This window comes from Eurosta solidaginis, chromosome 1, assembly GCF_040869045.1.
Source record: "Eurosta solidaginis isolate ZX-2024a chromosome 1, ASM4086904v1, whole genome shotgun sequence".
NCBI lineage: Eukaryota > Metazoa > Arthropoda > Insecta > Diptera > Tephritidae > Eurosta > Eurosta solidaginis.
In genome coordinates this window covers 267,253,462-267,541,819 of record NC_090319.1, presented here as the reverse complement: position 1 = coordinate 267,541,819, position 288,358 = coordinate 267,253,462, and the positions used below count along the sequence as shown (strand labels likewise).

The window sequence follows — 288,358 nt, the reverse complement described above, 5'->3', positions numbered from 1 at the left end:
AGGCGTCCACATATAGAACTAAGGCCCGCACCCTCTTAAAATACTCATTAACACCTTTCATTTGATACCCATATAGTACAAACAAATTCTAGACCCCACCTTCACCTCTGGTCCACCTTTATGGCGATATCTCGAAAAGGCGTCCACATATAGAACTAAGGCCCACGCCCTCTTAAAATACTCATTAACACCTTTCACTTGATACTCATATCGTACAAACCAATTCTAGAGTCACCCCTGGTCCACGTTTATGGCGATATCCCGAAAAGGCGTCCACCCATAGAACTAAGGCCCACTCCCTTTTAAAACACATATTAACACCTTTCGTTTGATACGCATATTGTACAAGCGCATTCTAGAGTCAACCCTGGTCCACTCTTATAACGATATTCCGAAAAGGCGTCCACCTATAGAACTAAGGCCCACTCCCTTTTAAAATACTCATTAAAACCTTTCATTTGATACCCATATAGTACAAACAAATTCTAGAGTCACCTCTGGTCCACCTTTATGGCGATATCTCGGAAGGGCGTCCACATATAGAACTAAGGCCCACACCCTCTTAAAATACTCATTAACACCTTTCACTTGATACTCATATCGCACAAACCAATTCTAGAGTCACCCCTGGTCCATCTTTATGGCGATATCTCGAAAAGGCGTCCATATATAGAACTTAGCCCGGCGCCCTTTTAAAATACTCATTAATACCTTTCATTTGATACCCATATCGTACAAAATAAATTCTAGAGTCACCCCTGGTCCACCTTTATGGCGATATCTCGAAAAGGCGTCCACATATAGAACTAAGGCCCACACCCTCTTAAAATACTCATTAACACCTTTCACTTGATACTCATATCGTACAAACCAATTCTAGAGTCACCCCTGGTCCATCTTTATGGCGATATCTCGAAAAGGCGTCCATATATAGAACTTAGCCCCGCGCCCTTTTAAAATACTCATTAATACCTTTCATTTGATACCCATATAGTACAAACAAATTCTAGAGTCACCTCTGGTCCACCTTTATGGCGATATCTCGAAAAGGCGTCCACCTATAGAACTAAGGCCCACTCCCTTTTAAAATGCTCATTAACACCTTTCATTTGATACCCATATAGTACAAACAAATTCTAGAGTCACCTCTGGTCCACCTTTATGGCGATATCTCGAAAAGGCGTCCACCTATAGAACTAAGGCCCACTCCCTTTTAAAATGCTCATTAACACCTTTCATTTGATACTCATATCGTACAAACCAATTCTAGAGTCACCCCTGGTCCATCTTTATGGCGATATCTCGAAAAGGCGTCCATATATAGAACTTAGCCCGGCGCCCTTTTAAAATACTCATTAATACCTTTCATTTGATACCCATATAGTACAAACAAATTCTAGAGTCACCTCTGGTCCACCTTTATGGCGATATCTCGAAAAGGCGTCCACCTATAGAACTAAGGCCCACTCCCTTTTAAAATGCTCATTAACACCTTTCATTTGATACCCATATAGTACAAACAAATTCTAGAGTCACCTCTGGTCCACCTTTATGGCGATATCTCGAAAAGGCGTCCACTTATAGAACTAAGGCCCACTCCCTTTTAAAATGCTCATTAACACCTTTCATTTGATACCCATATCGTACAAAATAAATTCTAGAATCACCCCTGGTCCACCTTTATGGCGATATCTCGAAAAGGCGTCCACATATAGAACTAAGGCCCACACCCTCTTAAAATACTCATTAACACCTTTCACTTGATACTCATATCGTACAAACCAATTCTAGAGTCACCCCTGGTCCATCTTTATGGCGATATCTCGAAAAGGCGTCCATATATAGAACTTAGCCCGGCGCCCTTTTAAAATACTCATTAATACCTTTCATTTGATACCCATATAGTACAAACAAATTCTAGAGTCACCTCTGGTCCACCTTTATGGCGATATCTCGAAAAGGCGTCCACCTATAGAACTAAGGCCCACTCCCTTTTAAAATGCTCATTAACACCTTTCATTTGATACCCATATAGTACAAACAAATTCTAGAGTCACCTCTGGTCCACCTTTATGGCGATATCTCGAAAAGGCGTCCACTTATAGAACTAAGGCCCACTCCCTTTTAAAATGCTCATTAACACCTTTCATTTGATACCCATATCGTACAAAATAAATTCTAGAATCACCCCTGGTCCACCTTTATGGCGATATCTCGAAAAGGCGTCCACTTATAGAACTAAGGCCCACTCCCTTTTAAAATGCTCATTAACACCTTTCATTTGATACTCATATAGTACAAACAAATTCTAGAGACACCTCTGGTCCACCTTTATGGCGATATCTCGAAAAGGCGTCCACCTATAGAACTAAGGCCCACTCCCTTTTAAAATGCTCATTAACACCTTTCATTTGATACTCATATCGTACAAACCAATTCTAGAGTCACCCCTGGTCCATCTTTATGGCGATATCTCGAAAAGGCGTCCATATATAGAACTTAGCCCGGCGCCCTTTTAAAATACTCATTAATACCTTTCATTTGATACCCATATAGTACAAACAAATTCTAGAGTCACCTCTGGTCCACCTTTATGGCGATATCTCGAAAAGGCGTCCACCTATAGAACTAAGGCCCACTCCCTTTTAAAATGCTCATTAACACCTTTCATTTGATAGCCATATAGTACAAACAAATTCTAGAGTCACCTCTGGTCCACCTTTATGGCGATATCTCGAAAAGGCGTCCACTTATAGAACTAAGGCCCACTCCCTTTTAAAATGCTCATTAACACCTTTCATTTGATACCCATATCGTACAAAATAAATTCTAGAATCACCCCTGGTCCACCTTTATGGCGATATCTCGAAAAGGCGTCCACATATAGAACTAAGGCCCACACCCTCTTAAAATACTCATTAACACCTTTCACTTGATACTCATATCGTACAAACCAATTCTAGAGTCACCCCTGGTCCATCTTTATGGCGATATCTCGAAAAGGCGTCCATATATAGAACTTAGCCCCGCGCCCTTTTAAAATACTCATTAATACCTTTCATTTGATACCCATATAGTACAAACAAATTCTAGAGTCACCTCTGGTCCACCTTTATGGCGATATCTCGAAAAGGCGTCCACCTATAGAACTAAGGCCCACTCCCTTTTAAAATGCTCATTAACACCTTTCATTTGATACCCATATAGTACAAACAAATTCTAGAGTCACCTCTGGTCCACCTTTATGGCGATATCTCGAAAAGGCGTCCACTTATAGAACTAAGGCCCACTCCCTTTTAAAATGCTCATTAACACCTTTCATTTGATACCCATATAGTACAAACAAATTCTAGAGTCACCTCTGGTCCACCTTTATGGCGATATCTCGAAAAGGCGTCCACATATAGAACTAAGGCCCACACCCTCTTAAAATACTCATTAACACCTTTCACTTGATACTCATATCGTACAAACCAATTCTAGAGTCACCCCTGGTCCATCTTTATGGCGATATCTCGAAAAGGCGTCCATATATAGAACTTAGCCCCGCGCCCTTTTAAAATACTCATTAATACCTTTCATTTGATACCCATATCGTACAAAATAAATTCTAGAGTCACCCCTGGTCCACGTTTATGGCGATATCTCGAAAAGCGATATCTCGAAAAGGCATCCATATATAGAACTTAGGTACACGCCCTTTTAAAATACTCATTAATACCTTTCATTTGATACCCATATCGTGCAAAATAAATTCTAGAGTCACCCCTGGTCCACGTTTATGGCGATATCCCGAAAAGGCGTCCACCCATAGAACTAAGGCCCACTCCCTTTTAAAACACTCATAACCTTTCATTTGATACCCATATAGTACAAACAAATTCTAGAGTCACCTCTGGTCCACCTTTATGGCGATATCTCGAAAAGGCGTCCACATATAGAACTAAGGCCCGCACCCTCTTAAAATACTCATTAACACCTTTCATTTGATACCCATATAGTACAAACAAATTCTAGAACCCACCTTCACCTCTGGTCCACCTTTATGGCGATATCTCGAAAAGGCGTCCACATATAGAACTAAGGCCCACGCCCTCTTAAAATACTCATTAACACCTTTCACTTGATACTCATATCGTACAAACCAATTCTAGAGTCACCCCTGGTCCACGTTTATGGCGATATCCCGAAAAGGCGTCCACCCATAGAACTAAGGCCCACTCCCTTTTAAAACACATATTAACACCTTTCGTTTGATACGCATATTGTACAAGCGCATTCTAGAGTCAACCCTGGTCCACTTTTATAACGATATTCCGAAAAGGCGTCCACCTATAGAACTAAGGCCCACTCCCTTTTAAAATACTCATTAAAACCTTTCATTTGATACCCATATAGTACAAACAAATTCTAGAGTCACCTCTGGTCCACCTTTATGGCGATATCTAGAAAAGGCGTCCACATATAGAACTAAGGCCCACACCCTCTTAAAATACTCATTAACACCTTTCACTTGATACTCATATCGTACAAACCAATTCTAGAGTCACCCCTGGTCCATCTTTATGGCGATATCTCGAAAAGGCGTCCATATATAGAACTTAGCCCGGCGCCCTTTTAAAATACTCATTAATACCTTTCATTTGATACCCATATCGTACAAAATAAATTCTAGAGTCACCCCTGGTCCACCTTTATGGCGATATCTCGAAAAGGCGTCCACATATAGAACTAAGGCCCACACCCTCTTAAAATACTCATTAACACCTTTCACTTGATACTCATATCGTACAAACCAATTCTAGAGTCACCCCTGGTCCATCTTTATGGCGATATCTCGAAAAGGCGTCCATATATAGAACTTAGCCCCGCGCCCTTTTAAAATACTCATTAATACCTTTCATTTGATACCCATATAGTACAAACAAATTCTAGAGTCACCTCTGGTCCACCTTTATGGCGATATCTCGAAAAGGCGTCCACCTATAAAACTAAGGCCCACTCCCTTTTAAAATGCTCATTAACACCTTTCATTTGATACCCATATAATACAAACAAATTCTAGAGTCACCTCTGGTCCACCTTTATGGCGATATCTCGAAAAGGCGTCCACCTATAGAACTAAGGCCCACTCCCTTTTAAAATGCTCTTTAACACCTTTCATTTGATACTCATATCGTACAAACCAATTCTAGAGTCACCCCTGGTCCATCTTTATGGCGATATCTCGAAAAGGCGTCCATGTATAGAACTTAGCCCGGCGCCCTTTTAAAATACTCATTAATACCTTTCATTTGATACCCATATCGTACAAAATAAATTCTAGAATCACCCCTGGTCCACCTTTATGGCGATATCTCGAAAAGGCGTCCACATATAGAACTAAGGCCCACACCCTCTTAAAATACTCATTAACACCTTTCACTTGATACTCATATCGTACAAACCAACTCTAGAGTCACCCCTGGTCCATCTTTATGGCGATATCTCGAAAAGGCGTCCATATATAGAACTTAGCCCCGCGCCCTTTTAAAATACTCATTAATACCTTTCATTTGATACCCATATAGTACAAACAAATTCTAGAGTCACCTCTGGTCCACCTTTATGGCGATATCTCGAAAAGGCGTCCACCTATAGAACTAAGGCCCACTCCCTTTTAAAATGCTCATTAACACCTTTCATTTGATACCCATATAGTACAAACAAATTCTAGAGTCACCTCTGGTCCACCTTTATGGCGATATCTCGAAAAGGCGTCCACTTATAGAACTAAGGCCCACTCCCTTTTAAAATGCTCATTAACACCTTTCATTTGATACCCATATAGTACAAACAAATTCTAGAGTCACCTCTGGTCCACCTTTATGGCGATATCTCGAAAAGGCGTCCACATATAGAACTAAGGCCCACACCCTCTTAAAATACTCATTAACACCTTTCACTTGATACTCATATCGTACAAACCAATTCTAGAGTCACCCCTGGTCCATCTTTATGGCGATATCTCGAAAAGGCGTCCATATATAGAACTTAGCCCCGCGCCCTTTTAAAATACTCATTAATACCTTTCATTTGATACCCATATCGTACAAAATAAATTCTAGAGTCACCCCTGGTCCACGTTTATGGCGATATCTCGAAAAGGCGTCCATCTATAGAACTTAGGCCCACGCCCTTTTAAAATACTCATTAATACCTTCCATTTGATACCCATATCGTACAAAATAAATTCTAGAGTCACCCCTGGTCCACGTTTATGGCGATATCCCGAAAAGGCGTCCACCCATAGAACTAAGGCCCACTCCCTTTTAAAACACTTATTAACACCTTTCGTTTGATACGCATATTGTACAAGCGCATTCTAGAGTCAACCCTGGTCCACTTTTATAACGATATTCCGAAAAGGCGTCCACCTATAGAACTAAGGCCCACTCCCTTTTAAAATACTCATTAACACCTTTCATTTGATACCCATATAGTACAAACAAATTCTAGAGTCACCTCTGGTCCACCTTTATAGCGATATCTCGAAAAGGCGCCCACACCCTCTTAAAATACTCATTAACACCTTTCACTTGATACTCATATCGTACAAACCAATTCTAGAGTCACCCTTGGTCCATCTTTATGGCGATATCTCGAAAAGGCGTCCATCTATAGAACTTAGGAGCGCGCCCTTTTAAAATACTCATTAATACCTTTCATTTGATACCCATATCGTACAAAATAAATTCTAGAGTCACCCCTGGTCCACGATTATGGCGATATCTCGAAAAGGCGTCCATCTATAGAACTTAGGCCCACGCCCTTTTAAAATACTCATTAATACCTTTCATTTGATACCTATATCGTACAAAATAAATTATAGAGTCACCCCTGGTCCACGTTTATGGCGATATCCCGAAAAGGCGTCCACCCATAGAACTAAGGCCCACTCCCTTTTAAAACACTTATTAACACCTTTCATTTGATACCCATATAGTACAAACAAATTCTAGACCCCAACTTCTCCCCTGGTCCATCTTTATGGCGATATCTCGAAAAGGCGTCCACCCATACAACTAAAGCCCACTCCCTTTTAAAACACTTATTAACACCTTTCGCTTGATACTCATATCGTACAAACCAATTCTAGAGTCACCCGTGGTCCACGTTTATGGCGATATCTCGAAAAGGCGTCCACCCATAGAACTAAGGCCCACTCCCTTTTAAAACACTTATTAACACCTTTCGTTTGATACGCATATTGTACAAGCGCATTCTAGAGTCAACCCTGGTCCACTTTTATAACGATATTCCGAAAAGGCGTCCACCTATAGAACTAAGACCCGCTCCCTTTTAAAATGCTCAGTAACACCTTTCATTTGATACCCACATAGTACAAACAAATTCTAGACCCCACCTTCACCTCTGGTCCACCTTTATGGCGATATCTCGAAAAGGCGTCCACATATAGAACTAAGGCCCACGGCCTCTTAAAATACTCATTAACACCTTTCACCTGATACTCATATCGTACAAACCAATTCTAGAGTCACCCGTGGTCCATCTTTATGGCGATATCTCGAAAAGGCGTCCATCTATAGAACTTAGGCCCACGCCCTTTTAAAATACTCATTAATACCTTTCATTTGATACCCATATCGTACAAAATAAATTCTAGAGTCACCCCTGGTCCACGTTTATGGCGATATCCCGAAAAGGCGTCCACCCATAGAACTAAGGCCCACTCCCTTTTAAAATACTCATTAACACCTTTCATTTGATACCCATATAGTACAAACAAATTCTAGGCCCCACCTTCACCTCTGGTCCACCTTTATGGCGATATCTCGAAAAGGCGTCCACATATAGAACTAAGGCCCACGCCCTCTTAAAATACTCATTAGCACCTTTCGCTTGATACTCATATCGTACAAACCAATTCTAGAGTCACCCGTGGTCCATCTTTATGGCGATATCTCGAAAAGGCGTCCATCTATAGAACTAAGGCCCGAGCCCTTTTAAAATACTCATTAATACCTTTCATTTGATACCCATATCGTACAAAATAAATTCTAGAATCACCCCTGGTCCACGTTTATGGCGATATCCCGAAAAGGCGTCCACCCATAGAACTAAGGCCCACTCCCTTTTAAAACACTTAATAACACCTTTCGTTTGATACGCATATTGTACAAGCGCATTCTAGAGTCAACCCTGGTCCACTTTTATAACGATATTCCGAAAAGGCGTCCACCTATATAACTAAGGCCCACTCCCTTTTAAAATACTCATTAGCACCTTTCATTTGATACCCATATAGTACAAACAAATTCTAGACCCCACCTTCACCTCTGGTCCACCTTTATGGCGATATCTCGAAAAGGCGTCCATCTATAGAACTAAGGCCCGCGCCCTTTTAAAATACTCATTAATACCTTTCATTTGATACCCATATCGTACAAAATAAATTCTAGAGTCACCCCTGGTCCACGTTTATGGCGATATCCCGAAAAGGCGTCCACCCATAGAACTAAGGCCCACTCCCTTTTAAAATACTCATTAGCACCTTTCATTTGATACCCATATAGTTCAAACAAATTCTAGACCCCAACTTCACCCCTGGTCCATCTTTATGGCGATATCTCGAAAAGGCGTCCACCCATACAACTAAAGCCCACTCTCTCTTAAAACACTTATTAACACCTTTCGCTTGATACTCATATCGTACAAACCAATTCTAGAGTCACCCGTGGTCCATCTTTATGGCGATATCTCGAAAAGGCGTCCATCCATAGAACTATGGCATACTCTCTCTTAAAATACTCTTTAATACCTTCCATTTGATACACATGTCATACAAACGCATTCCAGGGTTACGCTAGGTTCTGTTTACAACATAGTGATTTTCCCTTACTTTGTCTCCACAGCTCTCAACTGAGTATGTAATGTTCGGTTACACCCGAACTTAGCCTTCCTTACTTGTTTTTTATGGCTTTGTGACCTTAAACATGTTAGAATATATAACGTAATATGTTTTGTAAATTTTACTATCAAAATAAGCTGTTTCAGAACCTAAAATGGACTTAAACCAGTTTCAAAATTAATAAAATTACTATTTTGTTTGTGAGAAGGAATAAGCCCACTTATTTTTAAGAAATTAAATAATAGAAATTGTAAATATTTTATCTTTGACGTAGATGAATGTAATAGCTTTAAAATAAATGGGGAAGTTTTCAAGTTAGATACAGATTTTTAATTATGTAATTAAAAAAATATTTTTAAAAATAAATATTAATTCATTTATCAAAAAATCTAATTTACATTCATTTATTTATTAAGGATAATGTTGAAGATTTAGCCATATTATTTCTCCTCATTTAGATTATGTGTGAGGTTGCTAAAATATTCATGGTGCATAAGTTGTATATTAGACTGGGTCGATTTATTAACCGATATCGCGCCATTGATTTTTCGATAGGATTTGGGCTCAGGAAAAAAAATTCCACAACGCATACCCAAAAAAAATAATTTTCGAGCCGGCAAAAAAAATGACGAAAGGGCAAATTTTTCGACCAAAACACACCCCAAAACCCAAAAAATATTTTTTTCAAAAAACTGTTAACGCCAACGTTTTTACAACAGTTTTCTGAAGATAAAAAATATTTTTTGGGTTTTGGGGAGTGTTTTGGTCGAAAAATTTACCCTTCCGTCATTTTTTTTTGCAGGCCCGAAAATTACTTTTTTGGGTATGCGTAGTGGAACTTTTTTTCCTGAGCCCAAATCATATCGAAAAATCGATGGCGCGATATCGGTTAACATTCGTCCATAAAAATCGACCTCTTATTAAGGAGTTGAAATGGGACGTACATTTTTGTATAATGGTGTTAATTTTATTTTGTTGAAGGTCGCTGGTCTTCCCCCACAAGGTAATCAAGTATTTTGAACTCTTTATCCACTTCCGTAGATTCTTTATAAAGCATTTTATAGGGTGCATTTTTTACAAATCGAATCCAGCATATCCTTAGCCAATTTACAGGTTCGCCACTAGAGCTTTTTAATCTTTTATGAATTGCTTCTTCCAGATAATAATTAATAATAATAAATTTTAAATAAATTTTAAATAATAAGTTTATTTCAGTGGACTTAAACCAGTTTCAATATAATTTTTTTTTTTTGTTTGATTTTGTTAGCTAAGTAATTGGGGTGCTGGTCTGGTGGAAAGCACTGGACAGTGCAACGGACGGCGCTTATCGGTATCAGTGGCGCTATGAGAACAACACCTACCTTGGCACTGAATGTCATGCTGAATATACATCCAGTAGATATTGCGGGAAAGGCAGCCACGGCCCGGTCGTTGGTCAGGCTTCGTGATATGGGTTATATGCTTTCTGATTTCGGACACTCTAGCATTCTTACTAGTTTCGACTTTATCCCGGACAGGACGGACTATTGCATGCCGGTGGCCGCTCCCTATACAACCTTCACCCCAGTCATTCCCCCGACGGAGGAGTGGAGAAGAGGAATTATCTGGGGCATGGGACCGGTTAACTTGTTCACGGATGGGTAGAAGTTGGACGGAAAGGTTGGCGGGGGGGTCTTTTGTCAAGAGCTAAATGTAAGCCGCAAGTTTAAGTTGGCTGATCACTGCAATGTATTCCAAGCGGAAGTTGCTGCGATTAAGGATGCGGTGGATGAAATGCTATCCAGCGCTACTACGGTTAGGGAATTTAACAACTACTCTGATAGCAAAGCGGCTATAAAGGCCTTGAGCTTAACTACAGTGCGATCAAGGGTGGTCTGGGAGTGCCTGACCTCACTTGCGATTGCATCGAATTATTTTACAATTAAGATTATCTGGGTCCCGGGCCATAGTGATATTCCGGGTAACTGTCAAGCGGATCTCTTAGCCCGAATCGGTACAACTGAACCGGATGAAGATGGCTGTAGGGATTTCGGGATTCCGCTTGCCACCTGTGGATTGCTCTTCTATAGCTGGGCCTCTAGTCAGCTCAGCAAACGTTGGGCGGACACTACGTCTTGCAGGATATCAAGATCCTTCTGGCCGAAAGTGGATGGCAGGAGGTCTGCTGAAATAATTGGGTTCACTAAGGCTCACCTATCAATGGTCATTGGGGTTTTGACAGGGCACTGTCCCATGGGTATCCATGCGGTACGTCTCAATATTTTGGAAACTCCATCCTGCTGCAGCTGTATGGAGGATGATGAGGTGGAATCACCAAATCACTTTATGCTTGACTGCCCAGCTTTTTCCAGAACTAGGCGAAAGTATTTCGGTCGTGACTCACTTGGATCTCCCGAGCAGCTATCCAAGGTTGAGATCGGGAACATTCGGAACTTTATCGTTGCTACCCAACGATTCTCTAAGTAGTTATATCTACGTCACCGTTACTTACTTACTTAATTGGCGCTTAACCGTCTAAACGGTTATGGCCGTCCAACAAGGCGCGCCAGTCGCTCCTTCGCTCCGCCAACCGGCGCCAATTGGTCACACCAAGGGAGTTTAAATCGTTTTCCACCTGGTCCTTCCAACGGAGTGGGGGCCGCCCTCTACCTCTGCTTCCATAGGCGGGTTCCGATAGAAACACTTTCTTGGCCGGAGCATCATCTTTCATTCGCATAACATGGCCTAGCCAGCGCAGCCGCTGCGTTTTAATTCGCTGGACTATGTTGATGTCTGCGTATAGCTCGTACAGCTCATCATTAAATCTTCTTCGGTACTCGCCATCGCCAACGCGTAGAGGTCCATAAATCTTTCGAAGAACTTTTCTCTCGAACACTCCCAAAGCCGCTTCATCTGCTGTTGTCATGGTCCATGCTTCTGCCCCATATAGCAGGACGGGTACGATAAGTGACTTGTAGAGTATGATTTTCGTTCGCCGAGAGAGGACTTTACTTTTCAATTGCCTACCTAGTCCAAAGTAGCATTTATTGGCAAGATTGATTCTTCGCTGGATTTCAGTGCTGATGTTGTTGCTAGTGTTGATGCTGGTTCCCAAATAAACGAAGTCTTTTACTATTTCGAAATTATGGCTGCCAACAGTAGCGTGGTTGCCAAGGCGCATATGCGCTGACTCTTTGCTCGATGACAGCAGGTACTTCGTTTTGTCCTCATTCACCATCAAACCCATCTTTACCGCTTCTTTTTCCAGCTTGGAGTAAGCAGAACTAACAGCGCGGGTGTTTAGGCCGATGATATCAATGTCATCAGCATATGCCAGTAATTGCACGCTTTTATAGTATATTGTTCCAGTGCGGTTAAGTTCTGCAGCTAATATAATTTTCTCCAGCATCAAATTAAAGAAATCGCACGATAGGGGGTCACCCTGTCTGAAACCTCGTTTAGTTTCGAACGGCTCGGAGAGGTCCTTCCCAATTCTGACTGAGCTGATGGTGTTGCTCAACGTCATTTTGCACAGCCGTATAAGTTTTGCGGGGAAACCAAATTCAGACATAGCGGCATATAGGCAGCTCCTTTTCGTGCTGTCACCGTTAGTTTAGTTTATTATATGTGGTATCACAACGGACCGTCATGTTGTCCAAGTGAGCTTCCTCTATCAGGAAAGCTACCACCCAACCTAACCTAATCTAGCTAAGTAATTTTCAAGTCCCCAAAATTATAGCGATTTTAATGATACTAGACTTGAATTCTTTATAAAAAACGGATTATATAGGAATGTGATTATTGTTATCATTAAATTCGTTTTTTTTTTTAAATGGACTTAAACATCTTTCAAAATAAACGACTCATATTTACACCCTATGAGCGCAATTTTAAACACTAAGGGCGTGATTCTAAACACTAAATGTTTTAAAATATGTGAACATACTTCATGTATGCTTATAGCGAAAAAGTCGCAAGAAGCCATCGAACAATTTAATTTGTGGTACACAGTGGTGACACCTTCAACCACGGCGTCTTTAGCAGATTTTTTGAAAAATGGACTGCATAGGCGTTGTATGTATCTTGAAGACTTTTTATTGCATTTTTGAAACAAACATTCAAACAAATTGGAACTCAGTCCCTATGCGCATATAAATCCAAATGATAGCTCCTTAATTTGAAGAACTACTTTGCACACACAAACATTTCCAATATATTTTAAAGCTTATCACTTATTTATATTTACATATATTTTAAAGCTTAATCACTTTTTCCACCACGAGGCGACAAACGCGAGGATTTCACAGAAAATGAAAATTTACAGTTACCTGACCGAAATTTACACATTTTTGTGTGAAATTACAAAGCACTCTTCTTGCGTAAAGCTACATACTTTACGAGTGTAAATCAAAATATTACACGTTCTTTTATAGTAATATCATTCATTTTTATACTCAGTTGAGCAGAGCTCACAGAGTATATTAACTTTGATTGGATAACGGTTGGTTGTACAGGTATAAAGGAATCGAGATAGATATAGACTTCCATATATCAAAATCATCAGTATCGAACAAAAATTCGATTGAGCCATGTCCGTCCGTCCGTCCGTCCGTCCGTCTGTCCGTTAACACGATAACTTGAGTAAATTTTGAGGTATCTTGATGAAATGATATGCAGGTTCCTGGGCACTCATCTCAGATCGCTATTTAAAATGAACGATATCGGACAATAAACACGCCCACTTTTTCGATATCGAAAATTTCGAAAAATCGAAAAAGTGCGATAATTCATTACCAAATATGGATTAAGCGATGAAACTTGGTAGCTGAGTTGAACTTATGACGCAGAATCGAAAACACGTAAAATTTTGGACAATGGGCGTGGCACCGCCCACTTTTAAAAGAAGGTAATTTAGAAATTTTGCAAGCTGTAATTTGGCAGTCGTTGAAGATATCATGATGAAATTTAGCAGGAACGTTATTCCTATTACTATATGTCTGCTTAATAAAAATTAGCAAAAGCGGAGAACGACCACGCCCACTTTTTAAAAAAAAATTTTTTTAATTCAAATTTTAAAAGAAAAGTTAATATCTTTAAAGTATATAAGTCAATTATGTCAGCATGCAACTCCAGTAATGATATGTTGCAACAAAATACAAAAATAAAAGAAAATTTCAAAATGGGCGTGGCTCCGCCCTTTTTAATTTAATTTGTCTAGGATACTTTTAATGCCATAAGTCGAACAAACATTTACCAATCCTTGTGAAATTTTGTAGAGTCTTAGACTCTAGAACGATAACTGTTTTCTGTGAAAATGGGCGAAATCGGTTGAAGCCACGCCCAATTTTTATACACAGTCGACGGTCTGTCCTTCCGCTCGGCCGTTAACACGATAACTTGAGCAAAGATCGATATATCTTTACTAAACTCAGTTCACGTACTTACCTGGAGTCACTTTATATTGGCGTAAAAAATGGCCAAAATCCGACTATGACCACGCCCACTTTTTCGATATCAAAAATTACGAAAAATGCCATAATTATATACCAAATACGAAAAAGGGATGAAACATGGTAATTTTATTGGTCTTTTGACGCAAAATATAACTTTAGAAAAAAACTTGGTAAAATGGATGTGACACCTACCATATTAAGTAGAAGAAAATGAAAAAGTTGTGCAGGGCGAAATCAAAAGCCCTTGGAATCTTGGAATTAATACTGTTCGTAGTATTACATATATAAATAAATTAACGGTACCCGACAGATTATGTTCTGGATCACCCTGGTCCACATTTTGGTTGATATCTCGAAAACGCCTTCACATATAAAATTAAGGGCCACTCCCTTTCAAAACCCCTCATTAAACCCTTTAATTTGATACCCATATAGTACAAACAAATTCTAGAGTCACCCCTGGTCCACCTTTATGGCGATATCTCGAAAAGGCGTCCACATATAGAACTAAGGCCCACGCCCTCTTAAAATACTCATTAACACCTTTCACTTGATACTCATATCGTACAAACAAATTCTAGAGTCACCCCTGGTCCATCTTTATGGCGATATCTCGAAAAGGCGTCCATCTATAGAACTTAGGCCCACGCCCTTTTAAAATACTCATTAATACCTTTCATTTGATACCCATATCGTACAAAATAAATTCTAGAGTCACCCCTGGTCCACCTTTATGGCGATATCTCGAAAAGGCGTCCACCTTTAGAACTTAGGCCCACTCCCTTTTAAAATTATCATTAACACATTTCATTTGATACCCGTATCGTACAAACAAATTCTAGAGTCAGGCCTGGTCCACCTTTATGGCGATATCCCTAAATGGCGTCTATAGCCCACTTCCTCTTAAAATACTCTTTAATACCTTCCATTTGATACACATGCCATACAAACACATTCCAGGGTTGCCCTATGTTCTTTTTACAACATGGTGATTTTCCCTTACTTTGTCTCCACAGCTCTCAACTGAGTATGTAATGTTCGGTTACACCCGAACTTAGCCTTCCTTACTTGTTTTATTTTCAACATGAATACGTACAAAAAATGGGCATTTTTACACCAAAAAATTGTTTCAACAGGAATTTACCCCCATTTTAATCTTAATTTCATACAAAAGTTTTAGAGTGTATATCATGCAGACAACAACAAACGTTCAACTTTGTGTAAGGACTGCTGATCTGTTAATTATTTGATAAAAATGCCGCTGTTCTTCATATATTACATATTTATACATCCGATTAGTCGGATACGAATGGGATAATATTATCGCTGAGCTCTAATCATGAAAAGTATAAAGACCCATTCTTACTAGTTTTTCCATAATATTATATTAAAACGCGCCGCAAAACTGATTTTTTATCCTTTTGTTGTATTGTCACAAAACCCGGATCTAAGTACTGGGATTCGAGATGCTAGCTCAATAAGAAGTTACTTACAAATCGATCGAAAGATTTAAATGTTTTTTAACAAAGATCTTCAAATATCTAAAAAAAATTATTTGGCGTAAGTAAATTTAATAGAATAATTTCCGCGATGTATAAAGTGGCAATTCCCAAGCTCACCGAGAACTTACTTAAATATAACAACCCTTGCGCTACCTTGCAACAGTTGCAGGTCATGTCGCACTGTTATTTATACTGTATTTGTACAAGTTTCAAGAATGTAGTCATAGTCATAATTAGCGAAATAAGGCAGCAAATCAAGGAAATGAAAGGCAAGGAAAAGAGAGGAAATCTTGGTTTCAATGTGTTATCGACAATGTATAGACTAGTTATAGATTTATTATCGAAGTTTTACCAGTTTTTTGGTTTCTTATCAAAAAGTTATCGATTTAAAAAAAAATTAAATCAAAAATTTCAAGATTCGCTACCGAAAAGTTACAGATTCGTTACCAAATTTTATTAATTTTTTATCAAAAAGTTATCAATAATCAATCGACTTTATATCGAGAAAATGAACCGATATGTTTTGAAAAATTTAACGATTAGTTAAATAAAAGTTATTCATTTGTTAGGGAGAAATTATCGATTTATTATCAAAAGGTAATCATTTTGTTATAAAAAATTAATCGGATAATTAGTTGTACGTTGTCAAAAACTTGACGATTAATTTTCTAAAATTTGTCGATTTGTTATCGATTTTTATATATATGTTATCGATTTGTTAACCTAAAGCAATCGTTTTATTAACGAAGCGTAACGAGTTACTCACAAATCTATTGCAAGTTTCCCCAATTTTGTACTGAAATTTGCGAACAAACATGAAATGGTTCTAATATAAGGGAAGTAATAAAATGCAAATTTAGAACTCCCTTATGACACACCCTGAGTAATAATATCATCTACGTCAAGCAGGTCATTTGCATCAGTGCTTCCAGACCTATTAATAATAATAAATGCCATTTGCATACAGACAAATGTATCTAACTAAGAAAATAAAAATGTTGATCATTACCGCCACGAAAAATGCAACAATTCCACCGTTTTCATTTAATCGAACAAAATAAATATATAAATGTACCGTTGTTTGAAAATCTATTTTGCAATATGCGTCAACAGCAAAACCACCAACTTTTTCAATTTATTCCAATATCTAAAAGAATTTATCTCAAGAGTGCTTTAAGCATAAGGAAGTAGTGAATTTATCATTGAAATTTTTTGTCAACTTGCAGTCAAAGAGTTGAGGAGTTGATGCCTGTATGTCTGCCTACCAACCAAATACAAACAGAAAACATTTCTAAAGGCGATATGCCTTTTGTGCCAAACTGTATGATGTCATTGTCGTTTGATAACACATTGCTAAGCCAAACATTGGTGAATGGTGAGTGCGGTGCAAAATAATTGAGGGACGGTTACAAGATAAAGAAGAATCAACATTAGATAACATTAGCGCCTCGATTCTGAGCGTTACCGGTAAAATAGTTTCCAGAACATTATGTAACTGAATATCGTTACCAGTTCTTTTATTCGCGATTCTGGCCCAAGTGGTAACGCTGTCATCACCAAGAAACTCACCAGTGTCTGTGGAGAAATTTGAATGGTAGTTTTCTTCAATTTCACGGTTGCCACTTTGGCCCATTTGGACCAAAAATGGTCCGTTCCAACCCCATTTGGTCCGCTGGTCTCTTTTCTTCAATTTTGGTCCTTTTTAGGCAGTAGCCACGATTGGTACTTTTCTTTCTTTTTCACTCAGGTAAAAATTCACAATATTGCCCAAAAATTCGCCATACTTTCGTTAGCCCCCATTGAATTTTGAATTTACTTCAATGGAACTCTCACCATAAAAAACCAGAACAATAACATTTCACTTAGGATATAATTAAGTCAGGCATTAAAAAGAAAAGTATTGGCAAACACATTGTCTTTAATTGTTGATGAAATATACGACTAATCAAAAAAAAACTCTTGTTTTATAATATTATTAATAACGGCTAGATATTTCGATCGGTCATACAACAATATGTAAAATATATGAAAATAAAAATTTCTTCTCGCCTAGCATAGCTTATAGCGAGCACTCTGTCGTGAGCCTAACACTTTCAAAACTTACACAAAGAAACTCGATGCATTACTTCTCGTTTGGAACTTTGATATTTAAAGTTTTCTCACCCAGCTCAATGAGTTCAAGGAATTCCAGGGCTATTGTGGTGTTAAGCCACGCAAGGTAATTGAAGACTAAGTATCTTCGCACAAGAAATATTTTAACTCGAAGACAGAAGGAAGCAAATGCAAAAGAGATTTGATTTCTGAAGAAATGTTTTGTATAAAATTATTCCCGTAGGTGCTAGCAGAATCCTTGAGTCCTGGGATGAAAACTCACACTTACTGAATCTAGGCTCTGATATTAAGTTTAATCGCTAAGAGAAAAGGTAAGCATCTATAAAAATAGCACTAACAAAATTGCCTAGATTCATTTATGATTTACTGAGTTTTCCACATACATAATTCGGCAACACCAGAACGCAAATTTTGAACCGTTTCTTACTAAACCCTAACTGCACCATACATTTTATTTCATTGCAATCAACAACATAATGCTAGAACCAAGAGCTTTGTGACCAAAACTAGGTTCACAACGTTTGGTTGGTGGAAGACATAGACTTATCCTATGTCAAAATATAGTATAATTTTTGGTTGCATGCCCATATACTTGTTTGTTCAGCTTGAATTTCACTATGTTTAGTCAAATTTTATATATAAACATCCTAAAATTTTGTATTTTATACTAATAAATTAAAACAAAAATTTGATCCTTTTTTCGATGAATTTTGGTCCCAAATGAAAACATGGTGTGGCAACCGTGTTCGCTTTACCGAAAATGTCTCACTTGTGGATACGAGGTTAACGAATAAACGGGACGATGTGTATATGCTTATTATGCATGTTAGGTTTCTACATAGGTATATTGTAATTTATTCTGTGAAGGTACATAATATAAACAAATATGTATAGCAAGAGGCAACACTTTTTTACTATTATCTTTACTTATTTGCACTTACAATTCTTTTATTTTTCAGTTTTACCCTGTTCTGAACAACAGCTGTTGTGTGGTTATTTCGATGTAACCACCTACTTTTGTGGGTAAAAAATTATCAGGCTACTTTCGCAGGTAGAAAACCAAAAGGGTGTAAAAGTTGCCACATGATTTCGTTACCGTGGTGAAGAATGTTGTTAACACACTAGAATCGGGGCGTAGGAAGCATTTGCGGAAATATGACAGATGCCGCTCACAAGAATTTACATAAAAAACTAAATGCAATTTCAAAACACTAACAACAATGGTAATACCAACAATAAACGCAAGCGACATTCAGAGCCAGAACTAGCCTTTTTTTGCGTTTAGCTCCAAAAATTCCGGTATAGCCCCTAGCTATTTTTGGGCCCTCTTTAAAATGCTTGCATCTTTTTGGCTCCAAATCTATTTCGGCAATAGGTATTGTGAAATTTGTTATGTGTTTTATGTGTGTCGAAGATTCGTTTTATTTGTTTCGTTATGTATGAAGTGGCAACTCGGCACTCAACTGGTAATAAAAACTTTAATCGATAAACTGTGTCATGAGGTTGTATATTTGCTTTCCAGCTTGTGCAACAGCATAGTGTCATCTTCTAAGAGTTTCGACCCTTTAACTTCAGATTATAATAAATTTTTGTCTCCCGTACCTTATTTTCATTATACCTTTGAAGACGAATTCATTGAAAGAAAGATACGTAATATATGTCGCGATTTCGTAATTAAATTAATATAGCAATTTTTTTTTCATTTGTGAAATATGAAAACCTTTGAGGTTTTACAATTCTCCATGTGTTTTCAACAGAAAAGAAATGTTGCCGCACAATATAGAAACGCTTAGCAAACTAGGTTTCTTTTCTGTTGAAAACACATGGAGAATTGTAAAACCTCAAAGGTTTTCATATTTCACAAATGAAAAAAAAAAAACAAGTATAGCACTGATAAAATAGCGAGATTACAAATGCAGTGGAAAAAAATCTATCTCCAAAATTGGAAAAATGTGATTGCAACATTAAATTTTTGGTTTGATGTTAAACAGTATAATTCCAAAAGCTTGTCGATTTTCTGCTGCTGAAGTTGCAAGAACGTTTTCAAACAAGAGTTTGATTAAAAGTAAACACAGAAACGAAATGAATTTAGTTATGTTGAATTCGCTTCTGACAATAAGAAGTGATCTTAAACGGCTAAATAAATGCTGCTATGACTTTGAAATAAACAACGATCTCTTAAAATTAATGAACACAAAAAATATGTATGAGTGTAGCAAAACTAATAATTCATCTTCTGAGGACGAAAGCATAGATTTTGAAGTCTAAGGCCCTTCAAACATATCTCGTCCCAATATAAACTTGTATATCGCACACTTGTATTTTAATGGTGATTCGTACACCCGTAGGACGTTAAAAATTAAACAAAAAAATTTGAAAAATTTTAAGTCAGTTTTCATCGGCCAACATTTTGGCAAGTCGTATTTTTGGCGAACCTATAGACGTGCCGTTATTGTATTAGTGTGAAAAATACTTCCTACTTTTTCATGATACCTTACCGCCAAATGTCAAAACAAAAATTAAAAAAACTTACTTTTGTTATTAAAAAATATAAAATGTACTATAACAAGTAAGGAAGGTTAAGTTCGGGTGTAACCGAACATTCCATACTCAGTTGAGAGCTATGGTGACAACATAAGGGAAAATAACCATGTAGGAAAATGAACCGAGGGAAAGCCTGGAATGTGTTTGTATGACATGTGTATCAAATGAAAGGCATTAAAGAGTATTTTATGAGGGAGTGGGCCATAGTTCTATAGGTGGACGCTATTTAGGGACATAGCCATAAAGGTGGATCAGGGTTGACTCTAGAATGCGTTTGTACGATATGGGTATCAAATTAAAGGTGTTAATGAGTATTTTAAAAGGGAGTAATCCTTAGTTCCATAGGTGGACGCCGTTTCGAGATATCGCCACAAAGGTGGAAGAGGGGTGACCCTAGAATTTGTTTGTACAATATGGGCATCAAACGAATGGTGTTAATGAGTATTTTAAAATGGAGTGGGCCTTAGTTCTATAGGTGGATGCCGTTTCGAAATATTGCCATAAAGGTAGAACAGGGTTGACTCTAGAATGTGTTTGTACGATATGGGTATCAAATTAAAGGTATTAATGAGGGTTTTAAAAGGGAGTGGTGGTTGTTGTATAGTTTGTATGTATGTTTTCGAGATATCGCCATAAAGGTGGACCAGGGGTGACTCTAGAATTCGTTTGTACGATATGGGTATCAAATGAAAGGTGTTAATGAGTATTTTAAAAGGGAGTAATCCTTAGTTCCATAGGTGGGCGCCGTTTCGAGATATCGTCATAAAGGTGGACCAGGGGTGACCCTAGAATTTGTTTGTTCAATATGGGTATCAAAAGAAAGGTGTTAATAAGTATTTTAAAAGGGAGTAATCCTTGTTCCCATAGGTGGACGCCGTTTCCAGATATCGCCATAAAGGTGGACCAGGGGTGACCCTAGAATTTGTTTGTACAATAAGGGCATCAAACGAAAGGTGTTAATGAGTATTTTAAAAGGGAGTGGGCCTTAGTTCTATAGGTGGACGCCGTTTCGAAATATCGCCAAAAAGGTTGGCCAGGACCAGGGGTGAATATAGAATGTGTTTGTACGATATGGGTATCAAATTAGAGGTATTAATGAGGGTTTTAAAAGGGAGTGGTGGTTGTTGTATAGGAGGTCGCATTTTCGAAATATCGCCATAAAGGTGGACCAGGGGTGACTCTAGAATTTGTTTGTACAATATGGGTATCAAAAGAAAGGCGTTAATGGGTATTTTAAAAGGGAGTAATCGTGAGTTCCATAGGTGGACGCCGTTTCGAGATATCGCCATAATGGTGGGCCAGGGTGACTCTAGAATTCGTTTGTGCAATATGGGTATCAATCGAAAGGAGTTAATGAGTATTTTAAAAGGGAGTGGGCCTTAGTTCTATAGGTGGACGCCTTTTCGAGGTATCGCAATAAAGGTGGACCAGGGGTGACTCTAGACTTTGTTAGTACGATATGGGTATCAAATGAAAGGTGTTAATCAGTATTTTTAAAAGGGAGTGGGCCTTCGTTCTATAGGTGTTCGCCTTTTCGAGATATTTCCATATAGGTGGACCACGGGTGACTTTAGAATATGTTTGTACGATATGGGTATCAAATGAAAGGTGTTAATGAGTATTTTAAAAGGGAGTGGGCCTTAGTTCTATAGGTGGACGCCGTTTCGAAATATCGCCATAAAGGTGGACCAGGGGTGACTCTAGAATGTGTTTGTACGATATGGGTATCAAATTAAAGGTATTAATGAGGGTTTTAAAAGGGAGTGGTGGTTGTTGTATAGGTGGTCGCATTTTCGAAATATCGCCATAAAGGTGGACCAGGGGTGACTCTAGAATTTGTTTGTACAATATGGGTATCAAAAGAAAGGTGTTAATGAGTATTTTAAAAGGGAGTAATCCTTAGTTCCACAGGTGGACGCCGTTTCGAGATATCGCCATAAAGGTGGGCCAGGGGTGACTCTAGAATTTGTTTGTGCAATATGGGTATCAAACGAAAGGAGTTAATGAGTATTTTAAATGGGAGTGGGCCTTAGTTCTATAGGTGGAGGCCTTTTCGAGATATCTCCATAAAGGTGGACCAGGTGTGACTCTAGAATGAGTTTGTACGATATGGGTATCAAATTAAAGGTATTAATGAGAGTTTTAAAAGGGAGTGGTTGTAGTTGTACATGTGAAGGCGTTTTCCAGATATCGACCAAAATGTGGACCAGGGTGACCCAGAACATCATCTGTTGGATACCGCTAATTTATTTATATATGTAATACCTGCCAAGATTTTAAGGGTTTTTTATTTCGCCCTGCAGAACTTTTTCATTTTCTTCTACTTAATATGGTAGGTGTCACAACCATTTTATAAAGTTTTTCTAAAGTTATATTTCTCTTCAATAAAACAATCCAATTATCTTACCATGTTTCATCCCTTTTTTCGTATTTGGTATAGAATTATGGCATTTTTTTCATTTTTCGTAATTTTCGATAACGAAAAAGTGGGCGTGGTCATAGTCGGATTTCGTTCATTTTTCATACCAAGATGAAGTGAGTTCAAGTAAGCACGTGAACTAAGTTCATTAAAGATATGTCGATTTTTGCTCAATTTATCGTGTTAACGGCCATGCGGAAGGACAGACGGACGACTGTGTAGAAAAACTGGGCGTGGCATCAACCGATTTCGCCCATTTTCAAGAAAAGAGTTAACGTCGTAAAATCTATGCCCCTACCAAATTTCAAAAGGATTGGTTAATTTTTGTTCGACTTATGGCGTTAAAAGTATCCTAGACAAATTAAATGAAAAAGGGCGGAGCCACGCCCATTTTGAAATTTTATTTTATTTTTGTATTTTGTTGCACTATATCATTACTGGAGTTGAATGTTGACATAATTTACTTATATACTGTAAAGATATTAAATTTTTTGTTAAAATTTTACTTTAAAAAAATTTTTTTTTTAAAAGTGGGCGTGGTCCTTCTAATTGCTAATTTTTATTAAGCGTACATATAGTAATAGGAGTAACGTTCCTGCCAAATTTCATCATGATATCTTCAACGACTGCCAAATTACAGCTTGCAAAAGTTTTAAATTACCTTCTTTTAAAAGTGGGCGGTGCCACGCCCATTGTCCAAAATTTTACTAATTTTCTATTCTGCGTCATAAATACAACTCATCTACCAAGTTTCGTCGCTTTATCTCTCGTTTGTAATGAATTATCGCAATTTTTCCGTTTTTCGAAATTTTCGATATCGAAAAAGTGGGCGTGGTTATAGTCCGATATCGTTCATTTTAAATAGCGATCTGAGATGAGTGCTCAGAAACCTACATACCAAATTTCATCAAGATACCTCAAAATTTACTCAAGTTATCGTGTTAACGGACGGAAGGACGGACGGACGGACATGGCTCAATCAAATTTTTTTTCGATCCTGATTATTTTGATATATGGAAGTCTATATCTATCTCGCTTCCTTTATATATGTACAACCAACCGTTATCCAATCAAACTTAATATACTCTGTGAGCTCTGCTCAAATGAGTATAAAAAGAGTATTATTTATGTACCTCTCTTGTACCTTATTATTATTATTTTTTTTTTTTGTTAGTTTACTGTACCTTTTTTATAACTTTGTTTAAGTTTTATTTGAAATAAATGTGAAAACTTGAATTGAAATATATACGTCTACTTTGAGCTCTTTTCGCAACGGGTTTTGGATTTTCTTTAAGAAAATTAGCTCTTTCAAGCGCCTTTTTTCTAGATTCTAGCCCAAAAGATTTTTTTTCTGGCAACACTGTCAGTGACACATTCGAAAACGATTCACACACACACCCAGCCACACATGCATTGTGTGGAACAGCTACATTGTGACATTTGAATGGCGAAACGCGTTGAATTGCGCATGCGCGGCGGCATTTTACATTAAAGCCACGCGACTGGCAAATAAAATGCGCTTTTCGGGCGCGCAACGTAATATATATTGCAAATACTGTAATTGAAATCTAGCGAAGATATAACAAGTACAGTCTTTTGTAATATAAGAGCAGTGCGCAAAAGGAAAGCGTAAAATTTTGATGAATTAGAAAACTATTTTGAAAAAAATTGCAAAAAGTCCAATGTACTCAACACGTTCTTTTCAATTAATGTAGTATTTTTTATATGAAAATAATAAAAACACAAGGCATGATATATCTCCGAGGTGATTATGTATGACGAAAGTGGAATGACTATAATTTTCCGTTCGCTAGCAATCCCTGACGAATGAGCATAAAGACTGCCTTGCGGTTTGCCTCTCTAAGCAGTATGGACCAAAAACCCCTGTGATTTCTTCCAAAACAACTCTGTTGAAAGTACCTGCTATATCTTAAATTGCTAACGGTACGAATTCTTAAAATTTAAAGGACCCCTCAATGTCAGATAGAAAGGTATGCAATGCCCGTTCAGTTTACCTGCCTCTGCCGAAGGCGTGAACAGCTTGTGAACGAACCGACTGGTATATCCTCTTGAGTGAGAAACTTGCCATACCTTCGGGATAAAAACTACATTAATCTCTTCTCCGGTATATTTGTATGGCGTGAGTCGTTATAGTGAACGATGAAATAACAAAATCCTTGGCTTTCTATGTTATCTTTTACCGGAAATTGAATATGTAACTCTTTATGAACAAAAGGCAGGACACCATGCTAAAATACTTTGAAGGTAAAGAAGGTAAAGAAGGTATATAGACACCCGACCTGAAAAAACACTTTTTCATAGGAACGTGTCATGTTCCTTCGTCCTGCTGCTTTCAAGACTAGAGAGATGGACCACAACTAATCTGATTGATGGAATTTCGTTGATCATCCCCTGAGATGGCCCATAATTTAAGTATCATTCTCATTGTCAACACATGGTTATTGAAGACAATTGCTATTAAATGAACTGGCCAGGAGGAATACGAACCACCTCATACTGAGATGTAATAACTCAGTATAACATCTTTCAAGCTATACGTAATAAAATGTAGAAATGGACAATGTAGCGCGAACCGAAACCGGACGGCTTGTTATAAATTTATTATCAAAGTGTTAATAGTTGGTTATCGGCTTATTATTGACAGGTTATGGGCGTGTTTACCATTTCTTATCGAAGAATTATCGGTTTGTTATCGAAATGGTAAAAACTTAATATCGATGACTAAAGTTATCAATGAGTTACAGATCTGAGATAAGTATCTATGATTTACTTATTGAAAATGTATCACTATGTTATCAAAATTGTATCGATTTATTATCGAAAAGTAATCGGAGTGTTGTCAATATATTACCACCGTTATATCGATTCATTATTGAAAAGTTTTTGATTTTTTATCGAAAATATATCGATTTTTTCTAGATAAATTATCGATAATTTTTAAAAAGGAATTGATATGGTATCGAAAGGGAATTAATTTTAATCAAATCGATTTAATATCGAAAAGTAATGCAATTTCTTAACGGTAGTTGGTAATAACTAGTTATCGGAGTGTTATCGCTTCGTTATCGTCGACTTATCGGTGTGCTATGAAATAGTTCCGATTAAACTTTAATGTTAAATCGTTGACATATCTATAAGCAAACGATAGCAAACCTAAAGAAATCCATAAGAATATATAATAGCCGATAACAAAATCGATCACTCGTGGATAAAACTTCGCTACCGATAACTAGTCGATAATGATGATAGTCCAATAATCAATGTCTTTTTATTTAATGTAAATTTAAACAATTGCCCTCTCAAAAAGCCCGAAATTATTGGATCTGGTAAAGTAACTTCTGTTGTAGTATCATTTAAATCCTAGGGCGAGCTCTAACTTAACAATTTTTGCTTTTGCGAACTTCACGCCTTTTTTGACTTTCTTTTGTATTGCCCAACGCTGTAGGGAGAAAACTTACAAAAACACGAGAACATCAGATATAGTTGCAAAAAAGTGTGCGCACGCGCGGCCAATAGCTAAATGGTCAGTTAACTACAGTTGTTCAAAGACTACCGACATATAGTAGCATAAAAAATGTTAAAAAACAAAAAAACAAAACAAACAAATTAAAATAAAAGCATTAAAATGTATATTGATAAAAGAGCAGAATGTTGCATGTATATATGTATGTATGTGTGTGTGTGCTTTCTAAGCGCGTACACGCATTTGACTTGCAAACAACACAGCATCCACAGCAACAACACACGAGCTTTTTTCCTACTCTGTCGTTGCCACTTTTAAATTCTGCCGCTGGCGCACAATTGCATACCACACTTGCAACATACAACAAACATAAGATACACCAAACATTATAAACATTCAACTACTGCATTTGATTACAATTAGCTTTTTTTATTGTTTGTTTATTTTGCCACTACAGCAACGTGCAACAATTTGGTGTACCTAAGTGAACTGTTTTTTGTTGTTTTTTTCTTTTTTGTGGTTGCCGCTAATTAGAATTTTGCACATTTCATGTTCTCGTAAATCGAGCGAATGCATCTCGAATACCAACAAAATATTTACTCGCTGCAAAAAGCAGTCCACTAATCCCTAAAGAGAGCGGTCTTTGATTGATTTCGCTTGTCTACATTGTGGCATAATTGATCACCTCTAGTTCCTTTTGGGCACAGTCGGGATTAGTCAGGTTGAAATCTATGTTGTCCATTTTAAGAAACATAAAAAAAGCGGAAACGAAGTGAGTTAAATAAAATATTATGAGTGATTGATTCGAATTATTTAAGAAAAATGCGGATCCCTATACGGAACCTAAATGACTTGGATCATATGTTCCTTTATCGTCGACCCATATCGCTTGGACTGAGTTGGCGACTTTATAATTCTTTTTGATGTATCTAACAATTTTCCAATATTGCGTTTGAAATGTACATAACAAAGCGGATTGGGCCTATCGCTCCCTTTCCTGTATTAATAGGTACAATTAGTCTCTTCATAGGACATGATCAAACAAAAGGGAACAGTTTAACGCATACAAAGAGATCAAACCTGGCATTAGTCGCATACCCCTTTGCAACTCATCTCGGACTCATCCTATACTAATGGCATTTTTTGCATGGCTTTTATTCCTTCGGCTTTATTTTGCTGTTGGTATTTTTGTTATTACTTTTAACCATTTTTATACTCAGTTGAGCAGAGCTCACAGAGTATATTAACTTTGATTGGATAATGGTTGGTTGTACAGGTATAAAGGAATCGAGATAGATATAGACTTCCATATATTAAAATCATCAGTATCGAAAAAAAATTTGATTGAGCCATGTCCGTCTGTCCGTCCGTCCGTCCGTCTGCCCGTTAACACGATAACTTGAGTAAATTTTGAGGCATCTTGATGAAATTTGGTATGCAGATTCCTGGGCACTCATCTCAGATCGCTATTTAAAATGAACGAAATCGGACTATAACCACGCCTACTTTTTCGATATCGAAAATTTCAAAAAACCGATAATTGGTATTTCATTACCAAAGTTGGATAAGTTGGGTTGAACTTATGACGCAGAATAGAAAATTAGTCAAATTTTGGACGCAAATTATGACGCAGAATAGAAAATTAGTCGGTTTTGGCGCGGAACCGCCCACCTTTAGAAGAAGGTAATTTAAAAGTTATGCAAGCTGTAATTTGGCAGCGGTTGAAGATATCATGATGAAATTTGGCGGGAACGTTACTCCTATTACTGCACGTATACTAAATAAAAATTAGCAAAATCGGGGTACGAACACGCCCACTTTTAAAAAAAAAATTTTTTTGAAGTCAAATTTTAACAAAAAATTTAATATCTTTACAGTATATAAGTAAATTATGTCAAAATTCAGCTCCAGTAATGATATGGTTCAACAAAATAAAAATATAAAAGAAAATTTCAAAATGGGCGTGGCTCCGCCCTTTTTGATTTAATTTGTCTAGAATACTTTTAATGCCATAAGTCGAAAAAAAATTTACCAATCCTTGGGAAATTTGGTAGAGGCTTAGATTTTAGGACGATAACTGTTTTCTGTGAAAAAGGGCGAAATCGTTTGAAGCCACGCCCAGTTTTTATACACAGTCGACCGTCTGTCTTTAGGCTCGGCCAAATCGATATATCTTTACTAAACCTAATACACGTATTTATCTGAACCCGCTTTATCCTGGTATAAAAACTTGCTAAAAGCCGACTATGACCACGCCAATTTTTTCGATATCGAAAATTACGAAAAATAAAAAAAATGCCATAATTCTATACCAAATATGAAAAAAGGGATGAAACATGGTAATTGGATTGGTTTATTGACGCGAAATATAACTTTAGAAAAAACTTTGTAAAATGGATGTGACCCAATACCATATTAAGTAGAAGAAAATGAAAAAGTTCTGCAGGGCGAAATCAAAAGCCCTTGGAATCTTGGCAGGAATACTGTTCGTGGTATTACATATATAAATAAACTAACGGTACCCGACAGATGATGTTCTGGGTCAACCTCTTCCACATTTTGATCGATATCTCGAAAACGGCTTCACATATACAACTAAGGGCTACTCCCTTTTAAAACCCTCATTAATAATTTTCATTTGATACCCATATCGTACAAACACATTCTGGAGTCACCCCTGGTCCACCTCTATGGCGATATCTCGAAAAGGCGTTCACCTATAGAACTAAGGCCCACTCCCTTTTAAAATACTCATTAACACCTTTCATTTGATACCCATATCGTACAAACACATTCTAGAGACACCCCTGGTCCACCTTTATGGCGATATCTCGAAAAGGCGTCCACCTATAGAACTAAGGATCCCTCCCTTTTAAAATTCTCATTATCACCTTTCATTTGATACCCATATCGTACAAACACATTCTAGAGACACCCCTGGTCCACCTTTATGGCGATATCTCGAAAAGGCGTCCACCTATAGAACTAAGGATCCCTCCGTTTTAAAATTCTCATTACCATCTTTCATTTGATACCCATATCGTAGAAACACATTCTACAGTCACCTCTGGTCCACCTTTATGGCGATATCTCGAAAAGGCGTCCACCTATAGAACTAAGACCACTCCCTTTTAAAATACTCATTAACACCTTTCATTTGATACCCATATCGTACAAACAAATTCTAGAGTCACCCCTGGTCTACCTTTATGGCGATATCTAGAAAAGGTGTCCACCTATAGAACTAAGGATCCCTCCCTTTTAAAATACTCATTTATACCTTCCATTTGATACCCATGTCATACAAACGTATTCCAGGGTTACCATAGGTTCATTTTCCTACATGTTGATTTTCCCTTATTTTGTCTCCAAAGCTCTCAGCTGGGTATTTAATGTTCGGTTACACCCGAACTTAGCCTTCCTTACTTGTTGTTTTTGATTTTCTTGCGGCTACAACTCGCTAGTAGCAGCTGTTGATGGCGATGCTCTTTTCGCGTGCTTGTTTGATGTAAATACATACATACATACGCACGTAGATACTTACAAGACAATTAGTTAAAATGTTCCATTTGTTCTGCGCAATTAAAAACTCATTTCACAATTTGCCTCTATCGCATTGTATAGCTATTTTATTAGTGTAATATCAATTATTTATTGCAAAAATCTTTAACTTAATTTGCATGCTGTGCCGTCAGGCGGCGAAGCTCATTTATTAGAGCGCAAATAGTCACTCAGTTAATTTATTAAAATATAATTGAGGTGATAAATAAATTAAAGGTCTGGTACATCTGCATTGAATATAAGCTGGTGATAACTGACGCTTATAAACCCGGTTGTATGATAAAGGTAGTATGATTAATACCACTCTGTGCTAGTGATAATATGTCTTTATCGCTACAACAAAAACAATAACGTAGTGAAAATAAAATATATGCGAAACGTATCTCAAATTGTAGGCCTAGTCGAGTATACAAAAACTATATACTTACAATATCAAATATACCCCAAAACTCTGAAGTTAGGAGATCTATAGTTAAATATCCCAGGACCGCTAGGAATTGCTTATGTTTTGATTAAAAAAGTTGTCGAAACGGGGTAGTTCTAAAATGTGCTATAAGCATATTTTGTTCCATAAAATTTTGAGATGGCGTTCTGAAGTTTGAAGACGTTCTGAAATTGCAACAAAAATTCTATAGATACGTGAGTCTAAATTTAATTTGCTTTTCATGTTTCTACTACTATCGGCAGCCAATGTAGCGTAACTTGTTCTATCATCAAAATATTAACAATTTTTTGCTGATAGTTTAATGATGTAACTAGCTTACGAAGCTTGGATTACATTTACTAATTGCTTTTTTAAAATCAAAATAAGTGGTTTCGATGGGAAACCTTCAATTTTGAATATATAGGCAGACGTGTTGAAGCACATGTTTGAAGTTTTGTTCGAAAATATGTTTTGGTATGGGCACAGCCAAAATATATCAAAGGTAGAACAACAAATGCAACCCTGCTAAATATACCTATATATACCAAGAGCTGAATATTGTATAACGTATATCGATAGATAATAGTTACTAAGAACCATGAAAGTCATAGTAACTTGTTTTATTCCAATCTATAACCATCAGGGAGCATCCGAGAAATAATTCAGATTTTATATAAACAAGGTAATAGTAACTTAACAGTTCCATCTTTTCTGTAGGAGTTCTTGCACCTTACCATTCGAAAGTGTCTGAAGGGCCAAAAGTATTTCTAGCTGCACCACCTCTAAAGGTCAATAAAGAGCCATTGTATGGAAAAATGCAGACGCAGACTGAGTTAATACTTAGGCCATATTGAAATTTTTAGTATGCACATATGTATTAGGTAGCTTGTGGCCTCCGAAACCATTCCGCCGATTTTTTTCAAATTTTAATTTGATACAAATAGACGAAGTCCAGCACAAGCACAGTATTCATTCAGGGACTATTGAAGAAAATGCAATATACTTCGAGAGCACTTCTCCGAATTCTCTAATGCTCATCTGTTCTGTGACTTCTGTTCGGCTAACAAGGATAAAGTTCCGTACTTAGAAATTACGGAAATATTCAAACGACGACAACCTGTCACCAAAGCATTCCTTAGTACTGTTCACGAATCAAAATTAAAGCTATTCCCTACTTCTGTCCCCCAAAAGGAGGCTTGCCTAGATAAATAGAAGGGAGAACTCAGCGGCAATCAGTTAATACGAGATACACGTCTGTGAGAGTCATATTCAGTTTTCACTACAACTGTGATTAAACAAGCATTTGAGACGAGGATTTTAAAAAATTATATCCTCTTTTTTTGGATATGAGCGTAAGTAAAAAAAACGATAACAAAGTCGATTATGCGCAAAGTTGTAATAATGACAGCTGCTTCGCCTATCGCTTTCTTGTTTTGCGTTTACTTATTTTTGCCAATATCGATGGCAGAGATACCAATTACGGCGTTGTTGTTGTTGTAGCAATAAAGACACTCTCCAAAGGCCTTGGGTTGGTTGATGGTCCTGTGTCGGATGCAGATCGGGTATGTTTCGGTAACAACCATCATCAAGGTACTAGCCCGACCATCTCGTGGAGGATTTGCTATGATCATAATAAACCTTCTAGGTCATACCGCCTTCCTACCCCCTAGATCCATCAGGAGTTCGGGGTCCCTAGATCCTCGGCTGTTAATGAAACAGGATTCGCCACGGGTAGGTGAGGTTGACAATTCGGTTGGAGAAGCTATATGTTACGCTGGCAACCCCTTGAGAGGGATGCGCTATAGGACCTCTTGAATCAATTTGGTATTTCAGTCGCGTCCTATGACAGGCATACCTACCGCGGGTATATTCTAAGCCCCCTAACCTGAGAACCCAATAACTGCGAAGAATAAATGAGGCACCTTGCGTGTTATAAGATATAAATAAAATAAATAAATGTAAGGCGCGATAACCTCCGAAGAGATCTAAGGCCGAGCTTCTCTTCCAATTTGTGTCTTGCACCTCTTGATTTTCCCTACAATTTGGCCGGACGGGACCTACATGTTTTATGCCGACTCCAAACGGCATCTGCAAGGCAGATGAATTTTCACTGAGAGCTTTTCATGGCAGAAATACACCCGGAGCACTCGCCAAACACTGCCGAGGGGCGACCCCGCTTAGAAAAATTTTATTCTAATTGAAAAACCTTATTTCTAAAATTTTGATGTTGCTTTGCCCGGTGTGCGAACCCAGGGCATACGGTGTGGTAGGCGGAGCACATTACCATCACACCACGGTGGCCGCCACACGTTATACGATATATTAAAAGTATTATACATCAAACCAATCCGAATTTTAGTCGTCTTGTTTTTCAAATTTAAAAACTTTGTACATAATTGATTATGGGAGGGAAAAAGGAACTTCACACCACGTTTTATGTCAATTATGTATGTATTAATATGAAATGCAGTCCTTGTAGTTCATGTTGTCCACATCTTAGGGTCGAATATCTCCAAAACAAGAATCAATTAATAAAATCCGAAACCAGATTCAGAACCAATGCTACAAAGTTCTGCAGAAAACTATAACTAAGTCTATTTTTTTCTAAAAATGTTGTTTTATGTCATCGTTATGGTCCAAACTTTGTATCCTTTTAGTATGAAATTTGTTTGTTGACCTTTTGTTTGCATGCTCCCATTTACTCACATACTATCAAGATATATATCTACATACTACCTTTACTCACTTAATATGCAATAAGGACTATTAAAGGGCTGTAACAATTACAAAATACACATAACAACGTGTAGGACAGTGTGAGGTTGCAAAAACTAATTGCTCAAGTAACTTTAATACGACATGATGATACATTCTAAGTAGACGCACGCAATCTACACTTGCGTGCATACGAAATAATAAAAACGAAGTGCATAGCCCAATTAGTAGGGATTCTAAATATCAATGCATAGCAGTGAGAGAGGTATAGAATAACTTCAGGTGTGCTGTCATATTAATGCTAAGGTCCGAGTTGTGTGACTGCTAAATGTCAAAACATATTTTCATAGTTTTTTACCTAAAAAACTGAAAAACTGTGCGTGAGTTACATAAGCAAGTTTTAATTTGTATTATATAATAGAGCTATTCTACACTGGGAGTAAAATTAGTGTTACAGGTAACAAAAGTAGCAGCACTCATTTGCGTTTTACAATTTATAACCGAAAGATTTTGAGTTCCTAGTCGTAAATTAGAAGGCGTCAGATGGAAATAAGATTTTCTAGTGTAAACAAGATTGATCAACTGTAAATTAGAAAGCGTCAGGTCGAAATAAGATTGGTTAATTGTAAATAATAAAGCGTCAAATGCAAATGCGAAAACGTCATTTGAAAATGAGAATATTAAATTGTAAATGAGAACACGTCACTTTGATATGAGAAGAATCATTTGTAAAAAGGAGAGCATGAAATGCAAATACGAAAGCGTTCTTTGTATTTGACAATAGTTAATTGCAAATGAGAAAGCATCAGATATAAATGCGAAAGGCGTCATATCGAAATAAGAATAGGCAAATGTAAATGAGAAAAGGTCATATGGAAATAAGAATAGGCAAATGTCAATGAGATAGCATCAGATGCAAATATGAAAATGAGAGTAATCAAGTGTAAATGAGAAAGCGTCGTTTCGACACGAGAAGAGTAACTTGCAAATAAGAGAGACCCACATGCAAATGCGATAGCGTTCTTTGTATTTGGGAATATTCAGTTGGAAATAAGAAGGCATCCAATAGAAATGCGAAACCGTTATATGGAAATAAGAACAGGCAAATGTAAATAAGAAAGCGTCAGATGTAAATGTGAAAGTGTCATATAAAAGTGAGAATAATCAGGAGTTAGTGAACAAGAATGAAGTAATTAATCGAAAGCACAATTTGTAATTGCAAGAGGCTTATACATTTATTTAGTTGGCGGGTGGCGTTGATCGACCAACAACGAGTGCGTTTAGAATGAGCACATGCGCTTGGGTAAGAGCAGTTGTTCAAAGATAGGAAGAACATGCGAACCTTTTAAACGACATTGCCACCCAAAAAACGAGTCAGCTGTAGCTGTATGTGCTTAAAATAGCAAACCGGAAATGCAGCATTCAGTACTGTCACCGCAGTTGCTGATACCCATCAAAACTCTTTAGAGAAAAGTAAAAACATAGGTGCAGGAACACACTTTATTGACAAACGGATTGGATGTAGTGGAGCAACAGCTTCGATATTTATATTATTGTGTGAATGGAGCGAAGAGACCAGTAATGAAAGGAAACTACTCGAAAGCATTCTAGCATACAACATCGTTCCATTGAAATGCTCTTTCACACAAAAATACATCAGTGGGATCATAGGAGATTTCAGTTGATTTTATACTTACAAAATATGCCCGTTGCCACACACAAAACTTATTTTTATTGCCTTTCTATATTCTCAATTAAAAATTATGCCTAAAATTTTCATTTGATGCTTTCTCATTTACATATGACTATTCTCATTTACAAAGGGCGCTTTAGCATTTACAATTGATTATTCTCATTTACAACTAACACTTTCAAAATTTCGTATGATGCTTTCTCATTTATAACTGGAATTGATGTAGAAAACATAATTGAAACATAAATACGTGACATCTCAGTTGGTCACAAAATGGTTCTTAAAACACACTAGAAATCACCTGAATGATGAATTTGCGACATGAAAAGGAGCACTTAAAGGCCCTTTTATTAACAGTGTCTCATTTTCTTTAATCATTTTTCATTACCATAAGTGTTTGCATATTTGAATAGCCTGCTTTTTAAATGCATATATGCACACATATGTATGTACACTTATTTTCATGTCCATTTTGATTACCGGACATGCGCTGTTTATGCAAATGTCTGTTTAGTACATTCATTTGACATGCGTGCGTGAGGTCGTTTTGCAGTTCTGCTACGACTTGGTAGTTAGAAAAGGCAATTACGATGAGGTAGTTTGACTGATTGATTGACTAAAAGTTTATTAATTTGCTTTATGTTGTGCTAATTGGTTATGTCAGAATATTTTAGTCATTTTTGTGTTGTGTGAAATGTGTTGCTGTTGTACATATGCAATACACCAAACTATTTTCGTGCCTGTAATGTTAAGGGTCTGTTAATAGCATTGCTATTTTTACAACAATAATTGGTGACACCAATTGATGTAGTTGGTATCGCTAACATGTCAAATCACTCAAAAGAAGATAAGAAATAAAAAAAAAAAAAAAAATTTGGTCAAATTATAAGAGAAAACAAGATTTGCAAGAGAATTTTTAAATCAAACGCTGCTACAAAAAAAAAAACAACGCAATTTACCATAATTTAGAATATCATAAATTGCTTACATCTAGACTTTATTTTTGTTTGTTGGTTTATTGAGTCTTGGATTTTTTTCCACTTTTCGCATATGACGCTTGGAATTATAAATTACTTTTGACATTTCAGTACATTATTAGCAAGGCGAATCCATACCAGGTGGTGGTAAAGCGAATTCAACCAATTCGTCGTGCAGTAGAATATCAAGTTAAAAGAAAATTTTAATTGATTACGATTAACTGACGTATTAAAGAACAAGGCGCTGTGCGGAAAATAATCAAGAAGAAGCAATCAGCTTTTGGGTTAACAACACGTGATACTGTATTCGCCTTGATTATTAGTAGGACAATTTTTTTTCGTAATCAACAAAAATAGAATACACACGTTGAGTATATGAACGCTACCGCGAGATGAAAAAGAAAACTAGACGCCTTTTCAGGGAGAAAAAAGCAGATGCAAAAATGCGTGAGTGCGAGAAGCTTGAGCTGCCAGCCACCAGGAATAATGCCCTCAAATTTTGCCAAAAGATTCAACGACAGGCGGAGGGTTTTGAGTCCTCTGCCAACTCCTGTAAGAACGAAAACGGCGACTTTGTTACCGATGTCCAGAGAATACTGAGATTATGAAGGAAACACTTCTCTGCTCTCTTAAATGGAGACAGCGATGTACTGCACAGGGATGATTAACACGATCCCGCAATCAATGATGATGGTGTTAATGTCGCCCCAACCCCTTGATGAAGTCAAAATAGCAATAATCAGATTAAGAAATAGCAATGCCGCGGCGCTGATGGATTGCATGTGGAGCTATACGGCGGCGAGGAGTTAGTAAGGCCCATGCATCAGCTTCAAGTGCGCTTGTGCAGTCCACAAGAAAGGGGATACTGCAAGCTGCGCCAACTATCGCGGAACCAGACTTCTTAATATCGCATTTAAGGTCTTCTCAATTGTATTGTGCGAAAGACTGACGCCCAACAAGGATCGGCTGATTGAACCTTATTAGTGCGGCTTCAGACTTTGTAAATCTACTATCGACCAGATTTTCGCAATGCGCCAAATATTGGAAAAAAAACTGCGAAAAAAGAATTGACGTACATCACCTCTTCGTCGATTTTAAAGCCGCTTTCGACAGCACGACAAGGAGCTGCCTATATGCCGCTATCTCTGAATTTGGTTTCCCAGCTTCATCAGCTCAGTCTGAATTTGGAAGTACCTCTCCCAGCCGTTCGAAACTAAAAGAGGTTTCAGACAGGATGACCCACTATTGTGCGATTTCTTTAATTTGATGCTCGATCAAATTATACTAGCTGCAGAATTTAACCGGTCTGGACAATATACTATAAAAGCGTGCAGTTATTGGCGTATGCTTATGGCATTGATGTAATCGGCCTGAACACCCGTGCCGTTAGTTCTGCTTACTTTAAACTGGAAAACAGAGTGAAAAAGATGGGTTTGATAGTGAATGAGGACAATAAGATGTACCTGCTGTCATCGATTTGGAAATAGTAAAATACTTCGTTTATTTGGGAAGCAGCATTAACACAAACAACAGCATTAGATCTAAAATCCAGCGAAATGGCTAGGCCATGTTGTGTGAATAAATGAAAGAAAAGGAAAGGCTATGAAAGTTTTTTTTAGCGGAACCCGCCTGTGGAAGAAGAGGAAAAGAGCGGCCCCCACTCTTCTGTGGGGTCAGGTGGCAAACGATTTAAATTCCTTTCGTATGACCCATTGGTGCCAGTTAGCAGAGCGAAGAGGCGACTGGTAGAAATAAGAGCAATATTTTTTTTTAACTTACATGTTGAATGTCATTAACGTTAAGTTTGTGTGTGGTCTGCACGAATCGGTCAGTTCACGCTGGTTGTACATTAGGGTGATTTTTATATAACAAGCTGACTTTTCTTAAGAAGCTACACCTTAATACTTACTTCAAAAAGAAAATTCCACTCGTGATAATGTTAATACTTTTTAATTTACAACATGGCGACGGTGCGACATAGTTTACGTGTAAAATTTTGTACCCATTTATAACTCTTTACAAAAGAAAAAAAGGGAGTGCTAAGTATTCGTTAAGATCAGTATATAAACTAGTAAACTTGAGCTCACTCAGTGATTGAACTTAAAAACAACGGAAATAACCTTACCAGTAACAAATAATTTGAGCACCAACAAGTTATTGTTCATTATAAAACTAATTATCGATAGCGTACTATTATCGTCGACTTATCGGTTTGTTGTCGACCAGTTACAGATGTGTCATCGATTTTACATTAAAGTTTTATTGGCATCTATTTAATAGTTAACCGATGAGTCGTCGATATCATCCCGATAAGAGACTGGCAATACTTCGAGAAGAAATCGATAACTTTTCGATATCATATCAATAACTTTTTGACAACAAATCCATAACTTTTCTATAAAAAATCAATGTAAATCAAAACTCTTGCAAAACGGTTGTACACATGTAGCCACATCGCATATCAAGATACTCCTCTACGTTCTAAAAAAGATATCGTAAATAAATAGTAGCGTAAAAATTCTACAAACACCCTAGTACATATTAATGTTACTAAATTAAAAAATTTGTTACTCTCAATAAAATTCGAATCCGTCCTGTCTCTTCTTCTTTCTGGCAATAAGACTTTGCATTTTGGTATATTACTTGGTTTGCTGCAGATATAAGAAAAATATATAAACTTACTTTAAAGGGCACATAAAGCTGACCTTGAGTGTGTTTTGCATGTTAAATGATAATTCGACATAGTTTAAAATGTGAATACCTTTTATGTTGTCGATAAATTAAAGTTCTTTTAGAAGAATTTTGAAATAATTTAGGTTCAGTTTTTAGGACAGAGTATGGAGTATATATCGACTGAATGGTGAAACATCAACTGTCGTTCAAAAAATTATCTTTCTCAGAGTTTTTTTCTTAAAAAGAGTTTTTTATAATAATTAAAGTCTTATTTCAAAATTCGGTTAAAGAATCTCAACATAAATTCGATAAGTTTTAATTTGAAATTTCATTTTTATGAAAGACGAGATCACCTTGCGGTCATTTTGAGATCACTCATGATTATATCCCGAGTCTGTTCTCTAGATAATTTCGTTGCTTTTTCGGGATCATTTCAATGTTATTTTAGGATTATGTTGGAATCATATTTGGATAATCACAGAATTGTTATCGTGTTGGTTGATTATTTGCTTTGATTCCAGGCCAGCGAGACCTTTTGATGTAATTCATCCTGGAACTAATTAGTTGCCAAGTTTATTAGACTACTTTACCCTCAGCTTGTTTTTACTCGAACCATTTCGTCAGTTTAATAAACCTGTTGATGCCGTTATGGGGCATTTTGACATCGTTCTTATATCGGGCAGAACAAAACATCTAGAGCTCGGTATCTGATATTCGCCAGTTCTATCCATTCACAGAAAAAATGGGTGAATGTTTCCACACTTCCCTCTTGGCTGTAACTCCTCCACCTGTCATTGAAGGCCAAATGGCCACCGTCCTGTAATTATGGTACTTATCCTTTATACCGCGCAGCAACTTCCTTAAGTTATCGACAGCTTGAGAGGGCCTAATGGTACAGCCCACGCTATGAGCGTTGCTTGGCTGTCTAAATATATGCACAGCTCTCAAGCACTTACATAATTTTCCAACAGGAAACAAAAGGCCCTTTCGTTTCCTCGTAGCTCATATTAGAAGATACTAACTGAGTTTGGAAGATGGATAGAGAGTGTGACTTCTGGCTATTCGAATCCAATTCATATAACCTGGTTAGAAAACCACTGTGGCTTCTCGCTCCAGCATCTCGAGTTCCTAATTCTAATGGCTGAGCCAACAGCTGTAAGCCGTTTTCGGATAATATTTCATGCTCCATTGAATATGACTCTAGTGCTCTTGTAACCCGTCCAAAGGCTGCGAGGTGTACTTTGTTCAGATCTTTATGTTGTATGGCTCGTTACAGGCTGGTCAGCACACTATTGCTCTCTACGTTAAGATGGCTTTATTATTGCTTTGTAAAGCCACATCATAAGTTTTGGAGTAAGGCTCCAATTCTCTGATAACTATTCTCTTGCGCAAGTAACAAGCGATACTCTCTTTTCTACAAGCTAACTTACCCTCGTTGCGAGTGAAAGCTTTGTGCCGTTTAGTGAAGTCAGTCAAAATTGAGTTATTTTTGTTCTGTTTATCAAAAGTATTCTTTTTAGTTTGGTTCAACATTAAGGCGCTTAATGAGGGCCAGTCATATAACATGCTAGGCATGTTGCGCCTTTAAAAATGTGGCTCTGTCATTTCTTTTATGTATGTTCAACAGCCTCTCTGCAACCTTAAGTAAAAGAGCTGCGAGGCCTATTGGTCTATAGTTGTTGCTATTCCTAATTGTTCGCCTGCCTCCTTTGTGTAGAGAGTTTACATTTTTTCCAGCATTCTAGAATGTAAGTCAGGGGTATAATCGCTCTGTAGACTCCAATTGGAGTTGTGGTGATCTTTAAAAGGAATTTTTTTCGGGATATATATGGAATATTCCGACATTCTTTCCCCTATAATCTTAAGGATTATTTCTGAATACTTTTGGGAAATTGAAAAATTGTAAAAGGGAGTAATTTTGTTTATGCATAAGTAGACTGTACTTCAATTAAGAACCCCTTTTAAATACTTGTACTTTTCATTTTGATGGTATTTCTTTATTTCGTTATTTGCATTATTTGTGATTGCGCATGAGAATAGCAACAACATTTCCGGTGGATTTGATAACAACTTCACACCCAGTTATGTAGTAACACATTATTTGAAGCATCCGCATAAGCAAAGTCAATGGAAAAACATTTATTTTACTACGATTTCCACAGTCATTCATACATAAAATAGATATTGCGAGTGAAATTGCGCTTCATTAATAACAAGTAAAGGTGTCTAAGTCGGGTGTAACTGAATATTTTATACTCAGCATGAGCTTCAATTGTACATTTCATTTTAGATAAATTACTTTTCTACATAACACGTGGCACCGCCAGTTTAAAAACATGTCTCCCATTTCCTCTTCCAATAAAACTTGATAAGTGAAATATCATTGATTCAAAACTATTTTTTGCTAAGTTATAGCTTAGTATTCTAGTCTACGACCCTTTTAAATTTGTTTTATATCTAAGTTGCCGTGGTCTTTAACCGATCCCATCCAATTTTACTAGAAATATTTCCTGCTATAAGGAAAATATGTGTACAAATTTCATTAGGATCCGTTAATTTTTCTTCGAGTTATGGGTCCCGAAACATAGAAAATTGCCTAGTCATAAAAGGGCGGTGCCATGCCCATTTTTTAAAATTCTAAGTTTTTCCTATTGCTATAAATCCACTTGGGAAATGAAATACCATTTATATAAAGTTCTTTTTTGCAAAGATTTAGCTTATTTTATTCGTCCACGATCCTTTTAAAAATCTATTATATAAAAGTGGGCGTGGTCCTTAACCGATTTCGTTAGTTTTTCTTCAAAGCATTCCCTATAGTAAAGGAAACCTCTCTGCCGAATTTTGTTAAGATATATTTAACGATTTCTGATTTATAATTAATAATATTTGTAAAATTGATTTTATCACAAGTGGGCGGTGCCACTCCCATTTTAAAATGTTTTTTAAAATTTTTATCAAGCGTCTGAATATCAGTCCACGTGTCGAATTTCAACATTCTAGGTGTATTATTTACTAAATAATCAGATGTTTTGTGTTTTCCAAAATGTTATATATATAAAAAGTGGGCGTGGTTATCATCCGATTTCGCTCATTTTCAATACCAATCTATTCTAGGTACATATAAGCTCGTGTACCAGATTTGGTGAAAATATCTCAATATTTACTCAAGTTATCGTATTAACGGACGGACGGACGGACATGGATTACTCAACATTTTTTTTCGATACTGATGATTTTGATATATGGAAGTCTATATCTATCTCGATTCCTTTATACCTGTACAACCAACCGTTATCCAATAGAAGCTAATATACTCTGTGTGCAAAGCACGCTGAGCTTAAAAATATTGGTGCTCAATATACGTGCCCATAATAGTCGTTGAATAGTTGTCATTGCTTGAAGTTTGCGCCTAAATAAATGAGTAGTAGTTGCAGAAGAAACTTCTTCTAAATATATCTAAGCCCATCAAAAACTGGCATTGGCAGTTGTTATCCATAAGGAATATAGGTTTCACTCCTGACAAATAAAAAAAAAAATAAATGTAAGGCGCGATAACCTCCGAAGAGATCTAAGGCCGAGCATCTCTTTCAATTTGCGTCGTGCTCCTCTTGATTTTCCCTACAAATTGGCCGGACGGGACCTACATGTTTTATGCCGACTTCGAACGACATCTGCAAGGCATATGAGTTCTCACAGAGAGCTTTTCATGGCAGAAATACACCCGGAGCGCTTGCCAAACACTGCCGAGGGGCGACCCCGCTTAGAAAAATTTTCTTCTAATTGAAAAACCTTATTTCTAAAATTTTGATGTTGTTTGCCCGGGAGTTGAACCCAGGGCATACGGTGTGATAGGCGGAGCACGCTACCATCACACCACGGTGGCCGCCAACATCATCGTACTCCTTATACCAATGTCATATTTAAATCGTATTTACGCTACGAATACGCTTTATCTCTAAGGTATATAAAAATAAAAAATAAACGTTGTCTAAACAGTGTAAACACTAATGGAATACACCTAACTATTTTCGAGGAATTTTCGCAATATTTTTAAGGAAACTAGAACTGGAGTGAATCTACCTTTTATCGTTTCAAAAGGCATTAAGGGCGTAAGTGTTTTATTTCTCGTTTTCTGAAGAGATTTTTACCAGTTTTTGTTATACTGCTTTTTTACATTTCCTACATTTCCTCAATGCCCGCCCTAAACCACAGGTGGATCCAGGGAGGCATTTTGGGGGGAATTTCACGAAAAAAAAATTGATTTTTTCGGTAACCACTATAGAATTTATTAATAGAGCAAGAGCCCGTGACTGCCAGACCTTCGTAATTTTATAAAAGTTGAAATTTCGTCAGTGCATACTTGCAACTGAAGCAGGATCGTTGATATATTATAAAACTTGGGTCATAGTGGCTTTAACAGATATCGTGCAAAAATTTTGCAGAAAATTAGACTTTTCTTTCGTCATTTTATAAAGCCTGATTTTCGTATATGATCTTCGTCACGATATTAGGAGCAACTAGCCTCATTTCCAGACACTTCCCATAGTTGCTTTGATTAGCCAGACACTGTCTGGCAGTCACGGGCTTTTAGACTTTAAGGTTGACTTAAAAATTTTATTTGACTATCTTAAAAAAAGATGCTTTTGAAAATCTTTGCATCGACTTCAAACATGGTTTGGAGATGTTGTGATTTTATTTATAAGCATCTTTCCTTTTCAAAATCGGTTGATTACCGCGCCCACTTTCTATGTAAAAATGGAAAATACAAATTCGAGATCTGAAATATTTATTTACCGATTTTTCCCATGTATACGGCGATGAATATTTACAAAGACATTTCAGATATTAATTTGGACGATCGTCTTCGCTGTTTTCCTTAATGTTTTCATATCCAGCCCAAAGTTTAAACATTATAAGATCCACAAGGCTACATCACTGTCACCCGATAAAAAAATACGTCTCACAGTATAGGAAGAATTTAAAATGGTACCCGAAGGTACGGAGGTTTCAAGCCCGGGTCAAATCTCTCAGAACGAAAAAGGCGACCTGCTAACCAATGTTCAGGAAGAGCTTAGCTTCTAGAGGGAAATTGTTAACGTCATCTTAAAGGTACAGCTTAAAAGCTCTCAGCAAAGGTGATAATGTTCCAGCCGCTTTGCAAAATAATTGCTACTAGAGCATTCCATGGTTGGTACGGGGCAAATCGAACACATTTTTTTTTTTTTCATTTTTAGACCTTAACTAAAGGAAAACTATAACTTTTCCAGGCAAACCTGGTCTTGAAATACTTGAATATGGGTGTGACAAATCAAAAAAGCATCCGTTTTTTCGGGATACCAGTCAGGTGAAACTTCTGTGGAATTCAGTTTCCAAATTTCAATTTTCACTTATATTATATAGTGTAGCGTCCTCCGCCTACCACAATAAAAAATCCTGGCTTCAAGTCCCAGACAAAGCCACATCAGAAATTTAGAAACAGGTTTTCTCAATTGGAAAACGGGTTCGGCCCTCGGCAGTCATTTCGAGTTTCTTTCCTCGGTAGAAAGATTCTCATCTGCATTAGCAAATGTTGTTCGGAGTCGGCGAAAAACACGTGAAGCAGACTCTCAAATTTTTAGGAAAAATTTAATTAAGCACAACGCAAATTGGACGAGAAGGTCTTAGAAGGCTTAAATTCTCTTCGAAGGTATGTATATCGCGCCTCATCTTTTATATAAAAAACGTATGCCGTGGTTATTTAAGATAATGTTTATACATGAAAATTTACTACAGTTCACTTTATATTTACATATATATTTCAGGTACAGGCTTAATATATTTTCAGATACTAACATTCTGAGTTTTTTCAGCTTATCAGTATGAAGAAGAAAATGGTTACTAAAGAATTTCTGAAAACTATTCGATTTTTAAATTATTTTTTTCTTTTTCTTCTTCTTCCACACCAATTTTTATTTTTAACACGCTTTTATAAGCTTGGTCTGTATGTAACGGAATCTTTGAGCTAAATTTTCACCGGTTTCTAGAAGTCTGATTAATTTGAAACTTTGCATACGTATCAAGGACCGATGACAATGCATTAATGTGGTGGTATGGTGACATAAGGTCAACGGTCATAAGGTCAATTGGCCTTATTATCACTTTGAATGGCCATAAGTTTGAGTGCAACTTTGCACGTGTATCAAGGCTCGATGACAATGCATTAATGTGATGGTGCGGTGACATAAGGTTAACGGCCATAAGGTCAATTGGCCTTATTATCACTTTGAATGGACATAAGTTTGATTGAAACTTTGCACACGTATCAAGGCTCGATGACAATACATTAATGTGATGGTGCGGTGACATAAGGTCAATTTGCTTTATTACCACTTTGAATGGCCATAAGTTTGATTGCAACTTTGCACACGTATCAAGGCTCGATGACAATGCATTAATGTGATGGTGTGGTGACATAAGGTCAACGGTCATAAGGTCAATTGGCGTTATTACCACTTTGAATGACCATAAGTTTGATTGAAACTTTGCACACGTATCAGAGCTCGATTACAATCATTAATGTGATGGTGTGGTGACATAAAGTCAACGGCCATAGGATCAATTGGCCTTATTACCACTTTGAGTGGCCATAAGTTTGATTGAAGCTTTGCACACGTATCAAGGCTCGATGACAATGCATTAATGTGATGGTGCGGTGAAATAGGGTCAATTTTCCTTATTACCACTTTGAATGGCCATAAGTTTGATTGAAACTTTGCACACGTGTAATGTAGCGTTACAATAGTATGACCCCCACTGTAACCCTTTTTCTCCTACGCTTGAGACCCCCACTCTAACCCTTTTTCACCTACGTCTGAGAGTATACATAATTTGCACACGGCACGACAACATCAGCAGTTACATACCAATGCATGCGAGTAGCATTTGGCAATAACAAGAAATGCACACGACACGCCAACTCAAAATAGTATAAAAGAGGACGAATTGGCTGTTGTCATTTCATTCCTCGCAGGTTAGTCAGAGGAAGTGGTTGCTTTCTTAAGCAACCCAGTCACTCCTCTGACTAACTGAGTGGAAGGGGTGCTGCCTCGGTACTGGTCACCCCTTGCTTGCGGGGACAACGGGTCGTCGCCTTAGGGTTTTCTCGCCCGTGTCCCAGCTAAGCAGGGGGGCCGCCGCCTTAGGACTACCCCTCCCCTTCCTCTCAGCTAGGGCTCCGACCAACCCGGTTCGGCAGCTGCGAGCGTGGAACCTTCGGGCCCAGTTCTCCTCGCAGCCACCGAACCGGCAAGGACAGAGCTGGTGCACCGCCGCCCCCGCACCTTCCCTTAGTGTGCAACCACGGGGTGGGCGATGCGCAGCGAACGAACCAATCCCACCTCCAGAGGCGGGGCTCGCCGGCGTTCGGCCATTATATCCCTCCCCCCCCCCCAGTCCTGGCTCAGGCGTCCCTTGAAGTTGCCGGTTCTACCATGCGGACAGGTCGCTTCACAGGAATAAGGCGTGGCCTAAAGTGGTGAATGTGTCGGTTATACCCCCAAACACCGCTTGAGACTTCGCCAGCAACGGCACTACCACAGTAACGCGCAACCGCGAAGAGGCCGCCCCCCTCCGCCCCGGCCCGGCCGTCGACTGGTCTAGCAGCTAAAGAGGCTACCGCTGTGCCGTGAGGTGCACTCCCTCTCAGCCCCTGGATCGGCCGACGGAATTCCTGCTGGTAAAACTCCGCGTCCAGCCCTGCATTCGTGCGGGTATGGAGGCGGTGGTGTCCAGCTGGCGGACCGGCATTAACCATAACTCTTTTTTCATTCCTCGCAGGTCCCTCTACCGCCACAACTGAGACAGTACCCGTATCGGAAGCCACCCGCAAAAGTCGCCATTGGAAACCGCCCCCGAGAAGGTAATCACGTGGAACGGTTGCCCTGACACCTCGCCCTGATCGCCCCACTGGTACGCGCTCCGATGTCGCTTTGTTTTTGTCGCTATCCGACCGCCGTTGCGCTGCTACCGTCAGCCGCCCGCTATCCTACCGCCGTTGCGCTGCTACCGTCAGCCGCCCGCTGTCCTACCGCCGTTGCGCTGCTACCGTCAGCCGCTCGCCATCCTACCGCCGTTGCACCGCTGCTACGACGACCGTCAGCTGCCCGCTATCCAACCGTCGTCGTACCGCTGCTACGACGACCGCTAGCCGCCGTCACCTTATCAACGTCTATCCAGTTCGCTGGTGCCGTCACTGCGTCTATACCGCTACATCCATCCGTCCGCTAAAACTGTCCGCCGTCCAGCCCCCGTGCTAATCCCGCCACTGCGCAAATACCGCTGTGCCAACCCGTCCGCTAATACTGTCCGCCGTCCAGCCGCTGCGCTCATACCACTGTACCAATCCGTCCGCCAATACTGTCCGCCGTCCGGCCGCCGCGCTGACCCCACCGCTGCTCCCGGGCAACCGTACCGACCCGCCCGCTACTGCACCGCCGCTAAACCACCGTACCGACCCCTCCGCTATTACTACGCCTGTTAGCCGCCGTCTCCATCTTTGTACGGAAAGCTGCTGCCCTCACTACCCATCAAGCCGTGTGTGTGTGTGTGTATTCGTCATTAACACATAACAACTGTGTTCTTATTAAGTGGGGGTTTGTGGGACCTCTACTTGACCCTGGATTGACTGAGTGCTACCTCAGCCTTCGACAAAACCCACCTCATAAATGGCGCCCGAGCAGGGACTCTCCTCCGCAGTTGAAAGTGGAAAACCAAACACAATAACCACCAGCACTGCCGGGGCGGGTTCGACGAACACACCATTAGAAACAACAAACACACCGGCCCCCGAAGTCACAACGCTGACCACCGATTCGCTCAACTGGATCTACCTACTCAAGAGGGACAGGCTCATCGAGGAGTGCAGGAAACACCATATCAAGGTGGAAGGCCAAACCGTAGCCGAACTGCGTCGCGCACTGAGCGTATACGTGCGAGCCAAACGCACAAGAAAGTCAAGCGAAGACCTGCTAAGGGAGCTAGAGGGAGAAGTGAATGAAGAAGAGGGGGAATCCGCTACGCCGTCCCAGCCAACAACAAAGCAAATCCCTTCGATCCAGATCCACGGCCCTCAGTCACACGCGGAACAGCGAGAGCATGCATCACCGAAGCGAGACGAAATAAGCGACGATGAGCTAATGAACACCGTTCGCCGCTGGGATTTGCATTTTTCGGGCGAAGAGTCGCTGCACGAGTTTCTTGAAAGGATAGAGGAGCTCGCCGAGTGTTACCGCATCCCCGTCGATCGGCTCCTCCCAACGCTGCCGAACTTCTGCGGGGAAAAGCACTGCAATGGTACCGCGTCCGCAAACAACACATACACCGCTGGAACGATTTTCGCAGGGAGGTGCAGAATTTTTTTTTTACCTAAGCGACACTTACGACATCTGGAAGACGCCATCCGACAACGCAAACAGCAAGACCGCGAAAAGGCCAAGGACTACATCCTCGCGCTAGAAACACTAATCCGCCAGCACCCGACGATGTGCGGGGAGAATCACCTAGAACGGATCTACGACGGTCTACGCGTGGAATACCGCCTTTTCGTCAAACGCGGCGAGTTTAGGACGACCGGGGAGCTCTTTGAGCTAACGGAGGAGTATGAGCTGCTAAGAGGCGAGGAAGCAAAACAGGGAAAGATGGTGGCCCACAGCCTATACCACCTGCACATGGAGTATCACAGCAAGGAGAGCTGTTGGCGCTGCAAGGAACGCGGACACCACCGCTTCTAATGCAAGGCCTCCTGGAAGAAGTTCTGCTCCCGTTGTGGCCAAGACAACATCCTCTCCAGGGACTGCCCCTGCCCACCGACGATCCCAATTACCGAGAACGCATCCAGGACGCCGCCCAACCCTAGTAGAGGAAACCGCAAAGAACCATACCGCCGACCAGAGAAACCAAGTGAACCACCGGCCAGCAAACCAGCCGCAAAAGCACAAGTAGTTGGCCGATTCTATATACCAGTGGTCATCGAAGGAATGAGCGTACGCGCACTAGTGGATACTGGCGCCACCCTATCCTACGTGGACGACACCCTACGGAAACACCTGGAAAAGAACAACATTAAGGCGCGCCCCAACACGCGAAGCATCCAGCTGGCAGACAAGACGTGCGTCTTTACCTCAAACTCTTACCCGGCAAAATTGCGTATCAAGGACGAACAACAGATGCAATGCTGTCCGTCATCCCGAACTTGGCTGAGCAGGTCATCCTGGGAATGGACTTCCTACGAAAAAGGGGAATCATCCTTATGCTAGATGGCCAGCCATTGGAAGCCACCGTGACCAAGAGAGCACCAGAACTAGATACGCTATGCGCCTTAACGAGCCGAGAACACTTGAGCGACGACCAGAATACGGAGCTGCGGAACTTCGTGGCACACTACCAAGAGCGGTTTGGCGAAATTACCAGACCAAGCACAGCAGCCGAGCATACGATTCTCCTCAAGCACAACCGCCCACTGAAGCAACGATACTACCCCCGCAACCCGGCCATGCAACAAGTCATCAACGAGGAAGTGGACGAGTTATTAAGGGGAGGAAGAATAGGGCCGTCGCGAAGCGCATACAGCTCGCCAATTGTGCTAGTCCGCAAAAAACAGGGCACTTGGAGGATGTGCATAGATTACCGTCAACTAAATGCCACCAGCGAACCGGATGCGTATCCACTACCGCAAATCGGAGCCATCCTCGACCAGCTGAAGGAAGCGCAACTCATTTCTACTATTGACCTGAAGAACGGCTACTGGCAGATCCCGCTCGCCAAAGCATCGCGACAATACACCGCATTCACGGTTCCTGGCAGGGGATTGTTCCAATGGAAAGTTATGCCATTCGGCCTATATTCTGCCCCGGCCACGTTCCAACGCGCTCTGGATTCAATACTGGGACCGGAACTCCAACCTAAAGTAATCGCCTACCTGGAGATATCATAGTCTTGGGAGACACCTTCGAAGAGCATATAACTAAGTTGAAGGAAGTTTTCGAGCGACTCCAGAAACATAAAATGCAGGTGAATTTCGACAAATGCAGCTTCGTCCAGCAACAACTCCAGTACCTGGGACATATCATCAGCGCCGAAGGAATCCAAACCGATCCCGGGAAAATATCGGCTGTGCAAGAGATGCCAGCGCCGCGACCCACCAAAGAACTACGCCGCTTCCTTGGACTCGCTTCATGGTACCGCCGTTTCGTCGCTGACTTTTTCACCATCGCCGCACCGCTCAACCAATTACTGAAGAAAGGACAAGCCTGGACGTGGGGAACGCCGCAAATAAACGCCTTTCAATTGCTCAAACATCGGCTCACCAATGCACCCCTACTCTGCTGCCCCGACTTCGGCAAGCCATTTTTTCTACAAACCGACGCGAGCGGGGAAGGACTCGGCGTCGTGCTCTACTAACGTCACTCCGACCAAGAGAACGTAATAGCTTATGCGAGCCGTAGCTTAACGGAACTTGAAAAATGATACTCAGCTACCGAACAGGAATGTCTAGCCGTGCTGTGGGGAATACGCAAAATGAGACCATATCTGGAGGGATACCGTTTCACTGTTATCACTGATCACCATTCACTAAAATGGCTACATTCATTGCAAAATCCCTCAGGACGGCTGGCACTATGGGCCCTAGAGCTGCAACAATACAATTTTGATATACAATACGATCACCTTGGAGCGAAGAAAACACTTAAAAGAGCGCAAGAAAATTACTACTGGCCGGGAATGTTCCGCGACGTACTTAAGCATGTACGTAAATGCATCAAGTGCGCCGAATACAAGGTAGAACAGAGACGCCCGGCAGGATTGATGGCAACGATGCAATGTTCACGGCCGTGGGAAATCGTAACCGCCGACTTCATCGGACCACTACCGCGTTCCAAATTAGGCAACACGTGCCTCCTCGTCATGGTGGACAAGTTTTCCAAGTGGGTAGAGATGATCCCAGTACGCCAAGCAACAACGGCCAGCGTTATCAAAGCACTGAAAGAAAGAATAATATACCGATTCGGTTGTCCGAAGACCTTCCTCACTGACAATGGAAAGCAGTTCGTAGGGAAAGCGTTGAAGCCGTTCCTGAGCGACCACCGCATCGAACATAAGTTCACCGCAGCATACGCACCCCACGGAAACCCGACGGAGCGAACCAACAGGGTCATCAAGACAATGATAGCGCAGCGTTCCAAGGAAGACCACCGCACATGGGATCAAGAGATTCCCCAAATCGCGTTCGCAATTAATACAGCAAGCCACGAGTCCACACAAGCTTCCGCGGTGGAAATAAACTTCGGACGGAACCTAACAGCACCACAGCAAATACGAACGGAGGGAGCAATACCAGTGGAGACACCTACAGTACCGATATTCATCACCAAGCTATGGGAAGAAATAAAGACCCACCTGCAAGAAGCTTCAAGCCAGCAGAAGAAATATTACGATTTGCGCAGAAGGCCGTGGAAGCCAAAGATAGGAGACAGAGTGATGAAACGAAATCACCCTCTCTCCTCCGCAGCAAACAGCTTTGCCCAAAAACTCGCACCGAAATTTTCCGGCCCATACCTGGTGGTGGAGTACATCTCAACAAATACGATGAAACTGGCCCACGTCGAACTACACAAACAACCGGTGCACGCGCACTTACAATATCTAAAGCCGTGCGAATTTTAAATTACAGTACTTACGTCCTCTTATTCCTTCCAGGAAACTCAAAACAATCGACAACATGGGCAGAAAAAACCGCCAACCAGCCCCACCAGACTCGCCAAAACCGATCCGCCCATGGCGCCCCCCATTTGAAGCAACCCCATGGCCACCCAACAAGGCCAAAATACAACGGGTACAAATCTTCCACGGCCCCCGTTGGTCGACACCTTAATGGCGATGAAAGAACCGCAGAGCGACGAACAAACGCCGATGCAAGCCGAACGCGAACGCACAGAGCAAAATATAAAACCACTCAAACAAGAAAGACCGAAAAAAAGAACGGACCCAGAAACATGCTTTCGGGAGATACAAATAAGCCGTCGCCACCACGAACGCAGCAAAAATTGGACGTTCTCGTGGAAGGGCCAAAAAGTCAGGGTGAAAGCCGAAGCCGAAGACCATGCGCTGGTGACTATAGCGGGGATGAAACGCCTAGTAAAATACACAGATGACGACGAGAAGCAGCAACCAAAATCGAATAAAGAAGAACTAATTACATAATTTACCTATTTTACATTGTTACATTATTCCGTTAAAATCTGCGTTACTATACCACGAAAAAAAAAAAAAAAAATTTTATAAAGAGGGAATTTTCTTTTGTTTGCCATAAACACACATTAAAGGGGACGCGGTACAGTACAAAAACGGTAATAGTGCAACAAAAAAATTACCTCAGGAATCTTTCTTTTTATACATACACCGTAGTTTTAAGGAAAATGAAATTTATTAATCCCGTAATGTTAGCATAAACTTAATTAAACATAAATAGAATCACTCTGTATATTTTATGAAAATGTTAATAAAACGATGCACGCATACACACCGGCAAAGCCGGCATAACGGCACACACACAACCGCTAGGCCAGGCCTGGTGTGATACACCACTTCCTCACAGCAGCTTTCCGTCAACCGAAGTGGGAGGGGGACTGTAACGTAGCGTTACAATAGTATGACCCCCACTGTAACACTTTTTCTCCTACGCCTGAGACCCCCACTCTAACCCTTTTTCACCTACGCCTGAGAGTATACATAATTTGCACACGGCACGACAACATCAGCAGTTACATACCAATGCATGCGAATAGCATTTGGCAATAACAAGAATTGCACACGGCACGCCAACTCAAAATAGTATAAAAGAGGACGAATTGGCTGTTGTCATTCATTCCTCGCAGGTTAGTCAGAGGAAGTGGTTGCTTTCTTAAGCAACCCAGTCATTCCTCTGACTAGCTGAGTGGAAGGGGTGCTGCCTCGGCACTGGTCACCCCTTGCTTGCGGGGACAACGGGTCGTCGCCTTAGGGTTTTCTCGCCCGTGTCCCAGCTAAGCAGGGGGGGGGGGGGGGGGGGCACCGCCTTAGGACTACCCCACCCCTTCCTCTCAGCTAAGGCTCCGACCGACCCGGTTCGGCAGCTGCGAGCGTGGTGCCTTCGGGCCCAGTTCTCCTCGCAGCCACCGAACTGGCAAGGACAGAGCTGGTGCACCGCCGCCCCCGCACCTTCCCTTAGTGTGCAACCACGGGGTGGGCGATGCCCAGCGAACGAGCCAATCCCACCTCCAGAGGGGGGGCTCGCCGCCGTTCGGCCATTATATCCCTTCCTCCCCAGTCCTGGCTCAGGCAGTTAGCACGGAACTGTGGTCGTGGCCAGAGCTACTTGTGGAGCGTCCCTTGAAGTTGTCGGTTCTACCATGCGGACAGGTCGCTTCAGAGGAGTAAGGCGTGGCCTCAAGTGGTGAATGTGTCGGTTATACCCCCAAACACCGCTTGAGACTTCGCCAGCAACGGCACTACCACAGTAACGCGCAACCGCGAACAGGCCGCCCCCCTCCGTCCCGGCCCGGCCGTCGACCGGTCCAGCAGCTAAAGGGGCTACCGCTGTGCCGTGAGGTGCACTCCCCCTCAGCCCCTGGATCGGCCGACGGAATTCCCGCTGGTACAACTCCGCGTCCAGCCCTGCATTCGTGCGGGAATGGAGGCGGTGGTGTCCAGCTGGCGGACCGGCATTAACCATTATATCCCTCCCCCCCCCCCCCCCCCCCCCCTTAGTCCTGGCTCAGGCAGTTAGCACGGAACTGTGGTCGTGACCAGAGCTACTTGTGGAGCGTCCCTTGAAGTTGTCGGTTCTACCATGCGGACAGGTCGTTTCACAGGAGTAAGGCGTGGCCTCAAGTAGTGAATGTGTCGGTTACACCCCCAAACACCGCCTGAGACTTCGCCAGCAACGGAACTACCACAGTAACGCGCAACCGCGAACAGGCCGCCCCCCTCCCTCCGGCCCCGGCCCGGCCGTCGACCGGTCCAGCAGCTAAAGGGGCTACCGCTGTGCCGTGAGGTGCACTCCCCCTCAGCCCCTGGATCGGCCGACGGAATTCCTGCTGGTACAACTCCACGTCCAGCCCTGCATTCGTGCGGGCATGGAGGCGGTGGTGTCCAGCTGGCGGACCGGCATTAACCATAACTGTTTTTTCATTCACGCACGTCCCTATACCGCCACAACTTGGACAGTACCCGTATCGGAAGCCACCCGCAAGAGCCGCCATTGGAAACCGCCTCCGAGAAGGTAATCACGTGGAACGGTTGCCCTGACACCTCGCCCTGATCGCCCCACTGGTACGCGCTCCGTTGTCGCTTTGTTGTTGTCGCTATCAGACCGCCGTTGCGCTGCTACCGTCAGGCGCCCGCTATCCTACCGCCGTTGCGCTGCTACTGTCAGCCGCCCGCTATCCGACCGCCGTTGCGCTGCTACCGTCAGCCGCCCGCTATCCTACCGCCGTTGCGCTGCTACCGTCAGCCGCCCGCTATCCTACCGCCGTTGCGCTGCTACCGTCATCCTACCGCCGTTGCGCCGCTGCTACGATGACCGTCAGCTGCCCGCTATCCAACCGCCGTCGTACCGCTGCTACGACGACCGCTAGCCGCCGTCACCTTATCAACGTCCATCCAGTTCGCTGGTGCCGTCACTGCGTCTATACCGCTACATCCATCCGTCCGCTAATACTGTCCGCCGTCCAGCCCCCGTGCTAATCCCGCCACTGCGCAAATACCGCTGTGCCAACCCGTCCGCTAATACTGTCCGCCGTCCAGCCGCTGCGCTCATACCACTGTACCAATCCGTCCGCCAATACTGTCCGCCGTCCGGCCGCCGCGCTGACCCCACCGCTTCTCCCGGGCAACCGTACCAACCCGCCCGCTACTGCACCGCCGCTAAACCACCGTACCGACCCCTCCGCTATTACTACGCCTGTTAGCCGTCGCCTCCATCTTTGTACGTAAAGCTGCTGCCCTCAATACCCATCAAGCCGTGTGTGTGTGTGTGTATTCGTCATTAACACATAACAACTGTGTTCTTATTAAGTGGGGGTTTGTGGGACCTCTACTTGACCCTGGATTGACTGAGTGCTACCTCAGCCTTCGACAAAACCCACCTCATACACGTATCAAGGCTCGATGAAAATGCATTAATATGATGGTGTGGTGACATAAGGTAAACGGCCATAAGGTCAATTGGCCTTATTACCACTTTGAATGGACATAAGTTTGATTGAAACTTTGCACACGTATCAGGGCTCGATGACAATGCATTAATGTAATGGTGTGGTGACATAAGGTCAACGGCCATAAGGTCAATTGGCCTTATTACCACTTTGAATGGCCATAAGTTTGATTGGAACTTTGCACACGTATCAAGGCTCGATGACAATGCATTAATGTGATGGTTTGGTGACATAAGATCAACGGCCATAAGGTCAATTGGCTTATTACTACCTTGAATGGCCATAAGTATGATTGAAACTTTGTGCACGTATCAAGGCTCGATGGCAATGCAATAATGTGATGGTGGGTGACATAAGGTTAACGATAGTTAATTAAGTTATTAATAAAATTTAATTAAATTTTTCGGGATCCTGCCATCTTCGCTGCTCTCATCTATAATGCCAATGATCTTCCGACCCTTGGCAATTTCGGCGAAAGACCGCGTCCAGCCTCCCTGTGTCTTTGCCCTTTTCGGTGCCGTGGGGTTGGATTCATCCATGAACCGCTTGCGTTTCGAGGATTCTTCGCTCTCGACTAAAACTTTTAAAATTACTTGAACTAAAAAATTAAAAATAAATAATAGTTTAAAAAAGCTAAAAAAAACGCTTTTATAGCTAACCGAATTAAAAAACAGAAAATAATTTTCAATGAAAAAGAGTTTATATAACAGTAGTAGGAGGTCAAACAATAATTTATAGTTAATCACCTCAAAATAAAATTATAATAAAATTTAAGTTATTAACAGAATAATTTAATTCACAGTAAAAAGCGTGGGGTACTTCATATTGTATGTTACAATCATTCTATTTGCAACTATCTGAGAAGAAAGATATGAAATGTAGTCAAATGCGCCCCACGCGTGTTACTGTGAATTAAATTATTCTGTTAATAACTTAAATTTTATTATAAGCTTATTTTTTATGTGATTAATTATAAATGATTGTTTGACCTTCTACTACTGTTATATAAACCCTTTTTAATTGAAAATTATTTTCTATTTTTTAATTCGGTTAGCTATGTAAGCGTGTTTTTTTAGTTTTTTTAAACTATTATTTATTTATGTTTATTTTTACCTATTTTCTCAAGCTAATACTAATATAAAGCCCCCCTATATAGGCCCCCCGGGGATCCGCCATTGCTCTAAACGACATCTGACAAAAGAATTTTTAAAGAGAATATTTTCATCGCGTTAAGATAAACTTTCAGTAAGTATTTTTAATGTTACTTGACTAGTAACTTGAACGCAGGAACTGAAATTGAATTATGGATGATAGATTACTAATCTATACTTAAATATTGTTTTGAGATAGCAGATTGAAAGAACTCAAAATCAGATAATGCCTTATTATAAGTTCTATGCAAGCTTGATTTTATATGACAATTGTACTTATAACTAAGGTAAAATTTAGCATAATATTTCTTATAATCAGATTATTGTACTCGATATACTATCTCATTACAATACCTTATGTAAACCTGATTATTATTGGGTTATAAGCCTTATATAAAAGGTCCTAACAAAGAAGGTAATATCTTATCATGAGGCCGTATGTAAGCCTTCTTTTATTTTGTCCATAAGCCTTATAATAAGGTCTTTATACTCTTCCTAATGGCTTATAATAATTCCTTATGTAAGCCTTATTTAATATGGGCTATAAACCTTATGCATAACGTTATCTTTCAGATATACCTTGGGCCTGATGAGGAATACGCCACACAATTTATATTGCTTATAAAATTAAGGCCTGGGACCCTACGACTTTTGGGCATACAAAATAAGCTTTATGTAAAGTTAAATGTTTTTCTCTTCGAGTAAGCACACATGTTTCTTTGAATTTTCAGAACATATTCCGAAATATATGGCGGCTTTTGTCATTTTTCATTTATAAGGGAAGCACAACATTCAGTTATGAAATGCATTAGGGCAATTAGGTATAAATGTACATATGTATGTGCACTTGCAGACTCTGCTGATATTATTCTGCTCAATCATTTGCTTACATCCAAATAAATTTGAATAACGTTCGCAGAGAGCAGAATATGTCATATTGTGGCTTAAACTTTTTTGATCAGCAGAATTTTTGTAAAGAAATTTGGAAGTGGTTTCAGATATGAACTCTGGGTTCCAATATATCCCAGTTCAATACAAATCATATCGTTAAGTGGTGACACATATTTAGTGATTAATGTTTTCGAAGATTTAAAATTGCGAATGCATAGACAGATGCTCTTACTATTATCCATTTGCATGGCGGAAGTGGCCCTCTTTACTTACCTTCATAAGTTGAAATACTTGTACCTGAAGCAAACTCTTACTTACATATACATATGTACATAAATATAAGCATGTAAAATATAAACAAAATTGTGTACTTTTGTGCTTTAAAAATCGGCTACTTTACCACTGACATTAATATACCGAAATTTAGAAAATTTAAAATTAATCATATACAGTTGCGAACACGAAAATAATAGTAGTTTTTTGTAAAATTTCGTTAGTTATACTTTTCTTATTTTTGTTAATTTAAGAAAAGCTTTCGTGGATTTTGTAACTGAAAGAATACAAATCAAATTCAAAACGTCTTTGAAAAATGCGAAAATTGGAGAAAATATTACATAACTTTCAAAACTTTTTTTGAGTGTGCTGTTTTATAGCCTTGTCAATTGTAGTTTATCAAAGTACATGTAATAAGATTATTAAACCCGCATTGATTTCTTAAAACTTTTTTCCGAATCGTGTTTCAGATTTTAGTTCATATAAAAAAAAGCGTATGGAAATAAACAGTGTCAAAAATCGTATTGACACTTATAACTTTGTTTTGTTAGACTAGGGCTTATTGAGCAAAATATATTAAACAAAGTAATAGCGCACTTGACATTTCTCTCCTTTCTGTAGGAGTTCTTGTATCAAGTGAAAAAAATATTTAACACTTTGATTTCAAAATTGTTTTATCTTATATACATACATAAATTTTTTCGTTTGAAAACTTAGGTTCAAATATATATATAGCGCTGAATTACGGAAACCATACATGTATATGGTCGAGTCTAATGATCGTTGGTGCACACAATAAATGAACATTTGAGTAAAGGTGTTAACAAAAACGTTACGCATATCCGTAAAAAAAGTAAGAGATTGAGAGAGAGAAGACACCTTGTGCTGTTTTGCGGAATTCGGCAGGATATATCAGCCATTCGTTCTGATGAAAAGCGGCGGCGGTGCGAAAAGAGCCCTGTGGCGTTAAGCAACTCTCATAATTCTAAAGGATCATTCCATTTCAAAACACCCGGTCTGCGCAGGACATGATTTTTGATTTCGATGAAGTTTTAATATGTTGTTCTTTGTTCAAGATAATGAAAGACGTGTATTTTTTTTGCCTCAAACAATTTTTTTCGGATTTATCGGCAACTGAATTCCATAAAATGCAGTCGGAATTTTATTCACCTATTTCTTGAACTGTCAATAACTTTGTCAAAAATTAACCGATTTTCATGATTTTTTTTTGAAATGTTCGCTATTACTTTTAATTTTATATTAATTTATAAACAATTGCATGTCGTTTTTGTTTCAACTTGGCTAAATATTTTCCCATATATTAATGCATTACATATCAGCATACAAGGCGATCAATGCCAAATGCTTAAAATTATTAAAATATAACATTTATTATTAGAAACATTCATTTGTTGTTATTTTTCAGAATAAGGCAAAATATTTCACTAAACCTAAAATGCCGTCACAAGAGCCTTTGCCATGTCCTGTTACAAAATCACTGTAATTCTGAAAAATAACAACAAATGAATGTTTTTAATAATAAATGTTATATTTTAATAAATTTTAAGCATTTGACATTGATCGCCTTGTATACTGATATGTAATGCATTAATATATTGGAAAAAAAGATCAATATTCAAAAATTCATATTTCGAAAACAGCGAGCGTTAGCCAATGGATATTTACCCAAGTTGAAACATAAACTGGTCACTCGAAATAGAAAAAGTTTAAACAAAAAACAATAACCGTTTTTTTGAAATATTAATTTTTGAAAAAAAAATGTCATAAATTTTTAGTAAATACTAAAAAAATAATTTTTTTGTAACTATATGCAATTGTTTATAAATTTATATAAAATTAAAAGTAATAACAAACATTTCAAAGAAAAAATCATGAAAATCGGTTAATTTTCGACAAAGTTATTGTATGCTGTAATGCATTGTATCAATAAATGGGGGGAAATAATGTTTAATATTCAAAAATTCATATCTCGAAAAGAACAAGTTTCGGCTAATAGACATTTTGCCAAGTTGAAATATGAACTGTTCACTCGATACAGAAAAAATTTAAACGAAAAAAAGTAACGTTCTTTGAGAAACAAATTTTTGAAAATACTAAACAAAAATTTTTTTAAACTATATGCTATTGTTTATAAAGTTATATAAAATTAAATATAATAATTTAATTTAATTTAATTTAATTTAATATAATTTATTTGGATTAAATTCGACACAGACACAATTCGGTCGACTACTAAGATATATAAAACATACAATTAATGTTACAATTAAAAATAATTAAATTCAACCATACATATGAAAGAAAGTACAAAATATCAGGCCAGATGTGACAGTATTGAATTATGCAACTCGGAAAATTAACATTCAAAACTGATGCAGTTATACAAGTTGTTGTAGTGCGAACACCAGCTTCGCAGTGGTTTATTTTTGGCAAAATTTTGCCGGCATAGTGGTAAATAAAAAGGCACAAAGTGCCTGGACGTTCTACCAGGAACAGCAAAATTTACTCGACTAACAAGATCAGATGAGTCGATCTCGCCCATAATGAGCTTGTGAATGAAGATTACCCCGAGTAAAGTCCTTCGATTTTCTAAAGTTGGCAGATTTATAAGGAGAAGCCTATTTCTATATGGCGGCAAATGCGCACTAGAATCCCAGTTAAGACCACGTAGTGCAAATATAATGAATTGCTCTGTACTGACTCAATACGCTTTATAAAGTTTTGATATCCTGGGCACCAGACACATGAAAAATATTCTAAGATTGGTGGTACCAACGATGTGTAGAGGGTCTTAGGCAGATACGGATCATTAAACTCCTTAGCCCGTCGCTTCACAAAACCAAGTATACCCGTTGCTTTGCTTACCGTTGATGAAATATGCTTATTAAAAGTCAGTTTAGGATCAAAAAGAACGCCTAGATCACTTACGACACATATGCGGTCCAAAGGCGTGCTGTTTAACGTATACGATGTCAAACTTGGCTTCACTCGGTGAAATGTCATTAGTTTGCACTTCGAGCAATTCAAAACTAGTAAATTTGTAGTACACCAGCATTGAAATGAGTCCAAGTCTGCCTGAAGAAACTCCACACGGGAAGACTCCGAAGGCAAGTACGAGTAACAAAGTTTAACGTCATCCGCATACATAAGAGTTTGGGAATGTATGAGAGTTTGTGGTAAGTCATTTATAAACAAGGTAAAAAGTAACGGACCCAAATGACTACCCTGAGGCACACCAGACGTTACATCAAACAACCTAGAAAGACTGTTTTTAAACAAAACTTGTTGAGTCCGATTCGCGAGATAGCTTTCTAGCCATGCAAGTAAATGCTTCGGAAATCCAAGTAAATCAAGTTTGTAAACTAAAAGCTCATGATTGGCAGAATCAAACGCTTTACTGAAGTCGGTATAGATCATATCCGTTTGCCTATTGTTTAAAAATCCATCCATTACAAAAGAAGTAAACTCCAGCAAGTTGGTAGTTGTTGATCTACGCAGCGCAAAACCATGCTGGCAGGGCGATAATATGGGACTACACATGTGTTGAAGTTGACATATAATTATTCGCTCAAATGTTTTGGGAATAGCTGAAAGCTTAGCTATACCTCTATAGTTCTCGATACTAGACATACTAACTTTTTTGTACAAAGGTATTATAAATGATTTCTTCCAAATCAATGGAAAAGTGGCAGATTCCACAGATAATTGCAATAATTTATGTATCGGCTCAGATAAGTTAACTGCACAGTATTTGAGTACACAACTAGGAACACCATCTGGACCCGGAGAAAAAATCGGTTTCAAACCGAGAAGGCCCTGAAGAACAGTATTTTTATCAATTACTGGATTAGGAACGCAATTAAAACTTTCCAAGTTGTAGGAGTGTTGACCGGGTTGAAAACGTTTAGATGAGTAGGTCCGCAATACCATTATCAGAACTAGCATTCTTGTAACCAAAAGAAAATGCAGCTGGAAAACCAGATGTTTTCCTCTTGGAATTAACAAAACTGTAAAATCTTTTCGGATTGTTGAAATATTGAAATTTACAACTGCTTAAGTACAACTTATAACATTGTTGGTTTAGACAATGAAAGTTGCAACGAGCAACCGAATATTTAGAAAAATCGGCAAAAGATCCTGATTTCTTGAAACGTTTATAAAGCTTAGATGCCTAGTAAAATAATGAAGTCGCTGAGTCGATGTCATTACACGAATAAAGATCCGACCAGTCATGAGTAGCAATCAATTCGTTGAGCTTTATGAAGTCCGCCTTATAAAAGCATCTTGAGCGGGATCGAGATTTTAATTTTGTAAAGCACAGCTCCTTAGGAGGCTGAACAATATCAATTGCTATTTCAAGCATAATTTAGCTATTCGAACATTTCAAAGAAAAAATCATGAGAATCGGTTAATTTTTGACAAAGTTATTGACAGTAGAAAAAATAGTTGAATAAAGTACCGACTGCATTTTATGGAATTCAATTGCCGATAAATCCGAAGAATTTTTTTTTGAGGCAAACAAAAATGCACGTGTTTCATTATTTTGACCAAAGAACCACATATTAGAATTTCATCGAAATCAAAAATCATGTCCTGCGCGGACCGCCTGTCTTGAAATGGAATGAGCCTAAAGATGTTATTGACGTCTCAGCGCAGACAAGTGCTTTTAGGAAGACGCCGTATGAAGAGCCAAAATTATTTCTAAATGCACTGCCTTTTTACGTAAATAAAGAGCCATTGTATAGAGATGCGTTGATGCAGAATGAATTAGTATAATTCTTAGGTCATCTTGTGCTATCTTGTATGCACAATATGACAATTGAATGCAGTTATAGAGCAAAAATATACCTCGAAGAACCTTCTTCCAATCCTCTGACACCCATTGGTTCTATGACTTCTGCTCGAATAAAAAGGACCTTACTTCTCAATTACTTCCACTGCTTAAATATTTTTGCCAAGGAGACGAAGTCCTTGTTCCTTCCATTAAATGTTACTAAAATAAACAAATATGCAACAATTAATTGTTATCTAAAAATCTGTGTCCATTTTAGTAAACGTAATGTAATTTGTGATTAAAATATGTATAAATTACACGAAAATATGCTTGGATCACAAAGGGTTAATGGGTTTGTTTAAAAAATTTTGAGGTATGAACTCCTACAAAAACATAATAATTCAGCTGTCACTTTTACCTTGTTTGATTTGCATTGTTACAAAAACAAAACTGCGTACTCAAAAAATTCTGAACATTTCCAAACAGGGCTGTTCAAAACTTTTATATTGAAGTGCAAATCTCAATACATATTTATTTAAAAAAATTTTGATGGAATAAGTTATGAATTACCAATTTTCTCAGTGCTAAAATATTTTTGAAAAATTGTTGGTGTCAATTTGTTAGTGTAAATTTGAATATCATACCGAAGTGCCTTGGCTTCATATGGAAGTGCTTTTTCTTTGCACTTTCATGTGAATGGAATTTATATATGAGGGCATATTGGAGTGGTATGAACATTTTTTTATATTCAAAGTGTGAATTCGTATCTGTGCCTATTCTTCAGGGCAAAACAAAAAGAAAATTATTATAAGTGTATAGGAGTTGAGCAGCTCTGTTCCAAAACCATATTTTACATTTTCGTAGTTTTCCTCTAATTATCACGATCCGTATCCTCTGTTACGATTCGTATAGGACTCCGTTCTTTGCTCAATTTTTAGATGTAAAACTTCCAAGCTATTTCCACAAATTATGATGATTTATAAATCAAACTAGTCTGCGAAGCCTTTAGTTCACATATGTCGCCATTCGGACTAAAAAAAAAATGTTAACTGACTAAACATGATAAAAATTGCCACTGATATTTCCGTGCTCGCAGCTGCATATACTGCTTTATCGTTAAAGCGTGCTAGTCGCGTAACCCTTTTTTCAGGTTTATGTACATAAGTTCATTTAACCCTAGGATGCATGCGTAAAAAAACTACAGTTATACATACGATGAGCCTCAGAGGCTCATGTACTAGAAATATGGGTTAACTTATAAATAAAATAAAATATTACTGGGATAAAACTATAATTCGTTTATCGTTTTTTTTTATTATTACAAATACGTGAATACAAAAAATTATGTGCTAATTAGTACAATTGGAACATGTTTCACAAAGCAGTAATGAATGTTTTTTACAAATCCTTTTAGCACACTTAGCGCAAAAGAGTCTGCTCATGCGACTTATTTTGGAAAGACAGAATTCACATCTTTTCTTTTTTGTCGGCGGAGCATCATTCTTAGTCGTTGCTTCTTCAATTGGTATATAATTTGCCATAGCCATTTTATTTGCACCCAACACAATAGATCTGCGTAGCTTAAAATATACATAAATACTATTCAAACAGATCGGAAGAAAATTATATATTTTAGACAGTTTGGTTGAATTTTGTGCTCTCCGTTTCATAAATGGAAGTACTAACTCAATTACTAGTTCCTTTAGGAAAATACGCCTTTTGTGCCGTATCCCAATCGTAAAGGTGGGAACTTCCTGACTAACTGTCAAAAGGTCGTTCAGATCTCCAACGTCCAATTATATTATACCAAACAGCCATAGGCCATCGCCTTGTTTGCCTCTGATATATATAATCACCAACCATTTGGCCCATATGATCTACACCACCCTTGGTGTTGTTATATAACTCGATAATATCTGGTTTTTTAGTTACATTCTCAATGTTAACAATATCATCGTGATGCATAGAGCTTAGTAATATAACCGCTTTGTTTTTTTTTCGGAACGTCACTTACTAATGTTAATTCGTTTTTGAAACCAAATTGAGATGAGTAAACGCTTCTTTCTTTAGAAGCTTGGAATTCTCCTGGTATTTCCTTTTCATTTTTACGTAAAGTTCCTACAATCGTTATTCCAGCTTCTAAAGAATTCTATGCAAGGGGAATTCTCGTCAAATAATTATCAAATTTAGATTGCGCCCAGAAATCTGTATGGTTGTAACAAGGGAGTTTACGATATTCTCAGCTACATTATGTTGAATATTATTTCCGGGCTGGCGACCTAAATAAACTTGGCCATCAATGGTATAACCCTAATCACTTTCATAGAGCCAAAAGAATTTAATTCCGGACTTGGTTGGCTTCGATAACATATACCGAATAAAACTTGCGCGTCCCCTAAAACTTAATACCTGTTCGTCAATTGTTACAAATGCTTTTGGAATGATTACTGTTCGGCACCTCTGTAGAAAGAATTTCCATATATGACGAATGGGTGCAAATTTGTCTGATGAAATTCGAAGGTTGCGTGTTCTCTTGTCGTCGAATCGAAGCATCCTGCGTATGTTTTCGAATCGGTTTATTGACATTGCAGCTTTGTATAAAGGGTTTGCCGTATTATCCAGGAAAAGCTCACAGACGGGTGTATCCCAATTTTTTTCCACACCAGCCATCAGTAGCAACCCAAAAAAAGCCTCAATTTCGTTTTCCAATATTTCCCCTGTGCCTCAAAACAGCGGCTAGCTTCTCTGTTTGTACATAATATGATTTCGTCGATAATTTCCGATGTAGTAAATTTGTCCCAAGCGTTCTGCTTAGACCAAATATTACATTTTTGTATAAGACCAGGAGTAAAACGCATTAAGTTGTGAGCACGAACTTTGTTCTGCTCAGGTGGTGAACTATTCCATATAAACCAATTTTTTCCGGAAAAGGAGTTACTGCAGCGGCCCGATATGTCTATATTTTCTTCGGGGCTTTTCTCGTCTTCAATATCGTCAGACATATAGAAGTGTTCATTTGGCTCCTCCTCAAATGTTTGAAAACTATCATCTTCGCCAAACGAGTCACTTTCAACAATATAATCATCATCCTCCTCAAGTCATGCCTTGATTATCAATTATACATTTTCATCATTTCCACGAACAGATTTTTTGCTTGTTGAAGCCATTTTTGTATTCCTATTTTTCCTATTGAAATTTGAAGACATTACGCATTCATATTGTTATCGTACCTAATATAAATCAATTTTTTATATGAATTTTTATTACCTGATGTAGTTTGAACTGATATTATTTATTTTTTATCAATATACAAATATATTGTTGTGCACTTGACCACGAATCGGACACTACTGAGTACTCTTCTGCAAAAGCATTATTGGTTGATTGTTTTTTGTTTTTTCAAAATATCAATGCCTACTATGAAATAGGCCCACTTCAATTACATAGAATAACGGTAATTGCTCAAATAAATTTGCATGGCATACTTGGTTCAGCCATATGAGCCTCACAGGCTCATCATATGTATAAAAGGGGTATTGATACAAAATTGCTTTTATTTCTGAGAAAAAAATTTTTTTTTCAAAAAGTCAATGCCTACTATGATTAAAATAATTAAGGTATAGCATTCCAAAAGCCTCTTGTAAAAATTATTTCAAATTCATAAGATATGTTGAAATATATATCCAAGTGAGCCCCGGAGGCTCAACGTATGCATTCTAGGGTTAAAAAAGAGCTTAAATTTTAAAAGAAGAAATTTTATGCATTTAATGTTTTTCATATTATATAAAAGAAAAAGAGAAATTATCAACATCATCATTATCATTGATTGGCGCTTAACTGTCGCCTTTAATACCATCACCACCCCAAATTCATACATTTACCACAACGAGTCGCCTAGCCGCGAGTGCGCAAACTTCTCAATCTGTCAACATCGCCTTAAGCTTAAGTAGAAACAGTTGGCCTTTCATAGATTGTGAACTACTATATGGGAAGTCTGTACCGCAAACACTTTGCGCCAATAGACGTCATGCACTCATCATGCAGAGGCCCGCTACTTTTGACCATTGGGTGAACTCGGTTGCCCAATAATTTTTGGTGTATCCGGTGCTTGGGTTTGAAGGAACCTAGTTCATGACACAAGTGTGTGTCCACCGCCGCCGTACCTACGGTACCGTGACCGGCCACCATATAAATTACCTAGGTATACTTCCACCAATCCACCGATACGTCAGCTCCGACGCCCCGTACATCGATTTCACCAACCAACAGTTGATTCGTAGTCTGCGCATCACCAATTAATGCACATATATCCAACAAGAAACAGAAACTTGATCACCGTTTACCGATTCCAAGAGCAACCATGGGCTGTCCATCAACGGATTAATCGCTCACCCATGTTCAACCGGCTGTACATCGATTATACCAACATTTGGACGCCATCCATCGATCTTACGTTTATCACCCCCTCTATCAATTAGCGGTTCGTGGCGGACCCCTTGCAATAATATCTAGATAAAATTTTTTGCCAGGGTGTGTGTGTGAACCAAATATCTACAACAAAGTAATTTTGCTTTCAGGACTCGACAAAAGGCAATTTACAAATGATTTTGAATATTTCGCAGAACGGCACGCCCTGTGTCTTAGTAATCGACGATAAGTAGAAGCTTCAAAACGCTGTTGTATTATTTTTCTACTTCTCTTCTTCTTGCTCTCTTCGCCTCTTTTCTCCACGCTTAACAGCTCTCCAGCTACTCAGCTTTTTTCCTTCGTTTTCCACTCAGTTTTCCGTTACCTCGCAGATTTTGCGCGTTTCGCCGGCCCTTGGTGTAAGTACGAATTTTAGACCTTGCGAACACTACAAAATCGTTGAATCAAGTGTATTGACATACGGCACCTTTATGAAACGTTGATGATTCTCTTATACAGTTGGACTATGTATATAATAAATTTGCCTAAATAATCTAACTAATTGTATTCTTTATCCCCCTCATCCTGTGTCATTCTTTATTTTTAATAGTTCCCCATAAAATGAAAATTATTTTTTACTTGAACTTTGTCTTCCCTCCTTGCGTAACTTGGAGTCGCCAGAGCCTCGCTTGCTAAATAAACAGAACTCGTCATTGTTACGTGAAGTTGAGAATTGAGTAAGATAAGCAATGAATTGCATTGGCAACTCCTTTTAACTCCGGTTAAAATCCCTCGAATAATTTAGTCATGACGATCAAACCCAGAAGCTCTTACTGCGTCGTCGACGTGAGACCCAATCGACTACATAAGAAGTTGAAGTTTTATCAAATTACTGGTAAGCAATTTCGTTTTACACATGATATTTAAATTCAATAATGATCGGACTTTCGGATATCCAACAGTGGTAATTTAATTTTATTTTATGCCTCTATTAAAGGGTGCGTCATATTGAGTATCCATGCAAGAAATGCTCCTCGTTGATACCTGTGTGTATATACATACATATGAGCACTGGGCGGTCGGAAAAGGCGTAACACTTAAATCGAATCTAGCAATGTGACTCAAAAGAACTCAAATACTGAGTACACCTTAGCCGCTCCATAACAGCGACGTTTGCTAGTCACTGTACTTAGATGGAGAACAAACACTGGGAATAGCAGATCGCAACATAACAATTATTATTATTTATTTATTTATTACAGCTTAATTAAGCCTAGCTTATATCTATTTACAATGTATATATATAATAATCTTAACTAGACTAACATATAATTCTAACCTAGTTATATCTATGAACTACCGTATGGTGCTGAACTGTGGCAGACCTCCGAATCATGCCAACATTATTTTTATGCCAGTTATCTCTGGTATGAAGGCCGTTTACGAATAAGCACGATGGCGACATCCGAACGGCGATGCACTGATATGATCGAGTGATGCGTTGCAGTATGAGCTTCGGCGACTTTTATTGTATGCTCGGCGACTTTTATTGTATGCGCACGAGAACTTGGAAGGGAAATTGTTGGAAGACGCTTCATATAGTAATCACTTAATTGAAATTAGATTCTACTAGTCTAACAAGCCACAAACAATAATCGAATCAATATCTTCGAAAGAAATGCATCACCAATTATAAATTTCACTTTTAATTAATAAATAGCTATTAAAAGGGATAACAACATCCTAACGGCTGTACATGATTATTGCAATGTTCCCATTATCATTCTAATAAAATATTTTCTTACATATACAAATGCACGAAAACGGTTTTTTATTTATTTGTATATTTTCCTCTAATTCTTTTTTGCCATTAAGCAATTATTTCGCAGAGCGATACGCGATAAGTGATTTACTCACCTCTCTGCCTACTACTCGCTAAGATGCTGCACATTTTGAATCACTGCGTTGCCTCATCGCCGTCATCAACATACCAATGCCACACTGAATAAATACAAGCCGCCGATAGTTGCAACTAGTACTCGTTGTAGGCTCAACGTCAATTGGCCAATTGACAGGCTGGCATTTAGTTGGCTTGTTGTTTGTTTGTAGTTAAGAGCAATAACAACAATCCTCATTTTACTGCGAGGAATGCCACCGATTGCAGGCTTTCAATTCGGATGCCAACGCAAAATGTCAATTTGAGTTTTACATGTTGGATTTCTTTAGTTATGAACTTCCGGGATGATAGATGAAACTTAAGTATTTATTATTATTTGAATAAGTACGTATTATGTAGGTACGTATTGTGACGAATATTAGCATCACTGTGCTGTTAGTAAATAATCACAACAACTAATACAGTAAGCAGCCAAACTTATTTACATGCACACACATAACAAGCAGCTCGAAGTGAAGCGATATGTATGACATGTAGTCATCAGCCGAAGCTAATTTCTAGATGTTCTATGAGGAAACTAATAATACAATGTATATACACGAACGGGACTAGTCTACATCAGATCCCTGGGAACTAGTTTCAGCTTGAGTCAAAAGTGTATGCTATGAAAAGCCTTGTACATATTAAGACTTTAAAATCAGAAACAACTCTTTTAGCAAAAAAAAAAAAATACTTGGCGCGATTCACCACCGAGAAGAATAGGCCGAGCTTCTTTTCCAAATTACGCCGTTACACCGTTTCATATTTGTTAGGAGGGAAAGCAGCACCTACCTTTGAGCGGTTAGTTATCAACAACAATAACAAGAGTGATCGGTTTTTTATCGGCTTATCGATCTTGTTATCGAAGAAGTATTGCCTTTTATCAGTAACAACCAATATCCACAAGTCATCGGCTTGTTGTCGATTTCTGATTTTATTGCTATCGTAGTGGTATGGGCTTGTTATCGATTACAACCCATATATCTCCCTTATAGAAGAAGGTTTGCAATCGATAAATAATGTTACTGATGATATATGGTTCTTTTTTATTTGCTTTCGTGTTCGCCTCTGTCTTTGTCTTTGCCTTCGCACTAGTCATGTTTTAAGTCTTCCAGGTTGTCATCGTCTTCGTTTTTTTCCGTGTTTTTAAACTTTTATTCTCTTTTGTATTTGTGGCACTTTTCCTATTTGTCTTCTATTCATCTTGGTATACGAGTTTTCTTCTAATTTTTGTTTTCTTATCGCGTTCGTCTTTGCATTTGTCTGCTGTTTTTTCGTTGCTGTCGTCGTTTTAGCTAATTGGGAGCACCAAGAGTGGTCAAATCTTCCTACACCTGCCTCGCCCAAATCAATGGAGGTATCCACCTTCCTCTGCTTGGAACCTGCGGTATCGTCTGAAATACTTTCTTGTAGGGAAGCTTTTGGCTTTTATTCGCTGCACTATCGTCATATCTGCGTAAGGCCCATACAGATTATCACTATACCTCCTTCGATATTCACTGTCGGCAAAACGGACAGGACCATAAATCTTTGGGAGAAATTTTCTCTGGAACGCTCCAAGAATGATCTTATCTTTTCTAGACACCGTCCTTGGGTCTGAGCAAAACATCAGGACAAATATAATGAGCGATTTGTAGATCGTAATTTTTGTTCGCTGTGTTGTCTATTCAAAATCCTAAGTAGCACTTGTCGGCAAATGTTATTCATACTTTGGTTTCTTAGCTGACATTGTTTTTGCTGTTAATATTGGTTCCCAAATAGACGAAATCCTTCGCAGTATCGAATTTATATCCGTCGGCAGTGACGTGGCTGCCAAGTCGCGAATGCGCCGATTCTTTATTGGATGACAGCAAGTACTTCGTCTTGTCCTCGTTTTCCGCAAAACTCACTCTTTTTGCTTCTTTATCTATGTAATCCCGATAAATTTGAACTTCAGGCCATATCATACGACAGAAATTGTACGCTCTTATAATAGATTGTACCATCACGGTTAAGTTCTGCAGCTAGATAAATCTTCTCCAGCATTATGTTAAAGAGATCGCATCTGAAGGTGCTTTTGGTTTCGAATGGCTCGGATAGATCCTTCTTAATCCTTGCGTAGCTTGGTGTTACTCAACGTCATTTGGCACAGGCTTATTAACTTTGCAGGAAACCTTAATTCCGATATACCAGCGTATAAACAGCTTTTTTCGAGCTGTCAAATGCTGCTTTGAAGTTGACGGAAAGATTTTGAGTGTTGATTCTCTTATCGTTAGTCTTCTCTAGGATCTGGACCATCGTGAAGATCTGCTCGATGGATGCATGCGCTCATCGGGTCATACTTAGCAGACGGAATAATTAGCTTTGTACTGAATTCGCTTTGGTCATCTCTTAGCAAAGATTCGCCTCGATCATTGGCTATACGAGCATTTATAGTAACAACTTTTTTTCTGAGGCCTGATGAAGTTAAATTATTTTAAATCAAACTTCGTATATATATTCAGTTATCCTATTACAGAACCTTTTGCGGACTCAATATGAGTACTTACTTATAAGGAAATAACTGTAACAGTAGTAAAGCAGTACAGCAGTGTCATGCTTGTGGTCAGTTTCCTATTATAGCAGCATCAAATATTGTATTTTCAGCCGCAACTTACTCATCATCATCATAATCATCGTCATCGTGACGTAGTAAAACGTGCTTTGTTGCCATGAAATCTTTGCCAAAATTCCTCACTTGTTGCATGCTTTACATCTGCATCACCTTGCCACTGTTCAACACAAACATTTTGCACAAATGCCACAACAACAACCAATGCAACTCAATTAAAATCTTTTACCATAAATATTTTACTATAAAAATGCCAACTATGACAAGCCTTCAGTTTAAGCACAAGGAAATACGTACAAATATGTAGATATGATGATTTGCATAAACTCACTCACGCACACACACTGAGCACACACACATATGTGCAAAGTTATGCAGCTAAAAAAATTAAATGTTATTATCATTCTGAAAAGAGCTTATTTAAATATTTTGTGGCGTATTTAATTGCTGATCATAGTGTGGCATGCAATAATGTAATTCTTTAAAAATTTAATTACTTTTTATTGACAGCGAAGATTAATATGTTCGACGGTCTTGGCGTCACGACTTAGGATTTACGTACATAGTACGCATTGTTTCGTAAAAGCTAGGAAAGCGGCAAAACGTTCGTTTGGTCAACTTATGTCTCAGTGAAACGTCAAAGCAAAGAAGGAAGGAATACAAAGTTTACATGAAGTTAGACATTAAATATAAAGTAAAAATAAGGAAGGAAATCTAAGTTTGGGCGAAACTGAATAATACGAACCCAGCTCTCGGCTCCTATATATTCGTAATATATTTAAAGAGAAATATCACAAACATTGGGCGGGTTTTTTAATTGCATCTGCGTTTGCGACTTAAAAAACCCTCACCGGTAATAACACATAGTAGCTGTGTATAGAGAAATAGTGGAGAGACGCACTGTTCCGGTCATGGTGTATAATGCTTACCAAACGCGAAAGTGGAGATTATTGGAGACACAGACTTTTTATACTCACCTGAGCAGAGCTCACAGAGTATATTAATCTTGTTCGTATAACAGTATCCCGTAACGACATAAACTAATCAAAGCAGATATAGACTTCTATATATCAAAATTATCTGGGCGAAAAATGAAATTCATTTAGCCATGTCCGTCCGTCCGTCCGGCCGTATGCCCATAAACACGATAACTTGAGTAATTTTTGAGGTATCTTAATGAAATTTGGCATGTAAGTTCCTGGGCATTCATCTCTTACTTACTTACTTAATTGGCACCTAACCGTCTAAACGGTTATGGCCGTCCAACAAGGCGCGCCAGTCGCTCCTTCGCTCCGCCAACCCACCGCCGCACTCTACCTCTCCTTCCATAGGCGGGTTCCGATAGAAGCACTTTATTGGCCGGAGCATCATCCTTCATTCGCATATCATTGGCTAGCCAGCGCTCATCTCAGATCGCTATTTAAAATGAACGAAATCGGACTATAACCACGCCCACTTTTTCGATATCTAAAATTTGGAAAAACCGAAAAAGTGCGATAATTCATTACGAAAGCCGGATAAAGCGATGAAACTTGGTAGGTGGATTGAGCTTACAACGCAGAATAGAAAATTAGTAAAATTTTGGAAAATTGGCGTGGCACCGCCCACTTTTAAAAGAAGGTAATTTAAAAGTTGTGCAAGCTGTTATTTGGCAGTCGTTGAAGATATCATGATGAAATTTGGTAGGCACGCTACTCCTATTACTATATGTGTGATAAATAAAGTTTAGCGAAATCGGATGACGAACACGCCCACTTTTAAAAAAAAAAATTTTTTTAAGTCAAATTTTAAAAAAAAATTTTATATCTTCACAGTATAAAAGTAAATTATGTAAACATTCGACTCCAGTAATGATATGGTGCAACAAAATACAAAGATAAAAGAAAATTTCAAAATGGGCGTAACTCCGCCCTTTTTCATTTAATTCGTCTAGAATACTTTTGATGCCATAAGTCCAACAAAAATTTACCAATCCTTGTGAAATTTGGTAGGGAGATAGGTTCTATGACGACAACTGTTTTCTGTGAAAATGGACGAAATAGGTTGAAGCCACGCCCAGTTTTTATATACAGTCGTCCGTCTATCCTTCCACTCGACCGCTAACACAATAACTTGCGCAAAAAACGATATATCTCAACTAAACTTAGTTCACGTACTTACCTGAAGTCACTTTATCTTGGTATAAAATATGGCCGAAATCCGACTATGACCACGCCCACTTTTCCGATATCGAAAATTACGAAAAATGAAAAAATGCCATAATTCTATACCAAATACGAAAGAAGGGATGAAACATGGTAAATGGATTGGTTTATTGACGCAAACTATAACTTTAGAAAAAACTTTGTAAAATGGGTGTGACACCTACCATATTAAGTAGAAGAAAATGAAAAAGTTCTGCAGGGCGAAATCAAAAGCCTTTGAAATCTTGGCAGGAATACTGTTCGGACATATATAAATAAATTAGCGGTACCCAACATAAGATGTTCTGGGTCACAATAGTCCACATTTCGGCCGATATCTCGAAAACGCCTTCACATATACAACTAAGGGCTAATCCCTTTTAAAACGCTCATTAATACTTTAGTTTGATACCCACATGGTACAAACACATTCTAGAGTCACCCCTGGTCCACCCTTATTGCGATATCTCGAAAAGGCGTCATCCTATAGAACTAAGGCCCACTACGTTTTAAATAATCATTAACACCTTTTATTTGATAAACATGTCATACAAACACATTCCAGGGTTACCCTAAGTTAATTTTGCTAAATGGTGATTTTCCCTTATTTTGTCTCCAAAGCTCTCAGCTGAGTATGTAGTGTTCGGTTACACCCGAACTTAGCCTTCCTTACTTGGTTCTACTAAATGTGCCCCGACAATTTTATAAAATTTAATTAAACATCTTTTTCGCTCTTTTTTTAAACAATTCTTTTTTTGTTAGGATTGGTTGATTTTAGTTCGATTAATGTCATTAATAGTATTATAGAGAAATAACCAAAAAAAATTTTCTTCTCTTAACAAGTTTCAATTTCAACTCTCCTATCAAGTTTCATCAATTCATACGTATTTGCTAATAAATTATCGACACATGTACATTTTTTTTTTAAGTGGGCATGGTCGCCAACTGATTTTATTAATTTTCGCAAAGTGTATAAACATTAGCGAGAACAACCTACATGCTAAATTTCAATATAATACCTTAAAAGGCTTTTGATTAATGACTTGAAAACTTTAAAATTTTGTTCTTCTAAATGTTGGCGATGACACTTTTCCGAAATTTCTAGTTTGTATCATATGTTCAACCCACGTATAAAGTTCCTCCTTTATTCGCCTTGGTAATATATTTTAGCATATTTTCCATTTTTCGAAATTTTCTATGTCGAAAAAATTGGCGTAGTTGTCGTTCGATTTCGCCCATTTTTATACTCAGCGTGCTTTGCACACAGATTATATTAAATTTGATTGGATAACGGTTGGTTGTACAGCTATTAAGGAATCGAGATAGATATAGACTTCCATATATCAAAATCATCAGTATCGAAAAAAAATTGATTAAGCCATGTCCGTCCGTCAGTCAGTCCGTCCGTTAACACGATAACTTGAATAAATATTGGGATATCTTCACCAAATTTGGTACACGAGCTTGCCGGGACCAAGAATAGATTGGTATTTAAAATGAGCGAAATTTGGTGATAACCGCCCCCACTTTTTATATATATAACATTTTGGAAAACACAAAAAACCTGATTATTTAATAAATAATATACCAAGGATGTTGAAATTTGAAGCGTGGACTGATATTGAGACTCTTGATAGAAATTTAATAATTTTTTTTTAAATGGGCGCGGCACCGCCCACTTGTGATAAAATCAATTTTACAAATATTATTAATCATAAATCAAAAATCGTTAAACCTATCGTAACAAAATTCGGCAGAGAGGTTGCCTTTATGATAAGGAATGCTTTGAGGAAAAATCAACGAAATCGGTTAAGGACCATGCCGATTTTTATATAAAAGATTTTTAAAATCGTCGTTGACGAATAAAATAAGCTATATATTTGCAAAAAATAGCTTTATATCAATGTTATTTCATTTCCCAAGCGGGTTTATAACAATAAATAGGAACATCTTCAAATTTTAATAAATGGGCGTGGCACCGCCCCTTTTATGACTAAGCAATTTTCTATATTTCTTGAGCCATAACTCGAAGAAAAATTTACATATCGTAATGAAATTGTGTACACTTATTTTCCTTATAGCAAAAAATATTTCTGGTAAAAATGGACGGAATCGGTTAAAGACCACGGCAGCCGTGGTGTGGTGGTAGCATGCTCCGCCTACCACACCGTATGCCCTGGGTTCACACCCCGGGCCAAGCAACATCAAAATTTTAGAAATAAGGTTTTTCAATTAGAAGAAAATTTTTCTTAGCGAGGTCGCCCCTCGGCAGTGTTTGGCAAGCGCTCCGGGTGTATTTCTGCCATGAAAAGCTCTCAGTGAAAACTCATCTGCCTTGCAAATGCCGTTCGGAGTCGGCATAAAACATGTAGGTCCTGTCCGGCCAATTTGTAGAGAAAATCAAGAGGAGCACGACGCAAATTGGAAGAGAAGCTCGGCCTTAGATCTCTTCGGTGGTTATCGGGCCTTACATTTATTTTTTTTTTTAAACTTAGATATAAAACAAGTTTAAAAGGGTCGTAGACTAGAATAATAACCTATAGCTTAGCAAAAAATAGTTTTGAATCAATGATATTTCACTTATCAAGTTTTATAGTAAGTGGAAATGGTGCCACGTGTTATGTAGAAAAGTAATTTATCTGAAATGAAATATACAATTGAAGCTCACGCTGAGTATATAATGTTCGGTTACACCCGAACTTAGGCACCTTCTTGTCTATACTAATATTACAGGTGTACGGAATTTCGTAAAGATATCTCAGTTTTGCTCAAGTTATCGTACGCACGGACGGACATGGCTCAATGAAAATCTTTTTTGATTCTTATAATTTTGTTGTAAGAAAATCTATACCTATCTTTATTCCATTACGTACTACCGTTATCCAATTAAAGTTATAATATCCTTGTATAGAAATACTCGGCTGGGTATAGTGCAACACTCGATTGAAGTGTTTCTTATTTAAAAATAAACTTTGAAACAATAACCTACGTTTTGATGTTGGTGCGTTTCTAAACTAACCAAATTTAAAAAAAAGGGGGTTTAAAAAAGCTTGTTTGTTTGTTCGCTGTGAGCCAAGCCTTCAAAAAATAGCTTATCGATAGCATTCAATAACATTACACGTTGAATTAGATCAAGTAACAAAAAAAATACTTTTCGCAATTTACCTCCAGAGATTTAGGCCGAGGTTCTCTTCCAGTTTGCGTCGTGCTCCTTTTAATACTTGCTACAAATAAGCGAGACGGGACCACGTGTATTATATGTCGCCTCTCGGAAGTGATGTGGAAAATACTCCGATTGAATTTCTGCCATGAAAAGCTTCTCATTGAAAATTCATCTGACGTGCATTTGCCGTTTGGAGTCGGCATTAAACATGTAGGCCTCGTCCCGCCAATTTTTAGGAAAAATCAAAAAATAGCACACCGCAAAAGAGGGAGAATTTCGGTCCAGCTCTCCTCGGGGGTAAATTACTCCAAGGATTTATTTATTTTTCTTAAAAGTATAACTAAGTATATTTCATCCGGCTGCATTATGCCCAATTTTTTAATTTCCAAAATAGCTGCACAGATACCCGGAGAGTGGACAAGGTTTCGACCAATTCTAAGAATTTATTTTAATAATGCGTCTGCGGATTATCAAGTGTACTTCAGAAGAATAATTTGTAATTCAGAAACAAAAAATTGGACTTCAGAATAGTCAATATGTAATTCTGAAGTTGTACAATGTACTTCAGAGTAGTCAAGTATATTTCAGAATGCGTAATATGTGTTTCAGAAGAGTCTGTTTCAATTATGAATTGTATTTCAGAAACCCTACATTGTACTTCAGATGTACCTTAAAGGCCTCATACTTTGATAAGCTGTATGTTCATTCTGAAACACATTTTACGGTTTTGGAAATACAATCGCCTATTCTGAGTACAATTTACGATTTTTGAAGTCAAATTTCCCATTTCTGGAGTACAATTGACTATTATGAAGTCCGTGTCATGTTTTCTGAAGTACAAATGGCTATTCTGACGCACATTTAACAACTATTGAACTATTGAAGTAGAATTACTTATTCTGAAATAAATTTTACGACGTTTGAAGTACAATACATGATTCTAATTTACAATTTATTTCAGAAAACATAAACCTGGAAAAGGTCACTACACAAAAATCTGATCTATCGGAAAAATAGGCTTTATTATGCGAATATTTTAAAATTCACTTAAATTAATATGTCGCAAACAAAGTGATTGACAGAGATCTGAAAAGAGGAAATGACAAAAAGGGAAGACGAGCATCGAAGTATTTAAATATTATAGGTTGCAGGTGGTATGCGGTGTGGTATGCGGAGCACTTTACCATCACATCACGGCATCCGCGATAGTAGCTTTAAAAATCGGGTGATCCAACCTACTTGTTGTTTTGACCTCTATGCCGAAGATATTAAAAAGAAAAATAAAAATGTAAGGCACGATAATCTCCGATGAAATTTTACTTACTTACTTAATTGGCGCTTAACCGTCTAAACGGTTATGGCCGTCCAACAAGGCGCGCCAGTCGCTCCTTCGCTCCGCCAACCGGCGCCAGTTGGTCACACCAAGGGAGTTTAAATCGTTTTCCACCTGGTCCTTCCAACGGAGTGGGGGCCGCCCTCTACCACTGCTTCCATAGGCGGGTTCCGATAGAAACACTTTCTTGGCCGGAGCATCATCTTTCATTCGCATAACATGGCCTAGCCAGCGCAGCCGCTGCGTTTTAATTCGCTGGACTATGTTGATGTCTGCGTATAGCTCGTACAGCTCATCATTAAATCTTCTTCGGTACTCGCCATCGCCAACGCGTAGAGGTCCATAAATCTTTCGAAGAACTTTTCTCTCGAACACTCCCAAAGCCGCTTCATCTGCTGTTGTCATGGTCCATGCTTCTGCCCCATATAGCAGGACGGGTACGATAAGTGACTTGTAGAGTATGATTTTCGTTCGCCGAGAGAGGACTTTACTTTTCAATTGCCTACCTAGTCCAAAGTAGCATTTATTGGCAAGATTGATTCTTCGCTGGATTTCAGTGCTGATGTTGTTGCTAGTGTTGATGCTGGTTCCCAAATAAACGAAGTCTTTTACTATTTCGAAATTATGGCTGCCAACAGTAGCGTGGTTGCCAAGGCGCGTATGCGCTGACTCTTTGCTCGATGACAGCAGGTACTTCGTTTTGCCCTCATTCACCATCAAACCCATCTTTACCGCTTCTTTTTCCAGCTTGGAGTAAGCAGAACTAACAGCGCGGGTATTTAGACCGATGATATCAATGTCATCAGCATATGCCAGTAATTACACGCTTTTATAGTATATTGTTCCAGTGCGGTTAAGTTCTGCAGCTAGTATAATTTTCTCCAGCATCAAATTAAAGAAATCGCACGATAGGGGGTCACCCTGTCTGAAACCTCGTTTAGTTTCGAACGGCTCGGAGAGGTCCTTCCCAATTCTGACTGAGCTGATGGTGTTGCTCAACGTCATTTTGCACAGCCGTATAAGTTTTGCGGGGAAACCAAATTCAGACATAGCGGCATATAGGCAGCTCCTTTTCGTGCTGTCGAAGGCGGCTTTAAAGTCGACGAAGAGGTGATGTGTGTCGATTCTCTTTTCACGGGTTTTTTCCAAGATTTGGCGCATTGTGAAAATCTGGTCGATGGTAGATTTACCAGGTCTGAAGCCGCACTGATAAGGTCCAATCAACCGGTTCACGGTGGGCTTCAATCTTTCGCACAATACACTTGAAAGGACCTTATATGCCATATTAAGAAGGCTGATTCCACGATTAAATTTTAGGCCGAGCTTTTCTTCCAATTTGCGTCGTGCTCGCTTTAATTTTTCCTACAAATTGGCGGGACGGGACCTACTTGTTTTATGCCGACCCCGAACGACATCTGCAAGGCAGCCTTTCATGGCAGAAATACACTCGGAGTGCTTCCCAAACACTGCCGAGGGGCGACCACGCTTAGAAAAATGTTCTCCTAATTGAAAAACCTTGTTTCTAAAAGTTTGATGTTGCTTTGCCCGGGGCGTCAATCCAGGATCTGCGGCGCGGTAGGCGGAGCACGCTACCATCACACCACGATGGCCGCCGGTTGCTGAAGATATTGCACCTGTCTTATCCACAACTGAAATTTTTAGACTCACAACCGAAGTTTACTTTTTACTTTTGATTTGAAACTAATTTGAGGCCATAAGCTTCTTGCTCTATTCAGTTTGAAATCAGTTAAGGGATGAGTTATTTCAAATTTAGGCTTCTTCAAACTTTAAAAGTAGAATCCTTCCTATGAGGTTTGCGCTTTTCCGTGGAGCCCCTCTCATTGGAATTATAACCAAGTTGTATAAGGTTCCAAAAACATAATATTTATTTATACCTTTTCGAATATTCAAAAGTATCATATGATAAATAAGACTCATATCATAGCTCATTATAGGTCATTTATTTTGTATCCTTATTAGTACAGTTAACAGTTACAGTCTTGTAATTTGTAATTTTACACAATTAAATTTTCAAAATAACTTAATACCACTTTAACTCATGCTTACATATCGATCTTTAGTTCTAACGGCACGAGTGTATTTGTATATTTTATCTTTTGTCTTATTGCTATAATAACACCGATCGTTTGTCGTCATTTGTTAAAATATGTTTCTAAGTTAGATTTTTCCTAAATACAAATAATCTCATTTCAAAAATTCCTTCCATGGCATGCCTCGAAAGTTCTCTCATAAATTTTTGGTCGTGATGTTGTCGCTACTTTAGTTACTAATGATGATTCTGTTTTTGTGCTGGGATTCTCTAAAGAATATGCGGATTCACTGGCTAAATTTTCGCTAAAATAAGACCTTTGCTGTCGTCGCTGATACAAGTACGACCAAACTGCCATAACAGCTAACTGAGCCAACAAAAAGCTGGTGATTGCTAATATTAGACCTAGAAGAAGCAACAAAAATTTACAAGATTAACTGGGCACAACAAAATTTGTTAAAAATTAGAAGTTTTTCTCACAATAGAGAGTTAGAGAAAACAAATGGCCTATTAGAATTTATATGGGGTAAATTAGGGGATTAGAGAGTGAAGGAATGATAGTCAAAGTGTCATGGTGTTTTACCTACAACAGAGAGTAGAAAAATGGCGTTGGAAATTTATTTTAAATTTGGTTGATTAAATTTTTCTCTTTTTTATTTTTGATATATTGAGAAAAACTTCAATGAATTTTGTAACTAAAACTACGCAATCCGTGTTCGAAATTATTGTAAAATTTTTTTCGCATTTTTTTTTAATTTTTCGAAAAGGTTTTTGAGATTATTTTGCATAGTTTCTGTTACAAAATTCATTGATTTTTTTTTCTTAAAATATCGACAATAAAAAAAATAAAATAAAAAAATAATTAGCGATTTTTTTTTATAAATTGCTGTTCCTAATTTTCTGTTCGCTGCTGTAATTATCCCTAGATGACAAAACGCCTTGTTCATACTTATAAATCAACATGTATGTTCTAAGCATATACATACCTATTGCATTAACGCAATGTCCTTGCTCTACTCCATCTTTGCCAATTAACGCCTTTTTCTTGCTCGCTTCATTTTTGATTGTTTTAACTTGTTGTTGTTGTTGTTGTTGTTCCTTATTGAAACTAAATTTGTCAGTGATCTCAATTGATTGCATCAAGAGCATATCTTCTTGACTTGGTTGATTTGTTGTTGTTGCACGCCTGCTGCGTAAAAGTAGATGCCGTTTTTGGTTCAAGCTTAACTTATGCTGGTGATTGATGTTTTCAACTGTTCCTTGTATTGTTTCTATAAAAAAGAAAAGAGGAGAGATATTACAAAGTTAACAAACTTAAAATGTCCCTTAAAACAGTTGTTCCTAAACTTCGTTGCATCGATGACCTAAGAACGGTGTGATAGAATCAACAATGCCGATACAGAATCGACGTTAGGCAAGTGTACTGCGATTTCATTCCTAAAAGACTCCAAACTGCTTCTTTTACCCAGAATAGAACAGAAAACTTAGTCGTCATAGGCGCTGCGAACGTTTAGAGACCTGCTCAACCAGTTACATTGTTGATGGTCTTGAGAACTGCGAACACCTCAGCCGGGGAGATTTGAGCACACTCCTAAAAAAAAAGAAGTCCTAAAGGCAGTGAAATCTGGAACCTCATCATGCTCTGCTCAAAAACTCATCCATTCTGTTTAAATCTTGATCTAAGAGCTGTTACGTTGCTGTTGTTGTAGCGACTACGACACTCCTCGAAGTTTTTGGGGAGTGTTACCGATGTTAGTTGTCTTTAACCGTAACAGATGCGGTTCGTTTCGGTTACAACCACCATCAAGGTACAATCCCGACCATCGCGCTACACAATCACCTGAGTTATTTGGGTATTTTAGTCACCTCTTACAACAGGTATTCCTGGCGCGCGTATATATTTTAAGCACTATAACCTGCTGGGGCACCATTTAAGTCACCAACTTTGGTAGAGAGGACTCTTGTGTGGAACACAGTGAAATCTTATTAACGGATCGAAATGGAAATCGGAACATAATAAATACTATACGAAGAAGTCTTACATCGGAGGAAACTAAGGATTAGAAGAGAATGAAAATAATTTTGAAGAACAAGAACTAAACCTAAACGAAATGGAAATCAAACATACATTTTAAATGCCTTAACTAGAACTGGAATGAAACCGAGATTAAATAGAAACCGAAACTAAATTTAAATTTTGAAGAACAGTAGTAAAATTGAAATATAACTTGCCAAGAACAAAATGAAACATACATTTTGAAAACGAAAACATAGATTGGAACGAAACTGAAAGGAAATGGTAATTTTTAAAAACGAAACTAGAACTTGGGTTAGAATGCAATGAAACATATATAAAATATACTCTTTGAAAAACGAAACCAAAACCGAAACGCAGCAAATATTTTAAAGAATGAAATTAGATGTAAAAGAAGTATGAAATCAAATTTACTTTTGAGGAAGTAACTCTAACTGAAATAAATAGAAAGTAGATATCCATTTGAAGAAAGGAAGTAAAATAGTATTGGAATGAAAATGAAACGAAAGGGTCACTTTTAGGAGCGGAACTAAGGCTGGAGTGAAACCGAAACTAAAGGTTCTGTTTTGAAGAATGGAAGTAAAACCGAATTAGAATTGAACAACGGTGAAAGAAAACTTAATTTACGAAGAACGATATAAGGATAGCAGTAAAATTGACACAAAACTGAAATTTTTAGAAACGAAACCAGAACTTGAAATATTGAAATAATATTGAAATATACACTTTTAATTACCAAACCCGAACCGGTAAGAATTATTTATTTTGAAGAACAAAACTAAAATCAAAACAAAAACAAGTAAGGAAAGCTAAGTTGGGGTGTAGCCAAACATTACATACTCAGCTGAGAGCTTTAGAGACAAAATATGGGAAAATCACCATGTGAGAAAATGAACCTAGGGTAACCCTGGAATGTGTTTGTATGACATGGGTATCAAACGGAAGGTATTAAAGAGTATTTTAGAAGGGTGTAGGCCTTAGTTCTATAGGTGGACGGCTTTTCGAGATATCGCCATAAAGGGGGACCAGGGGTGTTTGTCGATATGGATATGAAATTAAAGGTATTAGTGAGGGTTTTAAAAGGGAGTGGCCCTTAGTTGTATATGTGAAGGCGTTTTCGAGATATCGACCAAAATGTGGACCAGGGTGACCCAGAACATCATCTGCCAGATACAGCTAATTTATTTATATATGTAATACCACGAATAGTATTCCTGCCATGATTCAAAGGGCTTTTTATTTCGTACAGAATTTGTATAGAATTATGACATCTTTTTCATTTTTCGAAATTTTCGATATCGAAAAAGTGGGATAGATAAAGTGAGTTCAGATAAGTACGTGAACTAAGTTTAGTAAAGATATATAGAATTTTTCTCACGTTATCGTGTTAACGGCCGAGCTAAAGGACAGACGGTCGACTGTGTATAAAAAATGAGCGTGGCTTCAACCGATTTCACCCATTTTCACAGAAACCAGTTATAGTCATAGAAGCTGTGCCCTTACCAAATTCACAAGGATTGATACATTTTTGTTCGACTTATGGCACTAAAAGTATTCTAGTCAAATTAAATGAAAAAGGGCGGAGCCACGACCATTTTGAAATTTTATTTTATTTTTGTATATTGTTGCACCATATCATTACTGGAGTTGAATGTTGACATAATTTACTTATATAATGTAAAGATATTAAATTTTTTGTTGAAATTTTACTTTAAAAATTTTTTTTTAATGTGGTCGTCATCCAAATTTGTTAATTTTTATTCAGAACACATACATGCGTCTTTGGTAATGAATTATCGCAGTTTTTCGGTTTTTCGAAATTTTCGCTATCGAAAAAGTGGGCGTAGTTATAGTCCGATTTCGTTCATTTTAAATAGCGATCTCAGATTCGTGCCCAGGAACTTACATACCAAATTTCATTAAGGTACCTCAAAATTTACTCAAGTTATAGTGTTTACGGACAGACGGATGGAGGGACATGGCTAAATTAATTTCTTTTTTCGCCCAGATGATATGTAGAAGTCTATATCTATCTCGATTAGTTTATGCCGTTACGGAGTACCGTTATGCGACCAAAATTTATATAGTCTCTGAGCTCTGCTCAGCTGAGTATAATGAAGTGTTATATTCATTTCAAGGAACGAAATCGGAACCAGAACAAAACAGAAGCGAAATGAATATTTTTAATAACAATACCAAAACTAGGACGAAGTTGAAACAAAATATACGATTTAAGGAACGAAATAAAATTTCCAATGAAACCGAAACAAATGATAATGTATCTTGAAGAATAAAGGTAAAAGCGGAACAAAACCAAGGCAAAAATGAAACTGTAACGACATCAAAATAAAATAACGTTTGTTTTATTCTTAATAAAACAAAACATAAAATATTCTAAGATGCAAACGATTTATAAATTTCTTTTATACTCACCCGTTCCATTTAAAGAACGCCTCCTTCTACCATACGAAATCACGGACTTCCCATCACCACCAATATCCGCTTGCTCACATTTCACCGGCGCGCATGTTGGCATACAGGGTGTTACAAGTGCACGAAATTGTACCAACTCAGATGTGGGAAATTTAAAAGCATCAAAATGAGCTAATAAAATTTTACCAGATAGAGGACTTTTCACAATGGGTCCCATAATAAATTGATCGGTTGGACAACCTCTCGAATCGATTAGTATAATGTCCGCATTATCTGCACCATCCATGGCTACAAGTTCACGAATAAATATCTCGTAAGGGCTTTGTGCATCAAGAATTTCGAATTTTAGCGCTAAAGGATCACCAACTTCAGCGGTACGCATTACATCGATGCCATCACGTATTGTTATTTTCATTAGAACATTTGGTGAATCAACAATTACTTCTTCACTTAATGCTGGTTCCCCGAAATCATCTTTAACATCTAGTAGCACTTGATTGCTAAGTGATTTATTAGCCAAATCATAATGACATTTTACAGCTAAACCTAAGTCGGATGAGGTAACTATTGCGTCATGATGTTGTATTATGACATCATTTGTATAACGTCCTGTAATGCTTTGATGTATATTGCATTCGAGATTTTGATAACCCATACGTAACTCAAAATCGAGTGAGTTTTTCACATCATAAGCACAAGATTTGGGTGAACCTTTAGCATAAACTTTGCCATCGAAAAGTTTTGATGTGCGTATACGTGCAATCATATCGTTGGCACTACATTCTATGGTCACATTGTAACAAGATGACAATTCATAGGTTGTTGCTTCGGATACTTCCAAGTAGGGATCTTGTACGTCGGTGAGTGTGATGCGACTGTGATGTGATAGACGGCAAACCATATCGCCAGTGTCACCGTAATCGTAAGAATGGCATCTGTTTAAGACAAAAAAAAAATATATATATATATTGGAAATATATCAAATATTTTTTTAATTCCTGGGACTTAAAACCGCACTCCTCCAATGATCGTACTCTTCAAAAATACAACCGGCTTTGGAGATATTTCAAGTTATTATCAAAACAGCTGTCGCCTTGTCCGTCCTGATGTCGCGTTGTTTAAATTTATTCCCAAAGGTTAAAAAAAAATCGAAATTTTTTACTTACGATACCTTTTTCCAAGGCCGGTTTACCGAAAGATAGGGTGGGGGTCTGTTCTGACCTGTCCCTAGGCAAACCGTCCGCAGTGAGAAAACAATCATTGTGCAGTTTTTTTTTTCAACTATTTGAAGCACATTTTTTTCATGGGTGTGCTAACAAAAAACGGGCTGGGCTATCCTGGGCTAGTCATGGAAAATGAATCACAGTGAGAGAATAACTATTTCGAATTTTTTTGATTTTGGAGTTTTTGAACTTGAAAGATTCTTTTTACAATAACTTTTTTTCCAGGGGTGGACTAGCCAAAAAGGGACGGGCTATCATGGACTTACATTGGGCAATCCAACCACTGCGCAAACGTCACAACTTATACCTATACCCGATTTTTATTTCGAAATATTAATATCCGGAGGGAGTTTGAGAATTTCTTCCTTATAAAAAAATTAGGCTATTCGCCCTTCCTATGGAGAAAAAGTAGGACACTCTTTGGGAAAAATTGATAAAAACCAATGCGAATTCAAAAATGAGCTCGGTTCTAAAAAAAATACCCGGTCTCAAAAACTATCTGGCTCCAATAATGTTCCGGGCCCAAAAAAAAGTACCCGGCTTTAAAAAGTATTCCGCTCTTTAAAAATATCCGGCTCAAGGCTTTTAAACATCTTTTGGGCTTTTCCGGCTGTAAAAAAGTACTCGGTTAAAAATAGTACCCGGTTATAAAAAAGTTCCAGGATTTAAAAATGTACCCAGCTCTGCAAAATAAACTATTCTTAAAATCTACATGGTTCAAAAACGGTACCTGGTTCTAAAAAGGCTCTGAAAAAGTAACTGGTTAAAACAAGCTAACCGTTTTGAAGTGGTAACTTTCTAAAAAAGTAGCCCGTTCTTAATGCACCCGGTTCTGAAAGAGTACCAGGCTCTGAAAAATTCCCCTGTTCAAAAAACAAGACGGTACTAAAAAAGTAGCCGGTTCTAAAAGAATGCGTTTCTGTAAAAGTACCCGACTCCCAAAAAATACCCGGTTCAAACAAGTAGACGGTTCAATAAGGTAACCAGTTCCAAAAAAACGGCCATTTCAAAAAAATACCCTATTCTAAAGAATACGTTTCTGAAAGATTGCCGGTTCTGAAAAAGAACCTGGTTCAAACAAGTAGACGGTTATAAAAAGTTACCTGATTCAAAAAAAGTATAGGGTTAAAAAAATTCCGGTTCTTTAGAGTACTCAGTTCTGAAAGAGTACCTGGCTCTGAAAAGTTCCTGGTTCAAATAATCATACGGTTTTAAAAAGTAGCCGGTTCTGAAAAAATTAGCCGGTTCAAAAAAATACCCGTTTCTTACAGTACTCGGTTGTGAAAAAGTACCTACCCGGATCTGAATAAGTGACAGGTTCAAATAAGTATACGGTTCTAAACTAGTACCTGGCTCCGAAAAAGTACTCGGTTCTAAATAAGTAGTAGGTTCTTATTTTTTCGAAAACATTTTTGATTTGCATGGTTTCAGTTACAAAATTCACGGACGTTTTTACAAATTAACGAAAATAAAGAAAGAGTTCAATTAACAAAACTTTCCTAAAATTGCCACTGCTCTTTTCTTGCTCGCTGCTTTACATACTTACATTTTTATTTTATCTCAAAATTCCTGTGGCTTAGTTTTATCTTATTCCATGTAACGCACTTAATCCAAATGGGTCAAGTTGGTATATAAGTTTTTAAAAATACACAGCACTATTGCAAATGCTTTTCTTATACGCAGACCCTACGACAGCAACATTAATTATGCCCATATTTAGTTTACGTATACATATTTTTCTTCCTTATTCATCATTAATTGCATTACTTAACTTTTTTCAGTTTTTTTATGACATAGTCCCAACATTACACCTCCACTACGTTGCTTACCTATACGGTGAATTCAAACATAAATCACGACACTCAACAATGCTGCCAACATCTTGATACACTGCATCCACGGTTTTCAATATGCGTCCAGGCAAACGTTTAAACTCGCATAATTTATTTGGCTCATCAATACAGTTATTCTCTAGATAATCAACAGCATCATTTTGTTGCTGGAATGCGCTTGTGCCGGTTAAAGTAATGCGATCCATTTCGGAAAGCTCACAAGTTCTTGTTTGACGATAATAGTTTGCCGATCTGTGGAGAGAAAAAAGCAAAAAAAAATCTATAAAATAGGTATAAGATCAAGGAATGTTTAAAAATAAACAAGGAAACGAAAAAAAGAATAACTATAATAATAAAAGTATGTAAAGTGAGTAAAAAAATGCTCAATATGAACCAATTCATGCAACATTTGCTCGTGTTAATGCAAAATCATTGCAATTTTGTGGAGAAGTTAAAGCTCATAAATCTGTGTACCCCTTTGCTTATTATTTGCTATGCTTTTGTTTAGTAAGCCATTATTCAAAGCTTATTTTGCTATTCAAAATTTAAACAACAATCATTAAGTCAGCTGAAGTGTGTAAAAATGAGCGCTTAAATTAAATCGATGGGTAATGATTTATTATAAAAGGGAGGGTGCAGGAGCGCCGCTCGTATATTGCAATTATTCATTAACGTTTTATTATCTCATTGAGTTTTACAGGTGTTTAATCAGCTTAACTAGTAGGTAATTGTTAATTAAAGCTAAGCAGTTTATTATCGACATGAAGTGATAGGTTTCACTGTACAACTCGGTAGCACCTTTTTAAAAAAGTACTCGGCCTTAAATAAGTACCCGGTTAAAAAATTTATTCTTATTTAAAAAAAGTACCCTGTTCTAAAATAGGATCCGGTTCTTACAGATTATCCGATTCTGAAAAAGTACTTGTTTCTCATAAACTACTCGGTTCAACAAAGTAGTCAGTTCCAAATAATACTCAGTTCTAAGAAGTTCACGGTTTTAAAACTTACCTGTTTCAAAAACTTACTCGGCTCTCAAAAGTACTAGGCTAAAAAGAGGACTCACTTTAAAAAGTACCCGGTTCTAAGAAAGTATCTGGTTCAAAAACTAAGCGAATGAAAAAAGTAGCCGATTCTAAAAAATCCGGTTCTGAAGAAGTTCCTGATTTTTAAAACTAACTCCGCTCTTGGAAACTACTTGGCTTTAAAAAAGTATCTGATAGAAAAGGAGCGCGTTAAAAAAATCGCGTGCTTCCAAAAAAGAAGCAGGTTCTAAAAAATAACCGGTTTTAAAAAAGCATCCGGTTCTAAATATGTAACCGGCCCAAAAAGTACCCTAAAGAGAACCCTTTTCTGGAAATTCAAAAAAAGCACTCTGCTCCAAAATCTACCCGCCTGTAAAAAAAATGAGAGGTTCAAAAAAGTACTAGGCGCTTAAAAAGTACCTGCTTAAAATTACCTGATTCTTACAACGTACCACGGTCTAGAGACGTACCCGATTGCAAAAAGTAACCGACTCTGGATAAGTACCATGGTTCAAAAAACTAGACGGTCCAAAAAAAGTAGCCGTATTTAAAAAGGAACCCGGTTCTTAAAAAGTACCCTGTTCTTGAAGAGTGCACGGCTCTTAAAAACTAAGTGGCTCCAAAAGTACCTGACAAAAAGACACGGTTCCAGTTCTAAAAAGTACACGGTTCGAAAAAAAAATCCAAGAACTAAATAAAGCTGTTACAAAGTACCCGAATGTAAAAAGAAGCCATTTAATAAAGTATTAATTCCAGGAGCGTTGGCAGAGTATTATAGGTGCATAACTTTAGGGAATTGGCCCTGACTATCCTAAAAGTAACTGCAGATTAGTTAATTGAAACTTGAGGTTTTTAACTTGACTACACCAGCACAATACAGTCGCGAAGACAATTAAATGAACTTTTGCTGATAGACGAGTTTCCTTAAAAGCATTAAAATGCAAGTTTGAGTAGGAGTCGAACACCGCTGGCGTTCATAAGGCATCCCAAAGTCTCCCTTTACTGGATCTCCGAGCATAGCAGTTGCTGATGAGGTCGCTAGGAAAGGTTACGAAATTGATACAAACGAGGCAAAGAAGTTCGAAAGGCTATCTTTTGAAGAAATTTGAGGAACAAACTGCTATTGACCCAGAGAGATGATTGTTACATCTAAAGGTTGTTTTGAATCTAGGTATATGGATGAGTAAAGAGTGCAGAGAAGAGGATTCAACTTCTGTCTTTCTTTACGATAGTCTGGGTAAGGTTACGATGGTGTATAAGTTACTTCTACTTAAGTTAGTGGTTAATGAAGAATAATTAGGAAGTTTCTGATCGGCAAGTCAACTCCTCTTCCTTCCAAACGTAATTGTCCAATTTTATGCCATTTAATTGTAATGTATGTTTGTTGTTAATGAATTGTTTTTAAAATAAAATTATCAGACTCCTTGAGGAAGACTTAAGAGCGTCGAAACGCGCAGGAGGGAAAGGGAAATTCAGATTTTCCTGCTCAATTCTTCGCCGTAAAGCTGCATAATAGCAAACACGAAAAGGTTGGAAGTTAGTACGTTCCCTCGAACAAACACACAAGAGTTTTTTTTGTCGGAAAGGGTTGTATGTAATATGACATATGTGCACACTTGTTAATGAAAATAAGTTTTTAAATTGAAAGAGAATTTGTTAGCTGTGACTTCTGCATCAACAGCAAGAAAGAGGGATTAGAGGCAGATTCACAGTCCCAAAAGTTCGATCGAAAAAAAAATTTCGCCGAGGCAGTCGGGCTAGTACCGGAGCACAGCAGAATCTTATGCGGCAAAGAACTGCCCGCTTCCGCAATACGCCACCAACTTTAGGGCAGTGTTTCTTCGGCTACAATAACAACAACAAATTTTATTATTTAACTGCGATAATTTATCTTTTATTCCATGAAAAATAATTTTAAACAAGCAAAAAAGGAGAAAAAATGCATTAAAATTTCGATAAAAATACGCAGCATTTCAAATATAATAAATTTTTGTTTTAAAGAGTTTACAATGAAATACTTATATCACCTTGTAAAATATTTTAAATATATTGTTCGTTATAAGTAAACCCGGTCCATCTAATTGATTGTTATTCATTGTGCGATCGTTATATAACCCTAACTTTAAGCCGGTAAAATACTTCGTCACGCATATTTTAATTGGTATTTAGCACGTTTATAGACTTTGCAATGCATTTTTTTGTTATTGCAGCCATTACACACTTCCGTTCTTTAAGATTTATGAGTACCTCCAAAGTGTATGTTTTGTTATTTAATATCGATGGCATAAGAGCTACTGCACAAAAGACTTAAGCAACAAACTTGTGTTTATGTTATCGACAATGCTAAAAGTTTACAGAAAATAGTTTTTTTTCAAATATTGTTTATTGTGATAATGTACGTAATAATTAGCACATAGACATTTGTATATATCAAATATGCATACTTTTTTAGATTGACTAATTTTTCAATATTTTTAATGCTAAATACTGTTTTAGATACCAGTGCCTCGTTCATGTTCTGTGAATTTACACTACCTTCATCATCTAGAAATCTTGGATTTCAATATCAGCGTGGTTATGACACAGCTAACAGATTGCTTTAGGTCTGTATGTTATAAGATCCTAAGATACTCAGTTATAAATTTCTGATTATTATGAATGCTTGAAATCGCCACCATAATTCTGGTTTCTTTATAAGCATTTTTAAAAGAAACCCTGTATTTTATAAAAAAATATCTCTTTCTGTGTTCTACGTATTTCATATGAAATCTTAGAAACACACATTCACATTTTTCAAACTCACCTGCATGCGAATTCCGTCTCGTTCAAGCACGACTCAAAACAATCCTGTCGTGATTCAACTAAGAATTTTCGTCTAACATAGCCATTCAATTTGTAGCCTTGAACACGATCAATATACCATGCACGCGTACAAGGACGTTTCCGTAAGCAAGATTTTTGGGCATAAAGTGTAAATACTGGAAATTGTGATTTGGCAAGAGCACCTTAAATTAAAGTTTAGTATGGAAAATATACTCGATAAGAGATATTTATATAGAGAAAATATTGAACTATTTAAATAAGGCTGTAATAATTTTGTGCCAGTTCTATAATTTCTATCTGCCTTTCAATCAGGATTTATACCTTGGTGTGCATTCAGCCGCAATTGTATCTAAAGTTCAAAGCCGTAACAAAATCCTCAAGTCTCTTGGTGGTAGCACTTAGTAACAAAAATAAAGAGATGTCCCTAACCACCTATTATGCAATTGGCTGGCGGCTTGTATGCTACAAGACCCGGATATGATCGACGAGCTTTAAAGGAACACACTGGCGGAAACTGCGGGCCTATCAAAATACCGCGCTCAGAACTGCAACGGGATATCCCCTTGCATCCCAAGAACATAACACTGAGGCGAGAATACTCCCCATAAAGAAGGGAAATGATATGCTGAATTAACTGTTTCTGCCAAATACCCAGAAACTTGGATATCCAAACTGATTGGAAAATAATATGAAAATATTCGGCACTTAAGAATTCAGCGATATGAAAAAAAGCATGATAAGGCCCTCACGGACATACCTAAAAAGGCGTCGGACTGTTATACCAAAGGTTGTCCGGTGCATTTCGTTCTTAAAGACAAATACCCGAAATTCGCAGTTTAGCAAAGCAACCTCCTCAGAAAGAAGCGCGTTACTCCAACTCAACTTCGATCTGGACACTAAAATAGGTGAAACTTATATGAATCCAGAAACAATGCCGACATACCCAATGTATGTCCCGCTTGTAATGTAATCCTACATGACACCAACCATCTTTTCAATTGCAATATGGAACCAATACCTATAACACACTTATCTCTATGTTGAAACTCCAAGTTTCCTCGGACTCTCGCTATAGGACATTGATGACAATTAGTGAGTGGTCGCACCTACTGGACGGGACGAAGCACATGCTACAACAACAACCACAACATGTTTTTAAGCCTTATTTGAAAACATATCATTTTTTATTCGACGAGACAGGAAAAGCTTTTCAAACTGGTGATATTGATTTTGAAGTGAAAATGCCAGGCCCCTTATCAAGAACAGAAAAGGCATGACCTACGCCGCGACCAAAATGGTGAATAATATCGATGTCAGTTATCTTCAGTATCAACTATATGGAGCATTAATCTGTTTTTCCTGATCGATTTAGGTCTGCAGCTCAAGAAAGGTCATAAGGTCAAGGTCAAAAAGGCAGATAAGAAACCAAATCGACTAAGAAGTAAGTTTTTATCATCGTATGGGACACAGTCGAAGTTATTCTTACCATTTCAAAAATCGCGATGCAAAACTTACCAAAAGCTGACTAAAGTCGATTTAAGAAAAGTAAGTCTGTTTTTCTGTTTCCATATCGTGCTCATATTTCTATAGGACTTTGATTGGACTTAAAAGTCTGTCATTAGCTACAGTTACAGTCATTCCCCGAGAGAGGAGTGGCGAAGAGGATTCATCTGGCGCAGGGGACCGATTAACTTGTGCACGGATGGGTCGAAATTGAACGAAAAGGTTGGTAGGGGGTCTTTTATCAATTTTAAGTTGGCTGACCACTGCAGTGTATTCCAAACGGAAGTTGCTGCGATTAAGGATGCGGTGGAAAAACTGCTATCAAGTGTTACTACGTTTAGGGAATTCAACATCTACTTTGATAGTCAAGCGGCTATCAAGGCCTTGAGTTCAACTAGAGTGAGATCGAGGGTGGTTTGGGAGCTTTTGCCAGAACAAAGCAAAAGTACTTCGGTCGCGACTCACTTGGATCTCCCGAGGATTTATCCAAGGTTGAGATCGGTATCATTCGGAACTTTATCGTTGCTACCCAACGATTCTCTAAGTACCTATGTCTACGTCACCGTTATTTAATTTTATTGTATGTGGTATCACAAGGGACCTTCATGTTGTCCAAGTGAGCTTCCCCAATCAGGGTTGCTACCACCAAACCTAACCTAACCTACAGTTACAGTACACATAAAATTGATAGGCATAGTTTCTATCAGAAAGCATCTCAAGCTTCGCATATTGACTTTTTGATCAGGAAATCGGGAGTTCAATCTCGGAAAAACACAATCCATTATTGGGCCAGTAATTTGATTAAAATAAAATTTGATTGTACGACAATCATTTTCAATCAATTTAGAGATGAAACCAAGTACTATGATTACTATCACAAAAAAAAAAAATTTATAATTTCTTTCATCCGAAATTGAAATCTTGGTGACGTCATCAGCAACGTTCGCTAGTTTTTATGTGTAGGACACCGTCTCAATGAATTAGTATTTTTTTCGAAATCTTCAAGTTTTTCTATACATACAAATTGTATGAAGAAATTTGAAGAAGAGTTTAAATATGTTTTTACTATAAATACTACAAAAATACGACTAAGTCAATTACAACTAATTCATAATCTTACCAGGAAGGTCATCAGCATTCGCTGAGAACAGCACACACAAGCCGGTCTCATAGTTTACAGCATGACAACTATCATCTTTACGACAGGCATCTAAGCAATCGGTGAGCATCAATGTGCCTGGAAGTGAGCTTGATAATCTCTCAGGCGCCGAAAAGACATAACTATAAGTAAGAAAAGGTAAAAGCATGATCAAAAATAAATTTTTAAATACAGTTTTTGAGGAAAGTCTAACAAGAATTTTGTAAGGCGTGAAAAAAAGTGATTTTACGAACATCCTCTTTTATCGTTAATGAGTACTTACCCTGTTATAATTTCGAAACCAATCAACTCCGTTGCACATCCTTCAAAATTCTTAGTTTGACTAGTAACGCCACTATAATCATCATTAATCTTTATTTTTGACTCCTTCTCTCCGAGTTTCACCTCTTTGTGATTATTTTTAACATCAAAATGTGAAGACAAATTTTCAGCTGATGCATTCAACACTCCACTTTTAAGCGCCTCCGCTGGAGCTACATATTTTATAGTGGCGCTTCGTATGTTTGCTGCTGCCTCGTTAATGACGTCTATAAATTGATTTGTTGCTGTTGCAGCAGCGTTAACGATATCATTTTCTTTATGGCTATTTAAATTTGTGTTAAAGATTGATGGCTTACTAACAGCGTTTAATTGAGTCTTTGGCGCAATGTCGTTTGTTGCTTTTGTATCTTTAATTGAAATCGATGATGTGCGATCATCAGATAATTTAGATTTTTCATATTGTTGTTGTTGTTGTAGTGGATTGAATAAATTAGTGACGGCAGCTGGTTCATTATTTTTATCCAAACGCGAATGCCTGTGTGCATTGGTAATTGCAGGTGATATTATTAGCAGGGATAATATCACAAGAAGGGATATCATGTGATATGTTTTATTGGTTTTGTGGATAAGGCGCATTATTGTAGGATTTGTTATTGCTCTCTGTTTCTTGGTGCTAAAAATTAAATCTAAGGATTGTTTAATGTATTAACCAGGGGTTAAAAGTAATTGGGAATAAGAATGAATGGACCAAACAAATATTTCTGTTTAATCACAATTTAAGACGTTAGCTGCCAGTGTATCGCCGGTGCTCATATCAAAAAAAACTTTCCAAATGCCACTTATAAGAATGTTTGGTATTGTATAATGAGTTAGAATAATAATTTTTACCAACTATATAAGTAATATAGAGAAATATAATGAAACTATCTAATTTATAGCCAAAACGATATTGTAAGCACCAATTTTGTGACATAACAGCCAGCGAATGAAGTTGCTTTTTAGAATAACATTAATATTGTATCTCAAATTTTAACTATCAAACGTTAGGAGCGTTCTTAAACTAAAAGTCTTGTCCGTCCTGATGTCACGTTATTTAAATTTTTCCAAAATTTTTAAATAAAAATCAAATTTTCTGTAAGAGATTTTTTTCCTAAACATGAACGGAATGAAATCAAGCCATCATACTTTCGGAATCGTTTTCGGGCTTCAGACGGCTTTCTGAAGCATAGGGGCATCACTACGCGATAAAATAGGTGTTGTTATCGGAATGCATTTGAGGCTTACTTCGCAATTATGTTGGAAACATTTCGGGATCACATGGGGACCACTTCGGATGACTTCGGTCCATTTCGGGACAATCGGTCGAATTTCAGTCTTATCTCCGGAACATTTGGGGGCTCTTCTTGGTTTATTTTGCGAAACTTTCTGGAATGATTCGGGATCAATTCATCGAATGCTGCCTTTGGGTCATTTCGGGAATTTTTCGGCATAATTTTTGACTCATTTCGATACTAAGCTCAATTAGCGAATTTCTTGTGATATTTTCGGACTACTTCGAAATAAATTCTTTGGATAGTTTTAAGATTATTTCTGAATTGCTTGCGGACTATTTTGGTGTAGTTTCTGAGACATTTCTATTTCATGTGGAGATCAGTTATCAAATATTGCAGGGCATTAGACTGAGTTGGTCCCCATACAGAAAAAAAGTTGCCAATGTCCGCCCCTAAATTTAAAGATTATGTAGAGAGTGTTTCGGAAAAAAAATTTTTTGATCCTTCGAAACACAGCGGAAAAGGTGTTTTCGTTATACCTTGGTTATTTGACGTCCGATTTTTAAAATTGGTATGTCATTATTTTGGCCTTGAGAAGCTTCACATTTCCGTTTAATGTCCTTTTAAGCTATGAAGTCATTTTCATATGATTAGGTCAGCTAACAAAGTTGTATCCCCCTAAAATATCCTTTTTTCCTTACCAAACGAAAGTACTTAAAAATTCAAGAAAATATTGCTCTTAAACCATATTACTAAAATAATGAACAAAGAAGTTATATCACTTTCAATATTTATTGCAACTGTTATTTTACCTGATTCTTATTATACTTAGACCTGAAACTCATGATATTTTTAGAGAAAAAATTATTATTTGGGTTTGCATTGGAAAGTTAATAAAGATGTGCCAAATATCATGAATAGGGGAAGTCAAAGTAAATAAGTGAGTCAAACTTGTTGTTTCGTATTTATAATAATAAGACTATGCGACAAAATCAACTTTTTTTCTGGGTATTGACACAACCCACTTTTTGGTAGAGATGGAGGCTTAAGTAAACAATGTGCTATCTCCGTTTTTCGAAGTTAGCCTCCAAAAAATAGATATCTGTTTACGAAGTTCGAAGTTCTACATTTCGAAATTTTATTTTATTTTTTGTTAACGCGTTCAGCAAATTGAAAAAGTAAAAATGTGGTCATGGTCCGCTCTTTTCCCTTAATTGAAGGGCTGAATTCTTTTTTTTTTTTAGAAATTTAGTATAACAGCTGTTATACGAGGGGAAAAGTCAGACTCTGACTTCTGACTACAGTGAGACTCTGACTTCTGATTTTTCACCTTGTATAACAGTTGTTATACTAAGTTTCTCAAAAAAAGAATTCAGCCCTTCAAATAAGGGAAAAGAGCGAACCACGCCCACATTTTTACTTTTTCATTTTGCAGAACGCGTTAACAAAAAAAAAAATAAAATTTTCGAAATGTAGAATTTCGAAATTCGAAAGCCGATATCTATTTTTTGGAGGCTAACTTCGAAAAACTGAGACAGTACTTTCTTTGCTTAAGCCTCAATCTCTACAAAAGAGTGGGTTTTGTCCAATATCCAGAAAAAAGTTGATTTTGTCGCATAGTCTTATTATTATAAATACGAAACAACAAGTTTGACTCACTTATTTACTTTGACTTCCCCTATTCATGATATTTGGAACATCTTTATTAACTTTCTAATGCAAACCCTAATAATAATTTTTCCTCTAAAAATATCATGAGTTTCAGGTCTAAGTATAATAAGAATCAGGTAAAATAACAGTTGCAATAAATATTGAAAGTGATATAACTTCTTTGTATATTATTTAAGAAATATGGTTTTAAAGCAACATTTTCTTGAATTTTTAAGTACTTTCGTTTGGTAAGGAAAAAAGGACACATTAGGGGGGTACAACTTTGTTAGCTGACCTAATCATGTGAAACCGACTTCATAGCTTAAAAGGACATTAAGCGGAAATGTGAAGCTTCTCAAGGCCAAAATAATGACATATCAAAATTAAAGATCGGACATGAAATACCCAAGTTACAACGAAAAAACCGTTTCGTCTGTATTTCGAAGGATCAAAAAAAAAAAATTATTATAAATAAATATTTCCTAAACCCTCTCAACATAATCTTTAAATTTAGGGGCGGACAATAGCAACTTTATTTAAGCCTCAATCTCTACAAAAAAGTGGGTTTTGCCCATTATCCAGAAAAAAGTTGATTTTGCCGCATAGTGTTATTATCTTTATATTTAAAAATCACGTGTCACATTGTTTGTCCGCGATGGACTCCTAAACTACTGAACCGATTTTAAATTTGTTTTGCACCCCGTGTGTAGTTTGGTCTACCTTGAAATATGGGATAGGTTATATCTCAGTTTATAGTCGCAATATTATTTTATTGCAAATTTTTGTATATGTTTATATATAATAATAAATGCTATGTATACGCACCGGCATTTTCAGGTGGTGCGGATATACCTCCGTGTAATTGGTTGGTGTTTAATTAAACAACGTGCATATCAATAACAAATATTATGGCGAATGATATCAAGTATAGCACATCCCCAGGCCCGCCGATAAGGGGGGGCGGGGAGGGATTACCCCCGACCCTGGGTTTCTGAGGGGGCCCGTGATTTTGAAGTACTAAGACATTTTTTTTAATTCAGGAGAGTCTTTATTTGTTCCATGTGCAATTCTTAACCCGAATTTCAAAAGCAACGAATATCTGCATTTCGTTTTAATATTATAGTGAGATGCCTCGGTCGATTTTGTTCAAACGTGGACCCGGGTACCCCTAGAATGTGTTTATATAATATGGATATCAAAAGAAAGCTGTTGATGAGTGCTTTAGTACAGAGTAATATGTTGCACCGTTTGGTGACTAGGGAATCAAGATATAGGCCAAAACACGGACCCGGATACCCCTAGAATGTGTGGGTAATATGGATATGAAATGAAAGCTGTTGCTGAGAGCTCTAAAGTAATTTTCATTGTGATATTCGATTTAGTCGCATCAACCTGGAAGCCGAATTAGAGACATGAATTAATAATACCCACATACCTACTTACATACGTCCTATTCCATTTGCCTGAAATTTGGTATATAAACTTGCCTATATTAGGATTTACGATCCTTTTTTCCGGGAAGTAGACCAGACACGGACTGGGACTGGGATTAGGACTAGGACTGGGACTGAGACTCGGAGTGGGACTGGGACTGGGACTGGGACTTGAACGAAATAAATAACACCCTCGGGGACAGGCAATAAGGGATGAAGAAGAATGATAGGAACGTGAGAGAGGAGAAAAAGGGAAGGAGATTGAGAAAGAAATAGAATGAGACGAACATGAAGATAGATGAAGCGAAAAAGACGGAGAGAGGAGTGAATAAAAGGATCAAGAAGGGGACAACTTTTTTAGCTGACCTAATCATGTGAAAACGACTTCATAGCTGAAAAGGACATTAAACGGAAATGTGAAGCTTCTCAAGGCCAAAATAATGACATATCAATTTTAAAAATAGAACTTTAAAACGATTCGGCTATATTCGAAGGATAAAAAAAAAAAAAAAATCCGAAGCCCTCTCAACATAATCTCTAAATTTAGGGCGGACAATAGCAAATTTTTTTCGACCCAGTCTGAGGGCCATCACCGAAAAATTTGGATCATTTTTGGGCTCATTTCGAGAGGATTCGGATTTTTTTTTTGGGTTCACACCTAGACATTATAGATCATATTGAAATTGCTTTTGGAATCAGTTCATTTTGGAGCTGTCCGTATATTATTTCAGGAGTCTTCTTTTCATGATTTTCAGATTATTTTTCTTTCGGGATTATCACCGGAGCTTTTCGGGATGCTCTTTTAGTAATATCTGGATTGTTTTCAGATAATTTTGGGACCCTTTCGGAACTATTTCCTGATCATGTCGGGACTATCTATCTCCGGCAAATTTTCGGACTATTTTTTGGAAAGTTTCAGGATTGCTTTCAGATGATATAATTGGGGACTATCTTGGCACTATTATAGGGACCATTTAGAGACTTATAGGATCATACCGAGACCATATCGGAAGCATATCGGGTTAGCTCGAGAAATAATTTGGTTACTAAATATATCCGGATTGTGGTGGAGATAAGTTTCATTTCTGTACCATTCCAATATTTCGAAATCGTTTTTAAAATAATTGCGAAATATTTCAAGATGACTTCAAAACTTTCTCTGAGTATTTTTCGGCCTATAATTTGAACACCTCGTTTTAGTTTTTCATTAATTTTGAAAGCTCTTTGGGTATCACATCTACATGTAAATCTATTGCATCCACTTTCTGACTCATACAGAGTTTTCAAGGCGGAGGTGTATGCCATAGAAGGAGCAGCCAGACTGCTATAGGACAGTAAGGACCCCGACCCCCACGCAATAATCCTTATCGGAATCCAGGCCGCTTAAAAGGCAATAGAATCCAAGACAAATCGAGGAATATGAAATGGCTACAAGGTCCCTAGGCCCTCAAGGTCCTTATATCCATGTGTGGATGGGAGAGAAACTAGCTTCTTTCTCAAGCTAAACAAATCTTAAGTGAGAGTACTTACTATTATCATTACAGGTTATTGCGTTTTACACCGATCCTCAGAAAATGGTACATTGAGGACTACTAGGACGTAATAAGATTTAACAAGGGCATTCGCAATGAAAAAGGATATCTGGACTAATTTCTGGTAAAGCTCGAAAACCTGTATACAATTTTTTTATGAGGTTTCCATGGACTTACGCGAGTCTCAGTGAGATGCTTTAATATAATTTTTCCCAAGCTTTCAGTCAACTTTAGTAGAAGGAGTCATCAGCTGGCTTTTAGTTTTTTTGCCTCCAGTACTTTTGTTTTATATACATGGAATTACCCACCACCATGCACGCTTGCCTTCAATAAGTTAAATTCAATTCGCAACGGGAGGCAATTCTTCAAAACATTTTAAGGTAGTTCAAAGGAAGTAACCACTGACGTTTTTGCTCAGATTTTCAATTATCACTGTAAGAATCAAAGTAACACTTAAAAATCTTCATTAGTGCAATATGCAGAGTTTGAAGGCAGGAAACACCCAGCGGTAGTCATAGCACAATCTGTGTGGAAACGCGGCAGCTGCTTACAAATCTGCAAATTGCGGAACATCATCACTTATTTGCTGCAGTAAAAATGGACATAAAAAATTTTTCGCTGATCACAGCAGGAGTAGCTCAAAGGGATTCAATTTAATGTAATTTGTTTGAGGGCATTAGAGCTTAAATAGACTTAAAGCGCTCGATTAAGAAAGAAGGTGGTCATGAAAAAAGTTAAGAAATATGATACTATAAACATAAATAAACAAAATACGTGAACCAACTAAAGCACTAATAAATTTTGATGCCGCAGAGTGTGTAGTTAGCGCATGGCTAATCACTTGTTGTTGTTCCTGCTGTTTACATTATGCTAACTCACGCCAATAGAATTCTTTTTGTATAAGAGCGCCCAACGTTGCACATCGCTGGATTGCAGTTGCCGATGAAAATACTATAAAAGTGTTGTTGTGGTGTGCGATGGACTCACTGACTGCGCAACATAAAACGAGAATCGAGCAAGTTATTGCTTATATTAAAGCTTAGAACCAAAGCAAAAGGGAAAATAAAAGTAAATCAATGTAACGATAAAGACCCTTGCTAAATTCTAGTAACTATTACCAATTAGGTACTGGACTTATAATCACAGGAACGATTACGTTTGACCACGTTGAACACTCTAGGTCATTTCACAGCGAATATGTGTCCGAGCAGCTTAGGAGCCACTATCTACTTCATTCCACCATAGAAGTTGTCGGTTGTATTTGAACCTAGCTGGGACACCTAAAAAATAAGCGATAATCTTTCCACAGAAAGAGGCTGCTGAACCTAAGGATTATTTTTCCCGGTATTTAATATGAGCACGCTGAGCCCGCCTTGTTGAACAGGTGGTCTTAAAAAATCGATGATCAACTGTTAAACTTTTACAGACATTAAGATTGATATTGCACCACAGAAAAGTAGATAGATGTTGATAAGAGAAACGAAATAGATTTGATTCCGCCATCGAATTAAGAACCAAGTTGCGTCAAGCAAGAAAAAAGAGGCAGCGATTGGCAGATGAGATAGAAGAAGGAAGAAAAGCATGTGAGTCTCAGGACTGTGAGGCGAGCTTTTCGCCATATACAAGACTTACTCCTAAACGAAATGATTAATAAGTTAGTCATTGCGGAATTAATATACCGCAGAAATATTCATGTGCAGAGTTCTATCTAAATGTGGATTTGAAGACCTGCAACAGTAGCCCTTACTTATGCTGAATGAAGTTGGAGGACGCGCTGGACTTGTTGCAGTATCCGAGTTTAAATAAGTAGATGGGGAATTGAAAGATACTTCACTTATCTCGATCCACGGAGGTCTCACCAGTACGTAACAAGTTACGCTAGCTATTCGTGTTTTGCTATAAGTGATGCCGATTGGGAGCACCAAGGGAGGTCAAGTCTTCCTTCACCTGGCTCTCCCAGCTCAGTGGAGGTCTAACCCTTCTTCTGCTTCCCAACTGTGGTGACGACTGAAATACTTTCTTGACCCTCCACCTGTCTCTGTCACCTTAGTAGAGTTCTCCTCCTTCTTCTGCTTCCGCTACTGCGGAGTCGACTGAAATACTTTTTTGGCCCGAGCGTTTACGAGTATTCGCGTAACATTACCAGCCAACGAAGTCTTTCGGTTTTTAATGGATGCACTATCTTCACATCTGAATAAAGCTCATATACTTCCCTTAATACTAGCAGTCGGCATCAGAGACAGGACCATAAATCTTACGGAGAACTTTTGATTCAGACACTTTAGGAGCCATCCCATATTTACCAGTGATCAGGACAGGTATGCTGACTTTTGTTCGTCGAGAGAGAACTTTACTTTGCAATTGCTTACTCAGCTCAAAGAAGCACTTCTTGGCAAGTGCTATTTTCCATTTGACCTTCAAGCTGGCATTCCTTTTGCAATAATGATGATACCCAAATAAACGAAATCTTTCACAGTCTCGGATTTATTTTTGTCAACAGTGACGTGGCTGCCAAAGCGCTAATGTGCCGATTCTTTGTTGGATGACAAGTACCTAGTCTTGTTCTCATTTGCCGCAAGACCCACGGTAATACCAAGGACAAAAATATAACACATAAATTTTGGTTCCGGTTTATGACGATTTAGGGAAAACTCACAGGGGTCAAATTGAATTAAATTATATTTAAATATTCAAACTTTTATTGCTTTACTTTTTTCCCAGAGTGAATTCCTTGAGACAAATATGTCTCTCTGTTTTCTTATTTCACTGTTTCAATGTTCTTTTATTAAAAACTCTAACAAATTTCTCACCTTTTGTCCTCAGTTCCTCGCATATAATGTGCTTATCGTCAACTTATTCTTATTATTTTTAGTGAACTTAGTTTTTCTCTTAGTTTCTTGCTCTCACTAAAATATTCATTAATCCTAGTCACTGTATGGAATTTCAATATCGGCGCGAGCAAATTTTTGCAACATTATCTTTTAAACTTTCTGCTGGTACTACGACCCTAGGAATTTTATATAGTCTCAGATATTAATTTATTGAAAATGAAATTTAATTAACATTCACATTCACATTTCATTCACACGCACTCTTTTTATACATACATTTTTTTTGCACTTATACAAAAAAATCGCAGCAACGAAGTGACATGCTTCATGTTTGCTGTAGAACTAAACTCTTCCGTTGGAGAAAAGTGTTAATATAAAATAAAGAAACCTTCTTTACATTGGCCAGCTGGGCTGGTCAAATGTTGGTGAGAGTTTGGCAAAAAGAGTACACTTCTACTTTGAGAAGTAGAGTTTTATGAGTTTATGCTATAACATTGTATATTGCGGGGTAAAAAGCTTTCTGATGCTGCAGATGGACATAGAAAAAACTAAGTGATGTTTAGTTAACAGTTATAGACTTCATTATGTTAAAAAGCTATTATGAAGGTCAAGCAGAATGTCGAAACATCATTACAAATAAGATAATGAAAGCAGCGAAAACTATTGTTGAGGAAATGGTAAGGAGCTTTATTATATGAAACAGCAAAATGATATCACATTTAATTATAATTTAACTAAAACTATACATGTTTTTAAAATCCAAACCCAATTTCCTTTATTTGCGACCAATTTCTAACTTAACAAGTTATATAACTTTTTTGACGCCAAACATCGCGCAATATCATTTTATAATTTCGCTATTCAGACCATTCTAATAACTAAACTATTAAGTCAATTTTACAACTTCTCGAGATATAATAATTAATAGACTCATTTCTATAGTATTCTGCAAGCACATTCACGTGTATATTTGATTCATAATCAAGCAGCAAAAGCACAATCACAACTTACTTTGTGACATTGACTAAGCCAGTGGCCTTCAAGCAATTTCGTTTTCTACACTTGCACCAATGCTTTCAAAACACGTACGCAGTCATTCATAACTAGCGCTCCCATCTGTCTCTCGATCTTTTACTCTCTTTTTTGCTCTTAAAATGAAATAAATTTCTGATCATCATTAACTCTTTGCAATATGAGCGCCATAATAAACATTCACTAAGCTAAGAAATATAACACCAAACGAATTTATATTACAAACGAGAGCTTAATGCCGTTCTCTAACACGATAATGGTGCTGTCTTCATTATAATATTTAGCAGAGGTAGAACATAATCAATACGAGCTTTTTTATAAACTCCCTGACATTCAAAATCTTGTTTAAAATACCTCTATCTTCTTGATGTATGATAAATGTATTCAATTTATTGTTAATAAATATTGCTGATCAATTCAGATCAAAACTGAATTATTCCATCAGTACTCATTGCATTGCATCGCAAGACATCACTTCCGAAAATATCATAGGTATGATTTGCAACATATTACAAGTATCCCTTTCCACGGTAGCGACGTTGTTTTTAATTGCACCTTATAACTTCCCTGCAGGAGAAGTATCTAACGTAAAAGTAACTTTAAGTTGCTTACCAATCAACTAGAGCTGTATATTTACTGTAAATTTTCATATACGCGGACTAACTATTTTTGTTCGACGATGGCCGGAATCCGGACGGTTATGGTTACCTCTGCATGAGATGTACACCACCTACTAACTAACTACTTTTCAACCAAAAAAATAACCAATGGCTACTTTTTGACTACATATAAACCAGCTTCCTTATTATAATTAATTATAGACTATAATTTTCCTCATTTAAGATTTGCAAAAGCTCTTCGAAGAACTTTCGCGAGGGATTATATTTAAAATATAATGCTTGTAGCTTATCTTTTAATGATTTTTGTAGCTCAGTTTTTTGAAAATCAAAGTGAAAATCATGACCGGAAAAATGAGGTACCGAATTATCAAATGCCGGTGCAGCTGGCGCTGTTACCGCATTTGTTGTATCAGTCACTGTTAGCCTATTTAAGTAAATTTCTTTTTGTTTTTTTACTAACCTACGCTGATTTTTAACACTTGCATCTTTTTTCAACATATTTTAGCTTTTAATACTCACTTTTTTATAATTAATTCAAAATTTTCACAAACGTGCGTCACTTTTGCAAATTTTAATTTTCTTTTGCTTGCATAAAACAGCTGATAGTTGTCATGGCCATCCGTGTTACCACATTGACATTTTAAATAACTTTACCAATTTTGGATTCCTTTGCATGACTTAGTGTGTAGTTAGACGTTAGTTATTCGCCAGTGTGCTTAAAGTGCTTTATTTCCTACAATTGCTATAAAATAACTATTTATAAGCTAGTTGTTTTTTTGCAATTGACTTTTTTTTACTACAGGGTTAACATCACTGCAAATGATATTACATCACAGCTATTTTCTATTACATTATGTTAATTTAGAAAAACATTCAACCAATTAAATCACCTTCTACCTCTTTTAATCACATAACAGCATATGATGTTGCATCACATCGAATTTCTTTTAATTACCTACTGTTAATTAGAGAAAAACTTTTTAGAGTTACTAAGTAAAATAGAACAATCAATCAATGATCAAGCCGATCAATTCACTTTACACCTTCAACTACACAGTAACTTATATTACATACAATTTTTCGTTAAATCATATAACCATATGAATATCACATGATTTTTATAAGATCACACTATTGCGTTTAACATTACATCATATCATATAATGTCACATAAAGCTTCATAACATAATTTCTTATATATCACAGCAAGCTTCGTATGAAACAATACATCAAAAAAATTTACATAGCATAAATTCACATCGCCAGACATAGCTCATTGCAATTTGTTACATATATTATAACATCTGTTTACAAAAATAACGCCACTTCGCGTCAAGATATATTCAAACACACTATAGCCGTAAAGCTTCACCATCGCACCACATCATACAAAATGACTTACGTATCATATCACGTCAATTAAAGATTCTTCGTCCCATTATCACATCATAAAGTTTGGTCTCATCATCACATCACGTCAACTTTCGTTCATATCACACGTCACATAAAGTTTCTCATTAAAACCCTTTAACTTACCGATATATCAAATCAAATCACAACAAAGCTTGGTCTATTCCTTGCATCACTTCTTCACATCACTTAAGGTTTCTTCGCACCATTCAACCTTTTTAACATTCCGACATATCACATTACTCGATATCATAAGGCTTGCTCTCATCATGCCTTTATTTCAAATAAGTTGACTTCCTTATCATATCATGTCACTTAAACCCCTTAATTTACCCATATATCACATCGTATAGCTTGATCTCATAATTACATCACCTCACACAAGTTAACAACTTACCGACATATCAGATCACTTGGTCTCATCGTCACGTCACATCACACAAGTTAACTTACATGTGATATTATATCATTTTACCTAAAGTTCTTTCGCACCATTAAACCATTTATCTTATCGACATATCACATCACATTTCATCATAAAGCTTAACTTATCGCAGAAGTAACTTACATATCACGTCACCTAAAGTTTTCTTGCAGAACTAAAACCCTTTTACTTATCGGCACATCATCACAATATAAACTTTGTTATAATCGTCACATCGCATCGCTTCACGGAAGTTAACTTAGTATCATGTTGTCACTTTGCCTAAAGTTTATCAATACTTTTAGAACCTTTTTCTTACCTACATGTCACATAACTTCATAACTCCTCACCATCACATCATACCATTTAACTTCCGGATCATATCACATCACATCACTGAAAGTTTACTCCCATCAATAAAATTAATTGAAACTTTACTCCATCACAGAACAAATAATATATGCAATACGGCACCAAACCGACGAAAATTTCACCACATTACAAACATCATAAAATTTAATCAATTAATCATACCAGATGCTGATAACCATCAGCACTTAATATTAGATCATATCGTATAACGTCACATCATTAAATATCTACTATCGATATCCGCTTTAAAAAAAATAAATATGTCACCTTAAGGTAAAATTCAATTTCAGTCACCATTGTTCATTTCACTAATAGCTTTTAAAACATCTTTTTCTTTTTTGAAACAATTTTTACAACTGAGCGATTTTGAGCACAAAAGTGAAATCGATAGTCGCATGCAACAAGATCAAGCGGGGTCACCTACTTCTAATGCAGGTAATAGAAGAGATGTGACAATTTAAAGATATCTACCATATTGTAAGAGCTATTGGGTACATTCGAAATTTAATAAATGCATTAGCCTCAATATGAGTACATTATTATTTTATATATTTGTGTATAATGTAATGCCATCACCACTTGTATGTCCTTTTCATCTATATCTCCCCTTTTTCTTATTAGAAATAAGAAATTCATTCAAGAAAATATTTGGCAACTATTCGCTGAATGAGTAAAGCGAGAATTATTATATACTTCTAACCACATTCCTGATCTCCGACTTTTGAAATTCATCTACATGATCTCCTAAGACATATCTCTTTCATAAGCAAACAATAAAATTTGCATACTGAAAAAAACCTCTCCTTTATATTTGCACTTAGAAATATTTGCTAAGCTCCCTTGCTGTCGCATCAAATGTCACACAAAAGTACTAGAGAATTCAAGTACTGCGCTAATTCAATGAATTGCCTCTAAATAACCGCACACAAAATTTGCGTCGATCTAAGCACATCATCCACAGGCACAAAAGTTCAATTCAAAATTCCAGTGCACTTAAGCAAGAAATATTATGCTGATACAATTATCTTTTGAAATTCAGCTTGTGTATTCAATTAAATCTACACACTCAAGCTAATGCTATTATATGCATTACAAATCTTAGGAAAATTGTACACATATTTCTCTGTAAGTGACTGCACTAGTGCACCTCCGATCAAGTTCAATAGGAAGTGTATATTCAAGTGACCCAATTTGCATGACCACAAAATCGCTTAACTGTACATTCATACGTATCGACTCGAAATTTAATGCTGCCACAAACGCCCTCAAAAGCATATATTCACAAACTTTTGGTGTCCTCACCGCCCAGGAGAAAAAACGCTAAAAGCTTTGATAAAGACTGTTTATTACTTTAGAAGTAAAAAGAAGTCAATGAGTTCAACAAAAAGATTTAAATGTATTACATTTACCTTTAAGATAACAATAAAGTTGTTAGTTGTGGGTTAATGGAGTTACTTAGCTATACTTGATAACCAATCGCGAATGCCAAGTACATAAACTTATCATTTGTTTCAAAATAAGGCTAGATTAAACAGGTCGGTCAATAAATACGGCGAAAAAATCGCATGTGTTGCTAGTGTTACCTGAATTTTACGACCAAACGGAAAACCCTTATTAGGTACCAAGACTTATGTTATAAAATTGCTTCATCCTCTTGGCAAAGTAGAAGGTTGTGAAGACGTAGTTTAATGGCTGCCTTGTGATCTGATAACTTTGCCGCCTCTCGAATACGGAGCCTTGAGCTCGCGAAAGCTGTCCATCAGCTTTCACAATTAGCCAGTGTATAAGCATGTTACACAAGAAGGACTTGTTATTAGGTCTCTCTCACTATCCATCTTCATGTTTAAAGTCAGCGCTGGAAAGACTGGACCGATTGTAAAGCACCTTTTTACAAATTTGGGGGGAGTGGCATGATTTATGCCGACTACGAGCGACATATCACTAGGAGTGTTTGCTCAATCGCTGCTGAGAGGCATCAGGATGATTAAATCGTTTTTTAATTAAAAAAACCTTTATCTAAATTTTCGATGTTCGCAATTTGAGCACAGTAACTTAAGTTTTACAGGCTTTGACACTATCACTACATAACGACAACTGCAAGCTCGCAAAATATTAAAACTCTTTTATTGTAGATCACTTGCTACCCGCTTCATTAAGTTTCTTTGAATGTTTACTCTGGTCTTACTCTTCCCTTTTTTCTCCTATCTCTTATCATTTTGACTTGGCGCCTTATCCTTTTCTCCTGTTCTCATTAGGTGTTCCTCATCCCGCCCTCCTTTTTTCCCCCTTTCTCTTTCTCCTAGCTCCTTTCTTTCCTTTACGGCACTCTCCTTCTCCGTAACCTTTGTTTCGACTTCCTCCTTTCACTTCCTTTTGCTTATCAGCTTTCGATGCCTCTCAGTTTAAAAATCACTCAGGCATACTTTTTTATCACAAACTTCTCCATATTCTATCCGCTTTCGAGTATTAACCTACTCTTCGAACTCAGGAGTTAGTGTAACAACGTTGTAAGTCACCTACATTTACGATATATATTGGAACGAATTTACTGCAATTCTCCTTATTTGCAATTTTCTGCTAACGTTCGAATCACTAAACTCTTGAATAAATAACACCACTATTCAATAATGCAAATGGCCTTTATTAAAGTACTACTGCTCGACAGATGGAATGCTTAAATCAAACTGATTTTCAAAATAATACTGGTATTGCTCATTAGATATCGTCTTAAATCCAACTGATTATCGCGCCTCTACTGTTGCTGCCTTTTATAGTGTTTGGTTTCCTCGTTGACATTTATATGCGGTTCTGTTCTAGAATCTACTAGTTGGTTATCTGCTATAAGTTTCTCAGCTATAACTACAGATGCATAATTTTTATAGCTTCTCTCATGTGCGCGTGTATTTGTCAGCGACACTTCCACAATTATCCCAGCCAGCATTTTTTGAACATTTTGATCAAAAAATATTTAAATATCATACCCCAAGATGATCAAAAACGTTCAAATTTAAAAGCATTTTCTGTTCGAAAATTAACATATCGTCGGGAGAAAAATGTACCATAAATGTGATTATTCTTGAATAATCATTTATGATTCCTATTTCGAAACGTTTTTTATTCATATTTTATATCATTGTAAAATTGAGCTTTAATAGTTTTAGAGTAATATTTGACTGCTTTTCACAGTCATTTTCTGATCATATTCGTGAATATATTTCAATCGTTTTGGTTGAGATTTTTGAATCATTTTTGAATGCCATTATAATGCATTCATTCTTCATATCTCATTCAAAAAAGGACTACATAATAATCTTTTCCATCAGGGGAAGAAAGCATGCGAAAGTGAGCTATTCGAACCACAGCTAACTCGCAAACAAACTTTACCGATATACACCTGCGACTACAACATCCAACATCAGCATTATCGTCTACATCTTAAAATACGGATACGATACGGGATGTTGAAGGCGTATCCAGGTATGTCAAGATGGTTTCACTTACCTGGGGTTCAAATAGCTCACAACCTATGTATTGTCCAATCATTATGTATTTTCTGGGAAGCTGAAGGAGAGAAATGGTTGGGGAAAACTTCGTTCACGAGCAACATTACATTATTTTTGTCTTGAAGAATGTATTTTGCATAAATAATAAATTTTTTATATATTTTTTCTTAGCTTCATGATCATGATTGAAAAAATATGTGTATGTGAAAAAAATAAAATTTTTAATGAATAGTAAAATTTCAACAAGTATAAAATTCATTATTCAGTCAACAAAGGTATTCAGAAAAGATTCAGAAAGCTGAATGAAAAATGATAAAAAAATTTTGATCACGTAAAATAAACACATTTGATTCAAATATGATTCCAAAATGTGATTGAAATACTATATTCAGTTTTTGATCATCAAAAGTATTCACATTTGATTATTTCTTTTGTTCAATTGTATGATAACTCATTATTTAGTCAGAAAGAGTATTCAAATTGTATTGATATGCAGGGAAATTCAAAATTTAATCACCCAAATCCTGAGTGGGATAATTGCATATCTCAGATAAGATATCTGCATGTGTTTGTGCGTTGCTTCTCCGCTGCGTGTACGTACATATGTGTAGACATAATGATTGAATTATTGATGTGCATACAGTCACTGCTTAGCATCGGCTTAGAGATGACAGTACCCCTTAGTGTTGCTAATATTCGTAACCATATTTTTAATCAACAAAATGTTTGTTTAATATCAAAAAATTTTATAAGATTTCCTCTTCCCTAAAACCCTGCCATTCATTTTTTTAGTGTTTGGGTATTAGCACGCTTATGTGAGTATGTAAATTTGTATCTATAGAAAGTTATTTCCACGCTATTAATAACATCTTCACACATTTCTTTAAGACCTTTGCATCTTTCTTCATGCTTTGTCCTTAAGATCAAGAACTTTCAAAAATAAAAAAATATGCGAAATGTACGGTGAAATTGCTATTATTGTGCGATCTATCGATTCATACCTGTGCATCTAAATTTTTACTACTCGTAGGCTGCCTTCGAATTAGGCTATATTTCATACATACATACATTCATCATGTGTAGAATGACTGTAATATGGATTTGACCTTCTCCACCTACTCCTTTTCTAGTTTTTACTGCCTCATAACAAATTCACACTACACTCAATAGCTAATTTAAATAAATTAATGAACTTCAATGGGAAAGTGCGTGAAATGTCACTACGTCTTTGTATTTGTAAGATACGGGCATTCATGGGAATAGTCTGCCAGTAAGTGTAAACAAGTACAAACTTGTAGATATGTATATCGTGGCTTCATCAACAAAAACAGTTACGGCGGATTTGCGTAAACTGGTTGGTTGCATTGATTTGCTCTGCCGCTTTGACTGCGTTGCAAGATAGCAATGAGTCGCCTTGCCGTGTTCTTTGACCAACAGGTTTAGTTAGAATAACAACCGAACTCGGCTACCTAAAACGCCCTATTTCAGAAAACTTTTAAAACATTACATATTTTAGAATTGGTTTGAAACTGATCTGCTCTATGGGTGGTCAAACTGATTCTGCTCTATGGGGTGCTGGTCTGGTGGAATGCACTGGACACGGCGAGAACCACCAAAATATTGGTGTCAGTACAATGGACAGTGCTGGTTCCTAGCAGCGGCGCTCTTAGAACAACACCTATATATATATTATATATATACATTTAGTAGACATTGCGGGAAAGGTGGCATTGGCCCGGTCGTTGGCCAAGTTTCGTTATATGGGCTATGGGCTTCTTGACTTCCGCCACTCTAGCCTACTTACCAGGTTCAACTTTATCCCTGGAAGGACAGGTGCGGATAACTGCTCAGTTGAAAATTTCAAACCAAGATAGGAATAGTGAAAGGGACTCCTCTGGGGCAGGGGACTAGTAAACTTGTTCAAAAATAGGTCGAAGCTGGACGGAAAGTCTTGTGGGGGTCTTTTGTCAAGAACTAAAAGTAAGTCGCAAGTTTAAGTTGGCTGATCACTGCAGCGTCTTCCAAGCGGAAGTTGCTGCGATTAAGGATACGGTGAATGAAATGCTATCCAGAGCAACTACGGTTAGTGAATTTAACATGTAATCTGATAGCTAAGCGGGTATCATAGCCTTGAGTTCAACAAGCGGTCGAGAGTGGTTTGGGAGTGCCTGACCTCGCTTGCGATTGCATCGAATTATTTTATGATTAAGATTATATACTGATATCCCGGGCAACAGTTAAGCGGATCTCTTAGCCAGCATCGGTACAGTTGAACAGGATGAAGATGGCTGTAGGGATTTCTAGATACCGCTGGCCACTGTGGTCGGCTCCCCGCATGGATGGGCCTCGAGTGAACTCTGTAAGCATTGCGCGGACACCACCTCTTGCTGGATAGCGAGGTCCTTCTGACCGCATATGGATGACAGAAGGTCTGCCGTAATGACTGGGTTCACTAAGGCTCATCTCTCAATGGCCATTGGGGTTTTCATAGGGCACTGTCATCCATAGAGGAGGATCAGGTGGAATCATCGAATCACTGTATGCTTGATTGTCCAGCTTTTGCCAGAACTAGGGGAACGTTTTTCAGTCGAGACTTACTTGGATCTCCAGAGGATTTATCCAAGGTTGAGATCGGTCTCATTTGAAACTATATCGCTGCGATTCTCTAAGTAGATATACGTTACCGTTATTTTATGTGGTACTACAGCGCACCTTCTTGCTGTCCTAGTGAGCTTTTCCTAGCGGGGCAGCTACCACTTAACCGAACCTAACCTATGCATACCACCATCTTACCAAACTTTAGACCTTTTGAAAATATCTACACTAATTACCGAAAACTTTAGATAAAATCTTAAAAGGAAGCCAGTTTTTAACGTTTTTGCAATATTTTTAAGTTGGTCTTCTGCTTAAACCTAAAAAAAATAAAAAACGCGGTATACTGCCGAAGAGATTAAAGCAGAGTTTTTCTTCGAATTCGCGTTCAGATGCTTTTTACTTTTTCCTGCAAATTGGCGGGACGATACCTATACTACGACTGCCATGGAATCTGGAAGCAGATGAATTTTCGCTGAAAAGCTTTTCATGGCAGAAATACCCTCGGAGTGTTTGACAAATCTCTGAAGAGGGCCGACCCCGCATATAATTTGTTTTTCAGTGTATCGGGCGAGACCGATTGTCAGAGGTTTCAGGTCTGAGGGTAAAAAAAACCGGTTGATGAATTTATTGTAAATCCTGGTGCCGTAATCAAATAAAAGCAATATTTTGCGCTGATGTCCGCGAAAATCTGTAAATTATAGTTTTATTTCGCTTTGTTTCAATTTGTAGTTCATTTACAATGTTATTTTACATTTTCATTTTATTTCGGTATTTTACAATAACAACTTATCATTATTTGGTTACTTACATTTGTGCTTGAGCGCACCCGTTGATTTGTACTCGGCGATGTCTTTGATGTAAAAGAGCGAAGTTTTGCATTTGCTATCTACTCAAACCTAATCGCAGAATTGTTATGCAGGTATGCATTTTATGGGATTAAACGACAATTTCGCTGTTTACAACGACACCTGCCGGTTGCGTTGTAACATTCCCCCCCTCGTAAACTTGATGACTGTCGTCAAGTTTACTCAGACAGATCTAGTTTCGCCAATTTAACGACAGGCCGAGTGGTCAGGCGGTTTACTATTTTGACTACAGCACTACGGGCTTGACCATCCTTTGCTCGTAGAACGTCGACCACGGTTCCCTTGTTCCAAGTGTTGCGCTTGCTGTTTTCATCTACGATGATAACTATATCACCAAGGTTTACAGGAGATGGGGAAGGTTCATACCACTTTGTACGCCTGGTTATATGAGGCAGATATTCCCTAATCCAACGTCTCCAAAACTGGTCAGCCAACTGTTACGCCACTCTAGAATTTTTCCGAAGTGTAACACCGCTGCTGTCTTCGATGCTGCGCTCCCTGAGTCCACTTGAGCCACCCAGCATAAAATGATTAGGAGTAAGTGCCTCATCGTTGTGTGCATCTAGAGGAATGTATGTTAGAGGTCTTGAATTGAGAATGTTCTCGACATCTGCGAGTGCTGCGCGTAGTGTGTACTCATGCGTGATGGTATCAGATAGAATATCTGACAGTATGGATTTTACGGACCGTATCACTCTCTCCCAAGCTCCGCCCATATGCGGTGCAGCTGGCGGTATAAAGCGCCATTCCACCTCCATGTACTTATGCATAATAGCATCGGACGAAATCCTCTCCATTTCTGCTCGCAGAATACGACTCGCACCTCGAAAGTTAGTGGCGTTGTCTGAAATAACCCGACGAGGCATGCCCGGCGACTGATAAACTGCTTAAATACAAGCAAAAACGCATCTGTGGAAAGAGAGTGGCTGATTTCGATATGCACGGCGCGCACGGTGAGACAGGTAAATAGAACACCCCAGCGTTTCTCGCGATATCTGCCAACAACGGCACGAAGATGTCCACCCCGGTGTAGGTGAAGGGTCTAGTATTCAAGGCGAGGCGTTCATGTGGCAATGAACCCATTTCAGATGGTTGCGGTGCTGCTTTTCGAATTTTACAAATATGACATTTTCGGCAAATTTTGCCAACCAATGCTCTCAATCCACTTACCCAATATTTTTGGCGAATTTCATTAACCACAATTTCGGAATGGTGGTGGTGATATTTGCGATGGAAAAAATCGACAATAAGGTGTATTACCGGATGTTTTGAAGGCAAAATTATTGGTCTCTTTAGGTTAACAGGTATGCCCTCTATAGCGTCTATTCGACCTTTGATTCTAAGCAATCCGTACTCGTTTATAAAGGGAGAGCATTTAAAAATAGAAGTTTTCCTACTTACGAATTGACCTTGTTGTAGGCATCTTATTTCTTCGCCAAAGACTATGCTCTGGCTCATACGAATCAAAATTTCGGCGCTATTGATCGTGGTGTTCTGTAGCATCATTTGAGCGAATGCTGATTCAACCAACCTTTTGCTTACTAATCTGAGAAATCGCAAAACATATCTTGTTGCACCCCGCAGCTTCTCCCACTTACTAAACCTTGTTACGTCAGGTATTACTTCTGTAAAGGATATTGTTCCAGCATACTCAATATGATGCACCGATTCCGGTTCCGCTGGCTCAGCCAAAATTGTCTCCGGCCACTCTGCTTCCTGCAGTTTTAAAAATGAAGGACCTCGGAACCACCGCGATTCCCCATCTAAATTTGCCCACTGCTTTAATTTCGTAGCATCATCGGCCACGTTATTCGCTGATGGTACCCACCTCCAACTATTTATTATAGAGGACTCAAGAATTTCTCCTATTCGCACGCCGACGAATTGGCTAAATTTGCGAGAGTCTGAGCGAATCCAGTAGATAACATTTTTTGAATCCGTCCAGTATACTACCTCGTTGATCGGTAGGGTTAACTCATTTTTAAAAAATTTCGACAACCTTAGACCCAAAATGGCACCCATAAGTTCTAAGCGCGGTATAGAAACGGACTTCAGTGGCGCCACCCTCGATTTCGAAGCTATCAAACAACATTGTACTTCATCCCCCACAGTGGCTCTTTGATAGGCAGCAGCTGCCTAAGCTACATTGCTTGCATCGAAAAATACATGCAGCTGAAGATTCTGGCTGCGGCTGGCTAAGGGGTAGCACCGAGGTATACAAACGTTCCTTATTCGTTCCATGGTGAGGACCCATGATTGCCAAGATTTTTGTTCTTCCTCCTGTACAGGCGTGTCCCAGGTAACACCAGACCTCCAAATGTTTTGAAACACGATTTTAGCTTGAATCATAAAAAAACCCACCAAACCTAGGGGATCATATACAGACATGATTACTCGAAGAATGCTTCTTTTTGTTGCATATGTGCTCCCGTCTAAGCCGAGTTTATCAGGTTTAGCAAAAAACGTTAATTCTGGGCGCCACCAGATGCCTAATACCTTTTCATACATGGTAGAAGGGTCGTGCAGAAGTTTGTTTGTTTGGGTCATGGTGTCGGAAATATCCTGCAGTACGTTGTTCGAGTTCGAAAGCCAATTACGCATTTCGAATCCGCCCTCGCGGTGTATATGCTTGACTTGCAACGCTAGGTCCATCGCCTCTTTCTCCGTGTCAACGCTCTGTAACCAATCATCCACGTATGTATTCTGATGGATCGCCGCTACTGCGACCGGATTGTCGTTAATGAACCGCGATGCATTTTCGTTTTTTATAAAATTCGCCAGAGACGGGGAACATGCAGCGCCAAAGGTCATCACTGTCATAACATAAATATCAGGTTTTCTAGAGCGATCCCCTTAGCGCCACAGAAATTGTTGCGTGCATTGGTCCTGTTCTCGCACCCGAATTTGGTGGAACATCTCGCGAATGTCTCCAGTAATGGCATATGGTCGCTCACGAAATCTGAGAAGAATTCCAACGAGAGAGGCTAAGAGGTCAGGTCCTTTCAGTAGATAAGTATTAAGAGCGACACCGTCGACAGCGGCAGCGGCGTCCCAAACCAATCGAGTTTTGTTTTTATTTTTATTGGTAACTGTAAATATTGGAACGAACCATGCCCGACCGCCGTAAGATACCTCTTCTCTCGTTAATTTGCGAACGTATCCCTTTAGTTCGTAGGCACGCATCTGTTCGTTTAGAAATTGGTTTAAATTTGGATCTCGTGTCATTCGAATTTCCAGGCAGTTGAGTCGTCGTAATGCCATTGAGAACGAATCCGGAAAACTAATTTCATCGAATTTCCATAACAAGCCGTGTTCCCAACGCTTTTGATCATCTAGGTATTTAGTAGTCGATTTCATAATAGCGAAAGCCCGTTCGTCTGCTTTGGATCGTAATGGATCTTCACGCTTACTTATACCAACCGCTTCCAGTGAGTAATTGTTTTTTAAAATTTCATCCAGGTGTTCCGTTGGGACGCAGGAGCATATGTGCATCACCCTATTTGCAGAAACATAAGCCTCTTCACCTCGCCCGTAAACCGACCAACCAAGACGACATTTCGTTGCTATGAGTTTATCACTATGGAGCTCCTTCACTTCGAGGGGAACACCGAGCTTTGCATTATCCGCACCGAGTAGCAGTGTGGCACGTACTTCAGTATAGGTTCGATTGGCAGCCTATGTAAATGCGGATGCAACGAAATCTCGTCGCGTGTGAGCGACTGTTTGGGTAGATCGAGATTGGCAACAGTGCGTATGTTGCGAAGACTTAACATCGGAGTGGTGCCGGACGTGGATGAGATTCCTACAGTGACCTCTTTCGATTCAGGCTCTATCTGCGTTATTTCGCCCGTCCACCTTAGGCATAGCTCATCTGACGGGCCTTCTAAGCCAAGCTCATCGGCGATGTGGTGCTCTAAAAGTGTGCATGTGGAACCCTCGTCTATTAACGCGTATGTTTTTATGGACTTCGATTTGCCATAAAGCATAATTGGAACGTAACGCAACAACGTTTTTGTCGTATATTCACCTTTATGTAACATCGCGGATGCATCGTCCTTTGATGTCGGGTAATTAGACGAGTGGAGCAAAACGTGATGTGGTCTTGTACAACCATCGACACCACAATGACTCTTTAGTCGACAATTTTTTAAAAAATGTTTCTTAAAACATCTGATGCATAATTTGTTACTTCGCACAAAGCTCCACCTTTCGTTGATAGACAGAGCGCAAAACTATTTGCATTTGTCAAGTTTGTGCTCACCATTTCACTTAACACACACTATTTTAGTTACATCAGTATTATTATTGCGAGCTACGTCGTGCAAAAGCACCCTTTTCTTTATCTGAGCGTTACTGCCTTTGCCTTCTTCGCCGGAGTTACTTCCTGATACTACTTGACTGGCACACATAGCCAATTTAAAAAGCCAAGAGTCGAATTCCCCGATATCTACCTGAGGCAAAGATACTCTATGACGACCCCACTCTAACCTTAAGTCACTTGGCAATTTGGAAATTAGCTCAGAGGGTCATTTAGATACGAGGAAAGGCCTATGGCTCTCATAGTAGAGCAGTAGTTTTGCACAGCCAACGGAAATTGAATCAGAGTATCTAATTTTTCATATTTAACAAGAGGTTCTTGCCTCAGCTTGCGTTGTAACGAGTGACAAATAATATCTGGGCGTCCATACAGCATACGTAGAGTATCAAGGGCCTGCCATATGGTTGCTGGTGTCATTAATTTTCCCCTTACTGCTTCTAGCGCTACACCTTTTAGACAACGCTGTAGCCGAATGAGATTCTCAGCATCAGTAAAGCCGCATTGCTGTGTAGACTGCTCGAAGCTTACAATGAATAGCGGCCACTCCTCTGGCTTGCCAGTGAATGTCGGAAGATCTTTATTTATGACCTGACGTGAGGCTACTTGTGTAGAGGTTAGCCTCATTTGAGATGACATAGGTGGCACGGTGGGAGTATAGCCGTTAGATATTTGCGGCCAATGTCGACGGCCATCGTAGCAATTTGGTATCCCAGAATTATATTGGTTTGTTGGCGCCTCCGGCGCACCAGTCGAGGCTGAGTTCATTTGTAAATACCCGCCCAAATCCTGTGCGGAATTTGCGAAATTACCATATGTATTTACCTGAGGGGGCTGGGCATGCAGAGACGTCGAGTGAAGTTGGGTATGTAAACGCTGAGGTGGTTCTTCCTGTCGAAATAATAATGACGGCAAAACGTTGTCACTCATCGTTATGCAATTTGAGATTGAGTGATTGTAAAACTGCGCATGCATTCTCGTAGCGGTGCAACTGGTGTTTACTGGATGTGCTGCCCACGTTGTTATGTTATAACTATTACGGTTATGATCATTCGCAGTAGCACTGGAAGTCGGGTATGAGTACAACCCGTATCTTGCGACGCCACGATGTATTCCAGTTTGAAATGTCGAGGTTATGTTGCCCATGTTTGTAATAGGCGGTGCGTAGCTATCGCCGAAAGTGGCACACGGCGACTGTGTAACGTCTTGAAGCGCAAACCTATTCACATTTTGTACCATATACCCTTCTATCGGTGCGTACCCATCGGTCGATGTAGCACATTCAGAAGTTGGTGTCCCAAAATGTGTAAGACATGTTGATTGCCGCTCCGGTGATTGCAGTCCTAACTTCAAATTAGGGGTGAATACCGCACATATGGTCGTCGCCGGCGGAGTCTCAATTTCTGTCACGAATTCTTTGCCTGCTGTCACTGTCGGTTGTGGAGAAGCCATCACGATTTACGTTTCCAACCTTGTTAATTATTTCAGGAAAATATTACCGCTGAGTGTGAAATCACAAATATTTCCGATTATTGTAAATCCTGGTGCCGTAATCAAATAAAAGCAATATTTTGCGCTGATGTCCGCGAAAATCTGTAAATTATAGTTTTATTTCGCTTTGTTTCAATTTGTAGTTCATTTACAATGTTATTTTACATTTTCATTTTATTTCGGTATTTTACAATAACAACTTATCATTATTTGGTTACTTACATTTGTGCTTGAGCGCACCCGTTGATTTGTACTCGGCGATGTCTTTGATGTAAAAGAGCGAAGTTTTGCATTTGCTATCTACTCAAACCTAATCGCAGAATCGTTATGCAGGTATGGATTTTATGGGATTAAACGACAATTTCGCTGTTTACAACGACACCTGCCGGTTGCGTTGTAACAGAATTCAAAAGGCTAAAGTCCAAACCCATCCCTTAAAATTTGAAAACAAAGACTCCATTTTAGAATGTAATTGAAGAACGGCTTCCTCAATTGATGGGGCACTTGTGTAAATTTTCTGAGATATACAGGCCTGTTCTGAATTCCGACTCGTTTTGAAAAGTAAAACGAGGCTGATTCCGCGTCGATTTCTTTTTGGTTTTCTCAATTCCGATTGAAACAAATCGTTTCGAAGTCGATTTCGAATCGTTTTCATTTCGAGTCGATAATCAAGCGAAACTGCTGTTTTTATTTATTTTGGTTTTAGATAAATTAAAATTGTGCAAAACTTTGAACAAAATGTTAGCACCAATGGTTTTCGGAAATGCAGAGGCAAGAATACGTGCAATTGTGCATAAAAATCGCAAAAATTTATCGATCGAAATTGAGAACACGTCGGTTTCCTTTCGACCAGAATCGCTTTGTTTAGCTTGGAAAATTTTTGATAAAAATTTTCAAATTTAGATTTGTTATACTAAATAAACAAATAGTCCAGCAAAAAGTTGTTATAAATCTTCCAAATAAAATAAATAATTTAATAAAACTTATTTGTGGGAAAAATAATGTTTTTATCTGTGCTTAATAGGCTAATTACTTTCGATTCGGACTGCTCAGATGCAAAACTTTTCAAATCGACCAAGTCGGGTCGGAATCGATATTCAGAACACCAAACCATTTCGATTTCGAATAAATTGGTCGGAATCGAAATCCAGAACAATCCCGATAACACTTTTTAAAGAAATTGTTATATGGTACGTTTTCGAACTGGCAGCCAAGTAAGGTTAGTATTCCACTCAGTTAGCGATCATTTCAGATACTAAGCAAACGCAACTTGATTCCGGTGCCACGCACCATCGCACTTAAAGCAACTATAGCCAATTTGTTTTCTCTTTTATTCTTGCTAACATGCCAACCTAATAAAACCACACTGCGTGTTTTTAGCGCACGCAAACAACCGGCGTTTTTTGCCATAACCCAAATAAGCATGCGTTGCGACAATGTAAAGCATGTGTGCAAACGTCAAATCTAAATGTCACGCAGAACAAAAATTGGAAATCGAGTTAGGTCTTCACGCAGCAAATTCAATTTGGGTTGCTCTCATACAAATTGTATGTGCATGAGACATTTTTGTCAGAAAATGACTTGCGTGCGTTTATATTAGGTTGGCATGTAAATCAGTTCTATCAAACAAACCAAAACAGGAAGTTGTCAAAAAAATGTGCTCTAATGTCAAAAAACTGCTTATACAGCTCAAAGGGCTTATTATAATTGAGCTCCCTTTTATCATCAGCGTAACAACACTGGTAGTTAATCATATTTAGAGTAGAGTTAGACGATCAGCGTAAGAAAGTATATGTGAAGCTTAAAATAAAACACACTCCTTCAATTCAACTGTCTGCCATATGAACCTAACCTAAACACACTATCAAAGTTTTATTCTAAGAATTTTGTTGCTGTAGGTGTGCGCATAACTCATATGCTATTGCTGATTGACCGCAATGGGCGAATGTGTCTCGTTAGTACAATAATTTCACCAAATTTGAATTTGACTTTGACTCTCTTGTCATGGTGTATGATCAGCGTTGCCAGGTTAGCCTTTTCGGGGCTAGATTTAGCCTTTTTTTTTTGCCCTTAGCCTCGAAATTTTGTGTTTAGCTTCGTGACTTTTTTCTAGCCTTTTTTACTCCGAATATATTTTTAAAAATTTCTAAAATAAAATAATTTCAATAGTTCCTGTGAACACCTAATACCTAATAATATGAGTTCTCTACAAGAGATTAATTCTTTTTCTGCTGAAAATTCGTTGAAAATTTCAAAGCCAGATGTATTTTCTTACTTTGAAAAAGAGAAGTATAGTTATTCTTCAAGTCAAATAGCATTAATAGAGCTGCAGTGGCTAAAATTTATAACTATACAATGGAAAAATATACACTCCACCATGGAATTTTGGTCAGAAGTCCGAGAACATAAAAATGCATTAGACGAACCTCCTTTTTTAGAACTTGTCGAATTCATATTTAGTTTTTTAGTATTACCACTCAGTAACGCGGAGGTTGAAAGAGTTTTTAGTGGCATGAAAATTCTGAAAACTAAATTAAGGAACAAACTAAAAATTAAAACGCGTAATGCGCTGCTTAATATTAGATGCTCGTTAAAACGCTTATCTAAATGTTGTAATGACTTTGAAATTACCTATGATCTCATATCTATGGTAAATAGCCAAACTTTATACCCAGACATAAGCTCTTCTAATTCTTCAGACGGGGAATATTTTATATAAATAATTAGTTTGTAATATTTTTTTTATGTATATACACATATGCAATCATTTAAAGTAATTCCATGTGCTGGTCAAACAAAATGTGCCTGATATGTTTTGAAACAGGAAGTTATGCTTAAGTTATGTTTATAAGTTTTTATATAAAAAAAATTTTATGAATTAACTAAAAAATTTCTGGCCTTTTTTTAGCTTCTTTTTTTCTAAATTTAGCCTTTTCTAACCTTTTTTTTTGCCAATCTAGCTTTTTTTTTTTGCCTCACCAGGCAACACTGTGTATGATTACGAGCGTTGTTCGTTTATTTACCTTCATTATTTGTCGTTCTTACACAATGCTTCCACTACATAGAATATACAGCAGCGCATAGAAAAATAGCAATGACATTTTTTTTTAAATTTCGTCATCTGGATTTTATTTTTAGTTTTCGATAAGTTTAGAAAGAACTAAAGCCATGCAAACCCATCTCAACAACGTTTTAGAAAAATTTCGAAAACTTAGAGGTAATTTCGAATGTTTTATGTGAAATTCTCTGAATTTTTGTGAGTATGCAGTTTCATAGCCCAATCAATTTTAGTCGTTTAATAAAGTACATGCTATATGTTGTGATAGATTGACTTATGGACCTATGCCACTTACTGCTTCTAGACTTGATAGCTGTGTCACTCCTTATAGCTGGTGTCTTAGTCTGGCGAGCGCAGGGCACAAGTAAAAAACGTGCTTGTCGTTTCCTCTTCCAAGCCGCACTTTCTATACTTGCTATAACTAAGTGGGCCTAATTTGAAAGCATGTGACGCCAGATGTCAGTATCCAGTCATAACACCCATAATGAGCCTACAGTACTCGTTTTTGAATGATAATTATACCTTTGTTAGTCTAATGTTGTTAGACTGAATGAATCGACTGCAAACACACTTCTTCTCAAGGAAGTGAACTTTGGTGTTCCCCGTCGAACTACGAGACACTACAAACGCCTTTTAAAACAATATAGCACCAATTTCGAACTTAACGAACCTTTCCGGTGTGTGTGCCAAAATTATAACTTTCACTCAAACACATTTGAAAGGTCAGAAACCCCTTTTTCTATAAAAAATACTGTTCTTATCTCTCTCAATCGTTAAACTGTATATGCTTGCTTCTAGTATATTAATTTAGTTTTAACCTCAGCTGATGATATTTCATCTGTAGCTGAGCAGTTTAAGATCTCGACGCTTGACAAACCACTGACCATCAATTACTCGGCCAAAAAAACGAAAAAAAAATTAAATTATAATTAATAATAATAATTAATTATTCTATTAATCTCTCCCAGCCTTACTCGGACGTCTACGGTACAAGCTTTGTAGCTTGCTCATCCACATTTTCATTACCATCTATTGCCTAATGCCTAAATAACCAGCGGCGAAATTCTGCATTACGAAATCCAATACTTCTCCAACACTTGGCATTCAGCTTACATTCAAGAATCAGTTACAATCAATGTTACTTTTCCAAAAGCATGGCCGCTTTGTGGACAGAATTCATTACTTACATCATTACTGGTAATGGAGTAAGTAAACGATCTCCGAACAATCTTCGGATGTTTATTACTCTAAGGCACACCTTTTTGAAATTGTTATCGGCACTATACCAATTCGTGTACTTGTAATCGAAGTGGTAAAGTATAGTCAACATATTGCAGTTAAGCACATGTATATTTATGCAATTGTAATCGGCAGTGTAGGTAGAGCACCCACAGAATGATACACAATTCTGAAGTGGTAAGTGCTCTTGGAACAGAATCACTGTACAACTTAGTGTACAATTCAAAGACAGGGAAACAGCAAAGTAAATTATGTATTTTCATTTTTAAAATTTTTATTTTTGTTTAGCTATTTTAGAAATTAACACATTTATGTGAAATATTTCATCAAAAAGGCTTCAAAAAATTAAAGTAGCAACTACAATTTCATACTAGATATTATGCACACACATATATATGGGGGGCATCCACAAACCTAACCTACGAAAATAGGTTTAGTATGTACATAATCTTTCTTATAATTAATAAAAAAACTGAAAATTATTTGAGAAAAAAAAAAACGTCAAAAAGGATTAAAAAAACATACTAAAATATGAAGTACATATTATGCACATATTTTTCTTATGAGTAATATCTTTACTAATTTGGTAACCTTTCCCCATCATTCGTTGTTTTATTGTCTGTATTCCCAGCACTTCCAATATTTTACTTATTTTTAAGATGTTTAATTTTATTATCGTACTTTCGTTTTGCTAAGCGATCTTTTTGCATTTTGAATGCTTGTCGTATGGTTTGTTTATATAAGCGCGCATTGGTGCCATCAACTTTTAAAGCATCTGTAAATTAAACAAAAATTATGATTTCTTTTGCATATACATATAAATATAATAAATAACACAGTGCTACACAAAACACAAAAGTATATTGGGGTACTCACGCCAGCAGCTTATTAACTTATCTGTTTAAAAAATTATTTGCCTCTAGCATATTTTGTTTTTGGAAATAATGTAAAAAATATACCACATAAGCATATTAGCAGATAACTAGGCTCAGCTGAATACCCCATATATGATTGGGAAATGATGTTTTTCTTGCAGGTCTCGTCGAGTAGAACATGTATTTGGGTAGGAGATTTTGCAAACACACCCAAAATCTTGATTTACGGTAAAAACTGCTTTAACGGGAAGAAAAGTTTCTTCCTTTCCTATGATACATAGTTGGAAAATTTTTCATATCTGTGATATTGTTTAACATAACTCAAGATTCTAAAGATGTTTCGCAGATTTCGTTTGCTTAACCCCTTTTTGATACTCATATTAATTCTCCATTTTGTATTGGAATAGTAGTAATTTTATTAAGTAAACAAATTACGAATATATTTTTAACTATAAGCTGATACTGCAATTTTATAAGAAACAATTAACGCACAAGTTTTACACGCAAATACATGTTACGAATATGGGTATATATTTACATAAAATCACAGTATTCCAGTAGTACACACAACTTACCGTTATGCTTGCTGGAACTCCACAACATGCTTACACTAAATAAGAAGAAACCTATTTGTTTAACGCATTGACGCAAATGCGTAATTCAATATTAATTCATTTATAGAATTTAAACTCTTAAAGCTAACAATTGGAACTTAAACGCTGATACTTCACACAGCAAATATATAAAATGGAAAGATAACTAATTCCACAACGGAACGAACATTTTTATGAAATGAATTTGAAGGGTATGATTCGGGATTTTGATCCGTCTTGCGGCCGCGCAAGGGCTAGGTGGGGTTCGAGAACCAATCTCACGCAAGGGTGGGGATGACCGCGCAAGGGTTAGGTTAGTTGAGGGGAGTACCGCAGCGCAAGTGCTACCTCGGTTGCTTTTATATAGAAAGATATAACTTACGATTTTTGGGATGATACTTCCTTTGCTTTTCTCCTGGAGTTGGAGGTGGCGCAGGTGATGATGGTTGTACTCCCTCCGGAGTTGATGATCCGATGCAAATTTTTCCCAAAAGGTAGATGATGTTGGTTGCTGGTATATGTTCAATGTTCCACGAAACAAGAGAGCGAGTTAATGCATTGCACTTGTATTTATAGCATAGATTAGTGATAGAAATCAATTCCAACACAGTCGACTGGAAGCACTGGATGGCAACTCCAGTCTACTCTACCGCCAGGGTTGTATGAACGCAAGTCATAACTAGTGAAGTGAACGCAAGTCACTTGGAGAAGTGATCGCAAGTCACAGGTGGGGTTAGATGACAAAAGGTTAATTAAGGACAGGAATATCATTTGCTATTTAAGTGAGCACAACTCACTTTAACACGGCGGCCCCCTTGCACTTGTGCAAGGCTAAACCTAAAGATAATTTGATAGGTACGTATAATTCGATAGTGTGATTGTTGTAGTTTGTACAACTTTGAAGAAATCGATGGTTGGATGATGAATTTCTGATGGCTGAATTTCCATCCTAGCCGATATGATTTTGTGGATGATGATAATTGATTCCCGCAAATAGTTTCTGTAATTAAAGTCACTTTTAGTAATCTTCAAAGACATATTGTTAGGATGATTAATTATGCAGAAATAGACATGAAAACAGAACCGAGAAAGAACTGGTATGCTGGCATCCTGATGCGATGTTGCTTCTGATAGATAGATTTTAATACGATGTTGTTGAACTCAGCAATGAGTTTCGTTAGCTGCGTTATATCCCGATTATTTATTTCCGGGTCTGCGCCACAGCTCGATGATGGATGGTTTTCGAAAGTGGACTGTATATGATAAGATTTTATTTAGAGATCAAACGGGATTTTTATCGTACTTCTCGCAAGAGGCTTGACAAAACCAAAATGAAAAAAATGTTGAAAAGATATTTCTTGTTCAAATTTAGACATGCTGGAATCCGAAGGAACTGGAGTATTGATTCATGTGAGCCCCGTGGTCTGTAGTTGGGAGATTTGGGGATTCCAATATTTTGTATGTTTGTAGAAATAACGTTAGATAAATGCATTCTCCATATGTTTGGAGGATTTTTCACTCGGGAGAGTAAAATTGTTTTTGAGATGGGAAGATTATATAAATGTTTGATGCTGTGAGCCATTAGAAAAACTCCACACAGTTCCAATATATATATGTACAGTTCCATCATGTATATGCTGACTATATGCGATATATCAAAATTAGTTTTTGAGAAGCCATGATGTGAAATGGATGAAAACCCATTATGGGGAAGGGAAATGAAATATATTAGCAATATAAATATTCTAATATAACTTTTTAATGGCGATAGCAATCCTGCGGGGCCAGGGAAATTCGAATACGTGGAGATTATTTGTTTTTGCCTTTCTGTATTTCCTCCCGAAGCTGTAATAGAAGTGGTGCCCTTGGGTGGTGAACGTTTGGCGATAGATTGCAACTTTTCGCTAAAAAATGTTGTTTTTTCTGTAGGGGTAGAGAGTATAAATTTCTTGCTTTTTGTTGGAACATTTGCCTGAATTTCAGACTTTTTGGAAGACGATGACTCTTTGTAATTGCTTTGGGTTAGGTAGAGGATGGGATGTCTGGTATGCAGAGAGGATTCGGTTCGCAATAGGTTGGTGGTACTTGTAGAAAGTGCGATTGATGTAGCCTTTGATCCGGGCTTTCTCGTCACTGGAGGATGTAACATGGTATGAGTATGAAAGGTAGAACATTGGGTGGAGGTTAGTGGTCCGCTCAGATACCAACCAAAAACGGTATTTTGCGCAAGCAAACTTCCAAAAACTCCATGTCTTATTCCCTGTAGGAGAACCTGAGGTATAAGGTCACTGCCAATGACAAGATCAATGGGATCTGGTGTGTAAAAGTATGGATCCGCAAGATCTAAATCCTGAATTTCCGAAAGATTTGGTTTTGATAGTTTAAAGGAGGGAAGAAAACTGGTCAGCTGTTTTAAGACGATGACGTTTGTATGGATACGAGTGTGATTGAGTTTCGATACTAACGTGAGTTGACAGACACGATTAGCATTTTCTACTACTTTTCTGGCCATCCCAGCGACTGAAAAATTTTCTTTATAGGTAGGTAGTTTTAAACGGTGTTGTATTTTTCGGACACAAAGGTTTTTTGTGAACCTTGATCGATGAGTGCTCGTGACGTGAAGATAGAACCCTGGTGTTCGATGCTTACTAGGGCGGTGGGAAGGAGTGTTTTCTCGTTGTTGGTGGAGATTTAGCCTGAACTTCGAAGTCAGGTTTTGTGGGAGAAGGAGACTCTTCCCAATTGCCCTCGGTGAGTTTGAAGATTGGATGTCTGGGCTCTTGGGAAGATTCGGTGTGTAATAGATTGGTTGCCTTTTTTTCGGATGTGCTAAACGTAGCCTTTGATTCGGGCTGGTTGGTTGTGGGAGGGTGTAACATGGTGTGATGGTTTTTCTTACAGTGCAGACATCGGAAGGCACTGGGACAGTTGGTAGATGAATGGTTATAAGCGAAGCAATTCGTGCAAAACCGGATATCCTTCACAAATTTGGTACGCTCTGGTACGCTTAGTTTTCGGAATTCGGGGCAAGATTTCAAGGGATGACTGTCGTTGCATAATCTACAAGTAAACGCAAGTTTTTCTTGAGAGTGATAGTGCCTTTATATTCATGTAGGCGTTCAACCACTTCGTAACGTTTGGTCAGAAACTGGTTCATCTGGGACCAGAGACAGCGTTTCCTCTGGTAGCTTTGAGGAACATAAATAGATTAAAATGGGGTCCCACTCGGAAACGGAAATTCCTTGCGTCTTTAGGATCACAAGACAATCATTGATGGTGTTCTGTATCTTTTGAATTCCTTCGCTACTCTCCGAGGTAGCTTGAGGAATGTTGAAAAGCAATTTCAATTGTTTATCTATTAAGATTCGCTTGTTTTCGAATCGGGCTTTTAGCGCTTCCCATGCTAATGAAAAATTATCATCGGACAAAGGGTACAGCTTTGCGATTGCGCCTGCCTTTCCTCGAGTCTTATTTCGCAAGTGATAGAGTTTCTGTACCGGAGTCAGTTTGGGATGGTTGAGGTAAACGGCCGTGAACATTTCACGAAAGGATGGCCACTCCTCATAACTACCGTAAAAGGTTTCTGTATCACACGGTGCCACCTTGAGACATGACACCGAGCTTGGATCGAAAGGCAGAGACTGACGGGAGGTATTGCCAGACTCTGATGAATTCCCACGGAGGATTTTTAATTGGTCCAATATATGTGATTTACAGATGTAGAAAGAGTCAGCACAAAGCTGAAATTTGTTGTGGGCTTCCTCCTTAAACTCTCCAAAAACTGCGCTGTCCTCAGCTATGCAGACGTTTTCATAGGCGTTTTTTAACAAAGCCCAGCGACCGTTGAGGTCCTCTAACTTGACCTCCAATAAAGAGTCCGTTTGGTCATCAGGATCTTACTTTTGAAAATTGGTGCAAAATTTCACCACATTGTTGGAGTCGAAGATAAATTTTGACATGATTTCTGTTGAAGAAGGCATGATTGGAGACGGTATCAAGGGCCTTATTTGATAAAAAATGACCAGGAAGACAAGCTGGGTGGAGATTATTTTAGTTCACAATTGGTATTGTGCGCGAAGATTCGGGTTTGGAAACTTCAACACTACAGACGCAAGCCGAGAAACACTTATTTGGAGAGTGGACTTTCCGTCTGTCGCTCAGACGGATAACGATTTTTCGAAAACGAACGGGCACTTAATCGGTTTTGCACTGCTCACGAAGAGCTTCACCGAAAGAAACTAAGCAATGTAAATTATGGAATGCCCCACTGATATCGAAGGGATTTCACGAAAGGAAACTTAGCACGGTTTACTAGGGAATTTCCCCCGAATTTACTGAAATATACGTATGATGTTGAATGTTTTGTGATACAAATGTTTGTGTGATGTATAAATAAACGTGGTATTGTAGAATTGATGGATAATGATGGAGATATGTAGATAAGAGTGGTAGTAAACACGTTATATGCAAAATAACGTGGGATCTTCAATATTTGAGAAACCCAAGATAAGCGGTTTTCTCAAAAGATGTTATGGTTGGACGTAAGCAACGTAATCCCGCATTTATTTACGTGCTGGAGTGCAAAGTTTTTTAAAATTGTTGTTACTTGGAATATGTAAAGCACATTCATACAAACCGGTGTTTATATGTATGCGCACATCCGCGACTAGTGGTGTTGTATATATGTATATACGTCAGTCCGTTTTTTGGGAAAAAACTCAACTATGAACTTGGTAAAGTTTAGAAAGATTCTGTCTATACATAAATGAATATATATATATATATATATATATATATTGAATTAAACTAAACTTCTTCGGCGCAAGCTAATCAAAAAGGGGACGTGGTTTTTTGGTGGGTAACTACCGGTAGTGGCTAGTGAAAATAGCGAAAATTATTTTGCACCTTACAAATAATAAAATATTCATATGTACTTTCGTATATGTTGGTGAAAAGCCAAAAGGGGATATAGGCTGCCGTCGCTGCTAGCGCAAGCGCAAGCGACGATCGAAAAAATTGTTGAGAATATATCACGCTATTCGCAAAATAGCGGACTGGAATTCCGTATGTATATTTATGTATATATAACCGTATATGAAAATAACGGTTAAATATACGGGCTTGGTAGCAAATGTATTTTTTTTTTCGGAAGAAAACTGAACTGCTACTTACGTGCGTATCCTCACGGTTCGCATGATTTTGTTGTGGATATTTTCAGCTGTAGGAGCGTTCATCTTTGAAGGCTTGTATAAGTTTGCGTTTCTTTAATTTGCAAAATAATTTGCACCGCTGGGTTGCAAAGGCGTGTGGAAACACTTGAGGTTTGGGGAAACTTTGTTAAAAATCGAATTATTAAACTTTCTACACTTTTACTTTGGTTCGTGAGCACACGCGCATGGAAAATTTTCGAGTCAATAACAAGTTAGCGATGGGGCGATAGCGATATATGCGGTGTTGTACTTTTTGCGTTGCCACTGATTCAAATTTGCCTCGCAAGGACCAAATGTTTAACGCATTGACGCAAATGCGTATTTCAATATTAATTCATTTATAGAATTTAAACTCTTAAAGCTAACAATTGGAACTTAAACGCTGATACATCACACAGCAAATATATAAAATGGAAAGATAACTAATTCCACAACGGAACGAACATTTTTATGAAATGAATTTGAAGGGTATGATTCGGGATTTTGATCCGTCTTGCGGCCGCGCAAGGGCTAGGTGGGGTTCGAGAACCAATCTCACGCAAGGGTGGGGATGACCGCGCAAGGGTTAGGTTAGTTTAGGGGAGTACCGCAGCGCAAGTGCTACCTCGATTGCTTTTATATAGAAAGATATAACTTACGATTTTTGGGATGATACTTCTTTTGCGTTTCTGCTGGATTTGGTGGTGGCGTAGGTGATGATGGTTGTACTCGCTCCGGAGTTGATGATCCGATGCAAATTTTTCCCAAAAGGTAGATGATGTTGGTTGCTGGTATATGTTCAGTGTTCCACGAAACAAGAGAGCGAGTTAATGCATTGCACTTGTATTTATAGCATAGATTAGTGATGGAAAGCAATTCCAACACTGTCGACTGGAAGCACTGGATGGCAACTCCAGTCTACTCTACCGCCAGGGTTGTATGAACGCAAGTCATAACTAGTGAAGTGAACGCAAGTCACTTGGAGAAGTGATCGCAAGTCACAGGTGGGGTTAGATGACAAAAGGTTAATTAAGGACAGGAATATCGTTTGCTATTTAAGTGAGCACAACTCACTTAAACACTATTATTATAATAAATCTAGGTAATTTAACTGAAAAACTCACTTAAATAATTTAAATTTGTTTTTTTAGTATTTGTTTTTAAATTTTTTCACTACAATGAACAGCGCACAATCTTAACACGAGTAATCAACTGACGCGTGCCACAAAACGATATAAGGAAAACATGTATATATGTAAAAGTATGAATATATGTATGTATATAAGTATGTATTTCACACGAACTTTCACGAAGTTTTAAAATCTCTATTACGAAGAATGCATAAAAATTTCTTCATTACAAATCAGCATACAATCTAACCGAATGTAATAAATTACTTGTAAGGATTTCGTAATGCATAATGCGGAAGGATCGCAGACTCACTTCGCCGCTGGGTAGGGTCCACAGGTGTGTATTTCTCTCTCTCTCTCTCTCGATTATTCCAAGAGATTGCTTGCAATATAATACTTTTTTAGTTGTTTTGCTATTTTATTCCAGTATTTCTACTGCTTTTGGTACGGCTACTACTTCCGGCTGAAAAATAATACAGTGATTTGCTGCTTCTAGGGTATGATTATTTCTGGATCAGCTCAGTACACCGCAGACCCTACTCCTTCCATTACCTTGCAACCATAGGTGCACACGCGTAACGTTTCGCCTGCCAGTTGGATACCCTTGCAACAACCATCCACCACTATTGTAGCTTTGAAATATTCTTCGCGGCGCCTGTACGGAATAAGCAAGTATCTTCGTCCAGGATTTGATAAGGCTATACTACTATGATCGTATGGTCTGCGCACAAGCTGTACCGAGGCATTGAGCCTCGTTGCAGTTGTTATGGATTAAGTGTCAACATTTTTTTATATGGAAGAAAATTTGAGTTTTAAAATTGTCAAAAATCAATGCGAATTTCGAAGAACCTACAACTTGTACTTTAAAAGACTAAAATTTTTTGGGATATACAGCTGCTAACTCAAAAAAATTCAGATATCTCTAAATAAAAAGTTTCAAAATTTCGTGAACTTTTATCGAATTTTTAGAAAACGTTTGTGAGATTCGCTTGCATAGTTTCACTTACAAAATGTATAGAAGTTTTTTTTATATATCGAAAATAATATGAAAATAATTAAATTGATAAAATATGAAAAAAAAAAAGAAATTGTCAGTGCTACTTGTCTGCTCACTGCTGTATATAAAATGAATAGCTTCATTACATGAGTGAATAAACGACGTCCCAGCCAGAATTTTTTGAAATTTTTGATCAAAAAATATTCTTTGAAACCGCCGTACCAAGCATAGCTTTAACACATAATTGCATACGAAGTATGCAATGTGTAAAAGATTAAAATATGCAAAAAGAAGGCAATTGGGAAAAACTTTACAACAACTAAAGCATGACGTAGCTGAGTGCGTTTATAACCATTTTCAACTATCGTAGGGGTGCGGGTTCGACTCCCACTCCCGGGAGAAAAGGCTTTGAAGAGATTTACAAGGTATAATCGAAACAGCTGTCGCATTGTCCGTTCTGATGTCACGTTGTTTAAATTTTTCCCAAATTATTAAAAAAAATTATAAAATTAAAAAATTGCTTCAAATAAATGTTTTCATACATTTAAAAAAGCAATACGGGCAATCCCCGATTATTAAATCATACAAAAAATATTTAAATATCATACCCCAAGATGATTAAAAACGCTCAAATTTAAAAGCACTTTCTGTTCAAAAATTAATGTATCGTCGGGAGAAAAATGTACTATAAATGTGATTATTCTTGAATAATCATTTATGATTCATATTTCGAAAGGCCTCTTGTTCAAATTTGATATCGTTGTGAAATTGAGCTTTAATTGTTTTAGAGTAATATTTGAATGCTTTTCACAGTATTTTTCTGATCATATTCGTGAACATATTTCAATCGTTTTGGTTGAGTTTTTTGAATAATTTTTGAATGCTATTATGATGCATTTATTCTTCATATCTCATACAATATTTCATCAGGGGAAGAAAGTATGCGGAAGTGAGCTATTTAAATCAAAGGAAATTCGCAAACAAACTAGACCAATATACACCTGCAACTACAACATCCAGAATCCGCTATGATCGTCAACATCTTAAAATACGATATGGTACGGGATGTTGAAGCCATATCCAGGTACATATGTCAAGAGAGTTTCACTTACCTTGGGTTCAAATAGTTCACAACCTTTGTATTGTCTAATGGTTGGATTTGTATTTTCTGATAAATGGCTGGGGACATCTTTTGTTAGGACCAGTATTTACATTATTTCTTGTCTTGAAGAATAAAATTTTAAAATATTTTTTCTGAACTTCATGATTGAAAAAAAATTTGTATGTGAAAAAATAAGATCTTCAATGAAAAGTAAAATTTTGACAAGTATAAAATTCATTATTCAGTCAACAAAGATAGTCAGAAAAGATTCAGAGAGCTGAATAAAAAATAATTAAAAAATTTTGATCACCTAAAGTAAACACATATGATTCCAAATTGTGATTGAAAAACTATATTCAGTTTTCGATCATCAAAGGTATTCATATTTGATTATTTCTTTTGTTCAATTGTATAATGACTCATTATTTAGTCAGAAAGAGTAATCAAATTGTATTGATATGTATGGAAATTCAAAATGTAATCACCGAAATGCTGAGTGGGGTACGATTTCCTCGAAAACTAGAATTTACATGTTGTCTGACCACCCCTGCCAATAAGCGACTCTTTATGTCCAAAAGAGGGGTTACAGAACTTCTGCACAGAGAGAAATATAGAGAGGGAGATTCTAAATATACTGACCGATACCCAAAATAGATGTGAAGAGGTTCTGTATGCAGGTCTGCTAGTTTTTCCGCTTCTCTTTTGTTTTGAAGACACGTTCAAGATAAATCTATCTGACAACTTATTGCAGCAACTTAAGTCAAACTTTGGATGTCATTCAGAACTTCTGCAATATTTATTCGTTAATTAACAATTTTTTTTTAGTTGTGACTATATTGTTCTAAATTTAACTTAAGTTTCTGCATGGATAAAATACAACTTCATATTCAGATATAAACCTACTAAGAGAGCAGCAGCGCTACGTGCAGAAACTAAACACTTCCGTTTAGGACTTTTGGTGCAAAAAATAACAGATATGACGTAAAATTATTTTCTTATCGAATGGTTTATAATTCTTGGTAATTGTGTTGATTTTCGTTACCCAACACTGGTTCTGCGCAGCCGTAAGGTCACTAAAATGCACTACGTCTAATGTTCGAGGGGAAGAAAAATTGTTTGCGAGTAGGTTGAACCAAGCACGAGGAGTTGTTACTATCGACGCATTTCGAAGTGCCCACATCCGCAAAACTCCACTAGATTTTCGGATTTAATATGGTCACCTTAATCGTCTCCAAGATGGTCGGGCTAGTACCTTAATGGCGCTTGTTACTGGAATGTATTGTTTATATATTCAGCAAAGGACCGTCAATATCGATCAACGACAACAATAAGCTTTCGGGTAGTTTTTGCATATGCGTTTTGCTCTGTGTAAACCAGTATGTTGAAAACCTCTCTGCGTAGCTTTTCTGCGCGTCTATTTTGGGTATAAGCATAAAAGCATTAATTGATTGATTCCTTCCGTTTTCTGATTTTTTTTTTCAAAATTTTTGTTGCTTGTCAAATTTGAAAAAATATAATAAAATTTTTTCATTGGGCACCCAAATTTGCTTAAGGATTGCACAAATTTTATTTTTAGCAATTTTTTTGTGTGGCCTCGTTATATTTTGGGAAAAATTTATTTACAGCAAAAAAATCGACCATTCGTTACCGAACTCGCAAAAAACTAATTTTTATAATAAACACGATCCTACAAAATGATGTCACCAAGGGACTTAGCTTTCGAATATTTCTTGAAACGCACCGACCGTAAAAGTTTACACGCCCAAATTCAAGCTCTTATAAAAACTGCGCAAGACGTCGCTGCTAAGGAATTGTACGAAAGGCGTGCCAATTTGCGCAAGCTGTTAGAGAACGAAGACAGAATTTATGAAGAAGAGTTTGCATTGAAAGTTAAGTCCCGCATAGACCAGGATATCAAAAAGCGTAAAAATGTATTACTGAAACTCAAAGAGGCACACGATCTGCAAGAACGTCTATTCCTTGAAAAGAAGATGGCGCAACAGAGATTCGAAAGTTGTTTCGAAATACGTGATGCGCTGAGACGTAGAGAGACAATGAAGGTAAAAGAAACACAGCTCGAGCAAATAACCGAACATGAACGAGCTTTCGTAAGACAGAAACAATTAGACGATTACTGGCGTAGAGTACGTGATACTGCCGCTAACCGCTTCGATCAACATCATGCCGAAGAAAAGAGAGTCAAATGCAATTTACAACACAGCATGCGGTGCGGCTTGGATGAGCAAGTGGCAATGCATAAGAAAGAATTAGAAGAGGAACGCGACGTGAAACGCAAGGAAGCCGAGCATATCGCAAAAGTAATGGAAGAGGTACGATTAGAAAAATTCGATCGTGTGCGATTAGGGAACAATGAAAAAAAGAACAACTATCGCAAAGAGCTGCTCGATATGATAGCCGAGAATAAGACACGACGTAAAGCAGACTATTGCGCAGAAGTCGAAGAACATCGTGCACTAATGCGAGACATTGCCAAAGAAGAGCGTGAATGTAGCGTAGCGGTGGCTCAGCGAAAGCGCGCCGTCTATAATGCCACAATGGAATATCTAGATTATGTGCGACGTATGCGTAAGCTTGAGAAAGATCAACAAAAGCTGCTTGATGCACGCATTGATGATTTGCGACATGTTGATGTATGCACTAAAAGTAATTTGCAAGAGGAACTCAAACGTAAAGCGGAAATAGCAGCGCTTTGCTATGCTGAACTGCGACGACAAATATGTCTGGAATATGAGCGCCGTTTACGTGATGCGCAAGAACAACGTGAACAGAAAATTATAGAAAATCGTTTTGCGCGCCCAGAGAAATCACGTGCTGATATCATAGCCGAAAGGCGTAAATTACGCGAAGGTCTCGATGAACAGTTGATCGAAAATGCGCGCATACGCGCTGAGGAGGAGGCGAAATATAATGCTGAATTGAAGTTAGCCGTTGATGATTCGGAATTCTGCAGGCAATTGGCTGAGAAGTATGAGAAGGGTGGTGTCGACTATTTGCCTCCACATCCGAATTGGTATATATATGCTTGTCCTAAAAAGCAGCATATACCAAAACAAAGTGTGGTGGATAAAGAGGCAGGTGGTGATTATCAACGAGAAGGTGTTGAAACTTGTCAAAAGCCATGTGGCTGTGATGCTCGTACGAGCTTGGAATGTCCGCAGCACAATAATTTGACACATAGACCTGGACCAAATGCTGATAAAATATTATTTGAGCGCGAGATGTGCAGGTGATGAATGGCAAAGGAGAAAAGAAGCTTTTTCAGGTTTTGTGCTTGAAAAATTCTAAAAACAATAAACTTAAAAAAAAAAAAATTTAATTCATGCTACTTATGGGTTTTTGTTTATCACTAAATGTAAATTTGTTATATTAAATTTAAAACATAAATCACGGAAATTTCGAAATGTGTATTGACTATGGATAATAATAGACGGAGGGGTGAGAGTTCCTATATAAACAATTAAAAATAAATAATTGGCGCGATTTACCTCCGAGGAGGGTTAGGCCGATCTTCTCTTAAGAGAGATATATAAGATTTGAAAACATCGAGGCGAATTCAGCACCAGGTGGTGTTATCTCATCAGCTGATTGCTCCTTGAAAATTCCCAAGCAAAGCCTTTCAGCAATGTCAGTTAATCGAAATCTATGCAAATTTTCTTTTGACTTGACATTCTTCTGCACGGCAAATTGGCTGAATTTGCTTTACCATCACCTTGTATAGATTTTCCTTTAAAAAAATCTAAGGGCCGTCATGATTCAATTACACTAGCTTTTGCATGTAGCTTTTTTTAAAATGTGACACTCCGCACTCATGGTTTTTTTAAGAAGAAGTAGAGAAGGGGGAAAAATGAAATCCCCTTTTTCAAAAAGGCACAAATTCGACAAAAATCTCCTTTGAGACATGACGATGGATAGAGCTTTAGCCAAGGGCTTTTTTAGAGAATATGGACGTAATAAACAATCTGTTAGTCACATTTGACGCAGAGGGAAAATGATGGTGTGCATAACGCGGCATAGATATATCGCAAGATGGATATATGGGCTGAGGTTTAGGAGCTGAAAGCTTCTCAGCAATTTTAGCTGTCGCTGTCAGCCCGTCTTTCAAACTCGGCTAGTATCATTTAAGCAGAAATCCTGGGGTCTTATCCTGTAACTATATTCCACAAAAATGCGATTCGAAAGCTTTCAAATAAAAAAATTTTTAATCCGAAAAAAATTTCTTTCGAATAGAGTTACAAAATAACACACCTGAGCACTTACTCACGCAGCAGCTGCAAGAGGTCCTTTACGCTGCAGCTAACTACGCAACAGGCACCGATGGATGCATCATAAGTGGTCGAGATGCATCATTTAAGAAAATAAATCTCTCATTGCCACAATCACTGGCCACTGGCCTGATGAAGCAAGAACGGATATCACGTTTTACATCATTGGCATGAGCTGCGTCCAGGAGAACTGCTAAGAAGCAGTCACGCACTGCCTTTAGCTATGCCCAGCTTGAGCAAACCTAGCGTTTAAAACTATTGGCAGTTACACACAGCCGGAACTTTCGGAAGTTGCTTAGTACTCCGTAAACGAGATCTGGAAGTTCAAACGGCCGAACCAAAAGTTTTGAAAAGAGCGCCTAACATCCTTTTGACCAGCAGCAAGAAAGTGCATCAAACCAGCACCATGTTCTTTACTTGCGGGTTGCGTTTTATTAGTAATTTACCCAAAATTATTAAATTTTTCACGAACGAAAGAAAAGAAACTATCAAAACTAAAAAAGTAAAGCTTTCAGTACTGTTTTAAAGTTTTGTTCATTATTCAGAAAGAAGTTTGAAAAGAAATAACACTTTTCATTTTTAGGAGCGACTTGGGAGTTTGGAATGTGAAACGCACAGGGTGGTCTAAGGCTACATGGGTAACCTTTAACTATTAAACCATGAGGGCCGTTTTTTCAAGTAAATTTGAAGCCAAGACGAATCCATACAAGGTGATGGCAAAGCGAATTGAACAGATTCGCCATGCAGAAGAATGTCAAATCAAAAGAAAATGTTCATTGATTTCGATTGGCATATTGTTGTACAAGGAGTTGTGAGGAAAATAATCAAGCAGAAGCAATCAGCTGTTGGGATAACAACACCTTATACTTAGTGCTTCTTCTTAGTAATTTCCAAGCTGTAAGTTAATCGAGATCAATACTAATCTTCTTTTGATTTGACATTCTTATGCATGGCGAATTGGGTTGAATTTGCCGTTCAACACAGCCGTTTTATCTGAAAAAGCATGAGCGGGAAAAAAGGACCTAGTTCCGATAAAGTACCCAGCTTAAAAAAGTATTAGACGGTTTTAAAAATTTTTCCAGCAATAAAAACTTGCCGGATCTGAGAAAGTACAAGGTACAAAAAGTAGCAGGAACTTAAAAAAGTAGCAGGTTTTAAAAAAGTAACTGGGTCCAAAAAAGAATAATGTTATGAGAAGGTGTCCGCTTTTGCAAAAGTACCAGGATCTGAAAAACTGCACTGTTTTGAAAAAGGACCCGGATCTGTTAACTACCCGGTTCTAAAAATAATACCGGGTTCGGAAAAAGTGCTCAGATCCGAATAACTACCCAGTTTTAAAAAGTTGTTGAAGTCAAAAAAGAACATTTTTAGCATACTCGGATCCAAACAGTACTCGGTTTTAAAAAAGTCATCCGAACCTAAAAATTTCCCGGTTTTAACCCTAAAGCACCTAACACCGCACATAGGTAGATTTTCAAGTTTTAGGCGGCCAAAAATATTTTATTGCCTATAACTTCTTAAAACTGTTTAATAAATAAAAATTATAATAATTTGTGTAATTAATCGCTTATATTAAAAAAATAGATATTACACTGTGTAACACTAAAAAATGTTGCGCAGTGAGGCTATTTTTCTTGTTGTACAGCAACAAGGGTGTATCAAACCCTCTATATAACCACCTATCTGCAAGTATCTGCAGCTAAATTTAATGCAGTTTGTAAGCTAATTGTACCAAGTACCATGCTCAAAACTAATTTTCACTTGGACGGACTTCGAAACATAACAAAACTAGTTTTGAACTCCAAAAATAAAAATAAAAATCTTTTTAACATGCTAAATAAAATAGGTTCTTTATCAATATATATGTTTTAAAATCACAAACACCATTAATAATGTTAGTATTTACCTGAAATATCAGAATCCATCACAATTACTCAATTTAATTGTCTTAAAACTTTAAATAATACGTTAGAACATGCGATTTCACATAGATTAAAAATAAAGATAACACGCATTTCAGAAATAGCTAAATTCCGATTACTTGACAGCTAACGCCAGATATGCGATGGATAGGAAGGAGTAGAATTATTGTTCTGTCTATTCATAAGCTGTGGGAGTGCTTTTTTTTTTTGTAATTGTGGCAACTTTCAAAAATTCAATTTCGGCCGCCGAAATGTCTAAAATCTACCTATGTGCACAGTCTACAGACGGTCATTACTTAAATCAAAATAAAATCGAAAACAACGTACGTAGCATCTTATGCGCTCAAACGGGAATGGAATGTTCTTTAAAATAAAGCTTTTCCATAAGCTCTCAGTTCGTTAGTGTGGCAGATAGAGCTGTTTCTTTCAAAACAGTTCGTGAAAGTGACGGGGAAATTATGTGTGAATTTAGTGCGCTTTAGAATTTTAATAAAAATCATTTTCTCCAACGCAGTAGTTCTGAAATTTTTATGTAAGTTATTTTGACTTCTGCTCTGACGCCTGTATGCTTTTTTTTCAATATGCGCTGTTAAAACATTGTAGTACTGAGTTTTTTGTGAAGGCCGTCTATAGACGGTCTTAGTAGCTTGAGTGATAAAAAGTTACTCAGTGTTATGTAACGTTTTGTTTGCGGTTTTGTAAAATTTTCTATGATCAACGTTCATTTTTTTAATAGAGAAAATGGTTTTTTGCTATTGACTGCTGTTACCACAGAATGTCTCGCCAGAAAAAAATTAATTTGTTGTTGTTGTTGTAGCAGTGTTACACTGGAATTATAGTCCTTTCTTGGTCGGAAAAAATCCCGAGTCGCTCCAGTACATAGAACCGACTGCCTTGGGAAGCGAAAAAAAATCAACTTCTCAGTAATGAGTGATTCGGATATTGAAGCTTTAATGGATTCAGTTTAAATCGAATATGATTTTGAAGATTCTTATAGCAGTATCTCATATCCCGATTATATTTGCCACCAAATTGAGCCTGATGAAGATGATATGATAAATGATTGGTTGAAAAAGTTGGATAACTCATCATTTATGGATGCAATAAATTTGACAATGAACACAAGCAACATTAGTGTAAACCCAGCTCAAAACCCAAAAATCTCTAACGAAGTCCTGGCTCAAACGCGACTGGATAAAACCGGAGCTGAATCGCATTCTACCCAAAGAAAAACTGATTCAGAAGTGGAAAAATCATACAAGTCGAAGAAACGAGCTCGATCCCCTTTACCAGCTATAGAAGCCTCAGGACCGAAAGTAACACTGTAAGATGGTGCATTTACAGGAGGTGGTAAGTCAAAAATTACATAGAAAATGTGATTAATGAAAAACGCAAGCTACAAATGAAGAAAACTGAAGAACTGAAAAAAGCACCAAGGGGATATTCAACGGAGTTTGTTGCAACTGCTTACGGCGTCGACATCAGCACCGTTTTGTGGAAGGACACAAAAATGTCAAACATTGCGCGACATATGTAGGTATTAAACCTTTCGGAAGAACGGATGTTCAACCTACAGATCAGCGATCGAAATTCCAAGGTTTATAAGAAAGGAAAAGTCTTATATAGACATCGACTACCCACAAAGTATACGCGAATATAATGCGCACATGGCAGAGGTGGACCTAATGGACTCGTATATGGGTCGCAACGGACTCCGAATTAAAACACAAGATATCGCTAAAAGATTATTTTATCATCTCTTGGACATGGTTGTAACCAATTCATTCGTTTTGTGTAGAAGACGTAATGCTGAAAAAATTTGGATTGTTGATGAAGAAGTAAATGATATGACCATATACGTATTTCGCTGTAGCATTGCCCAAGAGTTTTGTGCTTCAGTTGAAAAGAGATTGGTTGGTCGCCTACTGGCTAATCAACAGCCAACTACCAGTACTAGTAGTGCTGGTACAAAGGCCATTCATCCAGGGGACAATATCAGATTTCATCGAATTGACCATTTTGCTAAATGGGGACTAAAAAAAAAATCCTGCATGTTGTGTAAAAAATCTGAAACGTACACTTTTTGCACGTAATGCAATACAAATTTGTGTTATTCTAATGCAAAAAACTGTTTTAGAAAGTATCATATAACAAAAGTGTTATTTTAAAACATATTTAATATTTTTGTTATTGAATGGAATATTTACTTTGAATAAAAGCAACTTTTGGTAAATGAATTGATATAAACATGTATTATTTTTTCTTCACCAACCCACTAAGACCGTCTGCAGGTGGTGTTCCTTTTTATCCACCTGTAGCTTCCAAGGAACATTTATTTGTCAGTAAAACATCAGATTCTAGTTTCTCACCTTCCAATCAATTAAGAGCTTTAATTTTCATACCAAATATTAAGTATTTCCACTTATATGAGTTAACCGGGGATTGCCCGTATCGCTTTAACTGTATGAAAACATTTATTTCAAGCAATTTTTAATTTTGTTATTTACTTAATAATTTGGGAAAAATTTAAACAACGTGACATCAGAACGGACAAGGCGACAGCTGTTTCGATTATACCTTGTAAATCTCTTCAAAGCCTTTTCTCCCGGGAGTGGGAGTCGAACACGCACTCCTACGATAATTGGAAATGGTTATAAACGCATTCAGATACGTCATGCCTTAGTTGTTGTATAGTTGTTTCCCAATCAGAGAAACTTGGTATTTGTTGTTGTTTTTGTTCTGTTTATAGAACTACAACGAATTAACATTTGGCAAATTCGTTGTAGTTCTATAAACAGAACAAAAACAACAACAAATACCAAGTTTCTCTGATTGGGAAACAACTATACAACAACTAAGGCATGACGTATCTGAAAAACAACAACAAATACCAAGTTTCTCTGAAAACCGCCTTGCAAACAGGCATAACTTCAACACATAACTACATACCAATTATGTGATGTGTGGAAGATAATATATGCGATAAGAAGGCAATTGGGAAAACATTTTACAACAACTAAGGCATGACGTAGCTCAATGCGTTTATAACCATTTTCAACTATCGTAGGAGTGCGGGTTCGACTCCCACTCCCGGGACAAAAGGCTTTGAAGAGATTTACAAGGTATAATCGAAACAGCTGTTGCCTTGTCCGTCCTGATGTCACGTTGTTTAAATTTTTCCCAAATTATTAAATAAATTATAAAATTAAAAATTGCTTGAAATAAATGTTTTCATACATTTAAAGCGATACGGGCAATCCCCGGTTAACTCATATAAGTAGACAACATTTGGTTAATTCGTTGTAGTTCTATAAATAGAACAAAAACAACAACAAATACCAAGTTTCTCTGAAAACCGCCTTACAAACAGGAATAACTTCAACACATAACTACATACCAATTATGTGATGTGTGGAAGATAATATATGCGATAAGAAGGCAATTGGGAAAAAATTTTACAACAACTAAGGCTTGACGTAGCTGAATGCGTTTATAACCATTTTAACCTATCGTAGGAGTGCGAGTTCGACTCCCACTCCCGGGAGAAAAGGCTTTGAAGAGATTTACAAGGTATAATCGAAACAGCTGTCGCCTTGTCCATCCTGATGTCACGTTATATAAATTTTTCCCAAATTATTAAATAAATTAAAAAATTAAAAATTGCTTGAAATAAATGTTTTCATACATTTAAAGCGATACGGGCAATCGCCGGTTAACTCATATAAGTAGACAACAATTTGGTTAATTCGTTGTAGTTCTATAAATAGAACAAAAACAACAACAAATACCAAGTTTCTCTGAAAACCACCTTACAAACAGGCATAACTTCAACACATAACTACATACCAATTATGTGATGTGTGGAAGATAATATATGCGATAAGAAGGCAATTGGGAAAACATTTTACGACAACTAAGGCATGACGTAGCTGAATGCATTTATAACCATTTTAACCTATCCTAGGAGTGCGAGTTCGACTCCCACTCCCGGGAGAAAAGGTTTGAAGAGATTTACAAGGTATAATCGAAACAGCTGTCGCCTTGTCCATCTTGATGTCACGTTGTTTAAATTTTTCCAAAATTATTAAATAAATTATAAAATTAAAAATTGCTTGAAATAAATGTTTTCATACATTTAAAGCAATACGGGCAATCCCCGCTTAACTCATATAAGTAGACAACATTTGGTTAATTCGTTGTAGTTCTATAAATAAAACAAAAACAACAACAAATACCAAGTTTCTCTGAAAACCGCCTTACAAACAGGAATAACTTCAACACATAACTACATACCAATTATGTGATGTGTGGAAGATAATATATGCGATAAGAAGGCACTTGGGAAAACATTTTACAACAACTAAGGCATGACGTAGCTGAATGCGTTTATAACCATTTTCAACTATCGTAGGAGTGCGAGTTCGACTTCCACTCCCGGGAGAAAAGGCTTTGAAGAGATTTACAAGGTATAATCGAAACAGCTGTTGCCTTGTCCGTCCTGATGTCACGTTGTTTAAATTTTTCCCAAATCATAAAATAAATTATAAAATTAAAAATTGCTTGAAATAAATGTTTTCATACATTTAAAGCGGTACGGGCAATCCCCGGTTAACTCATAAAAGTAGACAACATTTGGTTAATTCGTTGTAGTTCTATAAATAAAACAAAAACAACAACAAATACCAAGTTTCTCTGAAAACCGCCTTACAAACAGGAATAACTTCAACACATAACTACATACCAATTATGTGATGTGTGGAAGATAATATATGCGATAAGAAGGCAATTCGGAAAAAATTTTACTACAACTAATTCATGACGTAGCTGAATGCGTTTATAACCATTCTCAACTATCGTAGGAGTGCGGGTTCGATCCCACTCCCGTGAGGAAATGCTTTGAAGAGATTTACAAGGTATACTCGAAACAGCTGTTGCCTTGTCCGTCCTGATGTCACGTTGTTTAAATTTTTCCCAAATTATTAAATAAATTATAAAATTAAAAATTGCTTGAAATAAATGTTTTCATACATATACAGCGATACGGGCAATACCCGGTTAACTCATATAAATTGACAACATTTGTTTAATTCGTTGTAGTTCTATAAATAGAACAAAACCAACAACAAATACTAAGTTTCTCTGAAAACCGCCTTACAAACAGGCATATCTTCAACACATAACTACATACCAATTTTGTGATGTGTGGAAGATAATATATGCGATAAGAAGGCACTTGGGAAAACATTTTACAACAACTAAGGCATGACGTAGCTGAATGCGTTTATAACCATTTTCAACTATCGTAGGAGTGCGAGTTCGACTTCCACTCCCGGGAGAGAAGGCTTTGAAGAAATTTACAAGGTATAATCGAAACAGCTGTCGCCTTGTCCATCCTGATGTCACGTTGTTTAAATTTTTCTAAAATTATTAAATAAATTATAAAATTAAAAATTGCTTGAAATAAATGTTTTCATACATTTAAAGCGATACAGGCAATCCCCGGTTAACTCATATAAGTAGACAACATTTGGTTAATTCGTTGTAGTTCTATAAATAGAACAAAAACAACAACAAATACCAAGTTTCTCTGAAAACCGCCTTACAAACAGGAATAACTTCAACACATAACTACATACCAATTATGTGATGTGTGGAAGATAATATATGCGATAAAAGTCAATTCGGAAAAAATTTTACTACAACTAAGGCATGACGTAGCTGAATGCGTTTATAACCATTTTCAACTATCGAAGGAGTGCGAGTTCGACTTCGACTCCCGGGAGAAAAGGCTTTGAAGAGATTTACAAGGTATAATCGAAACAGCTGTTGCCTTGTCCGTCCTGATGTCACGTTGTTTAAATTTTTCCCAAATCATTAAATAAATTATAAAATTAAAGATTGCTTGAAATAAATGTTTTCATACATTTAAAGCGGTACGGGCAATCCCCGGTTAACTCATAAAAGTAGACAACATTTGGTTAATTCGTTGTAGTTCTATAAATAAAACAAAAACAACAACAAATACCAAGTTTCTCTGAAAACCGCCTTACAAACAGGAATAACTTCAACACATAACTACATACCAATTATGTGATGTGTGGAAGATAATATATGCGATAAGAAAGCACTTGGGAAAACATTTTACAACAACTAAGGCATGACGTAGCTGAATGCGTTTATAACCATTTTCAACTATCGTAGGAGTGCGAGTTCGACTTCCACTCCCGGAAGAAAAGGCTTTGAAGAGATTTACAAGGTATAATCGAAACAGCTGTCGCCTTGTCCATCCTGATGTCACGTTGTTTAAATTTTTCCCAATTTATTAAATAAATTATAAAATTAAAAATTGCTTGAAATAAATGTTTTCATACATTTAAAGCGATACGGGCAATCCCCGGTTAACTCATATAAGTAGACAATATTTGGTTAATTCGTTGTAGTTCTATAAATAGAACAAAAACGACAACAAATACCAAGTTTCTCTGAAAACCGCCTTGCAAACAGGCATAACTTCAACACATAACTACATACCAATTATGTGATGTGTGGAAGATAATATATGCGATAAGAAGGAAATTGGGAAAAAATTTTACAACAACTAAGGCATGACGTAGCTGAATGCGTTTATAACCATTTTCAACTATCGCAGGAGTGCGGGTTCGATTCGCACTCCCGGGAGAAAGGGCTTTGAAGAGATTTACAAGGTATAATCGAAACAGCTGTCGCCTTGTCCGTCCTGATGTCACGTTGTTTAAATATTTCCCAAATTATTAAATAAATTATAAAATTAAAAATTGCTTGAAATAAATGTTTTCATACATTTAAAGCGATACGGGCAATACCCGGTTAAGTCATATAAATTGACAACATTTGGTTAATTCGTTGTAGTTCTATAAATAGAACAAAACCAACAACAAATACTAAGTTTCTCTGAAAACCGCCTTACAAACAGGCATATCTTCAACACATAACTACATACCAATTTTGTGATGTGTGGAAGATAATATATGCGATAAGAAGGCACTTGGGAAAACATTTTACAACAACTAAGGCATGACGTAGCTGAATGCGTTTATAACCATTTTCAACTATCGTAGGAGTGCGAGTTCGACTTCCAGTCCCGGGAGAAAAGGCTTTGAAGAGATTTACAAGGTATAATCGAAACAGCTGTCGCCTTGTCCATCCTGATGTCACGTTGTTTAAATTTTTCCCAAATTATTAAATAAATTATAAAATTAAAAATTGCTTGAAATAAATGTTTTCATACATTTAAAGCGATACGGGCAATCCCCGGTTAACTCATATAAGTAGACAACATTTGGTTAATTCGTTGTAGTTCTAAAAATAGAACAAAAACAACAACAAATACCAAGTTTCTCTGAAAACCGCCTTGCAAACAGGCATAACTTCAACACATAACTACATACCAATTATGTGATGTGTGGAAGATAATATATGCGATAAGAAGGCAATTGGGAAAAATGTTTACAACAACTAAGGCATGACGTGGCTGAATGCGTTTATAACCATTTTCAACTATCGTAGGAGTGCGGGTTCGACTCCCACTCCCGGGAGAAAAGGCTTTGAAGAGATTTACAAGGTATAATCGAAACAGCTGTTGCCTTGTCCGTCCTGATGTCACTTTGTTTAAATTTTTCCCAAATTATTAAATAAATTATAAAATTAAAAATTGCTTGAAATAAATGTTTTCATACATTTAAAGCAATACGGGCAATCCCCGATTAACTCATATAAGTAGACAACATTGGGTTAATTCGTTGTAGTTCTAAAAATAGAACAAAAACAACAACAAATACCAAGTTTCTCTGAAAACCGCCTTGCAAACAGGCATAACTTCAACACATAACTACATACCAATTATGTGATGTGTGGAAGATAATATATGCGATAAGAAGGCAATTGGGAAAAATGTTTACAACAACTAAGGCATTACGTAGCTGAATGCGTTTATAACCATTTTCAACTATCGTAGGAGTGCGGGTTCGACTCCCACTGCCGGGAGAAAAGGCTTTGAAGAGATTTACAAGGTATAATCGAAACAGCTGTTGCCTTGTCCGTCCTGATGTCACGTTGTTTAAATTTTTCCCAAATTATTAAATAAATTATAAAATTAAAAATTTCTTGAAATAAATGTTTTCATACATTTAAAGCGATACGGGCAATCCCCGGTTAACTCATAAAAGTAGACAACATTTGGTTAATTCGTTGTACTTCTATAAATAGAACAAAAACAACAACAAATACCAAGTTTCTCTGAAAACCGCCTTATAAACAGGAGTAACTTCAACACATAACTACATACCAATTAAGTGATGTGTGGAAGATAATATACGCGATAAGAAGGCAATTGGGAAAAAATTTTACTACAACTAAGGCATGACGTAGCTGAATGCGTTTATAACCATTTTCAACTATCGTAGGAGTGCGGGTTCGATCCAACTCCCGGGAGAAAAGGCTTTGAAGAGATTTACAAGGTATAATCGAAACAGCTGTTGCCTTGTCCGTCCTGATGTCACGTTGTTTAAATTTTTCCCAAATTATTAAATAAATTATAAAATTAAAAATTGCTTGAAATAAATGTTTTCATACATTTAAAGCGATACGGGCAATCCCCGGTTAACTCATAAAAGTAGACAACATTTGGTTAATTCGTTGTAGTTCTAAAAATAGAACAAGAACAACAACAAATACCAAGTTTCTCTGAAAACCACCTTACAAACAGGCATAACGTCAACACATAACTACATACCAATTATGTGATGTGTGGAAGATAATATATGCGATAAGAAGGCAATTGGGAAAAATTTTTACAACAACTAAGGCATGGCGTAGCTGAATGCGTTTATAACCATTTTCAACAATCTTAGGAGTGCGGGTTCGACTCCCACTCCCGGGAGAAAAGGCTTTGAAGAGATTTACAAGGTATAATCGAAACAGCTATTGCCTTGTCCGTCCTGATGTCACGTTGTTTAAATTTTTCCCAAATTATTAAATAAATTATAAAATTAAAAATTGCTTGAAATAAATGTTTTCATACATTTAAAGCGATACGGGCAATACCCGGTTAACTCATATAAATTGACAACATTTGGTTAATTCGTTGTAGTTCTATAAATAGAACAAAACCAACAACAAATACTAAGTTTCTCTGAAAACCGCCTTACAAACAGGCATATCTTCAACACATAACTACATACCAATTTTGTGATGTGTGGAAGATAATATATGCGATAAGAAGGCACTTGGGAAAAAATTTTACAACAACTAAGGCATGACGTAGCTGAATGCGTTTATAACCATTTTCAACTATCGTAGGAGTGCGAGTTCGACTTCCACTCCCGGGAGAAAAGGCTTTGAAGAGATTTACAAGGTATAATCGAAACAGCTGTCGCCTTGTCCATCCTGATGTCACGTTGTTTAAATTTTTCCCAAATTATTAAATAAATTATAAAATTAAAAATTGCTTGAAATAAATGTTTTCATACATTTAAAGCGATACGGGCAATCCCCGGTTAACTCATATAACTAGACAACATTTGGTTAATTCGTTGTAGTTCTATAAATAGAACAAAAACAACAACAAATACCAAGTTTCTCTGAAAACCGCCTTGCAAACAGGCATAACTTCAACACATAACTACATACCAATTATGTGATGTGTGGAAGATAATATATGCGATAAGAAGGAAATTGGGAAAAAATTTTACAACAACTAAGGCATGACGTAGCTGAATGCGTTTATAACCATTTTCAACTATCGCAGGAGTGCGGGTTCGATTCCCACTCCCGGGAGAAAAGGTTTTGAAGAGATTTATAAGGTATAATCGAAACAGCTGTCGCCTTGTCCGTCCTTATGTCACGTTGTTTAAATATTTCCCAAATTATTAAATAAATTATAAAATTAAAAATTGCTTAAAATAAATGTTTTCATACATTTAAAGCGATACGGGCAATCCCCGGTTAACTCATATAACTAGACAACATTTGGTTAATTCGTTGTAGTTCTATAAATAGAACAAAAACAACAACAAATACCAAGTTTCTCTGAAAACCGCCTTGCAAACAGGCATAACTTCAACACATAACTACATACCAATTATGTGATGTGTGGAAGATAATATATGCGATAGGAAGGCAATTGGGAAAAAATTTTACAGCAACTAAGGCATGACGTAGCTGAATGCGTTTATAACCATTTTCAACTATCGCAGTAGTGCGGGTTCGAATACCAACTCCCGGGAGAAAAGGCTTTGAAGAGATTTACAAGGTATAATCGAAACAGCTGTCGCCTTGTCCGTCCTGATGTCACGTTGTTTAAATATTTCCCAAATTATTAAAAAAATTAAGTATTTCCATTTCAGTTGTTTAAGGGTTTAATAAGTACACGGTAGACGGAAAGCAAGTTTCTGTAATCTTCTATTCAATCTGCTCTCTTTTGCTTCTAAACTTTTTTGGTGCTGAAACTTGCTTGTAATATGTTGATGTTGCGAATTCAACCGATTCGCCTTGCGGATGAATGTCAAGTTAAAAGAAAATTTTCATTGATTTTGATTAACTCACATATTGATGCACAAGGCGTTGTATGAAAATTTTCAAGAATAAGCAATCAGCTGTTGGGATAACAACACCTGGTACTGAATTCGCCTTGGTCTTGAATAATAAAAGTGCCTTTGTACACTCAATTTCTAAACGAAGTCTCCCAGTAACCATTATGGATAAGACAAGTGTGATATCTTTGGCACAGACATCAAATTACAAATAGAACCGATCACCTGATTTTTAAAGTAACTATCGTGTTCTCATCCTGCATCTCTTCTTATCTCCCGCTGAAGATAGTCGGCCGTATGCGCCGCCATATTGAACATCCTGTCAGGTAGTTGACGGATTAGATATCACACTTGTTTTGTCCACAATACTAGCAACAAAACTCATATACCCACTCTCAATTTCAATTCCTCTTGGTTTCAACTCACCAAGCAGTTTTGTCAGCTTATTTTTACCAAATATCTCGCCCAATGAGAGTGGTAGCAGAGCCATATATTAACAACATACAAATGCAGCTGTCAAACTGGATAGGGAAATGCCTATCTAATGACGGTAAACATTATTTATTTTATTTCAATAATTTATTATAATAATAGGACCATTACTAGTTGCTGTTAGCTTTCGACTTGCTACGAGATCCATTATCGCTGATATGTGGCTATCGTGCTGTCGCTCAGTGAAGTTGCCACACGCAGCCGGCTGTAAGTAAATATTATGCTATGTGCTCAGTGATTATAATATGAGAGCGGTTAAGTTTCTACATAGCAACAACAATTTTCAATGTAATAACTGAAATATCAAAGCAAAACGCAAGGTCGGCAGCATTATGACATGCCAACAGCCCACTAGAACTCTGCTTTTTGCAGCTGTGGCAATCACAGATCATGTGGTGGTAAGTAGTCAAGTAATTATAATTAGTTTATACTCTAAGCCTTATTTTTATAGTTGCACAATAATTAAAGTGGGAATAAATCTATATTAATTACTGCATAACTCTGAGATCGCATTTGACGTTGATGGATGACAATGAAGGGGAAATGCAGTTACAAGTGCTACTGTAATAAAGGCTGCTACATACATACCTGAAAATTCAACACGAATGCATTAGAAGTTGACTTACGTGATGTTTAATGTTTGCCTATAGTTACTGATAAACTTAATAGATAAAATAATAAAGTATTTTGTTAAAGGCATTAAAAGACTCTACACGGAAGATAACCTCTGAATTCGAAATTACTATTTCCCGATCTAAAGGGAAATAGTGGACCTCGTTTCCTGCCTTGAATTACGAAATAGACACAGTTTTATTGTCAAACATTAAAAGAGTATGGGAAAAGGATTATACCATTTCAATGAAGGCTCTGAGTATAGAAGTTAAGATTATATCAGCATTTAACAACAAAAGTCAAATTCTTTGTGTCTCAATTAGAGATAGGTATCGAAAAAAATGGATATCTTGTTCTTCTATAAAATTTGTGGCTATAAGAAGACACCCTGAAGGCTTTGAAGAGTTTCATGGAAGTTGATGATTCTTGCACGGTATGAAGCCAGAAAGTTCCGGAAAATAGCACCATTAGGGTAGTGAACATGATGTGACCCTGTTGAGCCTTCTACATCATACAACATCCTTCTTCTATTAGAAACTTTGCAGCATCCTTCGAGTCAGTGCTCCAGGAACGGAAAAAAATTGCAGAATGCTTTTGATATATGCCGTTTTCCACAGTGTACTGAGATAACGCGTTTTTTTAAACGTAAATCGAGAGATTACATTCTTCCACCCAGCAGTCGGATGGCTTGTGTATATCACTCGGAAGAGATTTACAAACGGAAATAGCACAAGAAGAATGTGGTAACAAATTCCTCCTCGGCAGGTGACAAATATGATAAAAAGTTAATAATTAAATCTAGTACTGTTATGAAGGCGCAAACCCACAGAGAATGCAAATAAATTTACATTCCTACGATTGCTTTTTGCTCCACTCATGCGGTATCTCTCTTTCTTCGGCTTTCGATTTTTTCCCTCTACTTATTCACCCTTTTCCTCATTCTTCCTTCCTATCTTGCCTTTTATTCATTCTTTCCACCTTTTATTTCTCTTAACTCTCACTATACCTCTACTTCTACCTCAACATCATTTATTGGTGACTAATCGCCCAAGCGATTTTTCTTTTCTTCCTCCACCTGCATCGCGCAACTTAGTGGATGGCTCAACCTGCCTCTGTTTCCAAACTACGGTGGCGACTGTTACATTTTTTTGGGCTTTTATTTGCTGCACAATCTTCATATATGGCGCCAGTGAAGGAACAATTAAGTAACAAAATAACCTTCATACTTGCGTAAAGCTTATACAGCTCATTATTATACATCCTTCGATACACGCCGTTGGCATCATGGACAGGTCCATAAGTCTTTCGGAGAACCTTTCTCGCCAACACCTCAAGAGCAATCTCATCTTCTGTCGACAACGCCTATGTTCCTTAACCATACATCAAGACAGGTACGTTCAGCGACGTTCTTCAAGAGAAGACTTTACCCTTCAATTGGCTAATCAGTTTAAAGTCAGCACCCCACTTTTACTTTCCTAATTGTCCATAATATTCCTCTAAAAACTCATATTCATGTTCCAGTTCCTAGCTTAGGTTGAGCTGAATGTGTCCATAGTGTTACATAAATTTGTTTTATGACCAAGTATAAGAACCCGAATCAGGTTCCAGGACGTATCTTATAGAACAACTCCGTCCTCTTGGCAAATAAAAGACGTTTTCTAAAACCCAGCCTAATTGATACATCGAAACCTTGCAAATCTGCCGTCCCTAATAGCATCCCTGCAAGTGCAGGAAATGAACACAAAATGTTCTCAACCATTCCTTCCTGCAACTCCCACTTTCTACATCTGCTGTTACTGACAAAGCCTAACTTCTAAGCATGTAACGCCAGAAGGCAGTGTCCAGTAAGTATTTCCATCGTGAGCGTTGAATATTCTCTCTTCAGAGATATGAGCATCTTTGTGTGTCTTATATCGTAGGATTTACACATCTTAGAAATTTTGCAGCCCCGCGCTTTCTTCTTTTCGCGCCTTTCCTCCTTGATGGATCATATCCAACTTCTGCCTCCTTTTGATTTCTCCCGAATGGATTGGAACTTCTACCGTCGATTTAACGAGTGCAGTTCCTAATCCCATTCCTTCTCTGATTACCTATTCCTCATATTTATATTAATATTCCTAATCCTATGTCTATTCCTAATACTATTCCTATTTATATTCCTATTTCTATTTCTATTCTTTTTGCTATTCCTATCCCCATTACCATTTCTATTCCTATTGCTGTTCCGGTTCCTATTCATATCATTTTTCCTATTGTTATTCCTATTTCTATTCCTTTCCCTAATCCTATACCTATTCATCTTCCTATTCATAGTTTTATTCTTATACCTATTCCTGTTTCTATTACTATGTCTTTTCCTATTCCACATAAGAGTCCCATTATAGAAATTCCTTCTAGTTCGAACTGCGAACCATAATTTTTTTTGGTTTGATAATTAGGGCCCATTTTGTCTTTCCTGTATTTTCAGTATTTTTCCGTATTTTCAGTATTTTTCTAGTGGCCTTCTAATATTAAAGATTAGAGAAAAGACATGGTTAGCTGATCTTCCTTTAATCTGTGCCAAACTTGAGTGTTAGGTGTGGTCTCCATGGCTCAAGTGATCACCAACCATGGAAAAGCACTGATCATTTGGAAGGGCAAAGCTGATACCTACTTTCGCTTCTTAAAATTTGTCCAACTTCTTTAAATTGCATCTCGCATATCTCCAAACATATAAACTTATGTGAAACTCGTATTTTTTAGCAAACTTTCCTTTTCAATAAAGAAAATGTTGTGATTATAAACCGTTGCCTTTTATTAACAAGGTTCAAGCGCTTCCGCTGCCGTTAAATACCTCCCATATAACGGTAAATTATTAATTTCTCATAACTTATGCAATCATTCTTTATTGCTCTCACAAGTTGCAACACTCCCTCTCATTGATCATTTTAACAACAAAGAAAGTTGTTACTTTTGCTATTTCAACTAGCGATGGGCGCAGCACAAAATATTTAATACCAATCACATGTGTAGATCCCGAATACATATGTGTGCACTGATGATTTGGAGGTTATAATGCCGCTTAGAGTAATATCACAAGTACTCAATAACAGCGATCAGCAAGCGAATGACAGTAGACCGACAAAATTAAAGTAATCATTTGCAAGCATTTAATTCGTACGACAGTCGCCTAACCGCGATGCGCAAATTTCTCAAACTGTTCATTAAGACTTATATTTAAGTAGAAAAAGTTTGTATTTGATAGATCATCGATAAGGAAAGTCTCTACCGAAAACACATTGCGCGAATAGCCATAATTCCCTAGCACTGGCCATCCGCTTTTAATCAGTAGCTTTCCTCGGTCCCCCAACACTCTTAGTGTGTAGGGAGATTGGGCGTGAAGGAACTTGGATCCTACCCAAAAAACGTAACAGGTACTAAGAGAGATAAAAATTGCTTGCATTTTTTTATATTATGCTGGTGAATAAAAGTTCGCAGTGGAACCTTCTACCGGATAAAAGAAAAATTAAATATTGTAACGTATAATCCTATTGGTCTCAACGGCACCATACTGGCGCGACGGACAAAACTGAGTTACTGAGCATAGTTCTTGTTAGATTCTTATATTTTACAAAAGCTGCGAGAAAGCTAATGTTAAGGGATAGAGGTAGTCAGGATATAGCACAATAACCCTAGCTTCTTTTGAGTTAATTTTAATATTCCATATTGAACTTTTGTGCGGAATGGAAAGGAAAAAAGTTTAATAACCTGGGCGGTCCCGAATTATAATACAGTTCTGCTATTGATCTTTTATTATGTAAATTTTTGTCAAATACTGATGAAGTTCTCATTCAGTCTGTGATCAGGTAAAGATCTCATAAACCCCGGCCGAACAAAAAGACAGTATTTATCGGCAAGGATCAAACACACGAATACACACAGCATCAGCTGTTAGCAAGGAAACGGATTTACGTACAAATAGATTGGGGGGGGGGGGGGGCTGCCACTGCTTCGTGCGCGCATTTCTATGAGCCCCTTTCAGCATACACCAATCGCGCCATGACTAGAAAGGCTGTCTTGCTTGACAGCAGTCCAATAATCTATTTATCTGCACATTAAGGGAACTAAACACCTAATGTAAGGTTCCTCTCCAAAAACTATGTCTACACGGAGTCTTTCACTTTGAAAACGAGGGATATGAAACAATACGTGCTCCTCGTTTTCTTAATTCGGTGAGGAAGTTAGGACAAAAATGATACTCCTCTATCCTACGCTTATGTAAATATTCCTTGAAATTGCCGTGCCCACTCAATATCTGCATGAGGTTGTCGTTTAGTTCGCCGTGCTTTTTTTAATAAGTACATAAATATATCGGATCACGAAATCCGCGATCTCTTCTCTAAAAAAATGCCATTAGTAATCCATCTGTAAGAATAAAAAGTTATTTCACATACCGGTCAATGAGTTAATAAAGCAAATCATTCAAGCTGATTTATTAACCGTCTTATACATGTACAGTTATAAAGGCGTGTGCTCCTTTTGTATACAGACACAAAACCGTTCATGCTTACACACCCAACTTAGTCGCAGATTTGATCATTTGCTTAACGCGTCGGCCGGATTTACTTATAAATTTAGACACGGCAACAGTCGCTACAAATCGAATGAACTGCGTTGCACAGTGAGTTGCCCTTTAAAGCATTCGCTTAAAGATATTGGCTATCGTGCTCTACAACAGCTTAAACACGATGAGAAATTGTATTCATTAATCAAATACGCCGGACAACACGGAAAAGGCGGCAATGCACGAGTTCCATTTCGCACTTACATATATACTCATACAAACATATAAGTGTACAACAAGTGAGAAATAGTGCCATGTTGCAAGAACAGCTGCTTGACTTTAGTACTGTGTACCATTAAGAGAAACTCACTACAAGTGCCATTTGCAACATAGCAATCGAAGATTCCGCAAGTAATGATGTAATACGGTAGCCATTGGAGAGCTATATTGAAAAAAGTCATAACTACTTGACTGGTACAATAAATTGCATTTTAAAAAGGGCATTAGAAAATTATGCAGAATATGTAATTTTTCATTTGCAAACTAATCAGCGATGCAACCAACCAACTGAGTCGCGAATGAATACACACATCTCGAACAGAAAAGTTAACAGCGCAAACAATAGAGTAAACATGATCAGTATACAATACGCATGCGCAGAGTGATCAAATTGCCTAGATGCCTTGTTGTCCGGCTTGTTTTCTGGCTGGCAGCGTTCGTTGGCTGAAGGCAATCCAATTAGGCGCAACTAATTCAAATCAATTTGTTTGCAAACATGCTGATGTGGTTCATCGATTGATGATTTATGCTTTGAAATAGATAATACTTTATTATACATTTATATAGTTTTAACATGCTGACGGATAGTCCAAGATTCTGGTTAGAGTGCTTTGTCAACAACTTGACTTTATGTTCGGTTACTATGAAATACTGAATTCGAGAGCTGCATGGTGTAAGGACAGACAAAAATTGTAACAGAAGAAAGGCTTATAACGGGTTGTGAGTACTCTTCAAGTCCCAAAACTGATAGGAGCGGCGGTTGCTGCCTATGGCTGCCAAAATAAACACATGCCCCAATCAGCGGAAGAAGTGCGCACAATGCGAAAAGCATCAATTTGCAATAGGAAAGCATCTCACGGAAGAAGCAGATGAGAGTTTTTCACCCTGTAACTCTCTCTGAGATTGGTAGAGTACGGCTGATAAAATAATGATAATATTCAGGAGTTATTTTGGAAAGGAAGTTGTCTTGGAGACCCGATGGAGAGGACTGAGCTAGAAAGACCTCGTATTTCTAATATTTCTGCGGGGAGACATCAGTGAACCAAAAGTGAATACTATCACCAAGGGCAGTACAATGGCTTTATGAGATGGAAATCGAGCAATATTTCCTCAATGGGATGTTGGTATGGTGGAACACTGTAGATCCGGCGAGAATGACCAAAATGTTAGTCCAATACAATGTACAGCGTTGATTGCTATCTGCGGTGCTTGTAGAATAACACTTAACATGGCTTTCAGTTCAATTCTCTATCTACATGCTTTGGACGGATATTGCGAAGAAAGAGGCTGTGATTCTATCCTATGTGCTATTGGCTTTCTCACTTCGTGGACTGAAGCATTTTTATCGTTTATTCCAACGGACTTCTGTTGCAATGGACTACTTAATTGATTCGCGGATGGGTCGTGGTTAGTCGGAAATTTTGGAGGGGACGGTTTCCCGTCAGCAGCCATATGTTTAAGTTATCTTATCACTGCACAGTGGTCGGTCTTATATGGAGTTGGTGGCCAAAAATACTTCCGGTAGGTATATCAATGTGAAACTTTGGTTACGCGCTACAAATATGTGGGAATTATTTTTTCAATAAAATTGGTGCGGGTGATACCTTCATACCGACCCACAACCACCCACTTTCACCGCATTCACACAAAAAGTAAGTAGATGTGGGAGCAAAAGTGGTAAGATGTGTCTATCGCAAATACAAAGTTTAATAGGATTAAGTAAAGAAATTACAGTTATTAAAATATCTTACATACATAACAATAACAAACAACAAACACACACAAGAGTTTACATTTGCATATCCTCGACTGAATAAAATAATGTCGTATTTTACATGTAGATACATATGAAATACGACAATAATTTATCAGATTTACGCTATTAGAAAACTGTCGCAAAACATAGTTAGTGGCAGAAAGTGGCAGCTGATATTAACACTTTAGAATCTCAAAACTATGGCTAATAGTAGCATATAAGTCCAAACGTGAGGATCGGTGAAGAACCCAACTAAAACTTTAGTTGAAATTGCAATATTTGTGCAAATAAACACTAATAAAGGCATTGGTGAAATTTTAAATAACAAAAAAACAAAAAACAACACACAGCAAGTTAAAGACACTAAAATTATTTCAAAATGAATTAAATACCTTTGACTTCAATATTCATTTTTATTTATTTAAATACAATGCTATTTTATATATTTTTAAATAACTTAAACTTGCACTTTATTTTTAACTTGCTCACACTGCAAAAACCAACTAATACCATAACCTCATTTTGAAGCTATTCTTAAACTGTACTCTTTAAGTACTGAACTCTTTAAGTTCGCATACAAAAAAACAAATATAGCTTTTAAAAGGCTGTTCTAATAAGAGATACTAACGACACATTTGGTAAAAAACTTTTCACTTTGATTTTTTTTATTTTCGGCCTATGGAACCGACCACTGTGCACTGCAGCGTCTTCCGAATGGAAGTAACCACGAATAAGGTGCACTGGATAGTATGCCATCCCATGCTACTACGGCTAAGGGGGTCTAACATCTACCCTCTTAGCCAAGCGACTATTAAAGCCCGCAATTGAGGGAAGCCTGGTAGTGCCCGACCTCGCTTGCGATTGCGTCGAACTATATTGGGATTAAGATCATCTGGGTAGCATCCCGGGCAAATGTTACGAGATTCTCCTTGCCCAAATCGGAAAACTTGATTTGGAGTTCCACTGGATACCTGCGGTCTTGTATGGTCGGGCCTCTGGTCAGCTAAGTGAACACTGGATGGACACTACCACATGCAGATTTGTGAGATCCATCTGCCCGCAAGAAGATATCGGACGGGCGTTCGAAAATATTGAGTTCACCAAGGCTCATTTATCAATATTATTTATTATATCTTCATCTATTGTCTATCACAACGTACCCTAACCTAAGTTATCTCTGAGAAAAATCTGCACTGTAGCAAATGTAACAGAAAGAGAACAACTCTCAACTGGTGCGATGAAGAATGTCGCACCTGCGAAAATGAGAAACTGAATACGTTGCTGTATGCGACCATGGACGTAACGGAGAGATGGAAGAGAGATGCTTAATTATAAAACAGAAATGGGAGGCCGCAATATTTGGGTATAATCGATAATGACTGATATATTATGGGGTTGTCATCTCTGATACATTGAATGCGTCTTCAATAATGTCGTTCTAGAAGTAATAAAATACGCCCTCCCTGCTCTTAGTAATCAAGATAGTATTGCTAGGTGGAGTCACTTCTTCGCCCCAGAACCGTTAACACTAATATGCCGGTTAGTGAAGTTATAACACATCGACGGGGCGGCCACCGTGGTGTGATGGTAGCGTGCTCCGCCTATCACACCGTATGCCCTGGGTTCAACTCCTGAGCAAAGCAACATCAAAATTTTAGAAATAAGATTTTTCAATTAGAAGAAAATTTTTCTAAGCGGGGTCGCCCCTCGGCAGTGTCTGGCAAGCGCTCCGATTGTATTTCTCCCATGAAAAGCTCTCAGTGAAAACTCATCTGCCTTGCAGATGCCGTTCGGAGTCGGCATAAAACATGTAGGTCCCGTCCGGCCAATTTGTAGGGAAAAATCAAGAGGAGCACGACGCAAATTGGAAGAGAAGCTCGGCCTTAGATCTCTTCGGAGGTTATCGCGCCTTACATTTATTTATTTTAACACATCGACGGGTGCTAGATACTCCATAGTGGGCTATACACAGCGTATTCCGTCAACGAACAGGAAAAGAGGCTTAAAGTGATGGCCTACGCAAATTATGTAGTAGTTCTGGTATCGGGTCTTTCTCCCGAATTAATCAGAGGCATCTTTCAGCCTTCTTCTTGAGAATGCAGGAGCTCGTGTTGCCCTCCAAAGACTGAACTATTGATATTCACAGCTAGGACGAAACAATTCAAGTTTGCCAATTTGTTTGCCTTCGATAAATATCTAAAATTTCTTCTGTAAACTAAGCTGAATGAGAAACTTATTACAAGGCATAGTGTCCTACACTGAATGCCAAGACAAGAGTGGATCCTGTGTGAGTTGGTGAGTTGGACGAATGTCCACGGCCGTACACTGGACAATTTCACTCACTTCTAAATCACAACAACAAGAACGGACTGCATATTACGTTCTATGACAGTCCACCATATAAACTGTATGATCACATTTTGAAAAAGAAGACCTTAAATTTTAAAATAGGTTAGGTTAGATTTACAACCAAATTATCTTAAAACTGCTCATCACTTTTAATTCCGCATGCAACACCGTTATCAGGTGAATACCAGTTACATACCAACAATTGTGCTAAGTAAAATATGCAGACTTAAAAACAGCTAAAAAATGAAATTCCATACCCTAAATTCCTCTTACACTTTTCTTGTTATCCTTGCCATTCTCTTTGCACAAAAATAAATATGAAACTTCTCAACACACCCACCACCAAAACATCGTATTCATACCAAAAATTCTTTCAATACCGTTAGCTCTTAAGGCATGCTGCATAATCGGCACCTGTTTTTCTTCACTGACTTCCGTTTGTTCTTACTTGCGCTTGAAGATTCTTATGTAATATTCGTTTTTGTTGCAACACGAAGCAGTTAGTTGAGGTAGTTGGCAAGGCCAATGATGCAGCAAGAAAATGCTCAAAGTATATGACACGTTCACTTATTAAGGTGTTGCTATAGCCACGTTACTACGTCATACATACATATGTACATGGTTACTCAGCGCTTTCATATTTATTTATTGTAAATTTATACAGTCGTGCACATCGATTGCTTGTTGCACTGCTGCATGCTGCACGAACATTTGCTAGTATTGTATGCAGCAGCAGTGTCATAGCAGCTGCTATTAGTTTTTGTTTGAATTCCATAACTGGTTACACTCTTTTTACTTGAAGCATCTTTCTTTTAAACATACCTACTAACTTGCAACTCAATTAAAATTTTTTGACAAGCAACTTTTACCTAACAACTTTAATTGATTTTACTTTTGTCTTCATTCGAACTCAGATGACGTGTTTTATATAACGATATACATATATGCACGTGTGTAGGAAGTCAATCTTTATAATCTACCAGCATACCCGGCAGAAGTTGTCCTACCCGAAAATTGGTTTAGCGACATTTAAAAGTGGTCCTTCCTTCCCGCTCTCACTCTCTATCTCATTCTCGTCTAATCTATTTTCTGTTTCTCATTCTTATTCCTGTCCGTCCTTTATTCCCTTTATCTACCTCTTTCTCATTCTACTTCTTCCCTCCACTCCCAATACCGGTCCGACTCACACCCCCACACCCATTCCCTTTACCATTTCCAAAACACTCAAACTTTGAGATCCAGCCCCCTGACTCGCCTACCTCGATTTCCTTAGATGCGGAATCTCTTTACCGAATATTGGTTACCTGATTTAAATTACTTTGGAAATGCAGCGAGTTTTTCTTATTGGAGCACATGGAACCAACCCCCTTTCCTAAATCCTTTACATGCATGTACATTATATTGAAAATATAACAGTGCGTTGATATATATGAATAGTCGGTGGTAAAAATGGGATCCGCAGCAAGATTAAAACTTAAAAACATATCCGTTAAAGTGCGATGAAATAAATAAGGACATACTGTTTTTCGATTCAAACTACGACATATCAGTTCATACAATAAAACAATGACTCATGGTTTTTTGTTTATTTTGTTAGGAGAGGACATACCAAGTCATCACTGAGGAAATCATTAAAGGCGGGAAGCGTAAGCATCTCAACTAATATGTAGCTAAGTGGAACCTTTGTCCATGCGCAATGATTGGCAGCCTTTATTCAAATTTTTGGAGGGAACCAAATGGTATAGAATATACTTGGATCATTTGAGAACTCTTCTGGGACTGTTTTGTGAACATGTTGGGTTGACTTCAGGCATATCATCATCATAATAACCGCCTAGGTGATTTTGGTCCTTTCGCATATTGTAACGCCTGATTTCTCTTTTTCACTATTACTGATGCCCATTGAGAGCACTAAGGTAGAAAAAATTTTACTTTACCTGCCACTCCTAATGCATTGGGAGCCTCTCCCTTCCTTCCCTTCGAAATTACAGAACCGATTGAAATACTTTATTTAGCGGAGCGTTTTCGTGCATTCGCATAACATGACCAACCGAACGAAGCCCCTCTACGCTATTTTCAAATTTGTGTAAAGCTCAATTAGCTCATAATTATACCTCCTTCGGTACTTGCCATCGGCATCGTGTAGAATATCATAAATCTTATGGAGAACTTTCCCGCGAATACTTCAAGAGCCCACTCTTCTGCTCTCGACACCGTCCATGACTCCACGCCATACATCAAGTCATATTTCTCTTTTCCTGAACGTGATATCTGTTCGACGGAGGGAGAACTTCACTTTTCATTTATCTAGATCATACAAAGCAGCGCTTGTTGGCAAAATTTATTCTTTTTTTTGATTTTTAAGCTGGCATTATTTTCACTTTTCATGTTGGTTTCCAGATAGTCCTTCACAATCCCGAATTTATATCCGTCAACTGTAACATGGCTGCCAAAGCAAATGCCTCGATTTTTCCTTGAATGACAGCAAGTACTTTGTCTTTTATTTTTTTACCTCAGAAATTACGGTATGTTTTTAAGCCCAATTTATAAATAACTAGGAGAAACTGTAGTGACCAAACTTAGGAGTGCCTGCAAAATTTCATCAACATTTCAGAAATTGTATATTGCTAACCTTTCCTTTTTTCTTTTCCTACACACATACCTCTACTTCTTTCTTTTTTCCATCTTTGCGTGCTTCCTCTTTCTCCGCTCCATATTCTCCCACCTCTATCCCTTCTTCACCCTCTTTCTACTTTGATTTATCTCTCATCTTCCTTCTCCCTCTCACTGTCATTGCCCAGCTCTCTTTTTTATCTACCCCTCTTCCTGCCCATGCCGCATTCACTATGCCCTATTCTCCCTCCTCTGGGTCGTGGTTATTAGTGAACTACTTCATGTTTCGGAAACTAGGACCTGCCAAGCGATAACCTCTTTCCCGATCTATCAATTAAGGATCGTTTTGGGACTTCTTCGGAATAATTTATACCTATATTTCTACCTCGATTTCGGACTATTTCAAGATTGCGTCGATCATTTTATTATTACGAGACTGTTTCGTGATTGTGTTCGAAATCATTTCATGGTTACTTAAGGTTTAATTCAAGACTATTTTTTGGGGTTTTCTCAAGATTTTTGGAGAACTATTTCTGTATTACAGATGCCGTTTGGAGTCGGCATAAAACTGCCGGTCCCGTCCCACAAATTTATAGAACAAATTAAAGCACGACGCAAAGTAGAATAAAAGCTACGCCTAAAACCTCTCCGGAGATTATCACGCCTTGCAATTATTTATATTTTAAGGGACCATTTCCTAAAAAAGCCTCCATTTTATAATGTGATAAATTTTTAATATTTTGATGTTGAAAGAGGGATGTGAGTACTTTTAATGATTTTAAGAGGTTTCAAAATAATTTGTTTACCCGTTTTCGGATAACATTTTTCTCGCCACACCTGAGTACTTTCCATATTCTTTTAGTAATGTATTTTACACATTCCATTCATCATCACTCATGGAGAAAACATAATTATGATACGCACGTGCAACATTGAACCATCACATTAATTTAACACTTTTCTCTGTCATCTTCAGTTATGAAATGGCACTGCGTGCTGTTACCACTTACCATTTGGTATTTGCCATATACCAGAGACCTCATATACGTAATCATCAACATAGATGACGCTATGTTATCACATGTAACAAACATACATATTTACATTAGGGTGGGTAATTTTTTTTGATCTAACCGGCTTTTTCCGAATGGTAAATTTTTATATTAGTTTATCATTTCAAAATCAAATAATCTTACTTATTTCAAGAAATGTTTTTTCTTCTTTCAATTGCGGGTACAAAAGGATAAGCTGGTTCAAAGTTCCAACTCAACACGAACGAGATATATACCATGAGATTACATAAAGTTGTGACTACCCCAATTGTTGTTATTATGTTAGTTACTTTATTATAACCAGCTGTACTTGTACACAGGGTATTATAACTTTGATTGGATAACGGTTGGTTGTATAGGTATAAAGGAATCGAGATATATATAGAATTCCATATAGCAAAATCATCAGTATCGAACAAAAATTTGATTGAGCTATGTCCGTCCGTTCGTCCGTCCGTCTGCCCGTTAACACGATAACTTGAGTAAATATTGAGATATCTTCACCAAATTTGGTACACGTGCTTATCCGGACCCAGAATAGATTGGTATTGAAACTGAACGAAATCGGATGATAACCACGCCCGCTATTTATATATAACATTTTGTAAAACACAAAAAGCTTGATTATTTAGTAAAGAATACACCTAGAATTTTGAAATTTGACGTGTGGACTGATATTGAGACTCCTGATAAAAATTTTAAAATAAATTTTTAAATGGGCATGACACCGCCCACTTGTGATAAAATCAATTTTACAAATATTATTAATCATAAATAAAAAATCGTTAAACCTATCGTAACAAAATTCGGCAGAGGTTGCCTTTACTATAAGGAATGCTTTGAAGAAAAATTTATGAAATCGGCTAAGGACCACGCCCACTTTTATATAAAAGATTTTCAAAAGGGTCGCGGAGGAATAAAATAATCTATATCTTTGCAAAAAAGAGCTTAATATCAATGGTATTTCATTTCCCAAGTGGATTTATAACAATAAATAAGAAAAACTTCAAATTTAAAAAAATGGACGTGGCACCGCCCCTTTTATGATTAAGCAATTTTCTGTGTTTGTGGAGCCATAACTCGAAGAAAAATTAGTTCAGAATAGAACCATACGTATATGTATTATTGCGCAACCTTGTAACACTATTAAGCATACAAAACAAACAACAACAGCATTTCGAGTGTAGAGTTGGGTATGCAATGTTCGGTTTCACCTGAACTTAGACTTCCTTACTTGTTATACTCAGTTGAGCAGAGCTCACAGAGTATATTAAGTTTGATTGGATAACGGTTGGTTGTACATATATAAAGGAATCGAGATAGATATAGACTTCCATATATCAAAATAATCAGGATCGAAAAAAAATTTGATTGAGCCATGTCCGTCCGTCCGTTAACACGATAACTTGAGTAAATTTTGAGGTATCTTTTTTCGATATCGAAAATTACGAAAAACCGAAAAAGTGCGATAATTCATTACCAAAGACAGATAAAGCGACGAAACTTGGTAGATGAGTTGAATTTATGACGCAGAATAGAAAACTAGTAAAATTTTGGACAATGGGCGTGGCACCGCCCACTTTTAACAGAAGATAATTTAGAAGTTTTGCAAGCTGTAATTTGTCACTCGTTGAAGATATCATGATGAAATTTGGCAGGGACGTTACTCCTATTACTATATGTACGCCTGATAAAAATTAGCAAAATCGGAGAAGGACCACGCCCACTTTTAAAAAAAAAATTTTTTTTAAGTAAAATTTTAACAAAAAATTTAATATCTTTACAGTATATAAGTAAATTATGTCAACATTCAACTCCAGTAATGATATGGTGCAACAAAATACAAAAATAAAAGAAAATTTCAAAATGGGTGTGGCTCCGCCCTTTTTCATTTAATTTGTCAAAGATACTTTTAACGCCATAAGTCGAACAAAAATTAACTAATCCTTTTGAAATTTGGTAGGGGCATAGATTTTATGATGTTAACTGTTTTCTGTGAAAACGGGCGAAATCGGTTGATGCCACGCCCAGTTTTTATACACAGTCATTCGTCTGTCCTTCCGCATGGCCGTTAACACGATAACTTGAGCAAAAATCGACATATCTTTAATGAACTTAGTTCACGTACTTACTTGAACTCACTTTATCTTAGTATGAAAAATGAACGAAATCCGACAATGACCACGCCCACTTTTTCGATATCGAAAATTACGAAAAATTAAAAAAATGCCATAATTCTATACCAAATACGAAAAAAGGGATGAAACATGGTGAGGTAATTGGATTGGTTTATTGACGCGAAATATAACTTTAGAAAAAACTTTATAAAATGGTTGTGACACTTACCATATTAAGTAGAAGAAAATGAAAAGTTCTGCAGGGCGAAATAAAAAACCCTTAAAATCGTGGCAGGTATTACATATATAAATAAATTAGCGGTATCCAACAGATGATATTCTGGGTCACCCTGGTCCACATTTTGGTCGATATCTGGAAAACGCCTTCACATATACAACTACCACCACTCCCTTTTAAAACTCTCATCAATACCTTTAATTTGATACCCATATCGTACAAACACATTCTAGAGTCACCCCTGGTCCACCTTTATGGCGATATCTCGAAAAAGCGAACACCTATAGAACGAAGGCCCACTCCCTTTTAAAAATACTCATTAACACCTTTCATTTGATACCCATATCGTACAAACAAATTCTAGGGTCACCCCTGGTCCATCTTTATGGCGATATCTCGAAACGGCGTCCACCTATGGAACTAAGGATTACTCCCTTTTAAAATACTCATTAACACCTTTCTTTTGATACCCATATTGTACAAACAAATTCTAGGGTCACCCCTGGTCCACCTTTATGGCGATATCTCGAAAATGCGACCACCTATACAACAACCACCACTCCCTTTTAAAACCCTCATTAATACCTTTAATTTGATACCCATATCGTACAAACACATTCTAGAGTCACCCCTGGTCCACCTTTATGGCGATATTTCGAAACGGCGTCCACCTATAGAACTAAGGCCCACTCCCTTTTAAAATATTCATTAACACCATTCGTTTGATACCCATATTGTACAAACAAATTCTAGAGTCAACCCTGATCCACCTTTATGGCGATATCCCTAAATGGCGTCCACCTATAGAACTATGGCACACTCCCTCATAAAATACTCTTTAATGTCTTTCATTTGATACACATGTCATACAAACACATTCCACGGTTTCCCTCGGTTCATTTTCCTACATGGTTATTTTCCCTTATGTTGTCACCATAGCTCTCAACTAAGTATGTAATGTTCGGTTACACCCGAACTTAACCTTCCTTACTTGTTTTTATTTCATTTTAAATAATTGAAAATCATTATCGATTTATCTTAAGGGTTCAAAAAGACAGTTTTTCTACAAAAAAGACAAAGTTTCTACAAAATTGGTTCGCCACTAAATGTCACTGACCCTAATGTGTCATATTATATACTACCAGACTACATTGTTGTGCGGATTGAACTTAACCTGCCAAACAAACTTAACCCGCTGACATGTGAATGAGTTGGTGTACTGCAAGAGATTCTTACGTCTTGAATAACATGAACATGCATATGTACAAATGTTGCGAACGTATAATCAGAGATCCTTACGTTGGCAATTGCTGCATCTCCATATGCCTAAACAGCTGACCGAGATGGTAACACGCAATTTCTTGTCAGGCGACGTAAATATATTTGTTGCATAGCGGTACTACATATTATAAAAATTTGTTAATATGATTAATTATACTAAATAAGAGTGCAAACACGTTAACAGTAATGTGCAATTCTTTTGCAACCGAGCTACAAAAGAACAGCCGGTAGGAGACTGAAGCAGCAAATAAAACAAGAACAGAAACTCCGTGAAATAAGAGTGTTGTATCAACTCAAAAAGAAAGAAGAAAGTTGTTTTATTAAAAACCAACCAGTTACAACCAATCGTGTCACTACCAACTGAAAATACGGATACCAGTGCGAACACAGAACATTGTTTTTATTATTTCCTACAAAAGAGAGTTATATTTTGAGGCAATTATTAGTAGTTTCGATACGTCACTATGCCGCTAGGAACAAATACTGGACAAAAACAACGGCAATACAAGCAAATGAAATAGAGAACAGCCACAAATACATGTACACAACAATAAAGAGCGCATATCACTCAGTTATATATATTTACATACATACACATGGAAGTCTATAGCGAATATGAGATGTAGAAGTATGAGAGAAGTAAATAAGCAAGCTTTGGATCTTCTCTCATTAATCAAGACTCAAAGCAAAACGAAAACAAAAAAAGCATTAAGGCTCATGATAGACAAAATTTGAAAAATGCATCTTCCACAAGAATCGTGCAAGCTGAATCCATTTTTACAAAAAGCTCTGGTGAAAAAAAAGTATCAAAATTTATTCACAAGTTAGGTGTATTCTGTCTGGCTTATCCCACCCGTTATTGTCAAACATATATATAGTGGAAGTACCCACTAGACCTTACCCGAATCGCACCAATGAGCGCAGAACCATCCCATTAACAGGTGGACTTATCACAATTGTGTGACCTCGTAGTGTTTTGAACTGATATTTTAAACATTGTGATGTCATACGATATCCAATTTTCCCCCCTTTGCAGAGCTTTTCAATGCGTTTATAACAGCTGAGCTGAGGGTAGTTCTGCAATCGTCGATACCCATAACTCAAGCAAGTAATTAAAAGTAATAAAAATGGCAGTGAGAAAATACCAAGTACTAGTAAAGTTCAATGTGTAGAAAACTAATAGTTTAAATAAGATCGCCCAGGAGTAAAAGGTAAACCACAACAGAGGCAAAAAATAATTCCCGATACCGGCAAGGTATTGTCGATAGCGATTAACTATCGGCGAGCTATCGGTTCTTCATCGACTTGATCTCGCCGTGTCATCGGAGTTTTATTGCTATTTTATCGGCTTGTTTTAGCCGGGTTACAGATGCACCATAGATTTTATAGTGAAGTTTTACCGGTATCTGTTTCATAACAAACCGATGATAAAAAGTGATAACTTTTTCCCAAGAATAGATCACTTTTCGATAGCAAATTGGTAACAGTCCGATAAAAAATCGACAACTTTTGGATAAGAATTTGATAAATTTTCGCTAGGTAATCGATCTTTTTTCTATAAAGAACCTATCACTTTTCTATAATATATCGATAAGTTGCTGATAACAATAAAAATCAATAAAAATCAACTTATCATATAAGTTCATAACAAATCAATAACTTGTCGATAAATTTTCGGTAACACATACATAGATAACTTTTCAATAAGGAATCGAAAAATTTTCTAAAACAAACTAAAAACACTTCGACAAAAAAGACAGTAACTCATTGCTTACCTATTTTATCGATAATAAATTTATTAGTCTTTGATAAGAAATCGTTAATTGTTCTATTCCGATACGATTGCACATCTATAAAAAGGTGAACTGGTCGATAATAAATCATTAACACTTCGATAGCATATGTATAGCGCGATCCCAGGCTTCGGTTCCGGTTTCCGACATTAGGGGTAGTACCTCAATGGTGCTTGTGCTTAATAACACGCGAGAAAACCGTCCGAGAGTATATTAATCACTACAAGAAAAGGAAGAAGAAGTTGAATGAAAGCCAAACCCGTTTTGTCTCCTACCGTGTATTGTGTAAGCCATGTCGTTGAAATTAATGCCGGTTTCATTAGGAAATTTATGTTCAATTTCAAAGCTTTATTTACCAACTGGATTACAAAAGAATTCGACCAACTTGTGTTTGAGGATTTGGCGTCTTCTAACTGTTAATCGTATTTTCTAAGTGATTCATATTTCATTTTAAGTGTTTCGAGAAGTTGCATGTATATAGTGAGCCTGACATTGTCATCTAACAAATTCTCGGAGACCTTATTTTCAACATGGACATGGCAAATGTCGACCATATTAAACATCAACGTCGAAGTCATTATGCTACCGACTGTCTTATATCCAAAATCAACCGCAGTTGTAACCAAAGTCCAGAGCCGTAACAAAATGCCTAAGTCTCTTGCAGGCAGCACTTGGAAAAAAGACAAAGAAATACTCTTATCCACTAATAAAGCCATTGGCCGGCGGCTTGTATGTTAGGCGTGTCCAATGTGGTCTACGAGCCTAAGGGGAACACACTGGAGGAAACTACAGGCCTTTCAAAATAGCGCGCTCCGAACTTCCACGGGTATCTTATTATGCATCCGAACAAATAGTTGTTGCTAATACCTAGAAAGCTGGGTATCCCAAGACTGATTGAGAGGCCCCGCATTTAAGGAACTCAAGAAGTCATCATCGTAAGCATAATAAAGCAATCCGACATATAAGATTTCGGCCGCATGGAGAAAAGGAGCACAAAAAGGCTCTCAGAGACATCTACCAAGAAACGTCGAACTACTGCGCCAGAAATTGCGCAGTGAGCCCCGTTCTTAAAGACAAATACCCTAAACTCGCAGTTGAGGAAAGCAAACTCCCCAGTGCGACGCACGTAAATGTAGCTCAACTTTGATGGGAATACCGTAATAGGTTAAACTCTTACTTAGTCAGAATAAACCCCGACATACCCAATGTATTTCCCGTTTGTAATGTGTACCCATATGACACCAACCATCTTTTCAATTGCAATGTGGAACCAACGCCTCTCACACCTTCATCTTTCTGGCCCAACCCTGTTGAAACTGTAAGTTTCCCCGGATTCCCGTTAGAGGACATTGATGGCAATCAGTGAGTGGTCGCACCGATTGGATGGGGCGAAGCGCTGATACAACAACAACAAAAATTATCAAAAAATAATTACCTTAATAGAGAAGCAAACACAAAGATAACAGTGGCAATTTTTATCAAATTCCGTCAGTTGAATTTTTTTCCTTTTTTTATTTTAGAAAAAAGTACCATGGAATTTTTGACTGAAATTATGCAAACCAATCTCAAAAGCGTCTGAGAGTCAATTCAAAAAAAATTCGAGAAAATATTAATAAAACTTCGTATTTTTTATTTAAAGTTTTTTAAATTTATTTGTGTATGTAGTTTTATAGCCCGCCCTAAAACAGCCTTTCGGAAAAAATTGTTTTAAGGAGACCTATAGCTTAAACTATATGAGACTAAAATTGCATACTTAAAAAAAGCGGTGTTGTATGTATTAATGTATATTCTAGTCAAATAAATAATAATATAATATAAATATCTTAAAATAAGTTCCACGTTAATTTCATACCTCTCCACGTCATTTGTCTCCTGCTCAATCGCTATGATGTGATGTATGATGCGCATTAGTGGCACATTTAAGGAAAACATGCTTCTTCTATGCAAAGATCTTTAATTGGAATATTTTTTGGCAAAGACCGTGAAAATTTATTGCACTTGTGCGCTCTAATGCCAACAATGTCAGTATGTGAACTATTTGTGCACATTAGGGTGGTCCTTATAAATCAAATAAACGGGTTTCCAGCAAGATTAAAATATCACATACAAATTTTGGTCTCGTTTGTAGATGGATGAGGGATCAGGTGATCGTAGATAAGATTGCTTTATGAAGGCTCAAAATGTGGATTTTTTTTAATCTAATACCCAATATCGATACTAGAGGTCTGGATTAGAAAAGGTTAAGGGTCCATTTGAAAACTCAATATATTGAAATCTAAACTTTAACCACTGTACTTATCGGTTAAATTTACTTCTTGTTCAGATGTGGCATTTTCTTAGACTTACGTTTGTTCTTATACTAATTTCACACAGACGGCTTATTAAATAATATAGGCAATTTTCTACATTAAGACGCTTATTGAGCTCAATCTTCCCTACAAAATTCGAATCTATTATTATTTCATTAGTAGCTAATCGAATGCCTAATGAAGTCAAAAGCACAATGCAACTCTGTTGGCAGCATTCCGCTTCCGTTTCCGCTTCTTAATTTTCAAAGCAAATGTCATTGTCTGCATGGCGGAACAATTCAAGGTGGACGCATCGAACAGCTGATTATAACCTTTTTTATTTGATTTGATACATCAACTACCGGCGCAGTACGATTTTGACATTTGTCCATTGAATTTACAAGTACATGGAATTTTTTTGTTTGTAGGTATGTCACCATGCTCCCACCTTGTATCGTTCCGCCATGATTGTCTGTCTCATCCTTCATACTAATCGAGCAGTTACTTCTGTGTGAAAGCAAAAAATTTACGATTTCGTTAGCAGGTGAAATGAGATCATTAAGTTTCTGTGTGAAAACAGTATTACTTACGTCAAGCAATTACCTTTTGTGATACCGTGGTCTGCAGCAAATTATCAGAATCTGTCTCCTCGTCTTTTTTTCGAATTCTATAGCACTGAGCATGCATTTTCGACTCAGTATACATATGATGCCTACGTGTTATAGGGAAGCAAACCCTGACAGAGTAATGCATGGCAGAGATAATGCTCATTTCTAGCAAATTTTGAGGATTGTGTTATGTCATCTAGTAAGTAAGTAAGTAAGTAAGGGCTAAACACACAATTTTTCTCCCCATTTACCAAAAAAGTATAGGGCCGTAAGCTTAACATCATTTTTGCTCAACACATTTCAGAGGCTATTACATGTATGTACATATATGTAGAACCCAACATGGATGAAAAACAGCTCTGCTAAATAGAGAATGTGTACACCAGTGAGCTGCAATAATCATCTTTTAAGGTTATTAGTAGACTAACCAAAAAATGAGTATTAGTGCGTATGCAAACAAAGAATATCAAGCACTTATATCCACTAACACACATTTACATAGACATGCTTCGTAGAATGAATAACCGCTCATAAGCCACGAAGCAGTTCAGTACTCAATTGACTTATTGAGCAAGAAAGTAAACTGTGTTATACGAAAACACTAATTGGAATAAATAAGACTACAGTGGAATAAAATGAATAAAGTCATATTAGTTTTCTGACGCTAGCAACACAACGATGTACACGAAACTAAACTGAATACAGCGCCAAAGTAAAACATGATAAACGAAGTATACAGTCTATTACACACGAAATCAAAGTGCTACTGGGGTTAAAGCGACTATGACATCAGTTTATACTCAAGAATGTCATATATGTTTGAGACATATGTGTTACGGGGCACTCGTATGTATTTTCTATTTTATGTGCTAATCACTCATAGTATTTGTCTGTACTTGACTAAGTACATATTTAGACACAATTTTTTGGCTCACGACTAAGTGCACTAGTTTTATTAGTACTGAAAGCAGATCTCTGGTGTACACGAGTCGTATGTCGGTAGACATGGCACTACAATGTGGGCTATATGAGGCCACGAAATCAGTCGACAGGATAAAGGTTATCTCTTAAAAAAAAAAAAAAAACAATTTGACAAGTTGATAAATGAGGGCACCCTAGTATGCATATTTTGTATTACATAGAAATTACGTGCAAAGCTTCGTTAATTGATAGGCGATGATGTGGCAAAATGCCATTATAATTTTAGGAACATATTTTTATAAATTTTTCATGTGAGCATAAGGATTATTTGTACAATGTTTGGAAAAGAACTTCGCTGTTCTGCTAAATTTCACTAAAAGTAGCGAGGTAGTGAGGATATGACATTCATTTGGAAGGATACATTTTTAATACTATGCTGGTTAGAAATACATAGTTTGTTGATAGCTAAGAAGCATGACGACCTGAGAAACATGACAACATGATACAAAGTTTCTCTGGGAGTGTTCGAGAGAAAAGTTCTTGGACAAATTAAACGGGCTTTCGTCGTTGTCGGCTGAGAGTACCAAAAACGATTTAATGATGAGTTGCATGAGCTTAACGCAGACAGCAGGTAAAATTTTTTGGGCGCCAGCTTGCTCATCGTAGAAGCGACTGGCGGTACTTGTTAGACTGCTTCAACCATTTCAACGGTTAAGCGACAGTTAAGTAAGTACGATAGCTAAGTATTAGAATACCAAAGTTGGGTATAACAAAATAGCAACAAAACTCCAAAGTTTGAGACAAATTAAAAAGTAATCAGCGGGGCATTCAAATGGCTGATTGAATAGAGGCATCTGTCTTAACACCAGTATGAATGTAGGTGTAGGTAGGTAGGTATTTATAATAGTATGTCGCCCAAGAATTAAATGAAAACCCCGTTCTGATGCCATAAAAATCTTTTAAACCAACTGATTGCTAGATCGGATATGTACGACAACCAGCCTGAGTTGTTAATAAAATCAAGAATATTTGGCATTCCTATTCGCGATAATCTAACTAGTTTTTCCAAAAATGGTCTTCTAAAGGATCTTAAACGTGCTCGCGCTAGAGTAACGTTTTTACAACTTTTGCAGTTATCATCATGCGGAATATCCATCTTTACAGTATGCGTGCTTAGAGTCCAATGACCGGTGCACACAGCTAAAGTGTGGATGTCGGCCCTAGATCTACCTAATAGACTCCTTGTCCTTCTTTGATTTTAGACCAGCCATGTAGCTCTTAAAATCGCATAGCCCGTGTTGTCCTTTAATTTTACTCAGCTGAGCAGAGCTCACAGAGTATATTAACTTTGTTCGCATAACTGTAATCCGTAATGGCATAAACTAATCGAGATAGATATAGACTTCTATATATCAAAATGATCTGGGCGAAAAAACAAATACATTTAGCCATGTCCGTCCGTCCGTCTGTAAACACGATAACTTGAGTAAATTTTGAGGTATCTTGATAAAATTTGGTACGTAGGTTCCTGGCCATATCATCTATTTAAAATGAACGAAATCGCACCTTAACCACGCCCACTTTTTCGATATCGAAAATTTCGAAAAACCGAAAAAGTGTGATAATTCATTACCAAAGACGGCTAAAGCGATGAAACTTGGTGGGTTGACCTTATGGCACAGAATAGAAAATTAGTAAAATTTTGGACAATAGGCGTGGCACCGCCCACTTTTAAAAGAACGTAATTTCAAAGTTTTGCAAGCTGTAATTTGGCAGTCGTTGAAGATATCATGATGAAATTTGGCAGGAACGTTACCCCTATCACTAGATGTGTGCTAAGGAAAAATTAGCAAAATGGGATTACGAACACGCCCACTTAAAAAAAAAATTTTAAATGTTAAATTTTAACAAAAAATTTAATATCTTTACAGTATATAAGTAAATTAAGTCAACATTCAACTCCAGTAATGATATTGTGCAACAAAATACAAAAATAAAAGAAAATTTCAAAATGGGCGTGGCTCCGCCTTTTTTCATTTAATTTGTCTAGAATACTTTTAATTCCATAAATCGAACAAAAATTTACCAATCCTTTTGAAATTTAGTAGGGGCATAGCTTTTATGACGTTAACTGTTTCCTGTGAAATTGGGGGAAATCGGTTGAAGCCACGCCCAGTTTCTATAGACAGTCGTCCGTCTGTCCTTCCGCTCGACCGTTAACATGATAACTTGATGAAAAATCGACATACCTTTACTAAACTTAGTTCACGTACTTATCTGAACTCACTTTATCTTGGTATGAAAAATGGCCGAAATCCGACTATGACCACGCCCAATTTTTTGATATCGAAAATTACCAAAAACGAAAAAAATGCCACAATTCTATACCAAATACGAAACAAGTAAGGAAGGCTAAGTTCGGGTGTAACCGAACATTACATACTCAGTTGAGATCTGTGGAGACAAAGTAAGGGAAAATCACCATGTTGTAAAAAGAACCTAGGGTAACCCTGGAATGTGTTTGTATGACATGTGTATCAAATGGAAGGTATTAAAGAGTATTTTAAGAGGAAGTGGGTCATATTTCTATAGATGGACGCCATTTAGGGATATCGCCATAAAGGTGAACCAGGCCTGACTCTAGAATTTGTTTGTACGATATGGGTATCAAATGAAATGTGTTAATGATAATTTTAAAAGAGAGTGGGCCTAAGTTCTATAGGTGGACGCCTTTTCGAGATATCGCCATAAAGGTGGACCAGGGGTGACTCTAGAATTTGTTTGTACTATATGGGTATCAAATGAAAGGTGTTAATGAGTATTTTAAAAGGGAGTGGGCTTTAGTACCCATATCGTACAACACATATTATATAGTCACCCCTGGCCCACCCTTATGGCGATATCCTGAAATGGCGTCCACCTATAGAACTATGGCCCACTCCCTTTTAAAATACTCATTAACACCTTTCATTTGATACCCATATTGAACAAACAAATTCTAGAGTCACCCCTGGTCCACCTTTATGGCGATATCTCGAATTGGCGCCCACCTATAGAACTAAGGCCCACCCCTTTTATAATACTCATAAACACCTTTCATTTGATACCCATATCGTACAAACAAATTCTAGAGTCACCCCTGGTCCACCTTTATGGCGATATCTTGAAAAGGCGTCCACCTATAGAACTAAGGCCCACTCCCTTTTAAAATACTCATAAACCCCTTTCATTTGATACCCATATCGTACAAAAAAATTCTAGAGTCACCCCTGGCCCACCTTTATGGCGATATCTTGAAAAGGCATCCACCTATAGAACTAAAGCCCACTCCCTTTTAAAATACTCATTAACACCTTTCATTTGATACCCATATCGTACAAACAAATTCTAGAGTCACCCCTGGTCCACCTTTATGGCGATATCTTGAAAAGGCGTCCACCTATAGAACCAATGCCCACGCCCTTTTAAAATACTAATTAACACCTTTCATTTGATACCCATATCGTACAACAAATATTATATAGTCACCCCTGGCCCACCTTTATGGCGATATCCTGAAATGGCGTCCACCTATAGAACTATGGCCCACTCCCTTTTAAAATACTCATTAACACCTTTCATTTGATACCCATATCGTACAAACAAATTCTAGAGTCTCCACTGGTCCACCTTTATGGCGATATCTCGAAAAGGCGTCCACCTATAGAACTAAGGCCCACGCCCTTTTAAAATACTCATTAACACCTTTCATTTGATATCCATATCGTACAAACAAATTCTAGAGTCTCCACTGGTCCACCTTTATGGTGGTATCTCGAAAAAGCGTCCACCTATAGAACTAAGGCCCGCGCCCTTTTAAAATACTCATTAACACCTTTCATTTGATACCCATATCGTACAAACAAATTCTAGAGTCACCTCTGGTCCACTTTTATGGCGATATCTCGAAAAGGCGTCCACCTATAGCACTAAGGCACACTCCCTTTTAAAATACTTATAAACACCTTTCATTTGATACCCATATCATACAACACATATTCTATAGTCACCCCTGGTCCACCTTTATGGCGATATCCTGAAATGGCGTCCACCTATAGAACTATGGCCCACTCCCTTTTAAAATACTCTTTAACACTTTCCATTTGAAACCCATGCCATACATTAATTTTGCTAAATGGTGATTTTCCCTTATTTTGTCTCCAAAGCTCTCAGCTGAGTATGTAATGTTCGGTTACACCCTAACTTAGCCGTCCTTACTTGTTTTTGTTGACGTTTTTATGAAATAATTCCGTATTTCCGCCTTGGATAACCCAGGGGTATGCCCAATTCGAAGTTGATTATAACGTCACCTCCTTTCGCTGAGTTCCCCCGTACCAGCCCATCAGCCATCTATTTCCTTCGATTTCCCTATGTCCCGTACATGTGGGATATTCCTAAAGTGTCGGTTAACGCAGCTAGAAGTTCCTTACATACCCCTACCAACTTTGAGCGAATGGATTTTTGTACTTCCTCGGGAAGAGTAGAGAGAGGATTAAGTCTAAGGCCACATCCCTGTGCCTACTTACCTAATTTTTCCAACGTTCTTTGCATGATTTTCCTCATCATGAGCTAGGAATCATAGCCGCGTGCACATTTTGTAATTTTTTCTAATATCAATAACTCTTAGATCATTTGAAACTTCTTAACGTCAATCGTCAGATAGAAGAAAACCTTTACAAGTATTGTCTAAATTATACGGAAGCCAGCTCTCGTTTGAATTACATAACAAATTTATTTAGCTTTTATATGTAGTTTAAAATCTATAGAGGAGAGTAGATACTTACAGATGCTTATAAATATTAGGGTGGTCCTTGTGAATCAAATAAATTTTTTTCCCCGCCTTACCCCACCAGATGGTAGTACTTAGGGAAGCAATTTCACATGTAAATTTTAGATCCAATAGAATATGATTAAGGGGAATCGCACATGGCCCAAAAAAAGTTTGCTAGGAAGATTCAATTAAAGATTAAAATTAAAACTCTGGTATTTTGATTTTCAATACCCGAAATGGATACTATTATCGTTGGCGATATAATGTATAAATTTTGGTCCCGATTTGAAACGGCTAAGGAATGTTGAATTGGCCCCAAGGCTCAGATTACCCTGTGAGGCCTCAATAAACTGAAATCAGTTAACCGTTTCTTATCGGGACCAAAATTTATAAATGATATCTTTATTATATTTAATTATATTTTTTTACCCTACATAGAATAAAAAATAAATGTTAGGCGCGATAAACTCCGAAGAAATTTTAGGCCGACCTTCTCTTCCAATTTGCGTCGTGCTCCTTTAAATTTTTCCTACGAATTGCCGGGATGGGACCTACTTGTTTTATGCCGACTTCGAACGGCATCTGCAAGGCAGATAAGTTTTCAGTGAGAGCTTTTCGTGGCAGAAATGTACTCGGAGTGCTTGCCAAACACTGCCGAGGGGCGACCCCGCTTAGAAAAATTTTCTTCTAATTGAAACCTTGTTTATAAAATTTTGATGTTGCTATGCCCGGGGCGTGAACCCGGTATCTTTGGTGTGGTAAGCGGAGCACGCTACCATCACACCACGGCGGCACTATAGATACATTTTAATTTTGGCCACTGTGTGATACCTTAACCTTCTTTAATCGGAAACAAAATTTATTGCAATTTTTTCCCAATAGTATTACCTCTAAAGGGTGAGACAGAAAAATATCACTTATTTGTTTGTTAAGGCCCAGCCTAATAACTTATTAAATTTATTAAAAGGTTGGTTGCCAGTAAATTGTTGGCGTGACTTTTGCCAAAGTACCTTGATCACTTATATAAATATCGCCATTCATATGTGAAAAAACTACTTCAGCTAAGTGTGCACCGCAAATGGAAGCCGTTTGGGCCTTCGAATTATTCAATTCTTCACTCAGTTTTTTCGAATATTCAAAAGTGTATTTACTGCTGATATTGTTCTTAAGTGGTGTTTCAGTTAGTCCGGGGCAGAAAGTGACTACCGCAACACCGGTGATGCTGTAGTAGTAGGGATCCTAAAGAAAAACAAGAAGTAGAAAATGTAAGAAATGTAGCTTACATACACAGTCAATTTTCTAATATTTACGACACTTACACTAATGGAGCGCGAGAAACCCACAACACCAAATTTGGACGCACAATACACAGCCGCGGTTGAAGCTGGTTCTAGACCCAACACAGAGGCGATGTTCACAATTACGCCACCACGTCCCTGCTTATTCCTATCCATATAAGGTAATGCTTCGAAAGTAGTATTAATAAGTCCTATTAAATTAATATTCAAAGTCAACTCCACATTTGGATCAGCCAAGATGCCAGCGCCATTCACTAAAACGTCAATGTATTTCACATTCGCGATCACATTGCCTATGGCACTTTTAATAGAATCCTTGTTGGTTATATCAAATTTGGTATAGTAGACTTTAGTTTTTGTATTGTTGGACTGTAGGGTTGCCATGTTCGCAGTATTCTCCAAAACATCAAAAATGAATAGGGACTGTCAGTAAACGGCAAGGAATAATTAGTATAAATAAAAAATATGTAGAAGAAAAACGTTTAAGGAACCTAAATATTTTGAAGATCTTCAATTACCTCTGCATTTTTGGTTAACAGCTGTTTGCAGGCTTCATACCCAATGAATCCCAATCCTCCAACGAAAACAACATTCTTACCACTCAAAGGCATTTCAAAACAGTTCACACACCAAAAGTAAGCTCAATTATTGTGCTTATTAAAAGCAGGAGAAATTGCGACTAGTGCCTTTTTAGAAAGAGCTTAGCTTTTAAATAGCTTAAAACAGGAATGCAAATGAAACTGAGCTGAGAAAGAATAACTTACATTTTCGCTCAAATGTCGAGGTTCTTTCTTAATTGAACTGATAAGAAAGCTGCAGTAAGCATTGCCATACTGGTAATTATTCCCAAATTTGAAGAATTTTTGTTCAATTCAAAGTATTTCTGACACAGGAAGGCAGACTGTAAGTAAAGTCTGTGTAACCCTGATATTTGAAATAATAAATAAGTGACATAGTTATTTTTTTAAGGATTTGAGCTCTTTAGTTAATCAATATAGAAATATTTATTTTTCTTTGGGTACATATTTTCCAAAAGAAGAGTAAAGAGCAAAATTAAATGCGAAACTTTTAGCTCTGTATCAGTGATCACAAACTGTGTTGGTAAGAGTGATATAATCCTAGTTGTAGTGGCGTAGTCGTTTATTAACAAACAACGAGTCAAGACATATGAACGCATATTTGTTTACACTCAAATAATATTTCGTAAATATGCAACAAAAATGTTCATACCGCGCTTGCTTAGCGACTTCTAAACGAAAGAGATTGAGAATAAATGTAAGGTGGGGCCGAATAACTAGCTGACGACCACCACTGCTCTATATCATAATATTAAGGCCTGAATAATTTAGACAATTCTTTATTTGACATTTTGAAATTGGATTTGGAAAAATCAAACTCAAAACGACTTATGGTGTAAGATGGAATACTACCATGACTGATCATTACTTATGCTTTCGCAAAATTTTTAGGGCATATAACATATAGAGTCGCACTGATTTGCAGAGAATTTAGATACATATGTCACCAACGTAAATTAAGTGTAAGACCTTTCCAAAATTATTAGGGATGATATTTATTTGATTAAGAAAAACACTGGATCACAAAATCAAATTTTTTTTCTGCACCAGTCCATTATGAAATTCCTATATAAATCACCCCCTGATTCCGAAAATCAAGGTTATTATTAATTCTATGGTAACGTTTTTGAGATATTTACGAATAACCGTTTTTTCAAAAAAAAAAAATTGGGTCCACTTACTTGCAAATCCTCTTATTTGCAATCCTCTACTAAGTTCGAATCACTAAACTGTTGAATAAATAACTCCAATTTGTAATAATGCAAAATGGCCTTTATTAAAGTACTTCACAATAACACTCAAACTGTGCAACGAATAGCTTGCTTAATAACCAAACTGATTGATAGCTCAAATGAAACTCTACTATTCAAAATAATACTGCTCTTACTCGCTAGATAGCGTCTTAGTCGAAACAGCTTGACAACTCAAATCGAACTGAATTCCAGCGCCTCTACAATTGCCGCATTTTATACTCTTTGATTTCAACCTTCGCATCTTCTAGGCGCTTCCAGAATCTACTAGTCCAGCAGCTCTCAAACTTCTCAGCTGTAACTTCAATTGCACAATTTTATAGTTTTTCTCATTACATACTTATAGGAGTATCTCAGATATATGCATGTGTTTGTGCATTGACTCTCCGCTGCTCGTATACGTACATGGTACATATGTGTAGACGCAATTATTGTTTCGTTTATGTAGATACATAATGATTGATCTATGGATGTGAATTCACGTCACTGCTTAGCATCGCCTTAGAGACGATAGCATCGCTCAGTGCTGCTAACATTCGTTACATTGCCCTCCACCTAAGTCCGATCGTCCCGATCACACAAATCTCCCGATCTAAACGTCGCTTGCATCTCCAAATGTACAACTCTTCTACTCCGTGGTTTCTCAATGCATTGTATGCGGTAGATGGTATCACTGATTTTCTTCACAACCTTGTACGGGCCTTTCCAACTGCACCGAAATTTGGCTGGGACACCTTTCCGCCGGTGAGGGTTGTTTAACAGTACCAAATCTCCCGCCAAGAAACCCTCCGAATTAAAGTTCTTGTCATGGCAGTGTTTCATCTTACTACTCATTACCCTCTGTTGTTTGGGCAATAAACTACTTCGTAGAGCTTGCGCTGGACGGATTTGCTTTGCATAATCAGTATCGTTCCGACGCTTCACAACAGTAGTGTGCCTTAGCTTGAAACCACCTTTGCATTCCTTCTGCGAAATTCGCTGCTTCGGTTCTGTGCGTCCATTAGGTTTTGTAAATGCCAGTGTTTCTCTCGCAAGTACCTTCGGTTTTGATTTGTTTGGCCCATACGTTCGATCAACCCTTGCCCGATCTGCTGCCTTGACTTTTGCGGGTTTTGTCGAATCTCTTTCACCAGCACTCGATTACTGCTGAACCCTTCTTCCGAACTGAAGTTAAGTGGCACATCCTGGTTCTCATAGCGCATAATCTTTCTTGGCATATCGATCCTGATGTCATGGTCAACTAAGAAGTCCACTCCCAATATGACTTCATCAACGATCTCCGCTACAACGAATTTATGTAGAACCATGACCTTCCCAATTAGGACTTCGCATAGCACTTCTCCCTGGACTTGGTTATACTCGCGTGTGACCGTACGCAACCTTGCTCCAGGTAACGGTTTTACTCTCCTCTTGACTAAATCAGATCGAATCAAGGAATGAGATGCGCGCGTATCTACAGTCAGTACACGCTCCTTGCCATCCACATTCCCTCTGACGGTAAGACTGCTTGATTTCCTTCCAATTTGCGACACAGATATCACAGGATATTCAATAGCTGGAGCTAGCTCTCGTTTTTTTCCATCTGGTACGCTCTTGCTCATCTCCTCCAGCTTTGCGTTTACGGCCACCCAAGTTGGAACTACCAGGACCAAGATCGCAATGACGTGCAATGTGACCGGGCTTCCCGCATTTGAAGCATTTGATAACTTTTTCACTCCACTTTTGCGGTCCTTTCAGCGCCTCCAATATTGCGTCTACCCACTCTGGCCTTTCTACCTCCACACGGCGTGCTTTGAAAACTGGCTTACACAGAAACAATGCTGTTTCTTGAGTCAATGCATATGATACCGTCTCTGCAAATGTTGGCTTTGGGTTTGCGTATGTGGCTAGCTTCGTTTCGATGTCCCATATGCCATTTATGAAGCTTTGAATTTTTACTCTTTCGGTGTATTCCACGGGTGCGTCAGCATTGTGCAAGCCTTTCGACATCTGCCGCAAACTCCTGCAAAGTCTCATTAGCTTTTTGTTAGCGGTTTTGCAACTCTATTTGGTGTATCTGCTTCCTGTTTCGCTTCCGTATCGCCTCTCTAGAGCGCTCATCAATGTTTCGTGGTTGTTCCGCTCTCCCTCGGGAATAGTCTGTAGGATTTCAGCAGCAGATCCTTTCAATGCCACGAATAGTGCAGCAACTTTATATTCAGCACTCCAGTTGTTCACTGCTGCGGTCTTCTCAAACTGTAGCTTAAAGGCCTGAAAAGGAACAGAACCGTCAAAGGATGGTGTCTTTACCTTTGGAATACTCGCTGAAACTGTTGGGCGATTTATTTACAACGCCTGTATACGACCTCTCAAATCATCCACCTCGGCCTCGATTTTTTCTTCAAACTGTAAAATTTTTGTATCTTGTGCCTCCAACTTCGAGGAAATACGTCCTTCTTGCTTTTCCAGGTGAGCAGAGATCTGCGATGATATCTGTGCTGAAATTTGCTCCGACATTTCGGATATCCGTGCCTCTTGCGCTTCAATCTTCGCTGTTATACGGTTCTCCTGCGATTCGAGCTGAGATGACATTTGCGACGACATTTCGGATATACGCGTTTCTTGTGCTTCAATCTTCGATGTTATTCGTGTCTCTTTGGATTCCATCTGTGATGACATACACGTTTTCTGTTCTTTTAGTTGAGATGACATTTACGTTTTCTGTTCTTCTAGTTGAGATGACATGTTGGTGGATATTTGCGATGAAATTTCTGTTATAGGTGCCTCTTGCGCTTCCAGTTGGGATGCCAATTGCTACGACATTGATGCTACTGTCGATGTTTGTGCAGATATTGCAGCCAATATCATGTTCAAGTCTGTGCTGGTAACCGTCTGCGATGTTTCGTTTTTCTCTTCAATTTTTGTTGTCTCCTCGCTATCAAGATGAAAGACATACTCTTCCACATCAATTCCTTCTGCTTCCATTGCCTCTCGTAGCCATGCCTGAAGTTCGAGTTTAACGCCGCTTGTATTCAATCCACGGCCCTCCAACTCCTTCTTTAGTTACTGGATCTTCAATTCACTGAACTTTACCATGTCCTTGTTGTCCTCTGGAATTTATTCAACAATTCCTCTTCTGACACCAGTTGTAATGAATTTACTTGCAAATCTTCTTATTTGCAATCCTCTGCTAAGTTCGAATCACAACGAATTGCTTGCTTAATAACCAAACTGATTGATAGCTCAAATGAAACTCTACTATTCAAAATAATACTGCTCTTGCTCGCTAGATAGCGTCTTAGTCGAAACTGCTTGACAACTCAGATCAAACTGAATTCCAGCGCCTCTACAATTGCCGCCTTTTATACTCTTTGATTTCAACCTTCGCATTTTCTAGGCGCTTCTAGAATCTACTAGTCCAGCAGCTCTCAAACTTCTCAGCTGTAACTACAATGGCACATTTTTATAGTTTTTCTCATTGCATACTTATAGGAGTATCTCAGATATATGCATGTGTTTGCGCATTGACTCTCCGCTGCTCGTATACGTACATGGTACATATGTGTAGACGCAATTATTGTTTAATTTATGTAGATACATAGTGATTGATCTATGGATGTGAATTCACGTCACTGCTTAGCATCGGCTTAGAGACGATAGCATCGCTCAGTGCTGCTAACATTCGTTACAATATATATCTCACGAACGAATAGAGGCTATTCCAAACGGTTTGCAGCTTTAAAAAGGTAATAAAATTTTCTATAAAATGTGCATACAACACTTTTTGGCTTAGACCCTGCAGATTCAAAGATAACGAACAATCATTACGGATTTTTTCAATTTTTTTTTTGCAAAAATATAAAAAAAATTTTATTTTGCGAGGAAGGATCTCGAAAACTTTTTATTTTTTTGCAGATTTTTTTTCTCTCTCTAAGCGCTGTTTTTTTTCAAAAAAAAAAAGATGCTCTATATGCTATGCTAGGAATTTCATAATGGCGTCTCTAGTGCATTTTGGCTGTAAACCAGTGATATCAGTAAAAATAAATCTTTACCAATCTCGGTAAACCCATTTCGTATTTGCCTAAAAAGTTTGAAAAGGCCTACTTCATAGAGGTTTACGCCGATCACCTTATCGGTGGCGGCGGCGTAGGCTCTATTATATACCGGCGGCGGCGGCGTGGGCGGCGCGCCGGCCTACGCCGGTGTTCTTACTTTAAAAAGCTTAATTTTTCTATTTAAAAAAATAATATTTAGGAAAGGTTTTGTTTGTATGTATTTAAGGAAATCAACGTGTTGGCCATTTCGGAAAGATCCGGGGTTTTTGACTCAAGATCTCGCAGACCGTTCAAAAATTTTCAGGAGTACCTCCTTGTTGAGGGATTGTCCCTCGCTCGCTTACTCCAGAGAGGCTTCGAACCTAACCCCGGTCTTTGGAATTGGTACTGCTGCGTCTGCTGAAAAGAAATAGAGATACATAAAATAGTCACACTTTTGTCTGTATATCTCATGCAAAGCATAGTTTCACCTAGGGTTAACTCCTAATAATCGTCGCGAACACAATTCCTTTAAATCATTTGTGGCTCTTTGGCGGCCACGCACAAATGCGACTTACGGTTGCTATTAATGGTGTTTTAATACTCATGACTTTCGTGGTACACGGCGCCTCCAGTTGTTTCGGCTGTTTTTAAGAGCTATTCCCGATGTGCGAACAGTAGCAATCCCGACCACCAGTCTCTACCACGCCTCCCAACCCTCACACCATATACCAGCACAGAAACTATAGGAATGCGACTTCGAACTCATACCTTCGTGGACGTCACTTTCCTAGAAGCTCCAGGTGTAGCTCCAAAGACTTTCCAACGGATGCTTTTGTCGCGCTATGCTGCCGAGCTACACCAGAGAAACACCTTGAAACGTTAGGGAGTGACTATTCAGCCAAAGATGCCGCCCTCGAAATCATAAGCAGTTTAAGTGGATGTCATTGCGTAATGGGTGAAAATCGTATAATCTTCGGCGCATCTACATAATTAAAATTTTAAAGGACCCTTGATAAAATTTTTAGAATGTAGACCAAAGTTTGCAGACGTTTGTGTTCACAACATTGATTTCAATAGTCTTCGTTAAATCAAAACGATATTTTAGAATGAAAGTCGACCGATTTTACGTTGAAAGATGTTAGCTTCTGTTTCCGGCCTTATGATATAAGAGCTCATTATGGATGACCGCGTAGCTTCAGTTTTTAGACTAGTTCGACTTTCCACTACGTTAGGGTAGTAGAACACACGGTCCTTAGTTCGACTGTCTGGAGAAAGATTTTCCTTCACCACTTTGCGTGTTCTTGCGAAGGACAAAGCCTCGCCTGGTAAATATATGTGCCTACATATTCACATTTGTAAAAGGAGCCGCAACGTGTAGGTGATATTTAAACTTGGTTGATAGGCTATAATCAATGTGATTCACTCCAAGGGACTAGTTTTGGATAGGGCCGCCAACTTTAGGAAATCTCAAACCGGGAGACTTGGGTGTTGAAGAACTAAGTGTGAAAATCAAAATTAACATTTGAGACCCTATTGTATAGTTTCGCAAATAGGCAACATACGTACGTACATATATCCTCAACTTAAGTATGAGGTAAGAATCATTTCAAAGGAGTGTGTATGCCTCTAGAACCTACTAAAGGATTTTGCGTCACTGATTTCGCTTATTCTTTCGGCCAATCGCAATATACATTTTTTTTTAAATCGGCATCTTTTTTGGTTAATTTCCTTTCTTTAACAACTTGAGGACAATTTGAAAACATGTTCGCCTTGGGTCATTTTATTTGAATTCATTGTTCATTATAAATTTTTTGAAAAAAATATGCATAGTGAGCATATAAATTTATTAGATATATAACTTTTCTATTATTGTTTTGTTTTATTAACTTGGTGAATTGGGTGATGCAAAGTCCGTGTTAAGCTGACATCGAAAGCGCCTGTTTTTTTTAAATAACTTTTGAACAGTTAGAAGGAGTTAAATTTCACAATTAGTTTCTTATAACTGGCAGTGATGCGCATCCGTTGACACCACTTTCGACCATATCCGACGAATTTTCGACATGAACAATAAATGGCCTAAACAGTCTTAAACGAGTCGAAAATATAATAACGCGCCGGACGCCGCCGCCGCGCCGATAATTTTGACATTCGGCGGCGGCGTGCGAAAAACGACCCTAATCGGCGGCGGCGGCGGCGTTTATCGGCGGGGTATATCTCTACTACTTCAGTCGAGCACCATTTCGTGCATGACCAACGTGGACTCTACCATCGTTAATGATGTCCGCCAACCTACCAGTCAAACAGGCACACTTTATGTGAGCAAGCGCAACACAGAGCCCGCATGCTCCATAGCCATGTTAATCGCTTTTTGCTGGGCGATATTATACCGACCCTTGAATGTAATATAACCAAATATCGGCTGTTGTTTTGGAAACACATTATCTTAGAACACATTTATGTGGTGACTTGTTTCCGAATTTGTTTCAAAACCGCCCTATATCACAACTTGGTTTAAGAACACCATATCTCAAATTTTGATTCAAAAATTTCATATCTGAACTAAATTTCAATATATTTTGACACTAGCTCTTTAAGAAGAACAAATAAAAGAAAATGTGGAAAATAGAAAAGAAGCAACAATTTTAGTTTTAAAGGCACTGAGCTGTCAAGTTTAGATGCACTGTGTTATGTCAGCCAAAACCTTAAACGCAAAGAGCTGTGTTGAAAGAATATGAAACATCAAAAGTTGTGTATACAACAAAAACAAAATACAATATCAAAAAGGCCTTTCTACAAAACAACAATATATGCAAACAAAAAAATTTCGGCACAACACCAAATTGTTTTTGAAAATGTCTAATAATTTACCACAGAACCAAGCGTTTTCTTTTCTAGAAAAAGTGTTACGCTTTTTGTACGTTGGGCAAGGGTTGTAAATCTATTTTTTTTTCTATTCTAAAACGCAGAAAATTGTTACCTGCTCGCAACGCAAAAGCGTTTCAGTTTTAACCTGCATTAAATGACGTTGTGGGAGTGTAACCCTGCTAAACCAGCTGAATTTTTATTATTATTGACAGCGCGCTTGTGAGAATCAGCTTATACACGGGGTATCCATTTATGTTCTTTTCATGTACTATTCAGGTTTTAACATTTATTTGGGCAACAATTTTTTCCAAAAAAAAAAAAACGCTATAACAAGTTTAGGACTATCGGTAGCATTCTGCAGTAATGTTGTAATGCTGGGTTATTGGTAGGTTTTAATAACCAACAACTGGTTACGGAAATATTTTCGCCGGGGGAATGGTTTGGTGTCAACGTTTTATAACATTGTCAATTGAACCACCCCTCTAAGCATTTAGTGTTGTGCTATCTTAAGTGTTCAAATATAGTATATTCAGGGAATTTTTGTATACAAATTATTTTTTATATATGTGACCCGGCATATGAAAAGGTGGCTTATGACTCAAAAAAAATTTTCCACTTTTTTCTTGTTTCGATAGTTTTTTTTTATCTTTAACAGCTGTTTCTTGAAATTTCTTTTTTGAGTCATAAGCCATCTTTTCATAGGCCGGGTCACATATATTGTTTCTCCGAGAATTTTAAAATTTTGTGTGGGTCGTTAATAAAATTAAAACGGCACTGCTAAGAAAGAAAAGCTCAAGCCTACACTGATAAGAGCGCATGGTAGAGTTTTTACAATTTTTGTTATAACCAATGGCATAATTTGCAAATCATCTCAGTCAGGGTGCTATTGATAAGATTGCGATCTACCCCGAAGCACAATGACTCTAGAAATATTTTACGCTTTCGTCAGAAATGACAGTTCAATAAAAGTAGCAAAAAGACTTAAAAAATATTTGTGATGCAAAAAAATATTGAAAATATTGTGACGAATATTAGTGACACTAAGTGATACTCACATCACTAATCTGATACTAAGTAAATAAAGCCACAACAATAAAAAAGCAAGCTGCCACACTTGTATGTACGTAAACAAATTAATCATTATGTCTACCCATATGTCCAGACAAGCAGCGGAGAGAAACGCACAAACACATGCATATATCTTATCTGAGATGCTCACAAAAGTAGGCAATCATTTGGGCAAGAATCACTCACATATACACGCGCATATGAGAAGCTATAACGTGCATCTGTAGTTACAGCTGATAATTTTATAGCTTGTAACTAAGTTAAATTCTAGAAACGCCTAGAAGTATGCGAACGAGACATCAAAGAGTATAAAAGGAGTTAAAGCTAAGTAAGCAGTAGAATTGTTATTGTGAAGTACTTTAATAAAGGCCATTTTACATTACTGAATATTGGAGTTATTTATTCAACAGTTTAGCGATACGAACATTAGCAGAAGATAGCGGAATTGCACTAAATTCGTTACAATATATTTGTTATCAATACTTTTGGCATTTAGTGATATAACAAACAATAAAAGCATTTTTGAGCGCCAACCGGTGTGACTCCGAATTTTGTTTTTAAGTACTGACATCTATAAATATCAACATTCATAAAAAAAAAAATAATTTTTCTAAATTGGGAATAATTTTGCAGGAAAGCAAAAAAAGGCGTAAGTACCAAGTACTCGTGACGTACGATGGGTAATACGTTCAGATATCGAATGTTTTTGAATTGACTAGAGCTCAGTCCAGGAGTTAAAATAGTTAAGTTAAACAATTACAAAGGTCACTTTACCATAATTATATAGATTTAAACTATTCGAGTAATCAGTTTGTTATCTTATTATATTCGAATCATCGGCTTTATATTAGTTACAGATAGGTCATCGATTTTAGGTATATGAAGTTTTATCGACAACACGCCGATGACTAATTCATAACACTACAATAAAATATCGATAACTTTTTGATAGTAAATCGATAACTTTTCGTTAACAAATCGGTAAAGAGTCGATAAAACGCCGATATATACATAATTTTACAATAAATAATCGATGAATTTTTGATAAAAAATCAATACCTTTTCGATAATAACTTTACACCGATAAATATAGGTAACTTTATGATTGGAAATCGATAGTTTTTGAAAACAATTTGATTTTATTCTACACATATCTATAACTTTTCGATAAATAATGAATAGCGTTTTATTAATAAATCGATAACTTTTCGGTAGTAAGTCGATAATTTTTTTTATAAAAAATCGATACCTTTTTCTATAACAAATATATTACATGCCGATAACATATTGGTCACAATTCGATAATTTTTGTGATACCCAGTCGACTCTTTTCGATGACATATCGTTAAATTGTACGAAGGCTGATGTGATTCTATTCATCTGACTTTACAAAATATCATCAACGACATGAGAACTCAAAAGTACCTATTAAGGTAATATGGAGCTTTTCAATATAAAAACCGTGAAATATCAATTTAAAATATCGGATGTAAAATAATCCTCTTGCAATAAAAGAAGAAGCAAATTCGGCTATAATTTCAACGATAAAAAAATAAAATTTTAAAATTTAGGGGTAGGTTTTTGCAACTTTTTTGTTTCGTATGTGCACCAACCTAGTCTAACTAACACCCACAAAACCTCTGGAAGTTATGCTCAACGCTCTCATCGACAATATATAGTAAAAGTTTGCAAACATTCACCTAATGGGCAGGCCTCTCTAATGGAAAACCGAGTTGAGTAACATTGCTCCCATTGCACCTCTTCCAGCTGCGTGCAAATATTGGTTCGTGTCTCCTTTCGCCGATATAATATCAGATGAAGTGCACAGACAAAACTGAGAATTTATAAATAAAAATCGATATTGGTTCACATTTAATTTTGCGTCCATTAATTGACATACTAACGGGCCAATATATGTACGTAAAAATTATTTAAAAAAATTTTAAATCCTGAAAATTTCTATTGCTTACGAAAAATTTAAGCAAATTGCACTGATATCAAATTTGTTGCGACAAACATATTTTGTGATGTCATTGCTGTTAATTGTTTTTGCTGGCAAGCGCTCATTGCGCGGTGATCAAGATTATCGAACAGCTGCAATAATGAACACAATAAACTCATTAACAAAATTTTGCAAACTTGAAAGACCAATAAACGAGACACATTAAATTTTTTTGAAAACATTAGTGTAGAACACGCTTGAGGCGTTTCTGTGCTAGTATTTCAATAAGCATTACCATTACATATTTCGATTCGCTCTCCTTCCTATTTACTACCCAAATAATTAAAAACAAAAAATCAAGCGGGTGGCTTGGAAGGACGGTCGTTCGAACCTCACAAGCATCATAGCCCTAATTGCAGTTTTGACGTACTCTGGTATTTCGCGAGTCTCTGTGTGGCTCTGTCCCTGCAAAAATCGTTAGATCATGTGGTCTACTGGAGTACTTACCATTATACTCCACTGTGATGCAGCAATGGACCAACTCATGTTTCTACACGAACATATTGTAAGCCGATCATTGATCGTTTTTAACGATTGTAATCACTGTGGGTACTCCATGGATTACTCTGATGTAATGCGGAGCTGGAGTATATGGTCCAGTCCTAGGAAATCGCAATGTTAATTGGACCATATTTTTTGTATGCATTGTGGTTAATTTTGAAGCACTCGCTTGGTTCATAGCGAGTACTCCATACATGCATGCATGGAGTGCTCACGATTTTTGCAGGGTGTCATCTGATTATTACACGCTCTCATTACGTTTTGACAGGCGTAATAAGGCTAACTCCCCTCAAAAGGTGACTGGAGGGGCGACAGGGTTCAAAGCATGGACGCAATTTCAGTGTACACTGATGGTTCCAAAATGGAGTTCGTTGTGGTAGCATGTGTCTTCTGCGAACATTTTAAGGTGTCGCTGTCTGTCCGTGTACCCAATTTTGCTACTATCTTCAAAGCGTAAGTTCTAGGCACATAGAGAGCATGTATGCCCGTGTCGGAAAACACGGTGGAGAACGCGAGGTGTGCATTTACTCAGATAGCCAAGCAGCGCTTATGACGCTTAACTCCCCAATCACTTCGTCTAAGGCCATTAGCAGATGTAAGAGGTCACTTCAAGCCGAAGCTAACTTCGCAAACATAACCCTCATATGGGTACCTGATCAGAGGGCAATGATAAGACAGACGAACTTGCAAGGGCAGGGGCACTGCCTCCTCGGAAACATACTAGATAAACAACTAAACATGGCCAAATTACGATAGTAAGATGACTTTATAGGTCAAGGAAGGATATATTTATGAATTTACTGCCACAATCAAGGGTCACTGACGGCTTGGCCTGCTTGCTGAGAGCATGGGGATTCATTTTAACAGCATTTACAGGAGCTGCTGCGATAAGGACAGCAAAGAAACAGTCGCGCACTACCTGTGTTAATGCGGATCTCTAGCGCACACTAAGTTTCCAACAATGGGCAGTTATATACTGCCGGAACTTAAGGAAGAATGTAAATGCAGGTTCATTGTTCGCTCCAAATAGTTCGAACTGAGTACCGAAAAACTATACGATATCAACAGCAAATGGTTTCAGGAGAAAGTGCATCGAAATGAAGCTCCGTGTGCTACTTGGGCTCGGATCTTTTTGGTATCCTGGAAAAAAAAGAAATGATGGTATGTAAATGAGCTGACATCCGAGTCCAAAAACAAATGAAAACAAATCATTTTCAATTCGTCTTCCCTTTCTGTTGGCCAATGTCTGAAGCTGGTGCATATATTACGGTGTTTTATTCAGTCGGACCCTGCCTTCTGGCGTCAAATGCTTATTAGTTAGGCCTCGTCAGTAACAGCAGGTGTAGGAAGTGCGCGCTGCGGGACGAAACGGTTGAGCACGTTCTGTGTTCGTGTCCTGCCCTCGCCAGGTCAAGGCTCTAGTTAAAAGGGGCGACTCTGCTGTCAAATCTCGAGGCAGCAATTGAGCTACGCCCTAGAAAACTTTTGGTATTTGCCAAGTGGACGGAGTTATTCTATAACAAAAGTCCTGGCACCTGATTGGGGTTCTTCGTTCGTCAAATCCTGGTAGCACTATAGACACATTTGGTCTATTTGAGGTCTTTATTGACCAGCCAGTTCAACTTAAGCTAATTCATATATTACAGGTGATCCTATAAATTTCATTTTTGCATGGCCGACACTTACATTTATGTTTGTACTTTGAAGACTCGAATATTACAAAATTTGTTAATACACAAAATTTATTGGTAACAGCAGATTTTTTATTTTTATTTGTCACAGCGCAAATTTAATGTGTTGTTAAATCAACACCCGCAATCATTTCGTATCTAAAAGCTCAGTGACATGCGCCCTAATTTATGAAAAACAAATTTCTTTGCCTTAAGAGATCTTTTTGCATATAAAAAGCCACAAAGTCATTTGGAGAAAACCACAGTATTCAAGCAGTCCGCCAGGGAGCAGTTCCGCGATTTTTTTATTTTTCCGTGTAAAACCGTAAAAAAAGTGAAAAAATGAGTTTGAGTGATAAAAATGTTGTATTCGTCGGAGGTTTGGGCTCAATTGGCTATGAAGCTTGCAAACAAATGATGCAAAGGGATTGGGGGGTAAGGTGAAAAAAAAAGATTCATGGTGAAAAACGATGAACTTGGATTTTATGTGCAAGAATTTATTTGAATATTTTAATTAAAAAAGGACTTTACATTCAAAAAAATATCAAAAAGAGTAAAAAAGTCATTAAATTCCCTGCAAAAAGAAAAAGCAAAAAAACTATCAGTTGCTTAAAGACCTAGCTCATAATTGACTAAAACACGAAAGTAACTGACTTTGAGTTGATTACTTAGATTTAGTTATGCAAAGTTGCCACAGCAACCACTGTTACTGAGAAGTTTAAAAGAAAAAGAAGCCAAAAATTATTAAAAACGAGAAAAATTGCAAATATAAGAAACATTTTATTTTTTCACGAGGCAATGCATGTTTTTCGGACTTCGATTTCCCTAAGCTATGTTGAACTGGCAGGTCAATAAACACCTCAAATAGGCTGAATGTGTCCATAGTATTACCAGAGCCTCAATCAAGCGCCAGGACTTATGTTATATGTCCTCTTGACAAACAGAAGAAATTTTCTAGGACCTAGCTATTTCTTCCTGCAGCTCGCACTTCCAACACCTGCTGTTACTAACGAGGCTTCACTTATAAGCATGTGATGCCAGAAGGGAGGTCCAGTTAGTATGCTCAACGTAAGCCTTAAATCTTCTCTCTTCAGAGAAATGAGCCTCTTTTTGTGGCTAGTATCGACTTTTAATATGATCTTAGAAATTTTGCAGCCCCGCGCTTTCGTCCACACCTTTCTTGATTGATGGATCATATGCAACTCCTGTCTCCTTTTGATTTCTTCCAAACGAATTGGGACGTCTATCGTGATTCAGAAGTTATTCCAATGCTTCTTTGTATTCCAGAACACTTCTTGTTGAAGTACTGTGTGAGATTATTGCATTAATCACCGTTTGACTATCACTATTCATATTGACGCGACTGCAACTTAAGCACGCTTCCTCAAGAACATCTGCTGTTTTTTTGACGGCTATAATTTCGGCCCGAAAGACGCTGCAGTAGTATTGCAGCCTGTGGGATCTACTTAATTCTGGATCGAGATAGTAAACAGCAGACCCTACTCCTTCCATTAATTTGGAACCATCCGTATGTTCTGCCATTTCTGCATCCTGGCACAAACCTTCGGATCAATTGTGGTCCTAATATATCTTTCGAAGGTCAGGCGCGGAGTCATATATTACGTTGGCCCATTGTTAGATGGCGCTGTAATGCTTTGACAATAAGGCCTGCAATCACGCTGTCTCGAGGCCTTAAGCCATGTTGTAATTGCTAATGCGATGTTTCTGGTTATTAGGTCTGCAGGCTGGATGTATAGAATGGTGTGCAACGCTGTCGGGGTAGTTTTTTGGGCCCCCATTATTCTTACCTTTAATAGTATACATATCCCCCCCCCGCTCGGTTTTTTGGTATGCGTACTTTTTGTTTGGCTGTCCACCAAACAAGGACCCCACAGTAAATTATGGTTTTGACAATTGCCGTAAATACCCAATGGGCGGTTTGGAGGATAGGCCCCACTCGAATCCTAGCATCCTTTTACATCAGTGCCGCGAATGCTTTGTCACCCTCTCTTCTAAAAAGGACCTGATATTTCTTATTAAATAATATTTTATCGGGTTTTTCTACGTTGGCGGTTAACTCAACTTTACATTACTCGCTCTTCCGCGTTCGGTATGAAGATTACTCGAGCCATTCTCCAAGACTGCGGGACCTGGTTCAGTTTCATGTAACTCTCAAAGATTATTATACAAACGTTCCACATGTCATCTACAGCATAGTAGGGAGTACCCCATCTGAACCCGGCGATTTGAATTTAGAAAACGTACTTCTCGCTCCGTATTAAGAGTGAAGACGTTGGTACATAGCTCTTCCGCATCATCTCCTGATGGGAAATATGTGTTAAGTGGTGCCTCACGGGACTCTTCACTACAGTTTGACCATGCCCCGTCGTAATTTTTTATCAGTCTCTGGACCGCGTCTCCCTTGGATAGGACTTTCCTCAGTCTCACCATTTCGCTGGAGCATTCTATGTCCGCACAGAAACTTTTCCATGAAACCCTCTTTGACCTGTTTATTTCACGTTCAAAAATCCTCAACAAATCTCTATATTCATCGCAGTACTCCTCGATTTCCGCAACTTTGCCAACTTAAAAATCAATTTTTCGTGCCCTCTAAGAAGACTCAACTCCTTCTTACTCCACCATGATGGCTTTGCTTTCCCATTGAATCTTTTAAGAGGACAAGATTTGTTGAACGCAGTTGTCAGCGTTTTTGATAAGAAGTAGTTGCACTCTTTCAACTTCTCCTGATACAAACTTCTTAAATTTATAGCAGTCCTTTGCTCTAGCGTTTCCTACAGTTTTCCCTTCTCTGCCCTTATAAGCTAAGTTTAACTAAATTTCCTTAACTTTGAGTGAAATTTAAACTCTATTTGGATAGACTCCTTTGGGATTGGCTTATTTATATGGCAACACTGGGGGTTTCTCCTTTAGACAGTTTTCAGATAAGGCAACAGCTGAATTTTGCTTACATATTTGCCGCCATTCACTTTTTTATCCATTACAGTCCCTCTACGTATTAGATGTGTTGGACAAACCTGAGGCTATTCAGAAATTGCAAGAAATCAACCCCGAAACCAAAGTTTATTACTCTAAATTCGATATAACCAACAAAGAAAGCATCAAACAGGCCTTGGCTGATGTCGTCTCCAAAGTGAAATATATCGACGCTTTGGTGAACGGTGCTGGGATTTTAGCGGATCCCAATGTTGAATTAACAATGAATATCAATTTAATCGGTCTCATCAATACAACTTTCGAAGCATTGCAATATATGGATAAGAATAAGCATGGACGTGGTGGTGTAATTGTGAACATTGCCTCTGTGTTGGGTTTGGAGCCATGCCCATCAGCAGCCGTTTATTGTGCATCCAAATTTGGCATTGTGGGCTTTTCACGATCACTTGCGGTAAGTAAATAACTTGTGTACTACAATTGTAATAATATTTCTTTTTTAAATATGTTTTTAATTAAATCGATAAATATTTTCATTCTTTTCATTTCAGGATCCTCACTACTATGAACATACTGGCATTGCTGTGGTTACGTTTTGTCCAGGTCTAACCGATACACCTTTGAAAAATAATATTGGCAGTAAATATACTTTTGATTATTCCAAAGAGATTGCTGAAAAACTGAACTCGTCCAAAGCTCAAACAACCGAAATATGTGGCACACACGTGGCGCAAGCCGTTGAGCTGGAAGATAATGGTGCCATTTACATTAGCAATCAAGAAACTTTGACCAAAGTGAAGCCTAGCGTTTACTGGGAGCCGACTTATTGAAGACCTATGGCATAGTAAAATATGTGTTTTATATATGAATTACTGTAACCCAAACTTAGAAACATTTTTTTATATTAGGCAAATTTCTTTAAAATATTTGTAGTTGTTTTAATAGAAACTTGTTGAAATGTTTTTCAAAAACGTATTTATTTTTATACGAATATTTGGAAATAAAGCTGCTAGAGAATAAATATTACAGAAAATTAAATCATGTGATTTAATTTTTAAGTGCTTACTTACTTACCTAACTGGCGCTTAACCGTTTAAACGGTTATGGACGTCCAACAAGGCGCGTCAGTCGCTTCTATGCGCTGCTAACTGGCGGCAATTGGTCACACCAAGGAAATTTAAATCGTTTGTCACCTGGTCCTTCTAGTGGAGTGGGGGCCGCCCTTTTCCTCTGCTACCATAAGCGGGTTCTGATAAAAACACTTTATTGGGTGGAGCGTCCTCTTTCATTCGCGCAATATGGCCAAACCAGCGTAGGCGCTGCGTTTTAATCCGCTGGGCTATGTTGATGTCTAAGTAAAACTCATACAGCTCATCATTAAATATTCTTCAGTACTCACCATCGTCAACGCGTAGAGGTCCGTAAATCTTTCGAAGAACTTTTCTCTCGAACAAACCCAGAGTCGCTTCATCTTGATATCATTTGCCGAGGAAGGGATTTACCTTTCAATTGCCTACTTGGATTTCAGAGCTGATATTGTCGTTTGTGTTAATGCTGGTTTCCAAAGAAACGAAGCCTTTTGTTATTTTTATTTGCTTACTCTTGGGATACCTAATGGAGGTTTCTTGCCATGTGACATAAAATATAACTAAAATAATAAATAAATTAAATGAAGGGTGAAAATCAGATTCGTTTTATTGAAAGCTGAAAGTGCTAGTGGTCTGTCGACAAAACAAAAAAATATTACCCCCCCAGTGATGCAAAATCTTTAAGTATACATAAGTATACGCGCCCGTTTTGTTTTGTTTTTTTTTCAAAAGTATAATATGCAAAGAAATATTTCAAAGTTTTCAGACAAGTAGACTAATAAGCAAGAGAAATATGTATACAATTAAACAAAACATTTGGATGGACTAATTTTCCGTATCTGTGGCTGCGTACATATATATTATATATAAATGTATATATGTTGTGCTGCTCAACTGTATGTCGCAAAATATATAATTTTAATTAGCTCAATAAATCAAAAAAAAAAATAAAAAATTGCTGTTGAAATACTCATCAGTGATTTGTTTAAAAGGCGAGCAAGATTATACATAATCGTGAACTTTTCTTATTTTTATTTGTTTTTTGTTTTTTTTTTTTAGGTTATTTAACGTGAGTATTATGTGATTAATTGGAACATACGTGGCATTTATTTATAAACAAAAAAGATAAACAAATATTTATGAATACATGTGTTTATATAAATACATAGATGTTAGGGTGGTTTATTTGTTTAATTTTATTTTTTATATTATTTTGTTCAATCTTAGTTGTTGATTTGAAAATAATAAGGAGCTAGCTCGTTTGTTTGCTTAAGAATTGTGTGGGGGAATTAAAACTAATTTTATTTCTTGTGAAAAGACAATTTTTAATTTTTTTTTTTTTTTCACTTACAACCTTTCAGCCGTATGCCTGAGAATGCAGTAAATGATTTCGTTGAGATACGAGTAGTGTTGAGTGATGAGCTTTTTTAGGGCACGTCGCAATTAATATTTCCAATGCAGGACATTCTCGATGGTGACATTGCTATGTGTATAAAGAAACCTATTGGACATTTTGTGTTTTAACTCAAATTTAAATGAGCGTGCATGCTTCCGATATTGATATCATCGGTCCGAATACCCGCACCGTAAGTTATGCTTACACCAAATTCGAGGGAAAAAGCGGAAAGGTGGGTTTGATTGTGCATGAGGATACAATGAAGTACATGCTGTCATCGCGCAAAGAGTCAACCCCTTTGCACCTTGGCAACCACGCCATTGTTGACAGCTGTAATTTTGAAATAGTAAAAGACTTCGTTTATTTGGGAACCAGCACTTACACAAACAACAACAACAGCTCTGAAGTCCACTTTTGCCAATAAATGCTACTTTGGACTAGGCAGGCAATTGCAAAGAAAGAAATTCCTCTCTCGGCAAACGAAAAACATGCTCTACAAGTCACATACCGTACCGGTCTTGCTATATGGTGCAGCGGCATGGACCATGACAACATCAGATGGAGCGGATCTGGGAGTTTTGGAGATAATTCTTCTTTATCTCAGCGACGCAAAACTTTATAAGTTGAATAAAAAAACATCATGACCTTCGCTTGAAAATCTGAAAGAAACCATGTTTTTCAAATTTCAAAATTCTCAAATAAAATACTTGTTCGTCAAAAAAATTATCAGGGACGATAGTCAAAAGTACGGCCACTGTCCAGAGTAACATGCGAGTGACAGGGAAGTTAAAGATTTGGTGGATTTATGTATATTGTTATACATATGCTTTTGCTTATTTTTGGAAGAAGCTAAAACGTTTCTCCCATAGGTCAAAGTTCAAATTTCGGCTTGGAAACTCAGGAATTTAAAAAAGGAAAAACCAAATTTAATTATTTTCTCTTCTTGTGCTTAAACTAAAAATAATTTTGGACAAAAACCGAAATATGTCTGCATATTTTTAGGTTTATATACACGCAGTGTCACGAAAGATTGCCTCTGAGACTAAAAGTTGTAACTTTTCTTTAAAGTTACCCTTGATGAAAATGAAATGATGTATAAAGTTTGTTATGAACCTCAAAATTGTAAGTATTTAAAGGAGAAGAGTTGGAACCACGAATAAGTATACCGCAATGATCAGGATGCCTATCTGAGTTGTTTACGACATGTCCGCCTGTCTTTTTAAACGCAAACTAGTTCTTCAGTTTTTAAGATATCTTTTTGAATTGTTATAAGCGGTCATATGTCGGAACAGACCGGATCGGACCACTATACAGCAAAAGTTTTCAGAAAAAAGGTTTTTGTCATATCTTCTTCCATTTATCAGATAGAAGCTTCAAATTTCACCAAATGCTGTTGTATACAGCACATATTATTTAAAAAATCGTAGAGATCGCTCGAATATATAATATACAAGAAGACCCGGCAGACGTTGTCCTGTCCTAAATTTGGCCTATCTGCATACATTTTATTAAGCTTTTTCCGTCTGACTCTGCCATCCATTGTTATCCATATTCTACAAACACATTCTAGGGGTACTCGGGTCCACGTTTCGGCCTATATCTCGAGACCCTGTACATCGATCGCACCAAACCTATGTATTAACCACCGCATGAAATTTACGCAACTTGTGTGAAAGTTTGAACAAAATCGACTGGCGCATCCTTTCAAACACCGGCGCACAACTAACACACATTTCAGCCTTTCTTTATATATATATATAGATTTTTATTTTTAACACTTCACTATAATATTCAAACGAAATACAGATTTTCGTTGCTTTTGAAATTCGGCTTAAAAATAGCACATGGACAACTAAATACTCTCCTGAATTAAAAAAAATGTCATAGTACTTCTAAATCGCGGGCCCCCTCAGAAACCCCCCCCCCCTCCCACCCTCTCGGCGGGCCTGGTGATGTGCTATACTTGATATCATTCGCTGTAATATTTTTTATTGATAAGCACGTTGTTTTAAACACCAACCAATTACACGGAAGTATATCCGCACCCCTAAAAATGTGAGAGCATGTGTGTATACGTAACATTTTATTATTACGTATAAACAAATAAAAAAATTTGCAATAAAATAATATTGTGACTATAAATTGAGATATAACCTATCCTGTCTTTCAAGTTAGACTAGAAACTACATACGGGGTGCAAAACAAATTCAAAATCGGTTCAGTAGTTTAGGAGTCCATTTGCGCCAAACATAGTGAAACGTGATTTTTATATATTAAGATATCTTTTACAACCGATAGTTTAGATAAGAAACTTTTCGTAACTTTTGCTCCAATTTAACAGCTAGAAGCTACAAATTACACTAAAAGCTTACTTGTACGGCATATATTGGTGAATGATAAAATCGTACAGATCGAAATATAGTATACTAGCAGACCCAGCAGAAGTTGCTCTGCCCTAGCTTTGGTCTCTGTGCATAACTTTTAAGCAGTTTTTACCTCTTACTCTCACTTCCCCTCTCCCCTTTTCCTTATCTTTTTTGCACTCTTCCCTCTGCATGTCTCATTTTCTGCGTCTCTTTGACCCTCTTCGTCTTTTCCCTCACTTCTTTACCGCTCCCTCTCTCCTTCCTTCTTTTTCCTCCTCTCTAGTTCTTCTTGTTTTTCTCCATCCCGTTTTCCCAGTTCCAGATGCAGTCCCAGTCCCACTCCCATTCCAACTCCCAGTCCAAGTCCCAGTCTCAGTCCCAGTCCCAGTCTAAGTCTCAGTCTATGTGTCGCTCCCAGTCGCAGTCGCAGTCCTAGTCCAAGTCCCAGTCCAAGTCGGTCCCTGCTCCATTTCCCGAAAAAAATGTGTTACAAATACTAATCTAGGCAAAGGGCTATCTATCTATATACCAAATTTCTGGCAAATCGAACCGTGAATATAATTTTTTCGAATAGATCGGTCCATAGTTCACTTCCCGGAAAGGAACTTCACAGGAACGCTATCATGTAGACAACAAGAAACGTGAAACTTTGTGTGAGGATTATCGTCGAAATCGAAAATTTCGCTAAGGCGCATCTATTCTCTATATATAACATATTTTATACAACCGATTATTCGAATATTACGAATGGGATAAGATTATCGCTCAGCGACATTCGGCGCAACCGAAGACAGTCTAGTCCTTACTTGTTACTGGTTGAATTATATTAACTCATTCATTTTATTCTATTTTCACAGATATTACTTTCTAATTTTACTAAGACAATATTATAGAAGGTGAACTCGGGTTTTCCATCTACTTGGGCTTTTTTTTTAGTAACTTATGGTAAACATATTCGTATATTACCTGACCAGACTGATATTGTTCAGAGTGTAGTCAAAGTTTGCTTGACGACTGAAACTGAAAACCCCATCAAGAGCTTAGTTTTATGTTCTTAAATACCTAAGGATTTGCGATTAACCAATTAAATGAATATACCGTTTAATCTGAATTAGAATTAAACTAGATTTTAGTAATCATATTTGTCAACTTTTCAATAATTCACATTTTGGCTTATCAAAAAATATAACTAATTTGGTTATTCAACAATCTAAGCACAGCTGATTATATAAATCAATGCACAATAGAGCGGCTCCTAATTTCTTATCTGCCATTCAACTGTGGTCTTATCTAAGTATGTATGTTTGGGTCAGTGCACGGACTTTACTTCTTTATTGGTAGATCTACCAACTCTTTGACCCATTTTCATTTTCTACCACTTCTACCACCAAAGCCCAAAAATCTACCAACATTTCAATTTATTCGCATTGAAACCAAATACTGCGATCATTAGGTAAACGTATTTAATTGCAGAGCGCACCCAAATATCATTAAGTTACAAACTAACCAATTTTGAAAAATTTGTGCACAGGTCCGCGCACTGGTTTGGGTTTGGTTTTTTATACGAAAATATTTTTGACTCTATTAAAGCCTTCCGCGGTATACAACCAGATTGACTGTATGTGTGCGTGTCGGGTATTTGACGCTTGCCCCGCGACTATCAAATAAAAAGCCATCAATCAACATTTGCATTGAGAAACCGTAGCGTTCGGACTTGAATATACCGTCATCGGATGATTACTTTTTTTTACATGCAACTACAGCAGTTTTATTAAATAATAAAAAAATTTATAAAAATTTTATTAAATAATAATAAAAGCTTTACATTCCATAAAGCTGCTAAACATTGATAATTTTCAACAAATTTTAATGTGAATTGCTGTTCTTCCGCGCACTTGTTCATTTTGAATATCGACACAAACTAAATACAACACTGCGTTTTGTCAATCACACCCCGCGACTATCAAATAAGCAAGCGTCAAATGAAAAAATCAAACATTTTTGATTTTCATGAACGTGTGGCCGACAACAAGTACCTACGTGTGTCACGAAGCCCCCGACTGCACTAACACACAAAATTCAGTCAATCTGGTTGTAAATCGCGGAAGGCTCTTATGTTTCTCTTTAATTTGTACTCACATAAGAACGAGAAATTATAAAAAAGCATTAAACGCGATATGCGATATCAGGGATGATAAATGGATTTTTTCATTTTGTACCAAACGAGGAAAACAGTGTACTAAATCATCCAAAAATGTACCAGATGTCTTCGGATGTGAATTTGAACCAAACTAGAGCTATATTCTGCTTCTTTATCCAAAAGCTACCACAAATTAAAGGTAGTATTACAGGGAAATATGATCTATGAAGTAAAAATGATAAAAGAAGTTAATCGATTGAAGTGTACAATTATGTACATATACAAAAACATTCTTTATCGATTACGCAAAATTAATATTTAAAAAAATAACAGCTGCATTCAATGCAAAAGCATTTCATAAAAACATTTAGGTACGAAAGATTTAGATTCAGGTATAAAAGTTGACAAATTGTCATCTATACTAATAACTAATGTTTCAATCACTACATTAACAGTTCTTCTTCCTTGAGTTCTTTAAATGCCTCAGTTGATAAAAAGCTTTTTTCCTATCCATATTATGACAACTACTATTACTTGATTTCATCAAGTCTATAGTTTTTATTAAATTTGAAACTGTGGTTATTTGAAGTATATTTCTACACTTAGTTTTAATTAAATTTTGTATAGAAAATATCCTCTCAACGTTTGTGGATGAATGTGGAATCGACAATATGCCTTGAACTTTTCTATAAATATTGGAAAATATTTGCGCATTTAATTAATTGTTTAACTGATCTTAATTCTTCCCAAGAGCTTCACATATTTCAATTCTTGAATTTTTTAAGGCCCTAATTCTCTGCTAAATCTCTAAATTCAGAATTAATTTTCTCTACTTGTTCAAATTCAGATTTCAGAAACAAATCCATAACTAAAGGCACAATACTATTTGTTTCACCGCTTAAAATAATTTCAGGTGTAAGTTTTGCAGCCCACAACAAAGTTTTATCATTCAAAATTACTTTCTTTAATAAAGTACTACAAAATTGTATATAAAATTGTTTAGCACAGCTCTTAAGTGTGTGTACGTCATCTTTTTCGAAAAGGTTGTTTGAGAGAATATATCCACATTAACACCGCAGTAAACTTCATCTGGGGTTAAGTGATTTCCGTCTGAATCAATATTTAACATCCAAATAGGACTGAAGTCTAAATAAGATTGTTTTATAAAATTTTTAATTTGGTAATATGTAAATTTATGAAAATATCCTCAGACTGCATTTCTATATTGACATTATTTATTTCATTTAAAATATATGAAAGAAATGTAAAATATACTTTATAAATAGGACTTTGAAAAATTTCAGATATAAGATTAATATTTTGATTACTGCTTTTATTTCCAAATACGTAAAGATTAAAATAATACTTGAAGGTATCCCATTGTTCAAGAATTCTATCTATGACTGCTTGTCTAGAAAACCACCTTGTGGCGAACTTTAGTATAACATGCATTTCTGTACCGAAATGTTCTTGAAAACTCTGAAAGTCTGCCCTCCTAAGGGGGCTGTTACAAAAATGATAGTTTACGTCTTTTAAAAATTTATTAATTTTGTTGGGAAATACATCACAAGCGACCATTGAAGCTAAATTTAAAATGTGACAAACACATCCATTAACATGCAGATTTCGAACAACTTGCTTCAGCCTAGGTTGCACTCCGCTTTTTGCTCCCATCATGACCGAGCAATTGTCGACAATAAAACCAATAATGTTTTCAAGTGGTATTGAATGGTTTTTCAAAGATTTAATAATGGCATTAAAAATACCATCCGTGCTACTACCGGTCAAAGGTATCAAATCTAAAAATATATCAATGCACTCTTTTACAAAAATTCTAATCCAAACTGCAAAATTTTTTGATATACATACATACATATATCAGTCGTCTCATCTATTATTAGAGAGTAAGAATTCTTCTGACAAAATGCAATTATGGATTTATAATTTTTTGTCCCTGTTATTTGAGTTATTATAGCTATCATCCGGTGGCAAAATCCTGAGCCAGATAAATAATTTTGCATGTAAATGCAACAACAACGATTTGAGCAAGATAAATCCAGATAGAAGTCTGGTTCAATTTGTGAGCCAGATAATTTGTTAATTACTTCTTTTTAGGTTGGCAACGCGGCCTTTAATATACCTACTTTTTCAAAAATAGATGTCGCTGCTTAGCCTTTCGCCGTATGAGTTAAATGAAAAACAGCAGCGACATCTGCCTATCACATTTCACGTGTGCCAAAATTTCACGACGTCTGCTTCTCAAGTCTCTCAATGATTCAGAGCATTCCGCGTGAGAATTGAGCGTGAGCTGGAGCTGCAAAACTCACTGAAAGACGGCATATAATTTGTTAATTACTTCTTTTTAGGTTGGCAACGCGGCCTTTAATATACCTACTTTTTCAAATATAGATGTCGCTGCTTAGCCTTTCGCCATATGAGTTAAAGGAAAAACAGCGGCGACATCTGCCTATCACATTTCACGTGTGCGAAAATTTCACATCTGCTTCTCAAGTCTCTCAATGATTCAGAGCATTCCCGTGAGAATTGAGCGTGAGCCGGAGCTGTAAAACTCACTGAAAGACGGCATATATATTTTCTTCCAAAAATTTAAAATTTGTGTGTACATTCAGAGCTGCTTTGCAAATGACTTCAAGTGTAGTGCTGTATTTTACAAAAATGTACCAAATATGTCAATGTAGTACCAACGTACTTTTGGGAATCGAAATGTACCAAAAAAAGCACAAATGTGCCATGATTATCATCACTGTGCGATATGCAGCTGAAATGTTTAGTTGCTTTTATTGCTATGCCTAAAAGTATGCAAAATATTTTCTAATAACAATTAGATAGTTGTGCAACGATACGGCAGCACGGAAAAGGTATCACGTATGCTTGGATTTATGTTTAAACATATCTATATACATATATACATATACAAACTGCATGGGCTTATGAAGAAAGTTAAAATATAGTAGGTATGCGCAAGATAAAAAGAAAAGATGGTTGATTGAAACCATTAATTTATACTAGTATCGCCTGTGGTCGAAATTCGACCAACGTGTATTTTTTTCAACTCAGTCTATGCATCAAGTGTTGGAAATATAGCAAACTGGTCTAAGTTACTTAACTTTTTCTTTAAAATTTTGAATTTGATCTAAGACTTTGTACTTTTTGATTGTATTTTCTTAAATTTTCTACAAACTTTTCACATGTAATTATAACGTTTTGGTATGGAGCTCCTTAAACAAAAATATAAAAATTATGTAAAATCATATGAAATTGACATAGAATTATGGTGAAATTACTTGAAATTGAATTGAAAAATAGGTTTTTCCACACCACCCGGAAGGTCCCCGTTGGCGCGTTACTGAACTTAGTTTTGGGAGCTGGATTCACCAGTAGGCCTATATCACCCATATACACATATCGCCCATTTACGTCAATAGTGTCATAATTCAAAAAACACGAACTTTTAGTTAAAATTTAAGAAATTTGCTAAAGGAATTTAGCCTATTTCACGCCACCCGTTTAAGTTGGTATAAATACATGTCTAATATGTAAGTGTGACACAAAACAGAAATTTCGAGTAAAATAGAGGATATCTTCATAAAAAATAAAATAAAAATATAAAAAAATTATGTAATGAGAAAGAAGGCAGAGTTTACTAAAAAAATGTTTAATTAAAGAAAAAAAATAAAGTACTTAAATTGCGAAAAATTAAGTGAAGTGAACAAACAGTTCCATATAAAAACCCAATAAGTGCACTTATACTTTTTTCCGGGTTTTAATGTGATCATTGTGGAAATATGAAGATTCTAATATTCGGATATTTAATGTTGGGATCCCATTGAGATCTATGTACGTAATTAATTTGTATTAAATTTGTAAACACTCCATTTCATGAATATACATGACCATATCTACCATAAAATATCGTCTGTGAACAATATAATACAGAGATATAACAGAGCAGAATAAATTAGGAAGAAAGGAAAAACAAATAAAAACATTGAAATTATTCACGCAATCATATTTACTAAAATAAAATTGATTTCATAACTTTAAGCGACATAAACCAATTAGGGTTTTGGAATCTAAGCATCCGAAGAATGGATATATAATACAACAAAGTTAGAATATAGTGGGTAATATACTGCCTATGCAAGACGGCCGCTATGATGCCGGTTGCCGCTCTGACCTAAAATCAAAAAAGTTTTTGGGACGTTTTTTTGTTTCGTAATTAGCATAAAAGGCAATATAAAAAATGTAATGTTATATTTTTGTAACTTTTTTTTTTTTTTTGTTCAGTATAATACGTACTTTATCTAAAATGAGGATTAAATCTGCAAATGCAACAACATTTTCGAGCAAATTTGCCATTAATTGTTATAAATAAATTAGTCAGTTTCAACAAAAGTTAACTCATTATTTGGGATTTCATGTTTTTTTTGAAAACAACTAAAATAAAAAACAAAGAATCTGTTAAATAAAGACTTATATATTTACGTGTAGGGAAAATTTGCCACAAAAAATGGGCCGGTCAAGAATTAATTCTATTTAAGATTTTTGGTACGGTATAAATTATTTTGGAACAATTTTTTAGGATATTGCTAGAGGCTATTATAGGTAAGCGGCAACAATGGGAAACCATATTTATATGCAGTGAAACATTTGTGCCTTCGAATTTAGCGGGGATACATAAAATTTTAAATTCACATTAAACACTTAGATAATTGTTCCCAAAGACGGCGCGCTTGTGCATAAAGGTTTAGGTCTTTGAAATTCGCATTAGAAAACTTAGATAATTGTTCCCAAAGATGGCGCGCTTGTGCACGATAATGAATTACGATATTTGTATGAATTGTTCGAATTTACAAAAAACTTTTTCTATTAATTATAAACAAATAGAGTAATATTTGTTAACAAAAATAGGCCTATGCACTGCGGCTGATCAATATGAATCGATTCAAATAACTTTTATATGATTTTACGTATGCTAAGTATGCGAAACAGCCTGTCAATTGATTTTATGGAAATTTTGTTAGCGTATTAATATATAGATAACAACATATATGTAGGTTTAAAATAAAAAAAATTTATGAACAAGTAAAGGTGTCTAAGTTCGGGTTTAACCGAACATTATATACTCAGCGAGAGCTTCAATTGTACATTTTATTTCAGATAAATTACTTTTCTACATAACACGTGGCACCGCCCGTTTAAAAAAAATGTCTCCCCATTTATTCTTACAATAAAATTTGATAAGTGAAATATTATTGATTCAAAACTATTTTTTGCTAAGTTATAGGTTATTATTCTAGTCTACGACCATTTTAAACCTTTTAAACTTGTTTTATATCTAAGTTGCCGTGATCTTTAACCGATCCCATCTGTTTTTACTACAAATATTTTCTGCTATAAAGAAAATATGTGTACACAATTTCATTACGATTCGATAATTTTTCTTCGAGTTATGGCTCCCGAAACATAGAAAATTGCTTAGTCATAAAAGGGGCGGAGCCACACCCATTTTCAAAAATTTTAGTGTTTTCCAATTTAATGTTATAAGTCAATTTATAAAGTAAAATTCTATTGATACAAAGCTCTTTTTCGCTAAGATATAACTTATTATTTTCATCTACGATCCTTTTAAAAATCTTTTATATAAAAGTGGGCGTGGTCTTTAACCGATCTTGTCCATTTTTTCTAGAAATATTTCTTGCTATAGGGAAAATTTGTGTACCCAATTTTATTAAGATTCGTTAATTTTTCTTCAAGTTATGGCTCCCGAAACATATAAAATATCTCAGTCATAAAAGGGGCGGTGCCATGCCCATTTTTTAAATTTTAAGTTTATCCTATTTATTGTTATAAATCCACTTAGTAAATGAAATACCATTGATATAATGCTCATTTTAGCAAAGATATAGCTTATTTTATTCGTCCAAGACCCTTTTAAAAATCTTTTATATAAAAGTGGGCGTGACCCTTCACCGATTTCGTAAATTTTTCTTCAAAAAAAAAAAAAAATAAATAAATAAAAAAAATTACGATAGGTTCAACGATTTTTGATATATGATTAATAATATTTGTAAAATTGATTTTATCACAAGTAGGCGGTGCCATTAAATTTTAAATTTTAAATTTTAAATTTTTTTCTTTTCAAATTTTTATCAAGAGTCTCAATGTCAGTACTCATGTCAAATTTAACATTCTAGGCGTATTATTTACTAAACAATCACGCTTTTTGTGTTTTCCAAAATGTTATATATATAAAAAGTGGGCGTGGCTATCATCCGATTTTGCTTATTTTCAATACCAATCTATTCTGGCTCCAGATAAGCTCGTGTACCAAAGTTGGTGAAGATATCTCAATATTTAATCTAGTTATAGTGTTAACGGATATACGGACGGACGGACGGACGGACGGACGGACGGACATGGCTCAATCAAATTTTTTTTCGACACTGAAGATTTTATTATATATACCTGTACAACCAACCGTTATCCAATCAAAGTTAATATACTCTGTGTGCAAAACACGCTGAGTATAATAACTGGTGCGATTTACTTCTGAGATGATTTAGGTTAAGCTTCTCTTCCAATTTGCATCGTCCTCATCCAAACTTTTCCTACAACAGTAGGACCTACAGTTTTATGCCGGCTCCGAACAGCATCTGCAAGGTAGATGAATTTTCATTGAGAAACTTTTCATGGCAGAAATACACTCGGGTTGTTTGGCAAATCACTTCCGAGGGGTGAACCCGGTTACTTTGCCCGGGAGTTGGACCCAGGACCCTCGGTGTGGCGCCTTGCCTATGTTCAGTAATTTCATGGTACCGTTTCCTTAAAATCAACATGCAGTTGATCCATGATCGATGATTCCAGATGTTATTGCAATGAATAGCCTACGATTTTTGTCTTGGTCACCAACTCTGATCCTCCTAGCTCCGTGTTTGGAGTACAGATGTTCTTTTCCAGCTCTTTCGAATCATCTTCCCGTACGAAAGTTGTTGTAGTACTCTTGTAAATATGTATACCTACACTGCGTGCGCTTTCGTCGAGAAATCTGGACCCGATGTCTTGACCTGCCCTGTAGGTACATCCTTTGATCGTATTTCCGTCTTCGAGGTGCTTTCTATTGTGGACCAAAAACTATAGGTTCCAGCAAATTTGTAAATAGTGAGGTTCTCAATGACGCGAAATATATGATTCTGCTTATGGCATAATAATGCGATAATGTGGTGCCGCTGTGGCAATCTTAAGTGCAGACTTAAAAATACATTAAAATCTATCAAAGACCACAGCAATAAAAATAAAAAGTTCAACAGCTGCTTGCAGACAAAATAACGTTGTCATAGCTGCTGCCTTTTGCCACTGCATATCTTTTGGAAAGGCTTTTACGTCACCAACCGAAAACTGCAATAAAAATGCCATGCAATGAGAAGCCAAAAAATGACAACACCTACGCAATTATTCACCGGCGGCAGGCGATTGTGATTGAAATGAACTGATAAGCGGCATGATCACGCGCCGTCAGTCGGCACACCTTTTAAGGTCGTTGTTGGTTTTTGTGGACAATGATGATGATGTGGAAGGTGATGGTGGCGGTTATGTTTTTATATTGGTTGTGATATACCAGTTAACAAAAAAAAAAAAATGCGATAGATCTAAGATAGAATTGAGTATCCAATTGGATGTCGACCATATTTCAAAATAATGGCTCTGAGAGTCCTGTCCTTCGAAGGTTTCAAATCAATTTAAAGAGCTTCTCTTCCAAATTGCTTCGTGCTCCTTTCAATGTTTCCTACAACTTGGCAGGATGGGACCGTCAAGTTTTACTCTAACTCCGAACCGCATCTGCTAGGCAGATGAGTTTTCAATAAGAAGCTTTTGATGGCGCAAGTCTACTCTGAGTGTTTGCCAAACCACGGAAGAGAGGCGACCCCTGGTTGGATTTTATTTTCTAACTGGCGGCTGCCGAGCTGTAGTGGTAAACTAAAATCGAGTCAAACCAAATCCAATCAAATCAAATCACATCAAACCATATCCAATCAAATCAAATAAAATAATAAAAAAAAAATAAAATAAATTAAAATAAAATAAAATAAAATGAAATAATATAAAATTAAAAAAAAAAAATTAACTAAAATAAAATAAAACCAATTAAAATAAAAAAAAAAAAATATTAAATTAAAGTAAAGTAAAATAAAATTAAATTAAAAAAATATTAGGTTAAATAAAATATAGTTTAAACAATTAAAGTAAAAAAATCTATTTTTAATCCAAGAGTTTGTTATCGGAAAGTTGTCGATTTATTAACGAAAACTTATCGAGATTTTTTATGTAAAATTTGTCGGCTTCTTACCGGAGTGCTACCAATTTTTTTATCGTAGTGCTGTCAATTTGTTAACGAAGGCTTACAAGTTTGTTTTGAAACAGATACCGATAAAGGTGTGTAACCTAAGCCGATAAAATCTAAAGAAGATGATAGTAATTCCCTATGATTTATTAACCAATAATAAGCAAAAATTTGTCGGCACGGGCTGTTACTGGTTAGAAGCCGACCAAGCTGTTCTCAAAAAGCCTGCAACTATTTGTTTCTGGCAAAGTTCAATCTTTTGTTGTTTTACTTGAACCCCTGGGCGAGCTCAAGTTTACTTAAAAATATTAGTTTCCTAGACGTGAATCTGTATGTTCACACGTCGAACTTATCGAGTACTTGGTAAAGTCCCTTTTTTATTTGTAAGACTGGGATATCAAAATTTTCATCAAAGAATTTATGAATGCTTTTTATGCCCATAGTTTGTTTGTTTTTGTTGTTTCATTTTATAGTCTTTTGTTTGCCATCGCAGCGATCTATAGAAGTGCTGCTGGTAATGACGATGATGATGACAGATTTCAATAAAGTGGCTTAAGGCGATAAATTCAAATAAATTTGTTTACACATTTACTTGTATGTCTTTATCTTAAGAAGAAGATGCTGATGCGAAAGTATTAACTAATACATAAACATTTGTAATTGTATATATAATGAAGTATATAAGCATATGTTTATAAACATTTTGATACGCACGCGCATCCTTATGTAATTGCAGTAAATGCACATTTCTTGGTGTTGGTGAGCGTGGGAGCACGCAAACAAATTTTATAACTTCATTTATGGCTGTTATAAAATTTTTATGATAGCAAAATCTTATGTAAGTTCGACCCTATTGCGCGTATTTTATGAACGAATAACTCGTTTTACCGTCAAAGAGGAAGCAAGTAGTAATTAAAGTATCTTAAGCATTCCATGGAAAGTCGTAAATCTTCGCTCAGTCTATTACCCTGCAAAAATATCTTGCTACTACTTCAGCATTTCTTCATTATGGCTTCCGGTAGAATTTTGAGGTCCGTGGTTGTTTATTTTCGGGTCTATTTTCGAATCAGTTAGAAACTATTTTGGGATCATAAAGGATTATATTCTATCTTCGAAATTATGTCGGTACTATGAATTTATTTCGGGATTATTTTTGAACTATTTCGGCGCCGTTTCGGTATTGGGTTCGGTATTATATCGAGTTTGTTTTTGGGGCTATTCTGGGACTATTTTGGAATTGTGTTCGGAGTTATTTCGAAATATTTTGGAACTATTTCTTTATCTTTTCGGCATAATTTCGAAGCTGATTAAAAGTCGATTAATACTAATTTCGAAGTATTTTATAGATTACTTCGAAACTGTTTAAGGATTTCTTCATGGTGGCTTCCGATATAATTTAAGAATCGTTTCGTGATTGTTTATTTCCGGGGAAAATTTGGGATCACTTTGGAAAATCTCTGTGATCATATGGTTTTATTTTCAGCTTTTGGAATTAACTCGGTGGTATTTGGATTCCTCCAAAAGCGGTACCTTTATATTACGACCGCAAAAGAGCGGCCGGTATACCGTTTTCAGCGATACCACTTTGTTGGAAACTAAGAACTGTTACGGCAGACGAATCGCAAAATTTAATTCTGCATTTTTTTCGTTTTTAGTTTTTTTTACTATTTTCTTTAAATAAACGTACAAGAAAACAAGTAAGGACGGTTAAGTTGGGGTGTAACCGAACATTACATACTCAGCTGAGAGCTTTGGAGACAAAATAAAGGAAAATCACCACTTAGCAAAATGAACCTAGGGTAACCCTGGAATGTGTTTGTATGACATGGTTTTCAAATGGAAGGTATTGGCTGAGCGACTGCCGCAGTCGTCCGCAGTCAACCATAATTTTGCTTTCCAACAAAATGAATTTAAATGAATTTACCTGAATTTTGTATTGAATTTATTTACATATGTACCTTTTACGTATAAGTACGCATCTTGAATTATTTGCATGTACAAATACGTATATCCTATATTACGTACATATTCCTTATTAAATTTAAGTGTTTGAGACGTTTGTATTGTACGCTAACACGCCAGCGTAATTCACCTCTCTGGCAACCCCAACAATGGGTTGACAGATGTGACTATGTACACATACATATATTTATTATTGTTTTGACATTTTGCTTTATATTAATTCATTCGAAAATTTTCTCCATCTCGCGTGTGACGCAGAAAATAAAATTGTGAGCTTATCTTTAACTAAAAAACCCTTTGTGTAAAATTTTGTGCATTAAGTACATCGGTAAAGTTAGTTCGACATCCAAAAGTTGAGTTTTTCCGTATTCCGCGATCCGTCGTCACTTTATTTGGCCACTGCCGCTACGCAACCACCAGTGCACAAATTGGCTAACGAAGTCAATTGCCACCGCCATATCCAACCACAGCACAACCAACTCGTCGAACCATCAAAGCACCACCACCTTCGCCATTACCAGCATAACCTCGCCATCCCAGCCGTGTCATCACCGCAGCAGCCGTGTCAGCAGCAGCCACACACCAAAAAGTAAGGTAAATTTTGTAGTGCCAGCTCCCCTACACGGTGGTCCTTCGACGCCACTAAGGAACCAGCGACACAATAAGTACCCATTTTCCAAAAAATTGTGAGTATTAAATGCGATTGAATACACCCCCACACAAGAAATATACATATATATAATCGGAAAAAGTAAGGCAATTTGATCCTCAAAAAATTATTATTTCCCGCCAAAGCTTGCACATACCATTTCGTATATATAGTGATATAATGAGTATATGTACATACATAAGCAGCATGTGTACATAAGTACACATATATATATTTATACATATATTTAAGTTTTTATGAAAGTAAGAGAGAAAATAAGAACAGAGCGAATGAACTTTAGAGAGCATTCATTTAACTTTCCATTTAGTTTTAGTTACGGTTATTTATTATTAAGAGAGCGTAATTTAAGTTTTAAGTATAACTTGTGTAAAGAATGATTTGAAATAAAGTTTCAGTTTTGGAGAATACATCAAAGACGCGTGTTTGATTCCCAAATCTGACTATATACATATATATATATATATGTACAGCAATAACCCCATATTGCAAAACTCAGTACGGTATATGTGCAAAGCAAAATACGAAAAACTCGAATATTTAGCTACAGTGGGTACACTTGCAAAAATTATCCCTCAAATTTAATTGCGACAAATATTTTGAAAATTTTTTCATTTTAAATTAAAATATCTCTAGTCGGCAATTAAATATATTGCAAAACCTCTGCAAGCGTTTGGTTTGCCCCAATTTTAACAAATATTAAAAGAAAAAAAAAAAACAAAAAGTGTTTCTTACGTTGCAATTATATATAATTATAATTACACAAATCGACATAAGTGGTGAAATAAAATCTCGTGCACAGTGGTACAAGGGTGGGGCAGTGCGTGTAATAGCACTTTCCTCGCATTAAATTTGCACGCTATAAATTATCAATCCCCATTAAGAATTTCGATAAGCTACTAATTTCTCTCTCCTCAAAGCCTCTACAGTCCAACAAATCGAAGCTAGATAAGACTCCTCTAAGTCACACCGAAAACCCAAAAAAAAACACATTTTTTAGATAATCTCATACGAATTAATTTCCCGTTTCAAAATTATAATAATTTACCCCCGAGATTTAAACATAACTCCCTCACATAGTTAAAAGAAAATACTCTCTATTCAAAAAAAAAAAAAGTTTTTCTCTCTCTTAGTTAATTTTTTCTATTAATTCTCAACTCTAAGCGTCATAAAACAAAGCTCAAAAATGAGTGACGATGAAACCAAAAAAGTGACTCCAAAACTCAAGGAGTTAAAAGATTTAAAATCTCGTCTGCACCCAAAAAATTTACATCCGAAACAGACAATTTTATGGAATATTGTGCTTGGTTTGGGTCGACGTCGCTCCAAGACAACACTGAGTCCTCACACATTAACATAAAAAACTCAAACATAGAAAAATTCTGGAATAGAGTCCAAAACGCTTTCGATAAAATAGTCGAAACCCCAGATCAGGACCTGCTCGAAGATTTTCCAACATCTGCTAATAGCAAATACAGGTCCTGTCTCATAGCGTACGAAGACACAAAAGCCCAGATCGAAGACCAGCTTCAGTTGCTTAAACAAGCAAATGCCCCCGCGCCCCCTACCATCACAATAGGTCCACCCGATAACTCCGGTATTTCGCTAAAAATCCCTCCCTGCGATACCGAAATATTTTATGGTGGTTATGAAAAATGGCCCTCATTTCGTGACATGTTCACAGCCGTTTATATTAACCACCCGAAACTCTCCCAAGCCCAAAAATCGTATCACCTCAGATACAAAACCCAAGGAAAGGCAGCTCAAATAGTGAACCAATTTCCTTGACTGATGACAACCTTGCCTTAGCGTGGGAAGCCCTAAAATCCCGATACTAGAACAGACGAGTTCTCGTAGATAATCAAATACGGGCGCTGATGAATTTAAAAACGATCACCACGGAAAACAGTGAAGACATTCAAAGGTTGCAATCGTCGGTAAATAATTGCCTTCCAATTCTCGCCACGCAACAAGCCTCCACAGATACCTGGGACCCCATACTTATTTATCTGGTTACTTCTAAACTCCCAGAAATTACAGTCACGTTGTGGGAGCAATCTCTAACCTCAAGAAGAGAACTTCCCAACTGGTCCCAAATGGACCAGTTCCCCACAACACGATACGAAGTGGTAGAAGTAAATTCACTCCTCCTCAAACTAGGCCGCCACTTAAACCCCAACAGTCACATGCGTTTCAAAATAAATCGACCTCCCACACCCAGTCTCATATGACAGAGCAGCGGACAATGTACAAGTGCGCTATGTGTAAAACCTCATCTCACCCCCTTATAAGTTGCTTCAAATTTAAGAAGCTGTCGACCTCTGATCGCAGAAGGTTTGTGAGAGAAAACAATATGTGCTTCAATTGCCTCTCTCAGTCACACATATTGAAAGACTGTTCCAGTACTCAAACTTGCAATCAATTTCAAGATCGGCACAACTCAGTTCTTCACGAAGACACATCTCAAGTGCCGAAAATACAACCCTCACGATTGCAAAAGGCAGCCTCACAAGCCACGGCCAAGAATTCCACAGTCTCACACGGTAATACTCCCGATCAAGCCAATGCCCTCGATGAAAGCCCTTCATGCTCGCAGAAAAGCCAAGTGCAATCGTTTTATTCCGAAAACGATTGTGAAATAATTTTACCCACGTACCCGTAGAGCATAAAGGAGAAATTTTCAAACTCAGAGCTCTTGTAGATTGGGGATCTGAACGAACCTATATCTCTACCAGAGCCCAAGATAGACTCGAACTCCCATTCAAACCTCTAGATTTGAAATATCAGGGATGGTCGGCAAGGTAGTTCAGACCTCAAACAAATTGTGCTTTCTGACTTTGGTATCCCCCGATTTTAAAACCAGAATAAGTGCAGAGGCAATAGTATTACCCCGGCTAACAAAAATGCTCCCCTCGCTTAAGCTCACTAGCGAGCTTCAAGCAAAATGGGCACAACTCAACCTCGCAGACTCGAACTGTCACTCCCCCTCGCAAATAGATCTTGTCCTAGGCAGTGATGTAATACCGCAAATCATCCAAAATGGCGTTGAGAAACTCCCCCCCCCCCCCCCCCCCCCCCTCCCCAATCTCTAGTGCAGAAAACCATTTTTGGATGGATTCTGAGCGGTAGAGCCCCTGTGATGGTCAACGCTTTCTGCATGCAAGTGTCAGAAGTGACGAACGAAGATCTTAACTCTCTATTGCGAAAATTCTGGGAATTGGAGGAAGTTCCCACCCAACCCCAAATAACCCCAGAAGACGAGTTTTGCGAGAATTTCTACGCAGCCACAACCTCACGCGATGATAACGGTCGTTATATCGTAAGGCTGCCGTTTAAACCCAGCTTCCCAGAGTCAATCTCATTATCCCATTCTCGGTCTTCAGCTCTAAGCCAGTTTCTTGGAATGGAGAGAAGCCTGCAGAAAAAAGGGGATCTAAAGACTCAATACGATATTGTCCTAGAAGAATACCTCACCCTCGATCATATGGAGGAAACCGGCTCCTATGAAAAATTTGCCGGAGGTAAATGCGTCTCATTTTATCTTCCCCAGCACGCAATTATTAAGCCCGAGAAAAAGAAATCAAAGGTGCGGGTCGCGTTTAACGCCTCAAAGAAGTCGGCATCTGGACATGCGCTTAAAGACGTTCTTTATACCGGCCCTACCCTCCAGCCCGATCTGATGCTTCTGACTCTCAAGTGGCGGACATACCAGTTTGTTTTCAACGGAGACGTAGAAAAAATGTATCGTCAAATTATAATACATGAAGACGACAGAGACTATCAGAGGATCGTCTTTCGCTCATCTCCGAGCGACCCCATAAAAGACTAACGTCTGAAAACAGTCACATTTGGTGTGAACTGTGCCCCCTACCTCGCCATACCTACTCTTCACCAACTGGCCAAATATGTAGAAGAAACTTTCCCCAAAGCCGTCCCTGCCTTGACCAAAGAAACATATGTAGATGACATTCTCTCTGGCAGCCATGAAATTCTCTCTGCTGAAACATCTCTCTCCCAAGTCATTCAAGTGTTAGCGTTAGCAGGATTTCCATTACGGAAAATAACGGCCAATCACCCCAGAATAATAAAAAACATCAAAGTAAAGGACTTGCTAGACACCAATCTTTTGTAATTCGAGAAAGCAAGCAACACCAAAACTCTCGGCATACAGTGGAACGCCCTGACCGACACGTTTTCGTATACAGTGGACTCAATACCCCTCTCGTCCGCTAGTACGAAACGACAAATTCTCTCCTCGGTCGCAAAACTTTTTGACCCCGCAGGGTGGCTTACGCCGATTATGATTCAGGCCAAGATTTTACTCCAAGAGCTATGGACAGACGGAACTGGCTGGGACGAACCAGTGAAGCCCCTCCGCTTCATTAAATGGGCGCAGTTCGCAAAAAATTTACCCAACATCCCAGATATAAAGATACCTCGATGGGTTGACTACATCCCAACCAGCAGGTTGAACTGCATGGTTTCTGCGATGCGTCAGAAAAGGCATATTGCGCTACTATATATCTGCGAACAACCCACGGTGCCACCACGTCGTCTCACCTTGTAGTCGCTAAAGGCAAGGTTGCCCCTCTTCGCACTACCAGTCTTCCAAGGCTAGAACTATGTGCAGCTCTACTCCTTGCCGGACTAATCGCCGTCGTACAATCCCATCTCGAGCTCTCTCTTAAAAATCTTTACATGTGGTCTGACTCGGAAATTGTGTTAGCATGGCTCGAAAAGCTTCCCCACGCTTGGAGAACTTTCGTATCCAATCGAACATCTGAAATTATGGATCTCGTCGGAAGGGCCTCCTGGAAGCATGTAGGCAGTCGCGACAATCCAGCAGACATGGGCACTAGAGGATGCAAACCCATGCACTTGGCAAATTCTTCGCTGTGGTGGAATGGCCCTGCGTGGCTGACCCAGCCTCCCGAAGCTTGTCCAAAACCATCTACCCGCAGCATCAACCCGCCTTAAATGCGCCGAGTCGAAGCACTACACTCAGCTGAAAATGAGCCCGATGTATTGTATCGATTTTCCTCTTTTCCTCGCGCCCTCAGGGTCATGGCATATGCCTTCAGGTTCATCAATAATCTCAAGGACCAAATTCGAGGCATTAAACACGCTTACACTCCCTCTATGTCTCATGAAGATCTCCTCAAAATGAAAAATAAACTTGTGACGTTAACGCAAACCCGATATTTTCCTCCCGAAAGAGCATGCTTGGAAAATGCAAAACCCATTGATAAAAGAAGCTCTCTACTAACCCTCAACCCATACCTCGATGAAAACGGGCTCCTAAGGGTTCATGGTAGACTAGTTCATTCGACGTTCACTTACAATGAAAAACACCCCGTTATTATATCGGAGAAATCTAGATTCGCTGTCCTCTATATACAGTAGCTCCACGAACTTCTCCTCCACGCCGAAATACGTCTCATGCAGCAATGCCTCAGACAGGATCTTTATATTCCACGCCTCAAACTCCTCATCCATCAGTGCAAAACTTGTACCCTCCACAAGCAGCAAATGCGATGGCAAATCATGGCGGCCTTGCCCCCGAAACGATGCACATACGCTCCGCTTTTTACCACTAGCGGTGTCGACTTTGCGGTGCCTTTTCAAATAAAAGCCTCCTTGCTAAGGTCTCACACCTTACTGAAAGGCTACGTGGCCGTTTTTGTCTGTTTCGTGACAAAAGCTATCCACCTTGAGCTGTGCTCGGACCTAACAACCAATGCCTTTCTCGTCGTAGATATCCTGCCACAATGATGAGTGACAACGGCAAAACGTTTATTGGAGCAAAAAGAGCGACCGAAAAGGAGTTCGTTGACTTCATGACACCTGTCTCTCAAGAAGTAATCGCGAAATACTCTCCCCAGGGCATCAATTGGAAATTCATTCCGCCCGTAGCTCCCCACATGGGCGGCTTGTGGGAGTCTGCAGTGAAGAGTTTCAAACTGCACTTCAAAACGACTGCAGGAGCCCACAAGTTCACATTTGAAGAATTTACCACCCTCTAGGTAAGAATTGAAGCCGTATTAAACTCTTGTCCTATCTCACTTTTGTCCCAAGATCCCACCGAGCTTACCGCGCTGATCCCCGGCCACTTTCTCAGAGGTGGCCCCCTCCTCGCTATCCCTAAAGTGGGTCACGCGGATTTATCTCTTATAAACCGATGGGACAGAGTAAAAAGCTTACATCATCAATTCAGCAAAAGGTGGAAGGGAGACTACCTAAAGGATCTCCAGAAAATGCAGAAGTGGAAAAATTCACAACCCGAACCCAAGGTGGGTGAGTGTATCTGCATTCACGACGACTCACTTCCCCGACTGAATGGCGCCTTGGACGTATTGAAAAAATACATCCAGGTCCTGACGGCCATATACGTGTTGTTGACGTTCGTACGCAAACCGGCACCCTCACACGACCACTTGTTAAGCTCTGTTTCCTCCCTCAGACTGAAAGCCCACCATCTCGGGCAAACCCGGAGAATTCGTAGCTACTCCCAAACCACCTCAGCCCACTCTTACCACATCACCGTCACTAATATGTCGTATTTCGCAACATAATGCCAGCTGAAACCCCCTGTATCAGTATTTCTCTCCACTAAAATACGTTTACAACTGTAATTACAGATCGCCATGGATCGTGCAAATCAGTCGTCGTCACGAAGACCAGTGCGGTCGGAGATCGTTGCTCCCAACCGCGCCAATGAATCACGCAGCTCGACACTAATAACGGATTACCGACGGTGCCGCATATGCACCCGTCAGCACGCTCTTCGGAACTGCGTCATATTTAAAAAGATGAAGAAACCCCAGAGATGGACGCTTGCACGAGCCCATAAGTTCTGCCTAAATTGCTTGGCATTATCTCACATCACCAGCGAGTGCAGCTCTTACGACAGATGCCGGATCTGTGGAGCGCGACATCACTCCCTACTCCATCGGCGGGACGCTACCCCAAGCGCCCAACACGCCATCCAGGCACCCCAGCCTGGCAGATCCGCCGTACCAACTCCGGTACCCGCACGCGCCGCCCAGGCATCCCGGCTTGTCGATCCGTACCGGCACCCCCTGCCGCCACCGCGCGACTCCGTTCTCGCCCGGGAAACAACATTCCCTCAGCAGTACCTAGCATCGCCCGACGCACCGTACGATGCACCGCACAAGGGCTGCAGACCGCCAACGCTAGAGGAAAAGTATCCGAAATCCTCGTGCGAGATGCATTGCGGACCCTTCAGGAGCTACACGAGGCTCTAGCCGCTCAACGCGCCTAGGGCGGGGACGATGGCTGAGCGACTGCCGCAGTCGTCCACAGTCAACCATAATTTTTCTTTCCAACAAAATGAATTTAAATGAATTTACCTGAATTTACCTGAATTTTGTATTGAATTTATTTACATATGTACCTTTTACGTATAAGTACGCATCTTTAATTATTTGCATGTACGAATACGTATATCCTATATTACGTACATATTCCTTATTAAATTTAAGTATTTGAGACGTTTGTATTGTATGCTAACACGCCAGCGTAATTCCCCTCTCTGGCAACCCCAACAATGGGTTGACAGATGTAACTATGTACACATACATATATTTATTATTGTTTTGACATTTTGCTTTAAACTAATTCATTCGAAAATTTTCTCCATCTCGCGTGTGACGCAGAAAATAAAATTGTGAGCTTATCTTTAACTAAAAAACCTTTTGTGTAAAATTTTGCGCATTAAGTACATCGGTAAAGTAAGTTCGACATCCAAAAGTTGAGTTTTTCCGTATTCCGCGATCCGTCGTCGCTTTATTCGGCCACTGCCGCTACGCAACCACCAGTGCACAAATTGGCTAACGAAGTCAATTGCCACCGCCATATCCAACCACAGCACAACCAACTCGTCGAACCATCAAAGCACCACCACCTTCGCCATTACCAGCATAACCTCACCATCCCAGCCGTGTCATCACCGCAGCAGCCACACACCAAAAAGTAAGGTAAATTTTGTAGTGTCAGCTCCCCTACACAGGTATTAAAGAGTATTTTAAAAGAGGTGGACGCCATTTCGGGATATCGCCATAAAGGTGGACCAGGGGTCACTCTAGAATGTGTTTGTACGATATGGGTATCAAATGAAAGGTGTTAATGAGTATTTTCAAAGGGAGTGGGCCTTATTTCTATAGGCGGACGCCTTTTCGAGATATCGCCATAAAGGTGGACCAGGGGTCACTCTAGAATGTGTTTGTACGATATGGGTATCAAATGAAAGGTGTTAATGGGTATTTTAAAAGCGAGTTGGCCTTAGTTCTATAGGTGGACGCCTTTTCGAGATGTCGCCATAAAGGTGGACCAGGGGTAACTAGAATGCGTTTGTACGATATGGGTATCAAATTAAAGGTTTTAATGAGGTTTTTAAAAGGGGCCGCTTGCTTAGTTGTATATGTGAAGGTGTTTTCGAGATATCGACCAAAAAGTGGATCAGGGTGACCCAGAACATCATCTTTCGGGTACCTCTAATTTATTTATATATGACATACCACGAACAGTATTCCGGTCAAGATACCAAGGGCTTTTGATTTCGCCCCGTAGAACTTTTTCATTTTCTTCTACTTAATATGGTAGGTGTCACACCCATTTCACAAAGTTTTTTCTAAAGTTATATTTTGCGCCAACAAACGAATCCAATTACCATGTTTCATCTCTTTTTTAATATTTGGTATAGAATTATGGAATTTTTTTCATTTTTCGTAATTTTCGATATGGGAAAACTATGACGGATTTTGGCCATTTTTTATACAACATAAAGTGAGTTCAAACAAGTACGTGAACTAAGTTTAGTAAAGATATATCGATTTTTGCTCAAGTTATCATGTTAACGGCCGATTGGAAGGAGAGAAGGTCGACTGTGTATAAAAACTGGGCGTGGCTTCAAACCGATTTCGCCCATTTTCACAGAAAAAAGTTATCGTCCTAGAATCTATGTCCCTACCAAATCTCACAAGGATTGGTAAATTTTTGTTCGACTTATGGCATTAAAAGTATTTTAGACGAATTAAATGAAAAATGGCGGAGCCACGCCCATTTTGAAATTTTCTTTAATTTTTATATTTTGTTGCAAAACATCATTACGGGAGTTGAATGTTGACATAATTTACTTATATACTGTAAAGATATTAAATTTTTTGTTAAAATTTGACTTTAAAAAATTTTTTTTTAAAAGTGGGCGTGTTCGTCATCCGATTTTGCTTGTTTTTGTTTAGCACACATATAGTAATAGCAGTAACGTGCCTGCCAAATTTCATCATGATATCTTCAACGACTGCCAAATTACAGCTTGCAAAACTTTTAAATTACCTTCTTTTAAAAGTGGGCGGTGTCACGCCCATTGTCCAAAATTTTACTAATTTTCTATTTTCCGTGATAAGGTCAACGCACCTACCAAGTTTCATCGCGTTACCCGTCTTTGGTAATGAATTATCGCATTTTTTCGGTTTTTCGAAATTTTTGATATCCAAAAAGTGGGCGTGGTTGTTGTCCGATTTCGTTCATTTTAAATAGCGATCTGAGGTGAGCGCCCAGAAACCTACGTACCAAATTTCATCAAGGTACTCCAAAATTTACTCAAGTTATCGTGTTTACGGACGGACGGACATGGCTAAATGAATTTCTTTTTTCGCCCATATTATTTTGATATATAAAAGTCTATATCTATCTCGCTTAGTTTATGCCGTTACGGATTACCGTTATGCGAACAAAGCTAATTTACTCTGGAGCTCGGCTCAGCTGAGTATAAAAATGTTATTCAAAAATGTTTTACCATTTTGACAATATCGGTGGCAAAAACGGTGCTGAACGAGTTTGTACCGTCATGACGGCCGTAATATTTTATGCCCTGTCGCTATATTACGCTACGGTGAACTTGACCGTCTTCTTAGTTTCCACAGAATTACTTTTACACTGCAATATTTTTGACAACATATTCTACCGCTATGTAACGGCCGCTATATAGCGTCACCGCTTTCGAGGAAACCAAGCCTTAAGAGATTATTTCAGGATCCTCTTTGGACGATTTTGTTGCAGTTTCGGAATTGGGTTCGGGAAAAGTTTGGGACTATTTTAAAATGTAACTCGATTCGGTTCGATTTCGGAAATTTTTTTGGGAACTCTTTTAAACTATTTCACGATACTATGATTTTGGACTATTTCGGAAGGGTTATTAATATGGATCGGAAAAATTCGAAATCTGTTTCTGTCGAATAATATTTGATACAAAGAGGGCCGAACAGTTCTGTGTTTTAAGTTCAACAGAAAAATTGCCGGGGATAGAGATTATATTATTATAACCTAGTTTACATATACATATAAAAAAGGTATCTATGCAACTTATGTATTCCAGAACTACTCCGCCGATTTTGATCAACCCTGAAAAGCTTTGTGGCCACCCGAAAAGTGTTTCTGGGAAGTTTTCCACCAGGAAGTAGACAAGAGACCGACCTTTTTCAATAAATCTTACTTAAAGTGTAATTAGCTTGAAAACTGGTGCAGCAGTTCCTCTGTAACTAGGGATATATTTTAAATCCCTTTTATTCAGAGAAGTTGACCAGTGGTCGATAAAATTTTTGGACCGATTTGCTTGAGATTTGGAACAGGTTAAGGTTGACTAGATTAATATTTCAAAAAATTTTCATTTCAGCATACGGGCCGACCTGTTCTGAAAATTCGTTCGTATAATGAGAAGGTGCAGGATGGACACAAAAATGAGAAAATTTTAAGGTAAGAAAAAGAGAAAAAAGAGCGGAGAAGGATTGGGAGTGCCAGATGGAGATGAAGATGAGTTAGGAGTGGGAGAGTATTACACATGAGTAATAATTCACTAAAATAGATTTTGAATATCATTGAAAACTCGGGATTCAATGAACTCCCCACATTTTTCTTCTTACTCTAATGATAGCCATTACTAAGGCAAATTTGGGTCTCTAATTGTACAAAAACCATAGGAATCCAGGTGGTAACTTTTCATGAGAGAAAGAATATCAAAAAATATTTGCAGCAGCGTTGTCCTTAGCTATTTAGTATGATTTGACTAAATGCGATTACATATTAAAGTTTACAGATCTAAAAAGGAAACGTAATCGGAGTATGAATGTTATCAGTGGAAGAACAAAAATCTATTGCACGTAGTATAATCTAGCTCTATAATAATTACCGCTCTACACTGGCATACAACTGAACAAAAAAACTTAAAATAAAAGCGACAGCTGTGACCGCAACGAACGGCATCATTTCCGCTTCTGAGCGTGCAACTTTTGCTTTTCTCCACTCCCAAGAAGAATATACCTATCTTACATACACACAAATGTACACATCTACATTGTGCAGGATGTATGTATGTATATTTGTTGATATTTGCACGCCTCCTTGCCATGACCATGAAAAAACAGCGCACTTGTTGCTCGTATTGATATTCGAAACACGTAGCTCTAAGTTCACACAAACCTTTGCGTGCACTGTTAGGTGATCGGCTGGCGACTTTGTGGCTGGTAGTTGGCGGCTACTTAAGGAAGAGGATAATTGCGCATGCGTGCGTGCGCTCACTTTTCAATTGCTCACGGTTACAGCATGCCACTACCGACAGAGTTATATCTTTTCAATTTTCATTTTCACGCAGCAGTCGTAACCGCGCAGAATCAAAAAAAAGAAGAAAGAAAACGTTTTCGAAATGGAAGAGCATGCGTGGCTAAGTACACTGTTCAGTGTATTGCGCAAAAATCACAAAAAGGATACAAAAAGGGTATAAAATAAGTAGAAGCTTTGAAATTTTCTTTGGATTGTGGTCTTACCTGTGACTTACTTGAGTGCATTGGTTGTTATGTAACTATACAAGTTGAGTATGCAACGGAGCGCGGAAGACCATATACCATTGTAGTCTTGCTCAACTCGTAAAAGTGATTTTATTTCAATCAGTAACGCAAAATTTTTAAGGCGGCTTCCAAATGCGCTTATCATTGCGCCGGAATCGCTCACTTGCTGTGCGCTGGCTTACGAATCGCGACTGGCAGTTGGTTTAAGCGTTAGCTCCTATCTACTAGCGCACTGACCCAATATAATTGACGACATAGTGTGGCGAACAGCATAGTTGGCGTATCGAAAAGTTCACTCCTTTCATTCATGCTGTAAGGCCGTGGAAAAGACCGAAAATTTTCTTCGAATACTCAAAAAGTATCCCAACTTCTCTTGATACCGTCCATGACACCGCTAGCTATATATTTGAACATTGCGCTGAAAGATTTTTCTCGAAAGGACAATGGCGTGGTGTTAAACTGCGCAGAAATCCTTTACCGACTATATTAGAAAAAAAGTTGTTTTAATCGGATAAAAGTTTTATGAGCGGAGTCGCCCTCGGAGTTGGTTTGGTAAATACTCCAAGTGCACTTCTGCCATTTCCTTTCTCATAAAAAGTCACTTTCTTTGCAGCTGCGCTTCGGGGTCGATATAAAGTTAGCATTCAACATGATAAAATTGGATTTTGTTTATCTAAATGCCCCCTTTGCTCGGATTCCGGAGTGGGAGGCATTCGAATGAGATATAAAAGAAGAGAAAAAGAGCATCATTCAGCCATCATTGAGTTATCTGCTGGTTAAAATCGAGTTAAAAACTATTAGAGCAACGAGTTTGCTGTGCACTATCCAGCAAGATATCTCTTCTCAGGAGCATTAAATATATCCACGACAGCATACCGGCCTCATTCCCAGAAAGGGAGTGTCCTTATCCGAAACGCTCCCCTATATGTTCGGAGAGTATTTTTGCGGCTGCAAGAATATTAAAAACATTACAAGGTCTCAAGGCTTTTATAGGTAGGCTGGGAACGAGCGGCTAAATCAATCTGAAAAAATATGCAGTGAGAGTAAGGCGGCATTTTGCTACTGCATCGAAATTGGACAAATAGAAAGATATTGATTTCTATTTTTGACTGCCAATGTCCAGAAATATCGACAACACAACTTAAATGACTTTAAACATAATTTTTCTTTGGTCTGGTTGAGCGAAAAAAGTTGGTCGCTCATGTGGTGAAGCAAGTCTTTGATTTTTGCTTTACAATTTTTTACCCGAAAAATATTCTATTCTGCCTTCGTTTAGAGCAATTAAAAAAGATGTGTTTTACATCGTCCTCATCTGCAACCACATCGTATATACCATGTCTTCCATTCCCACCCCATGTCTTCCATTCCCACCCCATGTCTCGCTAATTAAATACAGATCATAATATTGATATAATAGTGAACAGCGAAAGTACTGCTTATAAAAGCTCTACTATAAATCCAATGTTACTTAGCTCTTGAGCGCGCCTATAATTATTTCACACAATTTGGATTAAAAGGCATATAGGATTAGTATGTACCTAAACGGTAAATAAACGAATATCAACAAAAAGGCAATACTTAGAGACAAATTGCAAAGCGAACAGCGGAGCATTCATACGGCTGAGTGGTTAAAGGCATCTGCTTTTACACTAGTATAAAGTATGAACGTTAGAGATTTCGAGTTCAATACTCAGCTCCCGAGAAGTTAGCTGATAAAATGAAAATAAATGTAAGGCGCGATAACCTCCGAAGAGATATAAGGCCGAGCTTCTCTTCCAATTTGCGTCGTGTTCCTCTTGATTTTTCCCTACAAATTGACCGGACGGGACCTACATGTTTTATGCCGACTCCGAACGGCATCTGTAAGGCAGATGAGTTTTCACAGAGAGCTTTTCATGGCAGAAATACACCCGGAGCGCTTGCCAAACACTGCGAGGGGCGGCCCCGCTTAGAAAATTTTTCTTCTAATTGAAAAACCTTATTTCAAAAATTTTGATGTTGCTTTGCCCGGGTGTGAACCCAGGGCATACGGTGTGGTAGCCGGAGCACGCTACCATCACACCACGGTGGCCGCCGAAGCTAGCTGATGAAGAAGTAAAATTCAGAAAAATGTCGTAGTAACCATCGCCGTTTGTAAACTTTGCAATTTTTCTCTAATATCAATACAAAAAAAAAAAACAATTGTGTGGAGCAATATGAGCATGCATAATCGAATGAGCCAAGATCCCGCAATCCAGAATTGTTGTATTTTTAATAGAATTTGAATAAAAAGTTTGATGACGAGCGCTTTTGAAATTTTTCGATTTATTACATTTCTCTCATGTTTCGCTACCAGTGTTCGGAGTATTTAAAACTGTTACCTGAGCACACGACTACGCCGGCGTAAAAATTAAATTTTCGGAGTATACTTTTTCTTCCTTTTTGAAAGCTGGCGAGCAACTAACATCAAATTGATTTGGTAGCTTGGTAATTCCTTCGATTGTATTTTTGCCATGTAATGTTTCTCAGCAAAAAAGTTATCTGCCTTTTCAGATGTAATTGAGTCGGCCTGAAACGTGTAGGATGATTAATACTCACATTAACACACCACATTCTATATCCCCGGATATTTATCGCGAAAAAATATTATTATTATTTTCGGTTACCATACATATTTCATGCTCTTTTACTGACAGAAGGTTTCAAGACCGGGCAGATTTCTGTGGGAACGATAATGGCGACTTATTAACTGACGTACAGAATATAGGGGAAGACGAACCGGATACCCCGATACCCGATGATGAAAAATACTCCCCGGCATCCAATATCACGGCTAAAGATCATAAGGTGCCAAGTTATGACGGGATGCCCGCCGGGCTCTTCAAACATGGAGGCGAAGATAAAGAAGCAAAAAAAGGGGGTCTTGCAGTAAATTTGGACAAGACGAAGTACTTGCTGTCATCGTGGCCTTTGTAGCTACGTCACTGTTGGCGGATATAAATTCGAGACTGTGAAGGATTTCGTTCATTTGGGAAGCAGAATTAAAAGCAAAAACAATGTCGGCCTAGAAATCAAACGGAAAATAACTCTTGCCGACACGTGTTTCTTTAGGCAATTGAAAAGTAAGGTCCTCTCTCGACGAACAAAATTCTCGCTCTATAAGTCAGTCATAATACCTGTCCTGATGTATGGCTCGGAATTATGGAAGGTGTCGAGAGAAGATGAAATGGCTCTTGGAGTGTTCGAGAGAAAAGTTCTCCGGAAGGTTTATAGTTCTATCCGTGATGTCGACGGCGAGTGTCGAAGGAGGTATAATGATGAGTTATATGAGCTTTACGCAGACATGACGATAGTGCAGCGATTGAAAATCCAAAGGATTCGCTAGCTAAGGCATGTTATGAGGATGATCGAATATGCTCCGGCAGCTTGTAAACAGAGGAAAGAGAAACCTGCACTGAGTTGGGAGAGACAGTTGCAGGAAGATTTTACCTCGGTTGATCCCCCAATTGGCGACTGTTATCGTAAAACAGGGTTAGCTGACCTCACTGACTCAACGTACTTCAAGAAGTGCTGTATGTTAAATTTTGGCAGGATTTACAGATCACACCCGAACACATTTTTTGCTTACATTTTACTTCTTATTTTCTCATTCCGTACGAAAAAAGTACAAAAACTGTGAGTAAAATGTGAACAAACATGTGTGAAAACATAAACAATGAATTCACGTCATTTCATCCAATCGTCACTTGTAAACTATCAGCTTTTCATACGTATGCAATAAATACTTCAACCAAAAGATATTAGGTAGTAACACTATTTAGTTTTCAACTCGACCCAAATAAACCTTTGAGATAAAAAACTGTAGTAGGAGGTAAGAGCGGAGCAAAATACTCCGATTGGAATAAAGTCTGAACACTGCGTCAGTAATAAAACATGTTGTCAAAAGCGTAACGTCAAGCCAAGAAAATATATATCACGGCTAACTATGATTTTTTGCTCTCTCATTTTTTAATGCGGGATCTGTTTATTGGTTCATGATGAGCATGCCTCCGTAATTAAATGCATATATAAAAAGTTATCAAGTCAAAATTCATACCGATTAAGAGAAAACAATTAATAATTTGATGCATAAAACCCAACAAACCTTTTCGAACACCCAGTATATGACACGTTCTTACCGAATATATAACCCTATGCCGCACTAATATATGCAAGCAAGTTACTTTTGCAAACGACAAGAGAGAACGAAACACAAAATAAATTATTTGTTTACAGTTGCTAGCAAAATTTATTCCATTTCCGGGTGCAAAATGGAAGAAATGGACATTTAAAATGCGATTAACTGTGCTTTGAGGCGGTCAAATTAAAAAAAAAAAAAAAAAAAAACAAAAGTGCAGCAAATAAATGAATTAAATAAATTAACAAGTAAAACTACAAACGGAATGCAAAAATGAAAAAAATAGATATTATCAAAAGTGAATACTCATATATAACCAAACTTGGGGCTTAATAAACGAAGTAAACAAACTAAAAATTGCCGACGTCTTTCATTTATTTAGTTAATTCGTTCTATTGCTTCTGTTGCTTTCACAATTTTAGCAGCCAATCAGCCAAGAATGTGTTAATTTTAACACATGGCCAAAGTAAAACACAAAAAATCAAAAAAATAAAAAGTGTTTTAATCAAGCGCGACGCGCCTCACCATACGCCACGCTGCGCTTGCGCCGTTTTTTATAATGTTTGGTGGCTTTGTTTTGGCCAAGTCATTAGCCGTGCACGACAGCGTATAATCTTGTCATTGCTAATTCGCGGCATTTCTGTCCAAAACAGCAAACATTTGCTTCTACTACAACTGTTTTGGTTACTATGACTGTGTCTTCCTTCTTGTGCTGGAAAACTCCTTCGGTATTGTTTGTCCTTGTTGTTCTATTTGCCATGCAAGTAAAATGTAAGAGTAGTCGCTTCCCCTTGCTTGCTTTTTTGTTTCTTCTTTAACATCGCGTAAACTTTTTGTATACGAAATGAAATGTGTTGTTATCAGTGAACGTGCATCTGCTCATTCTAATTCGCTTGGTTAGTTTATGGCTAACAATATTTGTAGTTTGTTAGCAAACAAAAATTTGCAAAAAAGATCTAGCAGTGGTTTGCTTGTAGTTAGTGCGGTAAGTACCGCCGCGGTCGCAGCCAGCAAAGCGTTTAGAAAATATATGCAAAAATAAGCCAATCTAACATTACAGTGAAAACTTTTTACGTATTCGAAGATGAGGTAGTGTTAAATTACTTGAGTTTGTTTCATTTGAGAAGTTTCAAACTTACTTTTCAGCCAAGTGGTCATTATGTCGCAGTGACTGTAAATTGAAATGAAAAACATATAAAGAACTTCGTTAAAAACCAAAGGCAAGAGGAGATTAAGAATACATAATGATTTATCAACCGTGAGGGTTATAACTTTTATTGGATTAAGACGGTGCAAAATACTACCAGAACTAAATATTGTGCGTCTTAATCTGGCCGATTAGAACAAGTTCTTAAGCATTATTCTGTATAAAAAGTTGAATTGGAAGGGAGAGAAAATCAGAGGCAGGGCTAGCCATCAAAAATAACAATAGTGAAACACATCACTCCTTCGTCGATTTTAAAGCCGTCTTCGTCAGCACGAAAAGGAGTTGCCTATAGGCCGCTATGTCTGAATTTGGTTTCCCCGCAAAACTTATACGGCTGTGCAAAATGACGTTGAGCAACACTATCAGCTCAGTCAGAATTGGGAAGGACCTCTCCGAGTCGTTCGAAACTAAATGAGGTACGGTGACCCCTATCGTGCGATTTCTTAAATTTAATGCTGGAGGAAGTTATGCTAGCTGCAGAACTGAACCGTATTGGATCGACATTCTATAAAAGCGTGAAATGACTGCCGTATTTTAACGACATTGATATTATCGGCTTGAGCACCTGCCACCATAAATTGTGCTTACTCCAAACTTAAAAAGGAAGCGTAAGAGATGGGATTGATGGCAAAACGAATTACCTGCTGTTATCGAACAAAGATTCAGCACATTTGCGCCTTGGAAACCACGCTACTATTGGCAGCCATAATTTCGAAATAGTAAAAGATTTCGTTTATTGGGAACCAGCATCAACACAAACAACAAAATCAGCTCTGAAATCCAGCAACGAGTCACTTTTGGGAATAAATGGTACTTTGGACTATGTGGGCAATTTAAAAGTAAAGTTCTCTCTCGGCAAACAAAAGTGAGTTAAATTCCTTTGATGTGACCAGTTGGCGCTAGCTAACACAACAGTGAAGAGACTGGCGCGCCTTGTCGCCCGGCCATAACCGTACGTAAAGTAATTCGGCCCATATTGCTTTGTGGGGTAGTCGTATGGTGGGCAGCTTTGAGCAAGGCGTCTCAAATTCGCTGGGAAAAGTGCACAGACCTAATGTTCTAATGACAATGCCAAGCGAAGGTCTTAAGATAGTTCTTGATATACTACGTTTAAGACATTGTTCCAGTTGGAGTACTATAGGAAACTCTAGCATACTAAACAGTAATAGTTTTCTTCCTAGAAGTCCAGATTTCCGTGCAACCACTATGTGGAAATCAATTTAATGGTAAACATTCAAAGAAGGGATGATTGGATGGAGTCAGATCCGCGCTTAGCTGTGTTCGACACCGTATCCATATACCACCACAGCGCTTCCCGGGAGCTCACTCGCTAGATAATCTACGTCAGGTAGTAGAGTACAACATCAAGGGCTTGGTAGCGTTTACCAAGTCCTCGTAAAAGTTCGAGAAGTGGAAGTAATGGTGTTTTATGTTGTATCAAAACAAACCTCCAGACAATGGCTTATATGAGCCTCCACGGCAGCCACTTTGACCTAACCTAGCCTGATCGTCAGAAAGACATATAGACTAAGGGAACGAGCGAGGGATATAGTAAAATATGAATAGAGAAAGAGAAAATTATAGTATGATAGAGAAAAAAAGAGAGTGTTGGAGTGTCTGAGGGAAAGGGATAGCAAACAGGAAATGATATCGAATATGGAGAGGTTAGGTAGGCCAAAAATTGTTTTAAAAATATGAAAGTAAGTGTTTTGGAAAAACAACTTCAAAAAGATGCCCTGGCAAAAGGTACAATTTTGTTCACATTTTCCAATGTTAAAAAAGGGTCAAAACATGAGTAAACTCTCCTTTTTTCAAGTCAGATGCAAAGTTTTGAACTTATGTAACCAAGTTTATGTAAAAAAGGAAACATTTCTTTTATGTCATGCTAAAAATTTGGCAATTTTTAAAATTTGTGTACAAACGAATTTTACGTTCCCTTTGTGCCCGATCTCGCTCAGAGAGAGTGTGTTAGTGTGACTCCTTCTGCTTGAGGATCTCATTAGCCCTTTTTGCTGAATTTGTTATTAATATGGAATGCGAGTCTGTTGAACCTATTCACGAAAAAACCTTGACTGGAAGAGAGGGTTGGGGTAGAGTATTCTGCCATGAGTTCAATGTCACCCAGGCTGCCCTATTAGTTCAAGGTACTCTATGCGGATATTGCCGATATAAATGATGCCCTATACCGTGAGGTCGAAGGCTGTGAAGGACTGCTTACCTTGATGAAAGTATTGCGATTTCGCCACATACGTGTTGTTTCTACTATCCTAATGGAAGTAGTGTGGTCCCTCTAAGAGATGATAAGCCTTACGTATTTATCTAGGCAAATAGTCTACCGCCAGGCCATTGCATATGTTGATGACATAGCCCTGCCGACTACTGGCAAACATCTTAGAGTACGCTTACACAGCCCCCGATTTTGATCGCCCGATGCCGTTTGTAAACGTCCGATAAAAATAAACACATGATGGACTGAAAAATAATTAATTGTGTGCAAAAGAGGCGCCCTTTATGGGACAAGTACATAAAAGCATAAACATAAGCGTATTTTTGCGAAAAAGTAAAATGTAAGAAAAAAAAGCTGCCGATCGATAATAGGTTGCATTTTTAACACCAGCTCGGTCGATTTCATCAGCTGATTGCAATTTATAGGTGGCTGTGTAAGCGCACCCTTACTGTGTTTAGCGAACTCTTGTAAAATGCACTGAATCTAACAGAATGTGGACTCAGCAGTGAAAAAACAGAAACGGTGCTCTCCATCCGCAGACGCAGTATACCAAAATTAAACCAGCAACAAAAGTGCAGGGGGTGGTGGCTATGTTTACTTGAAAATGCAAGCTGAGCACAATAAGGGTCCCAGGCCTAAGTGCCATTTTGAGAAACTGCGCTGCTGGTGAACTAGCAGAGGGCTTGCAAATAATCACCTCTGGATTAGCCCAAAAATGTTACCGTAACATGCCAACATAATTTCACTTAGATACTTTTCTTTAAGTGCGCTTTACTGCATTCAAATTAATTTACTTGCCTTCCTCTAAATAATATTTACAAAGTATTTAACTAAGAACAATTTACTAGTGTAACTATTTGTATAGCAAACTATTTTTTTAATTTTTTTATTACTTAATTTCGTCCGGCCAATTTGTAGGGAAAATCAAGAGGAGCACGACGCAAATTGAAAGAGAAGTTCGGCCTTAGATCTCTTCGGAGGTTATCGCAAGAACACAGGGCGTTATTGCAGTGGCAAGTAAAACTGTCATTCATAGTTCTGCACAATGGTGACATATGCCCAATTTTGTTCGAAATCTTCTAGAGAGCTTAAAATTCAGCATTTTGAAACAAGGTTTAGGGGATGTTGGTTGCTAAGCTTAATATTAGGGCTTTGCGCAGAGTTTTTGGTGTGTAAACAGCTTTGCTCACTCTACAGGAGTATCCAGAACGTAAGCGGAAGGTAAATTTAGATGTAAGGATAGTGTTTGGATGTGGTATGCTATATAGACTGTAGATAATGTCGTAGTATGTGGTATTGACATGCTGTATGGGGGAATACAAAATGTAAGAATAAGCCCAGTTATCGATGAGATACCGGTTTGTGTTCGATGCGATATGAACGTCTTATCATCTACTTATGCACGAGTAATAGGGTTTCTATAAATTTGTTATCACCCCGTCGATAACCGAGTTATAGATTTATTATTGAAATGTTATTAATGTTTTATCGGTGTGTTATCGAATAGGTTTCGCTGTATTTAAAAAAAAATTCCGATTTTTTATTGGAAAGTAATCGACTTATTATCGAAAAGTTGTTGATTATTTATCAAAAAGTGGCTATAGATTTCTTACCATTTTGTGGTCATCTATCAATTAGCTATTAATTTTTTGCATATTATCGAAAAGTCATACATTTGGTATCGGAGTATTATCTATTTTTTATCGGTGCGTAATCGAAAAACTGTCGATTTGATTCTTAAAATTTATCGAATTTTTTTTTAAAGATATTGACCTATCATCGAAAAGTTATATATTATTAATCAAAAAGTTCACGATATGTTATCAAAAAGTTGTCGATTTAGTATCGAAAAGTCATATGAATAAATATACTGTTAAAGGAGTGGTACCTGCTTGTTCTCTGTGCGTTATAGAATATTTATCTAACATTTTGCGATTTATTTGCAGAAATTGATCGATTTGCTATCGGAGTATTATCATCGGTTTTTTTAATGAAGCAGATACCGATTAGGTACTTTTCGATAATTAGCCGATTAAAACCAATAAGAATCCGATGACCAGGCGACAAACAAACCCATGACTGAACGTAACTTTCGCTATCGATAGTCAGCCGATAGTAAGACCATAGGTTGTCCAAATCGGTTATTACCTTTAATTTAAAAACATTAAACTTAAGAAGTCTTGGCCTAAAATCCAAGTCTGTAACAAATATCGATCCTCTTCCGCTGCTGCGTCTTATGTTATCCCATGTAGCAAGCTGGCCCTTAAGACAATGCCGTAAAATCTGTGAAGCTATGAGAAGCACCAAGTAAAGCATTTTTTTAAGGTTTTACCAAAACGCAAATCATATGCTTGCAGATATCACAAAATGCAGGATATTGTTTTATTAACAGCCATTTTAGCTGTGCTGGGACCTGATCAAGACCAACAACAACGTCCTTCTCCCGTTGAAGGTTGTAGCATGCCGAGAATGCGAAAGCTAAATATGAAAAATTGTTACACCCATCAAACCTGTGGGGATGCAAGATCTGGATCGCGGAGTTGCGAGTGCACCAGAAGCTTTTTGGTGGCGTCGGTATCGCCATGACGGGATGCGAAAAATTCACCCTAGCGTGCTTCACTCCCAAATTAGGTGTGAGATGCGATTGTTTCAGCAAATGGCCTCGTTTACAAAGAGCGCGAGTGAATGAGTATTTCGCAGTGAGTCCCCTGCTGTGGTGACTATCCAGCCATCCATGGGCAGCTAACGGTTGTGAGTTGCTGGCTTATCCTCAAGCCCTCGCAGAAAAACCATGGAGCTAGCTGGTACCTCTCCAATACCCCTTCGGGATGGGATTGAATTGGTTGAATTATTCTCCGAATACTTACAAGCACTGGCTGCGATCCCAGTTTGCGGAAAAGTCTATCGCCAGATGTGCCATGGAAGCAACATATAGGGTGGCCAGGCCAATCTGGCCCAAGCTAGACGAAAAGAGATCGCAATCGGTCCTACTTCTTAATCTATATTAGCCCATTAGTGGGCATTCAAACAGGGCGCCCATGAGGCTCATATGGTCCTGCAAATAAGTGATTTATACGGCAGCTGCAGAAACGACGAAGAGATGGAAAGCGTAGAGCATTGTCTATGCCACAGTCTCGCCCTGTTGAAGACCAGGTACCGATGTCTGTACAGACTTTGGGTGCATTGCGGAGATAGAGTTAGCAAATATAAACGAAATTCGGCGCTACATAAGGAAAACGCGCTGGTTAAGTTTCATGGATGTATGAACCACATTGTAGAGAAAGGAAACAATGGCTCCTTCGTCTTATCACAACGGACCACAATGGCCTACGTGAGTCTTCGCTTCGGCAGCGGAGGCGGCCACTTTAACTTAACCTAACCCAAGTATTTTGATACTGTTAGAAACATATATAATCTATGACAATCAACTATAGCATTTTACACTTTAAAATTCGTATTCCATTTAAAAAGCCCTTCATCTGCACCGCCAAATTAATTTCGTTGGTCAATTTTCCAAAAATTTTACTTTCGAACAAAGAATTCACTGCATCAAACAATCGGTCACATCCAATTTCACAGCTAACCGTGCTCAACTTAAGTCAATAAGTTAAATAGCGATGAAGAATATATTTTCGCGCCAATTAAAACTAATTTTACGCCAATTTTTATTTTTATTTTTACTAATTTTTTTTGCCACGAGCCACCCATAATAATAAACGTCGCACATTAGCACTAACATAACTCTCACTTTTGAATGGTAAAATTTTGCGAATTGAAATTAAGAAAAATGTAATAAAAAGTTCATTGGGATTTTGTGCAGTAAGACGTAAAAATTATTAATTATTTGGCAGATTAAGATTGTAATTAGGAAATTAGAGGAAAATATGATATGATATGATTAGACACAATGGGATATACATATATGGGACACTTCCTGAAAAATGGATATATATGAACATCGCCCATGTGGCATATTTAGCTAAGATCCAATATTCAGTTCGCTTAAAGGCAAGAGAGTTTCGTTCCCTAGATGGCCAGTTGCCCTTAGCACAAAACAGGTAGTTGTAAACCACCTTGCAAAAATACCGCTTTAAAACGAGACTTTTTTATTTATATCACACTAGTGGCGAGTCCACGGTTTCTGCCATGAGTCCAGAGTACTCATTCTTTATGTCTAATGACATTTACACTATTTCCATTTCTTCCATAATTGAGTTACAATTTTTATGGTCAATTTTGAACTAGCTCGAGACTGGTGTATTAGAAAAAAGAACGGCGTGGGTGCAAGTATAATGAGAGCGAGTGAGTGCGTGAATAATAACCGAAAACTCTACCCAAAATTCCAGTGGATGACGGAAGATTTCAAGACCAGGGGGGATTTCGGCAGAAAAGATAATGGCGAAATGGTAATTGATGAACAGAGTGTGCTAATGTTGTGTAGGGAACATTTCTCCCAATTGTAATCTAGCGAGGCAGAAAACGAAACCGATACCCTAATCGTCTATGATAAAAAAATACATTACGGCATCAGACGAAGTAAGAATGGCAATATCCCAGCAAAAATTTACAAGGCGCAAGGTACTGACGGACTACCCGCCAAGCTGGTCAAACACGGAGGCGAAGAGTTTGTAAATGGCATGCATCGACGCCAATGCAAGATATAGTCGGAAGAGCGTATGCCTCCAGAGAGAAATTTAAGTGTGTTCTGCCAACTCCACATGAAAGGTGATCCCGCAAACCGCAGCTATTACCGCTGAATCAGCCTGTTTAATTTCTCGTTTAAGGCCCTATTTTGCACACTGTGCGAAAGACTGAATCCCATAGTCAACGAACTGATTGCACCTTACCACGATTCGCTAGATCATGGAGAAGACGTTGATGAAATGTCTGGTTTGTTAAGGAAAAAAAAAACTGCCAAAGGTAAAATTGTATAGGCAAAACGTAGGTTTCTGTATGAATGTTTTCTATTTAAGAAAGAGAAGTCTCAAGATTTTTGCTGTTGTTATTTTGATGATAAAGGCACTTTTCTCTCTCACTCGAAGGTTTTACGGTTAAAATACATCAAAACAAAATAGTGATAATTTAAAATATGACCAACAATTACCGCATAAAATACATTGAATTTGTATGCCACATTTAGGTGCTACGACGGGACGGTGCGCTGGTGGCAAGCAATCGAGTTTTATTGAACTTAAGAGCATGAAGTTAAGCGAATTAAAATCATTCAACAGATCATAGCATATAAAACCACCCGCTGCCAACGTCACACAATTGATGGCAAAAATATGAAAAATCGTCCTTACCCCTTAGTTGTTGCGAGTGTCTTTTAGCACCCACTATAACTGTCAGCTTTTTAAATAATGTCAATGCCAGGTTTATGACCAACCAACCAACCAAACCACAGAGCAAATCAGCTTCAATGTCAGCTGTCTTTAATAGCATATTTTTTGTGAAAGTTCACCCGCGCTGCATCAAACAAAAACCTGCAACGAATTATAAATCAATGTAAAGGCAAAAGGAATGTGGCATTTCAAAAATGAATGCATAAATAATGAAATTCAAGGTTATGCTATGTTTGCGGTAAAGGAAAAAGCTAATCGAAATTGTTGCTATTTCCTTTATACATTACAGACATTAAAATATTTACTTAGAGTAGCTCGTTCATAGGCTTCAATTATTGCCAGTTTTGGACTTGGTTGTAGATGAGAGTGAAGAAACCGCAAAATGCCTTTATTAAAATATGGGAATGTCAGGAATATTCTAAAGCCTTAACACCTAATACTTCTTATACCCACGGGCAGGGAGAGGGAGAAAGGAAAGAAGGAGTGAAAAGGAGGGGGCGGAAGACAAGGAAGAGACAAAAAATGGATAGATTGCGGTAGAAGCCGGAGCGAGGTGAATCAGTAACAACTACTAGACCAGTTATAAGATCCAGATGGTCGATATGTATGAGAGCGCACAATTACTGGGGTATGCTGATAGTTTGATATAAACGCAGAGCCTTTAAGATGGTTACAGGAGAATGAAAACCAGGCAATCTAACATTACTTACGTCCGGTTTTTTCACCTGGCGTACAAAGCTAACCAAATGAACGGCCAGGGGCCCTATTCAGTAACTATGAGTTTTGAAATATACATTTTTTTCATACAAATTATATGAAGAAAAAGTGTACATTTTAAAACTCTCAGTTACTGAATAGGGCCCCTGGTCCACATGCCGGAAAGAAAGCTTTCGAAGAGTATAGCTCGTTGAAGAGGAACTCTAGTACTAGACTTCAAGCAAATCACACCAAAAATAAAAAATGTTTAAATAGGTCGGTACTGGTCCATTTCCAGTAAAGAAAAGTTTCTGAAAACTTAAGCTCGACAAGGAGATACCCCTGTACCAAAGCTTAAACATATCACAACATGAATACGAATTATTTCTATAGGTCGAGCCCTCGTCTACTTTCCGGAATGAAAAGTGTGTAGTCAATTTCTAACAAATTGCACAATAAATACAATTTATTACAATAGGCCCAGCAATGGTCCACTTTCCGGAATAAAATATTTCTCAAATAATGAGTCACAGAAGTACCCCTATACCAAAATTCAAACCAAACTGGTTTATTTAGAATTGGTCGGCCATTTGTTCCTTTCACGGAATGAAAATTTTCTCAAGTATTATCAATTTCAAGCGAATCGCACCATAGACTAGATTTTTTTTTGGAGGTTGGTCCCTGATCCACTTCCCGAACCAAATTGTGAATCTAAATCATCCTCAAACCCCCTTGAATACATATCCAAAATTTCATCAAAATAGGTCCAGTCGTTTCGGGAGGAGTACTGTGACAAACACAAGTACAGAAAAATTATGTATATATGGATATAAGACGAAATTAATTAAAAGATAAACGAAGGGCTTGTTTCCAATAGTTTGTTAAGCAAAGCTTAAACTAAGTTTGTTTAAACTATTGTCAAATTTAAACTCCAGTTAATCTTCAGAACAGTTTTTCAGTCATGGTTTAAGGCCACCTTTTGGGAGGTTTTTTGCACGGCAACATTGGCTTTTCATTATCTAGATAGTACTATAAGACCCAGCAGAAGTTGTTCTGCTCTAGCTTTGGTTTAGCTGCATAGATTTTAAGCAGTTTTTACTTCTTACCCTCCCTTCCCCTCCCTTCCCCTCTCTCCTCATTTTCTTATCTTTTCATTCACTCTTCCCTCTCCCTTTTTTTTTCTGCGTCGCTTACTTCCTCCCCGTCTTATCCCTTCTTTCTTTGCACGTCTATCTATACCTATCTCCCCATCTTCGTCTAACTGTATCTTTTTATACTCAGATGAGCAGAGCTCGCAGAGTATATTAACTTTGATTGGACAACGGTTGGTTGTACAGATGTAAAGGAATCGAGATAGATATAGACTTCCATATATCAAAATCGTCAGTATCGAAAAAAAATTCGATTGAGCCATGTCCGTCCGTTCGCCCGTTAACACGATAACTTGAGTAAATTTTGAGGTATCTTGATGAAATTTGGTATGTAGGTTCCTGGGCACTCATCTCAGATTGATATTTAAAATGAAAGATATCGGACTATAACCACGCCCACTTTTTCGATATCGAAAATTTCGAAAAATCGAAAAAGTGATAATTCATTAACAACTACGGACAAAGAGATGAAACTTGGTAGGTAAGTTGAACTTATGACGCAGAATAGAAAATTAGTAAAATTTTGGACAACGGGCGGGGCACCGCCAACTTTTAAAAGAATGTAATTTAGAAGTTTTGCAAGCTGTAATTTGGCAGTCGTTGAAGATATCATGATGAAATTTTGAAGGAACGTTACTCTTATTACTATATGTATGCTTAATAAAAATTTGACAAATCGGAGAACGACCACGCCCACTTTTTAAAAAAAAATTGTTTTAAAGTCAAATTTTAAAATAAAAGTTAATATCTTTACAGTATATAAGTAAATTATGTCAACATTCAACCAAAGTAATGATATTGTGCAATAAAGTACAAAAATAAAAGAAAATTTGAAAATGGGCGTGGCTCCGCCCTTTTTAATTTAATTTGTCTAGGATACTTTTAATGCCATAAGTCGAACAACAATTTACCAATCCTTTTGAAATTTGGTAGAGGTTTAGATTCTACGACGATAACTGTTTTCTGTGAAAAAGGGCGAAATCGGTTGAAGCCACGCCCATTTTTTATACACAGTGGACCGTCTGTCCTTCCGCTCGGCCTTTAACACGATAACTTGAGCAAAAATCAATATATCTTTACTAAACTCAGTTCACGTACTTACCTGAGCCCACTTTATATTGGTGTAAAAAATTACCGAAATCCGACTATGACCACGCCCACTTTTTCGATATCGAAAATTACGAAAAATGAAAAAAATGACATAACTATATACCAAATACGAGAAAAAGGGATGAGACATGGTAATTGGATTGGTCTATTGACGCAAAATATAACCTTAGAATAAAACTTTGTAAAATGGGTGTGACACCTACCATATTAAGTAGAAGAAAATGAAAATTAAAAAGTTTTGCAGGGCGAAATCAAAAGCACCACCACTCTCTTTTAAAACCCTCACTATTACCTTTAATTTGATACCCATATCGTACAAACACATTACAGAGTCACCCCTGGTCCACCTTTATGGCGATATCTCAAAAAGGCGTCCGCCTATCGAACTAAGGCCCACTCCCTTTTAAAATACTCATTATCACCTTTCGTTTGATATCCATATCTTACAAACGCATTCTAGAGTCACCCCTGGTCCACGTTTATGGCGATATCTCGAAAAGGCGTCCACTTATAGAACTAAGGCCCACTCCCTTTTAAAATACTCATTAACACCTTTCATTTGATAACCATATTGTACAAACGCATTCTAGAGTCACCCCAGGTCCCCGTTTATGGCGATATCCCGAAAAGGCGTCCACCCATAGAACTAAGGCCCACTCCCTTTTAAAATACTAATTAACACCTTTCATCATTTGATACCCATATCGTACAAACAAATTCTAGAGTCACCCCTGGTCCACCTTTATGGCGATATCTCGAAAAGGCACCCACCCGTAGAACTAAGGCCCTCTCCCTTTTAAAATACTAATTAACACCTTTCATCATTTGATACCCATATCGTACAAACAAATTCTAGAGTCGCCCCTGGTCCACCTTTATGGCGATATCTCGAAAAGGCGCCCACCTATAGAACTAAGGCCCACTCCCTTTTAAAATACTCATTAACACCTTTCATCATTTGATACCCATATCGTACAAACAAATTCTAGAGTCACCCCTGGTCCACCTTTATGGCGATATCTCGAAAAGGCACCCACCCGTAGAACTAAGGCCCACTCCGTTTTAAAATACTCATTAACACCTTTTGTTTGATACCCATATTGTACAAACGCATTCTAGAGTCACCACTGGTCCACGCTTATGGCGATATCTCGAAAAGGCGTCCACTTGTTGAACTAAGGCCCACTCCCTTTTAAAATACTCATTAACACCTTTCATTTGATACCCGTACGTACAAGAAAATTCTAGAGTCACCCCTGGTCCACCTTTATGGCGATATCTCGAAAAGGTGCCCACCTATAGAATTAAGGCCCACTCCCTTTTAAAATACTCATTAACGCCTTTCATCATTTCATACCCATATCATACAAACAAATTCTAGAGTCACCCCTGGTCCACCTTTATGGCGATATCTCGAAAAAGCGTCCACTTATAGAACTAAGGCCCACTCCCTTTTAAAATTCTCATTAACACCTTTCATTTGCTACCCATATTGTACAAACGCATTCTAGAGTCACCCCAGGTCCCCGTTTATGGCGATATCCCGAAAAGGCGTCCACCCATAGAACTAAGGCCCACTCCCTTTTAAAATACCTATCAAAACCTTTCGTTTGATACTCATATAGTAAAAACAAATTATAGAGTTACCCCTGGTCCACCTTTTTTGGCGATATCTCGAAAAGGCATCCACCTATAGAACTAAGGCCCACTCCCTTTTAAAATACTCATTAACACCTTTCATTTGATACCCACATCGTACAAACAAATTCTAGAGTCACCCCTGGTCCACCTTTATAACGATATCCCGAAAAGGCGTCCACCTATAGAACTAAGGCCCACTCCCTTTTAAAATACTCATTAACACCTTTCATTTGATACCCATATCGTACAAACAAATTCTAGAGTCACCCCTGGTCCACCTTTATGGCGATATCTCGAAAAGGCGTCCACCCATAGAACTAAGGCCCACTCCCTTTTAAAGTACTCATTAATACCTTTCGTTTGATACCCATATCGTACAAACATATTCTAGAGTCACCCCTGGTCCACCTTTATGGCGATATCCCTAAATGGCGTTCACCTATAGAACTATGGCCCACTCCCTCTTAAAATACTCTTTAATACCTTCCATTTGATATACATGTCATACAAACACATTCCAGGGTTACCCTAGTTTCATTTTACTACATGGTGATTTTCCCTTATTTTGTCTCCATAGCTCTCAACTGAGTATGTAATGTTCGGTTACACCCGAACTTAGCCTTCCTTACTTGTTCTCCTTCCTTCTTTTCTTTCCAGTTCTTCTTACTCTTCTCCATCCCTTGTCCATAGCCCCAGTCCCAGCCTAAGTCCCAGTCCCTTTTCGTGAAATGCTGTAGTATTTGAGTTCTTCATTTGACTTCAATTAGAGAACGACACTTGGGTAAAAATTGGGATGTATCTTTTTTCAACTTAAATAACCGCATTTTTTTTTTTTTTTTTTTTAACAATTCTTATTCTGCTGAGAACGCTTTGATTCTCAAGTTAAGCCACTGTTTCGAAATATGTAACGCTTTCGATTTAAGAAACATGGTAGTTATTAAAATGAGCCTAAGGATACTAAAGCACAAATGCTTGTTGGATATATTCCACGACATTTCGAACAAACTCAAATAACTCGCAGGCTAACTAGAGTTTAACCCCACCAGATCTGCCGCTTAAGCTGAGATTAAACTGAAGTTTAAGTAAGCTGGGAAGCTGCAGAATAAGTTTAAGCCTAGTTTAACTGACAAACCAGGGCCTAAAAGAGCGATAATTAAAACACATAACAGAGAGCCATACAAATTGAGTAATTTTAAATTTATTTGCTGTCATATACAAATTAAATTTCGCTCATACACTATAACAACAATTGTTGAATAATAACAAACGAAGTGTTGCGAAACAGATGTTAATTTAATTATGATCACAAAACGCCCATAAAAAATATAAACAAGTGAAGCTCTTAATAGCTTTTTAACGCCTCAGCTACGCACATTATTGTTATTGTAATGTTTAATTTACCACTAATAAATATGTGAATCTGTGCGAAAAGCAACAAGTATAAATAAGTCATAAGAGATCAAAGATATTTATGCTCGTGTGGATATGCAAATTATATACCCAGCTGCGCGTAGGGCAAAGGGTAGTAATGTGTGACGGCTAATATACGTAGCTTAACTTTCACCATTTTAAAAAAAGTTATCGTCCTACCAAATGTGGTAAATACATAACTTATGAAAATATTGGCTGTCATCTTAAACTTTACTCCACTTGCAGAATTCAGAATAAACCTGACTTGGGGGGTTAAAGTTTTACATTTTTGACAAAGTTTTTAAATTAATTTTGAGCTAAGAAATAACTTTCCGTTTTGAAAGTGGATAATAGTTGGTTAATGTCATTGACATTGATTTTGCAACTCGGCATTTGTACCACTGGTGTCTTAGAGCAAAATCTAACCCACCCGAAAAAGCTCGCATACATAGGAGGTATCTCGCTACCGCAACCGTTGGATAAGTTGGTAACCGAAGACAACACAAAACAGCAGACATCGAATATAACGAGAAGAGTAATTGAAGAATGGAAGAGGAAAGCGTTTTCCGTTTTTAGGAAAAAAAGAGTCATGAAGGGATAAGCTGCAGGAGCTTGAGTTATATGTCAACCAAAATAGCGTGCGAAAAAAGTTTTATAAAGAAATATGACAAAAGACGAGCAAGATTTAACCAGAAGGCTCATAGATTCAGCGAGCATATTTTAATCCAAGCTGCGCTTAACTAGGAGTATGTAAATCATTAGAGATAAAAGACGGTTCTTTAAATGGGGTAGACATTTGTTAGTACAGACGAATTATCTATCCTTAAGATGGGTAGAGTTTTGTAAATAGCGGGCTACGAACTTGGTCAGTGGTCTTAGCTTTTTTTAGTTTTTTATTTTATTTATTTATTTATTATTTAAAGTCGACGACAAACTATGGTCGACTGCATAATATAAAAGATATATAAATATACAACTCAAAAGATAAAATTTAAGATATATCGAAATTTCAACAATGTTATATTACAAACAAAGAAATATTAATGAACATTACTCTTTAATTTCAGAATATAAAAATAATAAGAAATATGAGCAGAAATAAGAACTTATGCCGAAATCTTATACTGGCGGAATGCATCAGATTCCGCTCAGCATGATTTAGGAATGCAGTGGATTCCAATCTTCCTGTTGGAATGCAAGAAGATTCCAATCAGCATGTCATGGGAATCCGGCAGTGCTAAGAGTAGTGTAATGAGGATACGCCATCACAAGGCATAAAAAAGTAACATGACCTGTGTTGTTTGAAAGCACCGAATTCCAATCAGCTCGATGCCTGACCCATAAGATTATACTGCCGGAATGCATACGATTCCGGTCAGTGACTCATGAAAAAGCATGTTTTTTACGTTGTTGGAATGCACCAGATTCCAATCAACACAGTACTGTGTTATTCCTTCTTAATGATACATGTTGATAAATGTTCCTCCATCCTTAAGCGAGATAGTTCCTGTTTTTTATGGAAGGAATAAAACGCCGGCAAATTAAATTAGCTTGTATCTCTTTTTTTTTTTATTTATTTTTAAGTATTGCATTACGTATAGTGGCAAAAGTACATTCAAGACTGATACAGCCATACAAGTCATTGTAGTGCGCGCATCAGATAAGAAGAGGATTATTTTTAGCAAAGTTTCGTCGACAAAGGGGTAAATAGAAAGGAACATAGTGTCTGGATACTCTAGGGGGAACCGCAAAGAACAAGCGGCTGAGGAGGTCCGCAGAATCAATTTCTCCAATAATGAGCTTATGGATAAACAATACCCCCAGTAATATTCTCCGATTTTCCAGCGTGGGTAAGTTAATAAGAAGAAGTTTACTACTGTATGGAGGAAGGTGGAGACTTGAGTCCCAATTAAGGCCGCGCAATGCAAATATCAAAACATGCTTTTGAACCGACTCAAGACGCTTTATATGCTTTTGAGAAACAGGGGACCAAACGCATGAGCAATACTCGAGTACTGGACGAACCAGCGATGTGTAAAGAACCTTAGTGAGGTACGGATCATCGAACTCTTTAGCCCATCTTTTAACAAATCCAAGTAAACCCAACGCTTTGTTGGCTATAGATGAAATATGCATGTTAAAATTCAATTTCGGATCAATACTAGATCATTTGCAATAGATATACGCTCCAAAGGCGTACCATCTATTACATAAGATTTCAATGCTGGCTTCACTCGGTGAAATGTCATATGCAGCAATTTAAAGCTAGTAAATTTGTTGTGCACCAACATTGGAACGAGTCCAAGTCGGCCTGAAGAAGATCCAAGGAACTCTAATCGGTAGGACAGTAAGTGTAGCAAAGAGTGTATGAAAGAGAATATTAACATATGAGAAGTCATCTTGTTTTGGAAAACGAAAGATCCTCCCGACTTTCTTTATTATTTAGCTCGCAAGTTGTGATATGATAATGGTGCATCTGGCACTAAATTCAGTCTGCCTTCTTCATGCTCAGCGTGAGGCTTTGCCGCAGAAATCTAAATCCTGACTTAATTCCTTGTGGCAGATGTGCTGGCTGAGCGTTTTCTGTGCATATGCCGCGCATTTGCCAGGATCAGGTGTGAGGCCTTGAGGTAGAAGTATAACATCTGGTTTTACTATCATTCTTCTTTGACGAGTATGTGAGTATCCGAGGAGTATGTATTTCTCCTCCGCCTTCCATATGTTAAGATAAACCGCTTTACATCAGAAGTGTGCGCTTTGGATTTACTGCCTCACCTGCATTGAGAAGAATGAGACAGTAGAGTATATTCTGTGCTTATTCGTTTCCTGCTATACTTTCGTTAATGATTCTAGGGAGATGAGGTACCGGAACGTGTTCTAGGCTTCCGCCACGCCTTCGCTGGAAGAACAATAGAATAAAGCTAACGCGAGACGAATCCTGTTACAAATGTGAATGTATCATACACAAATTTAGCAAACGATGCTGTGGTGGCCACAAGGATGGGGCGGGATGCCCTAGAAGGATCAACGTGGCCATATTATATCGTTCCCGATATAGTCGGGCTAGTACCTTAATGGTACTTGTTACCGGGACTTACCGGATATATATTCAGAAAAATACCATCAATTTGAACAATACTCCCCAAAACCTTGAGGGATTCTCTTTATTGCTACAATAACAACAACAACAACAATATTACCTGAGCACTTTGTCACCTTATTAGTTCTTAAATCGCGGAGGTGGCAAACAGATCAGAGTCAAACAGCTTAGGACATTTCCACGGTAAGGCAAACCTTATGTAAAAGGCAGCTAAAATCCACAGATCTAAAGGTTCGAGGAATTAAAAAAATATTTTCGATACTGCCGGGTTAGTTCATTAATATTGTAACGAATTTACTGCAATTCCGCTTATTTCAAATCTTCTACTTAAGTTCGAATCACTAAACTTTTGAATAAATAACTCCACTCTTCAATAATGCAAAATGGCCTTTATTAAAGTACTTCACAATAACACTTATATTTCGCTTACTGATAGCTTGCTTAACTCAAACTGATTGATAGCTTAAATGAAAATGATTTTTGTGCCTCCACTGTCGAGGCCTTTTATACTTTTTGATTTCTCGTTGCATACTTCTAGGCTTTTCCATTCCAGAATTTACTAGTTAATTATCAGCTACGAAATCACCAGCCACAAATACGTTTATAGCTTCTCATATGCGCGTGAGTAATACTTGCACAAGTTATTTTCCTCTCTTGTGAGCACCTCAGATATGATATATGCATGTGTGTGTGCGTTTTCTCTCCGCTGGGTGTACATACATATGTGTAGACATAATCATTGATTCTTTTATGTAGATACATAATGATTTAATTATTTAAGTGCGTAAATTCACTGCTTAGCATCGTCTTAGAGATGGCAGTACCCCTTAGTGTTGCTAATATTCGTAACAATATTATATTATTGTAACCATATCGGCTTCATTTCCAGAAAAAAAAACTGGCTCTAAATGCTCGGGAAGTGTTTTGTGATTACAACAACAAATAAAAGGAACGGAAAATTACAAATGACAAATTCCATCCAACTATCTCGGTATTCGTTTGAAATATGTCAACAAAAACCGTTTCAACAAAGAATCATCTTTACCCCCGTATATTAAAGGAGAAGCTCGTCTTTAATATTTTGCTGGTGGTAAGATCTAAGTCATTATCATTACTATCGTGATAAGTGAAAATATATTTTAAAACCTTAATTACAAATACAACCGGGTATACTATCTGGCTGAAAATATGACTCTCTTACCTAGGGTATAATTTTATTCGCACAGAAAAAAAAAACAATAGGGTAAGAGCGCAGACAATAAGCGTGATGAAAGCTTAAGCTAAAACCGTAACAACAACAAAAAAGTTCACAAAGTAGTCTGAATATTTAGACTCGTGTGTGCAGTTGTTTATTATTTTGTAGGCAATTAATCTTACTTAGTTAAAAAATTTGGCGTTGATATAAGGAAGTGATAAATTTGAGCATAAATACTAAGGCAGTAATAAAGTGCAATTGTACATATTTACAATCCCGCTTATGCTTACAAATTTTATGTAAATATGTATGTAAATAATTTCAAAATTTAATTACTATTGTAAAACAATTTTTATAGCTTGATGAAGCCATTAAGGTATCGTGGGTATGACGTTTTCGTTGAAGCATGGCACCACATCATCAATGTCAGTCCACATTGGCGTAGTAAGGTTTTCTTGCGCCCGGGTAAAACTTTTTCATATATTTTGCTAAAAAGTTCTGTTCCATCGAAATCTGTATTAAAAAATTCACACAAGTCTTTACAATTTCCTTCTAAGTCGCTATTATCCTTGTTTAACAAATTTTCAACGTCTACGAGAAATCCAAATTCAAAATTAAAGTAATTTAGTCGTGTAAATCTTGTACGTATTTCTTAACTTTTCATAACGCGAGGAATTTCACATTCTGCGGAAAGACCAACATCCCTAACCGATTCTCCAGGCACCTTCTTACACGTTTTACTATAACAATATCCCATTTTTCACAAAGAAACTTCGCTTTTTCTGTTGCTTCTTCACAGAGAGTGTCTCGAATATCGGTTAGTTCAGTCGCTAATGATTTAAGATCCTGAAACGCTTCTCTAAAATTCATCCTCGGATCTTGTAATCTGAGCTACACACCATCAATTCTCCTCAAGATTTAATACCAGAAATGAACTAATGTTATGAAACAAAAATTTAGTATAATATAATTAATTAATTATAATATTATAATTGCTCTGATCATCTAACTTGTTCATTCCATATGGTTTTGATGGTAAATGAGGACAAAACCAAGTACCTGCTGTCATCGAGCAAAGAGTCAGCGCATACGCGCCTTGGCAACCACGCTACTGTTGGCAGCCATAATTTCGAAAGAGTAAAAGACTTCGTTTATTTGGGAACCAGCATCAACACTAGCAACAACATCAGCACTGAAATCCAGCGAAGAATCAATATTGCCAATAAATGTTACTTTGGACTAGGTAGGCAATTGAAAAGTAAAGTCCTCTCTCGGCGAACGAAAATCATAGTCTACAAGTCACTTATCGTACCCATCCTGCTATATGGGGCAGAAGCATGGAGTGTTCGAGAGAAAAGTTCTTCGAAAGATTTATGGACCTCTACGCGTTGGCGATGGCGAGTACCGAAGAAGATTTAATGATGAGCTGTACGAGGTATATGCAGACATACACATAGTCCAGCGAATTAAAACTCAGCGGCTGCGCTGGCCAGGCCATGTCATGCGAATGAAAGATGATGCTCCGGCCAAGAAAGTATTTCTATGGGAACCCGCTTATGGAAGCAGAGGTAGATGGCGGCATCTACTCCGTTGGGAGGACCAGGAGGAAAACGACTTAAGCTCCCTTAGTGTGACCAACTGGCGCTGGTTGGTGGAGCGAAGGAGCGATTGGCGCGCCTTGTTGGACGGCCATAACCGTTTACACGGTTAAGCGCCAATTAAGTAAGTAGGTAAGTAACTCATAAAAGGAATTATGCTATTAATGAACCTATAACTAGGACTATACATCTAGCAGATCGATTCAGTAGTGTTTTTAATTTTAATAACAGCTTGAATTTTTTCTATTTTTAACTAGTCTGTAAGGAAGCATGTAGTTATCGACATGTAAGAATTCAAGTAGATTATAGTCAGCGCAAAGCATTTATCATACACCAAATGCATGTCTCGATTGGGTAAATCCAATTTCAAGGGGTTGTGTTCGCAACCCTCTCAATGGGTTGCCAGCAGAATATATAGCTTCTCCAACCCAATTGTCAACTCACCTAACTGTGGCGAATCCTGTTTCAATAACAGTCGAGGCTCTGGCGACCCCAAGTTCCTCATGGAACTAGGACGTGTGGAGGGTGGGATGGCATAGAAGGTGCGCTGGTCGGGTTAGTACCTTAATAGTGCTTTGTTACCGAAACGTACAGGATTTATATCCGGCAAAGGACCATCAACATCCATCGGTAACACTCCCCAAAGCCTTCGGGGAGTGTCTTTATCGTTAATACAACAACAAAAACAACAACAACAACAAACCATGTACTTTTAGACTGAATGAATTAATTAAATAAATAAAATGCGCGCACAAAGAACTGACTAGTAATTCAGATTGATATTATTGACAGCTTGATTTAGCACATTCTTTTTAACAGCTAACGACTTAGCACATTTACACATCATTGCCCACAGCACGTAAAAAATGAAAAATGAATATATTTTTTTTTTTTTTTTTTTTTTTTTTTTGTGAACGATGTATTTTGAATTCAAACTGCATTAAAATACAATTTTTCAAAAAAAAAAGTGACTTAGCACATTTTCATATTAAGCTAACGATATTTTGCAACAGAATTGTAACTTCGCTTCTGGTGTCACTTGTGGTGTTAGTATCCTCTGCTAATTGTTCTACTACATTCTCTAGCCCATCGACGATTACATTAACCGCTTGCATTCTGGCGCTCGATCGTGTTTCATATTCACGTTTCAGATTCTGTTTTTGTTAAGGCATTTTTTAATAATTCCCATTGTAAAGTTGAGCGTGAGAAAAATAGATATATGCGTTCAATTATTCCCAACCTGTCGCAAGTGTTCCGGATATATGCGTGCATTTTTTAGTATAGAAAATTTTTTTCTAGAAATCAGTTATAATAGAAACACAAATTATCCAAGAAGTTCTGCTTTGCGGACTATTTTCCGCCCCCTATGAGTAGCGCGCGGGGCAAGATGCCCCTTATCTCCCCCACTTCGGCACTGTCCGTTTATGCGATATGCTGCGTACGCAAATCGAGTTGAACGCAGTTGGCGGTTGCAAGATAATTAATTAACCCAACACGCCCATTAATACAGCCCACATATGTAGATACCGGTATTTATTTATAGCAACACTCGAACACTAATATGTCACAGCGTACGCATCTTGTAATCAGAGTTGGTGACAACACATAAGCTCACGGCTATGAAATTGTTGTTTGTGTTACGCACCGGTTTTGTCTTGCCTTTACCGCATGCGTGGCCACCTGTGTGCTTACGCAGCCTGTATTCTGCATAGTTGAGAGATCTAAATGCAACTCAACTCGTCCAAATATAGCTTATTTATGCAAATTTTTTCATTTAGTTGTTGAAGCAGCAAACTCGTCAAACGCATCGTCACGCATTCAATTAGTGAAAATTGCACTTTAAACGTTTTATCGCCAATGATTATCACCGTTCACTGTCACAGGCTTGGCGCTTTCCTGTTGTGATTAATTTCATTTTAATTGCGGTGTAATGTAAAGCTTAGATATAAATTAATTTTTAAATTTGTCTATTGAGATAGATAATATGAGATTCTTGGTATGTACATACATTCTTGTTGGGTAAACATCTTTCCTCACGATATGAGGGAATCCCAAATCTAAGGGTAAGGTGTAAAGCGTAAGCGGAGGCGTAGTTTTATTAAGTTTTATGTTTGGTGAAATAAATAAATAAAAACTCGGCGGGATTTACCCCCGAGGGGATTTGTGCCTAGCTTCTCTTCCAGTTTGCGTCGTGATCCTTTTAATTTTATTTATTTATTTATTTATTATCTACCGCACATAGTCCTCACAGATATGTAACAACTTAAACAAAAATTATCGAAATAGAAAAATATATGGTAACAATTTATAAATACAATGACATTATAACAAACATTTTTGCAAAAAATTCGGTACGGCTTAAATAAATACACATGTACAAACATTTATATATTAATAGGAATACTGGAACATATTAATTGAAAAGAAAGTAATCAATAACATCATCTTTAAAATGTTCTTTACATGAGTTAAAATCGGCATGATTGCAAACAGAGTTACATAAGCAGATCATTCTGTGAATAGGTTCATTATTTCCAAAATTCGTTCTACGCGTTTGAACGTAGAAAATGTATTTGTCCCTTAGACACCTTTCAGGTGCATAGAAGGGGAGAAGAAAAAGTAGTTCCGGAGAATCGATTTTGTTGTCGTAAATGTCTTTGATAAAGAAAATACCACAAATTTTCCTTCGAATATTAAGGCACTGAATATTTAAAATGCTACATCTTAGTTCATAAGATGGCATCGATTCAAAGGTGAACATTCTTCGAAGGGCGAACTTAGTGAATCTACTTTGAACTCTTTATAACCGGCTGGAATGTGTGACAAAGTCTGAGTCCCAAATGATGCAGGCACATTCCAAAATGGATCTTACAAGGCTAATGTAAAGACTTTTAGGCGTTAGCGGATCAAAAAAGTCTTTGGAATTACGTTTGAGAAAGCCGAGTTTTGAATTGGAAGCACTGATTATGTACTCCCTATGAAAGTCGAATCTAAGCTTCGAGTCTAAGTATACTCCTAAATCCTTAACAGTAGTTGTACGATTGAATGAGTCGCTATCGTTAAAGTAATAGCTGTTCATTATGCATGAGTTTCTCCGAGTGAATGTGATAATATTACACTTGGAGAAGTTCAAAAAAAAGACCGTTACTATTACACCATTTTATCAATTCCAAGATGTCTTGTGTAGCTCTATGCAGTCGCTAATGTGTTTAACTCTGTAATAAAGTTTTAGATCATCAGCGTACATCAAGCAACTACAAAATTTAAAACACTTGCAAAGGTCATTTATAAATAAAGAAAAAAGTAAAGGGCCCAGATGACTACCTTGTGGTACTCCTGATGTAACGATTATAGGCTTGTAGAGATTGCTGCCAATCTTTACTATTAATTTCCTGTTTTGGAGATACGACTCAAGCCAACTTAGAGCGTTGGAGTGGATTCCGGATAGAGTGAAACCGCACAATTCTTTAAGAACAAGGGTGGCAGAAGATCGTATCCAGCTGCCTTAGATACATCAAAGTTTATAAGGGACTCCAGGACTTCTTCCTCTGTAACCGTGAACTGAACAATGTTTACAGACTCCACTATGGCAGATGTATCACATGACGTACTAACTGTCCGGAACCTGTTAAATACCGACCCGAAGAAGTCGGCAAAGAGCTCATAAATAAATGGTAAATAAATGGTAAATGCTTCCTGAGTTGAGGAAGCAACTTTTCCTCCAAACTCCATTGATTTGGGCATACCGTTATATTTTCGTTTTGAGTTAACAAAAACCCAAAAAGGCTTCGGGTTGGCTTTTATGTTAGTCTCAAGCGAATTAATATATTTATCATGAATTTTCCTAAAAACTAGTGGCCGTATCTGAATGACATCTGAAAGGCAGACGAATTTTCACTGAGAAGGTCTTCATAACAGGCATAACAGCGACAGTTAGGCTGCGCTCAAGGCAACATCTTCAGTTGAGGTTAAATCATCACCAGGCCCAAAGTACGTAGAGGGGCTTAACCATCTAGAGGCCAATAACCACACTCTTTGGGCTTGGGTACTTGGGTACAGAGGAGTGGATTGAAACTAGCATGTGGACGGGCTTGCCAGGATGGCAGCGGCTGACAGCCAACCAGAGCCCATCATACCGATAAGGTCTCACACTATAAAAGAAGAGCTAAGGTAAAAGAAGCTGTGCTTCAGAGAACAACACTAGCGCGAAAGTCAAGGACTCCCGCGGGCAAAGGTACTAATAGGTGGATACAACACAAAGCAATATAAATTATCACAAGTCCTTGAGTACGTAGAGACGTTTAACCTTCTAGGGGCTAATAACACCTTTCGTTTGGTTTGAGTACCTGGATACAGACGAGTGGATGGAAACCAGCAGGCGGACGGGCTTGTCAGGACCTGAGCCAATCATGCCGCAATAAAAACCAGAAAGTGTCTCGTAATTTTTTACGCGAAGCGTTAACGGTTTGTTATCGATGAGTTATCTGTTTGGTATCGCCGGGTTATGGTTTTGTTGTAAATCTCTAAATGATTAGTTATGGGAGTGTCAAAGGTATGCCCCCGACAAGGTATCGATTTATTAACTAAGTATTGTCGAAATGTAATCGATAAGAAACCAATAAGAAGCCGTTGACCGATAACAAACCGATAACTCGAAGCCTGTTTCTAGCAAAATAACCGCTTTTTCTATCCTCAAACTCTGAGCGAGCTCTGGTTAACTTAAACATATTAATTTTCTGGACGTTCACCTAAGTCGAACTTCACGAACAGTGGCGGATCTAGGGGGTGGGACTATGGAGTCTAAAGCCCTCCCCCCCTCCGTTCGAACAAAGTAATTACGTGCAAGGTTGAGGTATCATACGTGCGAGTTACGTGCATTTTGCACCTAACGGCATACTGAGGACACACGGTATGGTTTTAAATTTTTTATGCCAAAAATTGTCTACTGTGAATATTCTTACCGAATACATCTCGCATTTTTTAAAGAAATTTAATTAAACTCACTTTCTTATGGTTAAGAAGCTCTGAAAGTTGAAATAAATGGCATAGAGGGCTCTACTCGTTAAAAACTTAACAGCATATTGTCAGCCCCGTACTTACTTGTTATAATTCTATTTATATTTTTTAATAATAAAAAATACGTTAAGTAAGCAGTAATTACTTGTTTCCGACAAATATAAGAAAAAACTTAACGCCGGCACATATGGCTCGTCTTGTCATCGAAACGACTTTCATCACTTTCATCGCTTTCTACATTTTCGAAGTTTTCTGCTGTTGCTTGCACTTGCTTTTTATTAAATATCTGATAAAAAAATTTTTTAGTGGCGTTTTATGCAAAATATTTCCTTACCTTTTCATTTCTACGTTGTGTAAGTGAGGACACTTGATAATCGATTCATGTTTTATTATCAGCTGATTACCAAGCTGCCACATCATCATAACGAAAAAAAATAAAATAAAATTTCGATGTCATTTGAAACACACATTACAAATTTCACAGTTGCCCAAATAGATTTGGAGCCAAAAAAGGGCAAACTTTTTAAAGAGGGCCAAAAAAAGGGCTAGGGGCTAAACCCGAATTACAGAGCTACAATTTACTACCCTTTCCTGGACTACATGACTTCTTCATTGACGTCAAGGTTCAAAGGTGAATTTTTGAAAATACTGCCTCTGGAGGGACTGATTCCAGCATACTCTGCAGGAGTAACGATTGAAGAAATTGTACTTGCTGCTAAAGTTTATAAAGAATATCTCACCAGTCACAATACGACAGTGCTGAAAAATGAGATTTTATTGTGGCATAACCATTGCAAAAGTGATCCATTCAAGAGTGCTCAAACAGCTACTGATGCCATGAAAATCATTAAATCAGCACACTTTTCTTCATTTTTTCCAAACGTGACGACACTGTTGCAAATATTTGCGACTATCCCCGTGACATCAGCAACCGCAGAGCGTACTTTTTCTGTTCTAAAGCGCTTGAAAACTTATTTGAGAGTAAACATGTCTGAAAATCGACTGACTGGTCTGGCACTAGGCGACGTCCACAAAGAAATAGAAACGGACATTGAAGAAATAACCGATATTTTCTGTAAATCGAAGCCCGATATTTTCTGTAAATTGAACCAGCAATAAGTGGGTTTGAAAGAAAGGTTTTTGTGACTATTTTTATATGGTTTTTATATCATTTTCTCGAGTGTGCTGAATAAAAGAAGAACTTTATTTCAGAAAATATTGCTTGTACTTTATTAGCAAATTATTTAATTTTTTTAATTTTGAAAATCCTCGTTTTTTCATGTCATTTTATATTCTGTATACATTTATTTAACACATCATGGAAAACAAAAACTAAATTTGAAAATGAAAAAATTTACTCAAAAGCAGAAATAAATGCGACAGCTTTACTGCTACATGTCAAAAAATTCGGTTGTAAATCAGAAAGTGTCACTTCCATAGAGGTCGCATCATTTATTTAGTTGCGTGATATCAACGTTTTGAGAAGTGCAAATCGGGGTAGAGGAGGTCTTCGTTTAGAATTAAGATATCCCCTGCTTAGGTAAGGTCAGTTTTCAATGGTTGGCAGATCAGGTGAACAATTTAAAGGCCTAGACTAATCTGATACCGAACTGACGCTTACGTTTTTACAATTGAATAACGCTTTCCATTTTTTTCTGAGTATTCAAACATAAAACTCACTGTTCCTAATTATGATGACGCTTTCGCATTTTCATTTGATGCTTCTAATTTGCAAGTGACTATTCTCATATCGAAGCTTTTGTATTTGCTATTACAGTTCCCATTTTGTACTAACGGTTCTCCTGTAAAACTGATTGTTTGTAATTAACATTCCAAATTGTACCAGGCCTAAGTTAGCAGCGGTGAACCTACAGGAGAAACCTTGCACAAAATATCTAGGAATCATCCTAGATAGTACGTTGTCGTGGAAGCTCAACGTGGAGGAGAGAGTGAAGAAGATCTTGACGGCATTTAATGCATGTAAAAGAATGCTGGGGTGTACGTTTATCGCACTCTCTTTCTCATTGGGTATTTACGGTGATTGTAAACATTATCCTATACTATACATTTCTTGTTTGGTGCCACACAAAAAAGAACCTAGCTCAAAAAGTTAGAGGCGGTATGCCAGTTATCAATGCTTAGCATTACGGGAGCACTGACAACAACCCCGACTGAAAACAACCATATTCGGCACATTCTACCACTAGACGTGTTAGCAAAGAACAACTGCAACCAGGCTTGGTGCCTTGGGGCAGCTTTAGCGCCGACCATACGGCCATAGTATTATAGCGTCATCAATTAGAGGATGAACAGACTATTTGATTCCATATCTTTCCCTCGAAGGGCACACAATAGAGGTGGATAGTTGGAGCAGGGGGGTACAAGTGGCGTACAAGACGATGGTTCCAAAGCAGTTGAAGGAGTAAAGTCTGCGGTGTTCTGTGCCTGTCCGGAAATAATCAGATTCTACAAGCTGCCAGATCACTGTAGCGTTAACTTTTATATTGACGGACAAGCACCACTTAAAGCAATAATCTGGCATTGCATAGCATCTTAAACTGTGTTAGAGTATAAGCAATCCCTGGAAAGAATCGGGACGGGGAAGTTGCATACCACTATATCGGGTCCCAGGGCATATGGGAATAGATGAGATTGAAAAATTGGATGAACTAGCTAAAAAGGGCGCATCCCAGGAAGCTTGCTTCGTAGATGTCCCAATTAGATTGGGCTAGATTTAGAGGAAGCGTGAAGTATGCATGATCGACCTAGCTGGAAAGGGGCTGTTAAGTGTCGAAGATTATGTGGGGCTATAGAGTGTCGATGTGTAGGTCTTACAACCTTAGACTAACAAAGTTGCTTCTATCATTAAAAAGAGAAAACTGTATACTCACGACGTGTATTCTGACGGGGCACTGCCTTCTGTTGTCACATGCCTTTAAACAATGCCTTCAACTTAACTTTTACACATGACGTTTTCGTTGACAGAATAAATTTTTGCTCAGCGCTTTACTTTCATCTGTTCTCGAACACCTTCATCAGGCACACCATCATTTTGGCAGGTTTTCAACACAGAATGGTAGAGGAAATATTTTTATCAGCCTGCCCATATTACTACATACAAACCATAAAGGACATTCCGTAATAATTCAGAAACAATTTCCAAAGTAAATTTATTAATATTATATATTTAAATTGCTTTATTGGTTTCATAGACTTAATCAGTACAATTCGTATAAAAAAGGGACTAAAACTAAATTTTATTATTTAGCCAATGCATACATTAAATGTATTTAAATTATTATTATTAGTTAGCAATTCACATAAGCATACAAAAAAGTCAAATGGATCCATTTAAGATATTGTATTGCTTCATTGATTTCTTCTTTTTCTCTTCTTTTTTTTTCAATTACTTTTTATTGCGTTCTGTTATTGCCTCCTTAAAATTTTAACAACTAAAGTGCATATTATTTTATCGATAACTTAAAAAATGTTTTCTAGTTTAAAGTATAATATTTAGTTTTTTATAAAAATCGTTGTTATTAAAATAAAACAATTAGTTGTGAATAATAGCTACCTAAAAAGCACCTTATTTTTATACGGTGTTCCAATATGAGCTATTTGTATTACTAAGTTAAAAGTTTATTTATTTAGTTTATGATTATTTAAAAAATTAAATTTGTATTGGCGTTATAAATTATAAATTATTAATTTTAATTAATAATAATTTAATTATTAAGTTATTTTATCAAATGTTTTTTTTTATTATAAGGTTCTTTATTTTACTAAATAAGAATGATTATTTGTTTTATCCTTAAATATTTTGTTATTCAATAGATATATTTTTTTATGTGGAACTTTTGAAAACTTTCTGCCACTAACTCCTTTTAATTAAACAAGTTTTGTGTATAATTTAAATAAATTTAAAGGATAACATAAGGACAGTGCTCTATTATATATTTCTATATTCTTTAAACAATAAATTACTGCAATCATATTTATAAAAGGCATTTGAAGCATTAATTAAATAAAGAGTCACATAATCAATATGCGTAACCCTGAAAATGTTTAAACACTGATATAATTTTTGATAGTTCAAACATTTGACTAAACTACGGCTGCATAGTCAGTTGATTAGACAGACTTTTAGTTACCCAATTAAAATTAATCCAAAAGCTAATTAAATGAATAATCGTATTTTAGACGTATGACATAAGTGGAAAGAAAAGTTTGGCTACACTACGACTCTGCAATCAGTCTATTAATCCCATTTTCAGATTCACAATTGACCATTTTTTTAATCTTCCTAAAATCAGCAGTTATATTCACACGAGAAATTAATTTTAAGTAGAACTTTATTTGTAAATATTCATATTGATTAACCAAGTGTTCGAACAAAGGCAGTATTGATATATGTCATGCATATTTTAAAATTTTTTTTTTGCCAGAAGCTTTGTATTTGTTTATTTAAACTTGTGATTAATATAGTCTTCAAATACACCATTGATCGTTTTTTTCTTATCTTAAATAATCGTGACGAAAAATTCAATTTTTAAACTAATCATAAAGCATATTACTACATTTTATGAAATACAAATTTGTAATTAAATGAATAAAATGTAATTTTGCGAGTGATTAATTGACTTACTATAAATTTATTTAACCGCCTCTTTATTTACGAAGTCAATGGGTTGATTGAAATTTGTGGTTAATAAGAAAAGTAGCTTATTCCGGAAATTAGTGTTCATGGTTAAAAATCGAGCTTTTATACTGTCGGTCTTTGTGATAAATTATCACGTGTTTGACAATTGTATTACCTAGAGTTTTACTCAATAATATTTTAAATTACTCATTAAATGGATTGATTTAAGATATTGATTAATCAAAACTTACTGCGAAAATAAGACCCTAATTTAATCTGTAAACAAATCAGTTAATTTATTCACATATTTGTATAAAATTACTTCTCTAATTGATTGCATGTTCTTGTTTCAATTTCTGTTTCCTAAAAAACATTGAATTTTAATTGATTATACCCTCAACTATTCCACTCATCAAGATAATTTATTTAAGAAAAATAAAATGTTTTTCGGGGTAACATGAAAGATAATTTGTTGATTAATCGTTCATTAAAAGCAACTGTTTAAATGAAGTGAGTATTCACATTTATCGAGGAATATTACTTATGATTAATTCAGAAAATAACTAATTAAGTAAACGATTAACACCGGATTATAGACTAATCGATTAATCGAAAAATTTTTAAGTAAACGATTCTAAAACCATATGTTTGGATAAATTGAGTAATCACATTTATCGAGTCGTTGTGATTAATCAAAAAACTGACTAATCAGGTAGTGGATTGACTTCGCAACTATGACTAAACAATAATTATTGCATAATCGATAAATATAACCATCTGTTTGAGTTAAAACTTTTTTATAGTAATATTTTTTATGATTAAGTAATTCAAAAACTGACTGATGACGTAAATTAATCTACTTCGCAATTAAGACTAATCAATTAATTAACTAAAAGCAAAGCCGTAGAATAAACGAATAGTTTAGCAGACAAACAATATTTTAGAGGCCACTGTTAGCAAAACAGAGCAAAATGTTTAAATTGAACTTGCGGCATAGCGCTCACATAAATGTAAAAAAATACAGGTGCGCGCAATTATTGTTGTTAGAAAAATGTTATGAAAACTGCCTTCGCATTTTGATACAAAACTGCGTAGGTAATTTCCGCATTGTTAAACATTAGAAATTCATATTTTTGTTTGTTTATTGTTAATATAATTTGCATTTTTGTTACTAGTTAGTTATTGTAGCTGCCTGCGTACCCTCTATGTGGTAATGTTATATTTTTTTAACAGACTTATGCAATTTTAGCGTTAGTTAATGCGTAATAAATTTGGAAAAGGTCTACTAACTAATAGTGTAGTGCAATAAAAACTTGTTGTTTTTATTTATTAAATATTTTATTTTAAATTAGTCATACATTTTTTAACGTTAGCATGTGTTAATTACTTATTTAAACCTAAGCTAACAAGAAAATGTTTTTCTTTTGCTTTAAATTTAATGTAGTATGCCTAGGAAACATAAAAATAATTTTTAGCAATTTTTTTTTGTGTTTTTCTTTTTGCTATTTTGCTTGCACACAATGCACAGTCCTAAACAGCAATTTCTGGCTTTCAGCCTAAGGCAACTAACTACCAAACTCTTTCTAATTGCTATAGCTTGTGTATATGTGTGGGTGTTTAATTTTGGTATGTAGTCTTCAGTCAAAAGGTTTGTTATGTTTTGGTCATAAAAAAAGGGTCATAAAATTGTTGTAGGTTTTGGCCTCCTGGCATCACCGTTAGAAGCGCACATTCGTTGGCATTGAGCAGGGTCTAATAATGTTGCATCTGCTGTTAGAGTAAAAATTACTTAAATTAATATTGAAAAAAAAAAAAAAACATAAAAATTTTCTAAAAGTGAACTTTTTTAAGAATAAATATTTTTTTTTTTTTTGCTGAATACAAAATTTTTAATTAAAAAGATTACTACGCTTATCACTTAAATAAAGATATGCTATTTTTCGCAAAAAAACGGCAATGCATTAGCCTAAATATTTTTTATTTTGTTTTAAATTTTACTGTTAATCTTTTTTCTAAATTTTAGTACGTATAAAGTAAAAAAAAGGCCTATTTATGTTTATATATATAAAAATTATAATAAAGGACAACTAAAGCCTAAGCCTCGAACATCTTGTGTGCTGTGTATGTTGTGTTACTCTGTTTAAGTTAAGTTGTGCTAATTCATGTCAATGTTTATATGTATGTGTGGTGGCTATATGTGTATGTGTATGTATTACTTTATTATTAAGTGGAATACTTTTCATTCATATCTCTTCCACTCACTTCACTAATACCTCATTATATCCTATTAACTTCTCAATATTGCTGGCCATAACGTCCCGTCATACCACTATCGTAAAGTTTACCCAGCGTATCATTGGCATTACTACTCACGACAGAATGCGCTGCCACGGTAACACCACCACAGTGTTTTGTTGGCGCTTTGCCATAAACCATGGGGGAAGCACCATAGGTGGAAACCGTTGCTGCATCATGTTGATATAGATAACGTTCTTTTTTGGTGCGTTTCTGCACAGTCTTCCAGATGATGTAGATGGTGAATTGGGCCAAAAGGAAAAGCGCACTGGCTACTATGACACCTGTAAAGAGAGAGAGGAAGAGAGCAGTGCAAGTGATGAGTGAAATGAAATTTTCATAAAATAATATGAATTTTTAAACAACAAAAGCTTCTTGCATCGCTGAAAGTGTAAAATCTTTCATATTATTCTTGTTGTGCGTAGAAATTGAGACTTAAATTATTTAGTTTCTTTTAAACGTGCACTTAACCCTCATATTAGCGGTAAATAAATTCAGCACATCTTAACGTTGTCGTCCACAAATATTTAAATTTTGAAGAAAACTCGTCGCACACTGTGATTACCCAGAAATAAGTTTGAATTTTCATTGATAAACTTTGAAATGAATACGAACTGTGAAGTCTTGTAGGCTTAAAAATATGTTCCTCTAGCCAGACGAAACGCTAAAATGTGACATAATCAACTTTGGTACAAAAAAAAAAATAAAATAAAAAGAAAAAAATATCGATTTCCGCATTATTATAAAGACGACCTCTAAACTTAAAACGTCAATAAAGCTTTCCATGCTCGGGTTGGTAGCAGTAAAGTTATAAACGAAAATAAAGCCTTCTCGTCTGGCCAGATGCAACAATCTATCGGAGGGTTAAATGTGATTAGAAGACGATCGCTCAATTAATTTAAAATTTCGTTACGAATGACTGATCAACTCAAGTATTTAAACTTCTTTTTGATAAAACAAATACTAGAATTAATCAATTAATTGAATAATTTAAATTGTGTTTAACCAATATTGGAAATAATAGATCAGTTGAGTACGATAAATTGTCATTAATCAAATATTAAAATTAATCGATAAATTAAGTTACTTGAATTGTGGTAATTTAAATTTTTTATATCAATGGAGTAAGTTAAATTGTGATAAATCAAGTGTTATTTTAGAGCTAATTGATTAATTGAATTATCATACTCAATTAATTTCAGTTTTTGTTACGAAAAACTGATTACTCGAGTTAATGAACCAAAAATTAGAACTAATCAGTTGATTAAGTAATTTAGATTGTGACTAATCTTTTATTAGAATTAGTCGAGCAATTGAATAGCATAAATTGTGATTAATCTAATATAAAATTTAATCGATTAACTTAGTTACTTTAATTGTGATAATTAAAAATTATTAGATCTATATAGTAATTTAAATTGTGTTAAATCAAATATAATTTTGGAATTGATCGACTAATTTAGTAATATTATTTGTTATCAATAAAATATTAGAATTAATAAATTTTCAGTGCAAATTGAATTGTTGTTTATCAAAGATTAGAATTGGTCGGTTAATGGTGTAACTTACATTTTTATTAATCAGATATTATATTGATTGAATTTTAGAAAATTCAATGAAATGAGTAAATCGAATTGTGATGATTAGAACTAAATGATTTATTTAGTATTTCAAATCATGACTAATCAAAATAATAAGATTAATAGAGTGACTTGAAATATCGTTAATAAATATTATATTAGAATAACTCGATTTGTTGAGTAATTTAAATGTTAACCATTTGGTTGGTAGCTGTTAGTGATTCTGACATTTAAGATCGACTTTGGACTTTCCAGACTTTGTTTGTAGCTGTTAGTGATTCTGACATTTAAGATAGACTTTAGACTTTCCAGACTTTGTTCTTGAAGATTTGTAAGGCGTCTTTGTAAGATTGCTAAGATCCTGTCTGTGCTACTTTACTTAAAAGCTAAGAAATCTCTGTGTTCAACCAATCTTTCTTGATCATGACGGAACAGTACACCCAAAATACTGTAATCGCGTCACATAGTGAATTCGAAAGATTCTAAAATTCTCCACATCTATATATATAAAAATGAATAGCCGTGCCTTAGTCTCGCTAAAACTTAAGAACATCTTGACCAATTTCGATAATAGAGAAGAACATTTTTTTTGGAAAGAAGGCGGTGTCACGCTCACTATTATGCACATTTTTAATGCGCTTTCACTCCGCAATTATTTTAAAGGTATCGCAAAATATACTACGTAGATTGCATATATGACTGGGAGTGCTGTGAGCGGGATAAAGAGTTGGATTGGGAGTGGAAGTGTGATTTGAAGTGAGAGCGGTAGTAATAGTGGTTATTGGAGTCGGAGTGCGAGAGGGAGAAGTTGTGGAAGTGGGGGTGTGGATGAAAATGGGAGTGAGCGAGGGAGGGATATAAAGAAATATGAGATGGACAAGAATAAGAAGTAAAATGTAGGATAAAGTAGACGATATTGGTAAAGACAGAGAAGAGGGAAAATTGATTTTAGAATAATACAAAGTCTGCTTGTACTTTTTAACTTTTTATTATATAGCCATTGAAGGCTCTATAATTTCACTCATTAATTTCCACTTTAGGATTCTAAAAATGGAGGTCGGAACGCGTCGTTTGATACCACCTTTGATAATTTTGAGAAAAATTAGGTGGTGCATCTTCTTATAAAACGTTACCCTCTGGGTTGAGACAATTATATTTGCCATCAATTTGTGCGCTGGTCACTAATTTTTATTCTCATAAAACATTTGTTTTCTTCGATGGAAAACTTTCATCTAAGTTTCCATAGTTTTATTTACCAACAGAAAATTCGCATTTTTGTAGTTATATTACAGTATTCCTTTGCTATCCATATTAACTATAAATGACACACGTACCCATTAAGTTCCACGCAGAAAGCTTAGTGAGAAAAAATGCACACAAAAATTTGCAAAAAAAAAAAAAAACCTGAGCTAAACTGGGACGCCCTCAATATGATGAGACATCATGAGACGGCTGAGTTTGTCGGTGAGACATACATGGCATTGAAGAAATCACCCATACGTATATACATACATATGTATCTAGAAAAAACAAAAACAAAATGAAATGGCAAGCAGCAAACTGACACAACACACATACGCACGTACATTCGTGCTCGCCATATAAAATGTCGAAAACTAACAAAGCCATCATCAATGAATGACCAAAAATTCTCTTTCTTTCTAAGTAACAACAATAAAAACATATTTCTAACTATTAAATTTTAGCCATTAGGCCTTTGTTGTTACTTAACGCTTTTCGTGACTTTGATGGCGTACAAAAATGAAAATTGCCTTGCAATTTACTTCAAATTTAGCCAAAAACGCACTTGCCACAAATGTGCCAAGAGACTCAAATATTTACGTCAAACAAAATGGGCTGTTCACTTGTTAATGTTGCTGTTATTGTCTTGAAGCTTGTTGGACATTATCAAGAATAACAATGGCAGTAAATTTCAGCATAGGAAAAAGTACGCATGCGCACTAAGTTTACAAGTTTGGCGAAGTGACTGAGAGGAACTGGTATGCTTTTTGGTGACAGGCGCTGTACAGTGGGGAAATGCGATGGAATTTCGATTGAAAATAACATGTGTTGCAAAAATATGTAGAAGATGTAAGAAATACGAAAATATATCAATAAATACCTAGAAACGATAAGAATTGGAAAAAATTATTAAAGTCGATTAATATGAGAACGTATCGATTGAAGCATCTTAAAAACGACAAAAATCGATAGAGGCGGTAACTATAGGAAGAAGAAAAAATTATTAATACAGCCTAAGAAATCAGAATATGTTAGCTAAATCCATTTTAATGTAACATTAACAAACACCAAAAATTAAGCGACAGTAGTCAAAACAGGGTTACCCCCTTTATCCCCAAAATCTCACTCCCCAAATCAAAATCCCCAAAATCAAAATCCGATAATCAAAATCCCCAAAATCAAAACCCCAACACGAAATCCCCATTTTCTGTGTGAAAAACATTCAAATAAGGTTTAAAATCGCGGCGATTTATAAGAGATAGAAAAAATAGTTATGTTTATTCTGTTTCCAAACTAACACTTCAATATTGATGATTTCACAAATATTTAATGGGCACATTAAAGAAAATGCAATGCAACGCAATAACTTATAAATACAATTAATGTAGTATTTACATAACAAAAAATTCAAAATTCATTGCATTGCAGATAAACACCGGAACATTTTTTTTGTTCTTACAAATTATAAATACACTAGCAGACCCGGCAGACGTTGTTCTGCCCTAAATTTGGCCTATCTGCATACATTTTAATAAGCTTCTTCCGTCCAACTCTGCCCTCCCCCCACCACTCTTCACTTTTTAATGATCCTTTTATTTACTTCTCCCTCCGTCTTTTTCGCTTCATCTATCTCCATATTCGTCTCATTCTATTTCTTTCTCAGTCCCCTTCTCCTTCCTCTTTGCTCTTCTCTCATGTTCTTCTCATTCTTCTTCATCCCTTATTGCCTGCCCAGGGGGTGGTATGTATTTTGTTCCAGTCCCAGTCCCAGTCCCACTCCGAGTCTCAGTCCCAGTCCTAGTCCTAATCCCAGTCCCAGTCTGTCTCTGGCCTACTTGCCGGAAAGAACGATCGTAAATACTAATATAGGCAAATTTATATACCATATTTCACGCAAATTGAATAGGACTTATGTAAATAGGTATGTGGGTATTATTAACTCATGTCTCTATTTCGGCTTCGCATGCATATTTATTAGTTTTACCAGGTTGATGCGACTAAATTGAATATCACAATGAAAATTCTTTAGAGATCTCAGCAACAGCTTTCATTTCATATCGATATTACCCACAAATTCTAGGGCTATCCGGGTCCACGTTTTGGCCTATTTCTTGAGACCTTAGTCACCAAGCGGTATAATATATTACTCTGTACTAAAGCACTCATCAACAGCTTTCATTTGATATCCATATTGTAGAAAACATTCTAGGGTTACCCGGGTCCACGTTTGAACAAAATGACCGACGCATCCTTCAAACGCCGGCGACCAACTAACACACATTTTAGCCATTCCTTTTATATTTATATAGATTTTTATTTTTCACACTTCAGTATAATATTAAAACGAAATGCAGATATTCGTTGTTTTTGAAATTCGGCCTAAAGTTGCACATGGAACAAGAAAAGACTCTCCTGAATTAAAAAAATATATCTTAGTACTTCTAAATTGCGGCCCCCCCCCCCCCCCCCCAAGAAACCCCGGGCCGGGGGTAATCCTCCCTCTCGCCAGGCCTGGTGATGTGCTATACTTGATATCATTCGCTATAATATTTTTTATAATTAAATACCAACCAATTACACGGAAGTATATCCGCACCACCTGAAAATATGAGTGCCGGTGCGTAAACGTAACATTTTATTATTACTTATAAACATATAAAAAAATTGCAATAAAATAATATTGCGACTATAACTGAGATATAACATATCCTATATTTCAAATTGGATCAAACTACACACGGGGTGCAAATCAAATTCAATATCGGTTCAGTAGTTTAGGAGTCCATCGCGGACAAACAATGTGACACGTGATTTTTATATATAAAGATATGTACATACATATATTTTTATGTATAAATTATATTACAAAACCCTGCCAGCAGTTTTTTGATAATTTTATGGTCTATCGTCAAGAAGTAACTAATTCGATACATTTTGCAGTTAATAAGGCGATAGAAATTCATTTGACAAAAAAAACTTATACTTTAACGGAATTTTTTCTCCAAGAAGATATTTAGGCGATGGAGATCTGTAACGTTTTGAATTTTCCTTTTTTCAATTATTCTGAGAACTTTTGCAGTTTGCTTTCGTAGTTTACTTCTATTCAATATTAATGATATTATGCTAATTTTGCGATATTTTCTCATCGCCTCTTCACTACCAGATCTAGGTTTTTCATTTAAATTTTTTAATATTTTTTCACAGTATTTATAGTAATAAATTTATAAACCAAAATTAAATAAATAGAAAATAAAATTAAAATCCGTGGTCTGGCATTGAACCGACGACTTTTGCACGGTAGTTGAAGACCTAAGCCTCTCTGCCACTGATGTACATAAGAAGTTGTTGTCAAATTCGCAATGTAACATTGACATGGTTAGAACAGAAAGGAGATATGAAAACACAATGCAAATAGAAGGAGTACCGTTAGGTTATTCCGTATAATTTTACTTTATGCTTATATGTTTTATCATACTTATATATATATAAATGCGTTATTATGTTTATACGCGTCAGAAATTTACTTTACGATTTAATTAAAATTTTTGTGATTTTGTGTTCGAGGTTTTTTGATATTTCCTCAAAAAAGGTTTGGGGATTTAGCCCCGAAAAAGTGCGGGGATTTTGTGTTGGGGTTTCTGGTTATGGGATTTTAAATTTGAGGATTATATATTTGGAATTTTTTTTAGCTGGGAATTCTGTGTTTGGGGATTTTCTTTTTTTGAGGACTCCCGTCAAAACAAAATGGAGCCTCATGTAAAAGTCCTGGTTTGTGTTCTGGTAAAATTATGAAATCACTCAGTCTATTTGAGATCCTCATGGAGCAGCCAGTTCAACCTAACCTAACCTGGTATGAATGAATTCTAACTTAAATAAAAATAATAAAATATGCACGAAAAAGAGAAAAATTAGTATCTGCTTGAATTGGCACGGCTTAGTTAAACAAATTTAAAATTAATAAATTCCTAGTTAATAAAATATAAACGGTAGCTTTCGAGACTTTCGTCCATGACACAAATTTACTTACTGTTCCCCACAGTCCATGGTGCAGCTCAGTTACACTTGAGTTCGACTCTACTTAATCGCAAATCAATTGTTGTAAATCCGACGTTAACAAAAACAAAACAAAAAATTTAACAAAAGCACGCAACTAAAAAGGTAACAAAGGAAAAGTGGTGAAAGCGTTTAAAGACCGATAAAAAATTGATTGCGCAGTAGCGGTTGAGCGTAGAAAATTTTGTTTTTAGAAATTTAGGAAAACCAGAGGAGTTGAGATGCACATCAAATTAGAGACACAAATTGAATGCCATTTTAACGCACATGCTTAGTTAAAATGTAGATAGAAAAAAGAAACACAACAACAATAAATGACTGAAAACCAAGTCAATTGATGTATTTTTTTTTTCACTGGCTCCCCTTCAACTGACCGGTTAGTTGTTGGTCGCTCTTTTGTGGGTAAATTATTTGCTGCAAGTTCGTACCGCATGATGAATGGGTATTAAGACATTTTGGAAACTTTATAAACTGGCACAATTTTTCATTATGTTAATATAGTATTAGAGAATTTTTGTGGATTTTTCTTTCCTTTGTTTTGTTGTCTTATTTCATTTTAACAAATCAAAGCGTTTATAGCAACGCGCTTTGTTGTTGATGAGTTGTTAGAAAATGAGTTCGAGTGCGCATGATTTTGGTTGGCTTGAGCAAGTTTTCGTTTTCTAAATTTTTTTTTGGTGATGTTGAAGGGCAAAAGAATAGTTAAGTAATAGTAAATGTGTTTAGAAATACAAATAAAACTAAACCTAAACTATATAGAACTGTCTGTTAGTTGAAATAAAATAGTATATACCCAGTTGCAAGATTAAATTAAATATTACAGTAACATTTCCCCTTTGAGTTCAAAAAACTCGTCATTTAGCGGTGAATAAGTTTTGTCATTTTTAATGTAAGTCCACTATAAAGCGGAAATAATTATTAACGCTCACTTAATCCATACCATTATAACCTTTCTTTAAGTAGTCGCTTAACAAGCAGAGTAGCAACATCGTAAGCAGCATTTGTTTATTTACGCATTACCGGCCATTTCAACCTAACCTAACCTAACGCATTACAAAAAAACATATTTTGCAAACAAATGCTCAGGAGCACAACGCTTTAGCTATTTAATGTTTGCATTATATTTTGTTAAATTTCTTTTTAGACTCAACAAATAACGTAATACTTTTATAGCATATTCACGAATTATTTTTTGAGCGTAAAGAAACTTGCGTACATACATACGTCTTTCTTCGTTGCTAGTTAATCAACAACTAAGCCACTACCAGTACGATGATTTTACTTTTACCAACACATCTACAATTTCAATGTTGGTGACCACCGCTATAAAGTGATGAGGAGAAGTGTTCCCTTGATAACATGTATACGCTCTCTATGTCGTCAGGTCGCTAATATTGCACCTTCAGATATGTAACACGTCCTTGACAATTTTCACCATACACAGAATTTTGTGGTAGAATTTTAAATTATTCTTATGAGCAAGCATCTGAAACTCATGTTTACTACTTATAAGCAGAGGTCTCTTTTCCCTCTCTTCAGCAAGATTACGCTCACATACACTTAGCAGCTTGAGCCTGCGAGAGAATGGACGTTCCCAATTTGTCCGCGGAAACGACATATATTGGGTGAGCTTTCACTATGGTTTGTCGAAAAGTGATTTCAGAAAGAAGGAACGAGGGTCGAGTGGAGAAATTATTGGCTGTTTGCTTTTTAAGTAGCCTCTTTTAGTTCCTTTCTCACTGTACAGTAGCATTTGCGTATCCTACCTGTCACAAGGATATGATTGGGGTTGATACTTGAACGTCGTAGAACGTGTATATTCAGGCAAATGGTAAATGTCTGCCTCCGATCACGATTTAAATTGAACAGTAGTAGGACGCGGTTGTTTAGATGGGCGGTGTGCTGCCCGACCGGCGTTTTTCGATGGGAGACTTCGTGGTAGACAGAGAAATTTCGAAATGTAGAGCTTTCAATTGGCACCACTCCAACAAAGCCAAGATAAGTAAACTTCCTCGGACTGACAGCTCTACAAGTAGAGGTTACGGAATTGTGAAATTAAGAGTTCGAAATTCTTGGGTAAGCGCAAACCTTGAATCGTTTGAGGGATCTTGCTCAACTGGATTTTCTGGAAGATGTAGATAGAAGATGGGCGCAGTGAGGTGAAGATTTTCTTTGGTGTTATTTCAAACGAATTTTTGAGGCCAGTTGAGCTTTGATCCTAAATCGTAAGGAATGGTATAGCAGAACGGTTTGAAGGGGTACGATTAAACGACCTCCTTCAGACATTTTGCTATGCTGGGGGCTTATGTGGAATAAATGGCAAAACTTTCCAGGGAAAATCTTCTGAATACATTATGGGACGTTTAAGAGACGTCCCTGGGTATCTAGCTTATGTGGATATAAAAACGGAAATATTCTTAAAATTAGGTCAGTTGTGGTAGTACGTTTGGTGCCAATAAAGCTTTAGTTGTCTTGTACTGCTCACGAGAGGCAGTTGGAAAACGCTGTGAGCTCTTAATTGTCCTTTGCCCAATGAGTACCGCAACTATCTGAATTATTCTCTTTTAAGGGTATCAAAATTGTTTTAGATTATATAAGCGTCGCTAAGCGGATGCTGAGTGATGCGAATCTTAATTATTCTTTTAAATACCAGGACCTACTTCGATTCATTGATGCCAATAGTTAGATTGTCTCCGTGATGACCCATCGATCACCCGTCACCCAAATCAAAGCACCGCAATGTCGATTCGACAGATTCTTGGCTCAATGGCTACACTCACCAGCCAGATTTGATGGTATCGTTGTTGACCCGAGAGCCCATAGGGTCGTCTGCTTTGTGAAGATGATGGCCGTTCAGTTACCTGTACTATTTATATGCTGTACAGTGCTACTACATGCCGCCTGGATAGCGAAAAACATGGAAATGCATTAACAGACCCCAGAAATGTCGTAGATGTGAACATGATTAGTAGTGTTGCAAAAGGTCGCATCTCACAAGCTATATTTTATTCATCCGCAAAAACTAAGAAATCGAGTTTCCGACCAAACTTCTTATTTTCCCAATTATTCCTTGTAGAAAAGAGTAGAGTTTGCGTTGCAGACTTTCATAGCATGCATTGTGGTACAATCAGTGTCAAATTCTTCAACAACTCATGCTCACATTAACTTCTACCACTTACTTTCGTTATTTGATTTTTTTGGTTTGTCATGTTTTTTGGCTATAAATTTCACTCATTTTGGCTGTTTCACTCGTCGCATTTTGTGTGTCACTGGCGCGTGCACACGCTTTCAAAATGCGTATGACCAACCGAAAGCTGCAGCTGAAACAAATTTCATTTATGGCTTTTTCCTAAGTTTTTTTTTAATGTTTGCTGTTATGCTTTTTTCTGCTTTTTTTATTAAATTTTTTCTTTCAAGCGTGTGGCCACACTTTTTGGCAGTCATTGCACGCCTGTCCATTTGGCCACAATTTGATGGCAGCTGCATTTGGCTTGGTCATGTTGAACACATGATTTATATGTTTGCACGTACTTGCCTAAAATTTATTTATTTTCTAACATTTCTATACATACACACATTCATATATACATACATACAACATAGTTAGTGCGTATAGGCTTTTAGTTTCTCTTTCGGATGTTTGACGTTTTTTTTTAAATTTTTTGTTTATTCTTGACTGTTATCCAATTGTTGATGGCTAAGTTGCACATCTGTGTATGTGTTTAATTTGTTTTAAGAAGTCAGCATCTGGATTATGTTTGTTTTCATAGATTATCTGATTTTATTAATCTGCCATTTCCTGTCAAATAGATTTTCTTCAATTTTGGTTAGACTTCCAAGCGGGATTTCAGCTTCATACAGGTTTACTTTTCGCATTTGTGACATAATATTGACATTTACGATATATCCAATCATAACCGAGTTTAAGTTCAGCTGGCCGGTCACTAAAGACCTCACATAGACTGAATGTGTCCATAGTGTTACCAGGATTAGTTTGACGGCCAACGGAAAAACCTCAATTAGATATCAAGATTTATTTTATATAATAACTCCGTCCTCTTGACAAATACAAAACGTTTCTTAGGACCAGGCTTAATTGCCTCCCCGAGATTTAGCAACATCCTCAGCCATTTCATCCTGCAGCTCGCATTTCTTGCATCTACTTTAACTGGCGAGGCCTAACTTAGAAGAAGGAAGAGCGAGAAGAAAGCAGGGGCCAGTTAGGATGCCCATCGTGATCCTTAAGTCTTCTCTCTTTAGAGATGTGAGCAATTATCTGAGTCTAAAGTCGTAGAATTTGCACATGATCTAAGAAATTTTGTAGAGTATTGATGCATATGACCGCTTAAAGCCGGGGTTTTGGGTTGCCTTAAACCATCTATGTATTCAGCACTGCAAACTACAATGAATTTTTCGAATCTAGTTACTGGTGGGCAAGTAACAGTTACAGATTACACTGCTTCTAAAAACTGTTGCTTCTATGACAATATTTCGAAACTTTTTCCATTTAGGACATACTCTTCCGCCTACCACACCAAAGATCCTGGGTTCACGCCCCGGGGGTCGCCCCTCGGTAGTGTTTGGAAAGCACTCCGAGTGTATTTCTGCCATGAAAAGCTTCTGAGTGAAAACTCATCTGCCTTGAAAATGACGTTCGAAGTCGGCATAAACCAAGTAGAACCCAATTGGACGCAAGAAACTCTGCCTAAACTCTCTTCGGAGGTTATCGCGTCTTACGTTTTTTTTATAAGCTATGCTAATTTGTTAATGGGCGCAGTTCGAGCTCAGTGACACCACCGATAAATCTTTGTTACACTTACCATAAAAAGGAGGAATTTACTTCCTGCATTGAAGGAATAATCTTATATTGATTATCTGGTAGAGCTACTAACCATGTCCAATTTGGGATCTTAGCCTCCAAAAAGCTTAGCTTATAAGAGAAACGTTTTAAAATTTTACACATAATACACATCTAGAAATTGTGCTCTACTCATGGTATATCATGGTACGTCATTGTATCGAAAAGTTTTTCTTTATTTAGAGTTAAATAACTCATAAATGTGGTATGACTAGGATATTTTGTATATTGTCTTAAGTTTTATGATCAGAACCCACTCTTGGTCGTTCTTTTCTACAAAGGATTTTATTGGTGAACACAAAGCCAAGTAATATCGAAACCGCTTCCGAGACACTACTGTAGCGATCTAATTTATAGTTTTACTAGAAGACCCGGCAGACGTTGTCCTGCCCTAAATTTGGCCAATCTGCATACATTCTAATAAGCTTTTTCCGTCTGAATCTGCCCTCTCTCCCTCTTAACTTTTTCCTAATCTTTTTATTCACTCCTCCCTCCGTCTTTTTCGCTTCATCTATCTCCATATTCGTCTCATTCTATCTCTTTCTCAATCTCCTTCGCCTTCTCTCTTTTCTCTTCTCTCAATTTCTTCTCATTCTTCTGCATCCCTTATTGCCTGTCCCAGAAGGTGGTTGTATTTTATTCCAGTCCCAGTCCCACTCCGAGTTTCAGTCTCAGTCCTAGTCCTAATCCCAGTCCCAGTCCGTTTATGGATAATATATTACTCTCTACTAAAGCACTCATCAGCAGCTTTCATTTGATATCCATATTGTATAAACACTGTCTAGGCATTCACTGGCCCACGTTTTGGCCTATATCTCGACACCCTAGTCAGCCGGGGGTATGAAAATTACCCTCTGCTAAAGTACTCATCCACAGCTTTCATTTGATATCCATATTCTATAAACACATTCTAGGGGTACCCGGGTCCACGTTTTGGCCTATATCTCGAGACCCTAGTCAGCCGGGGGTATGGAAATTACCCTCTGCTAAAGCACTCATCAACAGCTTTCATTTGATATCAATATTCTATAAACACATTCTAGGGGTACCCGGGTCCACGTTTTGGCCTATATCTCGAGACCCTAGTCAGCCGGGGGTATGAAAATTACCCTCTACTAAAGCACTCATCAACAACTTTCATTTGATATCCATATTCTATACACACATTCTAGGGGTACCCAGGTCCACGTTTTGGCCTATATTTCGAGACCCGAGTCACCCAGTTGTATCTTTCGTATCAGGGACTTTAGAAAAAAAGTAAGAACCCTGGACATTTGAAAAATATAAGGATATTATTATTATTATTTTTTTTTTCAGAAATATTTTACTTTGCCCTGAAGAAGCGAAATTATGTGAGAAATTCCATTCCAGTTTGTTCACAGGATATTTTGCACGAATTACTTGCTAGCTCAGCTAATTAAGCACTATTTATTAACCTGTTAACCTGCTTACAAATGACCTTCTGTTTATTGATGTACAAGAAGCTAAATGCAAGCGAAAATACAACAAAAATATATATTTTAAGAAAATGTCTAAGGTAACTAACAAAAATGGAGAAAATATTCAGGCAAAACGAATATTTCTAAACACAGAATTGGCACACATTCGAGACAAGAAACAGGCGAATGACAAAAAAAATTTTAAAAAAATTAAAAACAAAAAAATATGAAATTTGAGGAGAAAAAAAAATACCTAAAATATTATATGCAACATACACGTTTGCAACAACTGTAACAGCGCAACATGTTGCTGTGCTGAAAGACTAACTCCCCAAGCGACACAAGATAAAACGGGTCAATATGAGTTTGTGGCACAAACAGAAAAAAGGAAAACGTTTCAAAAATAAATAGGAAAAAATAAACGTGAAAAAAAAGAAATTTGTAAAGCGTAAAAAATGCTCCAAATCGGTAATCTGCCGGGCGCGCATTAGTGACGTGCGCGACAGGTGGCGTTGCAATGTTTTTCATAGAGCTTGTAATAGCGCAACATTTTCTTTTTGTTTTTTTTTTTTTGCAAGAAAGCTTCTGTGCGGTTAGCAACGGGCGCACAAAAACAAGAATACATGCGACTACTACTAGTACTAGCCGCTGCCGTATTAGCTGCATATTTGCCGCTGATGTGAACGCCAAATAAGCAAAATTTTGTAGGCAACTTTTTTGGTGCTCAGCACAGCTCATGCCGCGCACGTTTTCACGACACTTTAGCGTGCAAATTCTTGCCAAAAGCATGCGCGCAACATGAGAAAATGGCAGAGAGGACAAAACATGCGAACAAGTAAGTATAATCATTTTTGAAGTTTAGAATTTTGAATTAAGAAAAAAATATAGGCAAAGTTGAAGTGACGCGCATTCAACCACTGACACGGTCGAGAGTAGGCGGCATGCCATTCTTGCACTGATTTGCTTGCTGTTAAGCGCAACTAATGTAGCTTAGCAAATGTTATTGCAAATAAAGCGATTTGCTGTTAAACTCAGTCAATGCTTGCGAATTAAAAAAAAATATATAGCAAGCAGAACAACTCGGATAACTTGACGCATGCCTAGAAACCTATATTTTTTGTGGCGGAAATCGTTTTTGTTTTGAACAGCATGAGTAGCGGTCTAATATTCATAAATATTTCAACGCAGCATGCAGCGCGAGTACAAGCGTCGATTGCGCTATAATTCTTGATATCTATAAAGCGTTCGCGGGCTTTTTAATATAAAGCGCGCCTTTTACATTCAAGCATATTGCCTTGCGAGCTTCGTATTGCAATTCACAATCCGCTAATTAGAAGCTGTTTTTTCTTATTTGTTTGCGCTCACCCATTTGTTCTCAGGCACGCTGCTGCTTTTTTCTTATCTGAGTTAACAACATGAAAAAAATATATAAATTTGACTATACATGTATAGATAGATCTAGTAGCTGCGCGTCTGCAATTCTACGATTGCCTAGGCGTAATTGATTCATTATCGTTGGCTCTGCCGCATGGCATAACAAATGCGCACCAATGCCATTGTGCAGTTATGCGCCATTGAATATTTACCTAAAATAACGTGCATGCGCGTACAACCAAATGCAAATATTCGGTTGCCAATTTATTGCTTCAACAAGTGCTCCATGTTTCAAGTACCAGCAGCGCAGCGAATAGTATATTCGGCTTGTCGATATGCCTGCTGAAGCAATTTGCCACTGTTATTGCAATTGCATATCTCTATGCCACTGATTTGGTAGCACGACGTAAATAAGCACAATAAAAAAAAAAAAAAACCAATAAATGACTTACCCTACACATATTCGCATAAAAAAACTGAGCAATTTATGTGTTGGCGGCGCGCGGCAGTGAACGGTATATGAAGCGCTGCAATGCGGCATGATTTGCGTTTGAGCGGCGCGCAATTATGCAAATTTGTTTGCAACATTATCTTGCACCGACAATGTAATTCTTGCAAAATTGGAAACGTGTTCGGCGCGCACATGCACAGAGCACATAATAGAAAATCAATAAAAAATAAAATTGAATTGAATTTTGTGTGTTTGCATTGTAGTAAAATATGCAGCGTGTAATAAAGCGCACATAAATAAATGTGCGGAAAAATTTTAAAAATTATTCAGCCACCGAAAATGGATTTTCTTTTAAACTGCTTTCTTCTGCGCCTTCTACTATTTACCAATGTAGATTCCCACGCCTATAAATAATACACAGCCATACATACAAACAAATATTTACTTACCATAACCATTGAGGCAGGTGAGCGCATCATCGCCAATGCCAGCATAGACTTTGCGATCGGCGCCCAACGCATCTGCATTGTCTTGATTGAAGCCAAATTTATCGGTGATTTGAATCGATTGAACAAGTAGTATATTATCATCGGCACCTTTGTCATTTTTTTTGTCGCTATTGTTGTTGTGGTGGCTGCTGCTGCTTACATCGCGTTTCTCACGTTGCCCATGCGCGAATGTGCTCAACAAGAACTCAGCTGTATACAAGTTTTACCAAAAACAGATAAAAAATATAAAATTAAACTTTTACAGTTGATACTCACACAAAAACAAAAACAAAAAACCTAAGCTAGAGAAAATCAATAATTCCATTGGTTCAGAGAAGTCGCGCAAATCACATATCGCAATTGCATCGAATTTCACCCAAACCAATTTCTTTCACCTTTCGTACTCCCTCCCATTTGCCCACCCATCATACAACTAAACTCATCCTTCTGAACTTACCGCCATCGAAACCGTTCGCCACTGAGCGTCTTTTACGTCCATATGATATCAGTGATTTTGCATCAGCACCGCCCATTATCGCCGCCTCATCATTCTCACATATTATTGGCTCACAACGTGGTATACAGGGTGTGACCAGCGCACGGAACTGCACCACCTCTGATGATGGGAATTTAAATGCATCAAATTGTGATACAAGCACTTTACGATTGTGCGACATTTTTTGTATAGCACCCATAATGTATTGATCTGTGGGACAACCATTGGCATCGATCAACGTTATCTCAGCATTATCTGTACCATCCATAGCAACCAATTCGCGCACAAATATTTCATAAGGACTATTTTGTTCAACAATTTCAAAGCGCAATGCCAACGGATCACCAACTTCTGCAATACGCTTCATATCGCTACCATCACGTGATGTGATCTTCATTACAACATTTGGTGAATCGATAATTATTTCTTCACTTAGCGATGATTCAATTTCACCAGTAACACCCAGATCTACATCATTCGATACCGTTTTATTAGTTAAATCATATTGACATGAAACAGCTAAACCTAAATCGGATGATGTGACAATCATGTCATGATGTTGTATCACAATATCATTCATATAACGGCCATAAGCGCTCTGGCGCACATTACACTCGAGATCATTATAGCCCATACGGAAATCGAATTCAAGTGAGTTGTTTACATTGGCCGAACAGGATTTGGGTGAACCTTTAGCGTAAACTTTACCATCGAAAAGTTTTGATGTGCGTATTTTGGTGATCATTTCACCAGAGCGACATTCAATTGAGACATTGTAACAGGAGGAAAGTTCATAAGTAGCAGCTTCTGGTACATCTAAATAGGGATCAAGCACGTCAGTTAGGGTAGCGCGACTGTGATGCGATAGACGACAGACCATGTCACCAGTGTCATTATAGTCATATGAATGGCATCTAAAAGTGAAGAACGCATTAATTTTCCATGCAGCTTTTTGAGCTAAATAATAATATTGAACTTAAAATCAAATTCAACCTTAAAACGCAAGGTCCAGAGATTTAGAGAAAGTGTTTATCGCACTAAAAAAAGCATTACTCTAGGAGCTGCCTTAATAGTTGAAAAATCTAAAAAAAACTTTGAACAAATTTGAAAGCATGTTTTTCTAGAGTCAAACAATTTTTAAGTAAAAAAGATTTCCCAGCCACATTTCCAAAATCCCCAAAAAATCTTTGAGTTCTGTTGTCTCCGTAATATTCTCATGACGAACAACGCTTACTATTATTTTTCCTCTTGTTTGATAAAAAAAAAATTGTAATATCAAAATTGTAACTGGTTCCAAAATTGGAATCGGTTCTAAAACAGTGACCGGTTAAAATATTGTAATCTGTTCCAAAACAAGTTTTCGCTCCAAATTAAGTTATTGGTTTCAAAAACATAATGGGTACCAAAAAATAAATCGGTTTCAAAACAGTGAAATGTTACAAAACACAAACAGATCGAAAAAAGTAATCGGTTTCAAAAGAGTAGTCGGTTTTTATATCCGTTGTAAAAAAGTTATTGATTCTAATATAGTAACCGGTTTTAAAACAACACCCGTTTTCAAAAAAGATTCGATTCTAAAAAAGGAATCAAAAAATGATCTCCAAAAGAAGTAAAAGTTTCCAATAAATAACTTATTTCAAAAATTAATGATTCACAAAAATTACCGGTTTTAAAAAGTTTAACCGGTTCAGAATTTATTTTAGTAAATAAGTAAGTCAACAATTTACTTTACGTTTGAACCAGCTGAAAAATATTAACCTTTTCAAAAAACTTAACCGGTTAGAACAAGTATTTAATTTGTTCTAGAATATAAGCCAGTTCAGTGAAAAAATGAATGAATGATGTCACTTTTCGCTCGAATTGACTTAAAAATTTGGGAATTTGCTTTTATTCTTTTTTTTTCTGTTTTTCTACACTTTATTTCATTTTTGACAAAAAAATCCATACGAATTGCCACTACCATGAAAAAATTAACGATTTACTGTATTTTTGTAACAAAAATTTTAATATTTTCGGTTAAAAGATATTAACTGGTTCAATAAATTCACGGGTTCAAACAGCCTTTTTGTACTTTTGTGAAAAAAATTTTAAATTTTTTTGGTTTGAAAATATTTGCCGGTTCAAAAAATTACTGGTTCGAAGTAATCGGTTCCAGAGTATAAACCGTTTCAGTATATATTTGAGTTAAAAAATAAATCTATCAATTCATTCTGTAACAAAATATATGTACACTATATTTTTGGTATTTTTTTTTTATAAAAGACACAGCAGGTAGAGTCTCTGATTTCTAGCCTTTTTCTTCACATTAATTTTCAGTTTCCTTTCGCGCCCAAAAATTTTCCTCTGTCTTAGATTTCTATTTCGAAGACCAGCTATTAGTGCGTGGTTTCAAATGTTTACACATTTGTTCAACCCTTTTTTTTGTAGTTTCTATGCGAAATACTATCATTCAAATACCATAATAAACTCCTTACCTGTATGGCGAGTTCAAACACAAATCGCGACACTCATCAATGCTGTTTATATCCTGATACACAGAGTCCACTGTCTTCAAAATTTTTCCAGAAATACGTTTGAATTCACACAGTTTGCTCGGTTCTTCAGCACAATGGTTCTCCAAGTAATCAGCGCCATCATAGGGTTCCACATTGTTAGCGCCAGTGAGTGTGATACGATCCATATCCGACAGTTCACACAAGCCAGAGTGACGATAAAAGTTTGCAGACCTGGAAGAGAAAAATAAAAAATAATTACGAATATATACATATACATAAATTTGTTGGATAATTGACCAAATTTATTTGCTATATTATTTCCCTGAATGCAATAAATAGAAATATGTCCTTAAATTGTTGAAAAAGGATAAAGTACCTACGGGATTATTAACCCAAAACTGGGGTGTAATTCGCAACAGTCTCATTCGGTATGCTTTTCTTTTAAATTTAGAAGCAAAAAAATGGATCTTGAGTGGGTCATGAGGACAAAACGAAATACTTGCTGTCCTCGAAGTAAGAATCGTCACATTCCCGCCTTGGCAGCAGTTGACGGTTATAAATTCGAGACTGTGAAGGATTTCGTCTCTTTGGGAAGCATTAACAGCAAAACCAATATCAGCTTCGAAATCAAACGGATGATAACTCTGGCCAATAAATGTTACTTTGAACTGGTCACGCTTTACAAGTCGCTATCATATGTGCCCTAATTTATTGCTCGGAATCATGAACGATGTCGAGAGAAGATGATATGGCTCCTGTGGTGTTCGAGAGAAAAGTTATTCGGACTACTTATGATCCTGTCCGTGATACCGACGGCGAGTATCGAAGGAGGTATAATGATGAGCTGAATAATCTTTACGCAGATATGTTAATAGTACAGCGAGTAAAAACTCAAAGGCATCGCTGGCTAGGTCATGTTATAGACTGAGTTGGGTACTCTTGGTGTTTCCGATTGACGTCAGTAATAGCGACATAGGGAAAGCTGGAGTGACTTATAACGAAACGGCCAAAATCGCTTAGGCGGATAAGTGCCGATTCACAATGATGATGATGATGGTTTCCCCGATTTTACATGAAATTTATAAGCATATCTATCAGTGCGCCACCTAATTAAAAAAGTTTAAACATTAATGCAAGACTCGTAGTTGATCTCAAATTTTCGATCTGTGCAGCATCTAGCGTTATTTTCCCCTCAGTATTAGCCATAATCCGTTGAGTTTTATACCTCCGTATCACGTTCAATCCTCACGGGAACGCTATGAATTGTTGGGACACTTCAGTATCATAGTCATAGACATTTTTGTACATATGAATTATGATAAGCAGATTTTGCATTTAAGGCTTATAGCCAAACCGCGACACTTAAGTATTTGTGTTCTGTTGATTTTCCGAAAGTGTGGATAAATTATGTATATTGAATGATTTTCCGTCATCCCTTGTCAAATTTGGTATTGAAACCAAAGTATGGCATAACTCCTAAGTAATGCTCAGCTTTGCACTTTATTTCACCCCGCGCGCCAGCTATTAGTATTTTCTTACTCGTTATCTTAAGAGATAAACAAAGCGCTGTTTCGATAAGGTAGACCGGTATCTCAAATATTGTGTGGGTGGATCACTTCCTCAGTTACAAACTATTTTTAGAGTGAAAAGTGATCCCAGCCAACACTAGTATAGCCGTTGCCGCCGTGCATACGGGACTAGAATCACCTATTGAATTTTGGTTTAGCTACCACAGATTCCTTGGTTAATTTGGACATCAAATACATCGCTTCAGCATTCAGCAATCCACCTGATTTTTGAGCACTGGCTCACCATTCTTGATCAACTGGTTAGTTTGGCCATCAGCATCCCTTGTACCGGTTCACAAGTTATTGTGGAGGTTAGTTTCAAATAGGCCAACCATTCACCGACCCTCCAATTGTTTTGGGCATCGGCTCAGCATTAACCGATGCATCGGTTACTTAGACATCGGCTCATTATTCAACTATTCAACATTTATTTTGGGCATCGCCTCACCACACACCGGTAATTTTAAAGACCAGCTCAACATTTACCGATATAAATTCGGCGCAGCATTAACATGTCTATCGGGTACATGGACATCGGTTTACAAATCACCGAAATTATTTTGACAAAGGCTCACCATTAACGGGTTTAAGAGTTTTTGGATAGCGCCTCGCCACTCACCGATCTACAATGTTGGCATAAACTCACATTTTCGGTTCAGTGCCTATTTAAGACATTGGCTTACAGCTCGACAACCCACCAATTGTTTTGACACTAATACTCACACACTGATCCATCAATCCACTATACAGCCCTCACAATGAGCCACCTGTTCAGGTATGGTTGGTTGGTTCACCGATTCCGCCTGGAAATCTGCGGTATTCGTACATGTACTCACCCTTCACCCTTTTTACTAGCTTTTTTGGAAACCGCTATTCATCCACCAACTCCATCGAGCGCTTGGGAACCATACACAAATTTTCCTTCCGCCTATCCTACCCCACCAACAACCGATGATTTAGTAAAATACCGACAAATTTCAGTTGTATTCACTATTCTCCTTTGTCTGACTCAAATGACATAAGGAAATGAGGCCTACTAGACTTTGGATATGCTGATTATTTGAATTTTCGATGATAAAGTGACTCATTTATACGACTCAGCTACAAATAAAACAATATCTACGGTGCCAACAAAAATTCACTTTATCACTGTTTGCTGCATTTCCAACCATAACATCAGCGCTTCATTTTGCCGCATCATTCCCTATAAACCTCAAAGGCATTCAGCATCACAGTCTCATTACGCTTACTCACCTGCATGTGAATTCAGTTTCACCCAAACACAATTCCAAGCAGTCACGGCGCGAGTAGACTGTCTGGCTCGATTTGATATGATCCTCAAGACGATAACCTTGAACGCGATCGATGCACCAGGCCTTTGAGCAAGGACGTACACCCAAACAGGATTTTTGTGCGTAAATTGTAAAAACTGGAAATTGTGAACGCGAAAGTGAACCTGAAAAGAAAAACGAAATAAGGAAAAACAAAAAACTAAATTAAACCAAAAAGGCGTAGCACATTTAAGAAAAAAAAAAATGTTTATAAATATTGTGAATGTATGTGAGCAATGTAAAAAACAACATTACCAAAAAAAAAAATAACAAATAACAAATAAGCTATCGCACAACTAAGCATGCAACAAAAAAAAAGTGAATGCGTCACGCATGCACGCACTTTATATAACGGTAACTTTCGTAGTCACGCGGCATCAACATCGCAAACGTAGCGAAACATTTATTCTACGCACACGTCCATTCGCTGCAAAGGAATAGGCGTGAAGAAATTACTAGCGTGCAACGCCAAAATACTTTGACAACAGGCTGCTGCACTGAAGCACTAAAGTGGCAGTTGCCAACAACTACAACCAACTCAACACAGAGAAGCGGCGCTCCTTGTCAGCCGCGACAAACTTAGGCGAAAAAATTGTGCGTTAGGCCTATGCAGTCGTTATATATTGAAAACGAGACGAAAATGTCAACAACGCCACAAAATAAAAATAAACAATATTCGCAATATTTAAAAAGCAATCTTAAAACAAGTAAGGAAGTTTAAGAGCGGGTAAGACAAAATATTATATACCCAGCTGATTCGGCCTGGTCGGAAATCAATATTGACCGTTTATATGTATAATAGACTGAGCTGATTTTGCATCATATCTTTATATTTTTGATGCTGAATGCTAAAAACCTTCCAATAGGTCTCAGAAGTCATTTCCCAGAGTTTGGAGGCGAATCTCGAAAATTTACCCGATGCGAGTGTTAGTTTTTTACCACTCCATTTTAGAGCTTCCTTGCAGAGAAGGCGGGGATAGTTGATGCTAAAAAATGTATTCCATAATAGGCTAACTATATGTTTCCGAGGAAGTTGGACACGATGCCGGTATTATCTCTACAACCAATATATCTCCCAAAAATCACGAAAAATTTACAAAAAAAAAAAATACGAAAAATTGGCAATTATGAATTTGAGTGCTAAAATAAAATTGTTTAAAAATTGTTTTCCCAACATGTAATACTGCATAATGTAGGAAATTTGAAGGGCTTTGAGATGCAAAAATACTTAAATACTTAAATCATCATAATACGAAAAACAGTAATATTAAGTGTCATCGTAGCAGGAGCTACGTCCTTACCAAATGTTCACATGATATAATCTTCTTTTCACATGGGCGCGCCCTTTTTTAAACTTTATAAAACCTGTACCTTTCGTCACCTTAACAAACTTTTTAACTTCAGCTATATTTTGTTATAAATTATAGCATTTTTCTACTTTTTTGAAACTTTCGATATCGAAAAGGTGGGCATACCTATGTTCAAATTTTGAGCATTTTCAGTACCAATCAATTTCGGATCCCGAAAAGCGAGTGTACCAAATTTAGTAAGGACTTCTCAATTTAAACGACAACCTTAACATTTCCTTCTTTTAATTATGGGCGGTGTCCCATTTTTCGATATAAAAAAGTGGGCGTGCATGTTTTCTATTTTTCGATATCGAAAAAGTGGGCGTGATTTAAATCTAATTTCGCCTTTTTTCTATATCAACACATTACTGAATTACTCTACATGGTGGTTTATCTTCATTTTGGCTCAATTTATCATTGTAATGAATGAACCGAAGAATAGAGGAACGGCTTGTTATAGAAAGTGGGCGTGGCTTTTTTCATAGAAAACAATTATTGCTATAAATAAATTTCCACGCCAAATATTATGAATACTGTTAAATTTTTTATCGATGGCTTCAGGTGTATTTTAGCGAGAATAACAAAAAACGGGCGATGTCATGCTCATTTTCGAAATTTATTCAGTTTCGTACTTTGCACCATTATATCACTACAGGTGTTGAATACTTATATAATTTATTTAAAAGCTTATAAAGTTTCTAGTTCTTTGTTAAATAAGAAAAAAAAATGTAAATGGGCGTCGTTGTCAAACCGATTTTCATTAGTATTTTGTTAACTATAATCTTATGTTTATATCCGACTATGCATACATTCAACATGATATATTTAACGGCTTTTGATGTCCGACTTGCAAAACGTCGAAAATATATTTATTTAAATGTGGGCGGTGCCACGCCCATTTTCCAAAATTTTACAAAAATTTATTTTATCACATAAAGCCTATATTTTTTCCCATTTCTCGAAATTTTCGATATCGAAAAATTGGACATGATTTTTGTCCGATCGCACCTATTTCAAATTGCACCAAAATCCTTTTCGACACTCTTAATTGTGATACATGGAAGTATATATCCATTTTCGATATCGAAATGGGCCAGATGGATATACGTTTCAATATCAAAATCTATTACCACACTAATAATTTTGATATACTTAGTCTATATCTAGTATTTTAATTTTCGAAATTTTTGATATCGAAATATTGGGTGCGGTTATATATCCGATTTTGCTAATTTTTGATTTCAATCTCTTCTTCGGACGGACGGCTATGGCTCAATCAAAATTTTTTCCCACACTAATAAATGAAATCCACTTCTATATCTACTGCTTCCATTTCTCGATATCGAAAAATTGGGCATGGTTTTCGTTTAATTTTACCCATTTTCAATACAAATGTCTTCTGGAAATTAGCAGGAGGATATTGTTCAATCAAAATATTTTTCGGTATATATAAATTTTATATATGATAGTCAGTGTTCATCAATGATTTTGTATTTTCCGATGTCCTAGACATTAGGACGGTTATCGTATGATTTTTAACACTGACGGGGCAACAAATATGGCTTATAAAAAGCTTTTTCACCAATGCTAAATTTGTTGCATGAAAGTCCATATACATTCGAAATTTTTAAATTTTTCGATATCGAAAAATAGGCATCGCTATAGTCCAATTTTGCCAAGTTACTGTATCAATTTATTCTGAGAACAGAACGCCTATGGTTTAATCAAAATCATCTTCGACACTGATAATTTTGATATATTGAAGTCCTCATATATTTTTTCCATATCGAAAAAATGGACATTGTTATCAGGTGATTTTGCTTATTTTGGATACCAAAATGTTTTGACGACCGACGGACGAATAAGGCTTAATAAATATTGTCGTCGACACTGATAATATATTTATGTTTAAGTTTATATCTATTTTACATTTTTCGATATCGAAAAAGTAGGCAATGTTATCGTCCGATTTTGCTATTTCTTGAAATAAATCTACTCAGGCGACGGATTGGCTGATATGGCTCCATCAAAACATTTTCGACATTGACAGCTTTGAAGCATTAAAATCTTCATAAATTTTTAGCTTTTCGATACCGAAAAAGTGGGCTTGTTTATCGTCCGATTTTATTTAGTTATATTCAAGATCAACACATATATATTTTTTGTGTGAATAAGTTATAATTTTTTTTCTTATATCGAATTTTTCGATATCGAAATGTGGGCATTGGTATGTCGTGTCTGATTTTACTCGATTTCAACCTGTTCGGTGCCCAAGAAGGCCACGCTATAAATTTTGGTAATGACATTTCAATTTTTTCTAAGCTAATCATATTAATGAACAGACGCAAGTAGGGACGAAGACTTCATAACCAAAATATTGCTCGAATCTGTTGATTTGAATATATTCAATTCTATATCTACATATATCAATTCTTTTATACACTTACAATCGCCCCACCCCTCGCCACTTTATCCGTTTAAAGTTATAATACCCTGTGCACCACATTACAGCGGGCTATAAAAAATTGTGCCAATTGTAATAAAACATCGAAAAGATTTTAGTAAAAGAATATGGCGCGAAGAAGAAGGAAAGGCGTTGCTGGCATAAAAACCTGTTGTTTGTTGTAAGTTAACTCATTGCCACACATACGTTGCCTGTTGCATGCTGCATGTCACACATACATACAAAGAAAAATATATGATGGAGCGCCTTTGGTGCCTTCATTCATGGCAGCACATGGTTTTATGCGTAAAAAGTTGGTGTATGCGAGCACGTTAAATGCGCGCTGCTTATTATACAATGCAACAACAATAAAATACAAACACATGCGCTCTACAATTTAGCACAATCAATTTACTATAGTTTAGCGTAAAGCAAATAAAGAGAAAACAAAAAAAAGCATACAGCTCCTTTCGTATTTGATCTATTTTTATTTTTTTCAACAGCAACTTTGTTACGATTTTGCTAAAACGAGTTCGTTATTGAAGTCTTTTGTTTTATTTTTTCACATTTGTGT

The 288,358-nt window shown here is 37.3% G+C and overlaps 5 protein-coding genes and 1 long non-coding RNA gene across 18 annotated transcripts in view; 3 read left to right on the top strand and 3 right to left on the bottom strand.

Moving 5' to 3' along the window:
* Positions 1-79,349: 79,349 nt before the first annotated feature.
* On the bottom strand, positions 79,350-201,862 carry LOC137242893 (uncharacterized). Of its 10 annotated transcripts, XM_067770160.1 has the most exons (9): positions 104,569-104,592; positions 102,436-102,632; positions 93,741-94,412; positions 93,440-93,600; positions 90,797-90,998; positions 86,969-87,223; positions 83,917-84,851; positions 80,435-80,719; positions 79,350-79,853 (listed from the first exon to the last, which is right to left on the bottom strand). In XM_067770160.1, exons 2-9 carry the CDS (start codon positions 102,456-102,458, stop codon positions 79,609-79,611), a joined length of 2,778 nt encoding a protein of 925 aa, XP_067626261.1. In that variant the 5' UTR covers positions 102,459-102,632; positions 104,569-104,592; the 3' UTR covers positions 79,350-79,608. The 10 variants fall into 10 exon arrangements, with proteins under 10 accessions (XP_067626261.1, XP_067626275.1, XP_067626288.1 ...); XM_067770174.1 differs by lacking the exons at positions 102,436-102,632; positions 104,569-104,592 and adding an exon at positions 201,809-201,862 and having other exon boundaries at positions 93,741-94,425; XM_067770187.1 differs by lacking the exons at positions 102,436-102,632; positions 104,569-104,592 and adding an exon at positions 113,221-113,238 and having other exon boundaries at positions 93,741-94,425.
* On the top strand, positions 134,931-136,603 carry LOC137242884 (cilia- and flagella-associated protein 53). The gene has a single exon (XM_067770138.1). It carries the CDS (start codon positions 134,962-134,964, stop codon positions 136,516-136,518), a length of 1,557 nt encoding a protein of 518 aa, XP_067626239.1. The 5' UTR covers positions 134,931-134,961; the 3' UTR covers positions 136,519-136,603.
* Positions 177,729-179,796, bottom strand: LOC137242872 (alcohol dehydrogenase 2-like). The gene is made up of 3 exons (XM_067770127.1): positions 179,609-179,796; positions 179,112-179,513; positions 177,729-179,031 (listed from the first exon to the last, which is right to left on the bottom strand). The coding sequence occupies exons 1-3, from the start codon at positions 179,699-179,701 to the stop codon at positions 178,753-178,755; spliced, it is 774 nt and encodes a 257-aa protein (XP_067626228.1). The 5' UTR covers positions 179,702-179,796; the 3' UTR covers positions 177,729-178,752.
* Positions 193,289-197,030, top strand: LOC137237264 (alcohol dehydrogenase 1). Its single transcript, XM_067760688.1, has 3 exons — positions 193,289-193,475; positions 196,045-196,446; positions 196,544-197,030. The coding sequence occupies exons 1-3, from the start codon at positions 193,383-193,385 to the stop codon at positions 196,820-196,822; spliced, it is 774 nt and encodes a 257-aa protein (XP_067616789.1). The 5' UTR covers positions 193,289-193,382; the 3' UTR covers positions 196,823-197,030.
* A 19,900-nt stretch (positions 201,863-221,762) lies between the features above and the next one.
* On the top strand, positions 221,763-276,182 carry LOC137237263 (uncharacterized). The gene is made up of 3 exons (XR_010948885.1): positions 221,763-221,970; positions 224,667-224,746; positions 275,668-276,182. It is a non-coding gene; the product is annotated as an uncharacterized lncRNA (long non-coding RNA).
* The window catches only part of LOC137237262 (uncharacterized), a 207,698-nt gene continuing 178,200 nt past the window's right edge, over positions 258,861-288,358 (bottom strand). For all 4 annotated transcript variants that reach the window (XM_067760684.1, XM_067760686.1, XM_067760685.1 and 1 more), the window contains 5 exons: positions 283,916-284,117; positions 281,073-281,324; positions 278,560-279,512; positions 278,064-278,312; positions 258,861-262,901 (listed from right to left, as the gene is read on the bottom strand). In XM_067760684.1, coding sequence (XP_067616785.1) covers positions 262,618-262,901; positions 278,064-278,312; positions 278,560-279,512; positions 281,073-281,324; positions 283,916-284,117 — 1,940 coding nt within the window. In that variant the 3' untranslated portion in view covers positions 258,861-262,617. The remainder of the gene's footprint in view (positions 262,902-278,063; positions 278,313-278,559; positions 279,513-281,072; positions 281,325-283,915; positions 284,118-288,358) is intronic.

What these genes read in the sequence shown, in the direction of transcription:
- LOC137242893 (XM_067770147.1), bottom strand. Translation starts at nt 104,593, where the DNA reads ATGCAAGTGTTAAAAATCAGCGTAG. An exon ending in GAATGCTGATGACCTTCCTG is followed by an intron (nt 90,999 to 93,439) that starts GTAAGATTATGA and finishes CTTTAATTTAAG; the next exon opens with GTGCTCTTGCCAAATCACAA. An exon ending in TGTTTGAATTCACCGTATAG is followed by an intron (nt 84,852 to 86,968) that starts GTAAGCAACGTA and finishes TGTCTTAAACAG; the next exon opens with ATGCCATTCTTACGATTACG.
- LOC137242884 (XM_067770138.1), top strand. Translation starts at nt 134,962, where the DNA reads ATGATGTCACCAAGGGACTTAGCTTTCGAATATTTCTTGAAACGCACC.
- LOC137237264 (XM_067760688.1), top strand. Translation starts at nt 193,383, where the DNA reads ATGAGTTTGAGTGATAAAAATGTTGTATTCGTCGGAGGTTTGGGCTCA. An exon ending in TGATGCAAAGGGATTGGGGG is followed by an intron (nt 193,476 to 196,044) that starts GTAAGGTGAAAA and finishes TATCCATTACAG; the next exon opens with TCCCTCTACGTATTAGATGT. An exon ending in GCTTTTCACGATCACTTGCG is followed by an intron (nt 196,447 to 196,543) that starts GTAAGTAAATAA and finishes TTTTCATTTCAG; the next exon opens with GATCCTCACTACTATGAACA.
- LOC137242872 (XM_067770127.1), bottom strand. Translation starts at nt 179,701, where the DNA reads ATGCCTTTGAGTGGTAAGAATGTTGTTTTCGTTGGAGGATTGGGATTC. An exon ending in TGTTAACCAAAAATGCAGAG is followed by an intron (nt 179,514 to 179,608) that starts GTAATTGAAGAT and finishes GTTTACTGACAG; the next exon opens with TCCCTATTCATTTTTGATGT. An exon ending in GTTTCTCGCGCTCCATTAGT is followed by an intron (nt 179,032 to 179,111) that starts GTAAGTGTCGTA and finishes GTTTTTCTTTAG; the next exon opens with GATCCCTACTACTACAGCAT.